Below are 277,488 nucleotides of genomic sequence, written 5' to 3' on the forward strand. Positions count from 1 at the left end.
TTGACCTTAGTTTTTATTAATTTCCAGGCAACAGCAAATATTTTGTCCTTATTTTGAGATAATTCTATTGTTATTTTAATATGATTTGAATGTAGTTTGAGAGAATTTTTTACTGTGGCATGATAGGATTTACTGGTAATTATATCTAAATTTATTTTTTCAGCTTTACTTTTTTGTACATTTGTTTGAAATTAAACTTTAATTTTATTTTTTTCCCTTAGATCCCCCTTCTTAAAAAAATGGTTTTCCAACTTGTTCACAGATTATTTGCAGTTCTTTTCTGTGACTTATAGTTGTGTCTATTCTCACTGTGTCCACCAAAAAGGTTCGACAGAGTTTCCATACTGTTGTTCTCCTATTCTAGGTTTGCATTTTCCGATTTCGATGCAGTATGATACAAAAAGACACTTATTAATGTGGATAACCAATATTTGACGATTTAATAACAAAACAAAAGTAAAGAAACTATTTTTGGCATAACCGTGTGCACGTCGTCTGCTCCGTAAAAATTTTGAATGCAAGACCCCCCCCCCCCCCCGCTTGTTTAATAAACAGTAAAAAAAGCTTTAAAATGGTTGAAAACAATACATTAATGGAAATTTTTAAAAAAGAGGCAAAATTAGATGTATTTTTGTCGGCATTGCTGTGTCATCCAAGCCCGACTCTTAAAAGCCAACTTACAAATAAACAAATATCAGGGACCTATATACTGGTATATAGGTCCCTGCAAATATACTTTTCTTGTAAAATAAAGGCATCTATTTTGTATACACAAATAGATACTAGTATAAGCAATGACTCTTTTTCATAAACGTGATCAGTAAGCATACTTGTCATCCTTCTCTGTACATTGCAAATACGATGGTAATATGCGGGATATGATTCATTGTATTGCCTATATTACTAGTTTCCAAATTCTGTTTTATCGGGAGTATCAAGTATCAAAGACCAATGTAAAGTAAGTTCTCTTTTTTATACATGTATTAAAACAGTGATACCAGGTACTAATATTTATATTTTCAAATTCATTTTATGTATCATGATAATTTTTAACGATTTAACGAAGCAATTCTCAAGTAAAAGCAACTCACGTTAATAACACCATAATCATTGAAGAACATTTATTTCGTATAAAATGGAATATATGGAGATAACGAACAGTAGTCAAGCTCAGAAGTCCATTAAACAATACAAAATAGGAGCAGAGCAAGCACAGACCTCCAAACATCAGAGGTGGGATCAGGTGCCATGAAAGAGAGAGCATCCCGTGCCGACCGGTCACACCCGCCGTGTGCTCCTTGTCATGATCGGGAAATAACGGGAAAATCCGTCGACAATTAAGTGTGTAAATAATGGCCTAACAATTAGTATGAAAAACGTCAGTCAGCATTTGACTCAATCATAAATTGTATTTGCTGACAAGGTCAATGTATCGACGATAGAATTTACGAAATGATGACTTTAAACGAGACTGCAAATATTCTTGTTTCATCAACTTGTTTGTCAATAATTTACATCGTTTTAGAAATTGTACATACGTAGAGCATGCTCTTGCGTATCGAATCAACTGAGAGATATAAACCCCATATGCAGATGATGAAGGTATATTGCTGCATAGGTAAGGGAAGTTGACAATTGAAAAGTTAAAGTCATCACGTTTATCATAAAGCTTGGTTGTTAGATTACCATTAACGTCTTTTTCAAGTAAAATATCCAAATATGAAACAGATGTGTCAGACTCTGTGGTATCTTTTATTTCAAGCTCACTGGGATATATCATATCGAATTAAGAATGGAAATAACCATTGTAAATTGAAAATACGTCCTCGATATATCTAACTGTCGAGTTGAAGGCCACAGCAAGTGTTTTCTTCTTTTCACGTATAAGATTTTGGGCAAATTCTGCCTCATATGAATACAAAAAAGATCTGCCAAAAACGGGGCGCAATTGGTACCCATGGGAATTCCAATAGATTGTTGGAAGACCTTGTCTCCAAAAACCACATAGATATTGTCAATCAGAAACTCAAGCATCATTTTAATGTCAACTTCACCGTACTTGTGTGTAAAATCAGTATGTTTTTTAACAAAATGATTTTGCAAATGACCAATGACAAGGTAAGTAAATTTACGAGTTCCATTTTTATTGAAAAAGCAGCTGTCAATGATATCAAAAAGACCGGACTTTAATTTATCGTGGGGAATGGTTGTGTATTAAGTTGAAATGTCGTAAGTTTTTAAGCTGTTGACTTTGGTAAAATCTTGTGATTTCAAATTTCCAAAAATTCCTTGGAATTTTTAAGTATCCAAAACTGATTTACACTACTTCTCGAATATATTGTTGCACAGTACTCTTGATGTTTCTACTTCACTACTGTTAATATCTTAGTGAGGAGTAAAGAAATAGGCTTGGTTGAACATTTACTGGAACCCGCTATGTATCTTTGTTTGTAAGGAGTTTTATGAAGTTTCGGAATCCAATATAAGTATATTCAATATATACACTGCAATAAGTGTAAATTGTATAATATATTTAAAGAAAGTCTACATGGAGAGTTGTCGTTTACCTGAGTTTATATTTAAAGGAACAAAAATTTAACAAAATACAATCCAGCATGGCAAATATAAGATGTACAGAGCCCACGTGAATAAAACTTTTACGTATTTAGTCTTCGGCAAGAAAACTATTGTCGAAACTTTAATGGAGAAGAACCAAGGTGCTTTACCTGTAGTTCTAATGTTCTTTGGAACTTTGTGGAGTTGACGCCAGTCATACTCCTTCTGAAAATCATAAATTTCAAACAAGTACATGAAGAGGAAGCAAAGACAGAATGGAATGTGCTTTATATTGCTCCTTTCGATTATCTTGAGAGAGAGAGAGAGAGAGAGAGAGAGAGTTTCTGTATACGTATCTCTTTTTTATCTTAACCCTACCAAGAGCGTAGATTCGAATATTAGCAAAAGTTTGATTATTTGTAATGAATAGTTCTGAATTATGTATCAATATTAATTGATCATCATATGTATAAAAAAAAGTTCCGATTTTTTCAATTATTTACATTTAAAAAAAAAATCCAAGGCAGTCATCTTGGGATGATGACTAGAAGGGAATACCACGGTCAAGCTGAAGGACAAATGCTAAATATCATTAGTTCCAACCTCTTTGATATCGTTTTTATTTAAATATTTTGGATTACCAACGTTTCGGCTTGAGCATCACTGAAGAGACAGAATATGTCGAAATGCGCATCTGGTGCATCAAAATTGGTACCGTATATCATGTTCATCTAAATGTTAATTGCGAATTGCAAAATTCCATTTATATTTATGAAAGATTGGCAATAATTTTTTTTTTAAATTTTAGTTTTAAAAAAATGTAGGAACTTGCAATAAAGCCACTAGTTAATTGTACTCATAAAATAACTGTCAGTGCTTGCGTTATAGATCTCAAATATGAAAAAAAAAATTAAAGGCTAGATTCAGAAAAAAAAAAATGATAAGGTATTTTATTTTAAGGCAACATAATCCGACGGTGTTTCACTGTGGCTGGGTTTGGGGACATCACTCAAAATCATAAAAGATAATCCTCATTTTCTTTGAACAAAGACAATTTAAGTGAAAGATTTATTGAAGAGTAAACACTGTCGATTATTAAGTTAACTAAAACATTTTTATAAACATTCCGAAATGTTAATCCAGGGATTCAGGTAACTTTAATGTTCTTTCAATAGTAGTACACAAATTAAAATGAAACCGGAAAACATTCATACCACAGTGCACCGGCTTTGTAATACACTCCGTGTGTCATCTTACTAAAACTTTTAATTTATTTAAGCTACATATACTTATGATGGCTTATCAATTACTATTTGGGAGCCTTTTCTACTTTGTCTCAGGTAACGCAGTCATTCTTTAGATACTTTTTTTTTCTTTTTGATCTCTTAACTTCTTTTTTTAGTTCTTAATTACTTTTGACATGTTGATGTCTTTTGAGAGGGAAATAAAAAATAGAGAGAGACATAAAAAATATATTTATTTACAATTCCATAGCTTTATATTTTGGTATATATAACGTGTCCAGAACTATGTTTACATCTATCATAGTGCCTGATTTAAATAGACATATTCTAAATGATTTTTTTCCCGATATTATTTGCTTTTTGAAAAGACATAAGGTGGAGATAGTACATTTCATTATAAATAACTAGCTATTAAACGTCCTTTGATATATATTATATACCCAACTGTCTGTCACTCGATTTTACTGTTGAATTTATGCAATCACGTGACGGTGTGATCCTACCTTCCGGATCACCACACTGTGGTTTTCTGAATCCATATCACCCCTCTCTGAAATTGATGACGTAGTACACAGATAAATGACGTTTTTATTCTTGGAAATCAAAAAAGTTCCCTGACAAAATGGTTTGTTTAATGGATAAAAGTCATGCTATTGATCCAAAAAGTTTCCTTTTATCATAGTTTGCTAGTTGTGAAGGGGTATATAATAAATTTATCATTATAACAGTAACTTGATCCGAAGAACCGTATCACGTCTCGTTTACAGGCGCGGATCATTAGATCAAACCCGACGCTTCGCATCTCGTCTGATCTGATGATCCGCGCCTGTAAACTTGACGTGATACGGTTCTTCGGATCAAATCATTGTTATAATAATATATATATATTTATAAACACTATATCTTTTTTTACAGGTAGTAATTCGGATACGATACCACATCACACGCACCCACGCTACCCCCCCCCCCCCATCCCCGCCCCTTTTCTAAACAAAATATGCATTGTCTTCTTTGCATCCTTAGAAAAAAAATCTAATAGAAAATTATTACACACCATACTAACAATAATACCAAACAAAATTATTGAATCATAAGGTCTTAATTCTTAAGACAAATTCAAATGCTTAATAAAACAGAAGCTCTTTAACGATTCGTTATTGTCCCTGTAAATTGAGGATGTACTTATATGAAAATATTTCAAACAGATGTTCATTGTCACCTCTTCTGCCACAAGTGCAGATATTCAGTACCAACCAGACCCAACCTCACACAAAGCAGTCCCGGGGACTGCTTACTGGGACTGCTAAAGCAGTCCCAGAGCGGTCCCAGAGCATCCCACAGCGGTCCCAGAGCAGTCCCACAGCGGTCCCGGAAAGAAGTCCCAGCAGTCCCAGTGGGCGGGGTTTATTAATTTAAAGGGCGGAGCTTACTCAGAAATGAGATTACCAATAAACAATGTGACTATAAAAGGCAGTGGATATTGATGATGCATTTCTTCCTGAGCAGTAACAACAGATATTTACAATTCTTATGTGACAGTCATTTCTGAACTGTTAAAAAAAACCACAGTGCGCGTATAGAAACAAATAATAAATATTGAACGAAGAAGGCATTCACTCCTACTGATAACATGAATATTTAAACAAAATAAATCAATTTCTTTATTTTCTGTGATTGATATTGCTTTCCGTATATTAATTTTTATAGAAAATTAAACTTGAATTATTTTTTTTCTATCAGAATTAGCTTAGATTTTATAATTATAGAGCAAGGCTGATTTCCATACTGTACTCTGAATGCATTTTTCTTAATGAAAAGTACTGGAGCTTTTGAAAAATTCTTTGTAAAATTTTGCCGAATATTATATTTCAGTCATGAGTATTTTCACTGACTTGCCAATTTGATTATCGCTAGCTTCTCTATGTAACAGAAAAGAATAACACTCAGTTTTAAGTGTTTTATTATATAATTGTACATCTGAGTGTACATCTGTAAATCACAAGAATGGAACCCTCAGATTATGTTAATTAATTAATCCCGAAATAAATCTATACACAATTATTGAAACAAAGATTTTTTGCAGTTCATAGATTGAAAATAGTGTCATTGTAGACTAGCGTGTTCAGTGATGTGTAACACTGATACCATTCATTGACTTTCTGCTAATCATTCCCAAAGGCGATTGAAATCTCAAGTGTTGACATCACACAATTCCCGATATTTTCAAATCTTTATTTTTTTTTTTGAATAAATGTACCTTTTTAATTACTTGTTTATAAATTAAAAACTAATTCACAAATAAATCGCCATATACTTGTTCTCATTGTTTATATGACAGAAGAATGGTAGAATAATTTTATTTCATGGTCATTTTATTAAAATTATTAGGTTTTATTTGAGGGCGGTAAAAAATAGTATGGATAGCATGGAATGCGCTTTTTTTATAGCATGGTTCTACCTTTTTCAGTTAAAAAAAATCCAGTACAGTACCACCCTCTGAATATCTTACTGTAATTACATGTTTGTTTTTTTAATTAGTGCTAATGCAAACTTTATGTACATAATTTGATAGCCTAGATAATTTTGTTTCAAACAATTGTATTAAAGTTTAATTTAAGGGATAAAAATCATCTCCTAACTTTTTAATTACTTTCATTCTTTAAAAATTAATTGTGTAAATTTAGAGCCCCTGAAGACATATAATAATTACATGTACAATGTATATATATCTCTACTTGTTAAAATTTTGTAAGAAATCCTTGTTTTTTATTTTTTTTATCTTAAACACCTCTCTGCTGAAAGTAAACAAAACAACAACAGGGAGACTGCAAATTCAGAATACACAAGGGGCGGAGCTATCATGTCACTCAGAACCTTTTTCACGCATGAGTGAACAAAACAGTCCCAGAAAGCAGTCCCGGGGACTGCTGGGTCTGCTTTCTAGAGCTGTCCCAGAACAGTCCCATAGCGGTCTCAGAGCAGTCCAAGAGGGGTCCATAAGCAGTCCCGGGGACTGCTTTCTGGGACTGCTTAGGTGTCAGGTTGGATCTGGTTGGTACTGTACGGAGAAAACACTATGATAGATAAATAGACGAAAGTACACAAAATCTGATGTCTTGTATCTTTTGACATCAGATTTTGTTACACTTTTATGTTTCATTCACGGAAGAAAATAACTATATACTTATACTTATTTACTTCCGTATTCAGAAATTGTGAATTATATGTGTATGACAAATCTGTAAATCAGGCAATGCAACGATTTAAAAAAAAAAAAAAAAAAAAAAAAAAAAAAATACGTTTTAAAATAGTTGTATCAAATCAGAGACACATGTGTATCAAATAAATCCTTCAATGTGGGGATATTTAATGTACAAAGCCAACTTTCCTTTTGAATTTCGACTTTGTAATACACAGGGAAATAAGGAAGGATACTTAAAGAAAAAAAAAATGAGCCTTTACTTTTTTTAAGTAAACAAAATAAATTATCACTTACTAGCTTAAATTATTATATCAAAGAACAATAATTTAAATTAAGAGAAAGTTAACGAAAAACCGTGTAGCATTATGAATGCTGTTTTTAAGAATTAATCTTCGGAGAGTTATATAAATCTGTATCAGTCCTGCAGATCCATATCAGCCCTGCAGGATCTGTTTCAACCCTGTGAGCTGATATGGCTACTTTTACATCAGGTATATCACATATGCAAAAAAAAAAAAAAATCTTATTACTGAGTATGTAATAAATGTAAATGTATATAGCACATGAATCCAGTGCATGTTGGGGGCAAGAAGTGGATATCTGATAAGGGGTTTTTATGGAATCGATTCCTTTGTGGTTTTTGAGGTTTCATGGAAGTTTTATTGCATTTTATTTTAAAATTGCTTGCATTTCAATCCTTGTTTGAGGTATGCCCTGGATATTTAATTATTGCTTGTTGTTTCGGTTTTGATAAAATGGACCAAAAGCGTCTAAAACAGCAATAATTCTTCTTATTTAAATTATTAGACACATTTGATATTTGTCAAAAAATTCCATGTATATACACTGTTAAAATATTTGAATAAAAACAAATAAAATGCACTCAAACGCAACTTGATTAACCGGTAGATAGACCTCTCTCTTTCTCTCTCTCTGGAATATGTAAGGGTTAAATAATCTTCTTTAAAGAATGCTAATTTGTCAAATCAATATGGATGCATTTCCACATAGTGTAGATTGAAGTCGATTGGTATTGCTAGTTTATGATAAAAGACAGTTCAAAAGATAATCGTTGTTTTCTCGATTTACCGCAGGTGAGAAATTTGGCCCTTGCCTTTTGATTCTAAATCTTTTTATACCCCCCCCCCCCATCCCACCCCAAAAAGAAAAACAAATAAACTCCAATAAAATCTACAAGTGGTCTTTATTCTACGGGGTTCATTTTTTTTTCACGTAGGATATGCAGATTTTAAGGGTGATGCCATTTTTTCTACAGGCAAAGGGGTCATTTTTCGACGTTGAATCATTCTACGGGGATCATTGTTCTACGTGGCCGTGGGTCGTTATTCGTCTTATTTTCGCAATACCTATGCATTCTAAACAAAATAAAGTCAACGGTATTTACGACACGGCAAGAAATTTTTGAAAAATTGAAAATTCAACAACTCAATGTTTTAACATAGAAAAGATATATCAGCAAAAAAGTGTCTTCCATCACAAAGCTTATCAATTTTTTATTCCCGAATATGATGGCTATTTCTAAGACAATTATGTACTTGTATGTACAATGTTTTAATTGGAAAGTAAATAAAAAGGCATGTTTTACCTTTCAATTACAAAGGCAGGACAAGTTTATCTACAGAAATTTCAGTAACTGTCCTTTCGGAGCTTCCAGAAACAAAATCAGCAACAACCACAAGTTCTCCAGATCAAAGCAGTACAGTGACAGCAGGTAACGTAAACATATTTCAGGTTTACTCTTCCTAAAAGAGAAAATTTTAGATGTGCTAAAGACAATTATATATGTACAATATTTTGATTAAAAAGTAAATAACAAGGCATGTTTTACCTTTCAATTACAAAGGCAGGACAAGTTTATCTACAGAGATTTCAGTATCTGTCCTTTCGGAGCTTCCAGAAACAAAATCAGCAACAACCACAAGTTCTCCAGATCAAAGCAGTACAGTGACAGCAGGTAGCGCAAACATATTTCAGGTTTATTCTTCCTGTAAGAGAAATTTTTAGATGTGTTGAAAATGATTTAAACTCAAAACAAGTTCATTACTGATGTACATACTACTACTTATTGAGTGTGGCACTGACTGTGTACAAACATATATTGAGTTAATCAATCTCTTAGACGAGGAGACGAAGCAGTCAGTAAGAAACTTAACTCGAGATATCGTATATTCTCAAATACTTTAAGAATAAGTGGTTGGGACTTCCAAATCACTTCGACCTATTAATGGTATTCGAGATATCTGTGCTCGAGATTCTCTGGAGTTCACCTGTATATTTTTTCTCAAAAACCAAAGTTTGAGGGAAATAAACACAAGAATAAATGATGAGCAAGATTTTTGAATTTAGCATATTTTCATACTGTTGAGTGAAAAAAAAACATCATTTATATGAACATGGAGATATGTCTTAAAATATTCTTTTCAATTTCCATTTTCAAAACTATCATCATTAATAATTAATCAAGAGATATTACCAGAGCAAAACTTCATTTTAATCACTAAGACTCACTATTCTGAAAGTTATGATTTGATGAAATGATCATTTCTGCCCTTTGTTGTGTGCGCATACTATAAGACAGACGGATGATTTTAATACTTACATGTATGAGATTGATGAAAGTTGTAGAGGCTTTACAAAAAGAATATTGTAATGCTTACGGAAAAGATCATTGAAATTTTTTTGTTAAATTGAGAAACTGATTTTTGATATTCTTATTTTTGGAATCATTAGGTAGTGCTAAGACGCTCGAGTCGTGATAGGAAGGTACCGGGTGCAATTATCGTTCCCGGCGCCACATCAAACTAAGACGCCTCCCATAGGTAGTGACTGTTTCTTCGCCAAACACGTGACATTAATTAAAAAAGTCACCTGCCTTTCGAGTTGAAAACTGAAACATTGAAAACCGGATTCCCGTGTCACAGTAGGCGACGGCACAATAAAGAACTTTCACTGTCCGATGACCCTACGTGCTGAGTAATTTTCTATATTTGAAGCCCTCAACCGTTATATGGTGCCACGTCATAGAATGAAAATTTCTCTCAAGGGACGTTAAGCAACAATTTATCATGTAATTGAACTATAGCCTTTTTCTTGGTGTATTTCCCCATCATCTTTAGGCAATTTAAGAAAGAGACATACCGGTACATATATTGGCTAGCTGTATAAATGTTCGTACATAAATGTTCAAAACAGGTAGGTTAAAACTCTCTCTATGTGTAACATGGAAGAAATTCAACAAAACAGTTTTTGTTTACATACTTTGATATATAGCCTATCAAACCCTAGTACGTGTGCGTAAAATCAGACATCAAATCAAGATTTGAATGAATATTAAAATTGTTTGAAAAATTATCATTTGATGTATTACAAATATGGGTGGTGCTGTTTTGAAAGGTAACCAGTTTGTTACAAAATTTCAGTAAAAAAAGTATTGATGTCGGTGTGTTTGAGTAGTTTGTTATGTAAAAATGGAATATAGGTGGTGGGGAATTGCAAAGTCCCAGATAAATATGTTATATGTATACTTTTGAATCTTTTAAAAGGGAAATATGCATATTATCCCCCCATCATTTGTTTTACAGATTAGGGCATTTGCATGTTACACTGCATAATCTTTCTTACAAGGATCATCGATTACGGACATTATTGTAACTTTATTTAATCCTGACGTGTTTTAGAAACGATGACTTAAAATTGATTTCACGGGTGGTTTGCACTATCTTAAGGTATTCATAAGACGACTATATATAGAAGACTATACGTTAAAGAAATAATGGATTCAAGCCTTATTTCTTTAATTATTAAGGGATATCTACGCCACAAGACTGTAGATTGCCGGGGTTCTTATACAAAGGAACCAAAAGAGTAACAAAGTCCGGGTTACTGTGTCAAAGATGGGATATGCAGAGCCCACATGAACAAAATTATTTTATGTTTAGTCTTGCGCAAGAGAACTTCTGTAGAAACTTTGACAGAGAAGAACCATGGTGCTTCACCAATAATTCAAGTATTCGTTGGGAACTTTGTGGTGTGGACGTTTGCTGTAAGTGCTTCTGAACTACATTTTAGTACATTGACATTAATGTTGACTGCTATGTGACTTCAAATTAATCAGAAAAAAAGAATATTTTGTATACATATTTGGTTCACTATTTTTATGTATCATTGTATTTTTTCTTCCTTTTAGTTTCACCATGTCTAAACCAATCGATTGGTACTAAACAAATAGCATCTGAGTGTTTTGCTGCTGAACCAACCGGTAATGAATTTTGCAGGTAAGTCTGTGATTTTTCCGTAAACCAAAACTTATCTATACATCAAGAAGAATTTTCTATGTAATGCATAAATAGTATCCTAAATCATATGTAACACTATGAAGGTATGTATTTTTATTAAATTTTTAAATTCAAGACATATTTGAAAACCAACATACAAGAAGAAATGGCCATTTCAATGGTCATCAAAAGAATGCATTGAGAGTTAGTCCCTCTAAATTAATTGTCAGTAAACTATTATGAAAGATGCGGAATTTAACGTAAAATATTGATATCTTCTAATGTAGAAATACAAGATGCAAAACTGTGTGTGTGTGTGTAAGGGGGGGGGGGGGGGTAGCGCTCACAAACACACCATCACACACACACACACCCTCTCACACAGACACACTATATATATAACTATTGTTACTTAATTTGGATACTGTTCTTTGCTAAAAAAAAAACCCCAGTGCTAATCAAATTCAATTCTTATGAAAGGGTAAGAAAATAACTTTTTGTTTTTATATCAACGAAAAAAGGCATATGCCTTTAAAATAGACAAAGTATTTTAAGTCAAAAATATTAAAATAACTGAGATGGAAATTTCAGTAAATTACCTTCATTTAACGTTTTGCCAAAAAAAAAAAAAAAAAAAAAAAAAAAAAAAAAGATATAACACTGTAAGAGGGCTGTTTAATTGACATAGGCATGATAATTTTTGGTATTTAACTTTGTAATTCTAGAACCGTTTTATTTAATTACTATATATTATTAATAAGTATACGAAAAACCAAGGCCATGTACCAAAAGTTTAAAAATGTATAATGAATTTTACTTTTATTATTAGTGTTCAGTTTAGCACTATTTGAATTTTCTTTACGTTAAGTGACTTCTAACGTTTTGATTCCATTGCTATCAGTCTTTTCTTTCAAAGTTAATATGTTTTAGTTCTACAAACTGTTCATGTCTTTAACACACACACACACACACAAAAACTGCAAATCTATAGCAAGACATGACATTTTTCTTCTATACAAGGTCTGTTGTTGCATATTGGGTGATCAGTAATATCCTAAAATCGCTGGACTATACAAATTTGCCTTTAGGTATGGAAACAATGCAAAATCGAACGATGTCCAAACTTTAAGGAGAGGTGGTGTCTCCGGCGTTAATTTGATCATTTCGTCCTAGACACATCTAGGCAATTCTTAGCAGCATCATAAAACGTAATGTTTAAGTCTCTTATGACCATTTTCATTTCCGCTTACATACTTTTAACAGTAAAATGTTTCGAGATGTTCCATGACGTTGTCATTCATTGATCATTCATTCTTAGTTATAAACTTTGCTTAAAATTTTCGCCGAATGACATTTTACGAGTGCTGTCCCAAAAAGTCGTAGACAATGTTTATAACTTAGTTAACATTCAACCAATACTAACCAAATTTTGCATACCCATTATATATCCAATGTTCCTCAAAATAGTACATTTTTAAATATGTATCTTTAATAGTAATGATACTAGGACGACCTATAGGAAGGTCAATATGGTCTGTCGGCTCACGAACTAAATCCGGAATAATTTACGCATGTAACTATTCCAATTGCATTTGTTTCTCTTATAAAATGTAAAACATCAAACCCAAATTTATATCAGTGAAATAAGAAACAAAATCTTAGTATTATGTCAATTTTTCGCGTCAATTAGAGACAGAGGATTGGTGTCGTTATTTTCAAAATGCTGTTAGAATTGAGTTTGCTGCAAATGTCGTCGTCAAATGCTTTAACGGCGCATGGGGATGTAATAAAATTGCCTCAAATGTTGTTTGTCCACTTCAGAGACAGAAAAACATGATACAGATGTGACATAACACACTAGATCGCTGGTAGAGAAGTTGTTTTAATGGTATAAGAGATTCTAGGACAGTTTTACCTCTGTACCGAAATAGTTACGCCTATAAAAAGTAGAGTACTGTTTGTTAAATTCAGGTGGTGATGAACATTATATGGGTAATGATCGACGTCACATTTTGTGTATTCTCTGCTACCTACATGTACAATGTAAGGCGACCTTTTGAGGACTGAAATTTGAATCTGAAAAAAAAACAAACCTTTGAGCATTGGTGAGTTTTATCGAGTCCCTCAGTCAACAGTGGTTTTTCAATTGAAATAATAACGAGAAACTTAAGAGACGCTTGTTAAACACACGCGACAGTATACATAAAAATGATCATGACCTCATAAGAGACGTAAATTACCTTTGCGTTCATGTACCCTTATATGTTTTCTTCATTTTTACATTATTTTCTTATAAAATGTGTTATTACATGTATCATGAAACTTGAAATTCATTAATATAAATGTCGCTTTTTATTATGAAAAGAAAAGAAACTTGATTTAGTAAAGAACGACAAAATTATTTACCCTGTCTACGACTTTTTGGGACAACCCTCGTACATGTATATATATACATGTATCTAAACAAGTAAAATTAAGTAAGTACAAAATTAAGTCGTTATGGAGAGGAACCATGGTGTTTCACCGATAGTATTCATTAATTTTTAACAGTACTGTTTATAAATTCACAAAAATGTCTATATTATAAAACATGCACGAGGTAACACGCTTCGCGAAAACTGTTTTATTTCAATGATATAAATATATATTTTTATATAGTATGGGTAAAACAAGAATTCATTGTATGTTTATCAAACAATATGTACATTTTTTTATCTGCTGAGGTATTGTTTTCATGCTGGCTAATTATGATGTAGGTAACGAAACTGAAAATGAAAAAAAAAGCCGAAGGTAACAAAGAGTGATCGATCAAAAACAAATCTGGAAACAATACAAATCTATGGACAGGGCATAAACACGGACCGCTAAAAAAATTCAGAGGTATGATTGGGTGCACAGGAGGGGTAAGCATCCATCCCGACCGGTCATATCAATGCCGTATTCCCTATGCATTGAGCAGATATAGGGAATATTCCGTAGACTGAAAAAATACGATAGGATAGAAAAATTGCAATCATACAAAACATACATGATCTCTTTAAATATCAGTGAAACACACTGTTATATACAGAGGCCTCAAAACATATTGCTGCTATAAATAATAGGTGAAACGTTTTAATTTGCATCTATAGGGAAAACCAATTATTGGATAAAATAGTACATAATAGAGATTTTAATCGAAGAAGCATTAAAATTAGAAATAAAACTTATTCAGCTTTACTTAGCCTAATCAATCCAGGTGCAAACCATTAAATCCTTAGATTGCATAAAACTAAGAAACTTTAAAATACGGATAAATACAGAGAGAAATTAATTCTATAGGAGTATACTTGTTATATTTTGTATTTAATTTTATTTTAAAAGCTATTATAAATTGTATTTTTATTTTATTTAGTCGCTTTTGGAGAACTGTTGGGTGTCTGAAGAGACGTATTGAATCTTTTACGAAAATTCCCTGTTCTGGGATTGAGTTGAAATCCATTGCTTTGCAGAGACAGGACATATTAGAAAGAGTAATGGGAAGGTCTATCTCTCAGTGTAAGTGGCACTTATTTTTACTGCATTTACAGACTTACATATTTGAAACAATATAAATAATTGGGAAATATACATTTATGCATTTGCGATTTTAACATGCAGAGAGAAAATAACGTGATTTCTGTTCGATGTTTTCCAAAGGCCAAACGTCTTTACATATATTATGTGTTCTAACCACACGGCACAATAATATCTACAAGTCAGGACACTACTTTCAACTCTGCCATTCGATTGATTGATTGATTGATTGATTGTATGTTGTTTTACGTCCCATTCGAGAATTTTTCACTCATATAGAGACGTCACCATATACCGGTGAAGGGCTTCAAATTTTGACCTTTACTCGGCACTTAGGGCCATTGAGCAGTGAGGGATCTTTATCGTGCCAACGCCTGCCGTGACACGGGGCCTCGGTTTTTAAGGTCTCATCCGAAAGACCCGCAACTTTCACTTCAAAGTGCCGAGCGCATGGCGAAGGAACAGTTGCTACCCATTTTATCGACTTGGGTCTGTCGCGGCCGAGATTCGAACTCACGACCTCCCGATCACGGAGCGAGCGCTCTACCGACTGAGCTACCGTGAACGGTCTGCCATTCGAGTATGTCAAATAAATGATATGCAACACATGAAAATAATTGCTTTATTGAAATTCAATAATATTGAATTATTGAATTTGTTGATTATTTTATGTATAATTATGTAAGTACCCTTGATATGTGTACATTTACTAAGTACTCTATTTTGTCCATTTGGAAATTGATGTCTTATGTCAGTTGCTTAGAATTTAAGTAAATTTAAAGTTTTTTTTCTTTTTGAGTAATTTTCACCTGAATGGTATTTGTTGTTTCCCATCATGTGCTTTTTCTCATAATGACTTTTTACGTCTGCTGGAAAACGTCACTGTTTTGCCTATACGCCTTAAGCAATTCTGTTAACTCATGATCTAGCCTTTGAGATAGAAAAAGACTTGATAAGATAAACAAGCAATCGGATTTCTGTATTAGATTTTGAGGATTTTACAGTAATTATAACAAATAAAAACAACCAGACATCAATCAGGTCACATCATTTATCTCAAGTAACCTTTCAAAATATATTCGCTCAGTAAAAGCACATAGTATCAACCATTATAACATTCCAATTGAAAACGAGACCTCTTTCCAAACCAATTTACCTCATTTACTGTTTGTTATAATCTGCTTTCGGCTGTAAGTGAGCTATGTATATACTCGAATCATATAAGAAATAAGTAACTCGTTTAACATTTTCAATCTTATAAACTTGATGGGAATGAAAAATGTTAGTATGTGATCAAATATTCAACGAAGATTTTTGGGCTTCACACGAAAAAAAATCCCATTTGCGTGTGCAACCTGTTTAAAGTTCGAAATATTATTCACATTTTCAATTCGGATATTTCCAGGGATCTATATGTGATTTGCCCTCGAATTCAAACGTTTAACTGGATTATTGAACTTAATAATTGTTCGTTATCTTTACATTTTATTGATGTATATTAAAAAACCAGTCTCTTTCTTTTCTTTCTTCATTTAAAATAAAACCGAGCATTTTAGAAAGAAGTAAAAGAGGCAGATTTTTTTCCCAATATTTTTCGAAGAAAGTCTGGCAATATTACATTATGAAATGCATGGAGATAACGAACAGTATTCAAGCTCAAAAGTCCATTAAACAATAGAAATTTTGGAGCAGAGCAAACACGGAACTTTATAACATCAGATTTGGGACCAGGTGCCATAGAGGAGTTAGTATCCCCTGCCGACCGGTCATACCCAACGTGTGCTCCTTGTCATGATCGGGTAATAACGGAAAAATCCGCAGACAATTCAGTGTGTAAATAATGGTCAAACAATGAGTTTGAAAAACGTCAGTCTGCATTTGACTTAATGATAATTGTATTTGCTGACAGGGTCATTATATCGACCATAGAACTTACGAAATGACGACTTTGAACGAGACTGCAAATATTCTTGTTTCATCAAATTGTTTGTCAATAGCTTACCTCGTTTTAGAAATTGTTCATACGTAAAGCATGCTTTTGCGTATCGAATCAACTGAGAGATATAAACCCCATATGCAGGTGATGAAGGTATATTGCTGCATAACTAAGGAAAGTTGACGATTGAAAAGTTAAAGCCATCATGTTTATCATAAAGCTTGGTTGTTAGATTACCATTAACGTCGTTTTCAAGTAAAATATCCAAGTGTCAGACTCTGTGGTATATTTTATTTCAAGCTCACTGTGATATACTGTATCGACATACGAATGGAAATAACCATTGTTAATTGACAGTACGTCGTCCATATATCTAACTGTCGAGTTGAAGGCCACAGCAAGTGTTTTCTTCTTTTCACGTACAAAATTTTGAACAAATTCTGCTTCAAATGAATACAGAAATAGGTCTGTTAATAAGGGGGCGCAATTGGTCCCCATGGGAATTCCAATATTATGCAGGTAGATTAAGGCTTCCCATAATATATCACAGTACACTCTATGCACTTTGTGTATTCACTTCTCTGAACCACCTATATATTATGTTATAATGGAAAATGACGTCGTCACTGGAACCTAGACCTTTAATGATGGAGAGAGTGACATATAGTTTCCACATTATTTCAAACAGTAAAAAACTCAGAAGGCTATTGCAAAATATTCAAACAGTAAAAAACTCAGAAGGCTATTGCAAAATTCACGTGCCTAAATTGTATTTTTAAATATTTAATATTCGAATATTTCAAAATATTTTCCTCAGTTACCCTTGATTGAAATTCAGCATCTTCAAAATGCTTACGAAAGATATACTTTTGAATGTGCTTTGATTTATACCTGTGGTTAGAGTATGCGTTTGAAAGAGTCTGGCGAAGGCAAATAATGAAGATTGAGATCTTTTGTGAAAATCTTCAAGAGGCGTTTAATTTTCTTGGGAAAAATGTGCACTGGCTTTGTTTTAATTATAATTACGATAATGAGTGGAAAATACTCTCAATTGTGTCAATAAGTTGAACTCCTGAAATTTTTGTACCCAAGAAATACCACCTCTCTGCCAAAGCCATTTCAGGAACACAAGGGTAGGATGTATTTGTTTAAATAACACAATGTTTAAAAAAAATATTTTAATCGGCTGCACCGAAGCACTTTACTGAGTATGTGAAACAATAAAAAAAATATAAATAACCGTCACGTGATCAACGAAGTCATGTGATTTCATAACAAATATATTAATATGTACTTGACAGAACCCTTTATATAATTTGGGTTGTACTTAAGCAAGGTAAAATCAAGACCAATCCTGCGATGCAATTTTATATATTGAACGCATTTTAAAGCTTGGGGAAGCCTTAACATAGGTAGAAATTGTTCCATAACCAAAGCTTCAGCTCATCATTGCAATTATATAACGAATTAAAAGAAGATTAATACATATTAATTACACTTACAGGTATTAAAGCTCCATGTACAGATTCACGTGTGTTAACTATTGAAGGACTAGTGACGTACGGAGGCCCTTGCAATCTGCTGTACCCTCTTGAGAGGTCAAACTCAGAAACATTATGCCGGTAAATATTTGCACACATGTCGTCTAACGGTGGTTTTCTTTATTTCTGTGAACAGTAAAAACATATTGATACACAGAAAGACACTCAAAAATGGGGCTATACCATTGAAGCTAGGAAATGGACGTACGGAGATTATTGCAGTATCTCTTTCGTGTTAAAGACTTGTTTTTCTTTATTCTCATCCATTAGATAAAAAAAGAAAATAATAGACTTTGCATTTTTCAATCCACTCCTATATCAATGTTAATGATTCTCAAAAAGTGAAAAGTTTGGCGTGAAACTGTATACATTGCATTTATCCAATTACCTTTCGAAGTCAGGAAAAAAATCATTAAAACTGTTCACAACATTTTCGAATATAATATTGCAACCAGCCTTAAAGTAATATAAACAAACATGGGCAACACATAATATCCCAGTCGAAAGACTGAATTATGATAAAACAGATGACAATAGAATTAGTCAACATCTCGCAAAATCTTTGGTTGAGACAATGGCCTTGTTATCAAATACTATCTACCGTTAAGCCGAATGTTGATTGACTGTTGTCATACAAATTGTTACAGTAGGGTTTAACGAAGATGAAACACTAGTTTTACACTCTTAATTGCTAAAATTCAAGTGAGGTAGTCACCTCACTGCGTTGAACTCAATTAAAGACACGCCCCTGATTTAACCTACTCAACAGGAGTTAGAAGCTCTGTCAATGAATGCAAGATCCTTGAAAACTGTGGAAGTAATGCATCAAATAAAGTGGCCTTATTTCAAAACATCGTGTATTTTGTAATAAATATTTCAATTCTGATTTAAACAAGATTACATCAATAGTCCAAAAAAGCAATAAACACTTGGAAAAGATAGAATACATGTATAATCGTTTAACACAATCTGAAAAGAAATCGAAAAAGAAATATATCATTATTTAATAATAATTGTGCACATTTCACCAAATTAAAAAAAAATTTTGGATTGATTGATTGATTGGTTGTATATTGTTTTACGTCCCATTCGAGAATTTTTCACTCATATAGAGACGCCACCATATACCGGTGAAGGGCTTCAAATTTTGACCTTTACTCGGCACTCAGGGACATTGAGAAGTGAGGGATCTTTATCCTGCCAACGCCTGCCGTGACACGGGGCCTCGGTTTTTAAGGTCTCATCCGATGGACCCGCAACTTTCACTTCAAAGTGCCGAGCGCATGGCGAAGGAACAGTTGCTACCTATTTTTTATCGACTTAGGTCTGTCGCGGCCGAGATTCGAACGCACGACCTCCCGATCACGGAGCGAGCGCTCTACCGACTGAGCTACCGTGAACGGTAAAATATTTTGGAGTACACAGGTGAAACTACATAAACCTGTTTTATTTGTGCAACATATATTATCTATAATAATATAGAAATATATTAATTGATAGCTAGATATATTATAAAAATATATTAACTAATACAAATCCGATTCATTTGAATCATGCTGTTGCGAGAAAGTAAAAAAGGAGAAATAAGAAAAAATAAACTCAAAAACTGACAATTAATAACTCATTAAGTAAATAATGGTAATTCAAATTCCAATGATTTGTCACGTTTCTGGAAAAAAAAATGCAATAAAAAAAAATCTCTAACTTTTTAGCTAAAGGCAATTAAATTAAGCTCCTTATGATGCAAAGTCAATCTTTATTTTTTTTTTTATTTTCAGTAATTTTCAACGTGTAGCAAATTGCATAGTTTCAAAACTAAATGATGAAACGAATTCCACTTGTCTGACTAAGGATAAAGTATCAACGGCAAGGAAGTTTGCATCCCGAATGCCACAAGATGCTGCCAATGTTAGTCTTTGTAAGAATAGTTTTATTTACATTTTTACATTCTAATGTTTTCTCGTTGAAGAATTGATTGCATACTCAATGCTATGGGTTTTTGAATGCTAAGGATATTTACCGATTCCAAGATCAGCTTAAAGGGTTGGTTCTTATCTTTATATTTCACAGGAGAAAAAAAGTGTTATTTTACCTTTCTCTCTCTAAAATACAGAGAATGTCTTCATTTTGAACAGAACAGCCAGTTCGTCTTTTTGTATTTTTGCTGAAAAAATAAAACTCTATTTTAGAAAATTAGGCATGGCTTCAAAATTGAATTTTCTAAAAAAAAATTGAGCCAGATATCTTCATATTAAAAAAAAACACACTACTCCCTTTCTGATGTGACTTCTTTGTGCTCTTACTTTCTGCACATTTCAAAAACCAAATTTTTGCCCCATACATACATATGTTTTGTTTGAATCACAATTTAATTCAACCGCTCTGTCTTTTATATCAACGGTCTTTCTCCAAATAACCTATCCACTGCATTATAACTTCATAAGTACTATATGACATTAAATGCCTACAATCTTTTTTTTTTCAAAAACCTATCATTTTTCAATTTTAAATATGATCTAAACTACTTTGTAAAGATTTATTTCAATTTCCATTCATGTTTTTCAGGTATATCAAAAATATCTGAGTTTCCAGTGTCGAAAGAAGGTATTTATTACACACTTAGATTTTATAATGACAATAGTATTGTGATACAAATCTTCAGCTTGAATAAAGGTTAAGATATAGTAGATGAGTCTTGATACCTTTTAGCTCCAGATGACTTATGACCTAAATTTGAAAAAATTCAAACTTAAAATAAGTTTTTTTCCCCTTTTTTCTTACATGCATACTAGTATATCATTAAATTATGTATATAATTATCATATTTACGGCATTAAATTTCAAATGTAGAATATAATATGGATACAGGTTTATTAATATTCAATCTTATTTTTAAGGAAGTAATCTCGAGCATAAACATTAAGATTTTATGAGGAATTGTAGGCAATCTGGATGAAAAGTGAAAAGTCCATTGAAATAATTCGATTGTAAAGCACAGTCAAAAGGAGATTCTCGAAGCAGGTGTGGGATCGGGTGCCATTGAATAGTACGCTTCCTCTGTTGACTGGCTATCCCGAATCATTAAATTGCATTCAAAATATATCATTACATTTTCAGGCATGTTTTGATTTCAATATGTAGATTATGAGCATAAATACAGACAATTTGCACAGAGGGACCTCTCTTCTACCTTACATAATAGCACATTTGGTGATATATCACATGACCCTGTATCACATTACAGTGAATTATAATTTGTTCAAGTTTTGCACATAGAACTCAAGTACCTGGACTTCGGTGAAAGTTCGAAACACAGTTTTTATTTACATTTCGTTACATGAATAATTAAGTTAATTGCATCCAAATATAACTGAAAATTGCTTGGGACGAGCAATAGTATTATTAGTTTATGAAATATTTCATGAGAATTTCCTTTTACCCTCAAATTTGAGGGTATTTCCCACTCTTCATTTTAATTTATATCAAACCGAAGTAATTACACTTCCATCCCAGCAAGATTCATTTAGAGAACATTCTCTTCCTACGAACGTCCTTTAAATATTTTCAAGTTGATATTTATTAATCACTTTCACCCGTCTGTTATAAACAGACAAATAAATTTTACTTCTAACCACAGTTCTGTAAAAGGGAGCATTTAAGTCAAACTTTTACAATATTGTATTTAATACACTTAATTTAAATCTAGAGAAATTAAACAAAGTAAGGTGTTAATATTCAGTAATAATTATATGCACACAGACTTAAAATGAAAGTAAAGATACGTGAATTTCACAGTAGCGTTTTAATACTTTACATGTGTGGGTTGAAATAAGACATGAACTTAATGACATTCTTCCTGTCAAGAGAGCTCAAGTCTGAAGTGACTTGACGTCATATTCCATTATGATATCATATCTTGGTAGTTCAAGAAAGGCACCCCGAAGGAAGTACTGTGGTAATAACGGGAACTTTAATCAATCCGCGCGACTTGTGTTCCTATTCATGATCGGATAAACAGAAAAAATAATTTCAGGTTGACAATAATGGCCTACCATTTTGTCTGAAAGACGTCAGTCGTCATTCGACTTAACGACAGATTGAATTTGCAAACAAGGTCATTGTATCGACCAAAGAATTTACGCAATATTGCCTTTAAAAGATACTGATTATATCCTTGTACATGTATCATCAACTTAGTAGTCAGTAGCCATTAAAAAAATGTAGAACATGTTGTTGCGGATCGAATCAACTGGGAGACATATAGATGCGTACGCGGAGCATGCTCTGAGTACGATCAATTTTTAAACAGAGGCAGGCTACTGACATATTAGTTGATATTACAGGAATTTCAACAACCTCGTTTAAAGTCAGCATTTCGTAAATTCTATGGTCGTTACAAATACCTTCTAGTATTTTGGCTGATTTGTTTTATAGCAATTGCTAGGCATTTGTTTTTATAATGAAGTTGACTATGAAATGTTCCGTCTACCTGATCAATACATAGGGCTCACGGCAGGTGTGACCGGTCAACAGGCGATGCTTATTTCTTTTTAGGCACCTGATCCCAACTCTGGAATTTCCAGGGGTCCGTGTTTTATGCCCTCTTCACAGATTTGTAGTGTTTATAGATCTTATATTTTTAAGATCAATCACTGCTCGTTTATCTTCATCTTTTTCATACACATACAGGTAATAAAATATAATAATATAGTTATAACATTATAATTGGTATATTTCTTCATGAATAAGGGAAGCTGACGATGGAAAAGTCGTCACGGTAATTATAAAGTTTAGGTGTTAGTCTTTCATTGATGTATCATGTATACTTTTCATCTGTACACGCATACATCTCATCTGTGTGATATGAAAATAGCCAAGCAATCATTGCTTTATTCATTCTACATTGTAAATGTCATTTTTAAACAAATCTATTTTGTGCTTATTGAAAACTTATGGCATGGTAAATCTTACTGAAGCTAGATATGGTAATTAAAAATTATTAAAGGAATTCAAATCTGTAGTTTTAGAAACATGCAGGCATCTTTTATTTACTTATCTTTAATTTTAAGCTCCTAGGGATATTTGCAGTAAAAGCAACCAGTAGTTGTATTAGATATCATTTTTTTCACTTCGTAGCTAACGACATCGAAACATTATGGTAAATCATTAAAAAAATTGTCTAAAACTAATACCATTGAAGCGTTTGTCATAATTACCAAAGCAGATTTCATTGATAAAGAAAGCAACTATTGTGAATTATCAAATTAACGATAAATAATACTTTCTACCGTCTTTTTACAAGTCGAGAAAATTGCAGAATTGATTTTCAATTCATAAAACAACTTCACATTCAATTGCAATTTTCCTTTCTAAACGCATTGAAAAAAAAATAAATTAAATATATATATATTTTTTGGTCTTACCAGCAACCAATTTGAATTCGAATTACTATTCTCATATTGGAATCTATAAATCCTAGCAAACAGATACCTAATGGGTTGTAGTAAATATTCTATCAAGCCTCGTTACTTATCACGAAGATATTAACAGCAGTGAAGGAAGAAAAAACCTCAGGTATACTGTAGAAAATATATTTGAAAAGTTGTTTAAATCGAATAATTCCCAGGAACTTTGAAATCGCGAAATCTTAAAAAATCAATAGCATTAACATATACAATTTTTCAACACTTCATAAAACCATGCCAATTGATAAATTAAGACTAGTTTTTTTGACGTCAAAGACAACTGCTTTTTCACCAAATTTGCGCAAGTAAATTTGCATACCTTGTAAATAGTAATTTTCAAATTTATTTTGTTAAAAATTCTAATTCTGCACGCTAGTACTCCGAGGTTGATTTTAAAAAATCTGCTTGAAATTCTCATTATCAATATTCATTTGAAGACCAGGTCTTCAAGCAATCTGTTGATCTTCCCATGGATGATGTTTTGGTTCTTTATAAGCAGACCTGTTTTGTAGTCTCATTAAGGAGATAATTTATTCCAAAACTTCTACATCGAAAGGAAAATTCTCTAGTTGAAGCCTTTAATTCAATATTTAGATATATCGACGAAGTTTTTTTTTTTTTATAAAACAATATTCATTTTCATTGATATATTGATTCGATATTTTGCTCTGAACTAGAAATAAGATACCACAGAGTTTAGCACATCTGTTTCATATTTGGATGTTTTACTGGAGAGAGGCATTGATGCAAATTTACAACTAATTTTATACAATAAAAGTGATGAATTTTCCATCGTCAACTTCCCTTATTTATGTAGTAATAAATCATTACATGTATGACCATGAGGTTTAATTCTCCAAGTTGATTCGATACGAAACAACATGTGTTACGCACAACACAAACAATTTCCAAAACTTGGTAGGTTACTGACAAATAAGTTGATGAATTGAGGATATCAACTATTTTAGTTTGAAATCAACATTTTACAAATTTCATAGTCGACAAAAGAGATTGTTTGAAAATACTTTCCATTTTAAAGTCAGTTGTTCACTGATGTCTTTTATAAAATTATTAAGTCATTATTTTCGTACTGTTTTTTTTTCCATGGATTTTTCGATTGTGACATAATGCACAAGGTGGGAGTAACAGATCGAATATGCTCAATTCCTGATGGCACTTTTTCCAACCACTGCTTTCAAAGGCCCATGTTTGCTGTGCTCACAATTTTTATTGTTTGATTGGACTATTGAGCATGATTATTGTTCGTTATCATCCATTTCATAACTATATTTTCCTTTCTTGAAAAAGATTCTGCAGATTCACCAAGCGTAGACCAAGACATAACAGGGAATTTAGATCAGACACAGTTGTTTAGTAAGTTGAGGATAAATGAATGTTACTCAATATGTGAAAATATTAATGATGTTGAAAGGTCAATTGTTTTTCTTACCGTATATAGATATTGGGGTAAGTATATTTTTCATTTACTATTTTTTTCCAGTTGCCATAGGATCTACAATTGTTTTGCTTTTTGTTGGAATCCTAATATTCAGCTTAATAGCAATGAGGTATGTACGAAGCCTTTAATTCATAAACACAATTATTGTTTTTTTTTCTTTGCTGATTTATGGGGTTTTCTTTCAATTATAATTATAGAGAATATTCTGCAATCACATTTCTAATAAATCTTTTAAAACATAAAGAATGTAACAGCTCTAAATAAGAAACTAATTTTGTAATCCACTCTTTGTGAAGATTCAGTATTTCCTTATGATGGATTCCAAAATTCCATACATTATGTCATAGACTCACTGTCTCTACAAACCTGTGCCATTTTCTGATCCTATACAAAAAAAAAATGAATTTTTTTATCAAGAGTAAAACGGGCTTCAATTTCCCTCTTTACTTATATTTTGTTTTTATGTAAGAGTTATTTTTTCAAGACGATGATTTTTAGGTAGTACTTGACAAAATAATGATTTTAAAAAATAAACATGACAAATATAAATACTCAAATATACGAAGCACAACGGCCCTTTTAACAATTACATGATAATGACACTTTGATGGCTCTGTAATGAAGAGCAAACACATAAAAAATTAAAGTTTAAGGGAGAAAGTGAAAAAGAAACGATGTACAGTAACAATCAGACACGACATAGGAAGACGAAGAATCCAAGTTCCACCTTTCTTGTCCACTCAGATTTCATTTCTGGTCTGCTTGAGCTGATGCTGACCGTTTCGCAGACCCCTTGAGTATTCAGGGCGAATGCCGAAAGAAGACAATTGACAAGCATACATGTAAACACATAGTCAACATTACATGACATTTTTTGCTTTATATGTTGAGTAAACTATGACTTTAAGAAAACTGATGTCTTACAACACTCAAGTGCATTGCATATCGTGATCTTTAGTGAAATATTGATTTTATAGCAACGGTTTATATCGTGTTTCAGAAAAATGCTTTTGAGAAAAAGACGAAGAGAACTCATGCGCCTTCCTAGTGTTCCAAAAACAGCAAGTAGTCCATATGAATCCAAATTTACTTTATCAAATGATCCGTACAATGACCCCGATTATGATATAGTTGAAGAACAAGATGAAGTTTATGAAGAGTTGCGTGAACCAATGGAAGAAAACGAAACTCAAATTGACAAAGAGCGAATGAGTACTGGTTCTTACCTTGATCCCCAAAATCTTGGTTCTTACCTTGATCCTCAAAATCTTGGTTCTTACCTTGATCCTCAAAGTCTTGGTTCTTACCTTGATCCTCAAAATCTTGGTTCTTACCTTGATCCTCAAAGTCTTGGTTCTTACCTTGATCCTCAAAATCTTGGTTCTTACCTTGATCCTCAAAATCTAGAGGGTAATTATCTAGAAGTAGTGCATTCTTCAAAGGATAAATGTAACATCAGTTATATGAATGTTAATCCCTACAGAGAGTTGATAGATGATTCTGTTGAAAAAACGGCTACAACGTATGTTAATGATGAAGTGCAGGAAAATGAAGAGTACAGTTACAGCCCTTAAAATACAAAACATCAGGACATAGATGAATAGAGGGAATATTGGAACCTATGTGTACTTTACCTGGATTGATTAAAAAATACTTTCAAAAATTTTTAAAAAGATCTATTGATGTCATACTTTTTTTTTTAAAATAATACTCATGGTTTTCAAAACGCACTAAATGAAGAAAAGGTAATTTAAAAATAATATTTGCTTTTAAAAATAAGCGATTAAAAGGAAATTATGAAGGTTTTCATTGCTCATTTCAAACGGTTTATAGCTTATCCTAACATATTAGAAAAGACCTTGATTTGTATTTTCATACTATAATACCTCTTATTTAGAGTTGTGTTAGGTAGAAATGATATTATTATGTTTGATCTATTTCTTCTGATCTGTGTATCATAAATGATTTAATTCAACTGCATAATAAAGATTAAGAAATCATGAATATTTTAAAAAAAAAAAAAAAAAAAAAAAAAAAAAAAAAAAACCGACCGGTCATTCGGAAGAGACCGTGTAAACTAAGGTCCAGTGTCGCAGAAGGCGCTGGCACGAAGAAGATCCGGCCCACAGTGCTGGAAGGCAGAAAGTGCCGAGTACAGGTATAAATTTGCAACCCTCGAGCGCATAGTGGGGCCTCTCAATATGAGTGCCTATTACGTAGGGACGTTAACCAATCAACCATCCAAAGAAACAATTCAAACTACACGTAAGTGGTTTTGTGTGCTATTAGCTAAAACGAATTATATATGAATAAACTTTACTGCATGTAATACAGAGCAAATTTGATATACAATTTTGTATTCTATTATCAAAATTCCAAATAAAACAATTTTTATGAATGTCAAATATGGAATATATGCATGTTTTAATGTTTTCATGAAATGCCAATCATCAAGGTTTGAATTATTTTCCGTGCATGAAAATTTCCATCAAGCCAACAAGAAGAGGGGAAAAAACACTATTTTTGACATACAGTGCTGCAGTATAACCTTGTAGATAAATAACATCGACTGCTCATGAGATGGTCAGTTTAACATTTCTAGCAATGGAATGTATGCATACACCAGATATTACACTCGATTTTAATCCCGCAGCAACGTTTTTGAAAAGTCTGAGAAATCAATATTTTCAACAAGCAGTAATTAAAAAAGCAAAAACAGGCTGTTTCAAATTCAGGTTCTAAAATCGTGTGGGAGAGGGGTAAGCCACACACCTTTTACTTAACTAATAAATAAATTGTGTGACAAACGAGATAACTTCAGCTTTTCCATCGTCAAATTTCCTTTTTAGCTCACCTGAGCCGAAGGCTCAAGAGAGCTTTTCTGATCGAAATTTGTCCGTTGTCTGTCGTCGTCGTTGTTGTCGTTGTCCTCGTTGTTGTAAACTTTTCACATTTTCATCTTCTTCTCTAGGACTACTGGGCCAATTTCAACAAAACTTAAAACACAGAGTATTCTTGGGGGAAGGGGATTCAAGTTTGTTCAAATGAAGGGCCACGCCCTCTTTCAAGGGGAGATAATAAAGAATTAGTGAAAAATTAATAGCATCTTTTAAAAATCTTCTTCTCAAGAACCACAGGGCCAGGAAAGATGAAACTCATATGGAAGCATTCTCAGGTAGTGTAGATTCAAATTTGTTCAAATCATGACCCCCCGGGGGTAGGGCGGGGCCACAGTGGAGGATCAAAGTTTTACATAGAGATATATAGGAAAAACCTTTAAAAATCTTCTTCTAAAGAAAAGCATAGCCATGATGAGTTATATTTATATGGAAGCATCCTCAGGTAGTGTAGATTCAATTTTGTTCAAATCATGACCCCCGAGGTTGGGGCGGGGCCACAATGGAGGATCAAAGTTTTACATAGAAATATATAAGAAAAATCTTTAAAAATCTTCTTCTAAAGAAAAGCAAAGCCATGATGAGTAATATTTATATGGAAGCATCCTCAGGTAGTGTAGATTCAAGTTTGTTCAAATCATGACCCCCGAGGTTGGGGCGGGGCCAAAATGGAGGATCAAAGTTTTACATAGAAATATATAGGAAAAATCTTTAAAAAATCTTCTTCTCAGGAACCGCAAAGCCCTGATTGGTCATACTTATATGGAAGCATCCTCAGGTAGTTTAGATTCAAATTTATTCAAATCATGACCCCCGGGGGTAGGGTGGGGCCTCTATGGAGGATCAAAGTTTTACAAATTAAAAATTAAAAAATCTTTTTTCTCAGGAACAGCAAAGCTCTGATTGATCATATTTATGTGGAAGCATCCTCAGGTAGTGTAGATTCTGTTTTGTTCAAATCATGACCCCCGGGGGTAGGGTGGGGCCACAATGGATGATCAAAGTCTTATTAGAAATATATAAGAAAATATCTACTTCTGAAGAACTGCAATAAATAAAAATATATAGGAAAATATCTACTGATGAAGAACTGCAGAGCCATGATTAGTCATTTTGATATGGAAGCATCCTCAGGTAGTGTAGATTCAAGTTTGTTAAAATGATGACCCCTGGGGATAGGGTCGGGCCACAATGGGGGATCGAAAAGTTTGCATAGGAACACATAGGAAAATATCTTTTTCTCAAGAACTGAAAATCGTATGTAGTCATTTTGACATGATAGCCTCCTCAGGTAGTGTAAAATTTGTTCAAATAATGACCCCCGGGGGTAGGGTGGGGCCCAGTGGGGGTAGAAAGTTTTAGATAAGAACATATAGGAAAATATTTCTTCTCAAGAACAGAAAAGCTATGTTTAGTAATATGGATATAGAAGGATCCTCAGGTAGTGTAGATTCAAATTTGGTCAAATGATGACCCCTGGGATAGGGAGGAGCCACAGTAGGGATCAAATTTTTACAAAGGAATATATGGGAAGAAATTTTTAAAATCTTCTCAAGTGCAACAAAGCCATTTGTTATATTGACCCGGAAGCATCATCAGGTAGTTTAAAATTCAAGACCCCCCCCCCCCCCCACACACACACACAGTAATCTCTTCAATACTGAACTGGTTTGTGCTTTTGTCTAGCCAATGTGCTCAGGTGACCGATGTGGCCCTTGGGCCTCTTGCGTTTTTTTTTTTGTTTTGTTTTTGTTTTTGGTTTTGTTTTTTTTTTTTTTTTGCAACACTTTTGTTTTCATTAAAGTTTGTTGTATTATATGGCGTTATCGCATCTGTGTGTTGTAACAATATTGTGGTTGGGAGACCACCGATGTGAAATAATTTAGTGACATGCATTTCTACTCAAGAAACAGTTTATATGTCAACAACCTTTCCTTGATGGTGTTATGTCTCACAGCAAAATTATTTTGAAATTGTTTTATGAATTACATTTTTGTCATTGAAATAAATGACAAGTTTTTTACACTTAACATGTTATAAATATTGGAAACAAACAGAGCTGCTATGTTGCCTCGGACTACCAGTAAGTTTTTAACATAAAACTTATTCGATACTCAAGAGCATGGTCTGAGTACGGTCAATTTTTAAATCGAGGCAGGCTACCGACAGATAATTTGATGTTACAGGGATTTTAACAACCCTATATAATTTACAAAATGCTGACTTTAAATGAGGTTGTTATAATCCCTGTAACATCAACTTATCTATCAGAGTCCTGCCCAGTTTAAAAATTGATCGATTACAGAGCAACGATCAAAGCGTTTCAGGGGATACCACAAAATTCATTGTAATAATTAGATTTATTTTATTTTATTTTTGAAAAATTAGGTTAATATATACATATGTATAAGTTTGTACTGGAATGCATAGCGTAGTGATTAGCGCACATGATCCGTGATCCAACGGTTATGGGTTTGATCCCGATCCCTTGATGGCGGAACTTTTTAATAAGCAAAATTATACGGAACTTTAAGAAAGTGTTAAATCCTAATGATTTGTTCAAAAGCTATTATTTCCCTGCTGTTTTTACAGCCTTCCATCTCCAACGGAAGATCTTTCTGTTATTCTACTATTTCTTTTTTCTATATTAAAAAAAAAATCACGATTTTGTGCACGAAAGAATGATTGCACTTACTGTACAAAACATGGCCCTAGTAATTTGCACAAAAATAAAGTATAGAAAATAGCCCCATGAAATGAATGATTCTTCTATGTATAAATCGCAACTTTGCGAAGTTACAGGAATTAAAAGTCCATGAAAATAAAGAACGATGCTGTGTTTTGTAAGAGGGGTCACGGCAATTCACGAATCTCCATTGATGTTCAAAGTTATTTTGATTTTCAAAGGCATAATACATGGTGAGCGCATTGCTGCCCAGATTTCTCAAAAGGACAGAAGGAAAATTCATCATATTTAAAGGAGATTTTTGGGCAAGCCTGCGCTCGGGGTAAACTTTTTGATAAATGGTACAAAACACCGACCGTTTCCTTCACTATTCAGGGGTGGTATTTACATGTCATTGACATCATTATGAACTGTTAAATATTCCAATTTATCACTTGATTTGTTGACTCGGGTAACTTTGTGAATAAAAAAAAAAAAAAAAAAAAAAAAAAAAAAAAAAAAAAAAAATCAATAAATCACGTGCTTTTAGCTGCGATTAGTAATTCAGACCGTTACATTTTCAATTTTTTTTTAGAAGTTGCTAAAATATTCATTATTTTGTAAGTAATTTCACATTTTTGAATACTGTAGATTCCTTATTTTTCGCGAGTACTTATTATCGCGAAATGGGTCTTTCACGTCAAATCGCGAGAACAATAAATCGCGAGTGGACGGTTGATTAAGGGATTTTATATTGATTTCAGCACCATAAAAATAAAAACGAGTAATTTTATTTCGCGAGTGGTTCTTCTCGCGTAATTACGCGATAATTAATTCCTCGCGTATATTTAGGAATCTACAGTATTTCCAAACCGGTATTATTCTATAATTTCGCCTATTTTTCTCTGTAATTCTGCTTATTAGTATTTTTTTAATTTTTCTCCCAACCACTTCTTTTTGGTACATTTTCTATACTTTTGCTTTGTAAATTTTATATCAATTAATATGTATATACGTTGACCTTGATGTAGGGAGGGGGCTAAAATAAGCTGACCCTTCTACTAAATTCCGTTTACTTTTCTTAACAAAATATTCTTTAAATTAAAACATACCTCTATATTGATTTCAAAGAAGTTCAATATATACAAAGGAGTTCTTTAGGTATCTATGAAATTCCTCTCTTGGTAAAACACAAGCCCGTTGGAATCACTTTCAGTTTTTGGAGCACAACCATACATTTTCACTTGGACGCACTATCAACTACCAAAAATTCCTTGACAAGCAAAAAAAAAAAAAAAAAGGGGGGGGGGATCCGACGTAATTTTTGAAGGGGAACAAGTGTATGGTAGCTATGTTTTTTATAGTGTTCTACATATTGGCAAAATTATGGGGGGGGGGGTGCCCCCCTCCCCGTTTGCTACGGCCATGAAACGATGATAATAGTGGCATCCGATGGATATCAATATTGTTCAGGTATTAGGTCCACATTTGAAGATAAAAAATAATGACGCTACCATTCATAAGAAATATTTCACAGATGAGGGTAATGGAATTTGCCAAATGTAATGATATTTTAGTTTTAGTCCTTGGATTTAGGGGTTTGCTTGGGGCTCAATGAGTTTCCAAGGCATAGTCTAAATCTTAGCAATAGCATCATTCCTCAAAATGTTTTTTTATTGTAAAAATATAGGTACACGGGGTAGACGTACCGTATTGTTTTAGTGATTAAATATCACTACAGCATAGCAAAAAATGTTTTGTTTTGTTATTCCGTACACCACTATTTACTGTACTTATGTATGGAGAGAGAGAGAGAGAGAGAGAGAGAGAGAGAGAGAGAGAGAGGGAGAGGGGTTTTTATTTTAAAAATTCGATACGGCACTAATGTTTTTGAAAATGCATTTTATTTTTTTGATATTAAAATAATGTGAAGTGTGTGTTTACATGTACAAATAGGCCTGGTTTATTTAGTGTTGATTTTCCACGTATACGCCACGTACGTTTCTTAAATTGCAATTGCAACTTACCCTATTTAAAATAAAAAAAAAATATTTTCGAAACAAAAGTAACCCGTCATTCACCTTTTTTTAGTATGCTGCTAGATTTTGTTTATTTACTATACGACTTCAAGGATCTACCAGAACCTACCAAAAAATGGGAAAAATCTGGATTTAGGGAGGGAGTACATGTACATCTTCAAGATCCTCCCCCGCATCCCTCTTTCAAAAAAAAAAAAAAAAAAAAAAAAAAAAAAGACTTAATCCTTGGGAAGTTTAAACATGTTCTTTGTGTTTACCTTTGTGTATTTTTTTATCATATCATGCTGAGTAGTTCCCAGAAACCATTATATAACTGACTATTACATGTTTTCATGCCTCGCCTACTCCGAATATTAATGAGACACAATTAAAACCCAGCTCGGACAAGCGCAACATTCCGGAATTAACACCCACTAGTGGGCATTTTTAATTACCTTTAATAAAACTAAAGCGCCGTTTTCAATGTAAATTTTTGGAAGTAATGTATCACACAGATAATAAAATATGGGTTAGGTGTACAAAATTAAGATTTGAGTTAATTAGATGATGTTAGAGGGGTCCGAAAAAGGGGCCACGGCAATACGCTTCAGTGGAAACACTCTTTATCGAAAACGGCTGGTGAGAATTTCATGAACCTTCAGATCTACAAGTAAATGATGTTTTTAGAATAATCGATTTTTTTAAGCTCGCCAAATATATTCCTAGACTTATAGGAATAAAATCCAACTATATCTATGATCTTGCATGAAATCAGCTTTTTTACATATGCTTTAGTCATTTAAATGAATTTGTTTGCAAATACATCCTTTTGTTGAGTAGTGTAAACCTATAGGGTTTGAGACAATTATTTTAATCAGAAAATATACATACTAAACTATTTACAATGTACTTAAGATAGAGTGCATTGACCTATAATCCAATCGGGATATGAAAGTGTAAGACTTTTCCGTAAGAATAAACAAATCTGGTAATCGGATTAGGGACAATGTAATCTACCAGGATGTTTATCTATCTTGGGACGACGATGCAGGAACAGTAACGGAACATTGCTAAAAATTATCTTAACATTATATTAACTTTTGCACAATACTAGGACGTTGGACTGAAGCTTATTAAAGTTTATGTTTCAATTACAATTTATTTTATAAAATTCCAGGATTTTGTACAAATTTATTGTATAACTTGTTTACTTGAATCTGATTTGTTTGTTTCATATGTAAATGAATATTATGCATTGTACATTATAAAATACGATCTACGGCGTACTTCAGGAGGGACGCTAAGAGCCACTATACGATCAGCTTTACGACTCACAACTTTCAGTTAATAAATTTTTTGCAAACATTTGGTTTCATTGGCTTACAGTAGTTTTTCCCTGACATTTTGCTAGGCGTAGTTGTCTACCAGTTTTGGCTACGGATTGCTCCATTTACCTGAGTAGGTATACCAGTTGGTGTGAGAAGCCTACAAGGGATGTTTACCCCTCCTGGATCTGCTCTCCACAGGTACTTACTACGAGGAGATTTTTCCCTGTTCATGAATAGATTTTTACAAGATTTATGAAATTTGTCAAGATTACTTTTATACGTCGTTTTCATTGAACTTGGGCAAAAATACAATGTGTACCTAATTTGGCGAGTGCTGAGAATATGATATAAGAATCACAGTAAAAAACTATAATTATCAAAATTACGCATTTTTCAGTTGCAAGGATATCTATTATCCTTATCTTCAAATGAAGGTTAATATTTTGTGTGGAACAAAAAAAAATCTCGATAAGAAAATTATTAATTTCTATAAGAATTTTTGCGATTTTGTATTTTTTTTCATATATGTATGAAATAAATAAATTACAGTTTGTTGAAGTATACAGAAATATTGGGCATATAAATGTTACTTTTTGCATTTGTTAAATATTAAATGCAGATTTGAAAATCCATTCGCATTTTAACATTTACTGTTTCTTCTTAAGAATTAAACAAGATTTGGATGAGAACTTTTGTTATGAAAGGACAAAAATAATTGTTAGTTCAGTAAAATTTTATTCAATTCGTTCTTCATATGATCTAGGATTGCTTTACTATCACGTTGTAGATTTTAAATATACCGGGTGGCGGTAAATACACAATTTACAATTCCATTCAATTCGATCAGTTCATTGACCAATAAAGGAGCAAAAATAAAATTCATTGTAAATACTCATATATAGTCATATGCAATACAATATACATACAAAAGAGAGAAAGAGCTGCATGATAGAAAGGAAAAAAGACATAAAAAGGGGGAATTTGTAAAACGTAAATTTTGTAGTTAACTACCACCCGGTAAATTCATAATTACTTGAAATGCATTTGACATTTTTTTTTACTGTCAGCTAAAAAAAGAATTCTCCTCTGTAGCATACATGTAGAGCTGTCCCTTTAAATTTATTTCTTCCCTTGTTTGATTTATCCTGTTTTTCTGACGTCCATGCATTGAAAGGAGCAGACATAAGAGGATTTTAATGCGTCAGTATTCGTCATTTCATGGTCAGGTAATTTTTTTACTACTTTTTTTTTTTACATTGCTAGGATACAACTCTACAAAGGTACAATCACTGATATTTGATCAAATGTATAAAAGAAAATTAAATTATTCACGAACAGGACGAATGCGGTGCCTTAATATGCATCAGTGCTGTGCATTTCCACTAAGTCAGATTGTTCAAGTTACAGTATCGTCATCACAGGTATCATTGATAGTTTGGATAGATCCACAGCTCGTTACCTTAATACATTGGAGAACCATTTTTTTTTTTAATAAATTTTGGAATACTGCTAGAAAGGCTAAAAGCAGCATAAAATTATAATAAGAGATCATATTTTAAAAACAATTTAAAAAAAAATCAATGGTTTAATTTTCGTTAATTATGTTAAGGGTTATTAACAGCGGATTGGATGTTTATATGTTTGCAAAGAAAAAAAAAATAACAAGGCAATGGGATCATGTTATATCTTTCTCTGTCACAAGAATAGGTACCAGGATTTGCACTTTAAGACTCTTTAAACTCAAGGTGATTTCAACTTCAACGCTTTACTGAATTTGCTCATAATTGCAAGTTATAAATCTGAGTTGCTAAAAGAAATTAATTACATGTAGTAATTTATTAGAATAATTGAATTAAAATGTTTTTAATGCAACACTGGAATTTAGAGTTAGTGTTAGACGTTCCTATTACATTTTACAAGCTACACACCCAGTATTCTCTTAACATTGCAGAAATTGTTACAGCTACATAAAAAAAAAAGATATAGAAAGCTTTATATACCAAACCCCTCCTTTTTTATAACTCTTTCATCAATCCCGGTTTAAACGAAATGTACTTTATTTAGTTTTTTTTTCCTTTCTAGACTTATTATTCTTTTCATGAGTCACCCTATCTCAGATTACTAGGCATGCAGTATTTTGCAATATCTTCTATATTTAGATGAAGGAGGTAATGACTGACCTTGCCCGAGAGTGAAAATGGCGCAAAGAAGCAAAGGTACAGCAAATATTTATTTTATATAATGCATAAGTAATTAACCGAGAATTTTTAAGAGGGTATCTATAAACAGGAGGAATGACAGGAGTCTGTGTCATCACTTTAGAATATTAACATTTCTACTTTCGTTTTAAATGTTAATGTCTAATCTTGGTATGATGTAACTAGACAGGTTTCTAAATTTTAATGCATAAAATTATACCTCTGTTTAAATGTTTACCATCTAAAAGTAACATATAATGTGGTCCTTTTTTTTTTTTATCTTGCTCTCCTTCTGATATAAGCAAAAATTTTCAGTCATGTATTTTTTCCTGTAGACAAATAAAGGTCACATCAAGATTTGACAAAGCCGTCCGCATTTACACGTAAATAGAGCTTTATAACTTAAATCTGCAATGTCGTCATTAAAGTGCACATCAGCACCAGAGACAACAAATACCGCCCGGCTAGCGAGGCTTATATTGGGTCCCTGTACAGATGTGCTACGTGATATTCTTAAAAAGAAAATTCCACCGTGTGAATTATCCAAGGTAATGAAACAATGGTCTCGTGATTATGAGAAAAACAAAAAGCGAGTCCCTTTGAAAGCATCACAACTTCAAATAATGTTTCCACTACAAATATACCAATATGATGGAGATTTTTCAGACCTTGGTATATATATATTGTACGACATTCTTCGGATTGTCTGCAAAATACCTCCACCTCCCAAAGGTTGGGGGAAAGTCCCAGACCTGGGTGACAGAAGCTTTGCCGCAAACATTGAACGGATTCGTCTTCTTCGGAACAAATATTCTGGTAATTCTACTGATATATCTCTCTCTGACTCAGAATTTAATAAAGAATGGCAGAACATCCGGAATATCATTGTAGAATTAGAGCAACACCTAGGGTGTTCTACCGTCTACCAGGATTCCGTTACTGAAGTCAAGACATGTTTCATAGATCCAGAACTTGCTAAGAAATACATTGACAGTCTTGGGGCTGTAGATGAATTACGTTCAAAAGTGTACAAAGTATCAGGTAAATAGAGTTGTCATGCACTAGGTGAATTTTTCTTTTTTAATTATTTGAATGTCCTCCTCTTTCTAAAAACTATAGATTTTTCTTAATTTTTAACAAACAGTTATGGATATTTATTCTATGTGAAATGAATTCGAAAGAAAAACGTTTACCAGAATTATTTATTTCTAATAACAAAACTTAATGCAAGATTTATTAATCAAAGTTATGAAAAGATTTTTTTAACTTTCATAATTCTGCAAAATGTTATATTAGATCAATGTTATGAAAAAGATGTTGTAATAATCTGACAGATAGTTAGTGTTTATGAAAACGCACATAGTTATATGTAATTTATGAAGACTATCACTTAACGTGACAATATAAAAGACATTTATCCATTTTTAAAAAAGATTTTGCTTCAATAGACTGTTTCATGATAACTGCGGTACTGCTCTTTTGCAGGGCAAAATGATATATTTTGGTGAAATATGACGTAAAAGTAATTGTTTAATATACCTCATTTAATTATCTGTCAACAAAAACTTCGCCTAATATTGTTATTTTGCCCTGCAAAAGATTAGTACCGCAGTTATCGTGAAAGGGTTAATTTATATATCATTAAGATTTCATCAAAAATTATTCATTTAAAGCGAATTTCATTATTGTATTTCTATCTGTAATTGGGAAAACCTTTATTATCAGTGTCCATTAGTCGTCAGAAAAAGAAAAATGATATAAGTACTGGTAAGTGCTTTAAGTATTGATTAAGAAGACAAACATTTTCATACATGTATATTCCCCAGAAATTAATACGTTTTATACTACTTTGATTACTTTTAGATCCAAAACTTGATAAAGAAGCAGGTATGTCTGTTTGGTCCTCATGAAGACTTCACAGAATCACTCTATGTGCTACATGTATTAATGTCATTTAATTAACTTGCAAATGGATCTTGACATCTTACACCACTGTGATGCTAAAGAATACAGAACTCACATGCTTATTTGATTACGTTATTCAGTCAGTTACTTACAAAAGTGCTAATTGGCGAAATGAAGACAAAGAAGTAGGTACGGTTTGGGATCTATTGTGCTCTAGAGATTAATTTTATTATTATTTTTTTTTAAATATATGAAATTGGATTAAAAATGAGTTTAGTATATGAATATGATAAGTCATGAAGAAATATTGCATAAAGGAGGACCATTCCGTACATTTCTAAGTTTCAAACAGGAAAAATCTTAAAATGACTCATTTCTATGGGTATTTTCCTTAAGAAAATAATGTCCACAGCCGTGACCCACTTAAATATTTTTTAATTTGTCGTATAAAATCCTTTGGAAAAAAAAAAATCATATTTCTCAAAATCTTTGTGGGCAACGCATGTGCTCTATATTATCTGAAAGAAAATTCAACTGAAAATTGATGCCTATTGTAAAGTTTTAAGAAAATACGAGAAAAATCCACAAGTTTGTGACGTTACAATTAACATTTATGAGGTCATATGAGAAAAACGATTTGAATGTTCTTACTGCATGGTATTTCAACGATTCAGAAAGTATGAGTTTAATTTCTTATGTCACTTTCATATTTAAGAAAAATATAGGGTCAGGGTTGTATAAAAACCGTACCTTGTTCTTAATATAACATTCATTGAATAAATTGTAATTTCAATGTGATTATACAAAAAAATATAATTACATTTCTGCAATACATTTAAGGATAAATATCACAAACAAATTTTTTATCAGAAATCTGCAAGATTTCTCATAAATTTATATTCAAATAAGTAATCTGAATACTAGTAATGTTTACCAGGTAAACTGGGAGAACTGTGTAAGCAATGTTAAAAATATATGCAAAATATTGTATAGAATTATATAGTAAACAAAACAAAGTCGCATATTTAAGCGCCAAAGAAAGCTTACGATTTCTTTATATTTTAGGGATTTATTATTTATGTAATTTCTATTCAAAATCAGTAAAATAATGTATATCAATCCAGGCATCAAATTTTTGTTAGTGTTATGTATCCTTAATACCGTGTGTTATAGTAAATAGATGCTTTCTTTATTTGTTCCATAACTAACTTACAATATTTATACTTAGACAAAAAAAAAAAAAAAAAAAAAAAAAAAAAAAAAAAAAAAAAAAAAAAAAATTGCTACGACATTGAATAATCCATTGTAAGAATCCATTAACAAAAATAATGCAAGGATAAACGATGCGACTTTTAATGTTGAAAAAAAAAATCAATTCAAAAAGGCAAAGCAGGTACATGCTGTATATGTACCTTATTTCTCCACTTACTAAAACACACAAAAACATCAATCCAAACTATCGATGATCGTCGTTCAGTCGCGCCTTTCGTAGCATTATTGATTAATTTTGATGCAGTAAAATATACCTGTATTGCAAATGTGATGCATTTTTTCATAAAAAAGTAATTACTTTACTGTTAGGTTCCGGCGGTAAGGTTATACATTCGAATGTCCTATCACAAATTCTAAAGAGGAGTTTGCAACAAATATACATCGAAAAACTAGAAGGGTCTTTACAGAAAAGCACAAGAACTGTTGACCACTCAAGATGCATTCTTGTTGGTTGTGCTGAAGCAGGAAAAACAACATTACTGAAACGTTTAATGGGAGAAACCCAAGATGATGTAGAGGATATTGAGTCTACAAGGGGCCTAGAGCTTCATCAGCATGTATTTACCATCAGAAATGGTCGTCTAGAAGGTTTAATTTTTAATTGAATACTTACTTAAAAACACATATATTTACTGAGGTTCAATTTATAAGCGCTCCTACCAAACCTGATAATAGTTGAACAATACTCTGAAAAGCTAATGATATTTTTTTTCAAAGGTTAATAGCTTAGTTAACAAAATATTTTTTAACAGTATCGTCGGACGATGGACGACAGAAAGCATTTATTAGGGTTAGTATGTCTGACTTAGATTCTGAGGTCGTTAAGAAAGATGGAAATGTGGAAGCGAATGAAAATTTTGCAAATGTACAATCAGAAGAGGACAATTCAGATATACAGGATAATAATTCAACTGAAAATAAAACAGTTCATATTGAAAAAGATAAAGAATTGCATATGAAACCCCTCTCTGTTCACTCAGACGCAAGGACAACTACAATTCCAAGGGATATATTGCTGAAGATATTGGATGAAAAAGAAAAAGTACCAACAATTAGTATGCTGGATTTAGCTGGTCAATTCGCGTATTATGCATGCCATCAGATTTACATCACAGAAAGAGTGTTCTTTATTCTTGTTTTAAATGTGACTCAGAAGTTTGAAGATTATGTAAGTACAGAAGAAAATAACCAGCAGGGATCAATTTTCTCTACATGGACTTATAAAGGTAGATATCTATGGTGTCTTGATAGGATATTTCTTTTAAACCTCAACAAAAAATAATATATGATATGATATAAAAACAACAGTACAATAGTTATAAAGAGATAAATTTTATATTGCTCATCAAAACTGTTACAAAGGGTTACTCCGTTTACCTGATCAACACATTATTAAGGGTTAATGTAAGAGTTGCATTACATTCCTTAAAAGTTTGGAGCAGAGGCTCCATAGTATTAGAAGTTCTCATTCAATGCAGACAGATATTTCTGCACGTAGTTATTCGTGCAAAATACGCCTACAATGCATAAAAGACTATGAAATTCTTCTGAAATCTACGCTAGGAATATATTGTAATATAACTTGCAAGAAGCACCTTTCGTGAAGTTAAATAACCCGCCTTTGTTTTTACATCTTATTTATAGATAAGCAGGCTTAAATGTTGATCAATATCTAGAACTATATAAATAGTGTAAAAAAAATCGAAAAATAAAAAGAAAAACCCGTAAAATTAATTTTATGCAATCTACTTTGGTGTCATCTTTTTTAGACTACGTGAAGTTCTGGATATCATCAATCAAGACATTTGGCAGTACAAAAGCCCCTGTCTTGATCATAGCTACTCACACAGAAGAAAAATCTGAAGATGTAAGTACATGACACAAGCAGTTAAGTGTGAATATTTGTCAAAGTATTTTTACATGCAACACTAACAACATTTTAAATTGGAAACTGCATGCACTAATAAAGCTGAAGATATTTTAATGGAATGGATTTATTTCTTATCGACAGGAAATGGATGAATATTTTAAGGAGTTCTGGAAAGCAGTTCCAGTGGAAGACAGGGATTGGTTGAGATGGTCTCTAGTCGACTCTGAGTATGAAATTGACCTTCTCAATCTAACTGATGCGGGCAGGGAAACTTTGGAATCTATCAAAACATCCATAATTAAAGCAGCCACACAAAAACTCAGTAATACAATGAAAGTACCCTCGAAATGGGCACTGCTAGAACAGCTGATCAAAGAGAAAAAAGAAGAAGTTATGTCTTTTGAAGAAATATGGGATATAAACACAAAATGCCTTCCCTTTGAGTTTCAACTTGAAAACAAAACAACATTATCTGAATTTTTAAAGTTCTTCCACAGCAACGGGTTGTTATTATGGTTTGAAGATGGGAATAATTTTGAAGATCATTCAATACAAAATGTTATTCTTAATATTCAGTGGTTTGCTATTGCAGTTAACAAACTTATAGCCGATAAAAACCATATTCACAAAGACTGTAAGAAAAGATATTATACAGAATGGGACTTGTTCAACAAGACAGGGAAATTGGATGCTAAACTATTGACTGCTCTGTGGCAAGATGTACCTTCATATTTGAATCACAAAACTGAAATTATGACAAAAATGGAGAAACAACTCCATATGCTAGTTTCTCTACATTCCAAAAAAGATACCACAGAAAAGGACAAGGCATGGTTTGTTCCATGTATGAACAAAAGAATATTTAACCAAGACTTTTCAGACGAAAAATGGGAATACTCATCAATACTGTGTTTTCGATTTCTCTCATTTGCTATGTTTGTTTACTACAGACTAGTTGCTTATTGTATGAGTTACCTCAAATGGAATGTCACCAGGGAAAAAGAGAGTTTCGGTCTATATCAAACAGCATCAATTTTTGATTACAAAAATCACACTGTTGTCATTGGTATTTGTGAAAATGACATTCAGGTGCAACTGAAACGTATTAAAACTTCAATTATAGAGACAAACATTTCTATTGAGATAGGAGAGACTGTGCAAATTGCTTGTAAAAATCTTACAGATACCTTTGATGAGAAAATTTATTTTCACAAGGGACACAAATGCCAGCGCATTATTTGTAATAATGAGGATCGATCATTTATACCTTTCAGTGAAATAGCCAATATCAGAAAGGGAATAATCCAATGCAAATTCTGTTCTGTGATGCATTCAATAAATGTTGAAGAAACCCTGCGTTTCTGGGAAAAGGTTACCTTATATACTAGTAGCACATCTTACATTAACCTATCTTATGACGAAGATTAAGACGATGGCTTAAAGTATCTGAATATGACTATTTCTTTCATTATCTATCTGACTGTTTATATATAAAGACAGAGGAGAAAGAATTTCCTTGGATTCAAAGTATAAATTATATTCTTAACTTAATCTTTCACGACTTCTCTCAATACGTATTTGAGCTTCTCTTAATATTATTTATGTGAATTTTCCTGACAATTTTCAGGATGTGCAGGCCAGCACAGAAGGAAATAGAGAGGGTTGTTTTAGGGACTATAGGCATTTAGAGGTATTATGGCAAATAATTATTAATTTTATAAACACGAAGAGGATAAAAAGAAGTCATTGTTATCAGTCGGGTTAGAAGTTACATCGGAATCGACGGAAAGATATGTACAGTGTAACATTTGCAATGTGGTCATGTTTCTGATGATTCACAAAGAAATAGAAAAGAATCACGATTTTAAATCTATATTTGCCTTATTAATTTCATGTTTTTGAAATATAATTATCATATTTCCAATTGTTTTGAAAGAAATACATTTTAAATCTGATTAAAAAGACAAAAAGAAGACTTTGAACGTATGCGGTTACATGTTATTGCATAAGAAACACATTTCAGGGAAAGAAAATACGAAGAACGGAACCTGAACCTGTGTCCAACAGATGTGATGACAAGCTTTATCAAAGTAGAGGTCAGCAAGAGTGTTGGGCTCATACTCGTTGATGGAATTTCTGGAGGAACAGGATTTCGTGTTGGGGAAAAATATATCATGACATGCTTACATGTTATTGAAAAGATTATCAAAGGTTAGCTGTACCTCCTAAAATTCTTTTAGTTGATCCAACCGATACAAAATGAAACACTCAAAGGATAAATATACGTTATCATTGACCAGAGGAAGGATTATTTTTTAACAGAATGAACAGAATGCACACAGAAGCGTTCTACTGACGTTGATATACGTTGAAAAATATCGTCACTTTTAAAGGAACAACGTTGTATCTTCGATATTACCTTAATCTATTTTCCCATTTATTACCTTCCCCTTGCTGTGCAGATTGTTTGAATTGAATTATGTTAAAGGTGGTCAAGGTATGGGTAATGAATGGACATAAAATTTTATTTAAAACTGTGCGGGACTTCCCTTTTTTTCATGGATTGATTTAAGCAAATCTAATCTTAGGACCTAGCATATAATGTAGATCTAGTAGCTATATGTAGAGAGTCCTATTCTTATTTTTATTTCATACACTATTCTCTCTATAGCGCATTGTGTACTTTAAACGGTATTTTTTTCCAGATCAAAATTCCATCGAGAGTGACAGAATTAGCGTTCAGTTTGGCAAGACACAAGCGACCCAGTCTGATGAAGAAGTTTAGATTTGAGTCAACTCTTCACTACATGGATAAAGATTTTGATGTAGCTATTTTGGAATTGAAGGTTCACCAGGAAAGCGGAGTCAAGTTTGCACCACCTTTGAATTCTTTCGGTAAAATGCAATATCCATCAGAGATTCACCTCATTGGCCACACTGGTTGCGTGCAAATGAAAGAAGAAAGCCAAGTTTACCCAAACATAATTAAACCAAACAACAACGTTGATATTTACGTTAAATGGTTAAGTGACTGGAGTAGAGAGAATCTCCCAAATGGAATTGATTATTACGCAACACTGCGTGATCCGCCTCAGAAGATACTATTCAGCACGACATTTGCCCCTGGGTCTTCAGGTTCACCTGGCTTCATGATAAGACAACAAAAAACTTATGTCGTACTTATTGTCAGAGCCGGTGTTCCTAGTTGTTTTTACGAGGATGGTGTTCATGTGCCTGCAAATAAAAGGGTGGAGTATGGATATTCCTTAGAGACCATAAATACCAAAATGCGAAATTCTTCATCGGAAAACATTCAAGCATTAGCATCTGAAATATTTGGAAAGTGTTTTGAGACATCTTAGTGATATAATTCTAGAATTGATAAAAGCTATTTTTGTTTTAGCGGGAAGATGCATTTCCTATTTGTGTTATAAATTTATTTTTCTATGGGTAGGCATGTAACTTTTATAGATAGAGAATTACTGATGGGATGGTTTCATAATGCGAATTCTCGGCTCGACCTTTTAGAAGGACAACTTTCCGTCTGAGTGACATAGGATTCATGTATTTTGTTAACTGGGTGTTGAGAGGACTCAATCTATTCATCATACTCATCACACATCTTTGGTAGCATCAATATAAGTTACGAGAACAGCAGTTCTGTCTTAGAAAATCAAATGCCAAGGAGGAAAAGGGTTCCTAAATGTCACATGTGATTGATAATTGAATGTTGCTTTACGTCATTTTAGAATTTTACACCCAGATAAAGAGATCATCCACTTAAGGTGAAGTGTCACAATTTTGATTTATGCATGGTTTCGTTATTGACCAACACCTATCGTGGGACAGGACCTCCTTCTTTGAGGTAGTCCGATCCTCAGGTTCTGAAAATCAGCTTTTAAGTAATTGAAAATGCTCACAAAAATGTCTCTGATTTCAAAGAGTTACGTGAATTTACCCATGGTATTTCTTCAAAGTTCATCATTATAGTTAATCATATTATATAGGGAAAATTATTAGATCTTAAATATATTTTCAGGAAATGCGAATAAAAACACCAGCTATGCATTTTCTAATTGAAAATTGATCAACAAATATATTTTAGGATAAAAAAAATATAGGTATCCAGGCATTTGAAGAAAATTATATCTTTTTTATGCTTATACAATATTTTAGTTCTTCTATTAACTTCCATTTTTATATAGTAAATAGTGTAAACAGCTTGTGCTATCATTGCTAGACATCACAGATCACGTCTAATTTCATATCATACTAATAAGCATTGGTATCTAATGCTAGATTAAAGGAAATTCGATTTCTCTAAAAATGAATTTATCATTTTCTTTTATGGGGTACAAATGTAAACTTTGTACAAGACCGTTTCTAAGACTTCAAAGAACCTTGCATCTTATTTAGATGCATGGAATGAAAATTGTTGTACGAAAAGATCTCAATTTCAAGCTTCGTTTTGAGACTTTTTAAATAAAATAATAAATTTAAGAGTTATCCTTCCTGGGTGAGGATCGGAAATCCTTAAGGTAACATCCAAAAGACCCATGACTTTTACTTTTAATGCTGAGGACTTAGCAAAGAAACTGTCACCACCCGTGTTAAGCACCTTAGTTCTTGACGCAGCACTGGGAAAGAGAATTTAACCCTCAGGTTTCAAGAGTGCGAAAGGAGTGTCAAACCCGTACGGTTCATTTTGTACCTGGGATGTTGTAGAACTTTGTTAGTCCATGGATATACTATAACTTCTGATATGCGTAGTGGAAGGAACTGTTGAAAATCTACTACATTTTATGGAGTGCCGTTAGAGGGGGAAGGGACTAGACTTTTATACATACATTTGTGTATTATAGTTTAGATAGCATTTTAAATTAAATATATTGTTTTACATGCGTAATCAAATTAAACCAAAGCAACTCGATGTTATTTCATTTTACGTTGATATATATATTTTTAATACAACCGTTCTGTGTTTATGTACTGACTATTTATATGAATAGTTAACATGTACTTGCATTAATATTTTCATCCTGTAAATTAATGAATTCTTTATTTTTTGCAAATGTAGAATTATATTTTATTAATAAAAACTTGATTTTTATTTAATCACAAACAAAATTCATTCAATGCTTTAAACATTTGATATACAACTTTTATAGTGCAATATTAACTTAGAAATCTCATTTCGTACATGGGCATATTAAGCGTAAAACAGGTACCACATCTACAGAAACAATACATAATTACAATATAAACATATATGAAATAATACTTTTAATTAAATGCTAATAAACATTTTTCAACATCATACGAGGTGCATTTTGTAAAGATTTACATTCAAATTATGCAAAATGTGAATGCATCAAAATTCTTGTCATAAAAAAATATCTTTAGCCTTAAATTAAACAATCTTCGCACTTATTACTTAAGTCTGATATGTTTCCGACATAAATAAGCAATTTTTGATCATTTACATTTAGAAACATGCATAGAAACTTGATGTAAATAGACCTACCCTCAATATTTCTTTAATTGATGGCCGTTTGTGATCTCTAAATCACGTGACTTAGGTGATCGATGTTGAAAAACAAACATCAAAATAATGAAATAGAATGATTAAAGTTACATAAAATCACATTTTTAAGTGATTTCATCGTAGGCCGGAAAATGGCCTTATAGAGAATCATCCTTTGAATACGGATTACTATGTTTTTCCTGATAAAGAGGGTTCATTATGCGTCAATGATCATTGTTCATTACACTGTATCTTCATGATATACATGAGTACTTATTTCATCATCAGTAAAATTGTTGTTCTTCAACCTAGTTTCCTGACCTTGCTCAACAAAGAAAATTGGAGTTTCAAAGCGTAATAATTACAATAAAATTCAGTTCCTCACCTTGAGATGGTACCAGTAGTTAATGACTAAATTTTTTCTCTCAAAAATTTCATCACGACCATAACAAATACAAAAAGTCACAAATATTGTCCTTTAAAAAACAAAAAAATAAAAATAAAATAAATAAATACAAAATACAAAAAAAAAAAGAAAAAAAAAAAGAAAAAAAAAAGCTCAGATACATGGATTATATGAAAATAGATAAAAAGTTCAATAAGTACATGTGTGACTTGACAACAGGGGATGCTAACTCCTCCATGGCACTTGATCCCGACTCTGATGATTTGGAATGTCTAAATGGACTTTGAACTTGAATACTGTTCGTGATCTCCATATCTCATGTAAGGTTTATTTTAGATATGCTATGAATAATGGAGACAAAAGTATGAGTCTCCAGTTTATATTATGAAAGAAAAAAACTATGTGGATAGCAAATTATCTACTAATTTTTTAATATTATTGGGTTAGGAAGAGTGGTGTTAGAGAATAGTCTTTTATTTTTAGAATGCTTAGTGCAATTTGAAATATTGTTTGAGTCGACATTCAAGATATTCATGTTTGATGGGAAATTCTGATAGATTTTGTGTTTCAAGAAATTTTAACATTCAAACAGTCTTGATTTTCTTCGTAATATTTATGAAATATAAACTATTCAAGATAACGAAAGTAATCAATCTCAAAAGTCCATTGAGACATTACAAATTTGGAACGGAGCAAACACGGACCTACAAAAACATGTGTATCATTTATATGTGAATTCAAGTAGTCTGTCTATATTGAATGAGCAAGGAGTATATATAGATCTATTTTGCACTGTGTTTAACACTGTTTGGTGTTTTTTAAGAGGAGTTACCTCTACCTGATGTGATGGCCAAACTAGGGACATGAAAAAGTTAAGCTAATTGTATCGATTTTTTTTTTCAAAAAATGCTCCTGTACCTTTTACACGAGATTATGACCCTTACAGCTTTTATTCAAATTTACATTCAGCTTGTACTTTCTTATCGATAAGCATATAGAATTAAAAAAAAAAATAGGTATTTAATCTTTTCAAATTTTCTTTTGTTTTTATGAGGTTTTAGGAACAGGTCTTCACCCTTCAATGGACATAACACAAAAACTATTGAAAGTACAAATGTGACTGTTAACATATCAGTGCGATTGAATTACCCTTTATGGGCATAATTTTAAACCATTTCTAATAATTGGATCACGCAAAGAAGGTAAGTTATTTTTCTTTTCATCTACACCACCTGTAAATGTAACTCAGATCTCATTTTAAAAATAATATTCCTTAAATTAGCTCAACGAAATTACAGTACAGTCATTTCTTATCCCCAGCATATATTGCATGATATCAGAAAGATAATAAAAAAAAACTAATGAAATCATATCCTGTAATGATTTGTCTTGTGTATTTGGTAGAGATATTTTAAGGTTGATCTGTTGCTATGTAGTATAAAACGTCTATTAATAAGTTCAAATGTATGTTGTTATCTTATGAAGTAAATTTATCGCACATATGCAGTATTAAACAGTATACGTGTTGATGCTTTGTAATATAATTGAAATGTAATAAAATGATTTTCCACAGGTATTAGAACTGTTGAAAGGAATCAATTCTAATGGAAGGTAGCTATTTATTTATTTTGTTTTCGCGTATATATGTAAGCAACAATTTAAATCATAAACATAATATTTCCATCCAATTTAGAACTTTGGCATCTTTAACTGACTAAAAAAAATAAGTTGGAAATTTTGGGTCCTGCACCATCTTCGCAAGCCAATGCATTTCAGCTCACTTCGCTTAGCAAAAACCCGTTTAAGATTACAATTACACACATAAATCTATGTCCTTCCAAGCTTATCCCTTGGACTCAATGACGAGACAGCTTTCATCGTATAACGTCGCTTATAAAAACAACAGGCGAACGACCATCTATAAATGATTTGCTACTCGGTTTTTTTTTTTACTCGTATATAATTATAGTACATATCCCCACTTCATCTCTTTTCTTGTCTGTTGATTAACCTGTAATTACGTGACTGTCCTTCCTATAGTTTTTCTCTCGCTATACTCTTGTAAATTTCCTTTTCATGTTTACAATGCATACAATATAATTTGAAAACAGTGACCCGATTGGCTAGAATCCAGAATTATAATTCACTACCCCTGAAGATCTTGCTTATGTCGGCCACAGTTTAATTGGCATAAAATTTATCTGGCAAGGGTATTGGGAACGAAAACTACCGAAAACAGATTGCGCATGCGAAGAAGGGCCTGCACAGTGGATGCCTGGATGTTTTATCAATAAAAGCAATACCAAAATTTTATTTCAACGAAAATGAGTATTAAGGATCCCTAATTTATTAACTGCATTAAGTTCATACATGATCATTTCAAGTATTTTTCTTCTACATCACAATGGTAAGGTAGATGATTCAAAGAAACAAATAAACAACCAACTTCTTTGCTCAAAAAGGTTTCATTTACATTTTACTCCTGAAATACATTATCTGTGAGTGAATAATGTGAGACATATATATATATATATATATATATATATATATATATATATATATATATATATATATATATATATATATATATATATATATATATATATATATATATATATATATATATATATATTTGTTTCGTTCCAAACATATGTCTATTACATCGGTTCTTTCTATTTCATCGGTTAAAATCAAACAAGCAAGTAAAACTTTGTCTTATCTGTTGATTTATGAAAAAAAATTCTGGAACGAATTTCTGGATTTGAATTTTATTTACAAAAATGTTAAAAATGAAACTGTTGGGTATTCAGTATTATTTAATCATATTAGTTTCAGAACTCCGTCCACTTTACTTTCTTGAAACCATTATAACAAATGGATGGTGCATCTATAAAATGCCATGGAGCTGAAGAAAATATGGAAAATTATTTGTTCATTTTAAAGATTCTCCTTATATTTACGATCATTTTTCATTTTTTTTCTGTGTTGTGAGGAAAACAACATTAACGACTGTTATGTTTTTCTTCATTTCATGATAGCCGTGTTGGATACATGCGCTCAGTTTTGTCTTGTACGCAAAATCTTTAACAAGGAGACGGTTGATCTCTCAAGGGCTCAGATGGTGAAGAAAGTTCTAGCTTGTATAAAGGTAATTTTATATGCAAGAGAAACTGATAACTGTGGACATTGTATGAAGGAACACGACTTCGACAAAATCATTGCATTTTGGTTCTTATTTCCCCTCACGATATTTACCTGTGTAATAACAACTATCTTATGTTTCATTGGTATTAAGTAAAGATTGAAACCTCGTCTTGCTATCAGTCATATAAGGAAAAAAATATATAACAACTAACTTTTGACAAAGTATTATAACTTAAAATTGCAAAATAATTCTTGCGCATGTTATTTTAGAATTCTAATTACAATAAATGAAATTATAAAAATGTAGAAGGAAATGAGAGATGTCTCTAGCTTGTTTGCATATATTTCCTCCATAGCTGAATTATGAATTATCTTACCACCCTCTACTTATTTTCACCTGTTGATTTAAATTGATCTTTTCATGAAAAATGCATGTCGTACTTTGTATAAGTATTAGTTTGTAATCGTGCCAATTTAATTATTAATCAAATAAAGAGGAGTGTTTTAAGGAATGTTCTTTTCTGTCATGATTACTATTGTGGAAAAATCGAATTCTGCAATATCACAACATATGATGAATGCAATAATAGATACATGCACACAGTACAGGAGCCTAAATTTGTAACAACATCAATGCTTATCTCCTTAAATCCTAAGTGAAATGATTTAAATACTTGCTAACTGCAGATGTTTGTTATTCGGATCACATCTTAATATAAATATATGTTTTATTAATGATGCATGTTAATACTTCTTAAAAAGATCGTAATATTAAACATTATATGGTGTTTCACATGTTTTTGTACCTATTTGGATTAGAATTGAGTTAAGTTTCTAAATCAAAAGCAATATATAGCATCATGCATGTAAGCTTAATAATTTATATCAAGAATGCAACATATTTGAAGAGGGGATACTTATCGGAATGTAAATACCCTTAAAAAATCTATAGTTACTTTAGTTTACTATAGTTAACTATAGTAAATACTTTGATACTTTGATATACTATGAAACTTTACTCTGGAACTTTTTTGAGATTCCGAAGCTTAAAATCTCTTAAATTCAAAAGTACTGATGTAAATATTGGAAATAATATGTGAATATACAGGTAATATTTCCATTTGATATAAAAAATATTCATGTTTGAACTGGAGAACATAATTTATAACAATCTGAAATCCAAAGTGAAAATACTTTGGTTTACTAAAGTAAAAACTTTGATTTACTACAATAAAAAATTATAGGGTTTTTTGTTAGGGTATCGGTGATTGTGTACTTTTGGTGATGTTATGCTTACTACCAATACCAGTGGATTGGTGGTTGATGATTTTGAACAAAATAAACAATTATTTGAATGAAGATGCAGTGTATAAAATCAAATACGAACACTCGACTCAGTTGGTCTAGGACAAATTGTTAATAACTACAATATATACTTAATTTACGAATTGCATAATCAATGTATCACCTGCTTCCAGGATGGTTATCATCCTCGTAAAAAATATTCATTAAAGATGCAATTTTTTTTTCTTTACCTTGAGCATTTTAATTATTATAACATCCGCTTAAGAGGGATATATTGTGATAGGGATGCCCGTCCGTCTGTCCGTTACACTGGAGTACCCATCTCTTATCCTCAACTACTCTTATACCTCTGAGTTAAATAGTTAATGAAACTTTCACAGAGACCCTTTTGCAGGTATATTAAGGCAGTACCCAGATCATTTTTCTGCGAATTTAAGACTTTTTTTCGTAAAATGTAACATTGATAAATCGGAAAAGCCAAAGATAAAACGCTTACTATTATTATCCATTGTATAGACGTCATTGAGTCTTAGGCTAAAAGAAGCACTCTACTACTTCATCACGTGACGTCTATAAATAGAAAAAATTGCCTTAATGAAAAAGTGAAAAGTTCAACACTATTCCGGGGATAATTCATATCTTTTTTATGAAAATAATTATGCAAAAACATCACTGGGTCATGAAACGTGCAGCTAGAATCATACTCTCCCGACACAGAAAAAAAAAATATTCCAAAGTCTCGCATGAAACCTTACCAATTTTTTTACATTTTGTACATACGATCAAGGAATTGTCATCAATTTCATGTTTACCACACGGTTCTAGCAGCACTTTCCAAGTACCGTCGAATACAAACTTTCTATACAAACAAAGATTTAGTTTATATTATGTTTTTGAATGATTCTATTCATTTCTATGACCTGAAATTAAACTTTACATATTAATAGATAATAAGATATCATTATCTTTAAAGTTGATAAGTTTGCGATGACGTCATATTGTATAGGCAAGTAGGATATCTGGGTGTAGCCTTAACATACTCGCGTTTACGTAGTGCTATTGTGGACCTACTTCGTCACGTTTTGATCGCAGAGATATTTGGGGTTTCTAATAGCAAACGTGTAATTCCATTCATATTTCATAATATTTATGAATTATTTTACGCCAGCGATAATTTTGGGCATCACTAAATTCTGGACTTTTAAACTAAAAATAAGTGATTTAAGGTCTTCATTTTTAACTATATTCACGCATCCAGTAATGAAATATCCAGCAGGACTATACATGTAGTTGTAGGGGGAAGAAGAACATGAACACTTAGAAGTGTTATGTTTCAGATGTTCGATGTCAAGGCACTGTAGAGTTTTGATGTAAGTAGAAAGTTGGAAAACAGATAGTCCATGGATATTTCTAGGAAACACAAGATCTAGGATTAACTTGAAATGTGGAATAGACTATTGGATCTTTTTTGATAAAGAATATTAGTAAAATTTACTGCGTCATTTCCTTTGTTGGCAAATTTAAGTGCAATGAACGGACAGGTTGCTTAGGCAGCATTCTCTTCCATAAAACGTGGCGGTCAAAAAAAAACTTGTGATTTGCAATATCTTTAATCAAAGATTCCAGCCTGTATTCTTTTGTCGAAGAATCCAAATACAGACTTTAATTGGCCTTAAAAAAGACCGTTCAAAACTCTTATAGGGGCGGAGTAAATTTTGGTTTTGATGAGATGAAAACCTAACTGCTTATTTACATAAGATATCGTGTATAATAGATATCATGTATAATAGGTTTATTGTAAGACAGATTTCCATAACTGCATCTAAGCCTCTGTGTATTGTTATTACGTCCCATCACATTCACATTGCTAAACTCGACTTGAAAGATTTCCAACACTATCGACATTGTCATTGCAACCACATGGAAAAGCACTGCCTAATTTCCTAATCCAGTATTCTTCTTGTTCTCTACTGAAAGGTGTACTCAGTGATGGGCTATTAGTATGATAGTAAATCTTTTCTAGAATTTTAATTTTCATTGACAAAACAGATTGATCAGGTAAATTAAAGTGCTTCTAGAGAAGCTATCGGCCTCCATTGTTAATTTAAAATCGATGCCCCAACAAAGGGTATATTCTATTCCATAGAAAACATCAGACTTGCAGAAGATTTTGGAAAATACATGGTAAAAGTCGCACTTTTTTTTTCAACTTTAGCCACATTACTTGAAATTTAAGCTAATAAAATGTATTTAACACGGCAGCACTTTCCAGAAGCTACTAGATAGAATCTGACTTCGTTATCTCGAGCGCGGATAAATACCATGGATATGTCGAAGTCATTTGCAAGTCCCAAGTACTCTTTCTTTATGTATTTTAAACTAGAAATCTCGAATCTTCAGATACCTCGATGTTTAAAGTGGTTTATTTCTTTAAGTTCGAGATAATGGAGTTTGGCTGTATGCTTAATTTGCAATATTTAAAAGTTTATGACCTCCATTCATTACACATCACATGCATATATTATGTGACTTTCAAATCAGGAGACCAAACTAAATTCAATACAGAATGAGATAAACCATGAACCATAAACCATTTCAAATAAGATTAAATTAACCTGATTATATAATAGCATGATAATATAATAGCTTTAAAAAAATTAATTAAGTATAAAAAGGTATCTATTTGTACACTTCTATATTCCACTTTTTTTTCATAGAAAATCTTGACCTCAGTCGATAAAAAATGGGTAGCAACTGTTCCTTCGCCATGCGCTCGACACTTTGAAGTGAAAGTTGCGGGTCCTTCGGATGAGACCTTAAAAACCGAGGCCCCGTGTCACGGCAGGCGTTGGCACGATAAAGATCCCCCACTGCTCAATGGCCCTGAGTGCCGAGTAAAGGTCAAATTTGAAGCCCTTCACCGGTATATGGTGACGTCTCTATATAAGTGAAAAATTCTCAAATAGGACGTAAAACAACATACAATCAATCAATCAATCAACAAAATCTTGACAATGCTGTGTGGTTGTCTGCTAAATAATTAGGTTTAAATACAATTCTGATTCTACACATATGTACGTTTGATATTTAAAAGATGATTGGTTTTCTCATTGACAACATATATATGAAGTCTGTCGGAATTTTCATGAGTACTTATTGTGCCTCATTATAAACAGCACTGCTTTTTTTATTTTAAAGAAGCAGAATTTGTTAAAAATATTTTTATGGAAAGAAGAAGATCTTACTGTAGGTTACAATTCGACAATTTCAATTTCTATCGTCAACTTCTATTAATTATTTTGCCTATATACATTGTAATATAAGCACCTGCATATGGAGTTTATGTCTCCTAGTTGATTCAAATAACAGTAAGATACGAATAATTTCAGATACGATACAGGCTTTTGACAAATAAGTTGATGTTACAAGGATATCAACGATCTGGTTAATCCCAGACTACATATAATGTACGTGTGATTTTGTCGTTTCTAAATATTCATTTCTTATATTATATTTCTTATGTTATATACACATTTTTTTCAGTGGGGACCAACTCAAATTGTGTTCGACACACCTCCAATCAATGCACACAAACAAACATTGTTAAATGAACATATGCCAAAGTTTTACAATGTAAGATTGGCGTTTGCTTTTCAATAATTGACGTTCATAAGGCAATCAATGTTCATATTAAATAATTATTCGCTAATCATTCATTTTTCAATTCTATGAATCAATATTCAGTCGAAATATATGGAGATATCGAACAGTATTCAAGCACACAGGTCCATTTAAACAATACAAAGAGCAGGGCAATCACGGACCTCCGAAACCTCAGAGGTGGGATAGGCTGCTATGGAGGAGTGAGTATCTCCTGCCGACCGGTCACATCCGCCATGTGCTTCTTGTCATGATTGGGAAATAACGGAACAATCTGTAGACAATTCAGTGTGTATATAATGACCTAACAATTAGTATCTTAACAAAAAAATTATATGGTTAACTAACGTTAACTATAGTTTACTATAATTAACTATAGTAAATCAAAGTTTCAACGTTATCACTTTAGTAAATCAAAGTAGTCATAGTTATCGCTATAGTAAATAAAAGTTTTCAAAGTGTCAAAGTCATCACTATGGTAAATCAAAGTTTTCATAGTTATCACTATAGTAAATCAAAGTTTTCGTAGTGAATACTATAGTAAATAGCAGTTTTCATAGTAATCACTATGGTTAATCAAGGTGTCAAAGTTTTCACTATTTTAAATCAAAGTTTCAAAGTCAGCATTATATCTTATAAAGGTTTTAGACATGAAACCTCTAGGAATTGAAAGTTTAAAATTTATTGCTACATTATATAATGTTCTGTGAAACTCGTAGAAGTTAATTTTTTACGACATTGTTTTGCCGATTATCTCATTTTACAAGAGATATCTATTGATGCCTTCTATTAATCCCTTGCACTTTGCACGCTATTCATTTTTTGCATTCAGTTTTATTTTAAATTTTAGATCTTTTGAAGAAAAAATACACTTTTCAAAGACTTCTACTGGATAGCATTTCCAAACTGATTTTTTTTTTTTCATTTGACCTTTTTCATATCAGTAAACATCATAATTGTGTAGAGTTATCATCTTAAATACAATGATATAAAATACATATCTATTTGATTGATAACTTAAATAAATTAAAGTTTTCACAGTGAACGCTATAGTCTTCCAAAGATTTCATAGTGTCAAGGTTATCACTATTATAGTAAATCAAAGTTTTCATAGTGATCACTATAGTAAATCAAAGTTTTCATTGAGATCACTATAGTAAAACAAAGTTTTAAATCACGAACAGTTTTGAAATCGCAAAATTTTACCAAAATCAACAACATAAAAACTTACGACTTTTCAACTTTATATACAACTATTCCCCACGATAAATTAAAGTCCAGACTTTCTGACATCGTTGACAGCTGCTTTTTCAATAAAAATGGAACTCGTAAATTTACTTTCCTTGTCATTGGTCATTTGTAAAATTACTTTGTTAAAAAACAATGTGATTGTAAACACAAGTACCCTGAAGCTGACATTAAAAAGATGCTCGAGTTTCTGATTGACAATATCTATGTGGTTTTTGGAGACCAGGTCTTTCAACAATCTTTTGGAATACCCATGGGTACAATTGCGCCCCCTTATTAGCAGACCTATTTTTGTATTTATATGAAGCAGAATTTGTTCAAAATTTTTTACATGAAAAGAAGAAAACACTTGCTGTGGCCTTCAACTCGACATTTAGATATATCGACCACGTATTGTCAATTAACAATGGCTATTTCCATTATTATGTCGACACGATATATCCCATTGAGCTTGTGATAAAAGATACCACAGAGTCTGACACATCTGTTTCATATTTGGATATTTTATTAGAAAAAAAGACGTTACTGGTAATCTAACAACAAAGCTTTATGATAGACGTGATGACTTTAACTTTTCAATCTTCAACTTCCCTTACTTATGTAGCAATATACTCTTATCACCGGCATACGGGGTTTATATCTCTCAGTTGATTTTATACCCTCTACGTATGAACAATTTCTAAAAACGAGGTAAGTTATTGACAAACAAGTTGATTAAACAAGAATATCAGCAGTCTCGTTTAAAGTCATCATTTCGTAAGTTCTATCGTCGATACAATGACTTTGTCAGCAAATACAACCTATCATTAAGTCAAATGCTGACTGACTTTTTTCATTCTAATTGTTAGGCCATTATTTACACACTGAATTGTCGACGAATGTTTCCGTTATTTTCCGATTTCCTCCCTCTGATGTCTTAGAGGTCCGTGTTTGCTCTGCTCCTATTTTGTAATGTTTAATTGACTTTTGAGCTCGAATACTGTTCAGTATCTCCACATATTTCTTTTCATAGTGTTAAAGTCATCACTATGATAAATCAAAGTTTTCATAGTTATCACTATAGTAAATCAAAGTGTCAAAGTTATCACTATAGTTAACTATAGTTTTTATAGTGTCAAAGTTATCACTATAGTTAACTATATTTTAAACTACAGTTATCTATAGTATTTTTGTTAGGGTATGTAAAACGTTAGTCAGCATTTGACTTAATGAGAAATTGTATTTGCTGACAAGGTCATTGTATCGGCCATAGAACTTGCATAATGATGACTAAACGAGGCTGTTCACACTCTTGTTTCATCAACTTGTCAATAACTGACCTCGAATTAGAAATTATTCATACGTAGAGCATGCTCTTGCATGTCGAATCAACTGAGAGATATAAACCCCGTATGCAGGTGAGAAAGGTATGTTGCTGCGTAAGTAAGGAAAGTTGACGATTGAAAAGTTAAAGTCATCATAAAAAGCTTTTCTTGGAGAGAACGCTATTTAGAATATAAATAATTAAATGGAAGCGTTAAGTATCATTTTTATTTGACACATTCTTTTTCATTTTGTCATCCTGAGATGACAACACATCTGATAATGTACAGTATCATGCATTGCTTTGATAAGATCTTGTTCATATGAAATAATTATTTTTCCTCGGCAGTACTACTACGTGAGGCATTTTATGAGTGATTATGCCTGAAATGAAAAGTGATTTTTGAATTGCACATGCACTATTTAATGATTATATATATAGATTTGCACGAGTACTGTCTTTTTACTGAGTATGAACGACAGGGAAAAGAACATGAAATCATTATCAGGAAGTTTTTAACTTCAAGCATTTGCTCTAAAATTTCAAAGTAATCCGCATTACTACATTGCAAATACCCCATATTGCTATGTATATTAGGTTAGGTTTCATCATACCCAGGAAGGAAAGGTAAAATATGTGATTAATTCAACACTTTTGATAGTCTTAAGTGTTGCTTTCAGTTATATATATATATATAAAGTGTTATGCTACATGTACTCCTACATGTACAATTAGCGTAAAACATTTTTTTTTTAGTTTTGGTTATTTCGAATATTTTGTGATATAACTTGCCGATTTCCTTACTATATGGAATAGTTTTTGAAAACAAAACAGCGAGTCTAGAACAGACTTACATTATTCTGTAACAGGATAGATAAGCATACTTTGTAACATAATATGCACTGATATCAGTGCTGAAGCGAGCGATACAAATCAGTTAATTAGTTATTCTCCTTTATGACCTTTTACAATATCTTATTTTTTGTAACAAACAGACATATCTGAATAATTTAATACTTGTGTATGCAAAAAACGTATATGATTATTTCCTTCTTGGGATGCCAATTTTTTCGTGCGGGAAAACCTTTGCCCAATGAAAAAGGTTCTATCTATATTTTAACAAAGACTAGGGTATAAGTCGCAAGCGTTAAAAAGTGTTTTTGACCATGTATAACATTGTTTTGTTACTGTCTGCCAGTTCTACAATGATAATCAAATTAATGATCGTTGTACATGTATAAGTAGAATACACGTCAATCTTTCTTATCAATACGCCCTTTTTAAATATATATACCCGTATATCTGAAACATGTATAAATAGAATCTAATAAAATGATATTTTCTATGTGGTTGTGGAAATTACCTCACGAAAAAGACATTTGGAGTATTTCTATAGTTTTGAGAGGACAAGGCCAGAGTAAAAGCAACGAAAATCCCACGATCAACTTAAATTCTATATCCAACTACAAAATATTGAATTTTCTTCATAATTCATTTATTTTTTTTCCTGTAACTTTTGTCCATTTGTAAAGTAGTGTTCCAGGCCGTGACGTCATAAATAAGCTATTCATAGCTAAGCAATATTGAGATTGAAAATTATATTCATGACTATTAGCCCCAACAACAGTTTTGAAAAATAGACTTTCACGGTTTTAGTCTGTGTCAGGATGGTTTGTTTTTTTTTACTCTATATCTTATAACTGAAACTATTTTCTATATGAAACTCATGAAAAATACGAAAATCCAGAGATAGCACGCGCTTTTCTTTAATTTCCAAAATGCAAAATATTACTTCCAAAAATATCACTTTTATACAGTGGATAAATTCCAATATGTTGCAGTTGAAAATTGTCACAAAGGAACTATTCTATTAATATTTATTTGTATTTATTGGTCTCAACTTGGAATTTGTTAAGTCTGATATTTAAATGCTCATCGTTCAATTTGAATGTTAATCCTCATACAAGCACAAATCCATGTTGTGCAATGAGGAGTTTCATTTATGCTTACGTTTTGTAATTGGCTTCGACCAATCATAGTTGTTCTCATGTGAAACATCCTACATTTGTAACTATTTGCACAGAAATAAAATTAACTATGCACTGAAAGTTTCAAAATTGTATATCTATCATAGCAGTTTTAGTGCTGAGAGTTATCTGTAAATGTATCCAAGTATGTGAAGTTTCAAAGAGGTTTTTCAATGCATTTACTTTGAGATGGAAATGTTTTAACAGTTTCATGGCATATACGTGTAAACATACTTTTTCCTTTTGTCGACAAGATTTACATTCACTTGCAAAACAGAAATTTTTAGTAGTTTATTAATTATCTCTGTTTTGAAGACCTCCAACTTCGTCCAGTGAGTTAATTCTTCATTAAGTTATCGTCTGTTCTGAACATTAGGTTCCTTCATAGAGAGCGCTCGCTCCGTGATCGGAAGTTGTGTGTTCGAATCACGGCTGCGACTGACCTAAGTCGATAAGCGTTCGGCACTTTGAAGTGATAGTTGTGGATCTTTCGGATGAGACCTTAAAAACCGAGACTCGCTTCGTGATCGGGAGGACGTGAGTTGGAATCTCGGCCGCGACTGACCCAAGTCGATAAAAAATGGGTAGCAACTGTTCCTTCGCCATATCCTTGGCACTTTGAAGTGAAAGTTGCGGGTCCTTCGGATGAGACCTTAAAAACCGAAGCCCAGTGTCATGGCAGACGTTGGCACGATAAAGATTCCTCACTGCTCAATGGACCTGGGTGCCAAATGAAGGTTAAATTTGAAGCCCTTCACCGGTATATGGTGACGTCTCTGTATGAATGAAATAGACTCGAACGGGACGTAAAACAACATGCAATTAATCAATCAATCAATCCTTTACGTAGACCATGTGTTTGACCTTTGAATATTGCATTTCCCGATCACTTCCTGTAATAGGAATACTTTCCTCTGTTCATTTTCTAAAGTCACATGTTTATGAAGTATGTATCGCAGCTGAACTGAACACAAATGATATGGTTTGAACATCAAAATAGCGCAAATAATAGAATTCGTGATATTATGTGGCAGGCACAGGTGTGATCTATGAATGTAAAGATTATACCAGTCTTTCCAGTATTTTGAACAGTAACTGGTATACACAGGAGTATTTGGAAAAAGAAAACTGATTATCATAATTTAAAAGTAAATTCTATTACAGGTTAATTTTGATTTTTTTTTTGTCTTTTGACACTTTTTATAAACGGTTTGCAAAGCTTAAAGTGGACTACTTATATCATTCTGCAATAGACAAGCTGTAAAGAGATAAAGAGCTTGTTTATTGCTACTGTTAAATTATATTGGTGCTAAAGAATAACATGTAGTGATAAAAAATGGAACAAAAAGGGCGTGGCAAAAATTTTACAAACTGGTTCCTTTATAAATCTAAAACGTTTTGTATTGTGCTATATCTTCGCTAATGCAAAGAACGTTGTTCGTTTTGAGAGAAGTTTAGCAATTAGCGTATATGTGACTTAAAAGTATCTATTCTTAGCCCTTACTTATATGGAAGATTCGTTTGAAAATAAATGTGAGTCCGAGCGAAAGACAAACACGTGACTGTCAACAAAAACAAAAATATAAATAATGTGACATCGCAAACATCTCCTTATATATATGCAACTATGACTTATTATGTAATCATATAAAATCAGGAAGATGCATTGATTAAACTAACGACTGACACTTTCATTATACATGTAAGGCCAATATCTTTCACTTACGTCATAACAAGGAAATGCTTGCTATATTTCATCATATAAATTATCTAAGCAGAGTTAGTTTGCCATAATCAACCTTCGTTTCGTTTATTGGTCTTAAACATGAATTCAATCTTTCTTTTTATTTTCTCAGCAGTTCTAGAGTTTTCGAAACTGATAAGATTGTCCTCTTCGTTGAACTGCACTGGGTAAGTGTTTTCATAGTTGTAATAGAGTTTAAATAACACTAAATGAAGTACATGTATTATAATGAATTTTATAAGAAATATTAATTTGAAAAAAACACTTTATTAAATATTAACAAAACAAAATTTGAATTTAGTATAAAAAAGTTTTTTTTTTAATATACTGCTTCTCCTTATCAATATGTCTTTAATGCTCACCAGGATGAAAGGTACTGTTTGCTGCTCTGGTTATGTTTGGAACAACGACTTAGGCAATTGTACTCGTATGTTTATATTGCAAATCTAATACTTAATCAGGGTGTCCAATCAGTCCTTCAGATTGATTCATCACATTGGTGATTAAAAAATTTTTATTCTTTCAAAAGCTTGTAATGTGGGCTTTTTTGGACTTGATTGCTTGAATCCCTGTCCCTACCCATCTTTTGGAAAAGACTGTCAGTCCTTGTGTGACTGCAGTAAATTTAAATGTGACCATCAGCTGGGATGTCGGCAAAATCCTAAAGGTATCCTTTATGTTATGATCTAATGAAGTCAACTCTGAAGTTCATATCGGAATTTAAAGTAAAATACATGCAATTTGTAGATTGTGGCGTCGGGTATCATGGTAATTTTTGCGAAAAGCGTTGCAGATATCCAAATTTTGGAATCATGTGTCAAGAATATTGTAACTGTGAACAAGAGATGTGCCATTTTGTTAATGGATGTAACAATACTAGTACTATGACTAGTTCATTCACTGCAGGTAGTAAAGCACAGGCGTTTGAAATGGATTACTTATTTCATATTTATGCATATTAATCTTTTACTTTCCCTTGAGATAATAAGTCCAATATTCCCTATTTAAAATTAGGATTGTCTAAATTTTAGGTATATGCTTTAGAGGAAGAATATAAATAATTGTCGATAAAAATGAATTAGATGAAAAGGATATTTTAGTATAGACTATTTCAAATCAAGAACATGCCTGTATACCATATTTAATGTCTAGCAATAAAAAATATCTTTTAAACTACAGTATTAAAATTGGTATAATCGATGTTTTATTTTTAGATATTCCATCAATCACACGTCCCTCCGTCGATTCTTCAGTTCTCGTCAACATTGGAAATAATGAAATATCCTTAGGAAATAATGCGTTTCCTGCAAAATCCACTATAAGAGATAAAGGTACAAGTATGAAATAGTAAAAGAATTTTTGTCACCCTCAAACGTTGTTTGTATTACGTAGTACGTAGATATCAGCTTTTAGGTATTTTTATTGACTTCGTTAGAGAGGTAATAACTTTAAGAAAATTTAAATAGCTTGGTAAGTCAGACGCGAGAAAAAAAAATCTCTTCAAAGTCAAAGTTTGGGGAACATATAATTTTAAAGTTAACTTTATAGTTCTGCATATAGGTGAGGTGCTAATTATTTGAATGTGGTTAATTTTAGCATTTTTTAAATGAAAAAATGTACAGTGTAAACAAAATCTGGAAAATACAGTATTCTTTTCGTTATCTTGCTACACTAAAAAATACATTTTGGTGGAATCTGCAGGAATACTTTTTTTTTATTTATAACTGTAATGAATTTAAAATTATGATACAGGATTAAACTTTTTTTTCAGAATTTATCGATGTGTAAACTCATGTCTTTGTACTCACAAATTGAATAAAAGTGCGAAGGACTTTTATCTAAAGTTTATGAGTACAAAAGCGTGAGTTTACACACCGATAAATTCTGAAAAAAAGAACATTTATTTCTTATAATTCCAATTACGAAGTTCTAGAGTTATTTCTCTTTGAAACCTCCATACAATCCGTTATTTCGGTACAGCGTAGGAATACTTTTTGCCGCGATGTGGAAATGAAACGTAATCGAGATGAACATCGATAAAGATCAGCGTAAATTGTCAAAACATTCAGTAAAATAGGCGTATAAAAACTCTTCGAGTGCAACAAATATCGTAAATACAAGTAGACTTTAGAAGAATTCGTCCTTGACCATGTTGACATTAACGACAAACGCTCTAAAACGACAGTACCATACCGACATAACCTTTGATTTGCTCTAGTTTGTTCAAAGACGGGACAGAATATAGGATGTAGAAATATAAATTTGATGTAATAAGGCAAGAGTCTGAGGTACGTTTCAGCGCCACCGAGAACTGAGCTGATTTGCTTAGCATCGAGAACGACGATTATTGACATCAGAGATTTAAACATTTAAATTCACTCTCGTGATCTGAGAGTAACATAAACATATTGCCGTCTGCCAGTCATGTATGTCGTCAGTTTTTATGTAGACATTATTTTTATTTAATTTCAAGGTTCTGTAATCGTTTAGCTGAAACAGACTAGAAGTAACGATTTGTTTCAATTTTTTTTTTTACAATAAAAGTTTGGTCAAGAAAGTAGTTCTGGTTGAGAGATTTATCGTTCCGCAAACTTTTTCTTGAATTTGTTTTCGTTCAATCAAAACACAGGGAATCAATAAGTAAAATTAAGATTGGAATATCATTATCATAAAAAACCAAAATACAAACAATAAAGGATATATTAACATTTTTTCTAATGCCAAAAAAATAAACGTTGTATTATGATATGTTTAAGTTATACATTTTTTCAGCAGTTCTACTTAGACTAGACACTTTTTTGTTTGGATAAAAAGTATGTTGCTTTCTTTGAATTGATGTGACTTAGCTAGAATTTGACTACCACAATAATATATAACAGTTTCAGTGGAACATACCAGCCATAAAACCGTGAAACTAGATTTTAACAGAAGTGCATTTTCAACGACAAGAACCATTTCCCCTATGGCTGCAGGCATCATTGGACTCGGTGTAGTTGGTGCCTTATTATTATTTATCTACGCTGGTACATTTTTTCTAAAAGACAATTTTAGAAACGTAACATCATCAATGGAGATCTGAAATGTCTGGAGGGCAATAACAAATCGTTTACATATGTACTACAGAAATGCTTATAGAAGATGTAAATTTACACTTATCGTACATGATAAAAATACATTGGAAATATGCAAAATTCGGGTCTCCCAAGAAATTTCAGAATGCAGTATTTTACAGAAATGGGCTAATAAAGATATAAGAGGAACTGTGTTGACTTTTCTGCTGGAAAACAATTGTACATGCATCATCAACCAACACACAAATCCAAAATGAAGAATACTAATCATAGTTCAGCTAATGTCTACACACCCTTAGATTGATATCATATCAACTAAGGAAATTGTAAATTTTAGTTACCGGGTGTATGATAACCCTTGCCGAAAATAATTTTTTGATTTGAAAAAAAAGAAGTTACTATAATTTGTAAAACTATTTCGTATTTCAGTATATATTTCCACTGCATATATCTTCGACGGCGAAAAATGTTTGCCGAGGTAAAGTTGTGTACGATAAAATTTGCTGGTATTGCCTCTGAAGTGAATTGACTCAATAAATTCATAATATAAACGATAGAATTTAGGTTTAGGTTCTTCCATTTTTGTTACAACAACTTTAAGCATTTAATTATATCTATCATATTTTTGTTTGCAAAGTGAAGTATAATTACGGATCCATTCTTCATTTTCAATTTTAAGAATTTTAAGGTAATTTTATGTTTTCTTTTTTAATGTTATTTCATAACATTTGCATTTTGACAAAACAGGAAATTAGATAGCCCTTTCGTTTGACAGAATATTCATGAACAAAAATATAAATTAAAAGGCCTTTATTTTAATAATTTTGTTCCTGAATAAAAACACGATAGCAGAGTTATAATTATTTAAAAAATAGCATGATGCAAAAATGTTTGAATATATTTCCGGCCCAATCTCCCGTATCATATTTGGAAAAGATGTAGTTGTGATAGTCTGTAACATTGATAAAATAATGTTACTAAACCTTCACAAGTTGCCTGGTTTTCATGATTTTGATTTAAACAAATGCATGTTAAACTACATGTGATTGATTAAGAAAAACATCATGCCCTGCGTAGGGAGTAGTTCGTGTACAAATCACTCAATTGAGAAACGCCGCAGCAAAACAATTCCAAGTTTGTGGAGAGGATTCTGCCTCCCAGAAATTTTAACTTGATGTGAAATAAGGTATTGTCCGCAGGAGAATCTTCCTATTTTAGTGCTAAATATTGTGAATTATAATATCAACAAAATGGATATGCCTCAAAATCGAAGTTATGAAGACAGATTTTGTTCACAACATCTTCATTCTGAGCGTTGAAGACCAAATTAATAGGAAATTAAACTGCACTCATTTGCACGTTTTGCATACAGTTCTAACACCCTGTTTCTTATATCTTGTTTCAACACATCAAATGTTTTGCACCTCGCCTTTCCTATCTTTTTCTAGAGTAAACTCTCTGTTAAATTGATTCAATATAATTTCAATGACAAGAACAAATGATAATAATTAAAACGCCGTTAAAAAAATTGGATTTTAGATAAAAACAAAAGGCATGCACATTTATGCACATGATATATATATATATATATATATATATATATATATATATATATATATATATATATATATATATATATATATATATATATATATATATATATATATATATATATATATATATATATATATATATATTAAACATTTCTTTACCCAAAGAAATTTAAGAGACTTAGAGATATATGTTACATTAAAAGTTTAAATCTAAATTTAAAGTGAAAACAAGAGGGTGATAAGTGGTGATAGAATCAAATCGATCCCAGCGTACCTCTCCCCAGCGAGTCGCTCATACATAAATAAGTGTTAGAACCGCCGTGGACTATCCCGGACGTGAATATTAGATGTACTGGACATTCCGTCGTCAAGAAAATACAATTTTACTCTGGACTATTCCGAGTTACCAAAACGCTTGTGTGTGTGTGTGTGTCCGTGTGTGAGCATTTCAAATCGTCTTTGTTTTATGTAACTTTACTCGATTTATTTTCGGATATACAAAATTCTACATTAATATTTCGTAAATTATCTTTTAATAAATTTCATCACAAGTTCACTTGTGTTATATATATTATTTCCCAGAAGGAAATGACTGTAAATGCAAAGTATATATTATGTGTTTATGGATAAAAAAAAAATTGAAACAAGTATTAAAACAAACAGATTTTTGGAAGCGAAAATTTTAAGGCATTTGCCGAAGCTTCTCTCAGTGCCCAAGTTGAAACGCATTGACAAAAATGTTAGAATTAGTAAGACAAAATTATGAATTTAAAAAGATTTTGTGTAAAAGATTTTGAAACGACTTTAAACTTAACAAGTTAATTTGAAACCTTGATAAAGGATGCGTAAGGTGGTTTCATTGGTTGGTTGGTTTGAACATATTTTATTGTAATTTATAATTACAAATGGATTGGACACAAGTTCTGAAAACTTATTATGCCCTTTCCCTACATGTAAATTACACATTTAAATCGTCACAGTTAAACATGAACTTTTTAAAGCATACAATATCTGCAAAAGTTTACAAGTCGATGCATTTTGCAGATATATAAATATACTTAATTTTGTACAAATATATATGCTGGTACATTAATTAATGCTAATTGGAAATCTACCAGAATGTTTAATAAATGTTTGAACAGAAGAAAAGAGACGTTCATTCTCTGAAGCATTCAATGAATCTACCCTCCATAATAAGACATGTGTATCTAGAATGTGCATTTTGTCAAATTGTAAAAAGTTATTTAAAAATTCTTTTCTGGCTTTCTCATACTTTGGACATACAAAAAAATAATATGTATCCTCTACTTTACCACACGAGCATAAAGGAGTTGATTTTAAATTGCATCTATAAAGGTAGCTATTCAACACACAATTCTGCCGTAGTCTGGTTTGAAGAACATTTAGTCGTCTGTTACCGTAATCAAAGTATGATGGCGGAGCAGATTTTTTAGTACTAATTTTAGATTTGAATTTTGACATTGACTGTAAATTTCGAATTTCGAGTGAAGTTGAGTTCCATTCTTTTACTACAGTCGGAATAAATGTAGACTTATTTGTTTGTAGAGTAGATAAATGTGTTGCAGCGCATATCTGGAAGAATGTCCATTAAGTATTCAGGCACTAAATCATTATGAAGCTTGAAAATTATTTTTATTCTAGTGTCTTGTCTTCTACAACTAAGAGGTTCCCATCCCGTTTCAAAGAAGAGAAAATCTTTGGAAGCTATAGTTGTTAAGCCTGTTACAATTCTAGTAGCATAAAGTTGCAGTTTTTCTAACTTATCGTAATAACTATGTTGACAGCATCCCTATACCACTGAAGCGTATTCAAGTTGCGGTCTAATGAATGACGTATACATGAGTGAGAGAATTTTACGATTTACTTTAAATTTTAATTTTTCAAAAGAGATAATTTTTTGTTGGCCTTAGACAGTAAATTTTCAATATGTGGTGATCAACTAGCGTCGTGTGAAAAAGTACTCAAAGTTTTTGTTTTCATAGATGAAGTCCAATTGACATTGTTGCAAAAAGAAGCTTAGGATATTCTATGTATTTCATTAACCATTTCTTAGACCAAATTTTCAGAGCATTTAGATGTTTGTTTAAGTATCTTTCAATAATTTTCATATTATGAGAAGAATGCTGAATGCTGCAAAGAATTATCATCAGCAAATAGTCTACAAAAAGTAACCATATAATCAGCAACATCATTCACATAAATTGAAAACAAAAGTGGTCCTAAAACTGAGCCCTGAGGAACACCAGCATATAAGGGTTTGGGTATTGATAACAAGTTACGATATATCACCCGTTGACACCTACATTCAAGATAATTCTTAAGCCATTTATACAAACTACCAGTAATCCCATATGTTTTAAGTTTAAATAATATACCTTCATGCCATGCCAAACACGATCAAATGCTTTTGACAGATCACAAAATATCATACAAAAAAAAAAAAAAAAAAAAAAAAAATTCATCATCAATATCTTTTAGAATATTGTCATATGTTTCTATTAACTGGTTCACTCTTGAGTGACCAGGTAAAAAACCAGTCTGATATTTATAAAAAAGATTATTTTCATGAAAATGATTCTAAATATATTTAAACACAACTATTTCCATGATTTTCCCAACACAACTCAACAATGAAACAGGTCTATAGTTGAACATCACAGAAGGATCTTCTTTTTTAAAAAAGAGGAAGTACATTTGCTAATTTTCATCCGGAGGGAAAAATACATTTATTTAGAGATCTGTTTAACAATAAACAAAACGGTTTAGCAATAGTAAACTTTGCTGATTTTAACACCTTGTGGCTTATATTATCAGGACCAATAGCTTTGTTTGTAGGAAGTATTGTTACAGTATCAATTATTTCTTGCTCAGTAATGCATACACTACTCATTTCACTGTTACATACATAATATGCCTCAGGTAATTCTGAACCACTATCATCAACACATGATACAGATGTAAAATAATTACTGAGTACATCTATTTTCTTTTCATTTGAATAAGCAATATCTGTACAACTAGTATCTGTTATATATTGCAATAGTGCAAAATCAGTGGTAACTTTCGTTTCAAAAACATCCTTCAATAATTTCCAGTATAGTTTCGAGTTGTTTTTGCTAGAGTCAGTAAGATGCAATTCTAGATTATTGTTGTAATTTTCAGTTGCATGTTGAAATTACAGTGTAGTGAATTCATACTTTATTTTAGGAATTCTTATTTAGTTTTCTTTAATGACAGCTGAAGTCAGTAACCATAGTGAATTATTTTAGACGCATTTTAATAACAGGTCGATAGTGAGGTCGCTTATACTGGTTATTGGGTGTTTCAACTTCTGGATCAGATGTTGTCAACTGAGGTGGAGCAAGTTTGTGCAACTCTTTAATAGATCGGATTAAGTATTTGTGACCTTTATCAGGGAGCTTTGTGAAAATTCTGCCGTCACTAGTCCAGAACGAATGCTCTCTTTCGGCTCGTTAGGCACTTGCAAGTTCTTTTACTATATAGCCTGTCTATATTTGGTCAGGTCTTCGGTAATAAAGATGCCGGATTTCGTCAGGTTTCTTTTTGCTGTATAAATTTTGCTTTTTATCTTCCATTTCTTGAAAGGACAAATAATTTGTGTGTTACCATCCTTGTTAGGTTTACCTATTGGATGTGATCTGAAGATATCAACATCTTTGAGTTCGATTTCTAGATTATGTTTGCAGATATCGATGACACTAATATCTGTATCTGCTCCTTCGCCTGGTGCAGGGCAGATGTGAAATCTCAAAGAATATCTCCTGCCATATTGTTCGAGATAATCAACTGTGTCCTCTAAGTTCCATTTTTGACACTGCAGTTCAGAATTTTGTTTTTCATAACCTTTAATTCTTTTTGAAAGATCTTCAATGTCTATTTTGTTTAGATATTGTTTCTGCCTGGTTTTTGATGATGTCAGTCAACACAATTCTAGAGACGTGGTTCTGAAATACAGAGACATATATTTATGATAAATTTCTAATTTTTAAATAATATTTAAAAATGCAAGTAGGAATTATACGGTTACATCGAAGTGTGAAAACAAATTATTTGTCTTTGTTCCTCCATGCGTAAAGTCCAGCGAGGGTCTAGGAGATAATTGATTATACAAGGTGAAGCAAGACAAAGTGTCCTAATTAACACGTAGGTAGGTTAAGGCTTCCCATAGAAAAAAAAACAGTGCGTCTGTGCCTCCACTTTTCTGAACTACCAAAATATGTCGTCATAATGGAAAATGACGTCAAGTCAATGCCAACTTAAAGTGTTATGACGGGGAGAGTGTCATGAATTTTACACTTTATTTCAAACTGCATGTAAAATGCTAGATAGCTTTTGCAAATTCACGAGTCGTTAAAAGTTTTTTAAGTCTTATATGTACTGAATGAAAATGCATCGCTCACGTACCCTCAATTGAAATTCAGCATGTTCAAAATGCTTATGAAAAATATACTTTTGAAATGTATTCTAGCTGTTTTGTTGCTGTTTTATACAAGTGGTTTGAGGTAGAATTTATTTTGTGTGTATAAAAGACTGGCGCAGGTGATTAATGGGGATTAATCTGAGATTTTTTTTGTGGAAATCTTTAAGAAGAGGTTGAACTCGAACTGAATCGTGCTTGGGAAAAATGTGTGATGGCTTTGTTTTAATACAGATTACGATATTTTGTGGAAAATACCCTCAAATTTGTAGATAAGTTGAATTTCTCACTAAATATTTTGTACCCAAGTAATACTATGACATTTCCCAAGCACATTTCGGGTACGCAAGGAAACGTCGAGTTTATTTATATAACAAAATGTTAATAATTATTGTGTTAATCAGCTGCGCCGAAGCTATTTATGTGAAGCACTTCAAAAATTATAAATGACCGTCAAATGATTAACAAAGTCGTGTAATATCATAACAAACATGTTAATATATAGCCGAGAGAACTCTCTGTATAAATTGGAAGGGCTAAAGTACAATACTTATAAATTAAAACCAAAACCGACCTCGTAATGAAATGTTATGTTTTGAGCGCATTTTAAAGCCTTAACATAGCTGCGGAGATAATTTGTGCTCAGCCTTAAAAATTGAAAGCTTTGTTTGATTGAAGTTTCAACTAGAGAGAATTTATGTTCTGATTATCAGAGATCTTACTGTGTTGCAAAATTTTTACTGTGTCGCACGCATAAAATTTGAACCGGTACCGTGTCGTTGGAAATTTTACTGTGTCGGGGCCGACACAGTAAAACAGCTCATGGAGAACCTTGATATCGTCAATCAGAAATTCAAGTATCTTTTAACTGTCAACGTCGGAATAATTGTGCAAATCAATCCGAATGTTTTAAACAAAATAATTTTGCAGATTGCCATTGAAAAGGTAATGTAAATTTAAGAGTTTTATTTTTACTGGAAAAAGCAATTGACTGTGATGTTAAAAACCTTGATTTAAATAAATCGCGTTTAGATAAAGTGTTGATGCTATTGATTGGTAAAATTTTGTGTTTTCAAATTCGAAAAAAAAATCCATGGAGTTTTTAATTATCCAGATGCGATTAACATTATCTCAAATATTGTGTAGCACAGTACTCCTGAAGTTTTCTTTGACTGTAGTTAATGTTTTTGAAGAGGAAAAATAATAGGAAAAATGTGGAATTCCAATTTTCTGAATATATTTAAACCTTCTAAATAAAATAACCTGATGAACTATACTAATTTGTAAAGATATGTATATTACATATTATTGCATTAAATGTCACTCAAAATACCTTTCAACTAATGATCGCAATTGCAAAAAAAAAAGCATTGTAAGGACCACAAATTTTCAAAATGTCGACTTTTCACGAGATTGTTGAAACTTGTTAAAAAATTATTTGTCGGTATTCTGTCTGGTAAAAGTCAAACTGTACACAGAAAGTGTCCTTCCGTACCAAAAAGGAGAAGAATCGGCGTCTGTGTTTATCCTACAATTGCATTTACATATCAAATAGATAAGTTATAACAAACTATTTTAGAAAAGTACTGTATACACAATTTCGAAGTGTCAATCTGTATGTGGAAATTGCATACAAGGAAATGCAGCGTAACTTGAATATACCCTTAAAACGATGAAATGGATTTAATTTGGGTTATGATGTTCATTTCATGCTTTACTTCTCAATATTTTCCAGTTTCTGCATCACAATCATGTGTAAAGTAAGTGATGATTTGAATCTCTGTCTAATCTAAATTTGATACAAAATTTAAAAGATGATAGAGGTAAAAAATTAAGAGCATGCAATCAAATCTTATCAAACGTCTTTTATAAAGAAATTAAAAAAAAATGAATTGATAATTTGCTTTTGTTTTGATTAAATCAATCTTGACCTATTGCGTGATGATTTATCATTAAAAGTAGATTCTTACATATAGCTATGTTTACGTGACTTCATACACACTTTTCTTTCAGGAGGACTGAGGTCATATGTTGCAGTGGATATATGTGGAATGAAACTTTGAATAAATGCACACGTTTATAACTCTATTAATCTTGTATATCAACAAAACATTTTTTAAAAAGGAGAAAAAGAAAACGAATACGTTATGACTAAAAATATAGAGTGCTTAAAAATAGCCACATTTAATTTGCTTCTATTCTATTCTCAGCTTGTATAAGCGGCTTTTGGGATGAAGAATGCAGATTTACTTGCCCTCCTCCAACATTTGGTTTGAGGTGCCAGTCCACATGTAATTGTTCTACTGAAAAATGTCATCATATATACGGCTGCAGAAGAAATTCAGGTATTAAGGTATTAAGGTATGCAGTTCGAATAGATTATATTGTCAATCCCTAGAGAAACCCATAAATTATATATGTTTACAGCTGGGTGTGAATCTGGAAGGTATGGGTTTTATTGTGAGAAGTTTTGCCGATACCCTAGCTATGGCGAAAGATGCCAACTAAACTGCAACAGTTACTGTACTATGGAACGCTGTTCTCCCTCAAAAGGATGTATAGGTAAATAGGATACAGAAATATTAATTTGTTTTTGTATGAATATACGTTGTTTTATTTCCGAGGATGCATTTTCTCTAGAGGAAGCATAGGTCTGATTAATATTGGAAAAAAAAATCAATATTTTTTTTTTATAAATAGTGGACGACACGGTATTGACTGCATATGCCATACAGAAAAATATTTAATTTTTCCTTCCTTTTCACGCTGCAGTACTTAGCTTTTATTAAGGGAAGTACTCAAAGAAAAAAAGCACAGAATATTTTTCAGCAAAATCTCAAGTTTCTGATAAAAAGTTCTAGTGTTGAAAGATTAAAAAAATTAAATTTTTATTTGTTTAAGTATGAAGTATGCCAATATAATACTATTTACATTAATCAGTGACATTGAAATAGGAGCATTTATTTTCCCTAAACGTCTGGTGTCTTAAAGTGGAAAATTTATATGTATTATGTCTTTAATTTTATATCTAGAATCGGCTTCTACTAGCCTTTCCTTCTCAAGCACATCTTCAAGTTCCTTCCCTCCGACAGAAAGCTCAGCAGCGTCTGAAAAAGTTTCTACAGATTCTCGTTTGAAGAGAACCAAAGAAGGTATAATTATAAGTAATTACCTCAAAGTATAATTTTATATGTCATAAATGATATAGGTGATGTATATCAGTTGGCCAAAAATACTCAGTGGAGGAAATGATATATTTAATATTCAATTTCAATATTGCAGAGAAAAAATGTCAACTTTACTTTTATTTACAGATTACTCACAAAAAAAAAAAAAAAAATAAAAAAAAAAAAATAAAAAAAAATAATAATAATATAAGCAAAAACAAACAAACAAACGCTCGTTATGTTTGTACAGAAAAATGTCTTCTTTTTTTTGTATTGTGGGGGTTTAAATATGGCAGTCTTATTATTAGTTCTGTATATATATATACATGTAGCTCCAAGACAGACTTTTGCTAATATATGAAGATACACGTATGAAAATGTAAGAGTCTGTCGAATAAACATTATGATGGTAGTAACTTCTTCATGCCATACATTTGCAAGATACGGAAAAAAAAATCATATTTATGTTTTAGCTTGAAAGTTACACCTCATTCATAAAAGTGTCAAATAGGATATGTCAGAATGGAAAAACGCATATCTATACCATATCATAAGATAACAACAGAGTTCTCCCCTAGTGTTGTAATGCATGAATACTACAAAGATTTTTTAAGCATATCTTAGAACAGATTAGAGTTGAATTCACCCGATAAACAAATAATTAGATCCATCTGTGTATCTTATTATTTAAAGTTATACTATCCCCACAATTGACTTTAGCAAGTGATATTGAATGAGGATAGTAATGCATATTTTAAATTTTGGTTTTCTTTCACAAAATACAATAATGATCTTTTTCGTTATGTCCTAATATTCTGTTCATTAGGGGATTTTTGAATTTTATACTTGAATCTATCACATGTTTACCATTTATACAGCAGATATAGCTCATATGCTATCGTTTTCATATAAACAGTTGCGACGTCACGATGATTTTTAAGTAAAAATGATGAAGTCAAATGAAGGAGATACACATAAAAAAAACAAGAAACATAAAGACAGTGTAAACACGTTATAGTTATATTTTATGGTTTGTTGATGGATATAATTTTTATCCAACTTGTTGAGTTTTCTATCCCCTTGACGATGCATGGGGATAGAAAATGTCCATTTGGGGGGGGGGGATTAAAATCATTTCCTTTCAGAAACCGTGGGAGATCCTATATACATATCATAAAGGACAGAACAATAACAATGATCAATATTTAACTAGGTTCAACCAATAGACAAGTTAATCTATCAAATTACAAGCGAAAACATGGAATAATTATTTTTGTGATATTATTTTTGACCAAATAGCGCTTCTTTCCTATTAAGTTTATTTTCACAAGCTATGGTAATAGCTTGATCCACGCCATAAGTACAGAGAAAGTGTGTGTCAAACTAAAAGGTGACGTCATCTGAGTAAGTAAAGCGAGATCAATCTGGCTTTCATTCTACATTTTCTGAGTGCTTTTATTGCAGGATAAATTGAACATTCATTTTTTTTCACAATATTTATGAGAAACGAAATTATTTGGGTGTCTATAAACAAAAACATATTGATCAATTTCTATTGTTTTAACGTAACGTCATGATAGTTTTCCTAATCCTCTGCATAACCTGACGTACACATCGGAGTTTTTAACCTAGCTGCGTAATGTGCAACCATTTATTCAAGATGAGGTTTAAATCAAATGTTGATATTTCTAAATTCCAGGAACTTTTGGAAAAATTTGAAATCACAAAAATTTACTAAAATCAATAACATAAAAACTTCCAACTTTTCAACTCAGTATACAACCATTCCCCACGATAATTTAAAGTCCAGGCTTCTGACCTCATTGACAGCTGCTTTTTCAATAAAAATGGAACTCGTAATTTACTTACCTTGTCATTGGTCATTTGCAAAATTATTTTGTTAAAAAACAATCTAGGTGTACACACAAGTTGACAATAAAAAGATGCGCGAGTTTCTGATTGAGAATATCTTTGTGGTTTTTGGAGACCAGGTCTTCCAACAATCTGTTATAATTTACAGGGATACTAATTGCGCCCCGTTGTTAACATACCTATTTTGTATTCATATCAAGAAAAATTTATTCATAATCATATACATGAAAAAAAGAAATCTCTTGCCGAGGCCTTCAACTCGACATTTAGATATATCGACGACGTATTATCAATTAACTTTTAGTAATTTCCATTCAGATGCCAACATGATGTATCCCATTGAGCTTGGAATGAAAGATACCACAGAGTCTGACACATCTGTATCATATTTGGATATTTCACTAGAAAAAGACGTTAATGGCAATCTAACAACAAATCTTTATGATACCTCTGCAGCAATATACCCTTATCACCTGCATACGGGGTGTATATCTCTCAATTTAATCGATACGCAGGAACATGCTCTACGTATGAACAATTTCTAAAACACGGTTAATTATTTACAAACAAGTTGATGAAACAATACTTTTAACAGTCTCGTTTGAAGTCATCATTTCGTAAGTTCTATGTTCGATACAATGACCTTGTTAGCATGTACAATCTTTTATGAAGTCATATGCTGACTGACGTTTTTAAAGCAAATTGTTAGGCCATTATTTACACACTGAATTGTCGACGGATTTTTCCGTTATTTCCCGATCATGACAAGGAGAACACGGCGGGTGTGAGCAGTCGGCAGGGGATGTTCACTCCTGCATAGCACCTGATCCCACCTTTGATGTTTTGGAGGACCGTGTTTGCTCTGCTCCGGGTTTGTATTGTTTTAATGGACTCTGATCTTGAATACCTTCGTTATCTCCATATATCATCGACCTCCTGGGCCTCTCATGATGTTGAGGTGGCATATTTCATGAATGCAGCATTTCTTCAATATATCATTGTAACCGAAACAGGTATTTTGTTCATTGCATCCACTAGCACAGGTTAACCGTGCGTTTACAGAAAATACTCAGATTAAAGAACTGTTTCAGGTTTGTAGTTTAGTTTTGCAAAAGATAATCACCAGAACAAAAATTACATATATAGTTGGGAATAAAGAATAAGAATTCGGTAATAACTAAAGCGCTATTTTTTTATTTGTAACAATCTGCGTCTGGTAATCATATCAAAAATTATTACACAACAGAAATAAAAAAGAGTTTGTATTTGCCTGGGAAAGCTTAAGATAACGGATGCAAACTCCTGGGATTAAAAAATTTACATATATGCTTGCCACAAGCGGTAAACCGTTGACTTTTTAACCTTTACGGTTCCAATAAAATGATTCATTGGTATGCAAATGTTTTAACTTGTTTATCAAAAGATATAAATTGATTAGGTGAAGAAGGACTAAATAGTATTCAACTGACCAGAGGTCAGTCTTTGATATAAATAAGCAACAACAAAAATTTTTTAAAGATAATAAGAAAGGAATTTAACATGATTTTTTCAAAATATTTGAAAATTAAAGAGTGTTTAAGGACGGAATAAGGTACATGTAAATGTAAGGAGGAATTTTTCTCATATTTGTAGCATTAAAAAATTAATGAAATTTTCATAGATTCAAGAAGACATTATCATTAAGTGATGATATCGACTGGATTAAATTTGACCATTTTATTTTAAAAGCAAGGTCAGGTCAAAGCCATTATCCTTTTCCTTGACCGTAAAAAATACTGTTGCCAATCTTGCGATGTTTTCTTCTATTTCAAAATATTAATTTTTTTGCATAAAAAGATACTACCATATAGGATCCATCATATGATACAACCAAATTGACATAAATGATTTAATTGAAATAAACTTTGACTAATCCGAATTTCCTCTATTTTCTTAAATTTTTAGGATATATTTAGTTTTTTTTTATATGCTTCGTATATTTAAATTTATCTTATTTTCACATATGGTAAAGTAGTCATATAAAGATACAAATTGATAAAAAACAAAACATTCTGACCGTTTACTAAGAGAGAAAAAACACTTTTCTCTGATATTTTGCTCAAATCAATACTTAGATCGGAAACTTTTAAAAGTTAACAAAATTGTAGTTTGTTTGGGAAATCATATTTATTTGATATTTATTAAAACTTCATTCCTTTTTATTAATTTTATTACATTTGAAATTTTGTTTAAGTCTTTGATTGTTTGAAAATTTTAACTAAATTCATTGTTCTATAGTAATTTTGAGAAGCAGAAAAGGAAATATTTTCATACCACGCCGTTCAGCCAAAAATATAGTCCCTGCTAGATTTCAAACTCAGCTTACCATTTTTATTTAAAGTTGTACAATTATGTTGAGGAAAGAAAAATATGATCTTTTAAATATCTTACATCTAAATATATAAGACTTATAAGCAAATTTACTTAGATGAATATTTCATCTAGTCAGAAACCAGACAAGAATCCCTCCTTAAGTTCATATTTAAACTATAAGTCGTTATTCCAAATTTTGAAAGAAAAAAAATGTGGTAAGATATGTACGAGGTATAAATTTTTGCGTGGATAGACGCAGTCTCAAGAGGTGATTCAAATTTTGTCTGTCTCTAGTTCCATTTATACAGGTGAATATTTTTGCAGATTTTTGAGTTTATAAAATGAATAGTTATCAAAATGCTCAATTTATTTACAGGTTAAAATTATTCAATATCAGCTGTCTCGTTTAAAGTCATCATTTCGTAAGTTCTATGGTCGATACAATGACCTTGTGAGCAAATAAAATTTATCCTCGAGTCAAATGCTGACTGACGATTTTCATACTAATTGTTAGGCCATTATTTACACACTGAATTGTCGACGGATTTTTTCGTTATTTCCCGATCATGACAAGGAACACACGGCGGGTGTGACGGGTCGGCAGGTGATGCTCACTCCTCTATGGCACCTGATCCCACCTCTGATGTTTAGAGGTCCCCTCCCAAAGACTAACAGTGTTTGGGGTGAAGCGGCCATGGGTATATGGTAAAAGGGGATCGATTCCATCATAGTGCCGACCCTGTCAGGATAAGTGATGGAGAGTTTGGGTATCAATCCCGATTCTTCTTACAACCCTTTCAAAGACAAACAGTAAAAGGGATTTAGTCTGTTATTGTATTAACCCTGTCATGATTTAGTTATTTATCTGTCAGTATGATCGACTTGAAAAAAAAAAAAATCCGCCCATCTTTTATTGTCTGTTTTCTTTCTAACTATGAAATGATGCGATCTTTGTAGGTAGTTCATGAGGTTTGGAAGGAAGATTTCGGATATTCCATTAACATCTGATTGACAAATACATACAAATATTCAAAAGAATTATTTTTATTACAATTAAGTGGGTTTAAAGTATTTAACTTGGAGTCTGAATTAAAATCACATTAAATAAAAGTTATAAACACAATTATATTAAAATATATACATATATTTTGAGTTTCATTGAATAACTTATAAGTACATGTAGCTGGATCAGAGATAATTTTCATTGTGTGCTTCACTAGATAGTTATAGCAATAAATTCCATGAATGTATTTTTCCTATTTTTCTTAATGATTCGAAAACATTTTAATTTGCATTAAGCTCCCTTTCTACATCAAATTCGAACACTTTCAGCTTATACTACCAGGGTTATTTCATATGTATTGATTTATCCATTGCATTGTTACTGATTGTTTGATAACAATAAAAATTCACTAAGAATAGTAATGCATGATACATTTAAGTTTTTCTTTAAAAAACTACCATAGAATCAAAAAAGTGTTGAAGCAAATTTTGCAAAATAAAAAGATCTAGACTTCCCATCCACCAGATTAAAACACCTGCACAGGTATGGTCAATTTGAAATGGTATATGCAATTACTTTCAACAGAAAAGCTTCAACTTCTTTTTGTTGTTATCCTCGTGGCGCAGAGTGGTAAGGAAATAGCGCTTTTGTGACGCCAGTAACGTGTTGATCCATACTATGTGGGATCGTATCTCACTTTTAAACGTGATTTAAAGTAATTCAAATCGACTGTATAAACCAAAGTTCTTTGTTACATTAGGTGTTGGTACAAAGGATTTTGCAGTTCTAAATTGCTGTAAGTGAGAAAAAAAGTTGTAAATTTGCAGCCTTTCGACGGGACACGGTGACGTCTCAATGACTAAATATTAACTGGAGCTGAATTAAAAGAAACAAAACAAAAACAGTAAAAATTATGGTTGCTCTTATAAACATTTTTATTTTAAATTTTGATATTGGGATTTTGTGATTTCGTATTCTCATTGATCAATAGTCTCTCCATATTTTATATTAAATTCAGTTTTTAAGAGTCAGAAGGACAATTGAAAAGTGATTTACATTCCAAAAATAGTATTTACTTTACGAACTCTCACTTCCTATAGTATCTTAATTTTAATACTGCTTTTTTTCTCAGCATAAGTACGAAAGTCCATATGCATCTTCTGTTTTCCTTTATGATATATGAAAAAATGATTCTTTTTTCAGAGTTTCAATAACATCTACACATAATAAGCGTTAAACTGCGAAAAGGACCCATTGTTTTAATTTACTCCCGCATGCGCGGATACTTTTTATATATAAATTATCAAAGGTCAGGAGTAAATTCAGAACTCTAAAGTTGATGAGTATCAATCGTTTAAAAAAGGAAATGTACTGATTTTACATTGATTATTATCTTCGAAGTTGACAATGAGTTCCCGAAGCACGTCAAATTTTCATATGATTTTTCAGTAACTTCTAATATTTAAAAATCATGTTTTTAATCAGGAAAATTTTATAACACTGTAGGTTCGAAAAGTATAATAACTGTATATGAGACCATGAAAGGTAATATTGAAAACAAAACAGCTTATTTAATTTTTTTTCCCATTCATTTTCGTGAATTTGTCATTTTTCTTCTTCTTCTTCTTCTTTTTTTTTTTTTTACTTCTAATGCATTTGTCATGTCGTAAAGTATAAATTTTCTTGCTAGTATACTCGCAATCGATGTGCACGTGTTTGAATCATTTTACTTTTAAGTATTAAAATTAAAATACTTTCACGGTAGTTATCACAAAAAAAAAAAAAAAAAAAAAAAAAAAAAAATACTATGCTTGGATTATATAAATGTTTCGATGAATAGGATTAAAGGAAAATATGTGATAAGCATGTGATTTGAACAATGTAGTCATAAGGGAGAAGGCTGTATTTCTATATATACTAGGTGAATTTTGAAAATACTATGTGTATTTGGATTTTATTTTATACATTCATAATAGGTTACCAGTAGGTGAAGTCTACACCACTGATTTGCAATAGAAAGACATTTTTATCTATCATCAAATCATAAGAGAAATTCATTTCTGACTAAATGTAGCGTAATCCTTATTTTTTTTTTCAAAATTTTCTTTATATATGGTAAAAATTTAACTAACATTCTACTTATGGATTGGAATGCTGTAGCGGATTTGTCAGATTCGTTGTGAATGAGACAGCTCACGTACATGTAAGCTTTTATAGTTCATAAGACATTAGATATTTTTTGTAACAAGATCTTTGTTTGGGTTGATACATTTTTGATCTGATGACCCTAACCTACACATTGACCCTTTTTATTAGACTTAAACTAACTTTTACCTAGCTCATAAGTGTGATGCTCTGTTTTCTTATTAGTGAATTATATAAAAATGATGCGTGGCGTCAGCTGCAATTAGAATAAAGATATAATGTCAATCCACTAAAAGTCTTGAAAAACAATTTTGCATAGAGTAGTAGGAAATTTGTACAATAGAACTCATGTTTGAATTTGGTAACAGAAGTGTTGCAGTTGATCAAAGTTTTCTCATTTAATTTACTATAAACTTTATAGCATTTCGATAGTTAAAAAAAATACAGCTACGTACAACAAGTTCGTGTTATGACGCTTATTTTTTAATACAATTTAATGAAATGGTCATGATAAATTAATGAAAATTTCATTCCCTGATTGATAAATTTTACTATGTACAATACAAATATACTGAATAAAAGGGTTATTATTATTAAAAAAATGAGAAATCAGTGGCTCACTTAACAAGAGAAACCGGGTTGAAATAAATAATGGGACCCAAAAATATCTTTATAAATATTTTAATTACCAAGACCATTCTATATTTCTATGATGATAAGATTTATAGAAAAAATATACCGTCCCACAAATAGCCCTTATCTAAATACACAATTCCATAGGCAGCTAAAAAATTACAGGATTAGGAAACAGGGCTGTGCATTTTCGTATGGTTGCAATGACTACATCAATAATGTAAGAAATCTTTCAACATTGCCAATGTGAATGTAGTTAGACTTGTGCTTTGTGCACTAAAATGCAAGTGCAGTCACACTGGACATGCCAAAATCGCATGATGTTTCTTTTGTTTCGCTATAACCGTTCGTCAATAACAATTAGTTCTATATTACATTCGCAATAAAGTTTACTCTGTGCCACTGAAACTTAGATATGTTTTATATCGAAGAAACCTAGATGAGCCCATTTGTGGATTCTTCAACATTAGAATACCGAGTAGTGTCTAGGATTGTGGGTGTTGCATAGGCTCTTTAAACCGCTACTAGATGCGGAAGATAATAAATTAATCCGAATTTACCCATCGAATTACCCATCGATTCCTTAAGCTTAAATTTGATAATAAAGGTATATATGCTGCAAACAATAGCAACATTCCTTATCATTAAATCGTTCAGTTTTCCATTCCACTATATTTTATGTTGAAAAATACCTCTTGTATTTCCTTCAGATATTCCCCAACCATTGCACCCAAAATTTTTAATTATAAACAAACTCTATATTGCGTAGATATTGACCATCTAAAAGAAAAAGAAAAAAAAAAACTCTTTAGTGTTCTTGTTCTTCCTCTTCTTTCGACTGCAGTCCAACTCAACAAATCTATACCTGAGATGTACTCAAGTTCTTGGGATGTACTCAACCTTACTCTGTCCCTTTGAAAGTTCTATATGGTTTATTTGAAAAGGTCAAGGAAAGTCCATATTTGGATTCTTCGAAACAAGAATACAAGCTTGAAAATGTGATTATGGATATTGCAAAACATAGGCCTTTTAAATCACCACGTTTTACGAAAGATAACACTGCTCAAAAAACCCGTTTGTTCCTCAAATTTCAATTTGCAAACAAGGGAATCGACGCAGTTAATATTAGTAATATTTTAATCACAAAAGGATCCAGTCTTGTATTCCATCATTTTTCAAGTTGAAGTCCACACCTTGTATTTCCTATAAATATACATCGACTATTGCTTTTAATTACAAACAAAATCTACAATGCCTAGATATCGAAAGTCTGATACATAATCCCCCTACGTGTTCATGTTCTTTTTCACCCTACAACTATAGTCCTGTTGGATATGTAATTACTGGTGATGTCAACCTAGTTAATAATGAGGACCTTAAATCCCTTATTTTAAAAGGGCCAAAATTTATGGAATCCCGCTCTTTCAACTGGCATCATAATTTTATAAATATTATGAATTCTGTGAAAGATTACGCAAGACGATGGTCCAAACACGAAAAAAAAAAGACCTTGACACTTTGTCAAAATGGATTAAGAGCATCAGATTGATGTTGAAATCTTGCATTAAGCGATTGAGGGGCTGTTTGAAAACTATTTATCCTCCTGTTTTTAATAATTCAGAAATGAAAAAGGAATTATATAGATTACACAATCAGTATATACTGGTCCCAACTGACAAAGATGGTAACAACATAGTCTTTGTTTGTAAGGCTCATTATTTGAATTCGATTTTAAAGGAATTAGGATTTGATTCTACGGATGGAAATCTATCTTACACCCATATCTTCTTTTCTAAGGAGGAAATTCTTCAAAATCATCTGTCCGTTTTAGATAATTTTAATATTTCCAACAATAAAAATGAATTTGAATTACTATAACTTTACTGGATTCCTAAACTTCATAAAAAATCCTCACAAACAAATGTACATAGCGGGTTCCAGTAAATGTTTTACTAAGCCTCTTTCTTTACTCCTCAGCAAAAAAGGAGAAATTTAAGTAGTACAGTTTAACGGTAAATTCGAGAAGTGGTGTAAATCAGATGTGGATACTTAAAAACTACAAAGAACTTTTGAGAAAATTGATATCACAAAATTTTACTAAAATCAATAGCATCAAAACATACGACTTTTCAACACTTAATACAACCATTCCACACAATAAATTGAAGTCCAGGCTTTTTGACGCCATAGACTTCTGCTTTTTCAATAAAAATGGGATTCGTAAAGACACCTTCCTTGTCATTGGTCATTATAAAATTATTTTGTTAAAAAAGCACTCTGACTGTACATACAAATACCCTGAAGTTGATGTTAAAAAGATGCCTTAGTTTCTGATTGACAATATCCATGCAGTTTTTGGAGATCAGGTCTTCAAACAATCTGTTGGAATTCCCATGGGTACCAATTGCACCCCTTTATTAGCAGACCTATTTTTGTATTCACATGAGGCATAATTTATTCAAAAACCTCTAAATTAGAAGAAGAAAATACCTGCTGTGGCCTTCAACTCGACAGTTTGATATATCTATGATGTATTATCAATTAACAATAGTTACTTTCAAAATTTTAGGGTCCATGTTTGCTCTGCTCCAAATTTAATATCATTTCATTGGACTTTCGAGATTGAATACTGTTCGTTATCTTCATATTCCATGTAAGAATATATCAGAATGACCTAAAATATGTCAATTTGAAAGGTTCTAAACTAAGGGAGACTAGATCCTTCAAATGGCGAAAGAACTTCATTTCTAATGCTCATTCCGTCGATTAGTATGGTAGACGACGGGTTTAAATGAAGAGGAAGACCTTCACATTCTGTAAGAATGGATAAAGAGTTTCAGATATATATGAAAGAATAAAATTCGAATTTAAAGGGTAAAATGCAAACTATTCTTCCGTTTTCAGAAGACTTGAAGTGATGAAAGAATTAGAAAAACTAAACGAAAAATATGGTTTTGTTCCAGCTGATTAAGCTTGTATCAATATAATTTTTGTTTGTAAGTCTCATTGTTGGAGCTGCAGTTTAGAAAAATTCGGTTTTAAATTCATTGTTCCTTGTCAAAAGATGAAAATCTTCAATATTTACCTTTCAGTTTGAAATACTTTTATTATTCAGTCAATAAACGTGAGTTTGATTAACTGTATCTACATTGGATTCCAAAACTGCATAAAAATCCTTACAAACAAAGAAACATAGTAGAGTCCAGGAGATATTTCGACCAAGCTCAGATCCTTACTCTTTACAAAAAATATTAAGTGCTCTCAAGGAGAAACCTCAGACGTTTTGTGTAACGGCATATTCAAGAAGAGATGTAAATGAAATGTCGGTTCTAAAAAAAAACAAAGAACTTTTGAAAATATTAAAATTTCACAAATTTTCCAAACATCAAAACCATCAAAACATTTGTCTCTTGTACGCTTTATAAACAAATCCTCAAAATAAATTAAAAATCAAGCTTTTTGACATCATTTCACTTACTGCAAAACATGTTAGGAAGACTAGCAACTTATATGCATCTAAACTAATATTGTGAAATTTATATTCTACCCACGAAGCCAAAATGAACGGTATATCGATATGAACATTCCTCGTGTATTAGAATTGATATACAGAGACAACACCGCGAGTGATAATATATTAATTCATGTATTTTAGGATGTTCGTGAAAAACCACCATACTATACTATGCTATCGCGGAAGAGAAGGAGAGAAGGGGTTACCGGCAATTTTCTTTATATATCAGTCGGAAGCCAGTATATCGCCCTAAATCTCAACCATTTTTTTTTTATAATTTTTCTTTAATATCATTCAGTTATACACAAACAACCTTTGTTATGTAGAAAAAAAAATGTACTTGATACTTATTTTACGTAATAGTTATTATCTATTTACAGTCTCATATAGGTCCAATAGGCCGGGTGTTTGTATAAATTCAGTGCCTTTGTACTGCGCATTACGTGCGCAGATACAATTTTTCCATGAATGTTTTCGGCTGAGCAATTTACGGTAACTTTCTTTTTGCATACCATAATTTTCACACTGACTCATATTGATTGACCTTATTTTAAAAGGGCCAGTTTAGTATCAATTATGATATAAATTATCCCATGCACTGGGTATCGTATTCATTATGTTTTATAAGTTTGTTCTAAAATATTACACATAATCAGAGCAAAATAGATAGTTATATTACTTTTGGTTCATACATTTTCGAGGTTTACATACAATAGCATATATTATGTTTTGATCTTTGGTTTGTATGGACTATGTTACTTATAAAATTAAAGTAATTTTCAGAGGATTAAAATGGAAGAAATGCTACGTCGCCTTTGTGACGTAATTGATGTCAAAATTAAATGTGCACAAAAGAACCGCTCGAATCGTCGAAATTGTGTACAGAAGTTGATGACAAAAGCAAACCCGCGACCTACCTTTAACGAGACTGTTGATACTCTTGTTTCATCAACTTGTTGTCAGTAACGTACCTCATTTTAGAAATTGTTTGAAAAGTTAAAGTTATCACGTTTATCATAAAGCTTGGTTGTTAGTTCACCATTAAAGTCTTTTTCCAGTGAGATATCTAAGTATGAAACAGATGTGTCAGACTCCGTGGTATCTTTTACTTTAAGCTCACTGGGATATATCTTGTCAAGATATGAATGGAAATGACTATTGTTAATTGATAAAACGTCGTCGATATATATCAAAATGTCGAGTTGAATACCACAGCAAGTGTTGACTTTTACTCATGTATATTGAATATTAAATATGTAAATTATACATGTATATAGAAGGCAAAACATTACTGGGTTTCGGTCATTAATTCATTAAAGGAAAAATAATACGAAACCCTAAAATCACGATAAAACATTTTTACAGTCGACAATTCCAGGGATGGGGTAATTGATGTAAATAATATACGGTACCAATGTTGATGCACCAGATGCGCATTTCGACAAATTATGTCTCTTCAGTAATGCTCAAGCCGATAGGTTGGGAATCCAAAATTTAAATAAAAAGAATTGGAAGAGCTGAAAAAAAAGAACCAAAGACTGTAGCCAAATATGTCGAAGGATCAGAGCTATGCAGAGCTATGCATGAGGGAGATAAACCTTAATTTTTAAATAAATTTCTAAATATTACCACAGCGATTAAATATATATCCGTATTTTGTTTCATTATCAAATATGTCGAAATTTTCAATGTATTTGAAAGTATTTAATTACATTTCAAAGTAATTGACCAACTCTGGCCAATTCCTTCTCATGAATTGGCAAAGATGCCCGAGAAGGTTGCATTTCATGTGGTTATCCAATTTGATGCCAAGGTAATAATCTATTTGCGAGAAAAAAGGCTTTTCTTTGAAAAAAAAAAACGGTATTTAAGAATATAAGTAATTAAATGCAAACTTTAAATATCATTTTTATGTAACACATTTTGTTGCATTGTGTCATCCTGAGATGACAGCAAATTTCATACTATACATTATCATGCAATGCTTAGATAAGATCTTGATCATGTGAAATGATTATTTTCCCTCGGCAGTACGACTACGTGAGGCACTTTCATGAGTGATTATGCCTGAAATGAAAAGTGATGTTTAAATTCCACATACTCTATTTAATGATTACACTTTTATATATATACGTTTATGAAGATTGATTTTCACAAGTACTCTCCGATGAATAGCATAAAAATCAATATTTCTTTTATTGAGTACGAACGACAGGGAAGAGGAAGTGAAAGAATTATCAGGAAGTTTTCAACCTTTAGCATTTACTCTAAAATATCAAAATAAACTGCATTAATACACTGCAAATAGCCCATATTGCTATGTATATCTTGTTAGATTACAGCATACCCAAGAATGAATGGTAAAATATCTTCTGATAAATTCAACTTTTTTGACAGTCTTCGAGTAAAGTGTTACTTTCAATTACATGTGTATAGAAAAAAATGTTATGCTACATGTGCTCCTACAATAAGTGTAATGAAATATATGCCGATAACGAACAGTATTCAAGCTCAAAAGTCCATTAATCAATACAAAATAGGAGCAGAGCAAACACGGACCTCCAAACATCAGACATCAAACATATGTTTTAGTTTTGGTTATTTCGACTATTTTATGGTATCCCATCCCCTTGCTGTATGGCTGGTTTATACAAACAAACAAACCAAAAAAAAAAATAATCATTCTGGAAAAGACCTACATTATCCTGTAGAAAGAAAGGATAGACAAGCAGACATTGTAACACAATATGCAGTGATATCAGTGCTGAAGCAAGTGATCCAAACCAGTTTATTAGTTATTGTCCTTTATGACCCTTTGCATGCATATCTTATTTTTGTAACAAAGAGACATATCTGAATAATTTTGTACTTGTGTTTGTAGAAATGTATTCCATTATTTCCTTCTGAAGTTGACAATTTTTGTTGTGCGGGAAGACAAATAGATAACAGATTTTCGTTACAAATATAATGTTGTCCAACGAAAAAGGCTCTAACTACATTTTAACAAAGATTAGCATCTGAGTCGCATGCATTATTTAGTGTCTTTGTGCATGTATAACATTGTTTATTACTGTCAGTTCTACATTGATAATCAAATAAATGATTACCGTATTAACAGAATACATGTCAATCTTTCTTTTCCATACAGGCTTTTCAAAGATATACACCAGCATATCTCAAACGTGTATAAATAGAATCTAATAAAATGATATTTCCTATTTGGGTGTGGAAATTATTTCACGAGAAGGACAATTAAAGTATTATTATTGTTTTGAGAGTTCAAAGGCAGAGTAAAAACAACGTACATCCCATGATCAACTGAAATTCTATATCCAACTATGTTGAGATTGAAAATTATAAACCTGACTATTACCCCTAACAACAATTTTGAAAAAAAACTTTCGCAGTTTTAGTCTTTGTCAGGATAGTATTTTTTTCTATATCTTATAAATGGAACTATTTTCTTTATGAAACTCTTTAAATAAAATGAAAATCCAGAGATTGTCCGCATTTTCAAATTGCCAAACTGCAAAATATTACTTAAAAAAATACAACTTTTATTCATAAGATAAATTCCAATACGTTGCAGTTGAAAAAAAAAAAATCACAAAGAAACTATTCTATTGATATTTATTCGTAGTTGTTGATATCAACTTCGAATTTGTTTAGCCTGTCATCAAAATGCTCATCCTTCATTTTGAATGTTTATCCTCAGACAAACACAAATCGCAGTTGTGCAATGAGCAGTTTCATTTATACTTAAGGTTTTTTATAATTGGCTTTGACCGATCACAGTTGTTTCCATGTGAAACATCCTACAATCGTAACCATTTTCACAGAAATAACGAAATTTACTATACATTGACAGTATAATTGTAGATTTATCATAGCATGTTAGTGCTGACAGCTTTATGTAAATGTATTTAAGCATTTGAAGTAAGAAAGAGGTTTTTAATGCATTAATTTGAGATGCAAGTAGTTTGACAGTTTCATGACGTATGCATGTAAATTTACTTTTCCCTTTGTGCACCAGATTTACATTTACCTGCTAAACAGTAGGTTTTAGTAGTTTATCTATTTAATGTGTTTTGAAGACGTCCAACTCGTAGATATAATATCAAGTTATCGACTGTTCCGAACATCAGGTTCCTTTACAAAGACCATGCGTTCGACCTTTGAATATTGCATTTTCCGATCACTTCTTGTACTAGGAATACTATCCCATCTTCATTTCCTAAAGTAACATGTTTATGAAGTATGTACCGCAGTTGAAGTCATCACAAATGATTTAGCATGAAAATCGAAATAACAGAAATAATAGAATTCGTGATATTATGTGGCAAGCACGGGTATGATCTATGACATTCAATGTAGAGATTATACCAGTCTTTGCTGAAATTTAAACAATAAATGTTATAAACTGGTGTATTTGGAAAAAGAAAACTGATTATCACAATCTTATAGTAAATTATATCCCAGGTCAATATTGAGGGTTTTTTTTGTCTTTGCACAAGTTTTGCAATGTTTAAAGTGACCTTCTTATATCATGTTCGAACTGTAAAGAGCTTGTCTATTGCCACTTTGAAATTATATATATTAATAATTACATGTAGAGATAAAAATGGGAGAAAGAGCGTGTGACACGAATTTTAATGAACTGATCCCTTTATCAATCTGAAACTTTTTGTATTGTGATATTTATTTACGCTAAGGTTTTAAACAATTAGTATTAGACTTATGTGATTTAAAAGTATCTATTCTTTGCCCTAACTTATATGGTACTTCCGTTTAAAAATTAATGCGAGTCTGAGCGAAAGACAAACACATGATCTTCAACAAAAAAATAAAAATAATGTGACATTGCAGGCATCTCCTAATATACATGCAAATATGAGTTTTATGTAATCATATAAGATCAAGAAGATGGATTGATTAAACTAACGACTGGCACGGAAAAAAAAATATTCCATTATAATTTCAATATCGTTTACTTGCGTCATAATCAGGAAACGTTTGCTATATTTCATCAAATAAATATCTAAGCAGAAGTTGATTTGCCATAATCAACCTTCGTTTCGTTTTATTGGCCTTAATCATGAATTCGACCTATCTTGTTATTATCTCAGCAGTTCTAGAGTTTTTGAACTTGCTAAGATTGTCCTCTTCGTTTAACTGCACTGGGTAAGTGTTTTCATAGTTGTATTAGAATTTATAATTATTACTGTTTTAAGTATACATATATTATAATGAATTTTATAAGAAATAATAATTTAAAAACGCATTTTAAAACATTAACAAAACAAGATTTAAAGTTAGTATCATATAGTTTATTTTAATGCACTGCTTATCCTTATCGATTTTTCTTTAATGCTCACAGGATGAAGGGTACTATTTGCTGCGCTGGTTATGTTTGGAACAACAGCTTAGGCAATTGTACTCGTATGTTTATATTGCAAATCTAGTACTTAATCAAGTTGTCTAATCAGTCCGTCAAATTGATTCACCATATTGGTGATTAAAATAACTTCATATATTCAAAAGCTTGTAATGTGGGCTTTCATGGACTATATTGCTCTGATCCCTGCTCGTACCCATCTTTTGGGAAAGACTGTCAGTCCTTGTGTAATTGCAGTGAATTTAAATGTGACCACCAGCTGGGCTGTAGGCAAAACCCTAAAGGTATCCTTTATGTTATGATTTAATGAAGTAAACTTTGAAGATCATCTTGAAATATAAAGTAAAGTACATGCAATTTGTAGACTGTGGCCTCGGGTATTATGGACATTTTTGCGAGAAGAGTTGCAGATACATTGTATCCTAATTTTGGGAACATGTGTCAAGGATATTGTAACTGTGAACAAGATATGTGCCATTTTGTTAAAGGATGTAACAATAATATGACTAGTTCATTCACTGCAGGTAGTAAAGCACAGGCGTCTGAAACGGATTACTTATTTCTTAATTATGCATATGTATCCTTTACTTTCCTTTAAATTGAGTTATTAATTTTAAGTCCAATATTACCTATTTAAAATTAAGATTGTTTAAATTTCATGTATATGCTTTAGGAGAAGACTGATTGATTGATTGATTGTATGTTGTTTTACGTCCCATCCGAGAATTTTTCACTCATATACAGACGTCACCATATACCGTTGAAGGGCTTCAAATTTTGACCTTTACTCGGCACTCAGAGCCATTGAGCAGTGAGTGATCTTTATAGTGCGAACGCCTGTCGTGAGATGGGGCCCCAGTTTTTAAGGTCTCATCCGAAGGACCTGCAACGTTCACTTCAAATTGCCGAGCGCATGACGAATGAACAGTTGCTACCCATTTTTTTTTTATCGGCTTAGGTCAGTCGCGGCCGAGATTCGAACTCACGACCTTCCGATCACGAAGCGAGCGCTCTACCGACTGAGCTACCATGAACGGTACTTTAGGAGAAGAAGATAAGTAATTGTCGATAAAAAATGGTTTAGATTAAAAGGGGATTTTAGGATAGAATATTTCCATTATTAAACATGCCTGTATACGATATTTGATTTCTAGCGATAGAAATAGCACTTTCAAAATACAGTATTAAAATGGATATAATTATTGTTTTATTTTTAAATATTCCATCTTCTATACGTCCCTCCGTCAATTCTTCAGTTCTCATCAACATTGAAATTGGTGATATATCCTTAGGAAATAATGCATTTCCTGCGAAATCCACTATTAGAGATAAAGGTACAAGTATGAATTGATACAAAATAATATGATGTTACCTTCAAACTTTAATTATATTAAGTAGTAGGTAGATACCAGGTTTGGGGTATTTTTATTGACTTTATAAGAGAGATGTTAACATTAAGAAAAATTAAATAGATAGGTTAGTCAGAGACGCGAAAAAAGAAGTTCTTTTCAAAGTCAAAGCTTGGGGAAAATGTAATATTGAAGTTTACTATATAGTTCTGCATATTGTATATGAGATGTTGATTGTTAATTGTTTGTATGCGGTTCATGGTTAATTTAGATGATTACTGTAAGCATTTTCCAAATGGAAAATTAAACAGTTTAACAACAACAACATCAACAAAGGATATCTTTACTTTATCTTGCAACACTAAAATACACTTTTGTGGAATCCTCAAGAGTACGTTTTCTTATTTATAACTTTAATTAAATTAAAATTATGTATCATCATAATGACAAAAATACGAAGAATAAATGATATCTTAATTTTGTTTTTAATTCAAAAATCAGCGTTTTATTATGAGTTTTATATTATAAGTTTTTTCAGCAGTTCTACTTAGAAAGTTTTTTTTTTATTTGGATGAAAAGTGAGTTAATTTGTTTGAATTGATGCAGCTTAGCTAGAATTTGACTACCACAGTGATATATAACAGTTTCAGTGGAACATACCAAGCATAACACAGTGAAACTAGATGTTAACAGAAGCGTCTTGTCAACGACAAGAACCATATCCCCTATGACTGCAGGTATCATTGGACTTGGTGTAGTCGGTGCCTTATTATTATTTATCTACGCTGGTACATTTTTTCTTAGAGACAATTATAGAAATATAACATCATCAATAGAGATCTGAAATATCTGGAGTTAAATTCCATCTCGTCTACGTATGTACAACAGGAATGCATATAGAAGATGTTAATTTATACTTTTCATACATAATAAAAATACATTGCAGAATATGCAAAATTCAGGTCTCCCAAGGAGTTCAGAGTGCAGTAGTTTGCAGAAATGAGAGTTAATAAATATATATATGAGGAACTGCGTTGACTTTTCTGCTGGACAACAATTGTACCTGCATCGTCATCCAAAATACAAATCTAAAATTTAGAATACTGATCATAGTATAGCATGATGTTTACTGACCCTCAGTTTGATAAATCAATTAAGGGAATGGTGAAGTTTAGGTACAGTGTGTATGCAAATATATAACCCCGGCCGAAAATGATTTTTTTTAAGAAAAAGAAGTTACTTTTGAAAAAGTAAACTTGTTCGTGTTTCGGCATACATTTCCACTGCATATATTTTCGACGGCGAAAAATGTTTGCCGAGGTCAAGTTGCTTACAATAAAATTAGCTGGTATTGCTACTGTATGGAATTGACTAAATAAATATATAATATAAATGATAAAATTTAGGTGCTTCTATTTCTTTCACAAAGTTTTAAGCATTAAATTATATTGACCAATTTCCTTGTTTGCAAAGTGAATCATAATTACTTTAAGGATCCATTTTTCATTTTCAATTTTTAGATAACTTTATGTTTTGATTTGCGTGACCAGCAGCATTCTTATTTCATAACATTTGCAATTTGACAAAACAGGGAATTAAATAACCCTTTCTTTCGTCTGAAAGACATAATCACGAACGATAATTTAATATAAATGTAAAGGCCTTTATTTTAATAATTTTGTTCCTGATTAAAGCACGATAACAGAGTTATAATTATTAAAAAAATAGCATGATGCAAAATGTTTGAATATATTTCCGACTCAATTTTCCATAGCATCTTCGGAAAAGAATGTAGTAGTAATTGTCTGTAACAATTATATATAATGTCACCAAAAGATCACAAGTTGACTGGTTTTCCTGATTGTAATAGAGACAAATGCATGTACAACAAACATGTGGTTGATTAGAAAAAAAAAAATAGAAAAAAATGAATTCATGTTCTTTGTAGGGAGTAGTTCGTGTACAAATTACTGTATTAAGAAATCCCAGAGCGAAACAGTTCCAAGGAGAGAGGATCCTGTCTGTCGGTCTCCCAGAAACATTTACCTTATGTAAAGTAAGGTACTGTCAGCGGAAGAAGCTCAATAAATTCATGCGCATGATGTTAACTGCGTTATGTACAAAAAATGCAATTATACATTCAGGACCGTCGAACAATGCTAAAACTGTTATATAGTATCATTGCTACATGTATGAGAAAAGGTTTATGAACTATGCACAAAATCACTGAATCCCTCTCATTATTATGATTAATATAAGATAAACCAGATTTAAGTTGAATTCTTTCATGAAAGACAAGCTGGGGAGAAATAAATCTTGAATATCATATAAAATATCTTTATTGATATCACGATCAGTAGTTAAGCTCAAACTTGCACAGTTATATGTTTATCAAATAAATCTAAAACTCATTGAGAAACATTTTTCTGAAATCTAGCGTTTGTCCAATAGATCATTGTGAGTGATCCAGATCGAGCATAGAGTAAAAACACTATATAAGACTAGCTGGTGTTATATTGACATTCAAGTGCAATTGTTTCATTGAGCACTTCTTACATTTTATAAACAATTGTTGAATTATTTGAATTAAAGACAACTAAGTTAATTCGGCAGCTTTGAATATTGTAGACGCATTATTTATCGTGTGGGATTAATTTACGATACGCGGTCACAAGCTTTTTGTGGAAAATTGTGACAGCACTCTTAAAGTGCAATTAAGACATGCAATGGCACTCTATACAATGACACTCTAACAAATCCGAAAAAAAATCTACCAGCGAATTGAGCATAGATTATAATTCCGCAGAATTATATCCCTTGGAACAAAGAACCTTTACAGTACCCCCATTTTTTTCACATAAAGTAAATTATGTACTTTCTAACAGTTATCGATTTTCTACAAATCATTTGTGCTGCTAGACAGAGACTTATTGAAAAATTTGATTTTTGTTTTTTTCTTCTTTTTTTTTTGTCAATGACACGAAGAGAACAGTCTGCAGCTGTTTCATATTCAAATGTATTCATATATATTATTAATTGTAAAGGTATTTTATGATACATATATTCATTACATAAGGAATTCTTTAATAAATCTATGTTTAAATCATCGCAATTTGAACCGGAAATTCTCTTAATAGCAACTTCACAGGACAGAGTTTTAATATCATAATGTGTGAAGATTTGAGTTATTAGTCTTCTCGCGTTGTCTTTGGAATGCAATCATCGTGACCTTACTTATATTGGAGAAACCATTGGCTTACTAAACAAGAGAAAGTCGGGAAACCGGTTTGAAATGAATGATGGGACCCATCAACATCTTTATTAATATTTCAATTACCAAGACCATCTATCTTTCTACGAGGATAAGATTTATATGTCTTTTATTTAGCTTTCTATGAGGATAAGATTTATAGAAAAAAAATACCATCCCACAAATAGCCCTTATTTAAATACACAATTCCATAGACAGCTAGAAGATAAAAGGATTAGGAAACAGGACTCTATATTTCCATACGGTTGCAATGACCACATCAATAATGTAAGAAATCTTTCAAGCACGAACATCGCCAATGTGAATGGAGTTAGACTTGTGATTAGTGCATCAAAACGTAAGCGCAGTCATGGACTCATTCGTACAAATTGCCAAATATTCACGATGTTTCATTTAATTCACTATCATCGTTCGTCAAAAACAAGTAGGTCTACATTACATTCGCACTAAAGTTTACTCTGTGCCATTGAAACTTTTCTATGTTTTTTCCCCCCAAAGAAACTTAGGCAAATCTATTTGAGGATTCTTCAATATCAGAATACAGAGTGTTGTCTACGATTGTGGATGTTGCACAGGCTCTTTAAACCGCTACGTGATGCTGAAGATAATAAATCCGAATGTACCCGTCGATTCCTTAATCGTAAACTTGATAATAAAGGTATAGATGCTGTAAACAATAGCAACATTTCTTATCATAAAATCGTTCAGTCTTCAATTCTACTACATTTTGTGTTGAATTATACCCATTGTATTTCCTTCAGATATTCTCCAACCGTTGCACCAAAAAATTTTAGTTATTAAAAAAACTCTACAGTGCGTTAATATTGACCATCTAAAACAGAATGCTCCTTAGTATTCTTGTTTTTCCTCTTCTTTCAACTGCAGTTTAACTCGACAAATCTATACTTGAGGTGTAAGAATATGTCAGAATAACCTAAAAGATGTCATTCTGAAAAGTAATAAACTCAGGGAGACCAGATCCTTCACATGGCGAAAGAACTTCATTTCTAATGCTCATTCCGTCGAGGAGTATGCTATTCAAATGAAGAGGAAGACCTCCTTCACACTCTGTAAGAATGGATTAAGACTTTGAAATATATATTTAAAAATTGAATTAGAATTTAAAGGGCAAAGTGGAAACTATATTTTTCTGTTTTCAAAAGACTTGAATTGATGAAAAGTTAGAAGAACTAAACAAAAAAATATGTTTTGGTTCAAGCTGATAAAGCTTGTATCAATATAATCTTTGTAAGTCTCATTATTACATCTGCAGTTTAGAAAAACTCAGTTTTAATTTCACTGTTCCTTTTTCAAAAGATGAAATTCTTCAAAATCACATTTCAGTTTGAAATACTTTTAACATTTCAATGAGTTTGATTTAATGTATCTACTCTGGATTACGAAATTTTATACAAATCCTTACAAACAAAGATACATCGTAGATCCCAGGAAATATTTCAACCAAGCCCAGATCCTTGCTCTTTACAAAAATATAAATAATAAAAAATATATAAAAAATGTTCTCAAGGAGAAACTTCAGACGTATTGTACAACAGCATATTCATAAACTAGTGTAAATCAAATATGGGTTCTAAAAAAAAAACAAACAAACAAACAAACAAAAACCAAAAAAAAAAAAAAAAAAAAAACAACAACAAAAACAAAAACAAAAACAAAACAAAACAAAACAAAGAACTTTTGGAAAATTTAAAATGTCAATTTTGTTTAAAAGATCAAAAAAATCAAAACATGTCTCTTGTGCGCTTTATACAAAAAAATCCTCACAACAAATTAAAGATCAAGCTTTTTGACATCATAGACAACTGTCTCCTCGATGGAATTTATCTTGTGATTGGTCATCTACAAAATTACGTTTTTAAAAATCATTTTGACTCTATATATAACAACTCTGAAATTGAAATTTAAAATTAAAGATTCTATTGATGATGTAATATTCTAACAACACATACATAATGGTTTTTATGTCTCCAAATTGTTTCTCTACGCAAGAGCACGCTCTGAGTAGGATCAATTTTTAAACTTAGACAAGCTTTAAACAAATAAGTTGATGTTACAAAGATTTCAAGAATCCCTTTTAAAGTCAGCTTTTTGCAAAATCCAGGATCGTTATAATGACTTTGTAATTACAATCTATCATTGAGCTGTATTTTATCTGACATGTTTATACCATTTGTTAGGTCATAGTTTCCAAATCTATTTTCACTGTGGAATACTCCGTATACCTAATCAATAGACAGGTCCCACGCGAGTGTGACCGGTCAACAGGGACGCTTACTCTCCCTAGGATCCTGATCCCAAGTCTTATGATTCCAGCGGTCAATGTGTTTTGCCCTGTTAACGAATTGTTTTGTTAATTGGATTCATGAGATTGATCACCTATCTTCCCCTTTTACGCAATATGAGTAAGCTACTACATTGATGTTGGTTTAATTGGTAGGGGAACTAATTAGCTCTCTTCAGTTTTTGTTTGTGTCATTCATTTAAACAATTGATATGGAACCAAATACAATACTTTTGTATTCAGACACTAAACATGTTTAAAATTAAAAACTAGACTTACTGATAAAATAGACATCTGCTTCTTAATAAAAATGGAACTCAGAATTTTTTTTTCTATCTTGTGATTGGTCATCAACTAAATCACTTTGATTATACACACAAAAGACTCAAATTAATATTGAAAGAATGCTTAAGTTCCTTAATGTCAACATTTTTGAAGTCTTCGGAGACCAAGTCTTCATACAAAATGTTGGAAATACGATGGACACTAATTGTGCTCCTTTTTTAACTGACCTGGTCTTATATTCCTATGAAGCAGAATTTATTCGAAAACTTTCTACATGAGAAGAAGATAATGCTGTGGCCTTCAATTCGACATTTAGTTATATTGATAATGTTTTTTAATTAACAATACTTACTGCTATTCATATACCGACTCGATTTATCCCAGTGAACTTGAAATTAAAGAGTCTGCCACATCTGTTTCATATTTGTATGTTTTACTCATTAGAGAAATAAAGGCCAACTAACAACATACATGTAATTGTATGACAAATCAGATGACTTCAGCCTTTCCATCTTCAGCTTCCCTAATTTAAGCAGAAAATTCCGCTATTTGAGAGAAAACCTAAGATATATTTAGATATAATTTTCTAGTAATACATAATTATATTTACTGGTCTCTAGTACCTTAGATCGACTGAAACTGTGTACTTGGTTAACTTATGAAAGAACACTATGCTTTGTGAAAAGGAAAAATATTCTTTCAAATGGCAATATTTCTGTGAAAAAAAGATTAAGCATATTCCATTTAAACAATTACATGAATAAACGATCACTGTTCCAATACCATGATACATTCTGTCTGACAAAAGAAATCAAAGTAAGTAATTGAATCACTTAAAGTAGCAAATTTTATGAATGTTATCTTTGTTCGATTGAATTGTATTACACTGCACTGTTATTGGCTAAAACTGATTATAATAAAATTCTTTTATATTGTCTTTCATCACTACTTTATATGTAGATTGTCCGTATATATTGTAAATTGAAAATATCGATATAAACTATCCGTTCTAATCGCTAAACGTATATAATTTAAATTCGTTTGTATTCTAGCCTCTGATTGGTTAATATCCAAAAAGGAACACAAATTATTTCTGTATAACCTGGTTTGGTATGGGGACACACCCCCCTGACAACCAGCTGAATCATCTGTATCCATACAATCCTCTCATTTCCAGTCCTCGGGATTCATGGAAAATTCCAGATTTAATAAATGTACCTTTAACTTCAAACAACAATTCGATCTTACCACATGTAAACAAACAACAAGGCTGCTAGGCCTATGTATCCTTTTTTACCTCCCCTCGATTCCCATCACTTCCGTTACTTCCGTTACTACGGTTGTATTATTGAGCGGCAAATTTGCACTAATGAAAAGCAACGAAATTTTACACCCATAGTTATTTAATGATTTTAAAATTAAATTATAAGGAATGACTCTAATTCTTGGCCAAATTATTCGAGTATAACCTGGTTTGGGTCAGTTTACGCTGTTTTATAATCCGCTTCGCGGATTATAAAGCGTAAACTGATCCAAACCAGGTTATACTCGAATAATTTGGCCAAGAATTAGAGTCATTCTTAAAATAATAAGTTGTAGTTTACAATTTTTCCCTTGTAAGAAAGGTAAGATAGCAACAATGTGACTACAATCTGTTGTTTAAGTAAGGTAGCAACAAAAAGATTACAAATTGTTGTATATTCCGTAAGTTTTTGATCAACGTACTGTGTGGCTGCATGTTTTCCCCCTATTTATAAAAAAAATGAGACATAAGAAAAACAATGAATTATAGATTTGAAGGGCAATTCTTGTACATGCTAAACCATGCAACGAATTATGGTTCCTATAGACATCAACGACATACATTCCTTTAAAGAAAAAAATAAATAATTTATATCTCTCTAAAATTAGAACAAGATGTACAATATAAATAAATCTGTAATAAATCAAATCATATAAAAGGTATGCATTTATTACTATGCGACACAATGGTAGCGAAATACAACTTTAGGGGTTATTTCATTAATCAAGACATAATTTCGAATCAAACGCAATTTTAGCACTGCACTGCAATGGCTGATTATAGAGAGTAAGGGGTCAGAATGTTAATATTCTCAAAAGTGAATATCGCATGTGTCCTAATCCCGCATTTACAGCAACTGGTATCATTTAAAGCATAAAATTGATCAGATAGTTGATTCTTTGAATAGGGATGATATTTCACTCCTCTATAAGGTTTGTCTCAGCTTATAAATGGCGTTTAAAATCGAATACGGAATAAATCAAATTCCTCTATTCCTTATGTGTCTAAGTAGAGGCCATACGAAAATTAATGATGACCACTCTATGTCCGTACGTTTTTGGTCACATGGAAATCTCGGCATACCCTGGCAACGTGCGCTCTTTTTATGTGGAAATAGGTTCTAAAAGGAATGGCCTGCGTACTTTGAGGCCTACCTTAATAAGACTATTGCGTACCGTTTTCTACCCAATTCTGGCATTGCAGCGCCCAGGTATGCTACTAGCAGTTTCACTTGCAGTTTGAAACCTGTTCCGTCTATGGATTAAACGGATCTCTCTTTCCGGAAGTCCCGTTGCCCTCCTGAAGACGTCCCCTTTTTGGACGGATTTAAACGCTTTCATCTAAGGTTTTGCTCTAGCGCCATACTGTGAATTGGGACACATTGAATTGCTCAGCAATATCATTCTGATGGTGTCTTTTTATTAGTAATTCATTAACCAGACCTCCTAGAATTTCGGTAAGGCGCGGAATCTTTTAGGGTCAAAATCTGTTCAAATTCTTGAAAATAAAATTACTGTAGATTGCAGAAATGGTTCGACATAACTTAAATTCCAACTATATTGCGTTCAATTCGAAGCTCATATGCAGATTCATATGCACACTTGGAACATGCCGGAATCATGGTTAAGTGATTCTCAATCGCATGTCCATGTCTAGACATTATTTATAGTTCAAATACATTTTGTAAATTCAAAATTATTCTAACCATGAACATACGCAATTAAAGTACACCAATAAAAAAATCTTTTATTTTTCTTTTCAGTTTATGAGTAGTTGCAAACGCACTTCATTTGATATTTAGATTATCAATTAGCCTAAGCGTGATTTACCAGATTCAGGAAATACACTCAACAGGAAATAGATTAGTTTTTTTTCTAAAACAATGAAATGAGAACATGATTAGTCTGCAATGCAATAACTGCCTTAGAATAATGTGCTTTTCAATATTAATTTTAACATTGTTTTGCCAAGTATCAGTTTTAAAAAGGTGCAATGGGTGAGATTTTTTTTTTTTTTTTTTTTTTTTTTTATCTCTCTTAATATTACAAAGGTATAAAGTATTTCAATAAATATTGAAAATCCCGGTCATTTATTTTCAATCAGAATCATTATGTGTATATAGGCAACATTTAAATTTGTGTTGGTTATTGTGTAATTACTTGTTTGCAAACCAACAGGAGCCAATATTTGTTGTTTCGGGTATATGTGGAATGATACACTGGAAGACTGTATCCGTATGTTCTCTGAAAATTCCCGAATTTTAGAATTTATTTGAACAATCTGTGTTTTATATGTTTTTCTTTAAATGCTTTATTTACTTAACTATCAGGTTGTATGGATGGATTCTATGGTGTGAATTGCTCCAATGCTTGTCCTTTCCCAGCATTTGGCCGACATTGTAAGGGGACCTGTAAATGTAAAAAAGAGGATTGTCATAATGTGTTCGGCTGTAGAGAACAAGCACCACAATCAGAAGTCAATTGTCATTTTTATCGCACATCTATCAGTATTTAATGTTTATTCTAAAATTGAATTCATTCTAAATACCATTACGTTTCAAAATCCATAGTTGATCAAATGGTAAAAATAGTAAGTTATATCCTCGCGCTTGAAACAAATTAAACATAAAATTTATATCTGCAATACAAACCAAAGAAACATTTGCATGAAAACCCACTTTTATGTTTTATTTTAAACGATGTTGGTATAATTAAAAAAAAAAAGATCTGTCCATATCCTCTTACTTATGGAAGAAGAAATCATGAATCTAAACATGACAATACTTTTTGCAGTATATCCCTGAATTCAGGAAGGAAATTTTGAGCTATTGTAATAACCTGAATCTATTTTCTTTTATCTGATAAAACACCTGTTCAGTGCTTCATTTCGCAGTATAGCTTATGGTAAAAATTTTTATAGGTCCTGATAAATTTTTTTTTAAATAATCGTACTTCATAATTATTCTCCTTTGCAATGTTGTCACAAATTCAAGCAGAACCAGTCACAAGCTCAGAAATTCCAGTGAAGAAATGGCGCATCACATTGACACGGCAACAGGTGCATAAAAAGGATTAAACTCCGTAGTGCTTGGCACTTTCAATCGTTGAGTAGTTGCAGTATCCTTCAATTATAACCTTGCATATGCGTACCTATTCTGCAGAGTGTATTCGATCCCTACAGCAGAGTGAAGAAATTTTTTATCACATGCAAAGCAGACCCACACTTATCGATCATTTTGCCTAGCATAAATAAATTGTTTATCTCTCCGTCCGCCTAGCTGTCCTTCTGTCCATCCCTGTAGCTTTCTCTATGGATGCTGCACCCTATACGATTGTATCTTTTGAACTGTGAGGTTAAATATTTTGCTCACTTATGTTAGTCACAATAGCCTTTTGCATAACAACAGGGTAACTGAAAACCTTAAACTTTGCTTCTGACCTGCTTTTTAATACTTCATATAACCTCGAAAAACACTATATTATCTGAAACATGTGAACTGTCTAAGCTATTTAGCATGTTTAATGCTTGTCGTTAAACAAGGTTATTTGGCCTTAAACATTGTCGCTCTTTCCAAAAATATTCAAAGCTGTTAATGTTACTTAGACCTGTTAGATTTTTAAGGTGAAGAGAATTGATAATAATAAAACATATAGCACGTGTATGACATCATGATATCCCTCTTTCATATTATATAAAACGTTTATCACTCAAGCTTAATATCAAAAAAAAAAAAAAAAAAAAAAAATGGATTTTGTAAGGAAAGGGCTCTTGTATGGATTTGGGTTCGTAGCTTGCAGTATTTTGTGACTTGAGGACGTCTGAGAGATAGTTAAACTGAGCACCTATTGATAAATAAATTTACAAGTAGTCTTTCAAGTGGTCTATATGTGTTACATGTGCACTGTTCAGCAACAAATACACAGTGCTTTTCACTAATATTTTTCAACTGCTTTAACCAAAAGCCTTTTAAATGAATAGGGACAAAACATGCATAAAGACGGTAATTTTTTGTTTGCTCCATGCTTTGTCCTGGTCTTTCTTAGCCTGCTCTGACACCTTTATACCGTGTCTTTATTATTTTTGTCATTATTGCAGCAAATAGAATATGACTTATTAATATATTAAGTTACAGCTTCCGAGATTATAATGAATGTATGTTTAAACTAAAGTTATTTTCTTTCCCTATATTTCAAGACTGATGAACATAGTATATTTACGTTTATAACGAATACTGACACTCTGATATTATTTGCTGTAACAAAATAGTCTGTATAAATTAAGAATTGAAAACAAAATCACAGAGCTTTAGCCATTGAATTTACCTATCACACCAAAGGAATATTCTTGTTCATGCGCATAGATATACTTTATGTTTTCTAATGAAAGTAACGTATGCTATGCTACTAAGCAAATTTTACTGGTAATTCATGCCCATAAGACGCAATTTTGGCATTCAATTTAGATTTGATGAGACTTAAGAAAGACTTCTCGTCCCGCCCCCTAAAAATATAGGCATTATTATTGATGAGACACAGCAGTAAATAACCTTTGTTTCTAATAATATACTACAAATGGCAAAAGAAAAGAAAATAAACTGAAAATATATCATCTTTTGGAGAAAAGAGCTTGAAAAAACAATGCGGTAATGGCTTCGAAAAAATATCTTTTTTAATATGTCTTTAACAGAGTGGAAAGTATCAACTTCACAAAGATGTGATGGGTGAGTTATGAATTTTTACTATCTTAAATATGACAATTGTATAAATCACATGTCTTTAAATTGAAAGTTTGTGTCAGGTTGTCCAAATAATATCTTTACTAATGTGCATTCAAGCATTCCGTGGCTGTTTGTTGAATATATAGCCTAAAAATATGTTTTAGACCAACAGGAACAACCATCTGTTGTTTTGGTTATATGTGGAATGGTACACTGAATGTTTGTATCCGTATGTAGTATTTACTCTGAATGTTGGGAACATTTTGTTTCTATTAGTTTCTGTCATTTTCTTTCTGTATGCTGTGAGCAATCGTTTTTGTTTTATTTAGTATTTTTGTGTTTTAAGGTTGTATGAATGGATTCTATGGTGTGAATTGTTCTATCCCCTGTCCTTTCCCAACGTTTTGTTGGAAATGTGAAAGTAACTGTGAGTGTAATAATCAGAGCTGCCATCACGTGTCTGGCTGTAGAGAAACAATATCGCTATCAGAAGGCAAGTGAAATTTGTAGAAATTCATTTATATTCAACATTTAATCTAAAGTTCAATTTCCCATCTTAAATTTAAAAAATCATTTATTTAGCCATATACCGTTATCACTTTCATGAAGAGTTCATGATTCACAGTTGATTTGATACACAAGAACATGTTCTTTGTTCGATTAATTTTCTAAATCGAAGACGGTAGTGACACAAACGTTTATGTTACAAGGGTATCTACAATCTCGTTTGAAGTCAACATTTCACAGATTTCATGGTCAATACAGTTATTTGTTATACCTTTAAAAATTTTTCCTATATAAATTAATACTAATAAAAGTCTAACATTCCAATGTTTTACTGAGCGGGCATAAAAAATCGATGTTTGACCGCGGAGTGAGATATTGGACCTTTCGATGAGATATTGGACCGCTTACGTCACATTATGGGCGGGGTCAGCTAAATCTCATTTGCGTTCGTTGGTGGCATTCGGCCTAATGGCCTCAGGCAAATCGAACCCAGTCAATAAATGTATATTGTATAACAAATACAATCTTTTGTTGGTTGAATGTTGACCGACGTCTTACATGCAAATTGAAAAGCTAATATTTTCATATTCAGTTGACTACGTATTTCTGCCTTTACTTGATCATGACAAAGAGAGCACAGTGGGTTTTACAGGTCGACGGGGAAACCTGTTGTAACCTCTGATGTTTTCATCAGCAAAATTGCATGAAAACGTTCTATTCTTAAGTTTATTTGCTCAGAAGTTAATACTAAACAAAAATATGCTGATGATAAAGATTATTGCTGTATAAAACTATGTTCTGTAATATGAAGAGGGTATAAAGACTTGTGCTGCTTTAATAATTTAATTTTATTTCAAATCAAACAACTGCAGGATGTTCTTTCCAGCCTTAATGTTAATGAGAATATTTTTGAGAAAATCTAGGAAAACATTTTTGTATCGTTTTAATCCATTTTCTCCTTTTCATTTTAGTCACAGATTCAATCAATTCGAGTCACACGCCCAGAAACTACTATCTAGTAAAGATTCACCAATCTTACACAGCGACAGATACAGAGACAGAATTGAACCCTGTTGTATATGGTATTATCAGTCTTGGAGTTGTTGCTATCTTCTTACTAGTTTTATATATGTTTACTTTTATCGTGAAACATAAATCAGAGACGAATTTTACAAAAACGCTGTAACATTTCTTTATAATGACAGATTTCTGTATTACCCAGCTTTGTAACATATAAGAATGACTAACACATACTGCTAAATATTCCCTCTGGTGTTTACATTTCATGTATAATACCATTTCTTGTTGCTAGTTTAAAACAACTGAATTTTACATCTACATCCAAATGCAAAAAACGTTTGAAAAATAATCTTAGTTGAGTAGGGATATTAACAGTTTTTTTTTAATTTTATGAAAACAATATATCTAATAGCTTTATAATAAAAAAGAAGACTTGTTACAGGGAATTTTGTAAGATTTTGTAAAAATATCATGAAATGTGTGTAACAATTTGTATAGATATATAAAGTAAATGGATCAAAGTCGCAAACTTGTACATCAAAGAAAATATATTATTCTTTAATATAAGGTATTTATTATTTACGTCATTTCCAGAATCAGCCAGATATAAACATATCCGTTTTTTTTTTTTTTTTTTTTTTTGTTTATCCATTACCATGTCAAGTAGTGTAATATGTTTATTTTTCAAACATGCATGAAATATAATATAATTACAATGACCTTGTTAACAAATACTATCTGTCGTTAGGTTGAATGTTGACTGATGTTTTTAATACAAATTATGATACTTATATTTTCATACTGAATAGTTTACGCTTTTTTTTTTTCGTTTTCCCGATCATGACAGGGGCATACGACGAGTGTGAATTGTTGACATGTGATGATTGCGCTTCCATGACACCTGATCCCACCTCAGATATTTTGAGAGTTCAGTGTTTGCTCTGCTCCGAATTTATATTTTTTTAATGGACTTTTGATTTTGATTAATGTTTCTTATCTTCATATTTCACATGTGAAATTGTTTTCCAGGTTTAAAGTTACAAATTACATGTAGTAATGTATACATTGACCATTTTCTGAATAGCCTGTCCATATGGCATTAAGCAAAATAATTGGGTTTTTTTTATGAATTTAGCATTATACCCCACTTAACCACACACACACACACACACACACACACACACAAATCCTAAAAAAAATCAAGATATACCATTTAGGATGCAATTAAATTTTACCTAAATATCTCGTTCTTTTTTTTTAAATATAGAGTAGGCAAGTATAAAGTTAAATGTTTTGCTGCATTGTACATAAAAGAGTTTTATGAAGAAAAAAAAAATTACAATAATTTTTTAATGAAATTTTGGGAATATCTTTTCGAAGTGATGTTTAATATCTATTCAATTTGCAACCGATATAGAATCTTTTTTATTCATTTAGAAGGTTTTAATAAATTCAAATATCTAATGTTTATTTTAGTTTGGTATATGCAGTACTAATTTTATTTCACAATACTATTGATTAATCCTTCTTTAAAAAAAGTGATTTTCATTGTGCGTTGAAGTTCTCTTCGTGAAGCGTTAACTGCGATGTTCTGCAACACAAATCGTTTCATGTCCTGCTGTGTTTTCACATTTTTCTACCAAAAGACAATAAATCTCTTTTAACGATTTCTCTATCTGATCTGGAAACTTCCTTGCATCATCCTGTTAACATTTAATTTTTTTTTTGTTTTTTGTTTGTTTGTTTGCTTAATGTCTCTTTCGAGAATTGTTCCCTCATATTGAGACGCCACCACTTCCGATGGAGGACTGCAAATTTAGACCTTTGCTCAGCACCCAGGGCCATTGAGCAGTGAGGGATCTTTCTCGTGCCAGCACCTACTGCGACAAGGGACCTTGGTTTATACGGTCTCACCCGAAGGACCGATCTCCACGTCCCACAGTGGGATTGAAAACCGCGACGTAAGGATTAACTTCTTAATCCGCGAATCCAGAGCAAACCCTCTAACCACTGCGCCACGCGGGCGACCAGTTAATTTGTAAATGCCGTTCAAAATTCAGATGCATCATCTAAACACTTTGTTCTTAAGACAGAGCAGAAACAATTTCAGTGCTTTAGGATGCAATTTATGAAATTACAGCGTTAAAAAATTCTTAATTCTAAATTTTGGAAATGTATATCATGAAACACCCTGTATAGGTATAACACGTACATTTAAATTAATTGACACAAGTTTACAACTGTTGATGTTGAACCATTATTTTGATGATGTCTCGACAATCGATACACTGTACTATCTTGATAGACATTATAATATACAACAAAACATATCTAATAAGGTCATGACTGTTTTCATATATATTTCCTGGCTTAGACAAAATGCCGGATGAAACGGCTTAATTTACTAAACTAGGATAAAATATGCATCGCAACAGGCAATTTTGTAAAATCTTAGTGACAGTAAAATAAAATATAATTTAGTCAAATAAGAATAAGCATGCATGTTCTGAATAACATGAAATATCAAAATATGATGTTGGTACAATGAACTGTTACAATAATTTATCAAATTGTTTTTTAATGAAATTCAACAGAAAAGACCAATTATACCATTTGGTTCTAAATTATAAACATTGAAAATTAATACAAACTTATAAAAAAATGATCGTTAAAATGAACAGAAACTTTAAAGTAAATAAGGTTTTGTTTTAAAACTTAAATAGACTCACCTCTTTAAAACTCATATTTTAGTTTTATGCTTAATCCAATGACGATAGGGAAATTCCGACGTCTGATTATTGGTTATCCTATTACTGTTATTATGAATACCCAACAACAAGATGTGAGTGTCCAAAGTGATTGTATATTTTCTAATTAAGCATCAATCCGCGAAATGTCATCAGAATAGACCAATATAAGTTTAATTCAAAGAAGTCTTTAGATTAGTCCTATTTTGTCAAAGTCCAAAGAGGATGCTAAGCTGAAATAAAATTCAAAAAGCCCCCCCTGCCCCCCCCCCCCCCCCCCCCAAAAAAAAAAAAAAAGTAAAAAAGATTATGCATAAACCTGAAAAAGAAAGAAATGATTCTCAGCAAATAAAATATTTTATGTTCATATGGTTTTCAATGCCCTTCATATAAAAGTTATTAGGACCAAAGCCAATGTAAAGGCTTTGACAGAAAGATTGTGCCACGTTGATTTTCATTGGCCTAGTCGACAAGGTAATGGTTAGACAGCCGATAAATACTGCTTTTGTTTCCCTATTGTCTTTCTTTAAGAGGAAAACAAACTTTTGACTCTTTTAGGAGAAAAACTACCCAGTTTCAAATCTTAGCTTCCATTTTTATAAAACTTGTTTAAGGAAACAGTGTAATCAAGAAAAATTTATAGAGATCTGTAAAACAGTTTGTACGTCATGCTTAATTATCACTAAAATACATTATTTTTAAATTGAAATTTCTTTATTGAACAAGCCATTTTTTGCATTCTTTCCAAATCTATACTTTTATCTCTATATCAAAAACATTAAAAAAAAAAAAAAAAAATTCCAAAATAGTTATAAAGAGGTGGGCCCTCGAAGGATAAAACTTTGCCCTGTAAAATGGCCAAAATGAAACTTTTTTGACAAAATATTTCTACTTAATTGTTAGTTTAGGTATTGTTGTTTATCAAAAACGAACAAATCTTGGATTTTCGTACTGGTATACCTAAGATCTACAGCCCAAATTACATGATAATTATAAAGAATTTTCTTAAATTAATCACTTTTTTCGCATGAAATACCCAAATTTTATAAAGAACACAGGCCTGTCCCAAATATATTTAGATTTCAGTTGACAAATAATTCCACGCAGTTTCCAGTTTTGGTAATTTTTTTTTGTGAGGCATATGTTTGCTTAAACCATAAACCAACAATCCAGAAAATCCGAAATGCCCCATTTTTCATTATTTTTGCCTATTGTACGTGATATGATTATAGATTCGCTTGAAAATGAAACATTTCTAACATAAATTATAAAACAAATAATATTAAGTTGTGAAATAACACGTTTAGTTGGTGTATGTGCATGATTTAACGGTTTTATTTTGGGAAATTCTGTTTTTGCTAGGATTTACTGTAATTAGCTGAATCCACCACAAGATCTTCCGTTAATTGGAACCCTCTAAGTTATGCATATAAATGTCTGTTCTCATGTAGGATCAAAAGTAACGAATGCATTCCAAAACAACCAAGCAAGATCTTTAATTATTGAAAAAAAAGAAGAAGTTGTGTTCATATGGTGGGAATATAGCCTTAATATAGGCTTACTTGAAGTCTACTTCATGTTTCCTTAGGCTAGTTATTCACTTACTCAGTAAAATTGACAAATTAAATGTGAACTTGTATAATATAGCAAGTATCACCATACATCTTCATCTTTAATCATATCTAAATCTAAATCGTATTTTTAGATCATGATGTATAGGCTAATACGAACTGCGTCCACAGTAGACGAGAAGTGAAAGTAAAGGTTTCACTAAATACAACAAGTGACTTGTGTACAGGGATAGACCCCAAGTTTCTACGTTCCTGTCATGCATTAAATTCAGTGATTTATATTCTGATTTAAACCTAAGTAAAATTGAATTGGTTTAATTAAGTATTTGTTAATGAATAATTGTCAATATTCATGGAAGAAATAAAACAAGTCGGGCATTGATTGGACATCTAATATACTGGACCTCATATGTGTAATGTTGCAACTATAATAAGACATCCTGGTGAGAAACTGTTTCTGTAAGTTGCATTTCTCCTCTCCACCGGCAAATAACTTTATACTATGAAAAGTCTACCGGTTATTACTATTTGTATTTCAAGTTTTATGGCCAATCCTACCTCAACGGAATTGGGTCTTGTTTTTTTTCTGTTTGATAATGTTATTATTATGATATTTTTTTTTTTTTACTTTTCTCCCCGATTTCCGCTATTGTTAGCAATTTTGGCAAAGTGTCCCTTCCTATATCAATTGTTAGTATCCTTATTTAGAAAAAAACAACCGAAACTTAGATTAACGTTTCCATAAGGTACACAGTGATTCTCGTTAATACATTCAAATCTTTCGCAACCGTTTTTGCATTACAAGTGGGGAGGGAGGGGCGGCATTATTTATATATCGGGAAAGGGAATATGTGCAAAACTGTCGAAAAAAAAAAAAAAAAAAAAAAAAAAAAAAAAAAAAAAAAAAAAAAAAACACTTGATTTAAAATGCACTATCTCTCGACTTAGTCACACACATGCCAAAGGTTTAATTGTATCAGGAATTCCAGTTAAAAATCCATTTTAGATTCTGTCACTGATTCTTTAAATGAACTGTATTAATATCATATCGTTTAAGCTTTTTTGTCGAACTTCGTTTTCACCATCGTTCTCAAAATCTACATGTAACACATCTGTATCTTCGCTTGAGGTCGCCACTGTTGTCATCGTTTCCCCTTAAGACACAAAGAAAGACATCTGGGCGATGTGAAACTTCGACTCAGTTATCCTCAGAAAGTCAATGTTATTGGGAGGTCATAATGCGCTTGTTGTGCAATGAAAAAGTTTGGGATACTGCCACATTCATGGCGATCAACAGAGAACATTGAGCGATCAAGTGGCTAAAGGAGCGCACATTTAGAGATAATACACATAATTATGGTTACTCTAGCAACCTCTGGTTGCAGAGCAACTGTTTTGCAAGCGGTCTAGACCATTGAGAGATTTTTGTAAAGCGATTAGAAATCAAGTTGACAAAGGGTTTACTGTAAGATAGAAGGACACCGCAGTGATATAAACATTTTAAAGACCATTTAGAGATCATTTAGAGATTCAAATGAGATTTTCCTGCGCTATTTGGGATTCTTTTTGAAAAACTGATTACCTACAAGATCGTTGGGAGACTGTTAAGGATGGATTCAACACTTATAGGACTATGGAGATTTCTGTAAGACCACTGCCGGAGAAATTAGGATGCTTGCTTGGCGATCGTTTAAGATCATTGATAGTTCTCTCAACTGTCACAACCTATTTGTAAGCAGTCCGGGTTTTGAAAACACGCTTCTGTGTAAATTGGAAAGTTCTTGAACTGTCAACTTCATGTCTAGGTCCAAATCAGTTGTGTTCAAACTCAAGAACATACATTTTGTCATACTCAAAGGTGTAATGTTCGTCAGTCAACCAGTATAAATTCATTTTGTCTCAGGCGAATTCTAGTTTAGAAAGGTTCATTTTTTTAATAAGCAATGACTTTGTCATAAAAGTCCACTTAGTGCAAATGCAGTTTGTAGTAAATGTGCTTAGAGTGTCCAAATACTCTAGCGTCCAGCGATGTCATTTTAGAACTTTTTTTTCAATATTTCTTATGCTAAATTTGTTCATGACAATTTTTGCCATGTAAAAAAATTTGCAAAAGAAATATCACATTTTTTTTTTGTAAAGGACAAAACACTGAAAACAGGGATATAGTAAGCTGAAAATGTTAGAGTTAAATCCTAGTAGGGAATAAAAAAAATAGTATGCTCCTAATTTTGTGTAAACTGCATGAATAGTTAAAAAAGTGATTTTCATATCAATAATATGAACATTATATCAATAATATGAACATCAATCACTGTCTTTCAATCGGATCATAAATGATAATTTATGCTCCTGAGTGGTGATGAGATCACCCATGGGTATCCGACGATGGTCTGAAGACTGCAGGCCAAGAAAACTTCTAAATGAATGACGTCTTAACTTCATTGTGACACAGTATACTTGTGTGTTCCAGGGTTGTATTGTGAGATATGTTTAAAGATTTGGAAAATAGAATTGGAAATTAAGAAGATATTATTTTTTTACCATAACTATAAAATAAAATCTCTATTAATTACGGACCATTGAAAGCAATGATTCATTATACGGAAATGCTGAATTACCTTTTAAGTTATCCACTAGTCTGCAACAAAAGCCAATGTAACCAGGAAACTGTATAAAAAAAAAATCAGGACGTAGAATGTTCTACAAATAATTCCAATTTGTTTGTTTTTGTGATAAGGAAGAGGAAAAATCCAAAAGCATATTAATTCTCTTTTAAAAGAGCAGTACCCTATAGCCAAAACTGCAAATTTTAAATATACTAGCTTATGTTCAGATTTCTTTATACAAATTGTCTCATTTTCCAGCATTTATAAGGTTGCACTTATTTTTTGCAAATTTTAGATTCTCTTTAATGTCGTTTAATACAAATCTGTGTGCTAGTATACTTGATGTGTTTAAGTCATTTTTTTATATATGACATTAATATCGAAGTTTTCCTAAACAATTATTCTATTGATGAACCATTTTCGTTCCTTTGATCAACAGGAAAACAGGAATATATATGACTAGCAATAGCCGAACGGCTCAATGATTGATTGTAGTTTGGACAGGAACTAAACTTATATCAATGTAATTACAGTGGAGAACGTTGTATTTCAAATGGAAAATAGGATATTCATCAGGATTTTATTTTTTTCACTCATATTTGAACATAATTGGAGCACGTTTACAGGACAGATTTGCGATGGGTGTGTATATTCATGTATCCAGCAAACTCAAATAAATGATAAAGATATACATGATTTTGTAATATATTAATTTTTTTGAATTCTTCTCGAAGTAAGTAAACTAGCTTTCTATTTATCTAGGTCCAGCGGATTGGAGTGCTGTAGCGGGTATGTCGGATTTGTTGTTAATGAGACAGCTCATAATTGCACACGTAAGTCAATATTCTCTTTATTGATGCATGGCGTACTCAGTATTGAAACAACATATATCTTATACATATGCAATTCAATTAAATAGATACATGTATTAATATGTATATGAAGAAATGTTATTGATAAGGTAATTTTATAAAATTATCTCGTTGCTTATTCACTAATAACAAATATTTACATGAAACATAGATTGCAATATTGGATTTTAAGGAAGAAGCTTTGATTGTATGCCCTAGTCATCGGAGATGATTGGGAAAATAGTTTTTGATATGTTTGTCTGTTAATCTATTCGTCTGTTTCCTCTTACCAGAGGTACACTGTGAGGAATTATTTTCCAGAATTCTGGGGGTTATTTTTGTCTTGGGGGATAACTCCTCCAAAACAAACTTGATTTTTGCTTGGTGTGACCTTGCAAGGTTATAAAAAAATAAATATAGACCTTGCTCATAAGGATTTTCAGATATGTTATGGATCCGGACTTGCCTATAGTAGGTAAAAACATGGGGAACACCGTAGTAAAACTCATCCCACTCTGTAATGAAATTATGAACATAAAACTGCAGTGTGAAGAATGTACAGAAAAGCACCCTACTATAGACTTAACTACCAAAAGTAACCCCCTTCCGTTATCTTTTGCACAATGTATCTATCATATGTATGTCTGTCTCCGGAAACTTTAAGCTCGCCCACAACTTTTGAACGGTTGGTGCTAGGGTTTTTATGTTTCACAAGTGTATTTCCTGTGACTAGACCTTTCTTTGAATTGGACATCAGCATTGACGTATCTTCGTAAAACTTAAACTAACCCTAACCTAAACATTTAAAGAGTTGGACTCAAGGTTTTTAAATTTAACTTGTACATTCTATGTGATAAGATTGTTCTTTGGAACAAAGATTTTTACCACAGGACCTTGACCTAAGATTCTGCTTATACAATCCAGTTTTGAAAGTTGACTATGATTGTATGATAGGCTAGAACTGCCATTTGAAAATCAGCTTTTATTCCATAAATATGATAAAAATGCTTAGTAACAGAAAACTGTGGACGTTTTTCTCTTTTATTAGTGAAACATTAATGGATGATTAGTTTTGCATTAGCTACAAACATGATTTAATTTTCACTTTCAACAAAATACGTATAAAAGTAAAATGCTGTAAACGTGGTTATTTTGACGAGTTGAAAAATTGACGATTTTTTGTTTACGGAAATGACGAGTGTTAATTTTGATGAAATATTGAATCAAGAGTTTTTTATATCTTTGATTTCACAAGATTAAAAAAAAATGAATACAAAGAACTCCTAAAACAACGAGTTTCAAAAGTAGTACTCAGAGTAAGTTCGACAGAAGCTAGAGGACCAAAAACTTAATGGAAACCTTGGCTTAGTTGACTTGAGAACGTCTACGATTAAGTCGCTCTGTGCGAGTTCACGATGATATAAGCATGCAAGGACCGCGACTTCTTCGGAAACTCATTTATAAGCGTTCTCATCAATAAAATTTAATTTTGCTTGTAAAATCTATCTACAGTGTATAAGATTTGATTGAATTATTTGCTCTTTTGTACATAGTTTTCATTATACAAGACAGATTGCCTGAGGTGACAAAGTAGGTTAAACACGGCGTGATAATTACGCAAAGTTAGAATGTTGTGACAATGGGTAATAATAGTATATGACATACTCAATGGCTTTTAAAACTGTGATAATAACCATGTTCATAACCATTTACAAAAAAAAAAAAAAAAATAATAATAATAATAAAAAAATAAACAGTAACTTTGATCTAGTTTGAAAGGAGGGAAGCCGATAAAATTAAGCGGTAAAGTTGTACAAAGGTCAATGTCTGTTGTGACTCTAAATATATGTTATGAAGTTTGACGAGTGGAAATTTTGACGAGAAAAGAAAAATCGTCAATATAGTCAAAATTAGCACGTCTTTGAAATTTCCACGTTTACAGTAAATAAAAGGTTAATTTCCTCTCAGAATACAACAAAAATACCATTTGAGGTCCATTAAGTTTTGTAGACAAAATTTTCCTAAAAGTATTTTCTAAAATTGCTGTTTGAATTCGGCAATAAAAATGTTCAAGTTTTTTTCCTTCAGTTTGATCAAGAATTTATACCACGAGCTTAAAAAAATTCCACCTACGTAATACATGTAAGCAACTCTGATCTTTAAATATAGTAAAAGCACATTTAATAGTATAATACAATTATGTATTCTATAATATACCCCGGAAAAAATAAAATGGATTTAATTCCGTTAACTGTTTTAATTGCATGCCTTTATTATTACTTTATCTTTTTTTTTTATCTACATTAAATCCATGCGTAGAATAAGTGAGAACTTTAAATTGTACACGTTCTAAAATTGATACCGAATGCAAAATGTTAGTTAAACCTACACAAAAGAAGACTATTTTCACCAGTTATTATACATATTATTCAAATACAAACATTACAAAAAAAGGATCAGTAACCTATGTTTTACGCTTCTCAGTCTTTGCTCACTGCGTGATGAGATTACTAACATCGTACTTGTGGTCAAAAATAAATTTATTATACAGACATGATATTACATGAAACCAGTGCTATCAGCAAGAATGGGGTCATATGCTGCAGTGGGCTTTGTGGAATAAACCAATGAATGAATACTCCATTAAAAAAAAGGAAAAAATCTGCATATCAGTAAGAATTATTAAATGAACAACTTGGCTAAACTTCCAGTACAATAAGCTTTAATAGTACTTCATCGTCTTTTCTTTATAGCCTGCAAGGACGGTTTTTATGGCCAAGATTGTATGTTTATTTGCCCTTCACCAACATTTGGTGAGAAGTGCCTGTCCAGGTGTAATTGTTCCAATGAAAGTTGCCACCATGTTTTTGGCTGCAAAAATTCATCAGGTACATTCAGAATAATGACTTTTATGAACTTAATTGCCAATTGCGAAGTTAAAAAGGTGAGTAAAAATATTTTCTGAACTTAATTGCCAATTGCGAAGTTAAAAAGGTGAGTAAAAATATTTTCTGTTTCCAGCTGTGTGTGAATCGGGGACGTTTGGTGATTACTGTCAGTTTATTTGCCGATACCCTGGCTATGGAGAAGCATGTCAACCACACTGCAACTGTGATGAAGAACATTGTAATCCTTCTAGAGGATGTGAAGGTAAATATAAATATTGAATTTTATTTGTATAAACTGCTAGAATTTGATTTATTCTTTTTTTCTGTTTTAATACGTTCAGTTTCAATTCAGAAAATGTTATTCTCTAGATCATGTATCGGTATAATTGGTGCGGAAACATTAACTTTTTTGTACAAGGTACAGGTATAGATTACATATAGCTATTCGGAAAAAAATCCTTTCTTTTCCTGTCTTTTTAACTTCAGAGTATTTAAGTCTAATTATAAGGGGAAAAGCCCAAGGAAAGGAAGTAAGAATCAGAGAAATATGAAAAGTTGAAGATATAAAAATGTTATTTAAAAAAAAAAATGTTTGAACATTAAATACCTTTACCGTTTCTAGTTTAAATTTTAATTATTAATTAAAGTCTTAATTATATACATCAATTATGCCTTTGAAGAACTATTTAGACTACTTGGAGACATTAAATTTGGACAAGGTATGGTTAAAGCCGAATTTGGTCCTTGTTTGATATGAAAATAATAATAATAATAAAAAAAAGTTAAAATTGTGACGGTTTGCAGTTAAGAACTTGGAATTATGCTTGTTTTACAGCTAGCATTGATTTTGATTAAAATCAAACATACAAGCCACAAGAGGGTGAAAAAGTGTAAAATTTTACTGAATTTCCTCAATTCTCAATTTTAATAGAATTTTGTTAAATAGATACTTTTACTTTTAAAAGGATAAAACACAGCCTTGCCTATATGAGATTTTAATATACAAAATATATCTAATGTGATGCATGAAATATATAAATTTGGTAGATAGGCAGCTTATGTTCTGTGTTTTCAAAATAAAATGTGATTTGAAAATGATGAAAATATGAATAAAAATGAGAAAATTTGGAAATTGATCAATTTGTGATCCTTTTGTGACACCTGTGTATGATCTGACTGAGAATTAGTACTCATTTTAATTTGTTACAAGGGTGACAACAACTTTTTTTTATTATGAAGTATTTCATAATTCTAAGAAACAGCCTAAACCAGGGGTCAGAAAGGGGTCTTAGCCTATCTTGTCCTTTCGGCTAGAGCTTTTTTTTTTATGATCTGTTCTATTTAAACGGGAAGTGAAATATAATATGCATTAATTTTTTTTTTTCATCTAGACTCGATTTCTACTAGCCTCACCTACTCTGAAGCATTTTCAAGTTCCATGGCGCTAACCGAAACTTTAACCTTATCTAAAAGTGTTTCTACAGATTCTTATTGGACGAACACCAGTGATGGTATTTTCTAGTAATGATTGTATTTCATTTAAAAGAATATGTTTTTACTGCTTTTCAGGAAGAAAAATTTTCAACACCTTAATAAACGTATGGGTATTTTTTTTAAATATACATGTGTAATAAATAGATTTAAAGAAAATGATAATATCGAAATATATCAAAGAACCAACAGTTTTTAAATACTACCGATGAAATTAAATGTTAAATGATCAGTTTCTTCGAGAGTAAAGTGCACGTTGAATTTGCTCTTATAGAAGTGTCACAAAGAACAAGTGCTGGTAATCTGTGTTTGAAGACAACGGAGCACGTGGAGATAGAAAACACGTCATCTGACTTAATTTTCATTATTGTAGGGCTCTTAATTTTAGCAGCCTTATTCTTAGTAATGTACATATTCATTATCTTATACAGAGTTCATCAGCAGAATTCTTGTTATATCTAAAGACATCAAAATATAAGAGCTTGCCCTATCAACATTAAGTTATATATTTCATGACTTGTACAATACATCATAATGAAGATTTATTCATATTTTTGGTATACTTGACAGTAACATTTTTTTCAAAGTACCGTTCTCGATAAGGATGTGTCAAAATGCCCTAATTCTTCTACTTTGCTTATTATTATTATTCTTTTTTTTTTGTTCTGTCTTTGCTTTTATTGCATCAATAACTTAGAAAATCTTTCTTGGACAAAAATATCTCAGAATACATTAAAACAAACCAAATCTCGACACTCAAATACACCTATTTCATTATAAACGAGGAAGCAATTCGATTCGATAAATCAAAATCTAAAATATTTATATATTACATGCATTGTTAACATACACAAACTTCCTGTTATGCTTTCAATGATCACATCAGCATCAACTTATAATACATTTTAAATCTGAGGATTTGAACAGAAAAAAAAAAAAACAATGTAAGAAAAATTGAAATAAACATGATGTGAAATATCGAGATATTTTGACTTTAAAAAATATATCTTGTACATATTACAAATCATTTATATCGCACGTGGTAATATCTTTTTATGGATGGTGTTTAGATTTTTTTTATATTATAAATTTTTTTCTGTTGTGTTTGTAATTTATATGTTATTCGAAAAAAATCACGAGACGGTTAGCACTAGGCACTTGCGCAGGTAGCATTGAATTTATATAAAAATATCACTAAATGTTATGGGGAATAATTTTAATTTTATACTTATCAGACAAATTACGATTTTCAAAGTAAAATTATGCTTAACAAAAATCTTATTTTAAAACAGATTCACTGACTCAGCTGTCACAATAACGTGTTACATAAAGTGTAAAACAATTTCATTTCCCCCCTTTTAACTGGATAATCAACACACTTTGAATGTTCTGATAATAATGATGGAATAATTTTTAAATGCATTTTAGGCATTCAGATATAAATATGTTTAACATTTCTACCTCACCGTTTGAAGACAGATAAATGCAAATTCATATCATTATTATGTCTCAAAATCGGTAAATATCAGCCCTCTTAAAATTGCATTACTGATTCTTTTCTTAAAGTAAATACCCAGTAAAGGTACATTTATTTATATCCAAAACAGTATCAATAACTCTTAGTTAATTTTAATGATGTTGTATTCATCAGTGGGTGAATTATGTATATCACAAGCACAAGATATCTTACATAAGAATCAAGCATACAGCCATGTTTCTTTTTTGATTTTACATATAAATATAATCTTGAAGTAAAACGGAACAGGAGGCTGTTGCTGATTTAATGAACGAACGCACATATCGGTATTTTCAACCCTGAAAAAAGCTTGCATTAAGTACAATTAGTGTACATTTATTCAGAATATTTCTAAGTCTGTCATTTTTGCTCTAAATTGGTATTTATAAAAGTATTTACACGTATATACAGTTGGATGTAGATCTGGAAGCCTGAGCATGATCAATTTTGATGAAATCATTTTTTTCTTTCGTTTTCGTTTTGTTTTTATTATTCCTAAATGCAAAAACCATACACATTTGCAACAGATGAGGCTTTAGCCTTTGGTGAAGTTTCAAAAGCGATATCCTGTTCATCTAAAATTGATGCAGCATCTCAAGAATATCAGGCAGTGTGCATACAAAAATGCATCATCCAGACAAGTCTGGTAATGATAGGACTTTAAGTTACACAAGTACTTAATTATGAAGTTACAAAATGAGCCTTCTTTAAAACTTGTATGTTCAATCATCCTAAAAATGAGGAATGGACGCAGCATCTATTGCAGGTCTGGTAGTGAACAACCCTAACCTGATTATCTATATTTGCTTGGTTATGACATTGACTATGTTAATGAAATATAAAACTAATGAAGAGTAATCAAGTTCAAAGGTCCATTGGAACATTACGAATATGGAGCATAGCAAACACGGAGTTCTAAAAAAAAAAAAAATCAGAGGTGGGATCATGGATAAGTAAGAATATTCTGTCGACTGGTAGCACCAGCCGTGTGCTCCTTGTCATGCTCGGCAAACGGAAAAAAATGTAGATAATTCGTATGAAAACATCAGTAAAATTTCGACTAAACTATGGATTGTATTTGCTAACATTAAGGTCATTGTATCGACTATAGAACTGCGAAATGTTGACTTTAAAGGAGACAGTTCTTATCCGTGTATCATCAACTTATATGTCAATATCTTGCTTCGTTTTAAAATTTGTTCAAATGTAGAGCATGTTCTTGTGTATCGAATCAATTTGCAGACATTAACTCCATATGCAGGTTAATGATATATGGCTACATAAATACATGTAAGGGAAGTTGACGATGGAAAGGTAATTCAAACTCAAATATAAAACAGATGTGTTAAACTTTGTAGTATCTTTAATTTCGAATTCAAAGGGAGATATCGAATCAACTTTGGAAAATAAATGAATATTGTTAATTGATAAAATATCGTGGACAAGACGAACAGTTAAGCCTACAAAAAGGGAAGAAGCCTAAATTTATACTTAAAATATTAACCATGGCATCATACAAAACTATCAGTTCTTTAAAATACCACAAAATGAAATTATTTGCAATTTTAAGCTGTGGGAGACCATTAAGCTACATCAAAACTTACTACATGTATAACATGTTGTTTTGTTGTTAGTTAATTCCCACATAGCGAGGAATAAACAAGTCACTGATCGCCATTCACTTGTCGATGTGACGCCATTTCGTAAAATTTGATGCAGTTTGAATGCAGTGAGAAACGGATCAAGCAATACCTTCACAACGAAAAATGTATTTAATAGTTAAATAAAATATTCAAGAGACCATTAACTTTGATTTTTATTCATATATTTCTTGTACATTTCCTAGTTAATTGATTCTGCCGTATATGAAATATATATATTTATATGCAGGTACATTGGAGGGTAATGTGAGGCCCTTAATAAATCGATTTAGTTCAAGGGCAATCAATCAATGGATCATAGTAAGCTTTGACAAATAAACTCCGGAAGTAATTACCTATTTGAAAATTGCTGAGATCCTGGTGGTATATGGAATATGAATTATTTTTTTCCATATTTAATTCGTTGACCAGCAAAACATTCAGCATGTCGTCATATAAATATAATTTTAACAATGGAACAGTAAAATCTATATAGGATCGCAGCACTTTTCAGACACTACGAGGGTGATTCAAAAAATTCGTAGACAATGTCTTCATCATATTATTTTTAGAAGATTTAATATCAAAACACTATCAAATGTAAAAACATTTACTTTGTTGATGTGTGAAGGTTCATTCTATTTGATTAAATGGAACTCATGTTACATACTTTTAAAATCGACATGTTTTTTCACCACGGAGAACTCTTTACAAAATTGTAATGTCCAAAAAAAAAAAAGAAAGTGAATTCGTCTCAAAATTTCTAATGTTCAATTCTCTTACGGTCTTTAGCGCCTTAACCATTCATTAAAAACGTTTCCATAACACTTGACACCTAATTTGCTAACACTTCTACGAGAATCATAAATAAGTTTCTCAGTGTTTTCATACTCTTGACCACATCACTCCGCTTTCACAGTTCCGCAACAGTTAAGAGCACACCACTTTCCATTACCAGATCTTTTGATGTAATCTGTTTCTCCTAGACAGTTCACCGTCCGACTAAAAGTCTCTACCACTCAAAAACTGTTTTTGCCATTTATTTTCAAATACACGGCTCACTTTTGATTTATCTCCTGGTTCCTTCAGCATTTTCAGATTTTCTTTTAGAGATTTTCCGAGTGCGAAACAAAATCACATCGCTGTTCCGTGACGTCCTTCCACGTCTTTTTTAGCTCTACTGGTCAGAGACCAGAAGAGCTTATGCGATAGTAAGGTGTCCGTTGTCCGTCCGTCTGTCTGTCTGTCTGTCTGACTGTCTGTCTATCTGTCTGTCTGTCTGTCCGTCTGTAAACAATTTTTCAAAATGCTACTCCTCCTACAGTTTTGATCTGATTTCAATATAACTTGGCACACAAGTAGACTACACTAAGATACATAATTCTGTGTATCGGATTTTGATTTCAATGAACGATGTTGCCATGGTTAGGTGTTGCTATGGTTACTAAGAATAGAAATTTCTGTGAAAAACTTTCAGAACGCTACTCCTTTTACAGTTTTGATTTGATTTCAATATAACTTGGCATACAAGTTGACTAAAATAAGATACATAATTCTGTGTATCGGTTTTTGATTTCAGTGAACGGTGATACCATGGTTACTGAAAATAGAAATTTCCGTGAAATTTGTTCAAAATGCTACTCTTCCTACAGTTTTGATCCGATTTCAGTATAACTTGGCACACAAGTAGACTCTAATAAGATACATAATTCTGTATATCGGTTTTTGATTACAATGAATGATGTTACCATGGTTACTAAAATAGAAATTTCTGTGAAAAACCTTCAAAACGCTACTCCTCCTACAGTTTTGATCTGATTTCAATATAACTTGGCACAAAAGTAGACTCTAATAAGATACATAATTCTGTATATCGGTTTTTGATTTCAAAGGACAGTGTTGCCATGGTGACTAAAAATAGAAATTTCTGTGAAATACTTTCAAAATGCTACTCCTCCTACACTTTTGTCTGATTTCAGTATAACTTGGCAATTACAAGTAGAATACACTAAGATACATAATTGTCGTTATTGTTTTTAGATTTTGTTGAATAATGTTGCCATGGTTACTTAAATCCAAATTTCTGTAAAATTGTATTAAAAGGCTACTCCTCCTGCAGTTTTAGTCTGATTGCAATAAATCTTGCCACAAAAAGAGACTAAACCAAGGATCATTATTCTATTTATTGCTGTTGCAAAGTCTCAAGTCCAAGTGCTACTTTTATCTTCCTTTATAAGTACAACCAGTAGAGCTACAGTCTCGTCAGAGACTTCTGGTTTTATTTTTATTTTATTTTTTTTTTAATTGTTTCTAAAAGGACTGCCTGTCTTTTGAAATCGATTTATTTTTAAGAAAACAATGTATTACATTGCAATTTGGCATCTGAAATTATATAACAATATTAAACTTGAACGTCTAAATTCTATTTCGTTTGATTGCAATTGATGAGAGATATGACTGTAGAATTTATCTAGTGTATTGCTACATGTATCAATTGCTAAATTCTGACCGTGCTACGTGACCCTATTTTTGCAGTCTTAAATTATATATAATTTTGAAAAATATCTTCATATTTTTGAATTTTTTTATTCAAATTATTTGGATTTATTGTTAAAATATGTCGTCCAATTTTGGTTGTAATATGACGTTAAATAAAAGAGTTGTGTCGAAAGTGTACAAAGTTTTTGAATGACCCACGATGCTGAAAATATTTATAAACAAAACTTATAATTTTAACTTTGTTATGTCCTTGCACTAGTGAAATTTATAGGTGACCTCAATACTTCAAGTATATGTTTTAAAATCACGTGACTGCCACATCACGTGACAAGTCTAAATATATAATCAAATCTTCCTCAATATGTACTTAATAACCATAATTATATTTGTCCGATATAAGTAAAGTACTAAAAATAATTGCCATTCCGATTAAGCGTATATTTTTATCTTAAAAAATTGCCGATATTTGCATTGCGCACCTTAACTGTATTGCGTATAATACTAAATGTCGACAGAAAGATACATGTACTACTTCATCAGGTAGAAATTGTTTTAACAAATTCTGATTTATATGAATACAAAAATAGGCCTGCTAATAACGGGGTGCATTTAGTACACATGGGAATTCGAACAGATTTTTGGAAGACTTGATCTCCATAAACTACATAGATCTTGTCAATGAGAAACTCAAGCACCTTTAATATCAACTTCGGAGATCACAAAGGTACACAACAAGTTAGCTTTATTAACAGAGAAGGGGGGTTGTATATTTATGTCACTGTATTTTTCAATTGTATATGTAGCTAGTCCGCTATATTTACACGATATATCTTATATGAACCCAAAAAGACATGCATGTACTGTACAGTTGCCTGTACTATACACAAATAAAATTTACATTACCATAATTTGATAATTTAGGATGTAGAAGTTTGCAGTTAATCCAATTTCAAAATTGTTCCTATGCTCTCCTCTTACTCGGTATTTCAAAGAAAGATCATAAATACATGTTCATGTACCTTATTGGAATTTGATATATTGTTTGAAGCATTTTAATTTTAATAAAATCGTCATGTTATCACGTGAATAAATATTATGTCCGTATGTTTTATCATTCTACATAAAATTTTGCTTGATCTCATGCATAATCATGATCTCATTATAAAACAATGATCATACGTTGTATTCCTTGCTATTGTATCATATATAATGTGCGTTGTGTGTTCGGAGACTTGTCAGGAAGAGTAACTCTTGAAAAGATATTTTCTTTGTATTTTTATCTCAACATGAACCTAAAAAAATAATTTAAAAAAAAATGTTAGTTGTCGGGACTGGGCGAAAAGAAGTTAAAGTGTTCTGCATAAAAAAAAGAAAAGAAAAAATCCAACATCTCCAATCTCCCTTGGTATTTCCATGTTTTCTTTAATATAAATGTATTGCCTCATTCTCATTTATTTCAAACAGCAATATTTTTACTTTAAAATAAAGAATACAATCCTGATTAGCCAATCAGGTAACTCTTAACCATTCAGGGAAGATAACGGGCAATGATCGATCCCAAAAGACCTAAAACAATGCCAATCTACCAATCTGTGAAAAGGGTATAAAACACGAACCTCTTGAAATTCCAGAGGTGAGATCAGGTGCCCAGGAGGAACAAGCATCCCCTGTCGACAGGTCACATTCGTATATTGATCAGGTTGATGGAATAGTCTGTAATCAAATTTAGCTCAAAACAAAAGTCAAATACCTGGCAAGTTAAACGTCAGCCAAAACACAACCCAACGACAGCCGCACCCCCCCCCCTTCCCCCCCCCCCCCGACGAGATCACCACAACGACCATGGAACCCACGAAATACTGAAATCAAACGGGCACGTTGAAAATTCTGTACTTGATTTGAAATATTTAGTAAAAATTTACGTAAATTCTCTCTGGCAAATATTTTGAAGTCGGACATTCAAGGTTTACCCATGCATATCTACTAATCAGGAAACCTCAACCCGAATGTTGATCTTGTGACTGTGCAATAACCACACACACATATTATTTTAGAATATACAGAACTTTTCCTCCAATAGAAAGTGGTTTTTTTTTTAAATATGCAAACAATGCATGATCTTTCTACAAACATAATCCTTGTACAATTTTACAATACTTACAAGAAACTTATTTTTACGGTAAGATTTTTAATTTAAATAGCATTTGTTTGTAATTGTAAATTTAAATGTTCCCGTCGGTTGGGACCCCTGTGTCAAGGACTACAAACCCCTTGGCACATAGAAGATAGTTTTTTTTTCTGGTTTTAAAAGAGTAGGCTCACTGGGGAGAGCCAGGGAAACCCAGAAAAAGTTAAAACTGACCACAGAGCGTAATTGTTTATCACCGAAATATGACAGAAAATTGTCGACTCGGCGTTCAACAATTAAAAGCATTCAATCGACAATCCATCAGAAACTCAATCATCTCTTTAAGTACTATCAACTTCGTAGTACTTGTGTGTGCAATCAGAATGTTTACAATTTTGCAGATGACTAATGACAAGGTACTATTTCCATTTTTATTTTTTAAAAAAGACATTAATTTATCGTGGTTGTAAAAACTGTTGAAAGGTCATATGTTTTGATGCTATTGATTTAGTAAAATTTTGTGTTTTCAAATTTTTTAACATTTTCTTGGAGTTTTTAAGTATTCACATCTGCTGAACACTACTTCTCGAAAAATGTTGTAGTAGAGTAGTTCACTCCTGAGGTTTTCCGTCACTGCCGTTAATGTTTTGGTGAGGGAAATACTAGGAGATATGTGGAATTCAAATGTTCTGAATGCATTACAACCTTCTGTATAAACTAATCTGATGAAATATTCCAATTTGTAATGATACATATATTACCGATTACATTATATTCACTCAAAATTCAATCCAACTAAAGATTGTTATTGCAGAGAGAACATTACAAGGATTATGAAATTTTCAAAATATTGACTTTAAACGAGACTGTTGGAACTTGTTTAACAATTTAACAATTTATTTGTCTGTAATCTGTATCGTGTTAAAGTTTAATTGTACACAGAACGTGTTCTTCCTTACCAAAAAAGGGAAATGGATTTGCATGTGCATTCATATATCAATTGCATTAACATATCAAACAAATAGTTTAAATCTATTTTGGGATGGAAATGTCATAAAAGTTACGTCATGTAGAGTGTAAACCATTTCTATGTGCAGAACTATATTGGAAAATTACAAACAAGGAAATACAGCCTAACTTGAATGTGCCCTATAAAACGATGAAATGAATTTTATGAATTTGATGTTTATTTCATGTTTTATTTTTCAATTTCCTCTAGTTTCTACATCACAATTATGCGGTGGGTGAGTGAGAATTTGAATATCGGCCTTATTTAACATTGAGATAGAATTTAAATAATAATACAGATAAAAACCCAGAGGGATGTTATCCAATCTTGTCTTACTTTTTCATCTTGTATTACTTTTACAGACCAAAAGATTAATTGGTAGTTTGTTTTTGTTTTAATTAAATTTCATTTTTTAATTAAATGTTGATCTATTGAGTGATGATTTATTAATAAGGAAAAGGAATCTCACATACAGCGATGATTATGATTATGTGACCTCATACAAACTTTTTTCAGGAGGACTGGGATAATATGTTGCAGTGGATACATGTGGAATGAGACTTTGAATGAATGCACACGTTTGTTTCTTTGTTAAAGCTGCTGAGTATATCAAAAACAATAGTATTACTTAAAAAACAGAAGAAAAGGAATACGAATGCATTATGAATAAAATATCAGGTGCTAAATCATAAGGATATTTAACTTGCTGATATCTATTCACAGCTTGTATGAACGGTTTCTGGGGTGAAGATTGCAGATTTACCTGCCCTCCTCCAACATTTGGTGTAAAGTGCCAGTCCAAATGTCATTGTCCTAATGAACTTTGTCATCATGCATATGGCTGCAAAAGAAATTCAGGTACTAAAGTATGCAGTTCAAATAAATAATTTTGTCCATAGTGATTCTAAGATAAAACCTATAAATTATACTTATTTACAGTTGGGTGTGAATCTGGAATGTATGGTGCTTATTGTGAGAAGATTTGCCGATACCCTAGCTACGGAAAAAAATGCCAACTATATTGCAAATGTACCGAAGAACATTGTAGTCCCTCTAGTGGATGTAACGGTAAACAGAATAGAGGAATAATCTTCAGTTTTTAATGAAATGCTTGAATTTCCGTATTTTCTCCTATCTTGTTGATATGTACAGTTTTATTTTCGAGAATGTATTTCTTCTAGAGAGAGTATAGGTCTTATTGGTATTGAAAAAAATCATTTTTTTTCCTTCCTAAAACTGGACGAAACACTATTGATTGCATTTGCAGCATTAATGAACAATATTTCATTTTCCCTAACGTTTCCGTGTTTAGTTTTTATAGAGGGAAGAAAATCCAATAATATGATCACAGAATACTTTTCAGCAGAATTTAAAGTTTTAAATCATATCAAAGAATTATGTTGAAAGATTAAAAACCTAAAATGTTTAGTTGCCAATTTAATGCTATTTGCAATAGTCGGTGAAATTGAAATAGGGGCTTTTTTGTCTGGTGTCTTAAAGCTAGCCGTTATATGTCTTATGCCTATAATTTTATATCTAGGATCCGCTTCTACAAGCTTTACCTTCTCAGGCATATCTTCAAGTTCCTTCCCTCCAACAGAAATATCAGCTGTATCTGATAGAGTTTCTACAAATTCTGGTTTGGAGACAACCAAAGACGGTATAATAATTCATAATCTTTATGTATAATTAAATATGTCATATTTAACTGATGCATAGCAATAGACCAAAATACTTCTATCATAATCAAGGAAATGGTATATTTAATATTCATTTTTATGTAGAGAAAAAAATTCTTTACCTTACTCTTGCAGATATATCACAATGTTTGCGCAAAAAGAACAAGAAAAAATGCGTAAATGTTTTTGTATCGCTGGGGTTTTAATTATAGCAGCCTTAGTCTTAGTTCTTGATATTTATATACACTTTATCTTAAGAACTTCCTCATGATTTAAATGAAATATATGGAGATAACGAACAGTATTCAAGCTCAAAAGTCCATCAAACAATACAAAATAGGAGCAGAGCAAACACGGACCTCTAAACATCAGAGGTGGGATCAGGTGCCATGGAGGAGTGAGCATCCCCTGCCGACCGGTCACACACGCCGTGTGCTCCTTGTCATGATCGGGAAATAACGGAAAAATCCGTCGACAATTCAGTGTGTAAATTATGGCCTAACAATTAGTATGAAAAAACGTCAGTCAGCATTTGACTCAATGATAAAATGTATTTGCTGACAAGGTCATTGTATCGACCATAGAACTTACGAAATGATGACTTTAAACGAGACAGCTGATATTCTTGTTTCATCAACTTGTTTGTCAATAATTTACCTCGTTTTAGAAATTGTTCATACGTAGAGCATGCTCTTGCGTATCGAATCAACTGAGAGATATATACCCCGTACGCAGGTGATGAAGGTATATTGCTGCATAATTAAGGGAAGTTGACGATTGAAAAGTTAAAGTCATCACGTTTATCATAAAGCTTGGTTGTTAGATTACCATTAACGTCTTTTTCAAGTAAAATATCCAAATATGAAACAGATGTGTCAGACTCTGTGGTATCTTTTATCTCAAGCTCACCAGGATATATCGTATCGACATAAGAATGAAAATAGCCATTGTTAATTGACAATACATCGTCGATATATCTAAATGTCGAGTTGAAGGCCACAGCAAGTGTTTTCTTCTTTTCACGTACAAGATTTTGGACAAATTCTGCTTCATATGAATACAAAAAAAGGTCTGCTAATAACGGGGCGCAATTGGTACCCATGGGAATTCCAATAGATTGTTGGAAGACCTGGTCTCCAAAAACCACATAGATATTGTCAATCAGAAACTCAAGCATCTTTTAAATGTCAACTTCAGAGTACTTGTGTGTACAATCAGAATGTTTTTTAACAAAATAATTTTGCAAATGACCAATGACAAGGTAAGTATATGTACGAGTTCCATTTTTATTGAAAAAGCAGCTGTCAATTATATCAAAAAGCCTGGACTTTAATTTATCGTGGGGAATGGTTGTGTATAAAGTAGAAAAGTCATAAGTTTTCAAGCTGTTGATTTTGGTAAAATCTTGTGATTTCAAATTTTCCAAAAGTTCCTTGGAATTTTTAAGTATCCACATCTGATTTACACTACTTCTCGAATATATTGTTGCACAGTACTCTTGAAGTTTCTCCTTCACCACTGTTAATATCTTAGTGAGGAGTAGAGAAAGAGGTTTGGTTGAACATTTACTGGAACCCGCTATGTATCTTTGTTTGTAAGGATTTTTATGAAGTTTCGGAATCTAATATAAATATGGCAATTCAAATTCATTTTGGTTGTTTGGAATATTAAAAATATTTAAAACTGACATATGATTTTGAAGAATTTCTTCCTTAGAAAGCGAACTATGAGTATAAGTTGGATTACCACTTGTAGAATTAAATCCAAGTTCCTCTAAAATACATTTAATATAATGAGCCTTACAAACAAAGACAATGTTGTTACCTGCTTTGTCAGCAGGGACCAGTACGTACTGATCATGTAATCTATCTAATTTTTTTTTCAGTTCTGGATTATTGAATACAGAAGGATAGATGGTTCTCATATTGCCCCTCAATCTTTTAATGCGTGATTTTAACATGCATCTGATACATTTAATCCATTCTGACAAAGTGTCAAGGTTTTCTTTTTCATGTCTGGCCCATCGCCTGGCGTAGTCCTCTACAGAATCCATAAAATTTATGAAATTCCGACGCCAGTTGAAGGATCGGGGTTCCCTAAATTTAGGACCTTTTAAAATTAGTGATCTAAGGTCATCATTATTATCTATATTAACGTCACCAGTAATAACGTGTCCAACAGGACTATAGTTATAGGGCGAAGAAGAACATGAACACGATGGAGGATTATGTTTCAGATATTCGATATCCAGGCCCTGTAAAGTTCGATGTATATTTGTAGGAAATACAAGGTGTAGTCTTTAACTTGAAATATGGTGGAATACAAGACTGGACTCTTTTGTGATTAAGAATATTACTTATATTAACCGCGTCAATTCCTTTGTTATAATATTGAAGTTTAAGGAAAAAACGGATTGTTTTAGCTGCATTATCTTCAGTTAAACGCGGGGGTATAAAAAGCCTATGATTTGCAATATCCATTATCACAGATCCGAGCCTATATTCTGGTGTCGAGGAATCAAAAAATGGACTTTCCTTGACCTTTTCAAGAAGACTATTTAAAAGTTTCAAAGGGACAGTAAAGTTTGGTGCGAATATGATGTAGACGTAACTGTTGATTTACGTAAGGTAGTAATGAATCAAAAGAGACATCGTGTATTAAAGGTTTATTATAAGACCGATGCCCATGACTACGCTTACGTCTCTGTGTATGGTTAAAAAGTCCCATCACATTTACATTGCTACACTGTAGACTGGAAAGATTTCCAACACTATCGACATTGACATTACATCCAGAGGGAAAGGCTGTCCCTAGCTTTCTAATCCAAAATTCTTCTCGTTGTCTACGGAAAGGTGTACTCAGTGATGGACTGTTTGTGTGGTGGTAAATCTTTTCTAGAATTCTAACTTTCATGGACAAAATTGAATGATCAGGTAAATTAAAATGTTTGTATAAAAGTTGCTGACCCCCGTTATTTATCTGAAATCTATGACCTGATGTTCTTTTATTGAGTGATCCCTTAGTTTCACCAACATAAACAAGTCCACAAAGATTACATTCTATTCCGTATACAACATTAGAAGATTTGCAGTTCAGATTTTCCCAAGTTTTGGTACAGAAGCTCTGTCCAGTAAGATTACTGGTTAAAGAAGTGTTAGTTATCAAAATGTCACAGGTTTTACAGTTTTTCGCAGAACATTTTGAAATAGAAGACATGGGATCGGAAAAGGAGTCTTCGAATATATCTCTAATAGAAACTTTACAATCTTTCAATTTTTTGTATGAACTATTGGATTTATACCAAAACTGGGAATCTGAAGACTGTACATATGACGTATGTTTAATATCCCTGAGGATAATCCAAGGGGCACCTAATGAACTCCTCGAGTCTGTGTCCTTTATAGACTCAAAAGAGTGACAAAAAAGTACTGCAAGATACAGAAATCACTTCGTATTTATGGTTTGTTGAAAGTTACTCCTTATTCATAAAACTGTCAATAATGATATATAAGAATGCCAAAACTTATACTATTACCATATCATAACATAACCCCGAAGTACTACCGTTATTTTGGAGTGCATTATTGCTACAAAGATGTTCTAAGCATACCTTAGAATTGATTAGAGCTGGATCCACCCTAAGTCAAATATAATCAAGAACTATGAAAATTGTAGGCAAAAGAAAATATTTCAATGTTTCCGTCCTCTGTTGGTTTTGATTGAATTGATTATCCAAAGATCTCCACTACTAAATTCTGTTATGACAAACTATGCATAATTTCAGGATTATTCCTTGGGAAAGTATCTCTCTTATCAGAGGATGGATCCCATTTTACTCTCTGATACTTAATAAAATGTATATCTTGATTCCTTTACAGAAGATCTGACATTTAGACATATTGAAATGGAGCCTCTATTCTCCATATACAGTGAAGCTCAAAGTCATGTTAAAATGTCAAAGGCCAAATATTATGACGTCATTTACTGAGTCTTCTATTTTTTTTTTTTATATCTAGACTTCTGCAAATCTCAACAATGTCTGAACCCCCTTAATCTTTTCTCCCCCGACATATATCATTCATTGTATCATTTCAATCATTTTCGCTTAAGAAAATATTAAGCATAGCACATTTACATGTAAATCTGGAATTCCCAACCTTTGCATCTTTTTTCTAAATCACAGTGAACTCAGACAGAGTGGTATCAATGTATTTGCTAGATTTGATTAGCAAAAAGGTAAATTTGTAAAAGCATCACGCTCATCTGTAATATATGAGATGGAAAATTCACATTCTGATGTCTGATATTTGATTTCACTACTTTGTTACAGGGGTCTAATTCTGATAAACAATATTTCAAATTTTGTGGGCAGAAATGTGCGTTTAAATTTCTTTCATATTTTATATAAAGTACAAAGTATCTAAGTATAAAAAAAATGAAAGTTGACAAGATGAATTTTTGGAAAATACGTATTATGAACTACCTTGAATGAAAAGGCAGCACAGTTCCTTAAATACATATATCACACTATTTTAAAGGGAAGAACATGGCCTACACTTCTCAAAGAAATAAAATTATATTAAATACAAAAATCTATAATAAGGATTTTTTTCAGAAGTAATTTACTCAGCTATCAAAGTAACATGTTTAATACCTTGAGGAACAATTTTCAATTTTTTTTTATTGTTTTAAAAATACAAACAAGGAAATGCAACAAACTGCAATGTAATTGAGGAATCAAAAATGATTAAATAGATTTCTGTGTATTTTATGCTCTCCAATATCAACATTTATTATTTCTATAATGCAGATTATGAAAAAAATTGTATGTGAAAAATATTCAAAAATTGTAATCTTGGTTATGAATAGTATGATTGAAAGGACATTGAAGTCTTATCTCATCTTGATCAATTTACCCCTTTGCAATTTAGCGATATATTCAAGAGGCCCCAGTCATAAACTTGGAAACTTAAATGCAGTAAAGGATCATCTATCTGACACAGCCACAGGTACAAAGACAGAATTGAACTCATTGATGAATGGTATTATCAGTCTTGGTGTGGTTGCTGTCTTCTTAATAATCCTCTATATGCTTACTTTTATCGAGAGACGTAATCCAGGAATGCGTGTAACAACAGAGATGTGAAGTGTTTTTATTTTACTTTTTTTCAATTTTTATTTTTGTTTTCTTTTCATCCTGTATATCCATGTCTTCTTCAAGAGACGTGATTCTTGAATGAATGTAATGTAAATTTTGCCGCCAGTTTTATTTATTTATCTTTTTTTTAAATTAAAATGTTCTTTCCGTATGAATAAAACGTGCATTATTCATGCCTTTTTAATTTTCTGATTGATTGATTGTATATTGTTTTACGTCCCATTCGAGAACTTTTCACTCATGTAGAGACGTCACCATATACCGGTGAAGGGCTTCAAATTTTGACCTTTAGGCACTCAGGGCCATTGAACAGTGTGGAATCTTTATCGTGCCAACGCCTGCCGTGACATGGGGTCTCGGTTTTTAAGGTCTCATCCGAAGGACCCGCAACTTTCACATCAAAGTGCCGAGCGCATGGCGAAGGAACAGTTGTTACCCTTCTTTTACCGATCACGGAGCGAGCGTTCTACCGGCTGAGCTACTGTGAACGGTTTAATTTTCTGAAAACAGCCAATAATTATCCCTAGAAAGTAACATTAAGGCTTTTAGGATTTATAGTTGACATGAAGCTTATCTAATCTAAGAATCAAATACAAGCATCTTATGTGTTCTATAAAATACATGTATTTATTATGTGCATTAAATTCTACCAATTTTGATAATTTTATATTTATAAGATCTAAGCCTTAAGCAAAACTAAAAAATATGTCAATAGGTGTATACTGAGTAGTCTTTTTTTGATCATTTTGCGTGAATTTACATGTTTTTTTTTTAAATTGTTCTCTAACGAAACAATAGCGCTTCATCATCAGTTCGATAAATAGTTAAAAAAAATAGTTCATGTCTCTATGCAGTAAAATAACAAAGGCATAATTATGTTAACAAAGAAAAAAAAAAGGTAACTAAGTTTTTAAGTACAAGTAATTCTTATATTTAAGTATATGCATGCACCACAAATGAAAATAAAAATAAGCAAATTCTAATTCAATATTCTATTCTCATTTCATCGAATTCCAGGGATGCATTAGATATAGGATTTTTTGTTACGGATCATAATCATCTTTGACAATGTAAATCCAATGATATAGCATCCAAACAATCTCTAATGCAAAGAAGTTCATTTTCTCGTTCAGTAGAAAATTTTATAGTAAAACAAGGTTACAAAGAATACGCTTGAAAGGAATTCAAGAAGTGAGGTTCATTCACTGTATAGTTTTATAACGTATAATTAATAGAATTAATATTTATCTCATAAATAAGAAATCCAAATAACATTCTTAAAACTATTTTTGGAAGAAAAAAAGATAGCCGCACATTTAAAGTGGAAGTAAATTTCTTGCTTTGCATATTTAGATTTTTCATTGAAAGCAAAGACTTTAGATCAGTTGGGTCTGTGAACAATTTTTTTTTCACTCATCAAAATTATTTATTGATTTTTTTTAGCAAAGCAGCATGTGATTACTTGTAAGAAGATTTCGGGAGAAAACCTTAGGATATAATATCTAGAGAAATCTGTCATAAATAGTGTATTGACTTTTTAATACCTGCGATGGACGGAAGATCCATGTATGGTTAACATAAAAAAGCTTTGTCTAGAAAAAATAAAAGATATATGTACTTTTCAACAGTAACACTTCTTTGAACAGGAATTATAGTTCATGGTACGTGTACCAAATTTTATCTTATAAACATCATCATAATTCGTAGAACAGAAATTCCTTTTCAATTAATAAACATCCATTTAGTACACATTAAAATTTTCAGATTGACCTGTATTTCATTCCGCTGATATTAAATAAAGCTGATTATGCTTTGATTATAATGTAATGTATATCATTACTACTTATTATTATACATATATAGCAGTTTTGTGGGGTTAGAAGGAGATTACACGTTGTCGGTTATTCCATAAGTAAATTAAAAAAAAAATTGTATTGTGTAACTGTTTTCCACCTATCTATAAAAAGTATATCATTGGAAAATGAAGCAAAAGGAAACAATGAGATATCGACTTACAGATTTTTGAGCAATTCTCGTACGTTGTAATGCATACATCGATTTTTTATTACGTTAGACCCAAATTGCAAGACAGCCATTCCTTAAACATATAAATAGTTTTTCATTCTTATCAAACTATAATACTTGTTTTAAAATTTTACATAGTAAGTATATATATAAGACATTGAATAACTGCAAGTTAATCAGTGAATAATAAGAAATAGCATACGGGATGGTGTTCTTAGTAATAAGAGGTTCACAAAAAAATATATGGGTTAATGGACTAGTGAAATACTGCATTAATATTGCATTTATATTTTGTTTTATAGGTTTTGGATTATAACGAAGGGTAGTCGTGTTTATTGAAAGCAGATTTTATTTTTTGTGAACTATAAAATTCTCTAAAAAACACTACACCTCTACACTTTTAGTCCAAAAAAATAAAATGCGTTTTATTATTATTTTTTTTTTTTATTTCCGTGTTAAGTCCCTTTGTATTTCGATCTGGTTAATGGCAATATACCTGTCAGTTTGATAGGCACAAGAAAACACGCCTTCCTTTTTTTTAATCTAAATGTTTCCTTTGTATCTATAAATAAACTGGTATTTTGGCAAGTAGTTTATGTGTTTTAAAAGAATGATAACAAATAATCGTGCAACATCTTATTGGTGAAGTCATGAATAATGTTCAACTGAAATTGCTGTATGAGCAGACTTTTTATCATTAACGAGGAATCGATTTCTTTCGTCTACTAGTACTGTTATACCTGAAACAGGTAGACTGTAGTGCATCCACCCGCAGAGCTTAACCTAGAAATTATTCCGAGTAAAGAGTTATTAACAAGTTAGTCGTCAATTTTAAAATAATTATTCTAAACAGAACTAGGTAACAGATTTGAGGCTACTATGAATGTGGGCAAAAGTATATTAAAAAAAAATGTTATCAAAACGAAAAATACATCCTTTCAACAATATTGCTGAAACTTCTCAGTAATGATATCCGACAGGTGTGCAGTGCATTTAAAATTTAATAAAGAAGCCCTAAATCAGTCAAGTTTGCAGAAAATTATTGAAGATAATACTGAAACATTATAAACACATGTATTACAGGTTATGATTGTTACTGAATCATTTGAGGATGGACTATTGCTGCATTGTTGAAATGTTAACAGATGGACATTTGGATCACTAGCTCAACTTTTAAATGAACAGTTAATAATAAAATGTTCATGACTCATACAGCTGAGGATAATAGAATTGTTCTGGAGACTGATTATGTTCCCTGATAAATGATATCACTGCTCTTCCAGTGATACTGGTTCAAATGACAATTTTGACAATGGGCCATCCAATCTGTTAATGCATCCATGACAACAGGAGGAGACTAATATTCTAACCTCTAGAATTCATTCAATACGTACAAAATAAATTTCTTAAGAGATTGAACATTAAATCATTGTTTTTTAATGGCTACCGCTGGCATGGAAACAGTAGATTTTTTAATGGACTTTTTTGACAATTTGAAATATTGCATTTTATTTTTAAAACTTCTTAATTGATTATATGCACTCTGCTTTCATCCAGTATTGCGCCGCTAGGATCGGTTCGGGGTGCTGTATGCTATTACCTACAAGATTAAAGCTTCTATTTCTGTTTGCTATTGTTCCAGATTGTTAATAAAGGTGTATAAGTCAATACTTTTTATCACAATAGAAACATGTGTTAAAATTTGACTATTTTTAATATGCTACACAAATATTCATTGCATCAAGATATTTTTTCGAAGGAAATAGAGACAATTATCATGTAAATTAAAATTAAAAATGCAGATACCAAAATTTGAAATGTTGACACTATGGTACCACGAAAAAAAAGAATTACCACTACCATGAAAGAGTTTTGTTTACATTGAAATCACTGAACATGTACACATATCTACCCTTGTATGTCAATTAAATGGATATATAAAATGTAATAATTGGTGAATGCATACTATATATACAAATATATGCATATAATGATTTTGAATTTGAATTAGAAACACAGCAGAATGCATTAAGAAACTTTGAATATGATGAAGAAAATGTTTATCGGTAAGTAGACTTCTGATACACAACCTAGTGGTTCTGAGGTATCCTTCAAAATGGAGAGAAAACCAATGCTTTTAATCAAAAATTGAAAATTTATCATATTGTTCGAAGAACGTTTGGCCATTGACAAGTCTTATGGAAATTTACAGCATTTAGCTATTATTCTTTCTTGCGAAGTTATGAATTATATCATTTCCTAAAATGAATATATATATATATATATATATATATATATATATATATATATATATATATATATATATATATATATATATATATATATATATATATATATAGAGAGAGAGAGAGAGAGAGAGAGAGAGAGAGAGAGAGAGAGAGAGAGAGAGAGAGAGAGAGAGAGTTATATGTTGCCAGCTGTAAACTGCTATCAGAACAACCCTCTAAAATTTTATATAAATTTATATCAAACTTTGTTTAAATTCGAAGTTATGACCATTAGAGGTGATTTATTAAATACTACTAAGAATGTTCTACTATTTATATAGATACATGTACTTCAGAAAAGAAATAAATATTGAAGCACTATTTTAACATTTAAACAGATCTTTATATACATGTATGCATTGGTATCTGAAATAGTTATTACATAATACAAGTATTATTTCTCACTTTTTGCAATCTAAGATGTTCAGCTTGCCTACCTGTAGCTGAAATTATTTGAGAGTAGTTTATGGTTGATTAATAAACTCTTGAAAACATGGTTTTAATCATATCTCATAAAGGCAGTCAATTAATTGATAAATGTACGTGTTGGACTAGGTCTTATGTTGATGAAACACACAAAATGACAGGCACCTGACATTATTTATTTTAAACATCCCCATTACATTAAATTTATATTTATTTGTTCTTCAAGATTTTTGAAAATGAAACAAACGTAATTGAAATGTATTTAATTACACTCTTCAAAGTAATTGAGAGTAATTAATTACATTTGTAAAAATCAGTATTATTGTAATTGCAAGGAATTGACAAAATTTTCAATTTATTTATATAGAGAACACTAAAAGTTAACAATTATTTATTTGTATGTGGCCAGTATTGTCGTGGCAATATTCGTGGGTCGCCGAACAAATCAACACAACATTGGAAGACCCACTTGAGCATCAACAACAAATCAATCAATCATCAATCAAATTCAGCGCGCAATTATATAAAATGGACCATCCCGGGTAATCCGCGGACAGTTATTAATCTTTACTACATACACAACCTACAATAATCATCTCAATACAAAATGCAGTTATTATAAAAGTTATCAAACCCAGTCACAAACAATGCAGTCCCCATCAGCACAAAATTTTGACTTAGTGTTAACCATTATTCAACTTATTTCACATTAATAATACTTAGTTTAAATATCAGTTGACTTTAGTGTGCGCATACGCCAAATGGCTGCAAACAAGTCAAAGTTTGCAGTCACCCCACAAGGGAGCACCAAGTCAACTGACCCACGACAATACTCTACCCTCTTAGTTATTTCCTTCTGGATAGACTGTTCCTAATTTTAGCTGGAAGTATTCTAGACCCCCCCCCCCCCTGAATTGTGTTAAGAAATACAGAATTTCCCAGGTCAGAAAGGTGAACACCATCTTTTAACAAAAAGGGAGATATACAGTGCAGGAAACTAATTTTGTTACAGCATCGATGCTGATTTGAATGCTTCCTTTGCTTGCTGTTTTGAATGCTTCCTTTGCTTGCTGATTTTATGCTAGTAATCCTTATCCTGATGCTGTTTTATAATTAGGTCAATGCTACCGGAAGTAGCATCATGCTACCGGAAGTAGATAATGAATTTCAGCATTGCCGTTTAAAGCAATAAAAGTGCCTTTTACAATTATTTGATCATAGTATCTCACTATGTATCAATAATGTGAATACTTTAACCAATATTCTTTCTTTCTTTTTTAATTTTTTACTGAATTAAAATTCATTGATTTTCTGATGCTAGTAGGATAATGTTGATTTTATGTAGGTCAATGCTGGTTTTATCCTTTGTTTGCTGATGCTGATCCTGGTAATGCTGTTTTTTAAATGCTGATGCTGATGCTAGCTCGATCCTGATGCTACTAATGCTTACGCTGATGCTGGTTTATGTAACAAAATTAGTTCCCTGCACTGTATCCTGTAGGAGTTCTGGATATTTTATATAACAACCTCCCAAACTAAGGACATGTTTAGCAATAGCTCTATTAAAACGAACACGGGCTCTTTTCATTGCTTGATCATTTTGGGAGTACCTCCATTCTAACCTAGGAAGGACCTGAGACCATATAAATTTGGAATTTGGGAAGTGATGTACCAAGGCTTTCAAGTCATTTTTTGATTCATGTATTAGTTTACACAGATTTTTATCCCTCCTACCGAAATCATTTCCTCCACAATGAATCAGAATAAACTGTGGTGACATTTCTATTCGCTTCAAACAAAACAATTTCATTTTTAAGTCAGTAATCTTTAGCCCAGAGTATCCTTGCCACCATATTCTTTGTCCTATTCTTTCCAGCCCTAGATTCAAGCCTCCTGGTCGGTTACGTGCTGCCACAAATGCCCTCCGTATTATTGAAGAGCCTACACACCAAACATGATATCTTTCTGTAATACTTAGTGGAGTTAAAATATTGTCGATTTATTTGTTAGAGGATTAACCCCTTGTATTTACTATCTCAATATGCCATTAACAAATAATCATTGCATATCAGACTTATTTTTTAAACAAATTAAATTTACACCCATGAAATGTTTTCCATGACTTGCACACTGATAAAGCTTTAGATGAGTTTAACAAGTGGACTCCGAATGTATGACTTATACACTTGAGACTTCCATCTGCCTGCTTCCCTTATTATCTCTGAAGAACAACCCAATTCATATGCAGCAGTGGCTGCCCCTATTTTAAAGGAATGTGCTTTAAATTTCACCCAACCCCTATAGCTTTCAAAGCTTTTTCCAGAATTGCAGTAAACTGATATCTAGTGAAAGGCTTTCCCCCAAAATGACAATGACTCTTTGATTTTGGGTCTAACAGCCAAATATTTAGACATGCATCCCACAGGACATATATTGTTGCCCACCCTTTGAATTCTTAGTGTAACACCTTTTCCATGGTGATCAGACTTTGATCGATTAATATTCAAGAGTAATGTCCTCTGGTCAGGTTCAATTTTGATATCAGAAACCTGAACAATGCTATGTACATCATTTCCTGCTGACAAAGCAAATTCTCCCACCCGTAGAAAACCAAAAAGGCTAATGTAAATGCAGCATTAAAAAGGTTTGATTCACAAGTATTATAACATACTGTGGGCACAACTTGCACAATTTTTGATAATAATGTGGGTGTAATGGGTAATCTTGTGTCTCGAGGGCTCTTAATCCTTTTCATACCTTCCAACAGCTTTATTACAATAAAATTTTTTGTTTCATCCTGAAGATTCTTTAACTTGTACACTGAAAACTGATGGCAGCAACATATGACCTAGCTGTTGAATATGAATAGCCTGAACATTACAAGAATGCCACAAACTGCACTATATGATTTAATGGTGGTGGACAGATTTGTTCATAATTAAAAGAGTAACGAAACTTTTGAAATGATTCTAATCCAGTACTGTACGACAATTTTGTATTTGTGGACAAAGATGTCTCCAGTAATTTTTCTACTTCAAACTGTAGATCATTCTTACAAATTCCTCTGGTATACTTTGTGGTGTCTCTTTTGCACTCGGTGCCAGGTCCCTGAAATGCGTCCACTGTTTACGAGAAATTGCATCTGCTATACTATTGAATATACCTGGTATATGCTTACCTTAAAAAATAACATTGTAATTCATTAATTTTAAAACAAAATATCTTACTAAATCCATTGTATTTAAAAGTACTGTATTTAAAAGTAATACTTTTTAAATTTTCCATAAGCCGAATACACTCTGACGTTCCCCCTTTTCCAGCAAAAATAAAGTCATCTAAGTAGTGATCTAAAGTCTCTAAACCAGTTTGAAATTTTGTTAACCAATGAAGGAATTTTGCAAATGTCTCCCATTTCTTACAACTTATTACACAGCCCATTGGTAAACATTTGTCTATGTAATAAAGCCCATCTACCGAGAACCCTAACAAATCAAAATCACCTGGATATATTGTTATGAATCTAAAAGCACTCTTAACATCAACTTTCGCTAAAAGAGCCCCTTTCCCTAACACACAATTCATGTGTACCACCTTGTCAAATGACGAATAATTTACTATACATAGCTCTGGATCAATGAAATCATTTATACTATTTGATTCTGGGTATGACAAATGAGTAATCATTCTCCAACCCCCATCAGATTTTGGAATAATACCAACTGGTGACAAATGAAGATTTGATATAGGAAGTTGACTAAATGGTCCTAATACCCGACCTAACCCTATTTCTTTTTGTATTTTTTTCCATCAACTCGACGTGGTGATGCTGCGCTGATAACAAGTTTTTAGAAGACACATGAACCCTTGGCCCCGAGTACTGGAGTTTAAAACCATTTAAAAATCCATCCTTTACAAACTGAACTGTATTTTGATCTGGATAATCGTTTAAATATTTCAATAATTGATCCACTTTAATAGGTGTTTTTCCTAGGTCCCATATTTTTCTGTGGTCTATATTGTTGGGGTCTTGTACTACTACTGGCACCTGGGGCTCGAAAGGGGGGTTGAAATCTGGGTATTCCAGGGGAAGGAAAGTGACCACTATGCTGGTTATAACCCGAAAACGATTCCCCTTTTAGCGATTAAAATTGAGCTATATATATTTGTTTCAAAGGACATGCTGAGATGGGGTGACCATTGTTACATTTAATGCACATATGCAGATACCCACATCCCTGTTTGTTACAGAAGCCCCTCTAGTCAAAGTTAAAACATTTGTTGTGCAATATTTGCCCAGGTGAGGATTGGGTTGAGATGGCCTGTGGCGATGGGGCGTGTATGGACATAAGCCAAAGTTCAGGATCTATAGCTGCCCAGGAAATTGATGGGTTAACACTTCGTCTTAATCTGAACTGTTCATTATACTTTTTCCATCCCATACTCATCCCTCTTGCAGCCCCTAACCTAATGACGTGCATGTATTTAAAAAGACTCTGCACTTCATCTTGATGGTCTGAAGCATAAATGCTACTATAAATCAAAAAAGCATCAGTCCATTTTTAATACTAATTTTAACTTTTGAACTTTCTTTGGTAACAAGCTCTCCTTTTTCATTGAAGTAAATTTTCTTCTCAGATGCTTCAGTAATAGATGTATTGTCCAATAATAAACTTATATCAACATATTTTGAATTGATAATTTTATCTTTGATGTTCTGAGAAACATTGGACGACAACAAATTGTTGACAGACTCAACCATGTACGGTGCTTCATAATCAAGCACCACATTGTCACTCAGACTTCCTGATGTCTTTGGGGTACTAGTTAGGCCATCCTGCTGACTTTTGTAGCCGTACTTTGTGGTTCAACCTGGGGCAGATCTCTGGGCTTTTCCTTACTAGCTGTGAGCTTTCTTTTTGAAGTGCCTCTTGTCGAAGTCTGTGCCGTGGTTAATGCATCTTCACCTGCCGTCCTTCCACTAGACTCAGGAGGGGGGTTTACTGACCTTGGATTCCCTTCAGTAGCACCAACCCTCACTGTTGTATTGCGTTTTCGTTTTGGCATTTCTCATGCAACATAAAAACTTACCAATTTAAACAGAATAAATCAATATTTCTCCATATTTTTCTTCCAGCAGACGACAATCCAAGATCATCGTTCATTTAAATATCAAAAATATTTTCAATAGATGATAAACTTGTATGAAATGTTATATAAAGTTGCAATATCAATTACAATAACAATTTTTTACCAGTCAATTAGTTGTATTTTTACCAAATTATGCTCTTGATAGATCTGCGTCTGTTCACCGTTCAGCAACCAGATTTAAAAGGGAGCCCGAACCCGATGCTAATTATGGAATCTCTGTACATCATTCATCAAACCCGACTTCTTTTCTCATAAAATAAATGCATCTATTTTTAATAATTAAATAGATGCTAATATCCCATATACAATTTCCGGATTTTTAAGAGTCCTTTTCGTCAATAATTAATTAATGCATCCTATGAGAGATTAAAAAAAAAACAAAACAAAACTATTTGGATTATGACCGATTAGCTAGGGGTTGTCCACACTGAGACTCGAACCTACAACCCTCAGATTTTAAAATCCAACGCTCTACCGACTGAGCTAAAGGGTTAACCCACTAGATAGTGCTAGTAGGAGCGTGGCCTCACTATATACAAGGCATAGCCACTTTAAACTCTGTTACAGGATACGTCAGTTATGAAGAGTGTTTATAACATTCAAATCGAAATTCAGTTTTACCCCAATTTACAGACATTAAAACTAATTAAAGTTAATGACATTTTTGCCTAGAGATGGAAGAAATGGCTTTGCAGCAATATAGAAGAAAGGATAACAACAAAATCTGAGAAATGATAAGATTCCATGTCTTCAGCATCAAGAATGTTTCGAATGGTTTTGGCTAAAATTGTTGGTGTTGAAATTAATTTCATTAAGTGGCAATCCCCTGCTGATAAAAAAAAAAAAAATGATGATAAATATATACTATGTAAAAATGAATAAAATTATTTGTCATTTGTATATAGACTTAATAACGGATACAAGTAAATTGATATATTAGTTTGGTAGACAAACATAAATTATCAAAATACATTAAAATAAATTAGGAATTTTCTTCAAATATCTTGTCCTTTTTTTTTCTATCTAATCATTTTTTACAATATTAATTACCATTCGCTTGACAATGATTTTTTTTCATTGGCCCCATTTTGTTAAGCGATGCTTCTTGCCTTCTGCATAAAATAAAGAGTGAACTATTTCCCTTTGATTTTACATTCATTTTGACTAGGTCCCTCTATGATTATAAACAAATAAAATATAATTATAGAAAATGATTTGCACATTTGGTATTTATAGATATCTATATATAGTCTTTTTTTCTCTAAGTATTGATGCTAATTAAAAGATGTGGTATTTATAAATGTAATACACTTTGGATAATGCATTTATGCATTGTAGTTACACAGGTTATTGGTACGGGGCGAAATGACTTAGTGACGAACTCACTTTATCTATGTATTCGAGTATGACCTTTCTATTATTTACAGAAGCGAAAATAGGAGTGACTACCAACCGTCGGTGTTAGAAAGACGATATAAATGTGACGAAAGTTTTTTTTTCTTTGTAAGTGTTTGACTTAAAACATCAGAAATGAGTTCCTTCTGGCATGGCATTTAAAGCGAGAATGCAACCGGGAGTGCGAATTTCCTAGGATGCATAGCAGACGATGTTTACATGTTGATAATAGGTAAAAGTGTTCATAAAATATGAGAAGATGCAAATTGATTTTTTTACCTTCTAAGTATAGCCAAGTACTGAATAGGAATAATTCAAAAGAGACTAATGTCGAGTCAGTATGCATTTTCTTTGACACTAGATTAATGAAGAGTATGGTGCCCATCATCAGTCTTTACACAGCCTAGTATCCACCTTGGCCGTGGTGCTAATTGTCCTATTAATACCAATCTATGTTCTTTTTGATCCTTCACTTGAATTTACAGCATAGTTTAATTTTTGGCCAAATTTGTGCTTTCATGACTTTTTTGTGACTTAAACCGGTTGACTGTTACATCTATGGTTGTTTCTGCACTTCTTCAATACAGTTGTAACATTATAGCTTCTCACTTTTTACTCATACAGTATTTACCATGGTAGCCATTTTTTTGTTAACGAGTGGACAAATGTAATGCATTATGGGATACTAATCACTGGTTAAATCATTTAACCTGTGGTTAACTAACCAGGGTCAAAATTTATTTTAAGCAACAAATATTTGACCAGTGGTTAGTTGGCCAGTGGATATGGAATTTAACCACCGGCTAACTTGACCAGTGGTCAAAATTAACCAGTGTTTTGAGCAAATCACTCCAGCTTTTATTAGTTTGATAGTCATGTGGTACCATTGTTTTATGCGTGAAGCTTTAAAAAAACTTTTCTTTGTAAACATAATTAAAATCGAACACCAAATATATATATATATATATATATATATATATATATATATATATATATATATATATATATATATATATATATATATATATATATATATATATATATATATATATATATATATATATATATAAATATATATATATATATATATATATACAAGGCAATAGACGGATTTTGTTGCTACAAATTTATGTATATGTTGTATAATGTATGATTGAAACCATACAGTAAATGAATTTTTCTAATCATTTATATGCAATGAAATCAAATCGTAAAACAAGAGGCCCATGGGCCACAACGCTCACCTGAGTCACCATGACCCTTTTCTTTAATCAGCCTTACCCCATTGTAATACTCTGATTCTCTTTGTAGCCCCAGCCTATCCCAGGGGCCATGATTTGAACAATTCAGAATCTACACTTTGTCAGAAATATTCCATAAAAGTTTCACTTTTTCTGGCCTAGTGGTTCTTGAGCAGAAGATTTTTGAAGATTTTTCCAATATATTTCAATGTAAAACTTTCATTTCCAATTGTGGCCCCATCGACCCCCCCCCCCCCCCGGGGGCATGATTTGAATAATTTAGAATCTGCACTACCTTAGAAAGCTTCCACATAAGTTTCAGCTTTACTTGCCCAGTGGTTCTTAAGAAAAAAAAATATTTAAAATTGTTTTCTATATGTTTCATTCATCAAAATCTGATTCCCTGTTGTGGCCCCATTCTAACTCCGGGGGACATTGTTTGCACAATTAGGAATCTACACTACCTCTGAAAGCTTCCACATAATTTTCAGCTTTATGGCCAGTGGTTCTTGAGAAAAAAAGGTTTTTAAAGATTATCTATATTTTCGTCTTTTCTTGATTATCTCCTGTTGGAAGGGGGTTTGAGCTTTCATTTAGAAAATTTAAACTCCCCTTCCCCCAAATATACTTTGTACCAACATTGGTTAGTTGCCCAGTTGTTCTTGAGAAGAAGTTGAAAATATGAAAAGTTTACGGACAGACGGGATACCAAATGCTCACTTGAGCTTTCAGCTTCGGTGAATTAATAAGCTGCATTTTTTTTCAATAATTGATGAAGAACTTTGACTTCGAGTAAGCGTGTTTTTAAATCTGTATAAATATATACATTCAATTCTTTTATCTCTATGAAATGCCTTATTACAAGGAAAACTCGGTGTTCATACAATAACTGCAGGTAGCTTCGACTTGTGTTTAGTGTTTACAGCTAAAATGTTACACAATGTAGTCCTACACGTACAAGATTACAGTCATAAATGTACATATTTAACACTTTGCTAAATTATTTTAACACACGTTAAACTTGCATTCGATAGTACCACTAGGGATTTCCTTTTAATCTATTACCGATCAAGACATATTTCTTCCGTGTCAAAAATAAAAACTAACTAAAACTGATACAACGCTAACCAGTCACGTACAGACTTCAACGATTTCTTAACCGTTCTAGAAGTTATAAATCAGACAAGGAAATGCAGTAAAAATGTTAATGTTATGAAATGGATCTTATTTTCTGTTCGAGGTTTACGTTCGTTGCATACTTTCTATTCCACTATTTTCTAGTTACAACATCACAGAACGACTGCGGATGGTAAGAAGGAATTTTAATCTTCATACATTGTAAAATTAATACAGAATGAAAAAAAAAAAAAAAATAGACGCATTGGAAAAAAAAATATACAATCTTATTCATTGTTTGAGTGTAAGCAAAAATTTTATATTGAAAAAAAAAATTGATTAAACCAATCTTTCCTAAATTAATATTTAATAACAAAAATCATGGTTATGGTTACAAAAAATCCCACTGCTTTTTATGCAAGTACATGTAAATATTTTTATTATCAGGTTTAGAGGGTCATGTTGCAGTGGATACACGTATAACCAAGAATTGGGGGATTGCATACGTTTGTATCATTATAAAAATTTAAAGTCTTCATCGCATGAATGGACTGTCAGTTATTAAATCATTAGCTTATTCTATGTCTTCGTATCTGTTTACAACTTGCATGAAAGTTTTTTTTTTATGGTCAAGGTTGCACATATACTTGCCCTCCACCACCATTCGGCTTGGAGTGCCCGTCCTTGTGTCATTGTTCTGTTGAAAAATACCACCATGTTTACGGCTGAAAAAAAATCTTTCACATACTTTAAAGCATGCAATTTCAATAATTTAATAGCCATTTGTAAATTCAAAAGGAATTAAATAATTTAAAAATAAAAAATAAGTATTTGCAGGTGAGTGTGAGTCTTGGAGGTATGGTGATTATTGTGAAAACATTTGTCGATACCCTAACTATGGAAAAGAATGCCAGTTACATTGCAACTGTACCAAATAACACTGTAATCCTTTTAAAGGATGTATAGGTAAACAATTTTACTGAAAAAAAAGTTTCTGACACAATATTGAACTCCAAAACCTTAAATTGTTAAAATTTGCTTTCAAGTACACGCTGTGTTATAATTAGTATTCAGTTTCATATAAGGGATGAAGATTAAGGGAATAAAAGCATAGAATTTTTTTCTGCAGAACTAACAGTGGTAACATGATTTTTTTTTAATTGAAAGTCCCATAATTTTCATCTTGCCTGATAAATAAATTATTAATAATTAGTAAATGTGTAGTTTACTTTTATTTAACTTTTTGTACTTTGAGAGAGTTACAAAATATTCTAGTCAGTAAACAAGCAAGCAATGTATATCTTGGCGACCATTACATTTTATGTAAAGATTTTATAATATTGCTTGTAAAGTAAATTTTCAAGAAATTAATAATAAATTTTTCACAAATGATTATATTGACGTATATCAAACAATCAAATATTTTTAACACTAACAAATCAATACGAGTTTCGATATTATAGAAAAATAAGTTGAAGTCACTGCTATAGATGTTTTGCAAGGAACGAGTGAATTTTGGTCGAAAAAAAATTCGCAGATGAAGATAGAATAGTTGTCATCCGCTTTAATTTTTAATATTGTCGGGATTTTAATTATAGCAGCTTAATTCTTAGTATTGTATATATGCATTGTCTTATACAGAGCTCCTGCACAGAGTTCTGGTTACGTTTGAAGATGTGGAAAAAAAAATACTGCGTTTGTCACATCAACATATATGAAATGTAATTACATGCAGATGAAATGTTTCAAAATCTAAAATGTTTAAAATATTCTATGAGTTCTATTTCTACAATTACACAGAACAATATAACTGTTTTATTATATATTACCTAAATTTCTACAAAAAGGGAAATTAAATCTCTCACAAAAAGAAACCTAATGTGAATGTATAGGTCCATAACATTCTACTAATGTACGCTGACAGATGGCAAAGTTAAGAGTGCTGTACAACGTGTACCTTTCAAAAGCATCTATCCACAATCTATTTAATTATTATTTTGACCTTAGTTTTGAACAATTTCCAGGCAACTGCAAATCTTTTGTCCTTATTTTGAAATAATTCTGTGGCTAATTAAAATATGATTTGGATGTAGTTTTGGAGATTATTTTGTTGTGACTTAATAGGATTATCTGGTATTTATATTTGAATTTATTTTGTTTTCAGCTTGACTTTTTGGTACTTTTGTTTGAAATTTAACTTAATAGTTTTTCCCTTAGAACCCCCACCCCTTCTTTTAAAATACATAAATAAATTCTCCTCTCTTAGCCTGAAATGTAACACTTTTAGGAGGGATTTTGAAAAGCAATATCTATACAATGGATAATCAAAATATTGCTTATATTTTGGTCTCATTCTACTACAGAAAAGATCAATCAAATATATATACAGATTCAACTAATTTATGTATTTCAAAGGTGGTGGATATACCTGATATATTGGACTGTGATGATACATATATTCAATGTCTAGTTTAACAAATTGTTCAAAGATTATTTGCAATTCTTTTCTTTGACTTATATTTGGGTCCATTCTCACTGTGTCCACGAAAAGGTCCGACCGAGTTTCCATACTGTTGTTCTTCTATTCTAGATTGGCTTTTTCCGATTTCGATGCAGAATGAACCAAAAAGACAATAATTAATGTTGATAACCAATATTTGATCATTTTATAATAATACAAAAGTAAAGAAAATATTTTTTGGCATAACCGCGTGCGCGTCGTCTGCTTCGTAAAAATTTTGAATCCAACATTTTCCTCCTTGTTAAATAAGCATCAACAGTAACAAAAGCTTTAAAATGGTTGAAGACAATACATTAATAGAAAATTATACATTTTTTTTAATTACAAAGCAAAATTACATGCATTTTCTGCAAGCATTTTTATGCATCTTAAACTTTGAGCGGTTGAGCAGAAAGGAAGGTGAAGAACAAAACCGACCCTTTATATATATACAACACTTGCTGTGTCATCCAAGCCCGACTCTTAAAAGCCAACTTACTAGTTTCCAAATTCTGTTTTATCCGGAGTATCTAGTCTCAAAGACCAATGTAACCATAAATTATCTTTTTTATACTAAAACAGTGATACCAGGAAATAATATTTATATTTTCAAATTTATTTTATATATCATGATAATTTTCAATGTTGTTTATGAAGAAATGCTCAAGTAAAACAATTGATGATAATAACACCATAATCACTGAAGAACGTTTGTTTCTTATAAAATAAACTTCAACAAAGTGTAAATAGTAAAATATATGTAAAGGAAGTCTACATTGAGAGATTGTCGATTACCTAGGTTTATAAATGGAACCAAAAATTTAACAAAATCCGTTTTAGCATGGCAAAGATAAGATGTATTAAAAAAAAAAAAAAAAAAACTTTATGTTTTTAGTCTTGGACAAGAAAACTACTGTCAAACTTTATTGGAGAACGCTGGTGTTTTACCTGTAGATCTAATGTTCTTTGAAACTTTGTGGTGTTGACGCCAGTCATACTCCTTATGAAAATCATAAAATTCAAAACAAGTTCATGAAGAGAAAAACAAAGATGGAATGGAATGTGCTTTATATTTTGCTCTATTCGAATATCTTGCAAGAAGAGAGAGAGAGAGAGAGAGAGAGAGAGAGAGAGAGAGAGAGAGAGAGAGTTTGAGAAAGAGAGAGAGAGAGAGTTTCTGTATACGTATCTTTCTTTTTCATCTTAACCCTACTAAGAGCGTAGATTCGAATATTAGCAAAAGTTTAATTATGTGTAATGAATTGTTCTGAATTATGTATCAATATTAATTGAGCATCAAATGTATTAAAAAAAAATTCAATTTTGTGATTATTTACATTTCACATTCTTAGGTGTAAACAAAAATCCAAGGTGGTCACTTTGGAATGATGGCTAAACGAAATAAACCACGGTCAAGCTGAAGTACAAATGATAAAAATAATTATTTCCACCTCTATGAGATCTAAAAATTAATTGTCAATTTCCATTTATATTTACAATAGATTGGCAATAAATAGTTTTAAAAAATTATAGGAACTTGCAATATAGTCACCAGTTTATTATACTCATAAAATCACTGCCAGATCTTGCGTTATAGATTTCAAATATGAAAAAAAAAAATTAAAGGCTAGATTCAGAAAAAAAATTGATATGTATTTTATTTAAAGCAAGATAATCTGACGGTGTTTCGCTGTGGTGGGATGAGGGGGCAGCAGTTAAAATCATAAAAAAATTCCTGATTCGGCCATCTATACTATGTTTTCTCTGAACAGAGACAACTTTAAGTCAAAGGCTTATTAAAGAAAAAACACTGTTGATTATTAAGTTAACTAAAGAATTTTTATGCACATTCAGAAATATCAATCGAGGGATACATTTAACTTTGTTCTTTCAATAGTAGTAAACAAATCAAAAGGAAACCGGAAAACATTCATATCCGATGCACCGCCTTTACAATGGGCTCCGTGTGACATATCATCTTACTAACAATTTTAATTTATTTAAACTACATATACTTATAATGGCTTATCAATTACTGTTGGGGAGCTTTTTCTACTTGGTCTCAGGTAATGCAGTCATATTTTACATGTAGATACTTCTTTTCTATTTGATCTCTTAACTGCTCTTTTTAAGTTCTTAAGAATGTTGTTACCTTTGACATGTTTTCTGAGAGAGAGAGAGAGAGAGAGAGAGAGAGAGAGAGAGATAATAAAATTATATATATATTTACAAGTCCACATCTTTATATCATGGTGTATACCACTACAGAACTATGTTTACATGTATCATAGTGCCTGATTTAAGGTAGTCCGATCCTTAGGTTCTAAAAATCAGCTTTTAAGTAATAGAAAATGCTCAAAAAATGTCTCAGATTTCGCAGAGTAAGGTGAATTTCTTCAAAGTTCATCACTTATAGTTAATCAAATTATGTGGGGAAAATTATCAATTCTCAAATATATTTTCAGAAAATGCTAATATACACACCAGCTATGCATTTTCTAATTGAAAATTGATCAATAAATATATTTTAGGATAAAAAAAAAAGAGATAAAAAAAGGCATCCCGGCATTTGGAGAAAATTGCATCTTATTTATGCTTATACAGTATTTTAGTTCTTCTATTTACATGTACTTTAATTTTTAAGTAATACATAGTGTACGTAAAATGCTAGTGCTATCATTGCTAGACATTACATATCACGTCTAATTTCATATCCTGCTAATAAGCGTTGGTATCTAACGCTACATTAAAGGAAATTCGATTTATCTAAAAATGAATTTATTTATTTTCTTTTATGGGGTACAAATGTCAACTTTTTACAAGAACCGTTTCTAAGACATCCAAGAGCCTTAAGACATCTTGAAATGCATAAAATGAAAATTGCTGCAAGAAAAGATCTCAATTTCAAGCTTCAGTTTTAGACTTTTTAAATAAATAATAAATTTAAGAGTTATCCTTCTTGGCTGAGGATCGGATATCCTTAAAAGGACATATTCTCAATGATTTTTCCCCCCAGATATTATTTGCTTTTTGAGAAGACATAACATGTAGGTAGTGCATTTCATAATAAATAACTAGCTATTAAACATCCTTTGATATAACACTATATCTTTTTTAAGGTAGTAATTCGGATAAGATACCACATCACCCCCACCCACGCTATCCCCCCCCCCTTTTTTAAACAAAGTCTGCATTGTCATCTTTGCATCTTTAGAAAAAAATTCTAATAGCAAAATATTACAAAACATACTCACAACAAAAAAAAAATTAACTTGTTGACTCATAAGGTCTTCGTTCTTAAGACAAATTTAAATGCTTAGTAAAACAGAAGTTCTTTAACGATTCGTTATTTTCAATGTAAATTAAGGTTGTACTTATAACAAAATGTTTCTAAAAGATTTTCATTGTCACCTCTACTGACAAAAATGCAGATGTACGGAGAAAACACAATAATAGACCAATTGAGGAAAATACAGATAAAACGTTAACAAAATCTGATGTTTTTTTTTTTCTGACATCAGATTTTGTTACAGTTTTACATTTCATTCACGGAAGTAAATAACTATATACTTATACTTATTTACATCCGTATTCGGAAATTGTTAATCATATGTGTATGACAAATCTGTAAATCAGGCAATGGAACGATTAAAAAAAAATAACTTGTACAGGATGATCCAAAAAATCGTAGTCTACTTTATCCTTAATAAAATTATCACCACTTATTTCTCTTACACATCTGCCATGTCCTTCATTTTCGTGGATGAGTAATAGTACTACAAAACATTGATGACATTATGACGCTATAAAACTGTTCCTACTTTTTAACATAGTTGTATCAAATCAGAGATATCAAATAATCCTTCAAAGTTGGGATATTAAAAGTACAAAGTTAACTTTCTTTTAGAATTTCAGCTTTGTAATACACAGGGAAATAAGGAAAGCTTCTTTAAAAAAATGAACCTTACATTTTTTAAGTAAACAAGGCAAAATAAGTAATCACTTACTAGCTTAAATTGTTATATCAAAGAACAATAATTTGAATTCAGAGAAAGTTGACGAAAAACCGTGTAGTATCATGAGTGCTGTTTATAAGGTTTAATCTTCTGAGTGTGATATAAAACTGTATCAGCCCTGATGATCCATATCAGCCCTGCAGGATCCGTATCATCCCTGTGAGTTGATATGGCTACTTTTATGTAAGGCATATCACATATGCAAAAAAGCCCTGTATTTATTACTAAGTATGCAATAAATGTAAAATTAATGTATATAGCACATGGAACCAGTGTACTTTGGGGGCAAGCTATCGATATCTGATAACGGTTTTTGTGGACTCCATTCCTTTGTGGTTTTTGAGGTTCCATGGAAGTTTTACTTGCAGTTTATTTTAAAATTGCTTGCATCTCAACTCTTGTTTGCCATATGCACTGGATATTTAATTACTGCTTATTGTTTTGATGAAGTGGACCAAAAGCCTCTAAAACAGCAGTAATTCTTCTTATTTAAATTATTAGACACATTTGTATGTACCTTGTTCGAATATTTGAATAAAAAAAAATGCACTCAAACGCAACTTGATTAACCGGTAGATAGATCTCTCTTTCTCTTGAATATATAAAGGTTAAATAATCTTCTTTAAAAGATGCTAATTTGTCAAATCACTATGGATGCATTTCCACATAGTGTAGATTGAAGTTGATTGTTGTTGCTAGTTTATCATAAAAGACAGTCCAAGACATAGTCGTTGTTTTCTCGATTTACCGCAGGTGAGAATTTTGGTCCTTGCCTTTTGATTCTAAATCTTTTTAAACCCTCCCACTCCACCCCAAAAGAAAAACAAATAAACTCCAATAAAATCTACAAGGGGTCATTATTCTACGGGGGTCATTTTTTTTTTCACATAGGATATGCAGATTATAAGGGTGATGCCATTTTTTCTACAGGCAAAGGGGTCATTTTTCGACATTGAATCATTCTACGGGGATCATTATTCTACGTGGGTCGTTATTCGTCTTTTTTTTCGCAATACCTATGCATGCTAAACAAAATAAAGTCAAAGGTATTTACGACACCGCAAAAAGTTTTTTTTTTTTTTTTTTGAAAAATTGAAAACTCAATAATGCAGTACATTGATGTTTCAACATAGAAAAGAAGCATTAGCAAAAAAAAGTGTCTTCTGTCACAAAACTTATCAATTTTTTTATTCCCGAATAAATTCCCGGCTGTTTCTGAGACAATTATGTACATGTATGTACAATGTTTTAATTGAAAAGTAAACAACAAGGCATGGCTTACCTTTCAATTACAAAGGCAGGACAAGTTTATCTACAGAGATTTCAATAACGGTCCTTTCAGAGCTTCCAGAAACAAAATCAGCAACAACCACAAATTTTCCAGATCAAAGCAGTATTGTGACAGCAGGTAGCGCAAACATATTTCAGGTTTATTCTAGAGAAAATTTTAGATGTGCTAAAGACAATTACATATGTACAATGTTTTGATTGAAAAGTAAATAACAAGACATGTTTTACCTTTCAATACCAAAGGCAGGACAAGTTTATCCCAGAGATTTCAGCAACTGTTCTTTCGGAGCTTCCAAAAACAAAATCAACAACAACCACAAGTTTTCCAGTTCAAAGCAGTACAGTGACAACAGGTAGCGCAAACACATTTCAGGTTTATTCTTCCTAAAAGAGAAAAATTTTAGATGTGCTAAAGACAATTATGTATGTAAAATGTATAACAAGACATGTTTTACCTTTCAATTACAAAGGCAGGACAAATTTATCTACAGAGATTTCAGTAACTGTTCTTTCGGAGCTTACAGAAACAAAAACAACAACAACCACAAGTTTTCCAGATCAAAGCAGTACAGTGACAGCAGGTAGCGCAAACATATTTCAGGTTTATTCTGCCTGTAAGAGAGATTTTTAGATGTGCTAAAAATGATTTAAACTCAAAACAATTCATTACTGATGTACATACTACTACTTATTGGGTTTGGCACTGACTGTGTACAAACATATAATGGGTTAATCAATCTCTTAGACGAGGAGACGAAGCAGTCAGTAAGAAACTTAACTCGAGATATCGTATATTCTCAAATACTTTAAGACTAAGTGGTTGGGACTTCCAAATCACTTCGACCTATTAATGGTATTCGAGATATCTGTGCTCGAGATTCTCTGGAGTTCACCTGTATATTTTTTCTCAAAAACCAAAGTTTGAGGGAAATAAACACAAGAATAAATGATGATCAAGATTATTGAATTAGCATATTTTCGTACTGTTGAGTGTCCAAACATCATTTATATGAACATGGAGATATATTTTAAAATATTCTTTTCAATTTCCATTTTCAAAACTATCATCATTAATATTTTATCAAGAGATATTACAAGAGTAAAACTTCATAGTTAATCAATGAGACTCACTAATCTTAAAGTATGATCATTTTTGCCCTTTGTTGTGTGTGCATACTATAAGATAGACGGATGATTTTTATTCTTATGAGATGAAAGTTGTTGAGGCTTTACAAAAATAATATTTTAATGCTTTCGGAAAGATCATTGAAATTTTTGTGTTAAATTGAGAAACTGATTTTTGATATTCTTATTTTTGGAATCATAAGATAGTGGTAGGACGCTCGCTTTATGATAGGAAGGTACCGGGTGCAGTTATCGTTCCCGGCGCCACATCAAACTAAGACATCTTCCAAAGGTATAGACTGTTTCTTCGCCAAACACGCGACATTAGATAAAAAAGTCACCTGTCTTTCGAGTTGAAAACTGAAACATTGAAAACTGAGTCCCGTGTCACAGTAGGCGACAGCACAATAAAAAAAAAACTTCACTTCTCAGTGACCCTACGTGCAGACTAATTTTCTATATTTGAAGCCCTTCACCGGCATATGTTGCCATATGACAGAATGAAAATTTCTATCAAGGGACGTTAAGCAACAATTAATAATTGAACTAGAGACTTTTTCTTGGTGTATTTCCACATCTTCTTTAGACAATTTAAGAAAGAGACACATTGGCTAGCAGTATAAATGTTCGTTTGTTTGTTTGTTTGTTTGTATGTTGTTTAACATCCCTCTCGAGAATTTTTCACTAATATGGAGACGCCACCACTTGCCGGTGGAAAGCTGCAAATTTTGTTCTATACTCGGCACTTACGGCCATTGAGCAGTGAGGGATCTTTTTCGTGCCAGCATCTACTGCGACACGGGACCTAGGTTTATACGGTCTCATCCGAAGGACCGGTCTCCACATCCCATAGTGGGATTCGAACCAGCGACGTAAGGATCAACTCCTTACTTCGCGACTCTAGAGCAGACGCTCTAACCACTGCGCCACGCGGGCAACTCATATAAATGTTCGTACATAAATGTACAAAACAAGGAGGCCAATTTTGTCATAAAATTCCTGTTTTTATTTAAAACTTTGATATTTTTTTCTAAGATACGAAAATTCTCTCTATGTGTAAAATGGAAGAAATTCAACAGAACAATTTTTGTTCAGAGACTTTGATATATAGCCTATCAAACCCTAGTACGTGTGCGTAAAATCAGACATAAAAAAGATTTGAATGAGCATTTAGATTGTTTGAAAAAATATCATTAAATTACAAATAGTGTGATGTTGTTTTTAAAGGTAACCAGTTTGTTACAAAATTTCAGTAAAAAAGTATTGATATCGTCGCCCACGTGGCGCAGAGGCTAGAGCGTCTGCACTAGAGTCGCTGAGCAAAGAGTTGATCCTTACGTCGAGGGTTCGAATCCCACTGCGGGATGTGGAGACAGGCCCTTCGTATGAGACCGTTTAAACCGAGGTCCCGTGACGCAGTATGTGCTGGCACTCAAAAGATCCCTCACTGTTCAATGGCGCTGAGTGCCGAGTATAGGTCAAAATTTGTAGCCCTCCACTCCATATAAGTGAAAAATTCTCGAGAGGAACGTTATACAACAATCAATCAGTATTGATGTTGGTTTATTTGAGTAGATTGTGATGTAAACACGGAATAAAGATAGTGGGGAATTGCAAAGTCCCATGTAAATATGCTATATGTACACTTTGAAATCATTTAAAAGAGAAATATGCATATAATCCCCCTCCATCAATTGTTTTACAGATTAGGGCAACTGCATGTTACACTTCATAACTCGTCTTGCAAGGATCATCGATTACTGACATTATTGTAATTTTTTTTATCCTGGTGTGTTTTAGAAACGATGACTTAAAATTGAATCAGGTGTGTGTTTTACTATCTTAAGGTATTAATAAGATGAAAATATATATAAGACTATACGTTAAAGATATACTGGATTCAAGCCTAATTTCTTTAATATTAAGGGATATCTACGCCACAAGACTGTAGATTGCCGGGGTTCTTATACAAAGGAACAAAAAGAGTAACAAAGTCCGGGTTACTGTGTCAAAGATGGGATATGCAGAGCCCACATGAACAAAATTATTTTATGTTTAGTCTTGCGCAAGAGAACTTCTGTAGAAACTTTGACAGAGAAGAACCATGGTGCTTCACCAATAATTCAACCATTCGTTGGGAACTTTGTGGTGTGGACGTTTGTTGTAAGTGCTTGTGAACTACATTTTAGTGCATCGACATAAATGTTGACTGCAAAGTGACTTCCAATAAATCAGGAAAAAAGAATAACTGCATACATATTTGGTTCACTATTTTTATGTATTATTGTTTTTTTTTCTTCCTTTAAGTTTCCCCATGTCTAAACAAATCGATTGATACTCAACAAATAGCATCTGATTGTTTTGCTGCTGAACCAACCGGTAATGAATTTTGCAGGTAAATTTGTAATTTTTCCGCAAACCAGAACTTATCTTTACATCAAGAAGGATTTTCTATATAATGCATAAATAATATCAAAAATTATATGATGATTCATTTCTAGTTACAAACTTTACTTACTTTCGCCGAATGACATTTTATATATCTAAACAAGTAAAATTAAGTAAATAAGTAGTTATGGAGAGGAACCATGGTGTTTCACAGATAATATTCATTGATTTTAATTCAAGAATAGAGTATACTTTAATAAACTCACAAAAAATTGTCAATATTATAAAAAAAAATTGCACTACTGTGGAATCCTTTAAATTCGTGGGGGTCAATGTTCGTGGGCAAGCAAAATTGTATTGGTTCTTGGGGATGTAATTTCGTGGGAAGCTCGATTATTTGGGAGATTTAATTTATCAGTACGTTGTCAAAAGAAATCGTTCGTGATGATGTAAATTCGTGGGTAAGGGTGACCCACGAAATTCACGAACATTGATCCCCCACGAACAATGATGATTCTACAGTAAGTAACATGCTTCGTGAAGAATGTTTTATTTTAATGATATAGCCATATATTTTTATATAGCATTCGTAAAACAAGAAATCATTGCATATTTATAGAAAAAAAATATGTATATTTTTTAATCTGCTGAGGTTTTTTTTATGCAGACACAAAAAAAGATGAAGGTTACAAGCAGTGATCGATAAAATAATAATAATAATAATAATAATAATAATAAAAAAAAACAAAAAAAAAACAAACAAACTAGAAACAATAGAAATCTATGGACAGGGCATAAAATGCGGACCCCTAAAACAATTTCAGGGGTGTGATCGGGTGCCAGGAGGAGTAAGCATCCCCTGCAGACCGGTCACATCAATGCCGCAAACCCTATGTATTGATCAGATAAAGGTAATATTCCATAGACTGAAAAAATACAATAGAGTAGAAAAACTGCAATCATACAAACATACATGATCTCTTTAGATTTCAGTGAAACACATAGTCACATATAGAGGCCTCAAAAACAAATTGATGAACAGATGAAACGTTAAAACTTTAAAGTTGCACTCATAGGGAAAACCTATTATTGGATAAAATAGTACAAAATGGAGATTTCAATCAATTAACCATTAAAATTAGAAAAGCCTAATCAATCTAGGTGGACACTATTAAATCCTTAGATTGCATAAAACAAACAAATTTAAGAAAATTTATATGTATAAATACACAGAAAAATTAATCTTATAGGAGCATACTTGTTATATTTCGTATTTTTAATTTTTTTTTATCAAAAGCTTTTATAAATTGTATTTTTATTTGATGTAGTCGCTTGTGGAAAATTGTTGAATGTATGAAGACACGTATTGAATCTTCTACGAAAATGCCATGTTCTGGGATTGAGTTAAAATCCATTGCTCTGCAAAGACAGGACATTTTAGAAAGATTAATGGGAAGGTCTATCTCTCAGTGTAAGTGGCACTTTTTCCTACTACATTAACAAACTCGCATAATATATGAAACAATATTATAATATGGATATATATAAACATTCATTTATGTATGTGCAATTTTAACATGCAGAGAAGAAAATAACGTGATATCTGTTCGATGTTTTCCAAAGGTCATGCGTCTTTACATACATGTGTCCTATATGTAACCACACGGCACAATAATATCTGCACGTCAGGGGCCCGTTTTACAAAAGAACTTACACCTAAGACCAAAAACTTTAGTAGCTTGTAAAATTTTGCAAAAGTAATGATTCTGTTTGAAATTGCTAGCATAAAAATATTTTAAATTCTTTTAAAAAAAAAAAAAAAAAAAAAAAAAAAAAAAAAGATTAAAACCTTTTTCACATCAGTGTTAAATAGAGAGTTATAAGCAGACTTACATTTTGGTCATAGTCGTAAGTTCTTTTGTAAAACGGACCCCAGAACACTACTTTCTACTGTGTTATTCGAGTATGTCATATAAATGATATGCAACACATGACAATAATTGCTTTATTGAAATTCAATAATATTGAATTATTGAATTTGTTGATTATTTTATGTATAATTATGTAAGTACCCTTGATATGTGTACATTTACTAAGTACTCTTGTCCATTGGGAAATTGATGTTTTATGTCAGTTGCATAGAATTTTACTAAATTTTAATTTTTTATCCTTTTGATTAATCTTCACTATGAATGGTATTTGTTGTTTCCAATCATGTTCTTTTTCTCATAATGACTTTCACGTCTGTTTGAAAACATAAGTGTTTTGCCTACACTCCATAATCATTATTGTTACATGTAACTCATGATCTAGTCTTTGAGATAGACAAAAAGACTTGATAGGATAAACAAGTAATCGGGGTTTTTGTATTTGATTTTGAAGATTATACATTGATAATAACAAATAAAACAGTCAGACATGAATCAGGTTATAATCCTTTATATCCAGTAACCTTTCACAATAATATTCGTTGAACAAAAACACCATATCATCAACCCTTATAACATCAGAATTCAAACAAGGACCTCTTTCCAAACCGAATTTTCCTCTTACGCTATTCGTCATAACCTGCTTTCAGCAGTTAGTGAGCTATGGATTGTACTCTTATCATAAAAGAAAAAAGTAACCAGTTTAACATTTTAAACTATATAAACCTGGGGGAAATGAAAAATGTTAGAATGTGTTCAAATATTCAGCGAAGAGTTTTGGGCAGCACACGAAAAAATGTATCCTAGTTGCGTGTGCAACTTGTTTATGGGTCGAAATATTAATATTACTGACGTTTTCCATTCTGATATTTCCAGGGATCTATATACTGTATGTGTACATAAATTAACGTATTCAAAATTTAGTGCATTCACCGGGTATGGCGTGGTTGGCGTGAATTAGCGCTACACATGTAGAGCTAAAAATAAAAATTAAAAAAATACTTATTGTCTCTGAGTTTAAGTAAAATTTAATATCTTACTCTAAATAATTTTTAAACATTGTATTAGATTATTGTTGTTCAATTAGCGTGTCCACCTGGCTGAAAATCAGATAGCCTTGAGGTATTTATTGTGCGATTGTAGATTGTTGAGCATTTAATTACCGTTTACTTTTAATTAAAAACAATTAACTTAAGATTTCCTGGTGCAGGAGGATCAATAATGTGTAATTATGTTAGAGTAGTATTGTGTAACTAATACCGCACGTACATGTACATTGTTGAGGTTCACATATAGAATATGTGGGTCAACACATTTGAACTGAATGGTCCAAGTGACAAGTGCCAATAACCCATTTTGAATCAAAATTGATGCTAAAAAGTGAATTTGGACAAAAATCTCTTTAAACATGGATAAATATTTACATACATTTATGTACTATATAGGCCTATTGCCTGTTGAAATAGATAACGACTAAATCGGATTCGGTGTTCGAGGCCTGATAAAATGGCAGATCGAAGTAAATATTTGAAGTAAATGAAAAACATGTATTCATTTATTAACGGTAATCATGAATTAGCGCATCGCTGTCTGCGCCAAAGCCGCTAAAATATGAAGCCCGCTTTTTTAAGTACACATACAGTATGTTTTGCCCTCGCTTTCAATCGCTTGATTGGATTGTTGAACTTAATAATTGTTTGTTATCATTGCATTTTATTGAAGTATATAAGAATTCATATTACAAACTAGAAAATAAAATAAAAAAAAAAATCAGTCTCTTTCTTTTCTTTTTTCATGCTAAAATAAGACCGAGCATTTTAGGAGGAAGTAAAAAAAAATCCCTATTCCTAGGAGAGGATGAAATCTTGCAATATTACATTGCATTATGCAGGTGGGTTAAGGCTTCCCATAGAATATCACAGTGCACTCTGTGCACTCTGTGTATTCACTTTTCTGAACTACCTATATATTACGTCGTAATGGAAAATGACGTCGCTACTGGAACCTTGAGCTGTTATGACGGGGGAGTGGCATGCAGTTTATCCATTATTTCATGCAGTAAAAACCCCAGAAGGCTATTGCAAAATCCAAGTGCCTTAGTTATATTTTCAAATATTGAATGATCGAATGTTTCAAAATACTTCGCCCAGTTACCCTTGATTGAAACTCAGCGTTTTCAAAATGCTTACGGAAAATATACTTTTGAAATGTGCTTTGTTTTTACCCGTGGTTAGAGTATACGTATGAAAGTCAGGCACAGGCGATTAATGAAGATTAACTTGTGATCTTTAAGGAATTTTTTAAGAGGAGTTTGTTCTCTAAGTTAATGTTTCTTGGGTAAAATGTGTACTGGCTTTGTTTTAATTAAAATTACGATAATGAATGGAAAATACCCTCAATTGTGTCAATAAGATGAACTCATGAAATTTTTTGTACTAAAATAATACTGTCTCTTTGCCAAATCCATTTCGAGAACACAAAGATATGATAAGTTTGTTTAAATGACAAAATGTTAAAAAGAATTGTTTTAATCGGCTGCGCCGAAGCAATTTATATGAAACAAAAAAAAAATTATAAATGACCGTCACGTGATCAACGCAGTCATGTGATTTCATAGCATATATATTAATATGTACCTGACAGAACCCTCTATATAAATTGGGCTGTACTGAAGCACATATCTTACAAAGTAAAATCAAAATCGAGCTTGCAATGTAATATTCTGTATTGAATTTTAAAGCTTGGGAAAGTCTTAACATAGCTAGAAATGGTTCCATAAACATAGCTAAAGCTCGTTATTGCAAGTAGATAACGAATTAAAAGATGATTAATATATAGTTATTACACTTACAGGTATTAAAGCTCCGTGTACAGATTCACGTGTGTCAACTATTGAAGGACTAGTGAATTACGGAAACCCTTGCAATCTACAGTACCCTCTTGAGAAGTCAAACTCAGAAACATTGTGCCGGTAAATATTTGCACATATGTCGCCTAACGTATTTTTCTTTATTTCTGTGAACAAGAAAAACATTGATACACAGAAAGACGGAACTATACCTTTGAAGCTAGGAAATGTACTTACGGAGATTATTGCAGTATTACTTTCGTGTTAAAGACTTGGTTTTCCTGATTCTCATTCATTAGAATAAAAAAAGAAAAGAAAATGATAGACCTTGCATTTTTCATTTCACTCTTATTTCAATGTTAATGATTCTCAAGAAGTGAAAAGTTGTGTTAAATTGTATACATGTATTTACCCAATTACACTTTTGAAGTCAGGAAAAATCATTTAAATTGTACACAACATTTTCGAATATATTGCAAACAGCCTTAAAGTCATCCAAACATGGGCAACACATAATATCCCAGTCGAAAGACTGAAATATGATGAAACATTTCACAAATTCTTTGATTAATACAATGACCTTATTATCAAATACAATCTACCGTTAAGTCGAATGTTGATTGACGTTTGTCATACATATTGTTACAGTGCGGTCAACAAATACGAAACACTAGTTTTACACTTTTAATGGCTAAAATTCAAGTGAGGCAGTTACCTCACTGCGTTAAACTCAATTGAAGATACACCCCTGATTATCAGGAGTTAGAAGCATTGTCAATGGATGCAAGATACTTGAAAACTATGGAAGCAACGCATCAAATAAAGTGGCCTTATTTCAAAACATTGTGTATTATAAATGTTTCAAATTCTGATTTAAAAAAAAATACATATATAGTCCAAGAAAAAAAATAAACATTTGGAAAAGATGGTAAGTTATCATTTAGCATGTTCTGAAAAGAAGTCGAATAAGAAATACATAATTATTTAATGATAATTGTGTACATTTCATAAAAAAAAAAAAATCTTTTTGGAGTATTCAGGTGAAACTACAAAAATATGTTTTAACGAGGTTCGCTCCTGAGCTTTTGAGCAGATTTTTGTCTTAACCTATATTTGAAAAATTCTGCATAATGTTTTAGTTCTTACAATAAATTTGGATTCTACAATACCAATTAAACGATATTCAGTTAAAACTCCATGATTAAATTCCATACCAAAAGCATTAAGAGAGGAACTATATCTTGTGGCGGATGGATTTTTAGAAGAAAAATAATCATTTTTTTCTCTTTCGAAGTATTTGAAATATGTTAAGTTTGGATTCCTATTTTTCCATGCAGCCTGCACACAGAGTTATTCTGTGCCGTGAACTGTTTCATCCTGGTCCTAAATTATATATCAAATAAACTATCATGAATTTTATCATCATATTTAATAAATATAGCAAATATATTGCGAAAATACAGAAAAAAATAGCCCTAACTTTTGCTTAAAATTAGCACTATTTTAGTATTATCTAAAAATTAACATCACAGGCCCCCACTTTTTATTTTATTTTCTGAATATATAAGATACTTTTAACCATTCTACTTAAATTCAGTAAAATGTCATTACTTACAAATGATTTTATTGCTTGTTAAAATTTTCAATGCCAGAAAAATGATATTTTTGAGTGCAAAAAGGTCAAATAATTAAACATGGGAAGTAATTTTAAAAAGTTTTGTTGTCACAAATTTTAATGTATCTATTCAAAATGAAATAAGACTGTGTTTGTTCCCATAATTTATTTGAATAAAAAAATATTGGAAGGAAAACTTTAAAAATTGAATCATGTGTAAGATGTATTTACAGTGCAAAAAGGTCAAACTAAATGCCCTGTAGCGCCAAAAGAAGCGCATTGACCCCCATTTTTTGTTTTCATTTTTAATTAAGCTACGTGTGTAGATTCTAAAAATATACTTGGTAAAAAATTCTCATTACTTTTGACGACAGGATCCAACTTCCTTAAGTGTGCAATATATATTATCTATAACAATATAGAAATATCTTATCAGATAGTTAGATACATTGTAAAAATATATTAACTAATACAAATCTGATTCATTTGGATCATTTTATGTAAAAAAAAAAAAAAAAAAAAAGAAGAGAAAAAACCTTCATAAACTGACAATTACTAAAACTCACTGAGGAAATAATGCAAATTTACACGGCAATGGTTTGCCACTTTTCAGGAATAAAGTCTCAATGTCAAAATACAAAATAAATAAATAAATCAATCCCTAGCTTTTTAGCATACAGCAATTAAATTAAACTCCTTTTGATGCAAAGTTAATCATTATTTTTGTTTTTTTTTTTCAGTAATTTTCAACGTGTAGCAAATTGTATAGTTTCAAAAATAAACGATGAAACGAATTCCACTTGTCTGACAAAGGATAAAGTATCAACGGCAAAGAAGTTTACATCCCTGATACCTCAAGATGCTGCTAATATTAGTCTTTGTAAGAACAGTTTATTTACAATTTTATATTTTCATGTTTTCTCGTTGGAGAATTGATTGCATACTTAATGCTATGGATTTTTTAATACTACGGATATTTACCGATTCCAATAACAGATTAAAGAGTTGGTTCATATCTTTATTTTCCACAGGAGAATAAACAAGTGTTACATCTATTTTACCTTTCTCTTTCTTAAATACAGATAAATTTCTTATTTTTGAACAGCCAATTCGTCTTTTTGTATTTTTGTTTGGAAAAAAAAAAAAAAAAAAAAAAAAAAAAAAAAAAAAAAAAAAAAAAAAAAAAACTATATTTTAGAAAATTAGTTATGCCTTCAATATTTAATTTTCTTAAAAAAAAAAAAAAGTTTGATATTAGAAAAAAAATTAAGCCATATGTCTTCATATTAAAACACACACACACACACACACACCCTCACACACACTATTCCCTTTCTAATGTGACTTCTTTGTGTTCTTACTTTCTGCACATTCCAAACACCAAACTATTTGCCTCATACATACATGTTTTTTTAATCACAATTTAATTCAACCACTCTATCTCTTTAATAACAACGGTCTTTCTCCTCCCACATAACATATCCACTGCATTGTAACTATATAACTACTATATGACATTAAATGCCTACGATTTTTTTTCCAAAAAGCTATCATTTTTCAATTTGAATATGATCTTAACTACAGCTTAAAGGTTTATTTCAATTTTCATGCATGTTTTTTTTTTCCAGGTATATCAAAAATATCTGAGTTTCCTGTGTCGACAGAAGGTATTTATTGCACGTTATAGATTTTATAATATTGTGATACAAATCTTCAGCTTAGATTAAGTTTAAGATCTAGTAAATGAGTCTTGACAGCTTTTAGCGCCAGTTGACTTATGACGTCAGAATAAATTCGAACTTAAAAATAGAGATTTTTCCCCCTTTTCCTTCTTTTCTTCTCTTGCTTACATATATCATTAAATTATGTAGATGATTGTCAATTTACGGAATTAAATTTCAAATGTGGAAAGTAATATGGATACAAATATATTAATATTCAATCTGATTTTTTATGGAAGAAATCTAGAACTTAACTATTAAGGTTTTCGACGGAATTGTAGGCAATCTGGATGTAAGTGAAAAGACCATTGAAATAATACAATTGTAAGCATAGCGAAAAGGAGACTCTAAAAACAGGTGTAATGTTTAAATATTCAGTAATAATTACATGCACCCAGACTTAAAACGACAGTAAAGATACCTGAATTTTACAGTAGAGTCTTAACAGTTTACATGTGTCGTCAGTCGTCATTCGAAATAACGACAGATTGTATTTGCAGGCAAGGTCATTGTATCGACCAAAGAATTTACGCAATGTTGCCTTTAAAAGATATTGATTATATCCTTGTACATGTATAATGTAACTTATTAGTCATTAGCCTGCATCGTAATAATTATTGTCGTAGAACATATTGTTGCGGATCAAATCCACTGGGAGCATATAGAATGAGTACGCGGAGCATGCTCCAAATACTATCAATTTTTAAACCGAGGCAGGCTACTGACAGATGAGTTGATATTACAGGGATTTCAACAATCTCGTTTAAAGTCAGCATTTCGTAAATTCTATGGTCGTTACAAATACCTTATTAGAAAATATAACCATTGTACGAAAGCCCAGAAGGCTCATTCGAGATTCGAGTTTCGAAATACTTGATTCGAAATTCGAGATTCGAAATTCGAGTTTCGAGATTCAAAATCCAAACTAACCAATCAAAAGGCGGTTTAAGATTCAATTACTCCCCTTTGCTAAGTTTTGACCTTCAAAAAATCGTTGAATATATTCAAATCGAAGAGGTCATTTTATTATATTACAATGCAAGAAAGAGTGTTATATATATCAGAACGAAATTGGAAAAAAATATTGGGTTTTTGGTCTGCAAAATATGCTTAAATTTAAATTAAAACTTTTTAAATATTATAATAGATTTATATCAAGAATATCTATATCGTATTATCTACCTTGTTTACAGGTTTGATGTCATAATAATAAATATTGTTAATCGGATTCAAAGAGCAAATGGGGAGGGGGAGGGGGGTATTGTAGTCGTTGAGAATTATAAGTGTGCATTAAAACAAGTGACTAGCGATTAATAATAATTAATTTAGTAATACGGGTTTCAAAGAGGATAGAGTTTGTGACAAGGTATTAGAAAGTGATCAGTTACTTATATGGGTTTTTAAAAGTTGAGTGTGCAATGCGATTAATAATAATTAGTAATACTGGTTTCAAAGGGTTCAACGAATTTATCGGTAAAAAATATAAGTGGAATGGGGGGGGGGGGAGCATGTGCCCAGGGTCCTATGGCTTTGTTGTTTATTTGATTACAACGGGAGACAAATGTTCGGTTATCAACATTCAGTGTCAATCTTGCGATGCAAGGGCAGAATAATTATATATTCGATAATTATCTATATGAAGACCGCTTGGGTCTTGCAAGATACACATAATATAACCAATCAATACACAAGTTCCAATACATGATTGAATGGCTATAGAGAAAAAAATATAAAAGTATTTAATAATGATAAAAAATTAATTATTTTAACAAAACAACGGACCCTCTATACATCTTTAGGACTTTGAAAAAAATCGTATAGCCTAAAGAAGTACGTATTAAAATTACTTAGTCCATGTATGCCTTTTTAGTGTACCCAGGAAATCTTGAAAGACATCGTAGTAGTGATAAAGAATAATCGTGTCTGCTTTCCCAGTGGCGTATATATTCCATATGTTGCCTACACATCATTTTCTTGATGTAAAAAAAAAGAAATATTTATACATGTATTTGGTTGAAAATTGGGGAAAGTTGATCATAAATCTTATTTATTTACCAGTTACTAGAATATTTTTTCATCAAATGTAATAAAAGTATTTTTAGCAATCCACACTTTTATGCCTATCCAATTTTTACAGTATACAAAACTTTTTATTTAAATCTAAAATTGAAATGTTACCTTGAAGTTGATACCAGACTATTAAAAAATGACAGCAACAGGAGTCTACGATTAGGATAGGGAGTATAAATTAGGAAATATGTTTGGGTTAGTAGGAAGTCAAACATAAAACATTTTTTAAAAAATTACATTTAGATTATTCAGTAAAGAAGTTTCCATAATTTCCAAGCACTGTGTAAGCATTTAAAATTTCTCAAATTTTATTAAGAGTGGTCATGAAGATTTTAATTTCCGTATCATATAGATATGTTTAATGATTTATAAGTATATTCACTGGGGAAATGACAATGATAGATGTCTCCAATATCGCAGAAAGTGGTCCTCCGCACCCCCCCCCCCCCTCTCTATTGAGAGGGGCGACTCCCTCCTTGCCTATCCGCATTTCGGCAATGATGCGCTTTAAGTGAAATCTGTGATTTCACATTAGCCTACACATTAGTAGAAAGGAATATACGTCACTGTTTCCCAATAGGAGAAATACATAAATTAAGTTTTCAATTACTTATCTTGGTCTAAGGCTTTGAATACTTAAATTAATTAAAAATTATATATGCAATTCAGACTGTAATTTATTTTATTTCATATCAAATAGTAGATCAGTCTAACTGCACAAATGCACCGTTAAATGTAATGAAATGTATCCTTAATTAAACTACTATGCAGTGTAAAAACGATCCTTAGTACTTTCTATCAATAATAATTTTCTTCCTCATCAATGTGCTTATTAAATAATTCATCGACCTACTAATTTCGGAATTCAACGATAAGGCCATATAATATTCTATATACGTATCTCTTGTTTTCTTTAAAGAGGAAAATAAGATTTCATATATATTTTTTAAAACGTTACCCAAAATTCATTTTTATTTTGTTTTGAAACATATAACATTTTTTCTTGCATTATTATTTAAGCAAATGACTCATTTGTTATAAATATATTCAATGATTTCTTGATAGTATAAACTTAATAAAGGGGAGTAATCAAATATTGAATCCGCCTTTTGATTGGTTAGTTTGGATCTTGAATCTCGAATCTCGAATTTCGAATCTCGAATTTCGAATCTCGAATTTCGAATCTCGAATCTCGAGTGAGCCTTCTGGGCTTTCGTACCATTGGGTCGTATTTTGGCTAATTTGTTTTATAGCAATTGCTGGGGCTTTATTTTTATACTGAATTTGACTAGGAAATGTTCCATCTACCTGATCAATACATAGGGTTCACGGCATGTGTGACCGATCAACAGGGGATGCTCTTTCCTTTTAGGCACTTGATCCCAACTCTGTAATTTCAAGGAGTCCGTATTTTATGCCCTCCTCACAGGTTTGTATTGCTTATAGATTTTTTTTTTTTTTTTTTTTAATCAATCACTGTTTGTTATCTTCACCTTTTCCTTTTTTATATTCATTTAGGTAATGATATAATAATATAGTGATAACATTAAAAGTGGTATATTTCTTCATGAATAAGGGAAGTTGACGATAGAAAAGTCATCACGGCAATTATAAAGTTAAGTTGTAAGTCTTTCATTCATGCATCATGTATACTTTTCATCTGTATACATGCAAACATTTCGTCTGTGTGATATGAAAACAGCCAAAAATTCATAACTTTATTCATTCTACATTGTAAATGACAGTTTTAAACAATTTTTTTTTTTGTGTTTATTGAAAACTTGTGGCCTGGTACATCTTATTGAAGCAAGCTATGGTAATTAAACATTATTTAAGGAATTCAAGTCTCAAGTTTTAAAAACATGCAGGCATCTATTATTTACTTATTTTTAATCTTAGATTCCCGGGGATATTTGCAGTAAAAGCAACCAGTAGGTATACTAAATATCATATTTTCTCTCTTCGTAACTAACGACATTGAAACATTTAAGCAGTAAAAGAAATTTTGTGTAAAAATAATACCACTGAAGAGTTTTGTCATAAATAATTTACCAAAGCAGCTGCCATTTGTTGTTCATAATAGAGATAACAACTATTGTGAATTATCAAATTAAGGAAAAATAATACTTTCTACCGTCTTTTGTTGACTTTCATGCATTTCTTGTACAATATCTTTTGTTTTTCTAAGAATCAATGGTTTGTAAAAGAAAGCGAATCGAAAAAATTGCAGAATTGATCTTCATTTCATAAAACAACTTCACATTCATTTTTTTTCTTTCTAAAAGCACTGGAAAAAAATAAATAAATAAAAGAAATATTTTTTTGATTTTACCAGCAACCAGTTAAATTTCGAATTACTATACCTATATTGGATTCAATAAATCCTAGCAAACAAAGATACCTAATGGGCTGTAGTAAATATTCTATCAAGCCTCGTTACTTATCATGAAGATATTAACAGCAGTGAAGGAAGAAAAACTTCAGGTATACTGTACAAAATATTTGAAGAGTATTAATCGAATAATTCCCAGGGACTTTGAAATCGCGAAATCTTCAAAAATCAATAGCATTAAAACGTACAATTTTTCAACACTTCATAAAACCATTCCATATGATGAATTAAGACTAGGTTTTTTGACGTCATAGGCAACTGCTTTTTCACCAAGTTTGCACAAGTAAATTCGCATACCTTGTAAATAGTCATTTTCAAATTAATTTTGTTAAAAATTCTAATTCTACACACAAGTACTCCGAGGTTGATATTAAAAAATCTGTTGGAGATTCTCATAATCAATATTCATGTAACATTTGGAGACCCATCCTCGAAAGCCAGAGGTCCTGAGTCAACACGTTGCCGTTGGACCCCTGGCATATTTCATTCAATATTCGTGGGTTTGCTTCTCTCATTGAGAAGCACCAATCAAATTAAAGCTTTCATAAATAGTTAGATAAGGATTCAGTTGACACCGCAAATGCACGTGTTACAAGTTGTTTATCATAGAATGGCTTAATGTGAATGGCTGAGAGATAAGAAAAACAATCCAGATCTGTAATTTTTCCGAAAGACGTCGCTACAGTCAGCCCACAAATATTGAATGAAATATGCCAAGGGTCCAACTGCAACGTGTTGACTCAGGACCCCTGGCTTGCGAGGATGTTGGAGACCAGGTCTTCCAGCAATCTTTTGGACTTCCCATGGATCATAATTTTGTCCTTTATATACAGACCTGTTTTGTATTCAAATTTATTCCAAAACCTCTACATCGAAAGGAAATTTCTCTAGTTGAAGCCTTTAATTCAATATTTAGATATATCGACGAAGTTTATTATTAAACAATATTCATTTTCATTGATATGTTGATTCGAGATTTCGCTCCGAACTAGAAATAAAATACCACAGAGTTTAGCACGTCTGTTTCATTTTTGGATGTTTTACTGGAGAGAGGCATTGATGGCAAATTTACAACTTATTTTATAAGTCAATAAACGTGATGACTTCAACTTCTCAGGCGTCAACTTCCCTTATTTCTGTAGTAATAAACCATCACATGTATCACCATGAGGTTTTTTCTCCAAGTTGATTCGATACGAAGCAACATGTGCTACGTACAATTTCCAAAAAAACTAGGCAGGCTACTGACAAATAAGTTGATGAATCGAAGATGGCAACAATTTTAGTTTAAAATCAACGTTTTAGTCGATAAAAAGTGATTGTTTGCAAATATATTATATTTTTAAGTCAGTTTTTCACCGACGTCTTTTATGAAATTATCCAGCCATTATTTTCATACTGCTTTTTACTCTGGATTTTTCGATTGTGACATAATGCACAAGGTGGGGGTAACAGATCGAATGCTCAATTCCTGATAGCACTTCATTCAACCCCTGCCTTCAGAGGCCCATGTTTGCTGTGCTCACAATTTGTATTGTTTGATTGGACTATTGAGCATGTTTATTTTTCGTTATCATCCATTTCATAACTATATTTTTCTTTCTTGAAAAAGATTCTCCCAATTCAGGAAGCGTAGACCAGGACATAACAGGAAATTTAGATCAGACACAGTTGTTTAGTAAGTTGAGGATAAATGAATGTTACTAAATATGTGAAGATATTAATGTTGTTGAAAGGGTCCATTGTGTTTTAACGTATATAGATATTGGGGTAAGTCTATTTTTATCAATTACTATATTTTTTTCCCAGTTGCCATAGGATCTACAACCGTTTTGCTATTCGTTGGCATCCTGATTTTCAGCTTAATAACAATGAGGTATGTACTAAGCACTTCAAGACATAAACACATTTTGTTTGTTTGTTTTGTTTTTTGTTTTGTTTTGCTGATTTTGGGGGTTTTCTTTTGATAATAAATATAGAGAATATTATGCAATCACAATTCCTATTAATTTTCAAAACTTAAGGAATGTTATAGCTCTAAATAAGGAACTAATGGTGTAATCCACCTTTTGTGAGGATTCGGTATTTCTTTTTGATGGATTCCAAACTTCAAACATTCTGTCGAAGACTCACTGTCTTTACAAACCTGTGCCATTTTATGATCCTATGGCAAATAAAGAAAAAAAAAGAAAAGAAAATGGAATCTATGCATTTTATAAAGAGCAAAACAGACTACAATTCCCCACTTGACTTTTATTTTGTTTTTATATAAAAGTTATGTCTCAAGACAATGTGTTTTTTTTTTTTTTAAAAAAGAATTCAAATATACGAAGCATAACAGCCCTTTAAACAGTTACATGATGATGACACTTTGATGGCTCTGTAATAAAGAGCAAGTGAGAAAAAAGTTGTACAGTAACTATCAGACACAACTTAGCGAGAAGCAGAACCCAAGTTCCGCCTTCCGATTTCATTTCTGGTCTGCTTGAGCGGACGCTGACCGTTTTGTATATCCCTAGAGTATTCAGGGCGAACGCCGAAAGAGGACAATTGACAAACATAAACACATTGTCAACAGAACAACATCACATTCTTTGCTTCGTCTGTTGAGTAAACTATGACTTTAAGAAAACTGATGTCTTAAATAACTAAATTACTCAAGTGCATTGCATATCGTGATCTTTAGTGAAATATTGATTTTATAGCAACCTTTATGATATCTTGTTTCAGAAAAATGCTTTTGAGAAAAAGACGAAGAGAACTCATGCGCCTTCCTAGTGTTCCAAAAGCAGCAAGTAGTCCATATGAATCCAAATTTACCTTATCAAATGATCCGTACAATGACCCCGATTATGATATAGTTGAAGAACAAGATGAAGTTTATGAACAGTTGCGTGAACCAAGCGAAGAAAACGAAACTCAAATTGACAAAGAGCGAAAGAGTACTGGTTCTTACCTTGATCCTCAAAATCTAGAGGGTAATTATCTAGAAGTAGTGCATTCTTCAAACGATAAATGTAACACCAGTTATATGAATGTTAATCCCTACATAGAGCTGATAGATGATTCTGTTGAAAAAACGGCTACAACACATGTTAATGATGAAATCCAGGAAAATGAAGAATACAGTTACAGCCCTGAAAATACAAAACATCATGACATAGATGAATAGAGGGAATATTGGAACCTATGTGTACTTTACCTGGATTGATTAAAAAATACGTTTAAAAATTTTAAAAAAGATCTATTGATGTCATACTTTTTTTATGTATAAAATTCATGGTTTTCAAAACGCACTAAATGAAGAAAAGGTAATTTAAAAATAATATTTGCTTTAAAAATAAGCGATTAAAAGGAAATTATGAAGGTTTTCATTTCTCATTTCAAACGGTTCATAGCTTATCCTGACATATTAGAAAAGACCTTGATTTGTATTTTCATGCTACAATACATATCTGATTCCTGATTATTTCGTTAATTACATTTAAAAATAAAATTATGCTCTTATTTAGAATTGTGTTAGGTAGAAATGATATTATTATGTTTGATCTATTCCTTCTGATCTGTGTATCATAAATGATTTAATTCAACTGTATAATAAAGATTAAGAAATCATGAATATTTAAAAAAAACCCGATCGGTCATTCGGAAGAGACCGTGTAAACTGAGGTACAGTGTCGCAGAAGGCGCTGGCACGAAGAAGATCCGGCCCACAGTGCTGGAAGGCAGAAAGTGCCGAGTACAGGTATAAATTTGCAGCCCTCGAGCGCATAGTGGGGCCTCTCAAAATGAGTGTCTATTTTTCGGAGGGACGTTTAACAATCAACCAACCAAAGAAACAAATCAAACTACACGAAAGTGGTTTTGTGTGCTATAAGCTAAAACGAATTATATATGAATAAACTTTACTGCATGTAATACAGAACAAATTTGATATAGAATTTAGTATTCGCTTATCAAATTTCCAAATAAAACAGTTTTTATGAATGTCAAATATGGAATATATGCATGTTTAATGTTTTCATTAAATGCCAATCATCAAGGTTTGAATTATTTCCCGTGCGTAAAAATTTCCATCAAGCCAACAAGAAGAGCAGACAAAAATAAAACCAAACTATTTTTGACATACAGTGCTGCAGTATAACCTTGTAGATTAATGACATAGACTGCTCATGAGATGGTCAGTTTAACATTTCTAGCAATGGAATATATGCATACACCAGATACATATATTACAGTCGATTTTAATCCCGCAGCAACGTTTCTGAAAAGTTTGGGACATCAATATTTTTAACCGGCAGTAATTTAAAAAAGCAAAACTCGCTTTTTCAAATTCAGGTTCTTAAATCGTGTGGGAGAGGGGTAAGTTACACACCTTTTACTTAACTAATAAATAAATTGTGTGACAAACGAGATGACTTCAGCTTTTCCATCGTCAAATTTCCTTTTTTATGTAGTAGTCCCCCGCTGTCATCTGCATATAGTTGTTATTTCTCCAAAACTTATTCGTTTTTTTTTTTTGCAACACTTTTGTTTTCATTCAAGTTTGTTGTATTATATTGCATTATCGCATCTGTGTTGTAACAATATTGTGACTGGGAGATCACTGTTGTGTAATAATTTAGTGACATGCATTTCTAGTCAAGAAACAGTTTATATGTCAACAAGCTTCCTTGATAGTGGTGTCTCCCAGCCAAATTCTTTTGTAATTGTTTTATGGATTACATTTTTCGTCATTGAAATAAACATGTTATAAATATTGGAAACAAACAGAGCTGCCATGTTGCCTCGGACTACCAGTCAGGTTTTAACATAAAACGTATTCGATACTCAAGAGCATGGTCCTAGTAAGGTCAATTTTTAAATCAAGGCAGGCTACCGACATATAATTTGATGTTACAGGGATTTCAACAACCTTCTATAATTTACAAAATGCTGTCTTTAAACGAGGTTGTTAAAATCTCTGTAACATCAACTTATCTATCAGAGTCCTGTCCAGTTTAAAAATTGTTCGATTACAGAGCAACGATCAAAGCGTTTCAGGGGATACCACAAAATTCATTGTAATAATTAGATTTATTTCATTTTATTTTTGAAAATTTAGTTTAATATATACATATGTATAAGTTTGTATTGGAATACATAGCGTAGTGATTAGCGCACATGACCCGTGATCCAACGGTTACGGGTTCGATCCCGATTCCTTGATGGCGGAACTTTTTAATAAACAAAATTATACGGAAACTTTAAAAAAGTGCTAAATCCTTATGATTTGTTCAAAAGCTATTATTTCCCTTCTGTTTATTACAGCCTTCCATCCCCAACGGAAGATTTTCCTGTTATTCTACTGTTTCTTTTTCTCTATTTTTATAAAAAAAAAGAAAAATCTTCACGATTTTGTGCACGGAAGAATGATTGCACTTAGTGTACAAAATGTGGCCCCCGGTAATTTGCACAAAAATAAAGTATAGAAAATAGCTCATGAAATGAATGATTCTTCTATGTATAAATCGCAACTTTGCGAAATTACAGGAAAAGTCTATGAAAATAAAGAGCGATGCTGTGTTTTGTAAGAGGGGTCACTGCAATTCACGAATCCCCATTGATATTCAAAGTTATTTTGATTTTCAAAGGCATAATACATGGTGAGCGCATTGTTGCCCAGATTTCTCAAAAGGACAGAAGGTGTATAACTCTGGAAAATTCATCATATTTAAAGGAGAATTTTGGGCAAGCCTGCGCTCGGGGTAAACTTTTTGATAAATGGTACAAAACACCGACCGTTTCCTTCACTATTCACGGGTGGTATTTACATGTCATTGACATCATTATGAACTGTTAAATATTCCGATTTATCACTTGATTTGTAGACTCGGGTAACTTTGTGAATAATAATAATAAAAATAATAATAATAATAATAATAAAAAAAAAAAAATCAATAAATCACGTGCTTTTAGCTGCGATTAGTAATTCAGACAGTTACATTTTCAATTGATCAACATCGAATTATTTTTTTCTGCCCAGTATTTTTATAAGTTACTAAAATATTCATTATTTTGTAAGTAATTTAACATTTTTGAATATTTCCATACCGGTATTATTCTATAATTTCGTCTATTTTTCTCTGTAATTCTGCTTATTAGTATTTTTTTTAAATTTTTCTCCCAACCCCTTCTTTTTGGTACATTTTCTATACTTTTGCTTTGTTTATTTTATATCAATTAATATGTATTTACGTTCACCTTGATGTAGGGAGGGGGCTAAAATAAGCTGACCCTTCTACTAAATTCCGTTTACTTTTCTTAACAAAATATTTTTTCAATTAAAACATACCTCTATATTGATTTCAAAGGAGTTCAATATATACAAAGGAGTTCTTTAGGTATGTATAAAATTCCTCTCTTGGTAAAGCACAAGCCCGTTGGAATCAATTTCAGTTTTTGGAGCACAACCATACATTTTCACTTGGGGGCACTATCAACTACCAAAAAGTCCTTGACAAGCAAAAAAAAAAAGGGGGGGGGGGGTCCGACGTAATTTTAGAAGGGGAACAAGTGTATGGTAGCTATGTTTTCTATAGGGTTCTATATACTGGCAAAATTATGGTGGGGGGGGGGGGCGTGAAACGATGATAATAGTGGCATCCGATGGATATCAATAATGTTCAGGTATTAGGTCCACATTTGAAGATAAAAAATAATGACGCTACCATTCATAAGAAATATTTGACAGATGAGGGTAATGGAATTTGCCAAATGTAATATTTTAGTTTTAGTCCTTGGATTTAGGGATTTGCTTGGGGCTCAATGAGTTTCCAACGCATAGTCTAAATTTTAGCAATAGCAACATTCCTCAAAATGTTTTTTATTGTAAAAATATAGGTACACGGGGTAGACGTACCGTATAGTTTTAGTGATTAAATATCACTACAGCATAGCAAAAAATGTTTTGTTTTGTTATTCCGTACACCAGTATTTACTGTACTTATGTATGGAGAGAGAGAGAGATAGAGAGAGAGAGAGAGAGAGAGAGAGAGAGAGAGAGAGAGAGAGAGTGAGTATTTTAAAAATTCGATACGGCACTAATGTTTTTGAAAATGCAGAAGAATTTTTTTTTCTTTTATATTTTTTTATTTTTTATTATTTTATTTTTTATATTAAAATAATGTGAAGTGTGTGTTTACAAGTACAAGTAGGCCTGGTTTACTTAGTGTTGATTTTCCACGTATACGCCACGTACGTTTCTAAAATTGCGATTGCAACTTACCCTATTTAAAATAAAAAAAAAAATATTTTCGAAACAAAAGTAACCCGTCATTCACCTTTTTTTTTAGTAAGCTGCTAGATTTTGTTTTTTTACTATACGACTTCAAGGATCTACCATAACCTACCAAAATATGGGAAAAATCTGGATTTAGGGAGGGAGTACATGTACATCTTCAAGATCCTCCCCCGCATCTCCCCTTTCAAAAAAGAAAAACTGACTTAATCCTTGAGAAGTTTAAACATGTTCTTTGTGTTTACTTTTGTGTATTTTTTTTTATCATATCATGCTGAGTAGTTCCCAGAAACCATTATATAACTGGCTATTACATGTTTTCAATCGATCGCTGAAATGCCTCGCCTACTCCGAATATTAATGTCACACAATTAAAACCCAGCTCGGACAAGCGCAACATTCCGGAATTAACACCCACTAGTGGTCATTTTTAATTACCTTTAATAAAACTAAAGCGCCGTTTTCAATGTAAATTTTTGCAAGTAATGTATCACACAGATAATAAAATATGGGTTAGGTGTACAAAATTAAGATTTGAGTTAATTAGATGATGTTAGAGGGGTCCGAAAAAGGGGCCACGGCAATACACTTCAGTGGAAACACTCTTTATCGAAAACGGCTGGAGAGAATTTCATGAACCTTCAGATCTACAAGTAAATGATGTTTTTAGAATAATCGATTTTTTAAGCTCGCCAAATATATTCCTAGACTTATAGGAATAAAATCAAACTATATCTATGATCTTGCATGAAATCACTTTTTTACATATGCTTTAGTCGTTTAAATGAATTTGTTTGCAAATACATCCTTTTGTTGAGTAGTTTTTCGACTGACATTTTGCTAGGCGTAGTTGTCTACCAGTTTTGGCTACGGATTGCTCCATTTACCTGAGTAGGTATACCAGTGGGTGTGAGAAGCCTACAAGGGATGTTTACCCCTCCTGGATCTGCTCTCCACAGGTACTTACTACGAAGAGATTTTTCCCTGTTCATGAATAGACTTTTACAAGATTTATGAAATTTGTCAAGATTACTTATATACGTCGTTTTCATTGAACTTGGGCAAATACAATGTGTACCTAATTTGGCGAGTGCTGAGAATATGATATAAGAATCACAGTAAAAAAACTATAATTATCAAAATTACGCATTTTTTCAGATGCAAGGATATCTATTATCCTTATCTTCAAATAAAGGATAATATTTTGTGTGGATAAGAATCTCGATAAGAAAATTATTAATTAATTTCTTTAAGAATTTTTGCGATTTTGTATTTTTTTTCATATATGTATGAAATAAATAAATTACAGTTTGTTGAAGTATACAGAAATATTAGGCATATAAATGTTACTTTTTGCATTTGTTTAATATAAAATGCAGATTTGAAAATCCATTCGCATTTTAACATTTACTGTTTCTTCTTAAGAATTAAACAAGATTTGGATGAGAACTTTTGTTATGAAAGGACAAAATTAATTGTTAGTTCAGTAGAATTTTATTCAATTCGTTCTTCATATGATCTATGATTGCTTTACTATCACGTTGTAGATTTTAAATATACCTGGTGGCGGTAAATACACAATTTACAATTCCATTCAATTCGATCAGTTCATTGACCAATAAATGAGGAAAAATAAAATTCATTGTAAATACTCATATATAGTCATATGCAATACAATATACATACAAAAGAGAGAAAGAGCTGCATGATTGAAAGGAAAAAAGACATAAAAAGGGGGAATTTGTAAAACGTAAATTTTGTAGTTAACTACCACCCGGTAAATTCATAATTACTTGAAATGCATTTGACATTTTTTTTTACTGTCAGCTAAAAAAAGAATTTTCCTCTGTAGCATACATGTAGAGCTGTCCCTTTAAATTTATTTCTTCCCTTGTTTGATGTATTCTGTTTTTCTGACGTCCATGCATTGAAAAGAGCAGACATAAGAGGATTTTAATGCGTCAGTATTCGTCATTTCATGGTCAGGTAATTTTTTTACTACTTTTTTTTTACATTGCTAGGATACAACTCTACAAAGGTACAATCACTGATATTTGATCAAATGTATAAAAGAAAACTAAAATATTCACGAACAGGACGAATGCGGTGCCTTAATATGCATCAGTGCTGTGCATTTCCACTAAGTCAGATTGTTCAAGTTACAGTATCGTCATCACAAGTATCATTGATAGTTTGGATAGATCCACAGCTCGTTACCTTAATACATTGGAGAACCATTTTTTTTTTTAAATTTTGGAATACTGCTAGAAAGGCTAAAAGCAGCATAAAATTATAATAAGAAATCATATTTTAAAAACAATTTAAAAAAAAATGAATGGTTTAATTTTCGTTTATTATGTTAAGGGTTATTAACAGCGGATTGGATGTTTATATGTTTGCAAAGAAAAAAAAATAACAAGGCAATGGGATCATGTTATACCTTTCTCTGTCACAAGAATAGGTACCAGGATTTGCACTTTAAGACTCTTTAAACTCAAGGTGATTTCAACTTCAACGCTTTACTGAATTTGCTCATAATTTTAAGTTATAAATCTGAGTTACTAAAAGAAATTAATTACATGTAGTAATTTATTAGAATACTTGAATTAAAATGTTTTTAATGCAACACTGGAATTTAGAGTTAGTGTTAGACGTTCCTATTACATTTTACAAGCTACACACCCAGTATTTTCTTAACATTGCAGAAATCGTTACAGCTACATAAAAAAAAAAAAAAAGATATAGAAAGCTTTATATACCAAACCCCTTCTTTTTTATACACCCTTTCATCAATCCCGGTTTAAACGAAATGTACTTTATTTAGTTTTTTTTCCTTTCTAGACTTATTATTCTTTTCATGAGTCACCCTATCTCAGATTACTAGGCATGCAGTATTTTGCAATATCTTCTATATTTAGATGAAGGAGGTAATGACTGACCTTACCCGAGAGTGAAAATGGCGCAAAGAAGCAAAGTTACAGCAAATATTTATCTTATATAATGCATAAGTAATAAACTGAGAATTTTTAAGAGGGTATCTATAAACAGAAGGAATGACAGGAGTCTGTGTCATCACTTTAGAATATTAACATTTCTACTTTCGTTTTAAATGTTAATGTCTAATCTTGGTATGATCTAACTAGACAGGTTTTCTAAATTTTAATGCATAAAAAATATACCTCTGTTTAAATGTTTACCATCTAAAAGTAACATATAATGTGGTCGTTTTTTTTTTTATCTTGCTCTCCTTCTGATATTAGCAAAAATTTTCAGTCATGTATTTTTTTTCCTGTACACAAAATAAAGGTCACATCAAGATTTGACAAAGCTGACCGCATTTACACGTAAATAGAGCTTTATAACTCAAATCTGCAATGTCGTCATTAAAGTGCACATCAGCACCAGAGACAACAAATACCGCTCGGCTGGCGAGGCTAATAATGGGTCCCTGCACAGATGTGCTACGTGATATTCTTAAAAAGAATATTCCACCGTGTGAATTATCCAAGGTAATGAAACAACGGTCTCATGATTATGAGAAAAACAAAAAGCGAGTCCCTTTGAAAGCATCACAACTTCAAATAATGTTTCCCTCACAAATATACCAATATGATGGAGATTTTTCAGACCTTGGTATATATATATTGTACGACATTCTTCGGATTGTCTGCAAAATACCTCCACCTCCCAAAGGTTGGGGGAAAGTCCCAGACCTGGGTGACAGAAGCTTTGCCGCAAACATTGAACGGATTCGTCTTCTTCGGAACAAATATTCTGGTAATTCTACTGATATATCTCTCTCTGACTCAGAATTTAATAAAGAATGGCAGAACATCCGGAATATCATTGTAGAATTAGAGCAACACCTAGGGTGTTCTAGTCTACCAGGATTCCGTTACTGAAGTCAAGACATGTTTCATAGATCCGGAACTTGCTAAGAAATACATTGACAGACTTGGGACTGTAGATGAATTACGTTCAAAAGTGTACAAAGTATCAGGTAAATAGAGTTGTCATGCACTAGGTGAATTCTTCTTTTTTTAATTATTTGAATGTCCTCCTCTTTCTAAAAACTATAGATTTTTCTTAATGTTTAACAAACACTTATGGATATTTATTCTATGTGAAATGAATTCGAAAGAAAAACGTTTACCAGAATTATTTATTTCTAATAACAAAACTTAATGCAAGATTTATTAATCAAAGTTATGAAGAGATTTTTTTTAACTTCCATACTTCAGCAAAATGTTACATTAGATCAATGTTAAGAAAAAGATGTTGTAATAATCTGGCAGATAGTTAGTGTTTACGAAAACGCAGATAGTTATATGTAATTTATGAAGATTATCACGTAACGCGATAATATAAAAGACATTTAACCATTTTAAGATTTTGCTTCAATTTATATATCATTAAGAGTTCATCAAACATTTTTCATTTAAAGCGAATTTCATGATTGTATTCCCGTCTGTAATTGGGAAACCATTTATTTTTAGTGTCCATTAGCAGTCAGAAAAAAAATGATATAAGTACTGGTAAGTGCTTTAAGTGTTAATTAAGAAGACAAAAAATTTCATATATGTATATTCCCCTGAAATTAATACGTTTTAATTATACTTCTTTGATTACTTTTAGATCGAAAACTTGATAAAGAATCATTGTATGTGCTATTAATATCATTCAATTAACTCGCAAATGAGTCTTGACATCTTACACCACTGTTATACGTAATTCAGTCAGTTACTTACAAAACTGCTAATTGGCGAAATCAAGACAAAGAAGTAGGTACGGTTTGGGATCTATTGTGCTCTAGAAATTAATGTTTTTTTTTTTAAATATATGAAATTGGATTAAATATGAGTTTAGTATATGAATATGATAAGTCATAAAGAAATATTGCATAAAGGAGGACCATTCCTTACATTTCTCAGTTCAAACAGAAAAAGCCTTAAAATGAGTCATTTCTAAGGTATTTTCCTTAAGAAAATAATGTCCACAGTCGTGACCCACTTCAATTTTTTTAATATGTCGTATAAAATCCGCACAATGACACTGTGGCGTACAAAAACGAGGTTTTACTGATTGTTTGCACTAATTGTACCGTTAGTGTACTTCAACATGCTAGAGTTTTTGACTTCGCGCCGAAGGGCTGTAAGGAGCGTATGGACGTTAGCCGAGGCTCTTACTTGTAGGAGTATTGTTGCTGTAAATATTGACCAAGATGTCCACAACATCTATAGTCGCCAAAGCCAAACAAGGCATTACAAAATGGAGAGAGAGAATAACGTCAATACCAGCAATGAGGATTACATGCATAATACTACTACATACAGCACAAACGGTATGTCATCTTGTATGCCTACATCAATTATTAGTATAATGTTTTCACTGTTGTATCAATTACATTTTTAAAAAAAAATGCACAAGAAAATACTAAATGTTCAGTTAATCGATCATTCTGTTAAAATCAGTGGGAAAAGGCAAAGAATAAGCTAATCATTACAATTGGTTTTATTGTATTTAGTAGAATCTAAATTTAAGCACACCCCCTTCAACCACAGAGTTTAAAGCAATATAAATATAATAATGCACACGTTAAGATTGGGTTCCATAAAACTCCCATTGTCTTGAATTAATTTAACCTCATACTCTTAAGATCACGCACTCGGCATCGTCGGTCATTGTTCCGATGTTGTAAGCGCCCGAGTATATACTTCATGGAGGCTTAATGTTATCGATATATGAGGCTATAATAATAAGACTAATTTATTTATTCACCAATCAATGAGCTTTGAAAGGGGGACATATATAAATATATCATTTATAAAAACAATACAATTACGTTTATAGCAAGTAATGGCTGCATTACGTGCAATATTAACCTGATCCTCACTTGTAATATTTAACTGTCCTCGCTAGCATCCTTCATACAATTGAAAGACTAGTGTTTTGATGCCAAATATCGTTACTTATTGTGTATATATGTGCACATTGTTATAAAATATGTATTTTAAGCTTGTTCTCCCTTCGATTAACATCTTCGTGTCCGTCCTCAACAAATCAGCAAATCCGGCCTGGGGAAACACTTTTTTGAAACAGAAAACCTTAAATTTCGTTACTCCTAGGCATTCAATTAATAAACATCGATCATTCTTAAGTAAATATTAAACTACTTCCAATATTTATGCATGTCATGTTCCACCAAAGCAAGAATTAGGCGATGAGTTGAGAAATGGTTTTAATTTAATTTAGGGCGCATGGAGTGAAGAGCAAATTAATTAATTAATTAATTGAAATTAATTTCAGTAGATCTGTATCAAGACAAATTCAGTATATGTTGCTGAGTGAAATGGCTATGGGCGAATGGCTGTTCCTTTTTCCTTAACACCTTTATCAAAACTAAGCCCTTAAATCATGGAGGGGGATCAATATCCACATAACAATAAACCCAAAAATTTTATAGATTGAGGACCATAATCGGTATGATAGCACCATTGATAAGATCTTTACCTGGCAAAATGGATACAAAAAATCGTTTTTGGACTATTGTCTAGAAAACCAGATGATTTTTTGCGTACTTGGCTTCGAATAACTACTATGTCAAACGCCTTCCATTTGTTGTTACACATCGTCACAAATAAATAAATAGATAAAGTGATTAATAAATTAATTAAACACAAATGAAATATCTTTTTTCAATGGGTCGTCAGGTTACAACCTGGTTCGAAATATGAAACGCATTTATTTATCTTAATGTCTTTCTATTTTGCAAGTTCAGCTCACGCCAACATTTGCTCAAAATTGATGACACGTTTGGCGATTTTGGTCAGCATTGGGAATTCTTCAATGCGTTGAACATTTGTTCCCGTCACAAAAGTTAATTCATCTGGGTTTGGAAATTGATACATGTCAAGTTTGTATTCTGACGAAAAGCTAATTAAACCTAAGATTTTGCTGATAGGAAGGGCCAATAAATCTTAAAAGTCACTTCAAATGAAATGCAATTCTTTCAGTGCCGTCTTACAGCCCTGTTACCACGTTCCCACGATGCAATGATTGGCATAAAAAATGCAGCAACTTTTCATTTGTATAAAGACCATTTGTTTTTATGTCATTTAAATTTTGAATCACTTTATATTTATTTCTTTACGATATGGCTGATTAAGCAGTAATATTCTTTAGCTGAGCACGGTAAGCGCAGACGGAAAGCATACTGGCTACGGGAAAGCCAGCATATGATTGTAGTAAAGTTATTTTGGTTACGATTAGATCACACAACTTTATGAACAGACGTCAAAATATGTAAGATCTATACAGTTTGATTTGATGTTTAGTATATTTATAAATGACTTATACACGTTTTTAGATTTTACCTTATTAAATTGAGATCTCCATCTTAGAATTACTTGATCACATTTCACGTTATCATCACGGAAGTACTATCTCATTTATCAACATTACTTACATATACAGTGTCAAATTTTACAATATACAAATACATGTATAGATTATCTAGTATGTATACACATAAATTGTTTGTACTGTTTGTAATTGTAGAAATCATGCTTGTTGTTTGTGATGCCTGAAAGGGCCCTGATTTGGAAATAAAGAATCTTATCTACCATACTATCATCATCAATAAATAACTAAATAAATAAATAGTGTATTCCATCTCATGTTCTCATTAATGTTAATATGTATCCAACAGTAGATAATTAACTATCTTTAGTAAGAAAACCTTTTTATACTAAGCACTTTAGGTTTAAACTCGGCATTGCATAAGTAGAACCTCGTTATATAAAACGAGTACTTTCATCATGTAGATGTTAAACTGTAAGGGGGGGGGGGCAGTAGGGTAAAGAGACACAGTTACTCTCTGTATTGTTAATTATTAGTCATGCACCATTGTTTACGAATCAGAGCAAACATTCCTGGTAATTTATTATTTACATTAACCTTAAACTAAATGTGTAGCGTCTCAAATTAAATATATGCACTATACATGTAAATTATATTCTTTTAGAACTTGAAAAGCTACTTACTTTCATGCGAATCAATTCAATTATTTGGAAGAGAACAATTCAAATGTTATCATTCATAGATTATAAACCCTGCAGTTCAATAGAATAAGAAAGACATTTGAACTTTTTCTTTAGATATTTGGTTCATCTGTTCATTTTAATCACAGGCTTCTATAGCAGTAAATTTTAGTATGTTGTAAAAAAGCAAGAGAGGAATGTGCTAGAATGGGGTTCCTAATCCGATATTCTATTGCGGGGCAAATGACCTTGGCTGTGTAAAGATATGCATTGATAAAACTGCCGAATCCTTAAATAGTTCAGTGAAGTTAACTATAGGGTCGTTTCCAGATGTGATGGGAAGTTCGATCAGGAAAAAGATCGCAAAAGTAATTAACTCAGTTACCAAGCATAATTAATCTAGTTACAACAGAAGATATTTTATATATACAATTCTTCTGGCAGTAAGCTAAAATTTTTAAAAAGCGGGCTTAAAAACATAGTGAACTGCCAACTTGATTTAATATTATCATTTATAGTAGTAGTAGTATCATTGATATATATTGAGTAACTATGCACGTTTGGCGGATTTAGCTTAACACAATTCATCTCGACTACGCCGCTGTGAACAGGGCGCGACTGCAACATAATTATTTTGACAACTGGTCAATGGAAAACAATTGACAGAACATTGATTAATTGAAATGTTGTTTGGCTTAAACATAAATTTACTACAATTCATTGAATTGAGTGAGTATTGATTGATTGAACATTGATTGATTGAACATTGATTGATTGAATATTGAAACATTGATTGATTGAACATTGATTGATTGAATATTGATTGATTGATTTAATATTGATTGACATTATTGAAAATGGATTGATTCATTGAACAGAAACTTTTTGATTGAATCAACTGAATATTCATTAATTGATTGGATATTCATTAATTGAATTGATAAATTTATTGATTGATTGATTGAACTTGATATTGATTGATTCAATTGAATATTGATTGATTGATTGAATATTGTTTTATAAGGCTGGCGCACCGCAGAATTTGGAAAGCAAACGTCAGTCTTATAGTGTAAAAAATGACATGTGTACAGTTAATATTGATTGATTGATTGTTTGATTGTTTGCTTTGATTGGAGGTGTGCCAAAAACCAATTGGGTCGGCACCCACTGAACACATGTATCTTAAATAATTGATCTGCAACCAGCCGTGGCCATATGATGCCAAACTTAATAAATAAATAATTAAGAAATGGTGTCACTTGCTTTTTAGTGGTAGTCTGTGATAATCGGATTTATTAGGTGAATGCGTTATAAATCCATTTATCACAGCGCCCCACATGGAAGGATGCGCGCGCAATGTATGCGCAAGCATTTGTACATTCCATTCTCACACCATTTCCAAATGTTGCACGTTTAGGGTTTGCTGTGAACTTTCAAGAAAATTTACCCGCCCTTCCACACCCCATATTACTTTGAGTTGTTTTCTGCGCCGAGTTCTTTTCATTTCAGAGAAAGAGGCCTAAGGAGCCAAGCTGTCAATCATTCTAAGACCTTGCCTTAGTCACGACCGGCCAAAGCTGCCATTCCTTGCCATACAGTGATGAATGCTACCGTGATGGACACTTCCAAGTACCAGAAGGAAGGACTTCACTCACCCAATCGTATTGGCTTATTGACTCTAAACAGGGTGAAGCTGCAACACGATAACTATCGATCAAGGACTAGACAACACCCATCGTCACGGCTGGTCATCTTATTATGCGGACAGTATTGTCTCTGTAATTGACAGAGCGAAGAGCCAGTTGGAGAGATACATCGTATAGCGCTTAACACAAATTATCTTGACACGCGTCGCTGTTAACAGGGCGCAGCTGCAACTTGATTATGTGGATGACTTATCGATGGAAAACAATTAATTAACTTGATAATTAACACAGAACATTGATTAATTTATTGAAATATTGTTTGGCTTAAACATAAACTTACTACAATTCATTGAATTGAGTGAGTATTGATTGATTGAACATTGATTGATTGAATATTGAAACATTGATTGATTGAACATTGATTGATTGAATATTGATTGATTGATTTAATATTGATTGATATTATTGAAATTTGATTGATTCATTGGACAGAAACTTTTTGATTGATTCAACTGAATATTCATTAATTGATTGGATATTCATTAATTGAATTGATAAATTTATTGATTGATTGATTGATTGAACTTGATATTGATTGATTCAATTGAATATTGATTGATTGATTGAATATTGTTTTATAAGGCTGGCGCACCGCAAAATTTGGAAAGCAAACGCCAGTCTTATAGTGTAAAAAATGACATGTGTACAGTTAATATTGATTGATTGATTGTTTGATTGTTTGCTTTGATTGGAGGTGTGCCAAAAACCAATTGGGTCGGCACCCACTGAACACATGTATCTTAAATAATTGATCTGCAACCAGCCGTGGCCATATGATGCCAAACTTAATAAATAAATAATTAAGAAATGGTGTCACTTGTTTTTTAGTGGTAGTCTGTGATAAATATGAGTTTAGTATATGAATATGATAAGTCATAAAGAAATATTGCATAAAGGAGGACCATTCCTTACATTTCTCCGTTTCAAACAGAAAAAGCCTTAAAATGAGTCATTTCTAAGGGTATTTTCCTTACGAAAATAATGTCCACAGTCGTGACCCACTTCAATTTTTTTAATACGTCGTATAAAATCCTTTGGAAAAAAAAAATCACCTTTTTCAAAATCTTTGTGGGCAACGCATTTGCTCTATATTATCTGAAAGAAAATTCAACTGAAAATTGATGCCTTTTGTAAAGTTTTAAGAAAATACGGGAAAAATCCACAAGTTTATGACGTTACAATTAACATTTATGAGGTCATATGAGAAAAACGATTTGAATGTTCTTACTGCATGGTATTTCAACGATTCAGAAAGTATGAGTTTAATTTCTTATGTCACTTTCATATTTTAGAAAAATATAGGGTCAGAGTTGTATAAAACCGTACCTTGTTCTTAATATAACATTTATTGAACAAATTGTAATTTCATTGTGATGATACAAAAAAAAAAAAAATATAATTACATTTCTGCAATACATTTAAGGATAAATAACACAAACAAATTTGTTATCAGAAATCAGCAAGATTTCTCATAAATTTATATTCAAATAATATAAGTAATCTGAATAATGTTTACCAGGTAAACTGGAAGAACTTTGTAAGCAATGTTAAAAATATATGCCAAATTTTGTATAGAATTATATAGTAAACAAAACAAAGTCGCATATTTAAGCGCCAAAGAAAACTTAAGATTTCTTAATATTTTAGGGATTTATTATTTATGTAATTTCTATTCAAAATCAGTAAAATAATGTATATCAATCCAGGAATCAAATGTTTGTTAGTGTTATGTATCCTTAATACCGTGTATTATAGTAAATAGATGCTTTCTTTATTTGTTCCATAACTAACTTACAATATTTATACTCAGACAAAAAAAAATTGCTACGACATTGAATAATCCATTGTAAGAATCCATTAACAAAAATAATGCAAGGATAAACGATGCGACTTTTAATGTTGAAAAAAAAATCAGTTCAAAAAGGCAAAGCAGGTACATGCTGTATATGTACCTTATTTCTCCACTTACTAAAACACACACAAACATCAATCCAAATTATCGATGATCGTCGTTCATTCGCGCCTTTCATAGCATTATTGATTAATTTTGATGCAGTAAAATATACCTGTATTGCAAATGTGATGCATTTTTTCATAAAAAAGTAATTATTTTACTGTTAGGTTCCGGCGGTAAGGTTATACATTCGAATGTCCTATCACAAATTCTAAAGAGGAGTTTGCAACAACTATACATCGAAAAACTAGAAGGGTCTTTACAGAAAACCATAATAACTGTTGATCACTCAAGAGGCATTCTTGTTGGTTGTGCTGAAGCAGGAAAAACAACATTACTGAAACGTTTAATGGCAGAAACCCAAGATGATGTAGATGATATTGAGTCTACAAGGGGCCTGGAGCTTCATCGGCATGTATTTACCATCAGAAATGGTCGTCTAGAAGGTTTAATTTTTAATTGAATACTTACTTAAAAACACATATATTTACTGAGGTACAATTTATAAGCGCTCCTACCAAACCTGATAATAGTTGAACGATATTTAACTCTGAAAAGCTAATGATATTTTTTTTTTCAAAGGTTAATAGTTTATTTAACAAAATATTTTTTAACAGTATCGTTGGACGATGGACGACAGAAAGCATTTATTAGGGTTAGTATGTCTGACTTAGATTCTGAGGTTGTTAAGAAAGATGGAAATGTGGAAGCGAATGAAAATGTTGCAAATGTACAATCAGAAGAGGACAATTCAGATATACAGGATAATAATTCAACTGAAAATAAAACAGTTCATATTGAAAAAGATAAAGAATTGCAAATGAAACCCCTCTCTGTTCACTCAGACGCAAGGACAACTACAATTCCAAGGGATATATTGCTGAAGATATTGGATGAAAAAGAAAAAGTACCAACAATTAGTATGCTGGATTTAGCTGGTCAATTCGCGTATTATGCATGCCATCAGATTTACATTACAGAAAGAGTGTTCTTTATTCTTGTTTTAAATGTGACTCAGAAGTTTGAAGATTACGTAAGTACTGAAGAAAATAACCAGCAGGGATCAATTTTCTCTACATGGACTTATGAAGGTAGATATCTATGTTGTCTTGATAGGATATTTCTTTTAAACCACAACAAAAAATAATATATGATATGATATAAAAAAAAAAAAAAAAACAGTGCAATAGTTATAAAGAGATAAATTTTATATTGCTCATCAAAACTGTTACAAAGGGTTACTCCATTTACCTGATCAACACATTATTAAGGGTTAATGTAAGAGATGCATTACATTCCTAAAAAGTTATGGAGCAGAGGCTCCATAGTATTAGAAGTTCTCATTCAATGCAGACAGATATTTCTGCAAGTAGTTATTCGTGCAAAATACGCCTACAATGCATTAAAGACTATGAAATCCTTCTGAAATCTACGCTAGGAATATATTTCAACTTAACCCGCCTTTGTTTTACATCTTATTTATAGATAAGCAGGTTTAAATGCTGATCAATATCTAGAACTATATAAATAGTGTAAAAAAAAAAATCGAAAAATAAAAAGAAAAACCCGTAAAATTAATTTTATGCAATCTACTTTGGTGTCATCTTTTTTTAGACCACGTGAAGTTCTGGATATCATCAATCAAGACATTTGGCAGTACAAAAGCCCCTGTCTTGATCAAAGCTACTCACACAGAAGAAAAATCTGAAGATGTAAGTTTATGACACAAGCAGTTAAGTGTGAATATTTGCCAAAGTATTTTTACATGGAACACTAACAACATTTTAAATTGGAAACTACATGCACTAATAAAGCTATTTTAATGGAATGGATTTATTTCTTATCGACAGGAAATGGATGAAAATTTTAAGGAGTTCTGGAAAGCAGTTCCAGTGGAAGACAGGGATTGGTTGAGAGGGTCTCTAGTCGCTCTGAGTATGAAGTTGACCTTCTCAATCTAACTGATACGGGCAGGGAAACTTTGGAATCTATCAAAACATCCATAATTAAAGCAGCCACACAAAAACTCAGTAATACAATGAAAGTAACCTCGAAATGGGCACTGCTAGAACACGCAGCTAGGTTAAGGACGCCCATGAAATATACGCCTTAATATATTCAGGGAAAATGAATACAATTTTAATATTTTTTTTGACAGCATTAATTTTGATAAATGTGATTTGTGGTGTTTGCACTTGTATATATCGGGTCTTTGCTGAGTTCGGCCAAAGCGACATCGCTTACATCAGCTGTTTGTCACGTGACAGTTTTAAAATTAGAACATATATGTACTACTACAAAGATCGTAAAAGTTCAACAATATACGGGCATTTTTCAGCTATAAGATTTATTCCGTTTTCTTTGAGACAAATTCCTTAACACGAAAAGTGCTGGGAGCAACTTCCTCATGCTCGGGAATTGTTTAAAATTTAGCCGTCTTTCTATAAACTCCAGTCAAAAATGTAATTCGCATTGGAATAATGTTACATTACGGAATAAATCAACAATGCACAACCAGCTCCCAGCACTTTTCAGAATAGTAGGAATAATAGCTGCACGTGTTTAAAAATTCAGAATTTATAGTGAAGCGGATATCGTTGAACTTTTGATATTTTCGAGGGGCTGGACCTGTCATTCTAGCACGTTGCTGTACAAATGTGCTCCCTACGGCTTTATATAAAGTCTACACATTATCAATTTAGTTTGACAATAAAATGTGGATTAATATATTTCAGAATATTTCTCTCCTTTAGTCCCACTACGCGTGTTTCGTACTTATTTTTATTTTTACAAGCTACGATAAAAGCTTGATCCACGCCTCAAGTACAGAGAAACTGCGTGTCAAACTAAGAAATGACGTCATCTCAGTAAGTACAGCGAGATCAAGTTGGCTTTCATTCTACATACGCTAAGTGCTATTATGACAAGATAAGTTGCACATCCATTTATCTTTATAATATTTATGATAAACGAACGTATTTAGTGTGTTTTAAAAAGAACATATAGTATTTATTCATCGAGATTCATTTGTATTGTTTTAACGTGACGTCATAATAGCTTTGCCGAACCTCTGCATAGGCTGACGTATATATATGGGAGTCCTTAACCTAGCTGAGCAGCTGATCAACGAGAAAAAGGAAGAAGTTATGTCTTTTGAAGAAATATGAGATATAAACACTAAATGCCTTCCCTTTGAGTTTCAACTTGAAAACAAAACAGCATTATCTGAATTTTTAAAGTTTTTCCACAACAACGGGTTGTTATTATGGTTTGAAGATGGGAATAATTTTGAAGATCATTCAAAACAAAATGTTATTCTTAATATTCAGTGGTTTGCTATTGCAGTTAACAAACTTATAGCCGATAAAAACCATATTCACAAAGACTGTAAGAGAAGATATTATACAGAATGGGACTTGTTCAACAAGACAGGGAAATTGGATGATAAGCTATTGACTGCTCTGTGGTAAGATGTACCTTCATATTTGAATCAAAAAACTGAAATTATGACAAAAATGCAGAAACTCCATATGCTAGTTTCTCTACATTCCAAAAAGGATACCACAGAAAAGGACAAGGCATGGTTTGTTCCATGTATGAACAAGAGAATATTTAACCAAGACTTTTCAGACAAAAAATGGGAATACTCATCAATTCTGTGTTTCCGATTTCGCTCATTTGCTATGTTCGTTTACTACAGACTAGTTGCTTATTGTATGAGTTACCTCAAATGGAATGTCACCAGGGAAAAAGAGAGTTTCGGTCTATATCAAACAGCATCAATTTTTGATTACAAAAATCACACTGTTGTCATTGGTATTTGTGAAAATGACATTCAGGTGCAACTGAAACGTATTAAACCTTCAATTATAGAGACAAACATTTCTATTGCAATAGGAGAGACTGTGCAGATTGCTTGTAAAAATGATGAGAAAATTTATTTTCAGAAGGGACACAAATGCCAGCGCATTATTTGTAATAATGAGGATCGATCATTTATACCTTTCAGTGAAATAGCCAATATCAGACAGGGAATAATCCAATGCTAATTCTGTTCTGTGACGCATTCAATAAATGTTGAAGAAATCCTGCGTTTTTGGGAAAAGGTTACCTTATATACTAATAACACATCTTATATTAACCTATCTTATGACGAAGATTTAAGACGATGGCTTAAAATATCTGAATATGACTAGTTCTTTCATTATCTATCCGACTGTTTAATATAAAGAGAGAGGAGAAAGAATTTCCTTGGATTCAAAGTATAAATTATATTCTTAACTTAATCTTTTAGGACTTCTCTCAATACGTATTTGAGCTTCTCTTAATATTATTTATGTGAATTTTCCTGACGATTTTCAGGATGTGCAGGCCAACACAGAAGGAAAAAAAGAGGGTTGTTTTAGGAACTATAGGTGTTTAGAGGTATTATGGCAAATAATTATTAATTTTATAAACACAAAGAGGATAAAAAGAAGTCATTGTTATTAGTCGGGTAGGAGTTACATTGGAATGGAAGGAAAGATATGTACATTGTAACATTTGCAATGTTGTCATGTTTCTGATGGTTCACAAAGAAATAGAAAAAAAAATCACGATTTTAAATCTATATCTGCCTTATTAATTTCATGTTTTTGAAATATGATTATCATATTTCCAATTTTTTGAAAGAAATACATTTTAAATTTGATTAAAATGACAAAAAGGAGACTTTGAAGGTATGCGGTTACATGTTATTGTATAAGAAACACATTTTAGGGAAAGAAAATACGAAGAACGGAACCTGAATATCCATTTTCCAAAGGAGTGTGTCCAACAGATGTGATGACAAGCTTTATCAAAGTAGAGGTCAGCAAGAGTGTGGGGCTCATACTCGTTGATGGAATTTCTGAGGGAAAAGGATTTCGTGTTTGGGAAAAATACATCATGACATGCTTACATGTTATAGAAGAGATTGTCAAAGGTGAGCAGTCCTTGCTAAACTTCTTTTAGTTGATCTTACTGATACAAAATGCAACGTTCAAGGGATAAATATACGTTATCCTTGATCAGAGAAAGGATTATTTTTTAACAACATGAACATAATTCAACCATTCTCCTGACGTAGATAACCGTTGAAATATATCGTCACTTTTAAAGGAACATCGTTGTTTTAAATAATAAATAAATATCTTTAATCTATTTTCACATTTATTACCTTCCCCTTGCTGTGCAGATTCTTTGAATTAGATTTTGTAAAAGCGGTCAAAGTATGGGTAATGAATAGACATAACATTTTTTTAAATGTGCGGGACTTCCTTTCTCACACGGATTGATTAAAGCATCCGTGAATAGATTACAATTTAAACCTTCAATTCTAAAGTTAAGACTTAGCATATAATGTAGAACTAGTAGCTACATTTGGGGAGGCTTATTTCTTCTTCTTATTATTTCATACACCATTCTCTCTCCGGCGTACTATGTATTTTAAAAGGTATATCTTTATTCAGATCAAAATTCCATCGAGAGTGACCGAATTTGCGTTCAGTTTGGCAAGACAAAAGTGACCCAGACAGACGATCCAAGGAAGAAATTTAGATTTGAATCAACTCTTCACTTCATGGATAAAGATTTTGATGTAGCTATTTTGGAATTGAAGGTTCACCAGGAAAGCGGTGTCACGTTTGCGCCACCTTTGACTTCATTTGGTAAAATGCAATATCCATCAGAGATTCACCTCATTGGCCACACTGGTTGCGTGCAAATGAAAGAAGACAGCCAAGTTTACCCAAACATAATTAAACCAAACAACAACGTTGACATTTACGTTAAATGGTTAAGTGGCTGGAGTAGAGAGAATCTCCCAAATGGAATTGATTATTACGCAGCACTGCGTGATCCGCCTCAAAAGATACTATTCAGCACGACATTTGCCCCTGGGTCTTCAGGTTCACCTGGCTTTATGATAAGACAACAGAAAGCTTATGTCGTACTTATTGTCAGAGCCGGTGTTCCTAGTTGCTTTTACCAGGATGGTGTTCATGTGCCTTCAAATAAAAGGGTATAGTATGGATATGCCTTAGAGACCATAAATACCAAAATGCGAAATTCCTCATCGCAGAACGTTAAAGCATTAGCATCTGAAATATTTGGAAATTGTTTTGAAACATCTAAGTGATATATGGTCAAGAATGAGGTTTTGTATATTCTTCCTTAACCTTTCATTACAAAGTCTGGGTGTATAAACGCTCTTGTAAGTGGAAGTAGTAATTTACACCTGGATTGCTGAATCATTCACTTGTTTTCCGTAATTTTTGCATTGCATTAATAGGAAAAAAATAAATTTGACAAATTAAAAAGCATAGGACTTAGTATTAAACGAGCTTGTTTTTTTGTGTAAATATTAAGTTGTATGCAACCGGATTCTATTTTAATATTTCCTCGACCCATTAAGTTAATAGAGTATTTGCGGTATGTTCATAACATATTGTTCATAGTTGTAGAGGTTATGTGGCATGATTTGCTAACCAAGAAATTAGATAAACCACTGATGTAGATATTTATTTTTCGACGATAGCATCCATGAACAGACATTTACGATAATTAGAAAATTATTTACAGTACCATACAGGTGTAAAGACGAATAATGACCCACGTAGAATAAAGGCCGAGGTAATTTTTCGACGTGGAAAACTGACCCCGGTCTTTATTAGACTTTACACCGGCACTGCCCGACCGCCAAGTGTTCCGTAGGCTCAGATTAATTGTTCAGTTTTATTGAATTTGGATAAAATATTCTGGTTTTAATTAAGACACGAGTAGATGGCAGTTATACATAAAAAAAATTAAATTTTGTATGATACCGCCTTTTACAAACAACTGTTTTTTATGATTTGATGCGAGTGTAATACACGTAGCAGACCTTTTAGAAAGGTGCGTTTTTATAAGGGGATACCCCGCTTTACGATGCCCTTGTTATTAATCAATTTCATTTTAAAAAATCATAAGTATTTTTATTTCAAATGCTTAAATGCTAAATTTAGCATAAAAATCGAAGAAAATTTTTTCTTTCCGTTCCAACTCCTACTAGCACAGAACTAAAGATAGAGCTTTGTAATCAATTTTATCCCTGTAGATTAATACTATTTAAGCGAATACTTTATTGTCCGTTCAACGCCTGGCCTGTTGGCTGCTTTATTAGTCATTCTTTCAGTCAATTTTATTAGAACACCTGAGCCAAAGGCTCAAGTGAGGTTTTCTGATCAAAGAGTGTCCAGCGTCCGTCTGTCGTCTGTAAACTTTTCATATTTTCGACTTCTTCTCAAGAACCACTGGGCCAATTTCAGCCAAACATTACCACAAAGCATCCTTTGGTAAGGGGGATTCAAGTTTGTTCTTAGGAAATGCTGCGCCCTCTTTCAAAAGGAGATAGTTAAGAATTCGTGAAAATTTGGTGCCACCTTTTAAAAAAAAACTTCTTCTCAAGAGCTACTGGGCAAGAGAAGATGAAACTTATGTGAAAGCTTCATTAAATACTCTAGATTCAAATTTGCTCAAATCATGACCCCGGGGGTAGTGCGGGGCCACAAGAGGGAGGTTAACATAGGAATATATAAGGAATGATTAGTCATATTATTACAGAAGTATCCTCAGGTAGTGTAGATTCAATTTTGTTTAAAATATGACCCCTGGGGGTAAGACAGGGCCACAACAGGAGGTGAAAATTTACCATTGTAATATATAGGATATATCTTTAAAAATCTTCTTCTCAAGAACAGCTAAGCCATTATTAGACATATTAATACAGAAGTATTCTCAGGTAGTGTAGATTCAAGTTTGTTCAAATCATGACCCTTGGGGGGTAAGGCGGGGCCACAAGAGGGGGTCGAAGTTTTACATAGGAATATATAAGAATGTCTTTAGAATTTTTCTTCTCAAGAACAGCAAAGCCAAGATTAGTCATTATTAAAGAAGTATCCTCAGGTAGTGTAGATTCAATTTTGTTCAAAATATGACCCCTGGGGGTAGGGTAGGGCCACAACAGGGGGTGAAAATTTACCATAGGAATACAAAGGAAATATCTTCTTTTCAAGACCAGCTAAGCCATTATTAGAAATATGAATACAGAAGTATCCTCAGGTGGCGTAGATTCAAGCTTGTTCAAAACATGACCCTTGGGGGGGGGGGGGGATAGGGCAGGGTCACAACGGTGGATCAAGGTTTACATAGGAATATATAGATGTAATGGTTAAGAGGCATTTGAGTAAACGCATTGAAGACTTCAGATAGTGAAATGACCTGACAACACTTGGAATGGACTAGCCCAAGGGTATATAAGGCAAAGCTTTGGGAAAGTCAGGCAATCAGAGGGTAGCTGTACATACATGTAGAAGTTAGCTGATGAATCAGCAATAAAGAAGTTAAGGTATTTCACCCTGATAGCAAAAGATTCAATGAAATTGAATGCATAACAGATGGTAGGTCTTGAATACTTAGTATATTTAGACATAATTCCCATTTATTACTATTTGCATGTAAGGGTGGGATGTGTCCTAATCTATGACCTTGAATTTTGGTAAGAGTTATCTCCCTCTGTTTTCAATTATTAAAAAAATCAATTTTAAGAAACTTATCAGGTCAAAAAAAAAAAAAAAAAAAAAAAAAAAAAAAAATTAAAAAAAAAAAAAAAAAAAATTCAACTGTCATTCTATTTCTGATGTGTTTTAATACATTTTTCCACTACAGTTTTTATTGACATTCTTATTATTTGAATTTTTATTTATAAAAAAAAATGCTCCATAGACTTCAATGCATTCTTTGTTAAGTACTTACTGCTAAGTTAAATACATTTTGAAACTTTTTCTGGGTAAATCCTTTTCTACTGGAAAATGGTCTGAATTAATATCATAGTATTATGTATTAGTATGTGATAGACATTTCAGGATAGAGGATTGAAAATCTTAAGGGTAAGAGCAAAATAAAAGTATAAAAGTTATAAACACCAGTGGCAGTACCCCAGGGAATTGATATTAAGTTCTGGATGAAATAAAACTGAAGAAGTCTGAGACAATGGCTGGTTCTTATCTATCAATGGCAACCTAGGGGAGAAACACGGAGCAAGATGTACCTTACGCAGTCCCCATCTCTAGATAAGAGAGAATTTAAGTACTGTGTGATATACCCTCATACAGAGCTGTCTTAATAATCATTCAAATCATAAACTCAGACAGAGTAAAAGGAAAACCTATTTATCCCTTGTAAGAACTCGATCACACCATTACATAGGAAATATCTTTGAAACCTTCTTCTCAAGAACAACTAAGTCGATATAGTCATATTTATACAGAAGCAACCTTAGGTGTTGTAGAATCAAATTTGTTCAAATAATGACCCCTCAGGGGTATGGGGCACAGCAGGAGGTCAATGTCTTGCATAAGAATATATAGGAATCATCTTGAAAAAAAATGTTTTGAACAAGAACAGCAAAGCCATGTTTAGTTTTATTATTGTAGAAGCATCCTCAGGTAGTGCAGGTTCAAATTTACGGTAGGTAGGGTGGGGCCACAATGAGCAATCAGAGTTTTACTAGGAATACATAGGCAAAAAATCTTTAAAACTCTTCTCTTTAAGAACAGCAAAGTCATTATTAGTAATATTTATATAGAAGCATCCTGAGGTAGTGTAAATTAAAGTTTGTCCCTCTCCCTTAAAACTTTTGAATACTGAACTGATTTCAACTTCTTCCTAGCCAGTGTGCTCAGGTGCGAGATGTGGCCCATAGGTCTATTGTTTCATTAACTTTTATTAAAGGAGACTGGGGGGTTAGGTGGGGTGGGGGTTTGGGGCTAATTTATACGGGGAATTTTACTGTGGCATCAGACAAAAATAACAATTCTTTATAATACGAAACAAGAAATAATTTGCGATTTTAAACTGTATTAAACTACATTTAAACTTACCAATACACTCATTTTTTCGTTAGTTAAATCCCACTCAGCAAGGTATTAAAAAGTCACCGATCGCAATGCACATCGCAATTGCGTTATCTTGGTAACATTTGACGAAAATTTTGTGCAGTGAGAGGATCAAATAATTTTTTCTCCGTTAAAAAATGTATTTTATGATTAAACAGAATATTATTTAATATATAAGCTCTTTTTTAATGTCATTACCAAAATATAATCAAGAGAAGGTATCTGGTTTATTCTACTCTGTTTCTGTGTACAGAGTTGGCATGTTTCACATTGAGGTGCCTTGTTCTATATGTGCAATACGGTGGTGGGAGATGATTGATTGATTGTATGTTGTTTTGCGTCCTGTTCGAGAATTTTTCACTCATATAGAGACGTTGGTGGTGGGAGATATAACTCTTCCAATTTAATTAAGAGCTTGTCTCAAAGAATTCCAGGAAAAATCGAAAAAAAAAAAAAAAAAAAAAAAAAAAAAAAAAAAAAAACATTCCACAAGGGCAGTCTGGATTTATATGTCCTAAATACTGGATACTTCTAATGTTAGAAAACAAACTTTAAAAAAAAAAATATATATATATACTTATAGTAACATGTGCGTATGCAATATTACTCAAATCTGCTTGAAAAGTATCTTAAAATATCAATGACTCAGTTGAATCAAATCGAAATATTAAACATTTAACTGTCATTGGTTAATTTGTTGTTTTCAGACAGTTGCTCTCTACAATTAAAGACACAGTGCTATTGACTTTATTAATTGACATTGCTTCATTTTACTGATTCTTACATTTCAGTGCAAAATTAGCCATACTTTTCCTTAATCGGTGGTAGTTTTTTTTTTTCTTCATTTCTAAACTCAAATTCTTGCACAATTCTTTCGATTTTAACCTTCAACAATCGTCGACCGCGTGGCGCAGTGGTTAGAGCGTCTGCTCTAGAGTCTCGGAGTAAGGAGTTGATCCTTACGTCGCAGGTTCGAATCCACTGCGGGACTTGGAGACCAGTCCTTCGGACGAGACTGTATAAACCGAGGTCCAGTGTCAAATAGGTGTTGGCAGGAGAAAGATTCCTCGCCGCTCAATGGCCCTAATTGCCGAGCTTAGGTTAAAATTTGCAGCCCTCCATGGCAAGTGGTGGCGTCTCCATATGAGTGAAAAATTCTCGAGAGGTACCTTAAACAACATACAAACAAACAAACCTTCAACAATCTCACTTAGTGTTCGTGACAATGACGTTATTTGCAAGGAAACATATTATTTGGTGGAATTTTTTACATGCTACATGCCATTTGTTTTATACAAATTTGGAATACGGAGTACTCTGTTTTTCCCGATAAAGAAGGTTCAATATGTGTCATTGATCATTGTTCATTATCCTCATCGTTGGTACGTAAATTCATGAACATTTATTTCATCATCAGAAAAGTTGTAGTTCTTTGATCAACCTAATTTCCTGACATTGCTCAACAAAGAAAGGTCGGAAATTGAAGGTTCAAAGCTTTATAATCAAAATAAAATTCAGTTCGTCACCTTGAGATAGTACACGTGTTTAATGACTAAATTTTATTGTTTTAAAAAAGTTGATCACGACCATAATAAATACGAAATAGGAGTAAGTCAACCAAAAAAAAAAAAAAAAAAAGCAATGAAAGTTTAGATCTATGGAGTATATGAAAATTTAAAACAATGTTCAATAAGTAAATAAATTTTCGACCTGTTTTCAGTGGTTGCTCACTCCTACATGGCACCTGATTCCACCTCTGATGTTACTGGAGGTCATTGTTTGCTTTACTCCCGATTTGTTTTGTCTAAATGAACTTTGAACATGAATACTTTTCGTTATCTCCATTTCATGTAAGATTTATTTTGAATATGCTATGAATAATGGGGATAATTACTCTGAGTCTCTATTTATATTATGAAAAAAGAATAGACCAAACTATTGAGGATAGTAAACAATCTACTATTTTTTTAATATTATTGGGTTGGGCAGAGTGGTGTTAGATGGTAATGTCTTTAATTTTTTTAGAATGCTTAGTTAAATTTGAAATATTGTTTGAGTCGACATTCAACATATTCACGTTAAATCGAAAATTCTTATAGATTTAGTGTTTCAAAAAATTTTAACATTCAAACTGTTTTGATTTTCTTCGTAATATTTATGCAGTAGTACGGAGCCAGTACGATCGCTCCGTGATCGGGAGGTCATGTAGTTCGAATCTTGGCCGCGACTTACCAAAGTCGATAAAAAATTGGTGGCAACTGTCCCACGCACTCGGCACTTTAAAGTGAAATTGTGGGCCCTTCGGTGAGACCTTAAAATTCGAATCCCCTTGTCACTGCAGGCGTTGGCACGGTAAAGATCCTTCGCTGCTCAATGGCCCTGAGTGCCGAGTAAAGGTTAAAATTTGAAGCCCGTCACCGGTATATGGTGACGTCACTATATGAGTGAAAAAATCTCGAATGGGACGTGAAACAACATACAATCAATCAATCAATCGTAATATTTATGAAATATGAAGATAACGAACAGTAATCAATCTCAAAACTCATTGAAATAATAAAAAAAATTGTAGCGGAGAAACCATGGACCTCCAAAAGCAGGTAGATCATTTATATGTGAATTCAAGAAGTCTGTCTATATTGAATTAGTATGAAGAATATATAAAGATCTATTTTGCACTGTGTTTTAACAATGTTAGTGCCTTTTAAGAGGAGTTATCTCTACCTTATGTGATGGCCAAGCTAGGGAACCCATGAAAAAGTTACTTTTATTATATCGATTTTTTTCAATTATGTTCCTGTACTTTTTACACGAGATTAGAACCCTTACAGCTTTTATTCAAATTTACATTCAGCTGGTACTTATCGATAAGCATTTGGAATTTAAACAAAACACAAAATAGGTATTTAATTTTTTCAAATGTTTTATGACGTTTTAGGAACAGTTCCTCACCCTTCAATGGAAATAAACAAAAAAACTATTGAAAGTACAAATGTGACTCTAATATATCAGTGCAATTGAATTACCCTTTAGGTGCATAATTTTAAGTCATTTCTTATAATTAGATCACACAAAGAAGGTAAGTTATTTTTCTTTTCATATACCACACTTCATGTAAATGTAACTCAAATCTACTTTTTAAAATAACATTTCTTAATTTATCTCAAACAAAGAAATTACAGTACAATCATTTCTTATTTCCAGCCTATTGCATTATATCAGAAAGATACAAAAAGCTAATGAAATCATATCCTGTAATGATTTGTTTTGTGTATTTGGTAGGGATATTTTAAGGTTGATCTGTTGTTATGTAGTATAAAACGTCTTTAATTAGTGAATACTTCAAATTGACGTTGTTATATTGTTAAAATATTCTTATAGAGTAAATTTCTCGCACATATGCAATATGAAACAGTATACATGTGTTGATGATTTGAAATATAATTGAAATGTAATAAAATGATTTTCCTCAGGTATTAGAACTGTTGAAAGGAATCAATTCTAATGGAAGGTATCTATTTATTTATTTTATTTTCGCGTATATATGTAAGCAACAATTGAAATCATAAACACAATATTTCCATCCAATTTAGAACTTTGGCATCTTTAAATGACTAAAAAAAATAAGTTGGAGATTTTGGGTACTGCACCATCTTCGCAAGCCAATGGTTTTCGCCCCACTTCGCCTCGCAGAAACCCGTGGAAGATTACACACATAGATCTATGGTCCTTCCAAGCTTATCCCTTGGACACAATGACGAGACAGCTTTCATGTCGCATAACGTCGTTTATAAAGACAACAGGCAAACGATTATCTATAAATGATTTGCTACTCGTTTTTTTGTACTCGTATAAAATTATAATACGTATCCCTATTTCAACTCTTTTCTTGTTTGTTGATTAACCTATCATTACATGTACTTCCTATAGTTTTTCTATCTCTATATTCTTGTAAATAATTGGCATAACATTATTCTGGCAAGGATATTGGCGAGCGAAAACGACCGAAAACAGTTAGCTTGCGCATGCGAAGAAGGGCCTGCACAGTAGATGCCTGGATTTTTTTTAATCAATAAAAGCAATACCAAAATTTTATTTTAACGAAAATAAGTATTAAGGATCCTTAATTTATTAACTGCATTACATTGATATATGATTGTTTGAAGTATTTTCCTTCTACACCACAATGATAAAGTAGATGATTCAAAGAAACAAATAAACAACTAACTTCTTTGCTCAAAAAGGCTTCTTTATTTACATTTTACCCCTGAAATACACTGTGAGTGAATAATGTGAGACTTTATATATATATATATATATATATATATATATATATATATATATATATATATATATATATATATATATATATATATATATATATATATATATATATATATATATATATATATATATATATATATATATATATATATATATATATATATATAAACATGTATATATATATATATATATATATATATATATATATATATATATATATATATATATATATATATATATATATATATATATATATATATATATATATATATATATATATATATATATATATATATATATATATATATAAACATGTATATATATATATATATATATATATATATATATATATATATATATATATATATATATATATATATATATATATATATATATATATATATATATATATATATATATATAAACTAGACAAAATTGCTAACGCACCACCAAATGAAATATTTTACTTGAATATTTTACTTGTCAAAACTTGTTTATGATGTATTTGAGATATAATTATGCTACTTAAGCAAAAAATGAGACAGTTAAATGCCTTAACTGGTAAATATGTACAATGTTAACTGAAGCGTGACTATTTCATAAACAAAATGAAAATCGTGTCCATATCTTTTTTTCGGGATAAATTTCTATTTTTTTTTCTTTCTGTTTATGTTCTTTACTGTTTGTACTAATTCAAAACTCAGAAAAAAATACACCGTATGCGGTATTTGATCCTAGAAGTGCGTGCTAAAACAGTCATTATGGTGCCTGCAGAGGGTTCCTGAGGGTTCCTGTGGAAGAAAATGTAAAAAATTAAAACAATGAAAAAAATATTTCTTCTTCTAGTGAAAAATTGTTGAAAATAAATATTGTCATGTAACCAAGACATTTTTCAATCCCACTGTATGGAAAAGATTGCGTATTATATATACTAGTACCGATTAGGCAAATGTTCAATTTACAAAAAAAGAACAAAAGTGATGCGTTAGCAATTTTGTCTAGTGTATATATATATATATATATATATATATATATATATATATATATATATATATATATATATATATATATATATATATATATATATATATATATATATAGTTTGGTTCAAAACTTATTTCTTTTACATCGGTTATTTCTATTACATCGGTTAAAATCGAACAAGTCAAGTAAAACTATGTCTTATCTGTTGATTTATGAAAAAAGATTCTGGAACGAATCTCTGGATTTGATTTTTATTTACAAAAATGTCAAAAATAAAACTGTTGTGTATTCAGTATTTTTTAATCATATTATTTTCAGAACTCCGTCCCCTTTACTTTCTTGAAACCATTGTAACAAATGGATGGTGCATCTATAAATGGAAAATTATTTGTACGTTTTAAAGATTCTCCTTATATTTACAATCATTTTTCACTTGTTTCTGTGTTGTGAGGAAAACAACATTAGCGACTATTATGTTTTTCTTCATTTCATGATAGCCGTGTTGGATACATGCGCTCAGTTTTGTCTTGTACGCAAAAAGACAGTTGATCTCTCATGGGTTCAGATCGTGAAGAAAGTTCTAGCTTGTATAAAGGCAATTTTATATGGAAGAGAAACTTATAAACTGTGGACATTGTATGAAGGAACACGACTTCGACAAAATCATTGCATTTGGTTCTTATTTCCCCTCACGATATTTACCTGTGTGATAACAAGTCTCTTATGTTTTATTGGTATAAAGTAAAGATTGAAACATCGTCTTGTTTTCAGTCATATAATTATAAGAAAAAAATAAAACAGCCAACTTTGGACAAAGTATAATAATTTCTAATTGCAAAATTATTCTTGCACATGTTATTTTAGAATTCTCTTTACAACAGATAAAATAATAAAAAATGTAGAAGGATAATAGAGATGTCTCTACTTTGTTTGCATATATTTCCTCTATAGATGAAACTATGAATTATCTTACCACCTTCTACTTTTTTTCACATGTTGATTTAAATTGATCTTTTCTTGAAAAATGCATTTTGTACTTTGTATAACTGTTACTTTCAGATCGTGCCAATTTAATTATTAATCTGATAAACATGAGTGTTTGGTGTTTTAAGGAATATTCTTTTTTGTCATTGAGTCTATTGTGAAAAAAATCGAATTCTGCAATATCAAAACATATGATCAATGCAACAATACACACATGCACACAATACAGGAGCCTAAATTTGAAACAACATCAATGCGGATTTCTTTAAATCCTTAGTGTAATGATTTAATATTTGTTTACTTCATATGTTTGTCATTCTGATCACATCTTGATATAAATAAATGTATGCTATATTAATTATGAATTTTAGTACCAATAACAATTGATTTATGGCTGTTGATACCGAACAAAATAAACAATCATTTGAATGATAATACAATGTATAAACAAGATACGAACACTCGACTCAGTTGGTCTTGGAAAAATTGTTAATATCTATCTTTAATTTATGTTACTCGTTTTTCCGATTGTATAACCAAAGTATCACCTGCTTTCAGGTTGGTTAACATCCTCGTTAACATATTCCTTTAAGACGCATTTTTTAAAAATCTTTACCTTGAGCATTTAAATTATTATAACATCCTCTTAAAAAGGTGTATACAGTGATAGGAATGCCCTTCCGTCTGTTCGTTACACTGGGATACCATCTCGTATCCTAAACTCCTCTTATACCTCTGAGTCAAATAGTTAATGAAACTTTAACAGAGACCCTTTTACATAGTGCCATTGTGCACCTACTTCGTCACGTCTTGAACGCAGAGATATTTGGGGTTTCCCATAGCAAACGTGGATTTTGCAATTTTATTCAAATGGGAAAGTTGTATCCTTTTGTGAGTTTAGTGCTCACAGTACCTCTATGTCTTCGTTTTCACCCCTTTCAGGCACCAGATGATATTAACAATTTTTAAAGATTTTTTTAACTTAAAAAATCGTTAGCAAAGGTAAATAATTTTGTCTCCAAAAACAAAAATAAAAGATAAAAAAAAATTAAAAATAAATTTTGCAACTTTTCTGGATAAATATCCATGAAAACTGAAAAGTAATATCGGTTATGAGAATATGCGGTATAAACCATCATATCTATACTAACTAGAATAGATGGTATGAGTACGAACCTGGTAGTCAAATACAGCTTTCCTATTTTTTAATCTTCAACCCCAGGACAGAGATGTCCAAAACCTTTTTAAAATTATTTCTTAGGTCTGTCCTAAAAGACTTTTGAGTCAAAAATCATGCAAAAGTCGATACATTTTCAAGGAAAATACTATCGGACACTACTTTAAAAGCGAAAAGTAATACTGCTATGATGAACTTTGTATATGCAAATTCCGGATACATACATACATACATATATATATATATATATATATATATATATATATATATATATATATATATATATATATATATATATATATATATATATATGAAATAGGCTGAAGACAACAAACATTGATCGATCTCATAAAAACTTCAAATACAAATCTGTGAACAGGGTATAAAGGCGGACCCTTTAAAATTCCAGAGGTGGGATGAGGTTTCAAGGAGGAGTAAGCATCAATTGTTGACCGGTAACACCCGCCGTGAGCCCTATGTATTGATCAAGTACATGGAACATTCCCTAGTCAAATTTAGTATAAACGCAGCTAGGTTAAGGACACCCATAAAATAAACGTCCTAAATTGCCCCGTAAAAATAAATACAATTTTAATATTTTTTAACAGCTTTAGTTTTGAGGAATTTGAATTGTGGTGTTTGCACTTGTATGGGTTCGGCCAAAGCGACATCGCTTACATCAGCTGTTTGTCATATGACAGGTTTAAATTCAGAACATATATGTACTACTACAAGACCGTAAAAGTTCAACGATATACGGGTATCTTTTCGCGATATAATTCAACATGAAAAATGTTGGGAGCAACTTCCTCATGCCCAGGAATTGTGTAAAATTTAAACTCCAGACATAGATGTGATATGCATTGGAATAATGTAACATTACGGAATAAATAAACAATGCACAACCAGCTCCCAGCACTTCAAAATAGTAGGAATAATAACATGTTTCAAAATTCCGAATTCATAGTGAAGCGGATATCCTTGAACTTTTGATATTTTCGAGGGGCAAGACCTGTCATTCTGAAGTAAATCTGTCTACAATTTAGGATTCATTGTTATAGCATTCTCTGAAGTAAATAATATTCACTGTTGCTCTTTAATTTGATGGAAAACCAGGGATATTTACTGAAAGAACCTCACATTCTTATATTACTTTTGAATAATTTAATTTTGTTAGTCTTTCAAATATCCCATTCAATTAATGAAGCCACTTCCACATCATTCCCGTTTTTCATTATCTTGACCGAAATGGCTAGGGATTCTTCAATGCTCTTTGAAAATTCAGCGGATCTGCCACGAACTAACTTCAATTGCCCTTTTGCTGAGTAAAGTTGTACTGTCAGTTCTTTTTTTTTATTTTATTTTTGGAGCATATCAAGACTTTCAATCGCTTTTCTTTAAACCTTGGCGATCTCTCTGATTTTTTATTCTCGTCATGTGATATAAATTGTCTATTAATAACTGGATTATTATTCTTCATTTCTTCTCTTATTGTGTTTCTTACATTTGCCATTTGTTTCTCTTTTTTTTTCTTTTATAAAATCGAAAATAAGTTTGCAATACTGATTTTTTTCTCCGATCAAAGCTTATACTTATGGGAAAACGGAAAAAAATGTATTTAATATAGTGGTATTTCACTGCTGTACTGCAAACACGTCTTTGCGCTAATCGTAATTCATTATCATTATTTCCTAGATAAAAGTCCTTCAATGGTCCTTCCCTTGGTTGGTAAATTATATATTGATTTTGAAGAATTCATGCAGAGGTAGTCTACAAATGTATGTTAGAAAATCATCAGTAAAAAATGTGGACAAGGAAGCCATATCTGTCCGGAACACAAAAGGTAATTTAGGATAGCTATTCAAAAAAAAAAAAAAAAAAAAAAAAAAAAAAAAATGAAAATCATCATAAGGTTTAGTGTATTCAAACTCAGTATATTCGAAGAATAGATGTATTCAACAAAGAAAGTATTCAATTAATTTTAACAAGAACGATGATGTAATCATGTCATTATCATCAACGTAGACTTTGACAGATCTTTGATAGACCTGACCAGAGAGAAAGATTTTCCTACGTTATATCCTTGATAAAAAAGAACATTCTTCTTAAATTACAGATCCCGCATGGTGATGTATAATTTAACTGAAAGTGTTACATTTATTAAGAGGGGTTTAACTTAACTGTGACAACATTTGAATCGTGTTATTGTAGACGAAGAATTTGTAATGAACAACCGTTATGTAACCTGTATTTTTTGACATATAGCCAAGAAATATGAATCAGAGAGACACTTTCCGAAGAATGCAAAACATCAAAACAGTAACTTAAAATATTTGCATATCATATCAAAGAGTGAAGGAGTCAGAGGTAAATAATAATAAAATGTTATTTGTATCATACCATCTTATTGCCTCGGTTGGCATGGAAAATATATTTTATAAAATTGTAGAAAGTAGAAATTTGGATTAAAAGAAATATGCACACCAATCAACAAAGAAGGGATGAGCGTCCCCTGTTGACCGGCCACACCCGCCGTAAACCTCTATGTGAATCACGTAAAGGAAGTAATCTGTAGTCAAAAATTGGCCTATTTGGTATGTCAGTTGTCTGTCAAAATATGCCCAAATGAAAGGTAGTATTTCGAAAAAAGGCCATTTTAAAGACAAGAAATTTAGTGAAATGCTGAATTTCCAAGACATTGTTGAAAGGGAGTTACATTAACTTATTTGTCAGTAACCTGTCTCGGTTTAAAAATTGATTGTATTCAGAGCATGCACAACTTAGAGACATAGTCAACAAAACATCCAATTTCGATAAAGATGTGTATGTTAGACTCTCCCGTGTCTTCTATTTCGAGTTCATTAGTATTATTGAGTCGATTACAAACATTATTATGAATTGACAATATGTCGTCGATATATCAAGATATCGAATTTAACGATGTTTGATCCTGATATTTAAAGTCTTAAACTTTTTTGTCAAGTATATTTTTAGTTTCTACACACATACCTTAATTAAAAATGAAAACAAATAATGGGGGTCAATATTCTTCTTTTGGCGCTACAGTACATGTAATAAGACCTTTTTGCACTGAAATGTGTGTCTTAATCAAAAATCATATATTCATCGTTTTCCCTCCAATGTTTTTATCCAAATAAATCATGGGACAAAATAAACCATCATTCTATTTAAAATGAGACACATTAAAATTGTGACTAAGATAAAGTTTCAAATGCTTCGCATAATCAATTATTTGACCTTTCTGCACTAATAAAAAGTAATTTTTCTGGCGTTAACAATTTAACAAGCAAGAAAATTATTTCAAAGTCTTAAACTTTTGCTGCATTTAAGCAGATTGATCAAACTTATCTCGTATATTCAGAAAAGAAAAACAAAAGTGGGGATATATGATGTAAAAGTTTTAGATATTACTAAGAAAGTGTTAATTTTATGTTAAAATTGGGTCAATTTTTCTTGGACTTTAAGAATATATTTACTATATTTGTCACAATATAATGAAAGAATTCTTAAAAAATAATTTAATAGATATTTCAGAACCAGCATAAAACATTTCACTGCAAAAACAGCTCTGTACAACCTGGATGGAAAAATAGGAATCTTAACATAACAGTGCAGTTTATTTTTCAAAAGGGAAAAACTGATAATATTTTTCTAAAAAAAAACCTTCCGCCACAAAATATAGTTCTTGCATAATCCTATTTGAATGGAATTTAATCGCAGTGTTTTTTTTCCATTAGATATAGTTTAATTTGCATTGTAGAATCCAGATTTAATGTTAGAATTTAAAAATGATGCAGAATTTTAGAAATAGAGTTCAAGACCAAAATCTGCTCAAAAGCTCAGGATCGAACCTCTTTAAAGCCACAATAAGAATGTCCTCTTTTCACGTAGACTTTCTTTGAATGAATTATAAATAGCGTTTGACTGTATATGAAAAACAGGAACATATAGAAGAACGAATTGTCAACGCCTTCATTCCCTTTCTTGTCTCAGTAAATCTCATGTGATAGTTACAAGAAGGTACCTAGGCGTGTTATCAAAACAAATGAAGAAACGAATAAAACCACATTTTCAATTATGACCACTTTATATAACCATGAAATGATTTGTTCATTTTGATGGCGATTTCTTGTGATGAAGAAATACACTAAATGGATCTTTGTTTTCCCAAGCGCAAAAATTGCTTTAGCGAGTTGAACGCCTTCATTAAGCCACATATCTGTTCTAAAGGCCACGATCAGGCAAATTACGAACTGTGGCACATCCTCAAACCATGTGATCAGAGGAGACACATACATAGGTAGTTTGCTTTCGTCTTCTTTAGATGCTATTCCTCTTTTTTTTAAGAAAAGTAACAACAAACACACCGATGTTGATCGCAAAAGCCATGCTTCCAAATATGAGAAATGTAAACATTGGCGCCTTAAGTCTCTTAGCTTCATCTGGGTGAAGTATGTTATCATTCTCTTCAACAGCTTTGTAAAACGTCCCATCTATTACAACATCTGTGATGTCAAGGAGAGGAAATAGAGTCATGGGCATTCCTGTACCAAATTTCATGATTCTCTTTTCAGACAACCTCTATAAATGTATGCAAGAGTAAATTACGTAAATACTTTATATTCTGTTCTTTTTTGCAATAAAAAGGACACAAGTTTAAGTTATGTTTACATTTTTTTAAAGTAAGAAGACCAGATGGCTCATTCGAGATTCGAAATACAATTTAAATTACTAATGTACGAAATTTCGAACCCTTGCAATATTGAAATTTGTTTATCAACCTCTTTTCAGTATACAGTATATGCATTTATCACTTGACTGTCAAATAAGGTGACCAAACAAAATTTAATACAAAGTGGTCTATACTATGTTATTTCAATTAATATTAAAGTCATTTGGTGATATAGTTAGTGCTATTGTAACGGGAACCGTTGCACATGTTCCACAAATGGCTCCTCCGCTCTATTATGATATCGTATTTTCTACAAGCTTTATTAAGAAATACTTTTGTATTGAAGATCTACCATTTATATTCTAAAAAATATTGTTGGAAAACTACTCCGATATTGTCATACATACAGGTATTAGCCAATCGATTTATATACATATAGGTAAAAGGTATAGGTATAAGATGCCAGTATACCCTAAAAGGGTTTCATGTCAATCGGATGGCTGGTTCTATGAGAACACACAAGGACAAATTAAAAAAGTACCGGAGAAGAAAGCATGTTTTCTTCATGGTTTTCAGCATAAATGCATGTAAGATCGGTTAATGAATATAAGCTATCATCACTGAGAAAATATTGCGACGAAAAATGTTGGTTTGTCTGTGCTAGATTTTTACACGAAGTCTAGGCTGATATCCGTGAAATTAAGCAATTCATGACTACTTCCGATTTAACCGGAAATGACACTATTCGACAGAAAATGAGTTCAGAAGACTTCAGTGATTGAATCATTCAATTTTATGCAATTTCTTCAAAAATATGTCATTTCTGGCTGCTTCCGGTTTACATGGAGGAGGTGAAAAGTGATTATATTCGATTGAAAATTTTACCCACGTTCCTGATTTTAGGCGGCAGTCCTTTTTTTTTAAATTCCAATCGAAAGAACTGTACTTGTCTTAACAAATATTTATAAGTAAAGAAATATTTTAGGAAATGTCTAAAAAAAAAATTGAAATTCTCCACTTCCATTTGATCAGGACATAGCGATCGTCGACATTTTGCACTTCCGGTGAAAATGTACTACATACCTTATAGTACATTTCTGCACATGAAGTCTATCATCGCTGAAAATTGCGTGTTAATATGTTTCTTATGTTAATTGCTTTACTAGAAAACGTCTGGACAAACCGTCCTTCCAAAAAATCACTAAATTTGCAAAAATCTCCGGACCGGAAGTTTCGTCATTTAAAGAAAAAAATAAGTCTAGATTTTTTGATGTTCTATCAAAGGTATATGAAAATCTCGTGAGCCATTTTCGAGAACTCGCGTGCACAAATCGGTAGGGGAAAAAAAGTGGAAGAAATCTGAGAAAATCTGACAAACCTGAGAAAGCAATATGTTCCCAAAATTCGTTTGGGGAACATAATATTTTTACAAAAATAAATTCAGTATATCGTGCATGTCTATTCCGTTGATATCCGCCTTAGACGCATAAACAGTGCTACGTTTGCTAATTTTTGATTATCTAAAAAAAAATGTTGTAAATATTTAAAACGAACAGTTTAAATGGGTGAAAAATAATTCGAATATCAAGTCTCGTATTTTGAATATCGAATCTCGAATTAGTCTTCAATGTTTTCGTAGCATAATCATATTGGTAAATATTCAACAAAGTGAAAAGATCGTCAACGGAAAAAAAGAAAAATTCGGAAATAGGTTAAATGCATTAAACATATCCCCCCCTCTCTCTCTCTCTCGACTTACCTGTATAACAATCACAATTCCACTAGCTTTCAACCTTATCTTCCCTTACCTATTTCACAGAACACTTTCTAAAAATAGTTCGAAAATTTTCCAATTATTAAATATACCTACATGTCACTTTGTTTTTGTCTTTGTTTTTTTTTTTTGTTTTTTTTTTTTTTTTTTTGAATTTTTAAAACCTTTATTGCGACCGATATTATTTGTAAAGAACACAGAAGTAGTAAACATACATTCTCAGGACAAACATTGCATGCTCATGCTTTAACATGACACATTTTTTTTTTTTAATTTTTGATTTTTTTTTTTAAAAATTTTTGTCTTGATTTTCAACTTGTACAATGATAATGATAATGCAATTTTTTGAGTCAGTCCACTAAAGAAAGAGATCAGCCATTATTTTGCTTTAAATTTGATTTCCATATGCATAAACTCGATTTCAATGCATAGCAATGATTTCTTTAAATATAGATTAGGATACCGAGGTCTGGAAAAATCTGTTTCATATTGGTATATTTTTAATGGAAACATTACATGCATTTGAAATTGTGATGCATTCAAAGGGACTCGCTTTTTGTTTTTCTAATAACCATGAGACCATTGTTTCATTACCTTAGATAATATGCAGATGATTTCTTTTTAAAAATATCACGTAACACATCTGTGCAGAGACCCAGTATGAGCTTAGCAAGCAGAGCGTTATTTGTTATCTGCACTTAGATGACGACATCGCTGATTTGAGTTGTAAAGCTCTATAAAATGCCGTCAGCTAAGTCTAATCTAGATGCGGGCTTTATTCTGTGTTGAGGAATATACAAATATGACTGATCGACAAAATTGTTTGTTCATTTTTGTAAATATCAAACGGAGAGAAAAATGGTTTAAGAAGGCGAGAAACGATCACATACTAGTAATAGTTTTGTTTTTAATAATTGAAACATTGTAACAATTTTCCGGGTATTATGTTAAGTGTGATTCATATGGATTGGATATGTTTATATATTTGAAAAGAAAAAAGACAAGGCAGTAGGTCCATGAAATGTCTTTCTTTGTCTCGGTCGGGTACTAGAATTTAGACATTCACACTCAAACTTAATGGGATAGCAACACCCCTACCGCATTCGTCCATGTTTTTGAATTATATATATAGGTCTAACAGTTAATTAAAATATTTTTTTCATGCAACGATGGGATTTATAGTGTTAGACTCTCCTTCACAGTTCATAATCTACATAATAACGTTATAGACTTTTATACAGATTCAATGAAGTAAAAAAAAAAAAAAAAAGATCTAATAAACTTTCTGCACTCCACCGCTTTTTTGTTAACACTCCGTTCTCAATCACGGTGTACACTGCATGTACTTTATATTAGGGTTTTTCTTCCCCGACTTTTTACTTTGACATTCATTTTTTATGTGTCGTCCTAGCTGACTCAAATTACTAGTATGCATCATTTTGCAAAATCTTCAATCTATTTCTAGACAAAATAGGGAATGAATGACCTTGTCCTAGAGTGAAAATGGAGCAAAACAGGAGGTGAAAGGTACAGTTGATATTCTTTCTTTATCCAGAAAAGTTACCCGAGAAGTTTTTAGTAGGTATCTTAAAACATGACAAATGGCAGGAGTCTGTGTTATTAATTTTTTTCTAGCAAATAACGATTTATCTCTACTTTCGCTTTAAATGTTATTGTCTAATCTTGATGTTACTAGTAAAGTTTCTAAATTGTAAAGCATAAAGTTATACGTGTTAAAATGTTTCCTATAAAATGGTATTCTAAAATTTGATCTTTTTTCGCCTCTTTAAAAAACCATTTTTCTCTTCATCTGATATAAAGAAAAAGAAATCATTCAGGTATTTTTATTCCTTTTCACAGAATAAAGCACAACTCTAGATTTGACATACCTGACCGCATTGTGATACGTTTTAACTCAAATCTGCGATGTCGTCATCAAGATGCATATCAACACCAGAGACAACAAATACCGCTCGGCTGGCAAGGCTCATACTGGCTCCCTGTACAGATGTGCTACATGATATTCTTAAAAAGAAAATTCAACCGTATGCATTATCCAAGGTTATGAAAAACATTATGAGAAAAACAAAAAGCGAGACCCTTGAAATCATCACAAGTTCAAATAATATTCCCTTTACAAATATACAAATATGAAGGAGATTTTTCAGACCCTGGTATATATTTACTGTATGAAATGCCTCCACCTCCAAAAGGTCCAAGACCCATTTGATAGAAGTGTTGCCGCTTACATCGAACGGATTCGCCTACTTCGGAACAAATATTTTGGCAATTCCACCGATATATCTCTTTCTGACTAAATTTTATTAGGAATGGCGGAATATCAGGGATATCATTGAAGAATTAAAGCGAAACCTAGGGAGTTCTACATTTTACCAGGATTCCGTGATAGAACTCAACACATGTGTCTTGGATCCAGAACTTGAATAAAAATACATTGACAGACTTGGGGCTGAAGTTGAATTACGTTCAACTGTTTTCAAAGTCTCATGTAAAGTCAATTTATATTTTTTTTCTTGAAATTATTTCCTGCACTACTAAAACATTATCAGGATTATTCTGAATGTGTACCAGACACTTATTTTGTTTATTCTGTTTCAATTAAAAGTAAAAAAAAAAAAATATTTGCAATAACTATTAACCTCTGGCAACAAAAGACTTAGTGCAAAATTCATAAATAAAAGTTGTGGAGATGTTTTCCTTTTCATAATTCTGCAAAATAGTATATTAAATTGCAGTAAAAGAAAAAGATGTGGTGATAGTCTGAAAGATATTAATTATGTAAACACAATCATTCAGCTTTCTTAATAATACATTAGCTATTCTAATCATATATGAATGAGTTCTCTAAATATATGTCATAAAATGTTCACGAACGAGTTTTACGTATAAAGCAAATTGATAAAAAAATATAAAATTATTTCAAATTTATGTAATGTGTGTCTGCTTTTTCAGATTACGTGAATTTCTGGATAACATCAGTCAAGACCTTTGATAGCACACAAGCCCCAGTGTTGAACATAGCTACTCATACAGAAGGAAAATCTGAAGATGAAGGTATATGACACACGCAGTTAAATGTGAAAAATTGCTGAAATATTTTTCCCACAATTCAGACAAAATGTTCAAAGATACAACTGTATCAATCAAAGCTGAAGATAATTTAACTGATTGGATTTTTTTTATGTCATCCAATATTAGATTGAATGCTCTGCTTGATCACTATTTTTTTTTTTTTTTTTTGAAAATGAACTTGGGCTTGTCGATAATATAGTCGATAAAAACCATTTCATAAAGACTGTAAGAGGAGGTATTATATGGAGTGTGACTCTTTCGAAAAGACATTAGATGAGAAAGTAGTGAATTCTCTGTGGACTGAGAAATCGTCATGTTTGGATCACAAAACTGAAATTATGATATACATGTAGAGACGCCATATGCTCGTTATATATTCTCAAAAAGATACAAGAGAAACAGGCAAGCCATTGTTTGTTCCACTTATGAACAAGAGAGTATTTAAACAAGACTTTTTCAGAAGAAAAATGGGAATATTCATCAATATTGTGTTTCGATTCCGCTCATTTGCTATGTTTGTTTACTACAGAGTTGTTGCTTATTGCATCATTTTTCTCAAATGGATTGTTTCCAGAGTGGAAGCAGAGTGGAAGAGAATTTCGATCTTTATCAAACAGCAACAGTTTTTGATTACAGAAATAACACTCTCGTCATTGGTATTCGTGAAAATGACATTCAGGTGCAAGTGAAGCGTATTAAACGTCAGCTATAGAGACAAACGTTTCTACTGAGATTAGAGATTCTGTGCAAACTGCTTGTAAAACTCTTTCAAACACCTTTTATAACGAAATATAATTTCACAAGAGATACAAATGCCAACGCATTATTTGTAATGTTGAGGATCGATCATTTATTACCGTCAGTGAAATAGCCAGTATCAAGAAGGGAATAATCTCAGAAATTCTGTTCTGAGATACATTCAATAAGTGTTGAAGAAATTGAAGTTTCTCGGAAAAGGTTGCCTTTTACACGCTTTTTTATTTCTGACACATCTGTTTCATATATAGATATTTTACAAGAAAAAGACGTTTATGGTAACTTAACAACAAAGCTTTATGATAAACGTGATGACTTCAACTTTTCAATCGTCCACTTCCCTTACTTATGTAGCAATATACCCTTATCACCTGAATATGGGGTTTATGTCTCTCAGTTGATTCGATAGACAAGAGCATGCTCTACGTATGAACAATTTCTCAGCTACGTTAAGGAAGGCCTGAGTTCACATTTGTGATGTACCGTATGGGAAATTTCATTGTGACGTCATTGAAAATTTGACAATCAACAAAAATCAATTTAACCAAATGATAATGCGTCAAAAACAACCTGCATTCATTTATTTTATCAATCATTTATAAAAGCATGTAAAATCACAACGTTTGAAAAAATAACTGCCGAGTACTTGAAAGCAGGTCTTGTGTCATAAATGATGTCACTAGCCTTGACTTGACGCAGTACAAGTGTTCAAGAGAAGTGGATCCATTGGTTTAATGATTATAAAAATGTTTAAATAAATATGAAACCATCGCCAATTTTTAATCTCATCAATAAAATTGAAAGGAAATAATTTATTTAAAACAATTATGTAGATTATCAATTTATCTAGGTATTATGTAAAGAACATCCCTAACACGATAAGTATATTCCTAATTAACCTCAAAAGTGCAAGCGCATAGACTAGATTGTTTGAGCTTAAATACGGAATAACAATTGCTTATATCTTGTATATTTTAAAAAGTGCTGGGAGCTGATCATGATCCTGGTCGGCATAACATATCTTTTATTCAGAGCAGTATTTAAGCGAAGTGGGAATTTTTAGTTATTGTACCCATTTTCAGCAAAAATACGAGCGAGTATTTCCGAAGTAGTTCAAACTAGCTCCCAGCACTTTTCGGGTATCCGATGTAAATCTTTTTAATGTGTAATATTTTTTTCTCGAAAAACATGCGTATGCCCTTGCACTAGTGTCATTTTTCACATCCATCTTAACAATTCTATTTTTATACAGTCACGTGACACACAGCTTATACATGCGATGTAAATGGTACTGAGTACGGACCCAAACCTATCCATTAAGGATATCTATAATGTCTTTTCTACATGCTTGTATACAGTTACTTTGTTACAAAGATTTTTAAAAATAATACATATTAAGAGGGTACTTAGATCGGATTTTCCATTTCTTTCCTTAATATAGCTGAGTTCTAAAACGTGGCAAGCTATTGAAAAAAAAGTTGATGAAACAAGGATATCAACAGTCTCGTTTGAAGTAATCTTTTCGTAAGTTTTACGGTCGATACAATGGCCTTGTCAGCCCATACAACCTACCATTGAGTCAAATGTTGACTGACGTCTTTCATACTAATTGTTAGACCATTATTTATACATTGAACTGTCTGCAGATTTTCCGTTTTTTCCCGATCATGACAAAGAGCACACGGCGGGTGTGACTGGTCTGCAGGGGGTGCTCACTCCTCCATGGCACCTGATCCCACCTCTAAATTTGAGGTCCGTGTTTGCTCTGCTCCAAATTTGTATCGTTTCATTAGCCCTTTCGAGATTAAATACTGTTTGTTATCTTCATATTTCACTATTACCATAATTTCATCACTATTACCTATTATATACATTATTTTGACTAGCTTTTCAATTATATACTTGATTATACAATTTATTTGTTCACAAGGAAATATAAATTTAAACAAGGGGAGCATTTCCTTAACATTTTGATTTATTATTGCCATTCTTAACTTGAAATCTTTAATGGTTTCTCTAATTGTTTGAGATTTTGACAACATCATGTACAGTTGAACAGTGGATTTACCTGAGGAATTTCAGGTTATGCAAGCAAGCATAGAAGGAAAAATGAAAATGTGTTTTAGGGATTATGGTAGTTTAACGGTACTATGAAAAAATGACTACAGATGTATATATAAACATAGGACAGAATCCAATTAACGACATATAATCCTTAGAGTTAGGACCTGAATCGAAATTGATGGGGTGAGATATATCATATGCAGTCTGGACATGTTAAAAAGAGATAAAATAAATATAATGCATATATTTTAATTCTATATTTGCAATGTTAATTTCGTATAGCTATCAGATCATATTTCTAATTATTAGAAACAAAATAAATTTGATTAAAAAGACAAAAAAGGAGACTATTAAGGTACATCGTATGCAGTTAATTGTATAATGGTTACTAATATGTATTTTAAAAAATATATTGGGATATATTGGGAATGAGTTTTCCATCAGCTGTTAATCAGCAAATGCAAAAAAACTTTTAATTGCAAATTATGTTTATAGAACGTAGTTCATCGCTCTGTAATATCATAATGCATATATTGTGCCTTTCAGGGATCAAAAAGAGAAGAATGGAGCCTGAATATCCATTTTCCAAAGGGGTGTGTCCAATAGATGTGATGACAAGCTTTATAAAAGAGATCAGCAAGAGTTTAGGGCTCATACTCATTGATGGAATATCAGGTGGAACAGGATTTCGGTTGGGGGAAAATATGTCATGACCTGCTTACATGTTATAGAGAAGAGAAGGTTGTCAAAAGTTAAAGAGTTTGAGTATGGATATGCATTTGAGGCAAGAAATGCAAAAATGCGAAAATCATCATCGGAAAACATTAACGCATTAGTATCAGAACTATTTGGAAGTACTTTTGAGATATCTTAGTGATATTTGGTGAAAAATAAGATTTGTAAGAAAGACAGAGCACGTGTTAAGGTCTAATCTCTTTTTCTATTTTTAAATGTCCCCTCGAAACTAAGTTCTAGGTGATATACACTGTAGTAACTCGCCTGTGAGTGTGTATGTATGTGTGTGTTAGTGAGTGAGGGAGTGAGGGAGTGAGTGCATGCGTTACGAATGTGGTAATTTACACAAGGATCGATGCTGCCTTGCTGAATTGAATATCTGTTGTTATGGAGTTAAATAAACCATGTGAAAATTTACATTTCGACAGTAACAGACATGCATAGACATTTATCTCTGGATCATTATTCTTAGTACTTCGGCCCAAATAGATCGTTAGTTTTATTGATATTGATAATTCGTTATGTCATCATTTGCTAAAATTGGACGCATTTTATGTGCAATGAGATGCTGGTCAATATTTCTTTCTTCGCAGTAAAATTATTTTTTTCTTATCATTAACAAAATATTATTTACGGATGTTTAGTTATGCATAGATTCTTTTTAATACCATTATTTAAGGTCCTTTTGAATGCAATAATTTAATCATGATCGAGAAGGTATTGAACTTATTCTTCCAATGTCTGAGTTCATATGTGGTATGTTTCACATTGATATGCCTTTAATCGTTTTTTGCATTGTCATATATTTGATATATTCTGACTATTTTAATATACACATATATATATATATATATATATATATATATATATATATATATATATATATATATAGAGAGAGAGAGAGAGAGAGAGAGAGAGAGAGAGAGAGAGAGAGAGAGAGAGAGAGATGAGCTTAACTAGCAAAAAGTAGTCAAGTTCAAAAGTCGATTGGAACAAGACATATTGGGAACAGAGCGAACATGGACCTCTAAAAACATCAGAGGTGGGATCACCGCTAAAGAGGTGTTAGCATGACCTCTCAACCGATCTCATATGTATGCTCCTTCTTAGATAAGGCAGACGAAGAAAAAAAAAATCCGTAGACAATTCAGTGTGAAAATAATGGTCTATCAATTTGCATGAAAAAAGTCAGTCAACATTAGACTTAACGATGGATTGAATTTGCCGACATTTTATCGACCACAGAATTTGCACATTGTTGTGTTCAAACGAGACTGTTGATACATGTATCCTTGTATCATCAACTTATATCAGTTGATATGATCTACTTCAATAACTTTACTTGTTTTAGAAAATGTTCGTATTAGAATATTTTGATCTGTATCGAATCATCTTGGAGACACAAACTCTAAATAATTGTATATTGCCACATAAATAAAGGAAGGCATGTTGACATCAGCAAAATTTATCATAAAATTGTGTTGTTAGTTTGTCATTTAAGTTTATTTCTAGTAAATTATCCAAATATGAGACCGATGTATTAAACTCCGCAGTTTCTTTTATTTTGAGTTCAACTGAGTTAAATTCAACATAGAAATGAAATTGAAAATTAATAATTGATAAAGCGTTATGTATCTAAAAAAACGTCGATATATTTTATTGAATTGAAGGCTAAAACAAGAGACTTCTCTGCAGTCGTTTTTGAATAAATTCTGCTTCATATGAATACAAAAAAAGAACTGCTTATTACTGAGTGCAATTTGTACCTATTTGAATTCAATTGTTGGAAGACTTGATATCCAAAAACTACATAGATATTGACAATCAGAAACTCGGGCACCTTTTAAATAGCATCTTCATTGCACTTGTGTGTATAATCCGAATGTTTTGTAACAAATAATTTTGATGATGACCAATGGCAAGATAAATAAATTTCTGAGTTCTTTTTTTAAAGCAGCTGTCTAAGTTGTCAAAATGCTCGTTGGAGCAGTTACTGGAACCGCCATAATTCTTTATTTACAAGGATTTAGTATGTAGTTTAGGAATTCAGTATAGGTGTTGTGAATAAAATTAAAAGAGCTAAATCCACGAACGGCCTGAATCGGGCTTTTTTTTTTTTTTCAGGAAAATTAAACTAAATTCAAGAAGAAAAATCACAATAAAAATATTACCCATAAGTATCGAACTTAAAAGGTGTATGCTGATTTTTTTTTTATTTAATGACGTCATATTTTTATAGTAAACGTCGAAACACGTGCACTTTGATCCTTCTTATCAAATTTCACTCTTATTTTCGTCTTTGGTTCAAATTTTTGCTGTGGCCACACCCTTCGAACAAAATAAAATTTATGCCATTAAATAAAGAACAAAAAAATGAATGCATAAAGCATATTTTTATTTTGTTCGAGAGGTGTGGCCACATCGAACATTTTACATTTTCTTCATCGTCTAGCTTCGCAGCGCCGACCACCATAAAAGAATCTATGGGGTTTATCCTACATTTATAGAAAAGAAGCTGATTTATACTGCTGATGTATTTTTTTAAAAAAAGTTTACAAATGCAAATATCTTATTAAGAATTTGTTATTTTATGATGTAATTAAAAATAAAAACGAAAAACTGTCTCTAAACTTGACCGCATGCAGTAATGTCATACAAGTATCGACTTTTGGTACTTATGTACCATCGGTGTTGACCCAATTAACTCGTCACAATGAAGTGTTTATTAATAAAAAGTTTTATAAATGATAAGCACTAAGTGTGTGAGTGAATGTGTTTGTTTGTGTGTGTGTTTTGATGTCGTATTTCCTCCCCCAAGCTCCTTGTCGCCATTGTCACTATGTAATCAAAGGGAGATAACTCGAAAAGAACATGATAATTTTATTAAAATCGGTAAAAGTTTTCGAAAATTCCATCCTGAGTGTCCAAATGACTTAGAAGATTCAGATATACAACAGATGCAACTACATTTACCAGAACGTATGTATGAATTGAAATTGAGATAATTTTTGCCACATTACAAACATATCCCATATCGTACAGTATCATATGACGTCTGCATCAACAAACATCACACACGTCATAATTATAATAATGGTTAAACAATCCCTACTGATATACTATTTGTTAATATAACCACTGGTATTTTGAAGGAGACAATTAATTATTATAAGTGAAACATTTTCAAATCCCAGACATCACTACGGCCTACACATGTCACGAAGCATTCAACATAGGAAATTCGAATTGACAAATCAGTATTGAACATAAGAAATCAATGTTACAAGTGCTATCGTTTTTGTGATCGTAGATTAAAGCAAAGTATAAATGGAAAACTTACTATCAAGTTAGGAAATCTGACAACCTCATAGTAACATGGTATGTGATTACGATGACCAGATCGACTGCATGACCTAGCCTGGCCTGGCCTGCACGAAGAAAACAAAAAATACAAAGGGAGCTTACTTGACTTTTCTTTCTTTATTGAGTTACTTCTCTTTCACATAACATGACTCATCGAGAGAGAGAGAGAGAAAGCAATTACACTTTCATCCATATGTTTTATAGTAAAATATAACTATTCCATTCCAAGCAAGCTTTAAAGATGGAATACTGTAGAATTAACCTAAATATATATTTGTGGCCACTGGGGAAAAAAACTTGTTTTAAGAATTCCAGTTTTATTTATCAAATCATGCAATGTTTTAATCTAAGATCACAAAAATATAAAAATACAATAGCACTTGCAACATCAAGCCATTATGATGATGTTCATTAGGATTGGATACGGAGAATAAAAAAATAGAAACAAGCGCATATTACAAAGGCCTACATGTTTATGTATTTTCCCCCATAAAATGAAGATACACTGCAACGCTGTTTTCAACTGAGGAAAAGGCCATAACCAAACATTTTCATTTGAGGGACAACACATCAATAAAGTAGCTTTTTTTTTTCTAAAGTATACATGTACTATATACCCCCCCCCTTCCCCCAGTTCCTATGGCTATTATATTACATCAGTGTTATTTCTAATATAACAGTTTTCAAAAATAGTTTAGGTACCTTCTTTATGGCATGATATTTTGCAATAGCAATGGTGTATGCCCCCCCCCCCCCTCCCAAAAAAAACTTTTATCAGACACCTATAGCGACGTTTTTAAAAGGTGCCAGAAAAGGGGAGTGTAATTGAATAACTGTCAACAATATATAGTCTTAAAATACTTTGAACAAAAAAAAATAATAACTGAAAATGTCCAAAACTTCAAAAACCTATTTCAGGAGAAGAAAAAGAGGGTCTAAATCTCATTAATTTTTCATCAGAAAATTAGTAGAACTAATAATGTGGAAGGATTTGATAGTTCTACAACAAAACAGTAAGAGATTGGGGGGGGGGGTAGCAGCTTATTAATAATAATTTGAATTTCCATACAAAAAAATAAAGGAAAGGGAATAATCTATAATCAGGAGTCCTATGGATTAAAATGCTCACCTGTGTTTGACCCTGTTGTCCTAGAGATTTTTTTTCCATCTATATTCCTGAAATATTTTGATCCTTATACCCTATTGTGATCCCACATCACCCTTGAACAATTCTTAAACAAACTTCAATCTGCATTACTTAAGGAAGATGGGGAGTCAAAAAATGATGACAGTTTACTTGAGAATTGGTGCAAATGATCTTTAACTTTTGTATGTGTGTCACGGAGGGGGGGGGGTGTCTCTCTGGTATTATGCGCCTGTTTACATGTAACTTTCATGTAAGAAATCATATCATAAAAAATTAAAACCTTACATATTATTGTTTGAGATAACAAAGTAAACTGCCCTTTTCTGTCGAAATGTTTGTGTCTGATAAGTCCTAAATTGAAGAATTAAAGCGGTAGTCTAGATCCAAAATTTCAAAAATTCCCTTTTCAGAATGCCTGGTGATGGACCAAAAATTTTCCCCTGTGTATTATGCAATAAACGAACAAAGCCAAAGGAGAGAAAAAAAAATAACGAAAGAAGAAAATCGCTTTCTTCAGAAAAACTTTTAAATCACTGTTTGTGATAAAGATGACACACTGTGCAATAAATGCAGACATAAGTATTATTCTTCAGAAAGACAAGAAGTTCATGATGTCCCAAAATGTAATGAAAACGTTGATGATTACTGTCTAACACCAAAGCGTCCAAAATCCAATGCCATCTCAAGTCCACCATCCGTATCCTTGTCAATTCCATCCACCCCTAAAAGTCATGCACAGTGCTTTGTGTGTAAGCGACCAGGACCAAAGCTTATGGTTTATGCAAGATTTAATGTCTTTCTGAACTGTGAGGTAATTGTACCTGCTGTAAGTCGATGTTGTCCCAATCACTTGGAAGAAGGGGATTTTAAGTCCGACGTATTACCACGCATAAAAGCAACCAGTCAATCATTTCTGAGCAGGACTGCTATTTCTGACCTCATTAAACGTTTGCGTACAACAGTGCAGGATAACAAAAAATGCAGAATTGATTTTGACACATCATCCAATCTAACTGAATATGATTATTTGACACTCACTGGGATAACCAAAGATGCATTTGACGAAATGTGTGAAGGTCTGAAAGATGTAAGGAACACTCCTGTCCGGTCTACTCGCACATCCTTGGGAATCTTCTTATTTAAAATGAAATCCGGACTTTCCAATAAAGTACTTTCAACCATTTTTAACAAATCTAAATCCAGTTTGCGCCGAGCCATATCTTCTGTAAGACAGTCTCTCACTGCATCCTTTGTTCCGCAAAACTTGGGCCTACAACATATTTCACGTGAGGAAGTAATTGAAAACCATACCAGACCTCTTGCTCAGACCCTATTTGGAGAAACTGGCAATTCTCAAGTGATTTTGGTGTTAGATGGTACCTACATCTATATTCAAAAAAGCAACAATTTTCATTTTCAGAGGCGCTCATTCAGTTTACACAAAGGGAGACCTTTAGTAAAAGCAATGGTGGTGGTGACAACTACTGGATATTATGTTACGGCTGTTGAACCTATTTAGCAGACACTAAAAATAATGATGCAAACATTCTCACTCACATGTTGAAATCAAATGTTGAAGATATTAAACACGGCGTGCAAGAGAATGACATATTCGTTGTCGACCGAGGTTTTAGGGATGCTGTCTGTTTCCTGGAGGATATTGGAATCAAAGCTGAAATCCCAAGCTTCATGAAACAAGGGAGTAAACAACTGTCTACAGAGGATGCTAATGCCAGTCGCTTAATTACAAAGGTACATGTATAAAAAGGGAACATTGGCCATTTATATTCAATTAAACTAAATCAGCAAAGGGTCTGAGAAGTACATTGTAGATATCAGAGAAAATCAAAATACACAAAATGTTGATAAAATGATCATTTCAAATACACTAGTCTAGATATACATATATGTTAACACTAGAAGTATAAACAGGGACCTACATACTAATTCATATATATATTATATATATATATATATATATATATATATATATATATATATATATATATATATATATATATATATATATATATATATATATATATATATATATATATATATATATATATATATATATATATATGTCCCTGGTATTATCTACATGTATAAAATATTAAAAGATTTGATTTAAGGTCTATAATTAAAATCTTACAAAAATATCGATTGTTAAAAAGTATGCAATCAATTTGTCCAGTTCAAATTCATTAAAAAATTGAAAAATCAAAATAAGTTGATTTAAAGGCAATCTAAACGTAGAATCAAATTGATAATAGAATGTGCAATTACTGATAATTTCCAAATCTCACAATTCAAATATTTGCATAATGAAATAAACATTATAATCCATCATTCAGAATTATTTAATATTTAATAATACTTACGTGTTTGGTACTGTCTACATGTATACTTCATCTACCTCGACTTCCTCAAGTCCTCATGCGATTGAAATCATCGGAAATTCAAGATGGAAAGTTTTCAAAGAAAACAAACCAAGCATAGATGAACGTTTAAATTCCGGATTGACATGTTGCAATAACATTCTATTCCTTTTGTTTTCTTTTTTGAAATTTTGAAAACCATGAAAATTATTTTCAAATTAAAAAGAAATGTAGAAATCATTAGTAACAAAACGTAGAAATATTCATTTACTGAAACACGACGTAATTTATTATAATTAATGACCCCTCTATACACCAGTGCGAAATGTTTTTGGACATTGAGAAAATTATATTGAATAAAGATGTAAATATTGAGCTTATCTATCTAATTTTCAATATACGGTACGTGGCATTTACCCCAAGGAAAAATGTTCAGAGACGACAAAGTATCAATGAACAGAAATCACTATTGTTTACTTTTGTGGAGAAAATACTTGCAAATAAAGTGTTCAGTTAATTCATCTTGGCCTTTTTAAAATGTTAAGGATACTAAATTGATTACAAATTGAGTACTTAATAAAGATTTTTTTTTCTTCTGAAAGGTCCGCTGGGTAGTGGAATCGGCTAACGCCCGAATAAAGAGGTGGATGTACTTAGATAAGGTTCTCCCAACAAATCAAGTTCCTCATATCGGAGATTATATAAGAATCACTTGTGCCATTTCAAACAAGTTCCTTCCTCCACTTTCATCAGGTATAATTATACACATGTACTTTACATAGCTTATATGTAATACGTATTCTATACAACTTCATTTTAACTGCTGTAAAGAAATATATTTTGTCATTCGGTGATTGTTTTTCAAATATATCATTCGTTGATTTCAGCTCATGATGACGATTTTGCTGTGGCAGCAAAAATGTTATACCTCAGCCGTCAAGTAAACACATTGAAAGAACGTGTCGAGAAAGAAAATCTACATAGCAGAAAAACAACAATGTGTACAGATGCATCCTCTGTTCAAGATTTTCCAAAGCTATCAGAGGAACAGCTTCGTGAAATAACATGTGGGACCTACCAACTCAAACTTTCAAAATTCTACATCCAGGAGCACCTAGAGGGAAATCAGGACATCCTTGTCCACAAAGAGGACCCCCACCTACTAAAGGTGAAAATGCAAAGTCGCCATGTTTCATCCAAGTCTCATGTCTTGTGGATATCTTACAATGCAGCAGAGGTATTTATAATTGTATTATTTGCATGGCAAATGTAAAAAAAAAAAAAATGAAATGTTCAAGCAACTAGAAAGCACTGTTGAATTATAAAATCAGTTCAATCTTTTTAAAATTTTGTCAACAAAAGTGTTTAATTTCATATTCAGGTAACAGCGTGGTATTGTCTTTGCAAGACAGGCGCAAGAGTGGTCGGTGTGTGTGCACACGTTGCATCCATACTCTGGTATCTTGGATATGCCAGGCACATGCAGGACATGGACAACATCGGTATAAGGGATTGGGCCGCCTATGTTGAAGATGCAGCCAACATTCCAGAGACGATAGACACTTCCGACATCGATGACAGTATTTGCGAAGAATAAAAAGCATATACAGTTTCACTTCTGCATTTTTACTTATTTTCAAAGTCATATTTCCGTGAAATCTTTTATATTTCACCTGTTCCTTCCAGGTGAGCGTTTCTGATCTATTTTTTTCTTTCTATCCGCCTGCCTATATAGTACATTTATAAACATATACATGCAATAATGTCCACTTATATTATCACATTGTCGACTTTTTCCAGAGAACCATAGGATGAAATAGATAAAAAATATGTGAAATTTTCCCGACGAAGTGTTGATTCAAGTTTCTCAAAAAATTAATGGTAACCCATTATATTTTTTAATTGCCCATTATGACACCCTATGTTAGTGTAAGTCGTTCCACTTCATTTTTATTCACCGTGCAGCTGTTTTAAAGAGTTTATGATTGGTAAAAAAAAATATTGCTAAAGAAAATGAAACAGCAGTGTTATTGGATTAAATTAATTATACGTAGGTATGCGAGAAATTTTAAGTTAATACATATACACCCTCCTAGCTACTAGTGCACATGTATATAAGGGAGTAATGCATTACATGTCTCGTACAAATCTGCAGTGTATCGGCGTCATAGTATAGTTAATATATGCTTATAAGAAAAGTTAAGCACTTCAATTGATCATAAAAATAGCTTCAAGTTAGAAAATCGAAATTTTTTTCATCCCATGTTTCAGAGTTTCGAAGAAAAATGCAAGAATTTGCCCAATTTAATAAAGTAGGCATATTTTTATGAAGTCCATTTCATTTATGTAACCTTTTTATAATAATGTAACGAGGGTTTGTCCTTAAGTAATGTTACAACTGCTGTAAAATCATTAATTATCGGGTTTTCAACAAACCTTTCTATGCTAATACCTCTACCTATTTAGATTTTTGTCCTTAATTACTTCATACAATTATTTTACAATAACACAACGTTGGGTCTTCTCTATCTCTGCACGGTAAGAATGTAATAACGTCGTTATGACGTTTCTTCTCGGCATGCTCTCTTTTTCAATCTGATGAAGCATAAGAGTTACACAAAAAGGAATGAATTTAGAAAACTTTTGGATAAAGTTCAAATAATTTTATTACTACAACTCAGAACAAGATTGTTTATGGCAAAATAGCAGCAAATATATATATATAAAAGAAGCAAGTGAGAAGTTAAAAAGATACACGGATGAAATGTAAATGAGTGTCGAAGAAACGTCATATGAAGACTCCGGTACATTCTTGCTGTGACTATAGGAAAAAAAAAAACTAATGTCGTGTTTATGATAACATTTGAGAAATTACTAAATAAAATCGAATGAATTTAAAAGCAAAAGATCCAAATAAATTAGGGTAATAGTACAATGTATGTCAAATGTTGTTGATAACCTTTGAGTATTAAAGATTTTGTAGAAGTTGTGATATAACTTTTGGATCAACCGTCGTAATATCATTATGTAGTGCTGTATATAACGTCAACGTCATGACGTTATAGTATTCATTTGGAAAAAAAACAATACCCAATTTAAAAGACCGTAAAAAGAAAACTAGAAAAGGTGTTGTTAAAAAATAAACTGTTTTAAGACCTACAAATCCTTGACTATTATATGAGAACGTGTTGTTTATTTTGGTGACTAGGCCGATTTTGGCACTTCGTGGCTCTAGCTCTTTAATTATTGGGAATATTAAAATATTTCAAACACACATTTTATTTTGAAGAATTTCCTCCTTGGGAAACTTTGAGTATAAGTTGATAAACCACTTGCAGAATTTAAAGTCACATTCCTCTTAAACACAATTAAAGTAATGAGTATTTTATCAATTAACAATATTCATTTTCATTCTGAGGTCGATTTGACATATCCCTTTGAAACGGATATGAAAGATACTACAGAGTCTGACACATCTAATTCATAGTTGGATATTTTACTACAAAAAAAATTGAATTGTAAACTATTATCCACACTTTAGGATAAATATGAGTACTCCAACTTTTCTATCGACAACTTTCATTATTTATGTAGCAATATATCATTATATTTCCATTTCTATTTGTGTTCTCTGTTATAACTCTTTAAAAGTTAGGAGAGTTGATTTCTTTGATTATTCTACCGGAATGCAAATTTCGCCAAGCGAAAGGTCAGGAGCTAAGAATACAAAATATTCATGTAATTCTCGTGCTGCTGTCTTTGTGTCTGACGCTAAGGAGGCCTAATATGCATGTAATTCTGTCTTTGTGTTTGACGTCAGTGGGCGGGGACAATTGAAATTGACATGTGAGGCCTCGTTTAATTTAAATCTATTACTCTACATTTTTAAAATTTAAATTTATAATTTTATTTCACAATGAAATGGAAATATAAGGAATCACTGTCTAGTTAGTAGAGTATGCTAGGGACATCAACGATTGTTGGAAACGTGGGATAATTTATGCATAATGGTCGAAGCCCGTTATGCATAAATTATCCCACGTTTCCAACAATCGTTGCCGATAATTTACAAAGAACTAAATCAAAGATATTCTACATAATTTGGACTCAATCTTTCCATCTAACATTGTAGTTTATTAATTTTAATTTCAATTTCTACTTCCTTAGACTGAAATTTGGTATTTATCTGATTAATATAGGAGGTGTACATTGTTTACATTGATTTTTCATAGACTTTAGGCCACAACCCAATTTTGCAAACCCATTTTTATATGAGCGCATGGATTGTTCAAGTTGTAAATACGGTCGATGTAAAGTGTTATACTAGTCATTTACATTCATGAAAGAAATTGAAACAGTTGTGCGTGCGCTCATTTATTATTTTTCAAAAAGGTGCAAAATCACGGGTACTTGTCTCTATAATAAATGCACCTTGTTTAAAATTTCAACATGTCTTTAACCTCATGAATAACAAAGCACTGAACACAAGACTCAAATCTATTCACTTTCATGCTTTAAGCACACTTACGCGACATCTTGTCTAGTGTCTGTGAGCTAACGATGGTCAAATCATTTTCAAATGTTTAATTAGAATTCTGGGAGAAAACATTTTTATTGTTAAGATGTGTTAAGATTTCTGATTTACTTGTTATTAACAGCTATTTTAGTTGATTTTGTTTGATTTTTTTTTCGGTATCTATTGGTTATATTGGAGGCCTGTAGCATATAGCTTGCACTTACGGCTTGTGTCACATTAATACAGAATTTTAAAATATACATTACTGTGTGTATATATTATACAATGCCTTTGTTCCTAAATATACATCAGCGCTACAAATTGACTCTTGGAAGATAACAAAAATTTCTTTTCCAGTTAAAACTGTCTTTAATTTTATAGATCGTTATTTGAAATACACCAATTCATCATATCTTTAGAAAAAAAAAAAAATGTTTGTTACAAGTGCACAAATGCATACTTCCAATTGAAGAAACAATAAAGGTTAACCTTAAGGGGAACCTTAAAAGTCACTGAATAAAAAAAAATTAAATTGGCATAAAATGCACCCTAATTTGAATAGAGGGAAGCTTCGGGTTTCTTCTGACGACACTGCAAATGCTAAAATGCTATAACTTTTTTTTACATCGGCACAAAATCTCATAAATAGGTTTTTGGGCAGATCATGTAAAAAAAAGTCTATGTTTGCAGGTATTTTTAAAGCATAATGCTTAAAAGCAAAAAAAAAAATTTCTCTTTAATGACCCTTTCACGTGTCCGATCAACGTATCATTAAAGATTTAGATTTTAGTAACAAAAATCAATCAAATGAAAAAAGGCGTTTAAAATATCTTGAAGTGATTTATTATTCATCTAATTACAGGGTGAGAGTTTGTTAAAATCAAAATGTACACGAGTGGAATTCGACAATTAATGAATTCCTAAATGAGGAAGATCATATTAACTTGTCTGGCATGAATAAACAGGATTTTTTGAAATAATGCAATCTGGACTGTAAAAAGTAGACCGACACTGATGTTTTTTTATCCACCAGTTATGAAACTGAAGTTTCATTGACGTTTTAATTTTCACTTTCTTAAGATTTTATTTTTCGAACACAGAGTGAAGTTTTAGATCATAATTCAACCGCCTACGTGAATTTGTTGTAGCACTCGGATTTTGCAAAATTATATATCTGCTATGAAATAAATTCTAATTATTCACTTAAATATAATAAGCTTTAATGGATTAATTATCTCTTTAAAAACAAGGGTTCTTTAATGTATGAAAAAAGTGTATCCAGCATTAGACGTTCTGTTTGCAAATTCCATTGTGTATTTAATGCATAAATAATTTAACGGATTTCCAGTGAATCATTTCAAATATAACTCGTACGTTAAGAAGAAAAAAAAACACAAAGTAAAGCTTGTCAAATTAAAACTGTATGCTTATATTTGGTCGGTCTCTAGCACTAAAAAAGAGGAGTTTTAGGTGTCAGTTAATCATAAAACTTAGTAAACCTCGAACACACGCTAATGTATTCATACTAATCACACGCTTGATAGACGCTCCGCCCTCTCATTCAAATAATACAATGACCTGTAATAGCAAAGCCGGGATTTTACAGTGAAGTATACAATTTTATTGAATCGATATAATGTATATATTGAAAGTCTCCTTCCTTTAAAACCTTTTATGAGTATCTATACAGACTATGCTTGGAAACTTTAGCTACAATATAATAATGTTCTGATTTAAAAGGGTAAAATTCTGCATTTAAAAAGGGTCGAGAAAGCAATGTTATGAAGATTCATTCTTTTATGGTCGATACTATCTGTCATTAAGTCAAATGTTGACTAACATTTTTCAGGAAAATTGTTATGCACTATTTTCATACTGAAATGTCAATGGATTTTTTCTGTTTGTTCGATCATGACAAGATGCACACAGTGTGTGTGACTAGTCGATAGGATATGCTCACTCCTTCATGACGGCTGATCCCACTTCTGATGTTTTTTAGGGGCCTGTGCTTAATCTGCCCCAAAGTTTTCTTTCAATGATCTTTTGAGCTTGATTAATTTTTGTTATCTTCATATTTCATCTTTAAAAACAAAACAATGTTTTTGTCCGCTTTGGTAGCTGGAACCAGTACATACTGTTTGTGTTATCTATCTTATTCTTTTTCAACTCCTGAACTATCGAAGACAGAAGAGTAGATGGTTTTCATATTACCCTCCAAACGTTTTATGCGAGACTCCAATATCCATTTGATACTTTTTAATCCCTTTTCAAAAAGTGTCAATGCCTTCTTTTTCATGTTTGGTCCATCTTATTGCGTAATCTTTAATTCGTATTCATAATATTCATGACATTTTTTATACCAGCTAAAATTTCGAGGTTCACTAAATTTAGGCCTTTTAAAATAAAAATAAGTGATTGAAGTTCCTCGTTTTGAACTATATTCACGCATCCAGCAATGCCATATCCAGCAAGACTATAATTGTAGGGGGAAGAGGAATATGAACACATAGAAGTGTTATATTTCAGATGTTCTATATCAAGGCACTGTAAAGTGTTTAATGTAAGTAGTAAGTTGGGAAGCAATAATCGATGAATATTTCTCGTTAACACAAGATGTGGGCTTCAACTTGCAATGTGAAATATATGACTGGACCTTTTTGTGATAAAGAATATTAGTAATATTTACTGCGTCATTTTCTTTGTTGGCAAATTTAAGTGTTATCAACGAACAAGCTGCATGAGCAGCATTCTCTTCCATAAAACGTAGATTTTGCAAAATCTATAATCACAGAACCCAGCCTGTAATCTGATGTCAAAGAATCCAAATACGAACTTTAATTGGCCTTTCAAAAAGATCATTTAAAACTTTCAAAAGGGTGGAGTAAAGTTTGGTTCAGATGAGATGAAAACCTAACTGTTTATCTACATAAGTTAGTAGGGTCCATTAGGAGACATTGTGTAGAGGGTTGATCCAAAAGTTCGAGGAATTCCTTTCTAAAATTTTATCATGTCAAGATATGAATGAAAATGACTATTGTTAATTGATAAAACGTCGTCGATATATATCTAAATGTCGAGTTGAATGCCACAGCAAGTGTTGACTTTTTCTCATGTATATTGAATATTCAATATGTACATTATACTTGTATATGGAAGGCTAAACATTACTGGCTTTCGATCATTAATGTATTCAAGGAAAAATAATACGAAACCCTAAAATCACGAGAAAACATTTTTACAATGACCAATTGCCCAATTCCTTCTAAGGAATTGGCAAAGATGCCCGAGAAGGTTGCATTCGATGTGGTTATCCAATATGATGCCAAGGTAATAATCTACTTGCGAGAAGAAAGCTTTTCTTGAAAAAAAAAAACAACAACCGCTATTTAAGAATATAAATATTTAAATGCAAACCATCATTTCTATGTGACAAAAGTTTTTGCATTGTGTCATCCTGAGATGACAGCAAATCTCATACTATACATTATCATGCAAAGCTTAGATAAGATCTTGATCATGTAAAATTATTATTTTCCCTCGGCCGTACGACTACGTGAGGCACTTTCATGTGTGGTTATTCCTGAAATGAAAAGTGATGTTTAAATTGCACCTACTCTATTTAATGAATACACTTGAATGAATACACTTATATATATATATATATATATATATATATATATATATATATATATATATATATATATATATATATATATATATATATATATATATATATATATATATATATATATATATATACTTTTATGAAGATTGATTGACACGAGTTCTCTCTGGTGAATTGCATAAAAATCAATATTTCTTTTTATTGAGTACGAACGACAGGGAAGAGGACATGAAAGAATTATAAGGAAGTTTTCACCCTTTAGCATTTACTCTAAAATATCAAAATGAACTGTATTAATGCATCGCAAATAGCCCATATTGCTATGTATATTTTGTTAGGTTTCATCATACCCAAGAATGAACCTTAAAATATCTTCTGATAAATTCAACACTTTTGATTTTCTCCGACTAAAGTGCTATTTTCAATTACATGTGTATATAAAAAAATGTTATGCTACATGTACTCGCACAATAAGAAACATATGTTTGAGTTTTGGTTATTTCGACTATTTTATGGTATCCGATCTCCTTAATGTATGGAATAGTTTAAACAAAACAAAGAAAAATAGCGATTCTGGAAAAAAAAAAAAAACTTACATTATCCTTTAACAGGATAGATAAGCATACGTTGTAACACAATATGCACTGATATCAGTTCTGAAGCGAGTGATACAAACCAGTTTATTAGTTATTGTCCTTTATGACCCTATTCATGTATATCTTATTTTTGTAACAGACAGACATATATGAATAATGTTGTACTTGTGTTTATAGAAACGTATTCGATTATTTCCTTCTAAGGATGACAATTTTTTCGTTCGGGAAGATAAATAGATAACAGGTTTTCGTTACAAATATAATGTTGTCCAATGAAAAAGACCCTAACTACACTTTAACAAAGACTAGTATCTAATTTGCATGCATTATTAAGTGTCTTTGTGCATGTATAACATTATGATATTATTGTCAATTCTACATTGATAATCAAGTAAATGATTGCTGTATTAACAGAATACATGTCAATCTTTCTTTTCCATACACGCTTTTCAAAGCCATACACCCGTATATCTCAAACATGTATAAATAGAATCTAATAAAATAATATTTCCTATTTGGGTGTGGAAATTATTTCACGAGAAGGACACTTAAAGTATTTTTATTGTTTTGGAAGTTCAAAGGCAGAGTAAAAGCAACGTACATCCCACAATCAACGTAAATTTTATGTACAACTACAAAATATTGATTTTTCTTCAAAATTCTTTTTCTTCCCTTTTGCTTCTGTAACGTATTGTTGTAGGCCGTGACGTCATAGTTGAGCTATTCATAGACGAACAATGTTGAGATTGAAAATTATAAACATGAATATTAGCCCTAACAACAATTAAAAAAAAAAAAAAAACTTTCGCAGATTAGTCTGTGTCAGGATAGTTTTTTTTCTTCATCTTATGAATGGAACTATTTTCTTTATGAAACACTTTTAAAAAAAAATGAAAATCCAGAGATTGTCCTCATTTTTTAAATTTCCGAAGTGCAAAATATTACTTCAAAAAATATTACTTTTATTCATAAGATAAATTCCAATACATTGCAGTTGAAAAAAATGTTACAAAGAAACTATTCCATTGATATTTATTTGTAGTTATTGATATCAACTTTGAATTTGTTTAGTCTGTTATCAAAATGCTCATCATTCATTTTGAATGTTCATCCTCAGACAAGTACAAATCGCAGTTGTACAATGAGTAGTTTCATTTATACTTAAGTTTTTTTTTTTTGTAATTAGCTTTGACCGATCACAGTTGTTTCCATGTGAAACATCCTACAATTGTAACCATTTTCGCAGAAATAACAAAATTTACTATGCATTGACAGTTTCAAAATTGTAGATTTATCATAGCATGCTAAGTGCTGACAGCTTTATGTAAATGTATCTAAGCATGTAAAGTACTAAAGATTTTTTTAATGCATTAATTTGATATGTAAGTATTTTTACAGTTTCATGACGTATACATGTAAATTTACTTTTCCCTTTGTGCGCAAGATTTTCATTCACCTGCTAAACAGAAGCTTTTAGTAGTTTATTTATTTCATGTGTTTTGAAGACGTCCAACTCGTAGATAAGTTTAAGTTATCGAATGTTCCGAACATTAGGTTCCTTTACATAGACCATGCGTTTGACTTTTGAATATTGCATTTTCCGATCACTTCCTGTACTAGGAATACTTTCCCCTCTTCATTTCCTAAAGTCACATGTTTATGAAGTATGTACCACAGCTGAGGTCATCACAAATGATTTAACTTGAATATCGAAATAGCACAGATAACAGAATTCCTGATATTATGTGACAAGCACTAGTAGGATCTATGAAATTCAATGAAGAGATTATACCAGTCTTTGCTGTAGAACAATAAGTGTTATAAACTGGTGTATTTGGAAAAAGAAAACTGTTTATCACAATCTTATAGTAAATAAAATCTCAGGTCAATATTGAGTTTTTTTTTTGTCTTTTGACGTTTTGCAATGTTTAAAGTGACCTTCTTATATCGTGTTCGAACTGTAAGGAGCTTGCCTATTGCCACTGTAAAATTATATTAACAATTACATGTAGAGAAAAAAAAATGGAAGAAAGAGTGTGTGACACGAATTTTGATGAACTGATCCCTTTATAAATCTGAAACTTTTTGTATTGTATTCATTTACGCTAAGGTTTTTAACAATTAGTATTAGACTAATGTGATTTAATAGTATCTATTCTTTGCTCTAACTTATATGGAACATCCGTTTAAAAATAAATGCGAGTCTGAGCGAAAGACAAACATATGATCTTCAACAAAAACAAAAATAATGTGACATCGCATGCATCTCCTAATATACATGCAGATATGAGTTTTATGTAATCATATAAGATCAAGATGGATTGATTAAACTAACGACTGACACGGAATAAATATTCCATTTTAATTTCAATATAGTTTACTTACGTCATAATCAGGAAATGCTTGCTATATTTCATCAAATACATTATCTAAGTAGAAGTTAATTTGCCATAATCAACTTTCTTTTCATTTTATTGGTCTTAATCATGAATGCAATCTACTTAGTTATTATCTCAGCAGTTCTAGAGTTTTTGAAACTGCTAAGATTGTCCTCTTCGTTGAACTGCACTGGACGTGGGTAAGTGTTTTCAAAGTTGAATTAGAGTTTACAATCACTGACTGAAGTATATATATATTATAATGATTTTTTTTAAGAAATATAAATTTGAAAAACACATTTTAAAACATTAAAAAAAAAACAAGATTTAGAGTTAGTATCATATAGTTTATTCTTAATACACTGCTTATCCTTATCGATTTGTCTTTAATGCTCACAGGATGAAGGGTACTGTTTGCTGCGCTGGTTATGTTTGGAACAACAACTTAGGCAATTGTACTCGTATGTTTTAATTGCAAATCTAGTACTTAATCAAGTTGTATAATCAGTCCATCAAATTGATTCATCATATTGGTGATTAAAACAATTTTATATATTCAAAAGCGTGTAATGTGGGCTATCATGGACCATATTGCTCTGATCCCTGCCCGTACCCATCTTTTGGGAAAGACTGTCAGTCCTTGTGTAATTGCAGTGAATTTAAATGTGACTATCAGCTGGGATGTCGGCAAAACCCTGAAGGTAACCTTTATGTTATGATTTAATGAAGTAAACTTTGAAGATCATCTTGAAATATAAAGTAAAATACATGCAATTTGTAGATTGTGGCCTCGGGTATTATGGACATTTTTGCGAGAAGCGTTGCAGATATCCTAATTTTGGGAACAAGTGTCAACATTATTGTAACTGTGAACAAGATATGTGCCATTTTGTGAAAGGATGTAACAATACTATGACTAGTTCCTTCACTGCAGGTAATTAAGCACACGCGTCTGAAACGGATTACTTATTTCTATTATGCATATATATCCTTTACTTTCCTTTAAATTGAGTTATTAATTTTAAGTCCAATATTACCTATTTAAAATTAAGCTTGTTTCAATTTCATGTATATGCTTTAGGATAAGACTGATTGATTGATTGTATGTTGTTTTACGTCCCATCCGAGAATTTTTCAGTCATATAGAGACGTCACCATATATCGTTGAATGGCTTCAAATTTTGACTTTTACTCGGCACTCAGAGCTATTGAGCAGTGAGTGATCTTTATCATGCCAACGCCTCTCGTGAGACGGGGCCACAGTTTTTAAGGTCTCATCCGAAGGACCTACAACTTTCACTTCAAATCGCTGAGCGCATGGCGAAGCAACAGTCGCTATCCATTTTTATCGACTTAGGTCAGTCGCGGCCGAGATTCGAACTCACGACCTTCCGATCACGAAGCGAGCACTCTACCGACTGAGCTACCATAAACGGTACTTTAGGAGAAGCAAATAAGTAATTGTCGATAAAAATGGTTTAGATTAAAAGGGGATTTTAGTATAGAATATTTCCAATCTAGAACATGCCTGTATACGATATTTGATTTCTAGCGATAAAAATAGCACTATAATTATTGTTTTATTTTTTAGATATTCCATCTTCTGTACGTCCCTCCGTCAACTCTTCAGTTCTCATCAACATTGAAATCGGTGATATATCCTTAGGAAACAATGCATTTCCTGCGAAATCCACTATTAGAGATAAAGGTACAAGTATGAATTAATATAAAATAATATGTGGTTACCTTCCAACTTTAATTATATTAAGTAGTAAGTAGATACCAGGTTTGGGGTATTTTTTTATTTACTTTATAAGAGAGATTTTAACATGACGGAAAAATTAAACAGATTGGTTAGTGAGAGACGCGAAAAAAGAAATTCTTTTTAAAATCAAAGCTTGGGGAAAATGTAATGTTAAAGTTTACTATATAGTTCTGCATTTTGTATATGAGGTGTTAATTGTTTGAATGCGGTTCATGGTTAATTTAGATAATTACTGTAAGCATTTTCCAAATGTAAAATTAAACAGTTTAACAACAACAACAACAACAAAAAAGGATTTCTTTACTTTATCTTACAACACTAAAATACACTTTTGTGGAATCCCCAAGAATACGTTTTCTTATTTACAGCTTTAATTAGATTAAAATTATGTATCATCATAATGACATAAATACGAACAATAAAGGATATCTTAATTTTGTTTCGAATGCCAAAATCAGCGTTTTATTATGACATGTTTAAGTTACAAAGTTTTTCAGCAGTTCTACTTAGACAGTTTTTTTTAAATTTGGATGAAAAGTGAGATGATTTGTTTGAATTGATGTAGCTTAGCTAGAATTTGACTACTACAATGATATATAACAGTTTCGGTGGAACATACCAACCATAACACCGTGAAACTAGATTTTAACAGAAGCGTCTTGTCAACGACAAGAACAATTTCCCCTATGGCTGCAGGTATCATTGGACTCGGTGTAGTCGGTGCCTTATTATTATTTATCTACGTTGGTACATTTCTTCTTAGAGACAATAATAGAAATATAACATCATCAATGGAGATATGAAATATCTGGAGAAAAATTACATATCGTTTACATTTGTACAACAGAATAGCTTATAGAAGTAAATTTATACTTTTCATACTTGATAAAAATACATTGCAGAATATGCAAAATTCAGATCTCCCAAGGAATTTCAGTGTGCAGTAGTTTGCAGAAATGAGAGCAAATAAAAATATATGAGGAACTGAGTTGACTTTTTTGCTGGGCAACAATTGTACCAGCATCGTCATCCGACATACAAATCCAAAAAGTAAAATACTGATCATAGTATGGCTGATGTCGACAGACCCTCAGTTTGATAAATCAAATAAGGGAATGGTGAAGTTTAGGTGCAGTGTGTATGGAAATATATAACCCCGGCCGAAAATGATTTTTCTTTGAAGAAAAAGAAGTTACTTTTGAAAAAGTAAACTTGTTCGTGTTTCGGCATATATTTCCACAACATATATTTTCGACGGTGAAAAATGTTTGCCGAGGTCAAGTTGCTTACAATAAAATTAGCTTGTATTGCCACCGTATGGAATTGACAAAATAAATATATAATATAAATGATAAAATTAAGTGCTTCCATTTCTTTCACAAAGTTTTGAGCAATAAATTATATTGACCAGTTTTTTGTTTGCAAAGTGAAGTATAATTACTTTAAGGATCCATTTTTCATTTTCCTTTTTTAGATAGCTTTATGTTTTGATTTGCGTGACCAACAGCATTCTTTAAGAAATAATGTATCAATTTTAAACATCTATCGGGATATAAATACGGGTAGGGCACGAGATCAAATACCATAAAGCCCGAAGAGCTTTATGGTGAATTTGATATCGTACCAACACGTATTAATATCCCGATAGATGTTTAAAAATGATAAATTATTACTTATATATACATTTATGACTTATTCATATTTTATATTTTCCTGATTATAATCTTTAACGCTTAAAATGTTTTATTTTTCAAACTCAACGGCACGTATATGATCCATTGATTGCGCTTCGATCCTTTATGACGTCACTGAGAAATTTCGTCGAACGTTTATGACGCGAGGAACCCGTGTTTATACGGATATAGATACGCGTTGCTTTTAATAGTGTTATATTAAAGAAAACATTTGCAAATGTAAATATTATTTCATAACATTTGCATTTTGAAAAAAACAGGAAATTAAATAACCCTTTCGTCTGACAGAAATAATCACGAACACAAACTAAACATAAATGTAAAGGCCTTTATTTATAATTTCGTTCCTGATTAAAAATACGATAACAGAGTTATGATTATTAAAAAATAGCATGATGCAAAATGTTTGAATATTTCTCCGGCTTAATCTTCCATATCATCTTCGGAAAAGAGTGTAGTTGTAATGTCTGTAACAATTATATATAATGTCACCAAAAGATCACAAGTTGACTGGTTTTCATGATTGGAATTTAGACAGAGTAGTTCGTGTACAAATTACTGTATTAAGAAATCCCAGGGGAAAAAAAGTTCCAAGAGGAAAGGATTCTGTCTGTCTGTCTCCCAGAAACATTTACCTTATGTTAAGTATGGTATTGTAAGCGGAGGAAGCTCAATAAAAAATCTACATATGTTAGTGCTAAATATTGTGAGTTGCAATAACAGCGAATTGGATATGCCTCAAAATCGAACGTATGAAGAGAGAAATAGGCCAAAACATTTTTATTATGAGCGTCGAGGACAAAATTAAATAGAAAAAATATATACATCGTCCTTTCCCGTTTTGGATATAGTTATGGCACCCTGTTTCCTTTATCCTGCAAAACACATCAATTGTTTTGCATTTAACCCATCTTTTTTTAAGTAAAATCTCTGTTAAATTGCATCAATATGATTTAAATGACAAGAACTAATAGTAATTACTAAATTCATCTGTTTACAACATTTGATTTTAAATAAAAAAAAAAAAGGCATTCACATTTATGCACATGATGTAAACTGCATTACGTAAAAAAATGCAGCTATATATTCAGGACTTTGGAACAATGCTAAAACAGTTATACAGTATCATAGCCACATGTATGAGAAAAAGTTTATGAACTATGCACAGAATCACTATATTCATTTCATTGATATGATTAAGATAAAATAAGGTTGACGTTGAATTCATTCACAAAAGACAAGTTGGGAAGTAATAATCTTAAATTTCATTAAAACATGTATATTGATATCATGTTCAGTAGTTAAGCTTAAACTTGCACAGTAATGTTTATCAAATAGGTCTAAAATCACAGTGAGAAGCTTTTTCCTAAAATCTAGATTTCTGTCCTAAAGGCCATTGTTAGTGGGTCAAGATCGAATATAAAGTAAAACACTTGTATCAAAGTAGCTGGTATCATATTTAAGTTCAAGTGCAATTGCTGAAATATGAAGATAACGAACAGTATTCAATCTCGAAAGTCCAATGAAACGATACGAATTTGGAGAAGAGAAAACACGGACCTCAAAATATAGAGATGGGATCAGATGCCATGGAGAAGAGAGCACCCCTGCCGACCGGTCACACCCGCCATGTGCTCCTTGTCATGATCGGGAAACAAAAACCGAAAAATTCCGTAGACAGTTCAGTGTATAAGTAATGGCCTAAAATTAGCATGAAAAACGTCAGTCAGCATTTGACTCAATGATAGGTTGTATGTGCTGACAAAATCATTGTATCGACCAAAAAAACTTGCGAAAAGATGACTTCAAACGAAACTGTTTGATAACCTTGTTTCGTCAACTTGTTTGTCAACACGATAAGATTTGAGTAGTAGTTATCTATTTAATGTGTTTTGAAGACGTCCAACTCGTAGATATAATATTATGTTATCGACTGTTCCGAATATTAGGTTCCTTTACAAAGACCATGCGTTCGACCTTTGAATATTGCATTTTCCGATCACTTCCTGTACTAGGAATACTATCCCCTCTTCATTTCCTAAATTAACATGTTTATGAAGTATGTACCGCAGCTGAAATCATCACAAATGATTCAGCATGAATATCGAAATAACAGAAATAATAGAATTCGTGATATTATGTGGCAAGCACGGGTATGATCTATGACATTCAATGTAGAGATTATACCAGTCTTTGCTGTAATTTGAACAATAACTGTTATAAACTTGTGTATTTGGAAAAAGAAAATTGATTATCACAATCTTATGGTAAATTATATCCCAGGTCAATATTTAGGGTTATTTTTTGTCTTTTGACACTTTTTACAAAAGTTTTGCGATGTTTAAAGTGACCTTCTTATGTCAAGTTCGAACTGTGAAGAGCTTGTCTATTGCCACTGTAAAATTATATATATATTAAAGTAGAGATAAAAATGAAAGAAAGAGTGTGTGACACGAATTTTGCTGAACTGATCCCTTTATCAATCTGAAACTGTTTGTATTGTGATATTTATTTACGCTAAGGTTTTAAACAATTAGTATTAGACTTATGTGATTTAAAAGTATCTATTCTTTGCCCTAACTTATATGGAACATCCGTTTAAAAATTAATGCGAGTCCGAGCGAAAGACAAACACATGATCTTCAACAAAAATAAAAATAATGTGACATTGCAAGTATCTCCTAATATAGATGCAAATATGAGTTTTATGCAATCATATAAGATGAAGAAAATGGATTGATTAAACTAACGACTGGTACGAAAAAAAAAATATTCCATTATAATTTCAATATCGTTTACTTGCGTCATAATCAGGAAACGTTTGCTATATTTCATCAAAAAAAATTATCTAAGCAGAAGTTGATTTGCCATAATCAACCTTCGTTTCGTTTTATTGGCCTTAATTATGAATTCGATCTATCTTGTTATTATCTCAGCAGTTCTAGAGTTTTTGAAACTGCTAAGATTGTCCTCTTCGTTTAACTGCACTGGGTAAGTGTTTTCATAGTTGTATTAGAATTTATAATTATTACTGACTTAAGTATGCATATTTTATAATGAATTTTATAAGAAGTAATATTTTAAAAACACATTTTAAAACATTAACAAAACAAGATTTAAAGTTAGTATCATATAGTGTATTTTAATACACTGCTTATCCTTATCGATTTGTCTTTAATGCTCACAGAATGAAGGGTACTGTTTGCTGCGCTGGTTATGTTTGGAACAACAACTTAGGCAATTGTACTCGTATGTTTATATTGCAAATCTAGTACTTAATCAAGTTGTCTAATCAGTCCATCAAATTGATTCACCATATTGGTGATAAAAATAACTTTATATATTCAAAAGCTTGTAATGTGGGCTTTCATGGACCATATTGCTCTGATCCCTGCCCGTACCCTTCTTTTGGGAAAGACTGTCAGTCCTTGTGTAATTGCAGTGAATTTAAATGTGACCACCAGCTGGGATGTCGGCAAAACCCTAAAGATATCCTTTATGTTATGATTTAATGAAGTAAACTTTGAAGATCATCTTGAAATATAAAGTAAAGTATATGCAATTTGTAGATTGTGGCCTCGGGTATTATGGACATTTTTGCGAGAGGCGTTGCAGATACATTGTATCCTAATTTTGGGAACATGTGTCAAGGATATTGTAACTGTGAACAAGATATGTGCCATTTTGTTAAAGGATGTAACAATACTATGACTAGTTCATTCGCTGCAGGTAGTAAAGCACAGGCGTCTGAAACGGATTACTTATTTCTTAATTATGCATATGTATCCTTTACTTTCCTTTAAATTGAGTTATTAATTTTAAGTCCAATATTACCTATTTAAAATTAAGATTGTTTAAATTTCATGTATATGCTTTAGGATAAGACTGATTGATTGATTGATTGATTGTATGTTGTTTTACCTCCCATCCGAGAATTTTTCACTCATATAGAGACGTCACCATATACCGTTGAATGGCTTCAAATTTTGACCTTTACTCGGCACTCAGGGCCATTGAGCAGTGAGTGATCTTTATCGTGCGAACGCCTGTCGTGAGATGGGGCCTCAATTTTTAAGGTCTCATCCGAAGGACCTGCAACTTTCACTTCAAATTGCCGAGCGCATGACGAAGGAACAGTTGCTACCCATTTTTCTTTTATCGGCTTAGGTCAGTCGCGGCCGAGATTCGAACTCACGACCTTCCGATCACGAAGCGAACGCTCTACCGACTGAGCTACCATAGACGATACTTTAGGAGAAGAAAATAAGTAATTGTCGATAAAAAATGGTTTAGATTAAAAGGGGATTTTAGGATAGAATATTTCCAATCTAGAACATGCCTGTATACGATATTTGATTTCTAGCGATAAAAATAGCACTTTCAAAATACAGTAATAAAATGGGTATAGTTATTGTTTTATTTTTAGATATTCCATCTTCTATACGTCCCTCCGTCAACTCTTCAGTTCTCATCAACATTGAAATTGGTGATATATCCTTAGGAAACAATGCATTTCCTGCGAAATCCACTATAAGAGATAAAGGTACAAGTATGAATTGATATAAAATAATTAAAGAATGTGTTGTTACCTTCCAACTTTAATTATTTTAAGTAGTAAGTAGATACCAGGTTTGGGGTATTTTTATTGACTTTATAAGAGAGATGTTAACATGAAGGAAAAATTAAACAGATTGGTTAGTGAGAGACGCGAAAAAAGAAATTCTTTTTAAAATCAAAGCTTGGGGAAAATGTAATGTTAAAGTTTACTATATAGTTCTGCATATTGTATATGGGGTGTTAATTGTTTGAATGCGGTTAATGGTTAATTTAGATAATTACTGTAAGCATTTTCCAAATGAAAAATTAAATAGCTTAACATCAACAACAACAACAAAAAACAGATATCTTTTCTTTATCTTGCAACAATAAAATACACTTTTGTGGAATCCCCAAGAATACGTTTTCTTATTTACAGCTTTAATTAGATTAAAATTATGTATCATCATAATGACAAAAATACGAACAATAAAGGATATCTTAATTTTGTTTCGAATGCCAAAATCAGCGTTTTATTATGACATGTTTAAGTTACAAAGTTTTTCAGCAGTTCTACTTAGACAGTTTTTTTTAAATTAGGATGAAAAGTGAGATAATTTGTTTGAATTGATGTAGCATAGCTAGAATTTGACTACTACAATCATTATGATATATAACAGTTTCAGTGGAACATACCAACCATAACACCGTGAAACTAGATTTTAACAGAAGCGTCTTGTCAACGACAAGAACATTTTCCCCTATGGCTGAAGGTATCATTGGACTCGGTGTAGTCGGTGCCTTATTATTATTTATCTACGTTGGTACATTTTTTCTTAGAGACAATAATAGAAATATAACATCATCAATGGAGATATGAACTATCTGGAGAAAAATTACATATCGTTTACATTTGTACAACAGAATAGCTTATAGAAGTAAATTTATACTTTTCATACTTGATAAAAATACATTGCAGAATATGCAAAATTCAGATCTCCCAAGGAATTTCAGTGTGCAGTAGTTTGCAGAAATGAGAGCAAATAAAAATATATGAGGAACTGTGTTGACTTTTTTGCTGGGCAACAATTGTACCCGCATCGTCATCCGACATACAAATCCAAAAAGTAAAATACTGATCATAGTATGGCTGATGTCGACAGACCCTCAGTTTGATAAATCAAATAAGGGAATGGTGAAGTTTAGGTGCAGTGTGTATGGAAATATATAACCCCGGCCGAAAATGATTTTTCTTTGAAGAAAAAGAAGTTACTTTTGAAAAAGTAAACTTGTTCGTGTTTCGGCATATATTTCCACAACATATATTTTCGACGGTGAAAAATGTTTGCCGAGGTCAAGTTGCTTACAAAAAAATTAGCTTGTATTGCCACCGTATGGAATTGACAAAATAAATATATAATATAAATGATAAAATTTAGTGCTTCCATTTCTTTCACAAAGTTTTGAGCAATAAATTATATTGACCAGTTTTTTGTTTGCAAAGTGAAGTATAATTACTTTAAGGATCCATTTTTCATTTTCCTTTTTTAGATAGCTTTATGTTTTGATTTGCGTGACCAACAGCATTCTTTAAGAAATAATGTATCATTTTTAAACATCTATCGGGATATAAATACGGGTAGGGCACGAGATCAAATACCATAAAGCCCGAAGGGCTTTATGGTAAATTTGATATCGTACCAACACGTATTTATATCCCGATAGATGTTTAAAAATGATAAATTATTACTTATATTTACATTTATGACTTATTCATATTCTATATTTTCCTGATTATAATCTTTAACGCTTAAAATGTTTTATTTTTCAAACTCAACGGCACGTATATGATCCATTGATTGCGCTTCGACCCTTTATGACGTCACTGAGAAATTTCGTCGAACGTTTATGACGCGAGGAACCCGTGTTTATACGGATATAGATACGCGTTGCTTTTAATAGTGTTATATTAAAGAAAACATTTGCAAATGTAAATATTATTTCATAACATTTGCATTTTGACAAAACAGGAAATTAAATAACCCTTTCGTCTGACAGAAATAATCACGAACGCAAACTAAATATAAATGTAAAGGCCTTTATTTATAATTTCGTTCGTGATTAAAAATACGATAACAGAATTATGGTTATTAAAAAATAGCATGATGCAAAATGTTTGAATATTTCTCCGGCTTAATCTTCCATATCATCTTCGGAAAAGAGTGTAGTTGTAATGTCTGTAACAATTATATATAATGTCACCAAAAGATCACAGGTTGACTGGTTTTCATGATTGGAATTTAGACAGATGCATGTACAACTACATGTGGTTGATTAGAAAAAAAAAAATAATTAGAAAAAAATGAATTCATGTTCTGCGTAGGGAGTAGTTCGTGTACAAATTACTGTATTAAGAAACCCCTGAGGAAAATAGTTCCAAGAGGAAAGGATTCTGTCTGTCTGTCTCCCAGAAACATTTACCTTATGTTAAGTATGGTATTGTAAGCGGAGGAAGCTCAATAAAAATCTACATATGTTAGTGCAAAATATTGTGAGTTGCAATAACAGCGAATTGGACATGCCTCAAAATCGAACGTATGAAAACAGAAATAGGCCAAAACATTTTTATTATGAGCGTCGAGGACAAAATTAAATAGAAAATATATACATCGTCCTTTCCCGTTTTGGATATAGTTCTGGCACCCTGTTTCCTTTATCCTGCAAAACACATCAATTGTTTTGCATTTAACCCATCTTTTTTAAGTAAAATCTCTGTTAAATTGCATCAATATGATTTAAATGACAAGAACTAATAATAATTACTAAATTCATCTGTTTACAACATTTGATTTTAAATAAAAAAAGGCATTCACATTTATACACATGATGTAAACTGCATTACGTAAAAAAAAAATGCAGCTATATATTCAGGACTTTGGAACAATGTTAAAACAGTTATACAGTATCATAGCCACATGTATGAGAAAAAGTTTATGAACTATGCACAGAATCACTATATTCATTTCATTGATATGATTAAGATAAAATAAGGTTGACGTTGAATTCATTCACAAAAGACAAGTTGGGAAGGAATAATCTTAAAATTCATTAAAACATGTAAATTAATATCATGTTCAGTAGTTAAGCTAAAACTTGCACAGTAATGTTTATCAAATAGATCTAAAATCACTGTGAGAAGCTTTTTCCTAAAATCTAGATTTCTGTCCTAAAGGCCATTGTTAGTGGGTCAAGATCGAATATAAAGTAAAACACTTGTATCAAAGTAGCTGGTATCATATTTAAGTTCAAGTGCAATTGCTGAAATATGAAGATAACGAACAGTATTCAATCTCGAAAACACGGACCTCAAAATATAGAGATGGGATCCAATGCCATGGAGAAGAGAGCACCCCTGCCGACCGGTCACACCCGCCATGTGCTCCTTGTCATGATCGGGAAACAAAAACCGAATAATTCTGTAGACAGTTCAGTGTATAAGTAATGGCCTAAAATTAGTATGAAAAACGTCAGTCAGCATTTGACTCAATGATAGGTTGTATGTGCTGACAAAATCATTGTATCGACCAAAAAACTTGCGAAAAGATGACTTCAAAAGAAACTGTTGATAACCTTGTTTCGTCAACTTGTTTGTCAACAGCTTGCCTCGTTTCAAAAATTGCTTATATATAGAGCATGCTCTTGCGTATCGAATCAAATGAGGGACATTAATCCCATATGCAAGTGATAAGGGTATATTGCTACATAAGACAACTATGTTATTTCCGCAGTTTTGAATACTGTAGACGCACTTTTACCGTGTGGGATTATTTTACGTACACGGTCACAAGTTTTCTATGGAAATTTTTGACAGAATTCCTAAAGTGCAACTAAGACGTGCAATGCCACTCTAAGAAGTCCGAATAAAATTCTACCAGCGAATTGAACACAAATTATAATACCGCAGAATTATATTCCTTGGAACGAAGTACCTTTACAGTACCCCAAAAACATTTTTTTTTTTCACATAAAGTAACTTACTTTCTAACAGTTGTCGATTTGCTACAAATCATTTGTGCTGCTAGACCGAGACTTATTGTAAGTTAAACAAAGGATAATGTGTCATACGGTCCCCGGTAAATTGACAAAAAAATAAAATTTCTAAATTTTACTTCAATTTTTACATCCACTTAATCACTAATATGTGCACCGTCATGGAATACTACTTTTACCGAAAATAGAAACATGATTTGGAAGATATTTATCTTTATGTTGAGTAGGGGTACCATGTTTACATCCAATTCCCACTGAATTTTGGGTCTTGGAAGCCCTTAAAATTTACGAGCGCAAGTAGGTACATTTTTCTCCTTTGGATGGTCGCTGTATTTTATTGAAATCTACCTATATGTGAAAGGAGAAAATTGTTCCCAACTGCGCTCAAATGTTGTATTTAAAACACTGGCTGGTCTTCCCCATTACGAACAGATCGACGAAACAATTTTTCTGACGTAAGAACAAATTCATATGCTAATCGAGGCAACGGCGAAACTCTCTAACCGACCAGTCAGCTAAATGAGTTGTATTACGAGCGAGTACTACAAAATATCTAAGGAAATTTAATGCTTGGAAAAAAGGCATATTTTTTTTTCTATCTACAATTTCCGTGCTCATAATTACACACAATTTTTCTTTATGAATATACATTGTATAATTTCATAATTTTGTAAAGCGTCGTTGGGCAATTGGCTACACGTTTTCCCGAAAATCAGTGAATACACGTTTCATTGTGAATTTCTCGACCCAAAACGGTAAACACCGAGGTTCCATACGTATAATCATGTATAAAAAGCCTTTACTGGCCATTATAAGTTTGAAATTTAGTAGAGATAATGTGTGAATTGACCTAAGCCACGTGTTTGTGATAAAATGTAAACATCTAGTAAACCAGCATGTTTTGTCGTTCAGTCATTGGATTGGACAATTGTTCTCGGTAAGCGACAATGTGCGAAATAATGACAATGGCCATAAAAGGTAGATTCCTCGGACATGCATATCCCTCCATTGTAGGAAGACCCGCCTATCCTCTTTTCATAAAAGATCCTATTGTCATAAAACCAAGTCGAATTTTGCTCTCATGGGGTCTAAAAAATCATAAATAATGCAGTAATCCTCATAATTAAAATGTGTTGGAACTATTGAAACTATTCGAAAGGCGTCGTATTTATTCACTTTTGTTTAAAAACTACCAAAATCATTGTAAAATAAATATAATTCGTAGCATAAAAAGGGGCTGCAGAAAGTAGTTTTGGCTCATCAACCTTTCATGACTGCTTTGTCATTGCCATGACGAGAATAGTCTGTAGTTGTTTCAAACTGAAATATATTCATAATTTTATATGAAACCAATTGCAAATGTATTTCATAATACGTATATTTATTTCAATTGGAATTCGTTTATAAATCCATGTTTAAATAATCACAATTTGAACCGGAACTTCTTTCAGTAGCAATTTCACAGGACAGAGTTTTCACTTAATTATTTGATATAATAATTTTAAAGATTGGAGTTGTTAGTCTTCTTGCATCATCTTTGGAATAGAATGCAATCTTCTTGGCCTTATTTATATTGAAGAAACCAGTGGCTCACTAAACAAGAGAAACCGGTTTGAAATAAATAATGGGACCCAACAATATCTTTATAAATATTTCAATTACCAAGACCATTCTATATATCTATGAGGACATGATTTATAGGAAAAAAAAATTACCATCCCACAAATAGCTCTTATCTAAATACACAATTCCGTAGACAGCTAAAAGAATACAGGATTAGGAAACAGGGCTCTGCATTTTCATATGGTTGCAATGACCACATCAATAATGTAAGAAATCTTTCAAGCACGAACATTGCCAATGTGAATGTAGTTAGACTTGTGGTTAGTGCACCAAAACGTAAGAGCAGTCATGGACATCATTCGTACAATATGCCAAATTCTCATGATGTTTCCTTTGCTTCGCTATTACCGTTCGTCAATAACAATTAGGTCTATATTACATTCGCTCTAAAGTTTACTCTGTGCCATTGAAACTTTTATGTTTTTTTTTTTTTTTTTTTTTTTTTTTTTTGTTTTGTTTTGTTTTGTTTTTGTTTTTTTGTTTTGTTTTGTTTTGTTTTTTTCTCGAAAAAAAAAAAAAAAAAAAAAAAAAAAAAAAAAAAAAAACTTACGCAAGTCCATTGGTGGATTCTTCAACATTAGAATACAGAGTAGTGTCTATGATTGTGGATGCTGCATAGGCTCTTTAAACCGCTTCGTGATGCGGAAGATAAGAAATTCGAATGTACCATCGATTCCGTAAGCGTAAATTTAATAATAAAGGTATAAATGCTGCAAACAATGGCAACATTCCTTATCATTAAATCGTTCAGTTTTCCATTCCACTATACTTTATGTTGAATTATACCTCTTTTATTTCCTTCAGATATTCCCTAACCGAAGCATCCAAAATTTTTAATTATAAAAAAAACTAGTGCGTAGATATTGATCATCTAAAACAAAATCCTTCTTATTGTTCTTGTTCTTTCGACTGTAGTCCAACTCGACAAATCTATACTTGAGATGTAAGAATATATCAGAATGACTTAAAAGATGTCATTTTGAAAGGTTATAAACTCAGGGAGAACAGATCCTTCAAATGGCGAAAAAAAAAACTTCATTTCTAATTCTCATTCTGTCGATTAGTATGCTAGACGACGGGCTTAAATGAAGAGGAAGACCTTCACACTATGTAAGAATGGATTAAGAGTTTTAGATATACATTTAAGAATAAAATTAGAATTCAAAAGGCAAAATGCAAACTATCATTCCATTTTCAGAAGACAAAGTGATGAAAGAATTAATTAAACTAAACGAAAAATATGTTTTGGTTCCAGCTGATGAAGCTTGTATCAATAAAATCTTTGTTTGTAAGGCTCGTTATTAGAGCTGCAGTTTCGAAAAATTCAATAAACGTGAGTTTGATTTACTGTACCTACACTGGATTCCAAAACTGCATAAAAATCCTTACAAACAAAGATACATAGTAGATCCCAGGAAATATTTCAACCAAGCCCAGATCCTTACTCTTTACAAAAATATTAACCGCTCTCAGGGAGAAACCCCAGACGTTTTGTGTAACAGTATATTCAAGAAGAGATGTAAATCAAATTTCTGTTCTAGAAAAAACAAGGAACTTTTGAAAAATTTAAAATCTCACAAATTTTGCAAACATCAAAACTATCAAAACATTTGTCTCTTGTACGCTTTATACAAAAATTCCTCACAATATAAAGCTTTTTGACGTCAAAGAAAACTGTTTCCTCGATGGAATTTATCTTGTTTTTGGTCATCTACAAAATTACATTCTTAAAAATCATTTTGACTCTGCATTTAACCACTCTGAAATTGAAATAAAAAGAGTCTATTGATGATGTAATATTCTAGCAACCCATACATAATGTTTTTTATGTCTTCAAACTGATTCTCTCTGCAAGAGCACGCTCTGAGTAGGATCAATATTTAAATCGAGACAAGCTTTTAACAAATAAGTTGATGTTACAAAGATTTCAAGAATCCCTTTTAAAGTCAGCTTCTTGCAAAGTCTACGATCGTTATAAAGACTTTGTAATTACAACCTATCATTGAGCTGTATTTTGTCTAACATACTCCGTAAACCTAATCAATACACAGGGCCAACGGCTGACGTGCCCGGTAAACAGGGATGCTTACTCCTCCTAGGAGCCTGATCCCAACTCTGGCTTTGAGAAAAGGAAATATATTCTTTCAAAATGGCAATATTTCTGGAAAAAAGATTAAGCATATTCCATTTAAACAATTGCATGAATAAAAAATCACTGTTCCAATGATACAATACCATGATACATTCTGTCTGACAAAAGAAATCATAGTACAATGGATGTGGAGTTAGATCCCCTTATCAAGTAATTCATTCACTTAAAGTAGCAAATTTGCTGAATTTCATCTTTGTTCGATTGACTTGTATTACATTGCAGTGTTATTGGCTGAAACTGATTATAATAAAATTCTTTTATATTGTCTATCATCACTACTTTACATGTAGATTGTACGCATATATTGTAATTGAAAATATCGATATAAACTATCCGTTCTAAACACCATACTTATATAATAAGCTGTAATTTACATTTTTTCCTAGAAAGAAAGGTAAGGTAGCAACAAAGTGACTACAATTTGTTGTTTAAGTAAGGTAGCAACAAAACGAATACAATTTGTTGTATATTCCGTAAGTATATGATCAATTTACTGTGTGGCTGCATGTTTTTCCGCCTATTAATTAAAAAAATGGGACATAAGGGAAACAATGAATTATGGATTTGAAGGGCAATTCTTGCACATGGTAAACCATGCAATGAATTATGGTTCATATAGACATCAAAGACATATATTCCTTTAAAGAAAAAAAAAAAACATAATTTCTATTTCTCTAAAATTAGAACAAGATGTACAATATAATAAATCTCTAATAAATCAAATCATATAAAAGGTATGCATTTATTACTATGCGACACAATGGTAGCGAAATACAACTTTACGGGTTATTTCTTTAATCAAGACATAATAATTTCGAATCAAACGCCATTTTAGCACTGCACTGCAATGGCTGACTATAGAGGATAAGGGGTCAGAATGTTAATATTCTCAAAAGTTGATATATATCGCGTGTGTCTTAATCCTGCATTTACAGCAACTGGTATCACTTAAAGCATAAAATTGATCAGATAGTGGATTCTTCGAATAGGGATGATGTTTCACTCTTCTGTAAGGTTTGTCTCAGCTTATAAATGGCGTTTAATATCGAATATGAAAGAAGTAAAATTTCTCGATTCATAATTGTTCAAGTAGAGGCCATTCGAGACTTAGTGATGACCATTCTGTGTCCCTACGTTTTTGGTCACATGGAAGTCTCGGCTTACACTGGCAACGTGAGCTCTTTCCATGTGGAAATAGGTTCTAAAAGGAATGGCCTGCGTGCTTTGAGGCCTACCTCAATAAGACTATTGCGTACCGTTTCTATCCAATTCTGGCATTGCAGGGCCCAGGGATGCTACTAGCAGTTTCACTTGCAGTTTGAAACCTGTTCCGTCTGTGGATTAAACGGATCTCTCTTTCCGGAAGTCCCGTTGCCCTCCTGAAGACGTCCCCTTTTTAGGTGGATTTAAACGCTTTCAGCTAACATGAGGCTTTGTTCTAGCGCCATACTGTGAATTGGGGCAATTTCATTCTGATGGTGTCTTTTCATCAGTAATTCATTAACCAGACCTCCTAGAATTTCGGTAAGGCCCGGAATCTTTCAGGGTCAAAATCTTGCCGGATATCCAAAAAAAAAAAAAAAAAAAAAAAAAAAAAAAAAGTACTGGAGATTGCAAAAATGGTTCAATATATCTTAAATTCCAACTATATGACTTTCAATTCGAAGTTCATATGCAGATTCGTGCTCACGTAGAACATGCCGGAATCATGGTTAAGTGATTTTCTATCGCATGTCCATTTCTAGACATTATTTATAGTTCAAGTACATTTTGTAAATTCAAAATTATTCTAACTATGAACATACTCAATTAAAGTAGACCAATAAAAAAATCGTTTATTTTTCTTTTCAGTTTATGAGTAATTCCAAACGCACTTCATTTGATATTTAAATCATCAATTAGCCTGAGCGTGATTTGATAGACAAAGCACTTGAATAGAAATTTATTTCTTATTGGTTAAATCATATTTTTGTGAGTACTGTGCATTTTTATGACCGTTCATAGCAGATTCTGGAAATACACTCAACAGGAAATAGATTAGCTTTTCCTAAAACAATGAAATGAAAACATGATTAGTCCGCAATACAATAACTGCCTTAGAATAATATGCTTTCCAATATTAATTTTAACATTGTTGTGGCAAGTATCAGTTTTAAAAAGGTGCAATGGGTGAGTATTTTTTAAATCTCTCTTAATATTACAAAGGTATAAAGTATTTCAATCAATATTGAAAATCTCGGTCATTTATTTTCAATCAGAATCATTATGTGTATATAAGCAACATTTAAATTTGTGTTGGTTATTGTTTAATACTTGTTTACAGACCAACAGGAGCCAATATTTTTTTGTTTCGGGTATATGTAGAATGATACACTGGAAGACTGTATCCGTATGTTCTCTGAAAATTCCCGAATTTTAGAATTTATTTGACCAATCTGTGTTTTATATGTATTTCTTTAAATCCTTTATTTACATAATTATAAGGTTGTGTGGATGGATTTTATGGTGTGAATTCCTCTAATGCTTGTCCTTTCCCAGAATTTGGCCGACATTGTAAGGGGAACTGTAAATGTAAAAAAGAGGATTGCCACAATGTGTTCGGCTGTAGAGAACAAGCACCGCAATCAGTAGGTAAATGATATTTAATTTTTGATTCTAAAATTGAATTCATTCTAAATACTATTACGTTTTAAAATCCATAGTTGATTAAATGGTAAAAATAGTAAATTATATCTTCGCGCTTGAAACAAATTAAACATGAATTTTATATCTGCAATACAAACCAAAGAAATATTTGCATGAAAAACCACTTTTATGTTTTATTTCATACGATATAGGTATAATTAAACATCGTATGGAAGAAGAAATCATGCATATAAACATGACAATACTTTTTGCAGTATATTCCTGAGTTGAGGAAGGAAATTTGGAGCTATTGTAATAACCTGAATCTAGTTTTTCATCTGATAAAACACCTGCTCAGTGCTCCATTTCGAAGTAACGCTTATGGGAACATTTTTATAGGGCCTAATAAAATATTTTGTTTTTAAATAATCGTACTTCATGTTCTCCTTTGCAATGTAATCACAGATTCAAGCACAAACAGTCACAAGCTCAGAAATTCCAGTGAAGAAATGACGCATCACATTGACACGGCAACAGATACATAAAAAGGATTAAACTCTGTAGTGCTTGGTACTTTCAATCATTGAGTAGTTGCAGTATCCTTCAATTATAACCTTGCATATGTGTACCTATTCTGCAGATTGTATTCAATCCCTATAGCAGAGTGTTAAAATATTTTTTATCCCATGCTAAACAGACCCACACTTATGGATCATTTTGCCTAGCATAAAAAAATTGTTTATCTGTCCGTCCGCCTAGCTGTCCTTCTGTCCATCCCTGTAGCTTTCTCTATAGATGCTGCACCCTATACGATTGTATCTTTTGAACTGTGAGCTAAAATATTTTGCTCACTTTTGTTAGTCACAATAGCCTTTTGCGTAACAACAGGGTAACTGAAAACCTTAAACTTTGCTTCTGACCTGCTTTTTAAAATAGTTCATATAACCTCGGAAAACACTATATTATCTGAAACATGTGAACTGTCTAAGTTATTTAGCATGTTCAATGCTTGTCGTTAAACAAAGTTATTTGACATTGAATATTGTCGCACTTTTCAAACATATTCAAAGCTGTTAATGTTACTTAGATCCGTTAGATTTTGAAGTGAAGAGAATTAATAATAAGAAAATATATAGCACGTGTATGACATCATGATATCCTTCTTTCATATCATATAAAACGTTTATCATTCAAGCTTAATATTAAAAAAAATTGGATTTTGTAAGGAAAGGGATTTTGTATGGATTTGGGTTCGTAACTTGCAGTATTTTGTGACTTGAGGAAGTCTGAGAGATAGTTAAACTGAGCACCTATTGATAAATAAACTTAAAAGTAGTCTTTCAAGTGGTTTATATGTGTTACATGTTCACTGTTCAGCAATGAATACACAGTGCTTTTCACTAATATTTTTCAACTGCTTTTACCAAAGGCCTTTTAAATGAATAGGGACAAAACATGCATAAAGACGGTAATCTTTTGTATGCTCCATGCTTTGTCCTGCACTTTCTTACCCTGCTCTGACACCTTTATACCGTGTCTTTATTATTTTTTTTTTTTTCATTATTGCAGCAAATAGAATATGAATTAGTAATATACAGTTACAGCTAACGAGATTACTAGTATGATGAATGTACGTTTACACTGAAGTTATTTTCTTTCCCTATATTTCAAGAATGATGAACTTACCGTTAATGAACATAATATATTTACGTTTATAACAAATACTGACACTCCGATATTATTTGCTGTAACAAGATAGTCTGTATAAATTAAGAATTGAAAACAAAATCACAGAGCTTTAGCCATTGAATTTACATATCACACCAAAGGTATATTCTTCCTCATGCGCATAGATATACTTTATGTTTTCTAATGGAAGTAAAGTATGCTATGCTACTAAGCAAATTTTACTGGTAATTCATGCCCATAAGACGCAATTTTTGCATTCAATTTAGATTTGATGAGGCTTAAGAAAGACTTCTAGTCCCGCCCCCTAAAAATATAGGCGTTATTATTGATGAGACACAGCAGTAAATGAGCTTTGTTTCTAATAATATACTACAAATGACAAAAGAAAAGAAAATAAACTGAAAATATATCATCTTTCGGAGAAAGGAGCTTGAAAAAACAATGCAGCGATGGCTTCGAAAAAATATCTTTTTTTTAAATATGTCTTTAACAGAGTGGAAAGTATCAAGTTCACAAAGATGTGATGAGTTAGTTTTTTTTACTATCCTAAATATGACAATTGTACAAATCATCAGTCTTTAAATTGAAAGTTTGTGTCAGGCTTTCCAAACAATATCTTCACTAATGTGCATTCAAGCATTCCGTAGCTGTTTGTTGAAAATATAGCCTAAAATATGTTTTTAGACACAAAGGAACAACCATCTGTTGTTTTGGTTATATGTGGAATGGTACATTGAATGTTTGTATCCGTATGTAGTATTTACGCTGAATGTTGGAACAATTTAGTTTCTATTAGTTTTTTTTCATCATATCATTTTCTTTCTGTATTTTCTTTATTTTATTTAGTATTTTTGTGTTTGTAAGGTTGTATGGATGGATTCTATGGTGTGAATTGTTCTATCCCCTGTCCTTTCCCAACGTTTGGTTGGAAATGTGAAAGTAACCGTGAGTGTAATAATGAGAGCTGCCATCACGTGTCTGGCTGTAGAGAAACAATATCGCAATCAGAAAGCAAGTGAAACTTGTAGAAATTCATTTATATTCAAGATTTGATTTAAAGTTCAATTTTCCATCTCAAATTTAAAAATCATTTATTTTGCAATATACCGTTATCACTTTCATGAAGAGTTCATGATTCACAGTTGATTTGATACACAAGAGCATGTTCTTTGTTCGATTAATTTTCTAAATCGAAGACGCTACTGACACAAATGTTTATGCTACAAGGGTATCTACAATCTCGTTTGAAGTCAATATTTCACAAATTTCATGGTCAATACAGCTATTTGTTATACCTTTAAATTTTTTTCCTATACAAATCAATACTTATAAAAGTCTAACATTCCAATGTTTTACTGAGCGGGCTTAAAAACTCGATGTTTGACCGCGGAGTGAGATATTGGTCCATTCGATGAGATACTGGACCGCTTACTTTGGATCTTGGGTCCGACAAAATGCATGTTGCCCTCGAACCCAGTCAATAAATATTTATAATTGTGTAACAAATACAATCTTTTGTTGGTTGAATGTTGACTGACATCTTACATGCAAATTGAAAAGCTAATATTTTTATACTAAGTTGACTCCGGATTTCATCCCTTAATTGATCATGACAAAGAGAGCACAGTGGGTTTTACCGGTCGACGGGGAAACCTGTTGTAACCTCTGATGTTTTCATCAGCAAAATTGCATCAAAACGTTCTATTCTTATGTTTATTTGATCAGGCCCCACGGCCATAAAACTTTAAGAATTCTCAAAAACAATTCTCATCTCAAGTCTTGAGAATTACCATAAAACGATTTGAGAATATTCTCAGCTGAGTAATTCTCAAGACTTGAGTTGAGAATTTTCTCAAGATTTTTTTCTCGCGAGACTGTTTTCGCGGATTTTTTTTTCCGCTGATTGAAGCTGTCCAGAGGAGCTCTTTTTTTGTCTAAAGGTAAGACCACATTAGTTAACTGTAAATAACACGTATCGTCACTGTATCGTCTGCTTTTGGGGGGTAAAATACGTATATGTGAAAAAAAAAATGTTGTCTGCTTTATATATTGACGTCAATGGAAAAGAGAAAGCGGTCTCAAAATTGGAACAGTGGGGAAGAGGTGGTACTAATAGACGTGCAGCCACGTTGTTTGTGTCCTTGAAGGGACGTGGGGGCGAAGGGGAAACTAAATTAAGGGAGAGGGAGTGGCAGTGCATTGCCGACGCTCTTAACTCGTAAGAATGGTAGAAATTACTTTACTTGTCGCGAATTGTAAATACAAGGTCTATCAGACATAACTGTATATATTGCATATTTATTTTTATACTTTGGGATTTCTAAATCTATTTTTAACACATTAAAGGAACACGTGTAGTTGACTTCAGTTTGTGCAGTTCTGAAAAAAAAAAAATTATATCTACTAAATATGTACTAAATAAAATGACGAGAATTCACTACATGGGGAGTTTTTTTTTGTAATTGTGTCAGTCCTGAAATACAGGGAGGGACGCTGCTGGTCGTTTTTTAAAGTGTATGTGACGGGGAAAGGGGTTCACCCCCCCTCCCCCCACGAGAAAACATTGGAGGGGGACCTTGACCAAATAATAATTTAATAATAAAAATTTCAAAGTGCTATTTTTGCAAAAGACTATAATCACAGAAAAAAAGCCCCCCCCCCCCCCCCACATTACCCATCCCACTCCCATTCCTCGATTATTATAAGTTGGTCATAATTGGGATTGAGTCAAAGATTTATACTAGTCAGGAATCATCTTAAAAAAGAATTTAAAATCAAATTTTTATACATAGTTTAGGGTAGAACTACATTTGTAGGCTTGACTATAATGCTAGATATACTGTGTTTTTAAAATGGTTAAATTTATGGATTTAGATAAGTCATTGGCATTGTTATTCATCTACATTGACCCATAGGCATACTCTTTTTCATTATTAATTACCGGTACATGTATTTATAATTCAGCTTATATACACTTTTGAGTGTTTTATTATAGCCTGACTGAATGTCTAGTTCATAAATAGTTAAATACTGTATATTACCTTTTTTTTTAGACAATTTGGCATCAAGAGAAGAGATGTGCAAGAAGTAAAGAAGAATTACAGTAATTCAATATCAAATCAAGAAGCAAGAATATCATAATAAACACTTAATACATTTATAATTCTGTGTATGACAGTGGTAAATATTAAATGCTTTGAATTCTAAAAATTATTCTGAAAAAAAAAAAAAAAAAATCTTTATTGTACATATGTTTATTTTCTACAATTCTTTTAACAATGTGTTTAATCTTGATCAAAATTGGTACAATAGGATTTCAATTTTTAAAAAAAAAAATATGTAAGGTTAGTGTACAATGAGTTTCATGCATAATATTTATGAAATATGACTGAGTCAATTCTAAAATTCTGACCCATACCTAGACTCACCAACAAACTTGCAGATGATTTCTTTTAAAAAGGCAAAAATAATTTAGATGGGGTGAAAAGACCGAAAACTGATGGAGGTCCCCCGCTCCCACCATTAACTCCTGGAGAGGAGACATTCCTCAAGCTCTCTAGTGGAGAAGCACATTTGGAAGGCTTAATTGGAGGGAGGAATAGACACAGATGGTAGATGAAATAGCTTTTGTATTTAAGTAATTAATATTAAACCTCTCTAAGTTTGTAATCAAATCATTTTGAACTATTTTTTAAGAACCATTTTCATCAATGAGCATTGCACCTGTACCTGCATCTAAGCTTGTTGAAAACTCCACATCGGGAGGTACAGTGTATCCTCTCTCTCTCTCTCTCTCTCTCTCTCTCTCTCTCTCTCTCTCTCTGTGCAAACATAAGGGCACAAAAATAAAAAAAAGTATTACTGATTAACTCTTTTATTTCCCAGAGCCTTCATGAATGGTAAAAGATGTCCTGTCAAAGTGATTTAGAATTTTTTTTTTGTAATAGTGGCTTGATTTCTTTTTTAAAGTTTTGTTTTAATTTTTTTTATTTCAATTTTTATAAGACTGCATACCTCAGGATGAGGAATGTAAGCTCATCAAAAGAAAAGAGAAGAACGGTTTGTACACTTTAAACATTTATAATTTGCATTCACTCAAAAGCTTTTATCGAATAGTCTTTAAAATTAAAATTAATTTTATAGAATGTGGGTCAAAAAGAAGAAAATTAGAAGAATTGGAGGGAAAAAAAATCTCATTTTAGATAACAAGGGGCTTGAAGAGGAAGTTCCTAGAATCAAAGGAAAGGGAATTACACATGTAATATGTCTAAAGAAGGAGATGTTATTATTGCAAGAACAAAAACTCGTTTGCGTAATGCAAGCATCCTATCAATTTTTTTTAGAACAGTTGTCAACAGAATCTTAAATCTTCAATAATGTATAGTTGATGCCAGATTCATTTTCTGGAGAATATTAAGGTAACAATGAAAGATCTAACAGGGGAAAAAAAGAGGTGATTCTATTCTGTGTTATTTAGATAAGTCAAAGTAAATGAAATTTAAATCTATATTTGCATTGTTCTTTGTGCTAGAGAGGGGCATCAATAGGTGAACGCAATTTTGCATGGGAATATATAGAAGAAATATCACATAAAATCTTCTGCAGAAAAGCTCAGAGAAATCCACTGGTGATGGCAGCTCTTTTTAGAATTTCATCCTTAATTCCTAACTGGTTTCGAACGAACTTCAGTTTACATAATGTCAGGAGTACTCTGCATTAGATTTATCTTCTGGTCTAGTGTTTTTTGAAAAGAAGTTTTTTTTTTCAAATGACCCTACCAAATTTTCACTATTTCTTAATTATCTCCCTTTGAAAGGGAGTATTGTCCTTCAGTTGAACAAACTTGAAGCAGCAAATAGGATAGATTCCTTATCTGGGTATTTTTTGTACAATGTAAGAGTCTACACTGTCCAAATCATTATTGTGAATAAGGCACCAACAGACAAAGCAGGCATTATTCCTCACTTGCTAAGATAACCTTTATGTGATATTGAGGTAAAGAAAAGAATACAATATACATGAGTTAAAATTTACAATAATTTCATTACATGAGAAAAAAAGACTAACAATTATGGGATTGCAGCTCATTCGTTTTTCAAATACAGAGAAATTTGAGAAACTGAAATCTTTGTGGCATTATCTAGAAAAAGTCTTAGAGGAATGCATTTGTGAGGACCCTTCTCTTCAAAATCCCATCATTTCTTGGTGGTATACAATGAACATCTTGGTGCCTAACATTTCCAAGATCAATGTCTCTGCAGTCATTGTTAATAACTGTGTCCCCTCTCTCAATACTGATGTTGTGAGGAATGCAGCATGCAGTGATATAAATCATTGCTTGATCAGGAGATGTTCTGAACACTAGTTGTAGAGCGTGGAATTTTCTCTTCAGTACACCAAAAGTCTGTTCGATGGAAACTCTTGTTCGACATAGACTTGCGTTAAATCTTTCTTCCGCTGGTGTTGTAGGGCGTCATAAGAAACCTGGAAAAAGGGTATCCAGAATCTCTGAGCAGCATTCCATCATGAGTACCTATATAATATATTATACATAAATTAGCCTAAGTGAAATTCAATTAAATCAAGGTAGATTAAATTGCAAGAGAATGTTAATGGTACATGTAATGAATAGACATTTCCATAATGATTTAATGGTTATAGTAGCTAATAATACTGTTAAAAACACAGAGGAATATTATCGAATCTTATAAAACGACATTTACAGACCAACAATGAATTGATAGTTTGCTTTTGTTTTAATTAAATTTACATATTAGATTAAATATATGACCCATTGAGTGATGATTTATTATTAAGAAAAAAAAATCTTACATACAGATATGTTTATGATTATGTGACTTCATGCATACTTTTTTTTCAGGAGGACTGGGCTAATATGTTGCAGTGGATATATGTGGAATGAGACTTTGAAAGAATGCACACGTTTGTAACTCTATTAAAGCGAATAAGTATATCATAAAAATCCATAAAAAACAGAAGAAAAGGAAAATGAATACATTATGATTAAAATATTAGGTGCTAAATCATAATCACATTTAACTTGCTGATATCTTTTCACAGCTTGTATGAACGGTTTTTGGGGTGAAGATTGCAGATCAACTTGCCCTCCTCCAACATTTGGTGAAAAGTGCAAGTCAAGATGTTAGTGTTTTAATGAACTCTGCCATCATGCATATGGCTGCAAGACAAATTCAGGTACTAAAGTATGCAGTTTAAATAAATGATTTTGTCCATAGTTATTCCAAGTTAAAACCTATAAATTATACGTATTTACAGTTGGGTGTAAATCTGGAATGTATGGTGCTTATTGTGAGAAGATTTGCCGATACCCTAGCTACGGAAAAAAATGTCAACTATATTGCAACTGTACCGAGGAACATTGTAATCCCTCTAAAGGATGTAAAGGAATACAGGATGGAGAAATATTTCTTTTTAATATTTTTTATGAAATGCTTAAATTTCCGTATTTTCTTTTATCTTGTTGATACGTACAGTTTTATTTCCGAGAATGTATTTCCTCTAGAGGGAGTAGGGGTATTATTGGTATTGACAAAAAATGCTAAAACTGTTGATTGTATTTGCGTTAATAAACAATATTCCATTAATACTTACCTTTCAGTGTTTAGGTTTTATAGGAAGAAGAAAATCCAATAATGTAATCACAGGATATTTTTCAGCAGAATTTAAAGTTTAAATCATAAAAAAGATAAGAAGAAAGAATAAAAACCTAAAATGTTAAGTTCTTTTAGGCATGAAGTATATCAATGTAATGCTATTTGCAATAGTCGGTGACATTGGAATAGGGTCATTTTTTTCTTAGTCTGGTGTCTTAAAGCAAGACGTAATATGTCTTATGCCTTTAATTTTATATCTAGGATCCGCTTCTGCTAGCCTTACCTTCTCGGGGATATCTTCGAGTCCCTTCCTTCCAACAGAAACCTAAGCTGTATCTGATAGAGTTTCTACATATACTAGTTTGAAGACAACCAAAGACGGTATGATAATTTATAATCTTTATGTAAATTGAGAAACTATCATTTTTATCCCACGAAATTTTGGCAAGAAATTTCTTTTTTGCGAGATTTTACATTTTATATACCGATTTTTAATAGCAAATTTTGATATTGCGCCGCCTCTTTACACCATACATTGAATAATTTAATTTAAATAGGTAAAATCTGCGTAATTACGCAATGTTTTACACTAAAAATATTAGTTGTTAGTAGTTATAGTTATTTTGAAAGTTTCATTCATTTATGACACAGGGTTACTACAAAACGACGCTTGTCTACGGAATTTTGGGACAACCCTCGTATATTCAAATATGTCATGTATATCTGATGCATAGCAATCGACCAAAAATACTTCCAACATAATTGAGGAAATTGTATATTTAATATTCATTTATGTAGAGAAAAATTTTTAACCTTACTCTTGCAGATATATCACAAGGAAAGAGCGCCCGAAATATTTGTGCAAAAGGAACAAGAAAAAAAGCCTAAATGTTTTTGTATCTTTGAGTTTTTAATCATAGCAGCCTTAGTCTTAGTTCTGGATACTTGTATTTTTTTATACAGAGCTCGTGTGCAGATTTCTAGTAATATATAAGATATTACAATCTGAGAGTCTGCTATAAAAACTTTATATTAAAATATCCCTCATGATTTACATACTGCAAGATACAGAAACCAGTTCGTATTTATTGTTTGCTTTAAAGTTACTCCTTATTCATAAAACTGTCTATAAGCAGATATCAGAATGCCAAAACTCATACTCATTTCATATAACAAGATAATTGCGAAGTTCTACCGTTGTTTTGGAGTGCATTAATACTACAGAGACATTTTAAGCACACCTTAGAATTGATAAAAGCTGAATCCACCCTAAAAATATAATCAAGAACTATAAAAAATGTAGGCAAAGGGAAATATTTCAATGTTTCAGTCCTGTGTTGGTTTTGATTGAATTTATTATCGAAAGATCTCCACCACTAAATTCTGTTATGACAAACTATGCGTACTTTCAGGATTATTTACTTGGGAAATTATCTCTCTTATCAGAGGCTTGGTCCCCTTTTACTCTCTGATATTAATAAAATCTACATCTTGATTCATTTTCAGTAGAAATCTAACACTTAAACATATTGAAATGGAGCCTCTATTCTCCATATACAGTGAAGGTCAGTGTCATGTTAGGAGGTCAAAGGCCAAATATTATGACGTCATTTACTGATTCTTCTATTTTTTTCATACAGACCTCTGCAAATCTCTACAATGTCCGAAACCCCTTATTTTTCCCCTGACATATCTCATTCATTGTATCATTTCAATCATTTTCGCTTAAGAAAACATTAAGTATATCACATTTACATGTGAATCTGGAATTCCCAACCTCTTTTTTTCCTAAATCACAGTAAACTCACATATAGTGGTATCAATGTATTTGCTAATTTTTTTTAACAAAAAGGTAAATTTTCTTAATTCATCACGCTCATCTGTTATATATAAAATGGAAATTCATAGGTAATTCACATTCTAATGTCTGATATTTGATTTCACCACTTTAACGCAGTACAGTTAAGGTGTGATTAAAAATGTATTCATAATCAGGATGGCGATTATTTTTAGTACTTTATCTATATCGGACAAATGTAATTATGGTTAAAAACTACATATTGAGGACGATTAGATTTTATATTTAAACATGTCACGTGATGCGGCAGTCACGTGATTTTAGTACATTTACTTGCAGTATTGAGGTCACCTATAAATTTCACTAGTGCAAGGGCATAATCAAATCAAAATTCGAAGTTTAGTTTATGAATATTTTCAACACGCATTGCAGTTTCTGAAAAGTGCTGCGATTCTGTATAGATTCTGCTATTTCATTGTTAAAAACGCATTTGTATGACCGCATGCTGTATTTTATGCTGGTCAACGACATTAAATATAGATATAATTAAATTATTTTCAAGATTTCAACAGGATCGCAGCACTTTTCAAATACCTTAATACTTCTAGAGTTCATTTGTAAAAGCTTACTATGATCCATTGAGTGTTTGCCCTTGCACTAGATCGATTTTTTAAGACCCTTACATTACCCTCCGATGTACTTGCATACAAATATACGGCAGTATAAATTAAACAGGAAATGTAAGTAAAATATATGAATAATATCATTAAAAAGACATTGAATCCAAGTTAATGGCCTGTAAAATATCTGTAAATAATATTTTATTTAATTATAGAATACATTTTTCGTTGAGGAAATATTTCTGGATCCGCCTCTCACTGCATACAAACTGCGTCAAGTTTTACGAAATGACGTCACATCGGCAAGTACATTGTGATCAGTGACTTGATTATACCTTGTTATGTGGGATCTAACTAATCACAAAACAACATGTTGTAGTAAGTTTTGATGTAGTTTGATGGTCTCCTACAATTTAAAGTAGCAAATTATTTCATTTTGTGGTATTTTTAAGAATTGTTGGTTTTGTATGATGTCATAGTTATTTTTTCCCGTACAAATTAGGCCCCACCTCCTTTTTGTAGCCTTTACTGTGCTGCACAGAGGTCTGATAAACAATATTTCGAATTTTGTGGGCAGAAATGTGAGTTTAAATTTCTTTCATATTATATACAAAGTTCTCAGAACAAAAATGAAAGTTAAAAAGATGAATGTTTGGGAAAATACATGTTATGAACTACCTTGAATGAAAAGGCAGTAAAGTTCCTTAAATACATATACAAATGTATCACAATATTTTAAAGGGAAGAACTTGGTCTACACTTCTCAAAGAAATAGAATTATATTAAATACTAATATAATAAGGAATTTTATCAGAAGTAATTTACTCAACTATCACAGTAACATGTTACATATCTTGTGAAACAATTTTTAATTTTTTTTTATTGTTTAAAAAATACAAACAAGGAAATACAACAAACTGCAATGTAATTGAGCAATCAAAAATGATTAAATGGATTTTTATGTATTTCATTCTTTCCAATATCAACATTTAAAATTTCTATAACGCAGGTTATAAAGAAATTGTGATTTTGGTTATGAATAGCATAATTGAAAAGACGTAATGAAATCTTATCTCATCTTCATCAATTTACCCCTTTGCAATTTAGCAATATATTCAAGAGGCCCCAGTCATATGCTCGGAAACTCAAATGCAGTAGAGGATCATCTATCTGACACAGCCACGGGTACAAAGACAGAATTGAACTACTTGGTGAATGGTATAATCAGTCTTGGAGGCGTTGCGGTCTTCTTAATAATCCTCTATATGCTAACTTTTATTGTGAGACGTAATCCAGGAATGCGTGTAACAACAGAGATGTGAAGTGTTTTCATTTTTTATTTTTATTTTTATTATTATTATTTTTTTTTTTTTTAATCCTGTATAGCCATGTCTTCTTCATGAGACGTAATTCTGGAATGAATGTAACGTGTTGCAAGTAATGTTATTATAAAGCATGATAATGACAATTTTGCCGCCAGTTTTATTTATTTAATATCTTTTTTGAATTAAAATGTGTTTGCCGTATGAATTAAACGTTGATCAGTTGGGTCTGTAAACATTTTTCTTCAGTCATCAAAATTATTTGTTGATTTTTTTTTAGCATAACAGCATGTGATTACATGTAAGAAGCTTTCGGGAGGAAATCTAAGAATATAATATCTGGAGGAATCTGTCATAATTAGTGTATTGAGTTTTTTATACCTGCGATGGACGGAAGACCCATGTTTTGTTAACATAAAAAAGCTATTCTTAAAAGTAAAAGACGTATGTGCATTTCAAGGGTAACACTTCTGTGAAGATTTCTGTATTATGTAACTGTTTACACCTATCTATAACAAAGTATATCATTGGAAAATGAAGCAAAAGGAAAACAATGAGATATCGACTTACAGATTTTTGGGCAATTCTCGTACGTGGTAAGGCATGCATCGACTTTTCATTACTTTAGACCCAAAATGCAAGCCAGCTATTCCTTACACATATGAATACCTTTTCATTCTTATCAAACTATAATTTCTTGTTTAAATTTTATAAAGTTATTATATATAAAAGACATAGAATAACTTCTTTTTTTTTTATTGCGAACTGTGAAATTCTCAAAGAACACTAAATCTCTACACTTTTTGTCCCAAAAATAAAATGCTTTTTATATTTTTTTTTTCATTTCCGTGCACAATGTTGAAATGATTTCTTAAAATAATCTACAGAAATATTTTGAAGCATTACTACTGCTATAAATTCTAGCTGCTATCAAATAAAAGATAAAAGTGGGTACAATGTTCATTCGTTGCATCCACCAGCACATGTTAACTTCGAACTTCCAGGAAAAAAAACGAAAACATTCCAATTAATATAGAACTGGTGTCAGTTTTGTCATTAAGTTTGGAGCAATCTGAATACGATTGTGATATAGATTCTGAGGATATAATCAATATGGGGAAAAGTTTGAAAATGACCGCTAAAGTCACCAGAAAAAAAATACACCCATACGGCCGCACTAAATTTAGCTAATTATTAACTGCAGCGGAACTGTTTAGTCCCTTTGCATTTCGAACTGCTTAATGGCAACATATTTGTCAGTTTGATAGGCACAAGAAAACCCGCCTTCCTTTTTTTTTTTTAAATCTAAATGTTTCCTTTGTACCTATAAATAAAATGGATGGCAAGTAGTTAATGTGCTTCCAGAGAATGATAACAGATATTCGTGCAACGTCTTATTGGTGAAGTCATGTATAATGTTCAAATGAAACTACTGTACGGGCAGATTTTTCATAATTAGCGAGAAATCGATTTCTGTCGTCTACTAGTACTGTTATACCCGAAACAGGTGCAATGTAGTGCATCCACCAACAGAGGTTAATTGTGAAAATATTCCTAGTAAAGAACTATTAACAAGTTAGTCGTCAATTTTAAAATATTCTAAATAGTACTAGATAACAGATTTGAGGCTACTATGAATGTGGGAAAAAGTATTAAAAAAATAACCTTTAAGTGTTATTAAAACGAAAAATACATCATGTTAGTAATCTTATGGAAACTTCTCAGTAATGATATTCAACAGAGTGCCATGTGTTTAAATGGACTTTTTTGAGAATTTGAAATGTTGCATTTTTATTTTTAAAACTTCTTAATTGATTGCATGTTCCCTGCATTCATCCAGTATTGCACAGCTCGGAGGTGATGTATTCTATTACCTACAAGAGTAAAGCTTTTATTTTTGTTTGCTGTTGTTCCAGATTATTAATTAAGGTGTATAAATTAATACTTTTTATCACATTAGAAACGTGTTAAAATTTGACTATTTTCATTGAATCAAGGGATTCTTCCGAAGGAAATATAGACAATTATCATGTAATTAAATTCAAAAATGCAGATACAAAATTGAAATGTTGACACTATGGTGCCACGAAAAAAAAATTACAAGCACAATTAAAGATTTTTTTTTTACATTGAGATCACAGAACATGTACACATATCTACCCCCTGTATGTTAATTTAATGGATATATAAAATGTGATAATTGGTGAATGCCTACTTGGTAAATTAATACAAAATATACGATAGGTTCCAGTTAAAGAAATACATAAATCACTACTACTTTATAAAAATATATGTATATAATATTTTCAAATTTGAATTACAAACACAGCAGAATGCATTAGGAAACTATGAATAGGATAAAGAATATGTTTATAGGTAAGCAGACTTTTATGATATACAACCTAGTGGTCCTGAGGTATCCTTCAAAATGGAGAGCAAACCAACGCTTTTAATCAGAAAATGAAAATTTATCATATTGTTCGAAGAAATTTTGGCCATTGAAAAGTCTTATGGAAATTTACAGCAATGAGCTATTCTTTCTTGTGAAGTTATGAATTATATCATTTCCTGAAATGAATAAATAAGAATATATATATATATATATATATATATATATATATATATATATATATATATATATATATATATATATATATATATATATATATATATATATATATATATATATATATATATTACATTTATTATACATTATTCGACCACTTCGGGCCATAAAACAACAGACTATTCCTATCAATCCTATATTCGGAGGAGATATCCCCCAAACCAATTTCATATTCCATCCAGTTTCGCTTAAAACATAAGGATCAGTCTTCCCGATTCAAGAATGTCAAAATAATAAAAATAATAACATAGATTCTATTCACTGGAACTTAAAATGATTTTTCATAAAAAATGTTTTTTTTTTCTTTTTTTTTTTCATTGAACACGTAAAATGTAAATCTAAAGAAATTCATTTAGCTTTGTGAACAAATATTTTATTTGGTGTTTATATATTTACTTGGTTAATTTAATATACGATATCGCAATCCTTTAAGTCTAAATGTATAACTAAAATGGACCGCCCGCGTGGCGCAGTGGTTAGAGCGTTTGCTCTAGAGTCGCGGTGTAAGGAGTTGATCCTTACGTCGAGAGTTCGAATCCCAAACCGGGACATGGAGACCGGTCCTTCGGATGAGACCGTATAAACCGAGGTCCCTTGTCGCAGTAGCTGTTGGCACGAAAAAAGATCCCTCACTGCTCAATGGCCCTTAGTGCCCAGTATAGGTCAAAATTTGCAGTCCATATGAGTGAAAAATTCTCGAGAGGGACGTTAAACAAAAAACAAACAAACACTATAACTAAAAAGGTGCACAGGCTAAAAATGATACATGTATCTTTATTTGGACAAATTATTAGATAAAAAAAAAAATACAGAACTATAATTTGCATTAACAAGAATAACATAGGGTGGTGCATATGTTAATTGACTCTCAAGCTCCTTTACCATTTGAAAGAATAAATAGTGCAGTACATGTATTTAATGAATAAAGGTATTCATACAACCCATTTCTTTTATTTGTTACAAAGATCCTTTTATTTGTTTTAGTTAATTACGAAACATTTACGTCGCCCGCGTGGCGCAGTGGTTAGAGCGTCTGCTCTAGAGTCGCGGAGTAAGGAGTTGATCCTTACGTCGCGGGTTCGAATCCCACTGTGGGACGTGGAGACCGGTCCTTCGGATGAGACCGTAAACCGAGGTCCCGTGTCGCAGTAGGTGCTGGCACGAAAAAGATCCCTCACTGCTCAATGGCCGTAAGTGCCGAGAATAGGACAAAATTTTCAGCTCTCCACCGGCAAGTGGTGGCGTCTCCATTTGAGTGAAAAATTCTCGAGAGGGACGTTAAACAACATAAAACAAACAAACAAACGAAACATTTACTGTTGTATTTTAAATAAGAATTATTTGAGAATCAGAAGTCCAGTTTTCTTCGAATTGGGGAATATAGTTCTCTCTGTACAATGTATGTATTTTTTACTTTATTATCACAAAATATCTACAGCACGTGGCTGATGTATTTTAAATCAAGTTTTAATGACAATTAAAGAAAAAAAAAAATCGATCGGTGAAAATCGATTTACATATGGTTGAATTCTAAGAGACCCCGTATAAATTTCTTAATTTTTAGTGTTATACCACAGATGGTGACTTTAATTAAAAACAAAAAGAAAGTAAATTAATACAAATAAGAGATTAACAAATTTGAAAAACAATCACTTCTTTTCTGTTTTCAGTATACTTCAATAGCATTGTTAAGAATTAGTAATCGATCTGCATGCATGTATCTGTCACTTTGATCAGCGCATCTACCTGTTTTCGCATAATTGTTGCCTTTCATCTAAAAGGTTGAGCGTGTTGACAGGCAGTTCATGTGATGGAAGAGAATTATTAGAGATATCTATGCAGTATCTGTTTGGCGAATATAATATTCAAAAGAAGTTGATGTTACTCTACTTGCTTAAAACTCTTTCAGCCCAAAGAAAACTGAATCAAAGTCTTTATCACGTTAATTTAAAGATATAAACATAATACTGTCAAAAATACAATGTCTTTTTTTATTTTATTGAATTAAAGGTATCAGAAAATCTAATTTAAACGAAAAGGATTCTACGCTATGTGCATCATGAATTTGTGATGATCACGAAATTTCTCTTTTTTTAAACTGATAGGAGAACATTTTGATTTGTGTAAAGCCCTGGCATCAACATGATGTAAGATCGATTCAAATTTATATAACTATTTACCTTCACCTTGATTCCTGTAATATGTTTATTTATTCTGGTAAAAATTGTGAGTTGGTAATAATAAGCTCATTTTTGCCGATGATGTATAGTTCCAAAATGTAATGCAAATCATATTGATCATGCTGGACAGAATCCCATCAAGATATTTTCGTGGGGGAAATACAAAGAGAAAATTATTATGTAAATTAATATTTAAATATTTAAAAGAAAAGAAAAACATGAAATGGAATTCTCTTTTGAAATTCACTAGCCCTGACAGTTGCATTACAAATTTTGGATTGAAAATGAAGGTCCTTTTCAACATCTTTGCGTGAGCTTTTTATAAAAGATAAATTTCGAAAGGGAACAAACATCCATTATTTTCATGAACAGTGCAATCCTTCTAAGTTATTCTACTGGCAATTAAATAATTTGCAGCATTTCAACACGCAAAATCGCACCATCTCATCAAGCTCTGTTTTCTCATATATCATTGTTATATTTTTTTTAAGTCAAACGGATGAAAACAAGTAAAAAGAGCGAAAACACTTTTCACAGTTCAGACCCTTACTATTTGTACAATGCAACATTTTTACGTTTATAAGAAAAAAAGTTTCATTATTTAAAAAAAAATAATAATAAATAGATAAAAGTCTTATTGCTTTCCAAGATGGTTTTCAATTATTAATAAATGCAGATACAGGAAGCTGTTTTTATAAGCAATCATTTTGAATAAACGAAGTCTTTAAAACTGAATTAAATTTGATTACAGACATTAATAAGCTTGTTATTTCCAGCAACTAATTTTATTTAGAGAAGGAATATACGGTTGATGAATCAAAATGAATAAACTGCTTTATTTCTGTAGTCATAAGTTTTAGTCTGGAAACCTGACATTCTTAATACATGTAGATCCATGGTTAGTTCTATAGTATAATGTAAGAAAGCATATTGAAAGTGGAAAGACTTTTCTGCATGGTAAAAGAAATCTTCAACCAACTACTTAACTGCTAGGTCTAACGTTTCCTATGAGAACGATGGAGGTGGGGGTGGGGTGGGGTGGGGGGTGGTTGAGGAATTAACATCCGTCATTGCAGTAGCCAGTACGATACATTTAAAAAAAAAAAATTGACATTCCATTGAGGTATAATGAGTCTTTTCATATTTTTAAAGAACATTTTGCTCATAAGCATTTATTTGATAACGCATAACTTTTACAAATCGAAGTCCCGATAACTCTACATCCTGAAGCTAGGGATTCAATACAAATCTGTGAACAAATCATAAAACAGAGACCCATGGATATGCGAGAGGTGGGATCAGTTGCCTAGAAGTTAGTAAGCATCCCTTGTCAACCGGTCACATGAACCCTCTGTGTTTATTCAAAGTTCATACACCTGATCCCACCTCTGATGTTTTAGAGGTCCGTGTTTGCTCTGCTTCAAAATTTGTATTGTTTAATGGACTTTTGAGCTTGAATACTGTTTGTTATCTCCATACATTTCATTTAGATTTCATAATTATCACGAAAAGTTTATGTAATGAATTATGAATCAAACCTTTATATACTTTTTTTAAATATTCAAATCTAAAAAATAAAATACAATGACAGATTACAATGATGATTTGGTACACACATGTATGATGCAATGGTCTACTTTATTCCTTAGACTTTAGAACGACCTATTACTTGCTTGTGAACCTATTAATTCAATTCCAAACTCCAAAGAATTGAACTTATTTAGTTCTATATGTAAAACATGATATCGGTCTACTCCGTCCATTTTTAATAATAAAACCTGAGGTTTATATCATACTGAAGCATAGAAAAAAAAAGCTATTACTGAGAATTCGCGGCTAGGATAAGGCTGTCCGTAAAATATCACAATGTACCAGCTCTAGTAACTTTTCTCAACTACCTAGATGTGGTCATAATAGCATATTATCTTCTACCCGCGGCTGCTTGATCACATAAAGTATCGCTATCATGCATAATCATGCCTCCTATGTATGTCGTCATATTAAAACAATGAAAATAATCGATCCCATAGCAATTGCAATCAACAACACACAAGAATTGTTATGTAAACTGCAATTAGGTCGCGTGTGACGTAAATACGTAAACTGCGATTGGGTCGCCTCAAAGTTCATTTTCCGTATGTGACTTATTCTATACGTTAATGAGGTACGAATTATTCTCTTCCCATTCAACCACGGCCAGAATTGGAGAGGATCGTACATTTTGATTTGCGACGATGGCAGTCGTATTTTTCAAAGAAAGTTTTGGTAATGAAAAAAAATACATAACAAAATAATTTCAGTATGTCAAACAGGATTTCTTTTGTGTCAAAAAAAAAAAAAACAAAAACAAAACACACACACACACACACACACCCTCACACACACACACACACACACACACAAAACAAAACAAAAAAAAAAACAAAAAAAAAAAAAAAAAACAAACAAACAAACAAACAAAACAAAACAAAACAAAACAAAAAAAAAAAAAAAACAAAAACAAAAACAAAAACAAAAATAATAAATAAATAAAAAAAAATCAAACAAACATCAAAAAAAAAAAAAAAAAAAAAAAAAAAAAAAAAAAAAAAAAAAATAAATAAATAAATAAATAAATAAAAAAGAAAAAGAAAATTAAATAAAATAAATAAACAAATAAATGAATAAAAATAAGTTAAATAAATAATGAAAATCAAACTAAAAATAATTGAAGTAAGCTATCGACGTCGGTAAATGTTTATAACAATCTACTAAGTGTTAGATATTGTAAATGAAAATTTAAAAATAAAAAAAAAATCTGATGCCTCGATACAATCGGAGTTATGAGAGAGTTATGAGCGGCTTTATTTTTTACATACTTGTGATGAGTTTTGAATACATTTGAAGTTAAGGAACCAATTGTGGTCTTATAATGTTGTTGATAATGTTATGAAATTATGTTTCTAAACTGCAACTAATTTAATCAACGCTTTTATATACATACATCAAAATATATTCATGCCTCTTCCTTTATTTACACCCTCACAACATAAAAAACAATACCGGGGTATATTTTTTTAAACTGAACTTCATTGAACAAAAAGTCTTGATAAGCAATCAGGCCAGATACATGTAATCGGAACAAAAAAAAAAAAAAAAAATAAATAAATAAAAAAATAAATAAAAAAAAAAAAACAAACAAACAAAAAAGTATTCCTAAGACTACATGTAACTATGTATCCAGTACAAATGTGAATAAAGCAGATGCAAAACAAATAACAAAATTGCAATCAAGTACTTCAAATCATAACCATTCAAAAGCTCACTTTATCTTCATACAATGGACATACTGATTTTATAATTAATATAAATCTGCCGAGAAAAAAATGACAGAAGTTTAGATTTACACATAATTATAAGATACACATCTATTACCGATATTCCTTGTACCGATCAGTCTAGAAAAATAATGTAACATGAATGAAACCAACAGATAAGAAGCTCAATTGTTTATAGATCGTCCGCGTGGCGCAGTGGTTAGAGCGTTTGTTCTAAAGTCGTGCAGTAAGGAGTTGATCCTAAAGACGCAGATTCGAATCCACTGTTTGACACGATGACCAGTCCTTTGGATGAGTCCGTATAAACCGAGGTCCCGTGTCGAAGTAGGTGCTGGCATGAAAAAAAGAACCATGCTCAAAGGCCGTAAGTGCTGAGTA

General features: G+C 31.8%; 4 protein-coding genes across 4 annotated transcripts; all 4 read left to right on the forward strand.

Moving 5' to 3' along the window:
* The first annotated feature begins 40,511 nt into the window (after positions 1 to 40,511).
* Positions 40,512 to 196,211, forward strand: LOC133203872 (uncharacterized). The gene is made up of 6 exons (XM_061339670.1): positions 40,512 to 40,762; positions 41,306 to 41,403; positions 41,548 to 42,777; positions 43,034 to 43,096; positions 194,737 to 194,941; positions 195,468 to 196,211. Exons 1-6 carry the CDS (start codon positions 40,594 to 40,596, stop codon positions 196,022 to 196,024), a joined length of 2,322 nt encoding a protein of 773 aa, XP_061195654.1. The 5' UTR covers positions 40,512 to 40,593; the 3' UTR covers positions 196,025 to 196,211.
* Positions 43,472 to 45,463, forward strand: LOC133203874 (uncharacterized). The gene is made up of 2 exons (XM_061339671.1): positions 43,472 to 43,617; positions 44,112 to 45,463. The coding sequence occupies exons 1-2, from the start codon at positions 43,594 to 43,596 to the stop codon at positions 44,766 to 44,768; spliced, it is 681 nt and encodes a 226-aa protein (XP_061195655.1). The 5' UTR covers positions 43,472 to 43,593; the 3' UTR covers positions 44,769 to 45,463.
* Positions 157,969 to 165,753, forward strand: LOC133204204 (uncharacterized). The gene is made up of 5 exons (XM_061339951.1): positions 157,969 to 158,201; positions 158,346 to 158,433; positions 159,755 to 159,897; positions 163,208 to 163,325; positions 165,558 to 165,753. The coding sequence occupies exons 1-5, from the start codon at positions 158,060 to 158,062 to the stop codon at positions 165,751 to 165,753; spliced, it is 687 nt and encodes a 228-aa protein (XP_061195935.1). The 5' UTR covers positions 157,969 to 158,059.
* A 19,542-nt stretch (positions 196,212 to 215,753) lies between the features above and the next one.
* Positions 215,754 to 228,960, forward strand: LOC133204206 (uncharacterized). Its single transcript, XM_061339952.1, has 7 exons — positions 215,754 to 215,829; positions 216,801 to 216,902; positions 225,579 to 226,361; positions 226,565 to 226,737; positions 227,966 to 228,116; positions 228,251 to 228,600; positions 228,745 to 228,960. Exons 1-7 carry the CDS (start codon positions 215,754 to 215,756, stop codon positions 228,958 to 228,960), a joined length of 1,851 nt encoding a protein of 616 aa, XP_061195936.1.
* The last annotated feature ends 48,528 nt before the right edge of the window (positions 228,961 to 277,488 follow it).

The sequence above is a fragment of the Saccostrea echinata genome, unplaced genomic scaffold (assembly GCF_033153115.1).
Source record: "Saccostrea echinata isolate AGI-Se365-2 ecotype Australia unplaced genomic scaffold, CSIRO_AGI_Sech_v1 ptg000052l, whole genome shotgun sequence".
Classification (NCBI taxonomy): Eukaryota; Metazoa; Mollusca; class Bivalvia; order Ostreida; family Ostreidae; genus Saccostrea; species Saccostrea echinata.

Excerpts from the sequence above, each read along its gene's own strand:
- LOC133203872 (XM_061339670.1), top strand. The coding sequence starts at position 40,594 with ATGCTGGATTTAGCTGGTCAATTCGCGTATTATGCATGCCATCAGATT. Across the intron at positions 40,763-41,305 it reads CTCTACATGGACTTATAAAG|ACTACGTGAAGTTCTGGATA; the intron begins GTAGATATCTAT and ends CATCTTTTTTAG. Across the intron at positions 42,778-43,033 it reads CCCTGCGTTTCTGGGAAAAG|GATGTGCAGGCCAGCACAGA; the intron begins GTTACCTTATAT and ends GACAATTTTCAG.
- LOC133203874 (XM_061339671.1), top strand. The coding sequence starts at position 43,594 with ATGTTATTGAAAAGATTATCAAAG. Across the intron at positions 43,618-44,111 it reads TATTGAAAAGATTATCAAAG|ATCAAAATTCCATCGAGAGT; the intron begins GTTAGCTGTACC and ends ATTTTTTTCCAG.
- LOC133204204 (XM_061339951.1), top strand. The coding sequence starts at position 158,060 with ATGCAGAGCCCACATGAACAAAATTATTTTATGTTTAGTCTTGCGCAA. Across the intron at positions 158,434-159,754 it reads ACCGGTAATGAATTTTGCAG|TCGCTTGTGGAAAATTGTTG; the intron begins GTAAATTTGTAA and ends TATTTGATGTAG. Across the intron at positions 159,898-163,207 it reads GGGAAGGTCTATCTCTCAGT|GTATTAAAGCTCCGTGTACA; the intron begins GTAAGTGGCACT and ends TTACACTTACAG.
- LOC133204206 (XM_061339952.1), top strand. The coding sequence starts at position 215,754 with ATGTCGTCATCAAGATGCATATCAACACCAGAGACAACAAATACCGCT. Across the intron at positions 216,903-225,578 it reads AGGAAAATCTGAAGATGAAG|AAAGACAAGAAGTTCATGAT; the intron begins GTATATGACACA and ends ATTATTCTTCAG. Across the intron at positions 228,601-228,744 it reads TATCTTACAATGCAGCAGAG|GTAACAGCGTGGTATTGTCT; the intron begins GTATTTATAATT and ends TTTCATATTCAG.